The sequence below is a fragment of the Pelophylax lessonae genome (genome assembly GCF_965119305.1).
Source record: "Pelophylax lessonae genome assembly, chromosome: 7".
Taxonomy (NCBI): Eukaryota; Metazoa; Chordata; class Amphibia; order Anura; family Ranidae; genus Pelophylax; species Pelophylax lessonae.
Window position 1 is genome coordinate 209,555,545 of NC_138774.1, and position 288,358 is coordinate 209,843,902.

Here is a 288,358-nt window from a genome sequence, read left to right on the forward strand (position 1 = left end):
TGTGTTGAACAAAAGGGCCATCAAAATTACAATAATCCGAACCCAGAAGGAGGAACTTCATCCCCATTGGTTGGGATTACTTAACCATTAACTGGTGAGGTCATTGGGCGACACCTCTACTAGTCATCCAGTATATTGGATATTAAAATTATGTGATGAGTTTAGTATCATTTAGTAATGAATACAATAATGAGTTACAATATGAAAATCTGTCCATATTCTCATGGTACAGGTGTGGCCATCTGATACTTCCGTCATGTATTAGGGGATTCTAATGTTAGTAAACAATACAATCATGATTTGGGATATATTCTGACCATTATACACTACTATCTAATAGATATACTGTAATTTTCAAATAAAAGATTGTCCATATAACCATAATCTCTACATTCCCTCTTGGTATATGATAGACCATGGAAGTTGGAGGTACTTATGATCATATTCTCAATTATTTTTAAAATAATGTCTGTTTAATGTGCATTGGTGACTAGCAAAGAGAAACAAAAACTTTTCTTTCTATTTAGGTTTCTCAGTATTTGACTTTCCCAGAATTGAAACAATAGTGTGGTAATTGAGTAACCCATTTAACTGCTTTCTCCTTGAGATCTGTTGTCTTGTCGCTCTCCTTTTCTAGGATTTCTCACTTGGGATAAACAATGTAGTTGTTTTTTTCCTCTAGAGTATTATATTCAAAGTTTACCAAATACACTCTCCTTTGGGGACAGATGACATAGCTTCTTATCTCAAAGACGTGTAAATAATGGCTAAACAAGTTCAACAAATGAAGCAATGTGTCCTTGAAACCTAAGGGATTTTGACTGAAATAGTGACGAGGTCATTTGAGGCCTCAAAGTTCACAATTCTTGACCTGTAATATGAAAAAAGTTTTTCTATTTTGTACTGTAGGTCTGACAAGGTGTTCCTGATGAGGAGACTAGGGATTCTGTGGTACGTGGTCAGTGTGCCAGGACTTTGGGGTTCTGCGGGGCCTACTCTACACGGGCCCCAGATCTATCCCCACCTCAAATCTATGCCCAGGGTCGGGAGCAAAATGAGGCCTATGCGTCTCTCATCATCAAGGAGGAGACCTTGTATTCCCTGCCTGGGAGAGGCAACAGACAGACCCTCCCCAGGTTCTCCAGGCTACAACAGCTGATACAGAGGAAGGTGGCCTTGGAATATGTATATTACTATCCTTATGCTCCTAGGGAGATTATGCTGGAGATCGAGGCCAGGAGAGAGGCTTGGTGTGACGAGGCTGTGTGGGACTTCCTTTATATCCTGAAACCCCACTGCAACCAGTCGAAGCCAGAGTTATGGAAAACCTTCCAATCTGTAAAGGCCAACTGGAACTTTGGGCGGGCCATCTACATTGACCGTGTGGAGGCCTGCCGCCCAAATGGATCTTGCCAGGCTTGGTCTATCCGGGTAAAAGACCCAGAAGTTATAGTTGTGCGAATCCCACATTCTGACTACTATTGTTGAGGACACAAGATGCAGAGTTAAAGCGAAGTTCCACCCAAAAGTGCAACTTCTGCTCTTTTGTTTCCTCCCCCCCTCTGGTGCCATATTTGGCACCTTTCAGGGGGGAGGGGGGAACGGGTACCTGTTTTTGACAGGTACCTTCCCCATTTTGGTTCCCGTCGCTCGGAAGTTTGGCCCCCTCCTCCTTTCCCCGCCGCAGAGCCAATAGGAATGCGCAGCGCACTTCGCGCATGCGCAGTAGGGACCCGCCCGTGAAGCCGCAGGGCTTCACTGCCGGGTTCCCTTAACGTCAATGGCGGTGGCAGCACCCGCCAGCCGATGGAAACATCGGCTGCGGTGCTGACATCGCTGGACTCCAGGACAGATAAGTGTCCTAAAATTAAAAGTCAGCAGCTACAGTATGTGTAGCTGCTGACTTTTAATTTTTGGAGGGGGTGGAGGAGGAGGCGGAACTCCACTTTAAGAAGTAAGGCTGGCTAGCCTGGGTTTGCTTACAGAAGAAGAGGGGCTGGAGAGAGGACACTCTGTGGAGTAATTAGACAATTGGGCTGAAGAGGAGAATTCTTTGCGAAAAGACTCTTTCTACAGAGATACCTTGTGAAGATTCTATTGGCCCAATGGGCCAGCAAAAGGAATTTTGTCTTGATTGCTACCCAAGGAGAATGGGAAGTGGAGAGTCTCTTTGGTGGGGGGTGCCCTAGTGCAAGGGGGGCCACTGAAGAGATTGTTAACCCCCACAAGTTGGACAAGTTGCTCAGGCTCCAGCAAATACCTTGTCCTAAAGAAGACATGTTGCCTCAGTGCTACAGGTGTGACGGACACTGTGAGCATCAGTCGGATGGACTCCCCATGTTTTCAAGAACTTGTGGGTGTGACTGAAATAGAGGAAGAGTCAGTGCACGGGTGCTAAGGGACTGTGTCTGTTTCAGTCACACATTGTGGCCAGAAGGTAGATAGTTAGCTTGATAGGGTTTGGTTGTCACCTGTACAGGAGTAACAGCTGAACGCTGAGTCAGGTCTACCGGAAGCAGTGGCGACTGGTGCATTGGGGGCGCAGGGGCTCCGCCCCCCCCTATCCATGCGTCCGGCCCCCTAATCTACATGCAGGGCGCTGGACGCATGGAGTTCAATGGGGCTTTTTTTTTTAACCATGTGATTAGAGCCAGAGGCTCTAATAGGCTAAAAAAAAGTGTGGGCTCGAGCCCACCCAGTTGTGTAACAGTAGCGAATGAACATTCGCTATTGTCACACGGATCCTCCTCCTGGCCAATCAGGAAGCGGGTCCTGAGACCCGTTTCCCGATTGGCCAAAAGGAGAAGCCATGCCATTGGGCATGGAGGAGGAGATGCAGAGGACTGAGGGGGAAGAAGCCAAAGCCGCTGCTGCCGTTTGCTGCTGCTGCTGCACATGTCCGGATGTCCAGGCAGGGTGAGTGAGCCAGGGGGGGTCCTGGTGTGGTCGTCCTGGTGTGGTGTATGGTGTGCGGCCTGGTGTTGTCCGGGGGGGTGTATGGTGCGTCTGCCGACCCCCCCCCCCCTCCGGCCCATGGAGCACTAGCCACCACTGACCGGAAGTTATACCTACCCGGATGTACAGCTAGGGATCTTGGGTGAGAAGTTTGCCTCTGAGGAGAGGGCATTCTCACTATATCAGGTAAAAATGTTGTTAATTCTGCAAATGTTGAAACAGGCTAACCTTTGTTTTTCCTTTGCAGGCTTACACTGGATGTTCGAATCTGGCTAGCCCCCCCCCATTTTACAGAGTAAATGTTGTATGTAGTTAGTTAGTCAGGATGGCATGTTTATCCATTCAAGAAGAGTTATGTTTGGTTTGGTGGGGGGTGCATTAAGTTAATGCACCTGATGTGTAAATGCTTTGTGAATATTTGTACAGCATATTTATATTTTTCTATGTATTTATGTACAGTTGTTATTTCCCTTTTCCCCCTTTCCAGGTTTGTGGGATACTCCGTTAGGAAATTTTTTGTAGGAAATTTTTGTAGGGGGCGGCTGCCCCAGAGCCAGTGAGGACATGGCTCGTTTGGTGGAGGGTGGATGTAGCACCCTCCTAGCAGGTGCTAGAGAGTGAATATAGTTTTGGCTCTAAAAGAAGAACAATCATTTGGAACACAGTGCAATAAAGGGGTGATAACTAGTGTTGAGCGAACACGGACTGTATTATTCGGGTCCGTACCGCATAATTGGATTTTTGCTACACGGACACAGACCCGAAAACTGTACTGTATGTTCAGGTTTAAAATCCGTGTTCGGTAATTTTATTTCCTGTTTTGTATGTAATGGCGCGCTTTTAATGGCGGGCTTTCAACAGCCAATCAACAATCGTTTAACTGGTGTGCCTTAGAAGCCATCCCAGCCATGCCTACTAATGGCATGGCTGTGATTGGCCAGCTGAAGCATGTGACCCAGGTCTTTATAAGCTTGAGAGACACAGCGCGTGCGTCAGTCTGCTGTAGTGTAGGGAGAGAGCACACATAACGGTGCTGGCTACTGCTGATTAGGGACAGACAGGGAAAAACAACATTGTGCCCGAAAAGAATGCAGGGACAGGTGGGAGTGTAGGCAGGGAAAGATATTTGAGCATTTTAGGGACAGGCTGGAGAGAGTAGGCAGGGACAGATAGGAGACACAGGACAGAACAATCGTCCGTTAGCGATCTACATCGATTTTGCTGTGTGGGGGGTGGTGCAGTGAACAATCTTTTTGCCCTCACTTGAGCCCACTGAGGAGGAGGAGGAGGAGGAGGGAGAAAAAAATATATTTTTATCAGTCTGTTGTGTGCAGCGTTCAGCTATTTTTTTTTACTACAGATTGCTGTTCTAATCTGCTATTTAAAAATTACAAAGTTAAAGGGGAATTTTTTTTTTTTCCCTTCATAGCCTGCTGCTGACCGTGATATAAAACATAAGACACTGCTGTGTTCACATGTGCTATTGAAAAATCACCAATTTTATATACTTTTTTCTATTCTGCTATTCAATATACACCCTTTTGGGGTAAAAAAAAATTAAATTGTGGGATAGTCTGTACTAATCTGCTATTTAAAAATTACAAATTTAAAGGGGATTTTTTTTTCCCTTCATAGCCTGCTGCTGACCGTGACATAAAACATAAGACACTGCTGTGTTCACATGTGCTATTGAAAAATCACCAATTTTAAATACTTTTTTCTATTCCGCTATTCAATATACACCCTTTTGGGGTAAAAAAAATTAAATTGCGACATAGTCTGTACTAATCTGCTATTTAAAAATTACAAATTTAAAGGGGAATTTTTTTTTTCTCTTCATAGCCTGCTGCTGACCGTGACATAAAACATAAGACACTGCTGTGTTCACATGTGCTATTAAAAAATCACCAATTTTATATACTTTTTTCTATTCCGCTATTCAATATACACCCTTTTGGGGTGAAAAAAATTAAATTGCGGCATAGTCTGTATTGATACGGGTGAGATACACCTTTCAAATTTTTTGGCCGCATCTTCCACCGCCGAGGATTGCAGGGCGCTTCAGTTTGCCTCCTGTTCCGAACTCCTCCTACTCCTCTTCCTCATCCTCATCCTGCCTTTAGGGTACAAAAAATTGTAATCGGGGCCTAGTCTGTGTTTGTACGTGTGAGATACACCTTTTTATATACTATTTACTATTCCGCTATTCAATCTACACCCTTTTGGGGTAAAAAAAATTAAATTGCCGCATAGTCTGTATCGGTACGTGTGAGATACACCTTTCAAATTTTTTGGGCGCATCTTCCACCGCCGAGGATTGCAGGGTGCTTCAGTTTGCCTCCTGTTCCGAACTCCTCCTACTCCTCATCCTCATCCTGCCTTTAGGGTACAAAAAATTGTAATCGGGGCCTAGTCTGTGTTTGTACGTGTGAGATACACCTTTTTATATACTATTTTCTATTCCGCTATTCAATCTACACCCTTTTGGGGTAAAAAAAATTAAATTGCGGCATAGTCTGTACTAATCTGCTATTTAAAAATTACAAATTTAAAGGGGAATTTTTTTTTTTATCCTTCATAGCCTGCTGCTGACCGTGACATAAAACATAAGACACTGCTGTGTTCACATTTGCTATTAAAAAATCACCAATTTTATATACTTTTTTCTATTCCGCTATTCAATATACACCCTTTTGGGGTGAAAAAAATTAAATTGCGGCATAGTCTGTATTGATACGGGTGAGATACACCTTTCAAATTTTTTGGCCGCATCTTCCACCGCCGAGGATTGCAGGGCGCTTCAGTTTGCCTCCTGTTCCGAACTCCTCCTACTCCTCTTCCTCATCCTCATCCTGCCTTTAGGGTACAAAAAATTGTAATCGGGGCCTAGTCTGTGTTTGTACGTGTGAGATACACCTTTTTATATACTATTTTCTATTCCGCTATTCAATCTACACCCTTTTGGGGTAAAAAAAATTAAATTGCTGCATAGTCTGTATCGGTACGTGTGAGATAAACCTTTCAAATTTTTTGGGCGCATCTTCCACCGCCGAGGATTGCAGGGTGCTTCAGTTTGCCTCCTGTTCCGAACTCCTCCTACTCCTCATCCTCATCCTGCCTTTAGGGTACAAAAAATTGTAATCGGGGCCTAGTCTGTGTTTGTACGTGTGAGATACACCTTTTTATATACTATTTTCTATTCCGCTATTCAATCTACACCCTTTTGGGGTAAAAAAAATTAAATTGCGGCATAGTCTGTACTAATCTGCTATTTAAAAATTACAAATTTAAAGGGGAATTTTTTTTTTTATCCTTCATAGCCTGCTGCTGACCGTGACATAAAACATAAGACACTGCTGTGTTCACATTTGCTATTAAAAAATCACCAATTTTATATACTTTTTTCTATTCCGCTATTCAATATACACCCTTTTGTGGTAAAAAAAATTAAATTGCGGCATAGTCTGTATCGGTACGTGTGAGATACACCTTTCAAATTTTTTGGGCGCATCTTCCACCGCCGAGGATTGCAGGACGCTTTAGTTTGCCTCCTGTTCCGAACTCCTCCTACTCCTCTTCCTCATCCTGCCTTTAGGGTACAAAAAATTGTAATCGGGGCCTAGTCTGTGTTTGTACGTGTGAGATACACCGTTTTATAAATTTTTTTCTATTCCGCTATTCAATATACACCCTTTTGGGGTGAAAAAAATTAAATTGCGGCATAATCTGTATCGGTACGTGTGAGATACACCTTTTTATATACTTTTTTCTATTCTGCTATTCAATATACACCCTTTAGGGGTGAAAAAAATTAAATTGCGGCATAGTCTGTATTGATACGGGTGAGATACACCTTTTAAATTTGTTTGGCGCATCTCCTTCCACCGCCGAGGATTGTAGGGCGCTTCAGTTTGCCTCCTGTTCCGAACTCCTGCTACTCCTCTTCCTCATCCTGCCTTTAGGGTACAAAAAATTGTAATCGGGGCCTAGTCTGTGTTTGTACGTGTGAGATACACCGTTTTATAACATTTTTTCTATTCCGCTATTCAATATACACCCTTTTGGGGTGAAAAAAATGAAATTGCGGCATAATCTGTATCGGTACATGTGAGATACACCTTTTTATATACTTTTTTCTATTCCGCTATTCAATATACACCCTTTTGGGGTGAAAAAAAGTTAAATTGCGGCATAGTCTGTATCGGTACGTGTGAGATACACCTTTTAAATTTGTTGGGCGCATCTCCCTCCACCACCGAGGATTGCAGGGCGCTTCAGTTTGCCTCCTGCTCCGAACTCCTCCTACTTCTCTTCCTCATCCTCATCCTGCCTTTAGGGTACAAAAAATTGTAATCGGGGCCTAGTCTGGGTTTGTACGTGTGAGATACACCGTTTTATATAATTTTTTCTATTCCGCTATTCAATATACACCCTTTTGGGGTGAAAAAAATTAAATTGCGGCATAGTCTGTATCGGTACGTGTGAGATACACCTTTTTATATACTTTTTTCTATTCCGCTATTCAATATACACCCTTTTGGGGTGAAAAAAATTAAATTGCGGCATAGTCTGTTTCGGTACGTGTGAGATACACCTTTTAAATTTGTTTGGCGCATCTCCTTCCACCGCCGAGGATTGCAGGGTGCTTCAGTTTGCCTCCTGTTCCGAACTCCTCCTACTCCTCTTCCTCATCCTCACTTTAGGGTACAAAAAATTGTAATCGGGGCCTAGTCTGTGTTTGTACGTGTGAGATACACCTTTTTATATACTATTTTCTATTCCGCTATTCAATCTACACCCTTTTGGGGTAAAAAAAATTAAATTGCCGCATAGTCTGTATCGGTACGTGTGAGATACACCTTTCAAATTTTTTGGGCGCATCTTCCACCGCCGAGGATTGCAGGGTGCTTCAGTTTGCCTCCTGTTCCGAACTCCTCCTACTCCTCATCCTCATCCTGCCTTTAGGGTACAAAAAATTGTAATCGGGGCCTAGTCTGTGTTTGTACGTGTGAGATACACCTTTTTATATACTATTTTCTATTCCGCTATTCAATCTACACCCTTTTGGGGTAAAAAAAATTAAATTGCGGCATAGTCTGTACTAATCTGCTATTTAAAAATTACAAATTTAAAGGGGAATTTTTTTTTTTATCCTTCATAGCCTGCTGCTGACCGTGACATAAAACATAAGACACTGCTGTGTTCACATTTGCTATTAAAAAATCACCAATTTTATATACTTTTTTCTATTCCGCTATTCAATATACACCCTTTTGTGGTAAAAAAAATTAAATTGCGGCATAGTCTGTATCGGTACGTGTGAGATACACCTTTCAAATTTTTTGGGCGCATCTTCCACCGCCGAGGATTGCAGGACGCTTTAGTTTGCCTCCTGTTCCGAACTCCTCCTACTCCTCTTCCTCATCCTGCCTTTAGGGTACAAAAAAATTGTAATCGGGGCCTAGTCTGTGTTTGTACGTGTGAGATACACCGTTTTATAAATTTTTTTCTATTCCGCTATTCAATATACACCCTTTTGGGGTGAAAAAAATTAAATTGCGGCATAATCTGTATCGGTACGTGTGAGATACACCTTTTTATATACTTTTTTCTATTCCGCTATTCAATATACACCCTTTAGGGGTGAAAAAAATTAAATTGCGGCATAGTCTGTATTGGTACGTGTGAGATACACCTTTTAAATTTGTTTGGCGCATCTCCTTCCACCGCCGAGGATTGTAGGGCGCTTCAGTTTGCCTCCTGTTCCGAACTCCTCCTACTCCTCTTCCTCATCCTGCCTTTAGGGTACAAAAAATTGTAATCGGGGCCTAGTCTGTGTTTGTACGTGTGAGATACACCGTTTTATAACATTTTTTCTATTCCGCTATTCAATATACACCCTTTTGGCGTGAAAAAAATTAAATTGCGGCATAGTCTGTTTCGGTACGTGTGAGATACACCTTTTTATATACTTTTTTCTATTCCGCTATTCAATATACACCCTTTTGGGGTGAAAAAAAGTTAAATTGCGGCATAGTCTGTATCGGTACGTGTGAGATACACCTTTTAAATTTGTTGGGCGCATCTCCCTCCACCACCGAGGATTGCAGGGCGCTTCAGTTTGCCTCCTGTTCCGAACTCCTCCTACTTCTCTTCCTCATCCTCATCCTGCCTTTAGGGTACAAAAAATTGTAATCGGGGCCTAGTCTGGGTTTGTACGTGTGAGATACACCGTTTTATATAATTTTTTCTATTCCGCTATTCAATATACACCCTTTTGGGGTGAAAAAAATTAAATTGCGGCATAGTCTGTATCGGTACGTGTGAGATACACCTTTTTATATACTTTTTTCTATTCCGCTATTCAATATACACCCTTTTGGGGTGAAAAAAATTAAATTGCGGCATAGTCTGTATTGGTACGTGTGAGATACACCTTTTAAATTTGTTTGGCGCATCTCCTTCCACCGCCGAGGATTGTAGGGCGCTTCAGTTTGCCTCCTGTTCCGAACTCCTCCTACTCCTCTTCCTCATCCTGCCTTTAGGGTACAAAAAATTGTAATCGGGGCCTAGTCTGTGTTTGTACGTGTGAGATACACCGTTTTATAACATTTTTTCTATTCCGCTATTCAATATACACCCTTTTGGGGTGAAAAAAATTAAATTGCGGCATAGTCTGTTTCGGTACGTGTGAGATACACCTTTTTATATACTTTTTTCTATTCCGCTATTCAATATACACCCTTTTGGGGTGAAAAAAAGTTAAATTGCGGCATAGTCTGTATCGGTACGTGTGAGATACACCTTTTAAATTTGTTGGGCGCATCTCCCTCCACCACCGAGGATTGCAGGGCGCTTCAGTTTGCCTCCTGTTCCGAACTCCTCCTACTTCTCTTCCTCATCCTCATCCTGCCTTTAGGGTACAAAAAATTGTAATCGGGGCCTAGTCTGGGTTTGTACGTGTGAGATACACCGTTTTATATAATTTTTTCTATTCCGCTATTCAATATACACCCTTTTGGGGTGAAAAAAATTAAATTGCGGCATAGTCTGTATCGGTACGTGTGAGATACACCTTTTTATATACTTTTTTCTATTCCGCTATTCAATATACACCCTTTTGGGGTGAAAAAAAGTTAAATTGCGGCATAGTCTGTATCGGTACGTGTGAGATACACCTTTTAAATTTGTTGGGCGCATCTCCCTCCACCACCGAGGATTGCAGGGCGCTTCAGTTTGCCTCCTGTTCCGAACTCCTCCTACTTCTCTTCCTCATCCTCATCCTGCCTTTAGGGTACAAAAAAATTGTAATCGGGGCCTAGTCTGGGTTTGTACGTGTGAGATACACCGTTTTATATAATTTTTTCTATTCCGCTATTCAATATACACCCTTTTGGGGTGAAAAAAATAAAATTGCGGCATAGTCTGTATCGGTACGTGTGAGATACACCTTTTTATATACTTTTTTCTATTCCGCTATTCAATATACACCCTTTTGGGGTGAAAAAAATTAAATTGCGGCATAGTCTGTTTCGGTACGTGTGAGATACACCTTTTAAATTTGTTTGGCGCATCTCCTTCCACCGCCGAGGATTGCAGGGTGCTTCAGTTTGCCTCCTGTTCCGAACTCCTCCTACTCCTCTTCCTCATCCTCACTTTAGGGTACAAAAAATTGTAATCGGGGCCTTGTCTGTGTTTGTACGTGTGAGATACACCGTTTTATAAAAAATTTTCTATTCCGCTATTCAATATACACCCTTTTGGGGTGAAAAAAATTAAATTGCGGCATAGTCTGTATTGGTACCTGTGAGATACACCTTTTTATATACTTTTTTCTATTCCGCTATTCAATATACACCCTTTTGGGGTGAAAAAAATTAAATTGCAGCATAGTTTGTATCGGTACGTGTGAGATACACCTTTTATATTTGTTTGGCGCATCTCCTTCCACCGCCGAGGATTGCAGGGTGCTTCAGTTTGCCTCCTGTTCCGAACTCCTCCTACTCCTCTTCCTCATCCTCCCTTTAGGGTACAAAAAATTGTAATCGGGGCCTTGTCTGTGTTTGTACGTGTGAGATACACCGTTTTATAAAAATTTTTCTATTCCGCTATTCAATATACACCCTTTTGGGGTGAAAAAAATTAAATTGCGGCATACTTTGCATATTTGACTGTGAGATACACCCGTTGTATTTGTATACTGTTTTTCTATTCCGCTATTTAATAAACACCCTTTTGGGGTAAAAAAAATTAAATTGCGGCATAATTTGCATATTTGACTGTGAGATACACCCGTGCGATACTGTTGTTGTTTTGTTCCGCTATTCAGTAAACACCTTTCTAGGGCAAGATCATAAATTACAGAAATATGAGGAGAACGTCAAATAGGGGCCGTGGCCTGGGTCGTGGTGCTGCTGGTAGCGCTCCTGTTGCAAGGAGAGGACGTGGTTGATCAGTGCCAGCTACACGCACAATTGAAACACCTTCCTCAAGTGTGAGTAGGCGACAGAACCTGCAGCAGTATTTGGTAGCGCATCATGCGCCTCTACAAGTGTTGAGGCAAGAACAAGTACAGGCGATAGTAGATTGGGTTGCTGACAGTGCCTCCAGTTCCTTCACATTGTCTCCCACCCAGTCTACTGCAGAAAGGTCAGAGTTGGCACCTGCAGCCGATGTCCAACCGTCTTTCACCTCACCCCCTTGCAAATCAGGCAGGCAGTCTGAGCCCCAAGTCATGCAGCAGTCTCTTCTTCTTTTTGATGACTCTGTCAGCAGGGTTTCCCAGGGCCATCCACCTAGCCCTGCCCCAGAAGTGGAAGAGATTGAGTGCAGCGATGCCCAACCACTTATTTCTCAAGATGAGTACATGGAAGGACCATCACAGCACGTCTCCGATGATGACAAAACGCAGGTGCCAACTGCTGCGGCACTCAGAATTGTGGAGACCGACAAGGAGGGCAGGGGTGAGGACTGGGTGGAAAATGATGTGGAGGACTATGAGGTCCTCGACCTCACATGGAATGAAGGTCATGCAGGTGACCTGAGTAGTTTGGAGGAAGAGGCGGTGGTCGCACAGAGCCACCAGCACAGCAGAAGAGGGAGCAGGGTGCAGAAGCGGAGCGACCGTGCCCTAGACACTACGCCTGCTACTGCCCAACGCAGCAAGGGACCGAGCGCAGCAAAGCCAGCTCAAAGGAGTTCTCTAGCGTGGAAGTTCTTCAGACAATGTGCTGATGACAGGACACGAGTGGTTTGCACCCTGTGCAATCAGAGCCTGAAGCGAGGCATAAACCTTCTCAACCTGAGCAGAACCTGCATGATCAGGCATCTAAGTGCAAAGCACGAGCTGCAGTGGAGTAGACACCTTCAAAACCAAGAAAGGTCTCTGGCTCCTCCTGCTTCCTCTTCTGCTGCAGTCTCTGCCTCTTCATCCACCTCTGTAGTGATACCGGCACCTGCCACACTGCAAACAGACAATCTGTCAGCAACACCACAACCTGGGTCACCAACCTTCTCCACAATGTCCCGTGGAAGCGTTCAGCTTTCCATCTCCCAAACACTTCAGAGGAAGAGGAAGTACCCCCCTACCCACCCGTGATCCCTGGCCCTGAATGCCAGCATTTCAAAATTCTTGGCCTTTGAAATGCTGTCATTTCGTCTGGTGGAGACGCACAGTTTTAAAAGCCTTATGTCGGTGGCTGTCCCACAGTACGTCGTGCCCAGTCGCCACTACTTTTCCAGGCAAGCCATCCCTTCCCTGCACAACTAAGTGGGGGAAAAAATCAGGTGTGCACTGCGCAACGCCATCTGTGGCAAGGTCCACCTAACTACCGATACGTGGACCAGTAAGCACGGTCAGGGGCGTTATATCTTCCTAACGGCACACTGGGTAAATGCAGTGGCGGCTGGGCCTGAGGCGGATAGCAATTTGGCGCATGTCCTTCCACCACCGAGGATTGCAGGGCGCTTCAGTTTGCCTCCTGTTCCTAAATCCTCCTACTCCGCTTCCTCATCTTCTACCGCCTCCTCATCCGGTCAGCGTAACACCTTCACCACCAACTTCAGCACAGCCAGCGGTAAACGACAGCAGGCAGTTTTAAAACTTGCCTGTTTGGGGGAAAAACCCCACACCGCGCAGGAGTTGTGGAGGAGCATGAAAAAGCAGACAGATGAGTGGTTGCTGCCAGCGAGCCTCAAGCCCGGCCTGGTGGTGTGCGATAACGGACGAAATCTCATAGCAGCTCTGGGCCTAGCCGGTTTGACGCACATCCCTTGCCTGGCGCATGTGCTGAATTTGGTGGTGCAGAGGTTCCTTAAAAATTACCCCGATATGTCAGAGCTGCTGCAGAAAGTGGGGGCCGTCTGTGTGCACTTTCGGCGTTCTCACCCTGCTGCTGCTCGCCTGTCAGTGCTGCAGCGTAACTTCGGCCTTCCCGCTCACCGGCTCATATGTGACGTGCCCACAAGGTGGAACTCCACCTTGCACATGCTGGAAAGACTGTGCGAGCAGCAGCAGGCCATAGTGGAGTCTCAGCTGCAGCACGCACGCGTGAGTCGCTCTGCGGAACAGCACCACTTCACCACCAATAACTGGGCCTCCATGCGAGACCTGTGTGACTTGTTGCGCTGTTTTGAGTACTCCACCAACATGGCCAGTGCAGATGACGCCGTTGTCAGCTTAACTATCCCACTTCTATGCCTCCTTCAAAAAACGATTTGTGCGATGATGGAAGAGGATGTCGCACAGGAGGAGGAGGAGGAGGAGGATGAAGAGGGATCATTTCCAAGGCATTCAGGGCAGTCATTCACAAGTGGCTTCGAGGGTGGGTTCCTGCACCCACAAACGCCAGGTACACAATTGTCCAGCAGGGGCACAGTTCTGGAGGATGAGGAGGATGAGGAGGAGGAGATGGAACCATGTTCACAGCAGGGTGGAACCCAGGCCAGCTCATGGCCATCACTGGTGCGTGGTTGGGGGGATACAGAGGACACAGACGATACACCTCCCACAGAGGACAGCCTTTTGTTGCCTCTGGGCAGCCTGGCACACATGAGCGATTACATGCTGCAGTGTCTCCACAACGACCGCTGAGTTGCCCATATTCTAACTTGTGCTGATTACTGGGTGGCCACGCTGCTGGATCCCCGTTACAAGGACAACGTACCGTCCTTATTTCACTCACTGGAGCGTGATCGTAAGATGCGCGAGTACAAGCGCACGCTGGTAGACGCGATGCTGCTGGCATTCCCACCTGACAGCGGGGCCACAGTGGAAGCACAAGCCAAGGCAGAGGAGGAGGAGGAAGAGGTCACCAACGCAACCAGGGCACCGCCAGCACCTCAGAAGGCAGGGTTAGCATGGCCGAAATGTGGAAAAGCTTTGTCAGCACGCCACAACAAGCAGCAGCACCAGCAGCTCATATGGAACGTCTTAGCAGGAGGCAGCATTTCACCAACATGGTGGAGCAGTATGTGTGCACACGCCTACATGTAGTGAATGACGGGTCTGCCCCCTTCAACTTCTGGGTCTCCAAATTGGGCACATGGCCTGAGCTTGCCCTTTACGCCTTGGAGGCGCTGGCGTGCCCTGCAGCCAGTGTATTATCTGAACGTGTATTTAGCACGGCTGGGGGCGTTATCACAGACAAGCGCAGCCGCCTGTCCAGAGACAATGTGGACAAGCGCACGTTCATTAAAATGAACCAGGCATGGATCCCACAGGACTTTTCCGTACCTTGTGCTTGAGGTCATTGTAGCCGTATTAGTGCACTTGCGACAGAGACAATTGAGTACTGTCCGTGATACTTTTTTTATTTGCACTAACATACAATTTTTCAGGACAAGCTTTCGGGGTATGTCCCCTTCATCAAGATCCAAGCAGTACTCATGGGACATGTGGTTCCGCAACAGCTGGAGGGCCATAGTTTGAGTACTGCTTGGATCTTGATGAAGGGGACATACCCCGAAAGCTTGTCCTGAAAAATTGTATGTTAGTGCAAATAAAAAAAGTATCACGGACAGTACTCAATTATCTCTGCCGTACCTTGTGCAGAATAGAGATGGATACCGACCTTATATTATATTTATATTTTTGATCTTTCTCACTCTTTTGGGGTGTACCCTAATTTAAAATTACTAAAAAAAAAGCAGTGTTGGCTACCTCGTCCCCCTCCACCGCCGCTTCCACCTACACCGCTACATCCACCGCCACCTCAACCTCCCTCCTACTCAGGGCTGGATTAAGAACATCATGAGCCTGGTGCTGAGGATTTAGGTGGTTCAGGGCTTCAGGTATGAATGAACACAGTCAGCGATCGATAAGGATCAGTACCCAGAGAGCAGGGGGAATCTGATGGACTGTCTAGGGTGAATGGGGGGGGGGGATGCAATTATAAGCACTGATCTCCCTCTATGGTTCACAAAGGAAGAAGCAAAAAGCATGGGAGGGAGAGGAGGAGAAGCAGCTTTCAGCAGCTTCATGAAGAGTCCTAGAGGGATATTGGTGCTTGTAATTGCCCCCCCAATGGAATGATAACCCCTCAACTGTCATATTTCCCCTGCTGCAGGAGGTGCTGGGAGCCTCTCATATGGCCCCTTACTGGCCCTGAGCCGAATAGTCAGTCTGCTCCTGCTGGGCCTATATTAAGGTGGGGGCCTGGAGCTGCAGCTCCAATAGCCCCTACGTTAATCTGGCCCTGCTCCTACTCCATATGGGCCTCGTCCTTCACAGATGAAGAAAATTGTTTTATTTTTCATTTTTTTTTGTTGTTTTAAGTTATTTCCCTATCCACATTTGTTTGCAGAGCACTTGCCATGCTCTTAACTACATTTTGCTGCCATTTGCAGCACTCTAGCCCTTTCCATTGTTTTTTTAGAGCCATTTTAGTGCCTGAAAGTTCGGGTCTCTATTGACTTCAATGGGGTTTGGTGTCCGGGTAAAGTTCGGAAAAAGTCCGGGACACGGACCCGGACTTTTTTTTCAAGTTCGGCCGAACCCGCCGAACACGGACATCCGGGTGTCCGCTCAACTCTAGTGATAACAATCCTTATGAAGTTTCAGTGAATATGACTTGTGAAAATTGCAAATAAAAATAAATCCTTTTACCAAAAAAAATTATACATAAATAAAATGACAATAGTAGTGCAATGGTTATAGTGCCACACTAGTGTTGGAACGACCACCAAATATATCTATATATGTTAAGCAATGTCCCAATCCAAACAAAGTTCAAATCAGCAGGTAGCCAGTGAAGAAAGTGAAAAAGTCACGTTGTGTTGTGACGCAACGCGTCGGGAGAAGCCGTTTTGACGTCACTTCCGGTCCGTGGCCGAGACCGGAAGTTATCGGAGGTTACAGCTATGAGTGGCTGTATTTTCTCCAATGCTGCTATGCTGTTTTACCCTTACTGAAATGTGAGTCTTTTATTACGTTTTATTAATAATCCCTTCCCCTCCCTGGTTACTGGAAAGCGGAGAATAACACCTGCAGCTGAGACCTTTTGATACAAAACGCTCTTTATGAGTGATTTGGAGGTGAGTGGCCATTTCACTTACTTATGGATATATGCTCACTACTGGGTGATGTAGTTTCCCCCACTACCGGCAACCGGCGATACCATCACTGACCCGCTTTTGTCCTACCCTCTCATTTGAGAGTGCACTTAGTTTATGCTTTTCTGCATAAAGGACTGTTTGATTTTTCACTTTAATATTCAGTTATACCCATCTTTTAGGGCAGGGGTCTTCAAACTATGGCCCTCCAGTTGTTCAGGAACTACAATTCCCATCATGCCTAGTCATGTCCGTGAATGTCAGAGTTTTACAATGCCTCATGGGACATGTGGTTCCGCAACAGCTGGAGGGCCATAGTTTGAGGATCCCTGTTTTAGGGTGTCCCCGCACTGTCCCATCACCACTCCCCTTTTTGCTTTTACACAGTGCGTTTTTACCCTGCTTTATCAGTATTTATTGTTACTTTTGAATGTTAAGCATTGCTTTATTTTTTATTATCGATTCGTCATATTTTATGACCTTTCTGATCATATTCCTCTTGATCACTCTGTCAAAGTGCACTTTTACTCATGATCACCTTTAACTGCTACATGTACTCTAGCTTTAAAGTGACAAGTGTAATCTATATTTTATCTACATTCTCTCAAGTTTATGATCCACGTTCAAGCACAGTGCACTTTTTAGCCTCATTATTTAATATTTTAGTGGCACTTCTTTTTGGTCACCACTAGCTGCTGATATTATATATGTTTTACTGTTCAGTCTTTATCATCCATATTATCTTCTGTTGGTATTTTTGACATTTATGCAGGGCCAGATTAACGTAGGGGCTATTGGAGCTGCAGCTCCAGGCCCCTACCTTTTATATAGGCCCCGGGTTGGCCATATTCACTGTTACCGCTCTTCTGTCACTTGTAAACACAGAAGTCTGGCTTCTATGCTCGCTTCCCCAGGCAGCACCCTCAGAACCTCCCCACACAGCGCGAAGGCCGGACAAGGAGGGACAGTTGCCGATGCATGGATGTGTTTATGGGCTTCAGAGACAGCATCCCATGTTGAATTAGGCATGCATGGCTGCACCCTTCCTCCTCTGGGTGCATGGCAAGGCACGGCCCTTAAGGCCCTTCAAAATCCTCAGCACCAAGCCCATGATGCTCTTAATCCGGCCCTGCATTTATGAGATATAATTTGTGATGGATTAGTGCAGATTTATTTATTACTATTTATGCCTTTTTCATATTAACTCCTCTTCAATTAGGCAATATCCTATCTATCCCACAAATTTTTAGCACAGTAGGATCCTTATTGTGAACTAATCTAAAGTGGTTAGATAGGCTGTGATTCCTGAACCCCTTTTTTATATTGGCTACATGCTCCCGTAATCGAACCCCCAATTTCCTTGTGGTTCTTCCTACGTATTGGAGCTTACAAGGGCACTCCAAAAGGTAGGTTACATGCGTTGTTTCACAAGATATGAATTGTCTATCTTGAATGAGGTTCCTTTACTATTGGATTCGAAATGTGTAGTTTTCTGGACTCTGTGTCGAACTGTTCTACAACTCACACACCTGCCACATGTAAAAAATCCGAACCTGATCCAAAAAGGTGGTATTTTTTCTTGGTGGATCTACTACATTTTTTGCCAACTTGTTTCTCAAGGTTAAAGGCTTAGTATATATAAACTGTGGTTTGTTCGGTAAGATTTTTTCAATTATTTGAGTATGTGCCAATGCTTTTGAATTATTTTTTCCAATTGCTTGTATTGTCTAGAAAAACCTGTCATAAAAGCCACTCCATATTTTGTATTGTTTTCTTTATTTTTTGGTTCCAGCATCATCTCCTATTGTACCTATACACTTCTTCCTTGATCTTATGCAATTCATTTGTATTGTATCCTTTTTCTTCAAATCTCTTTATAATTGTTGTTGCCTGATTTTCATCCTTATTGTTGTCACAATTTCTCCTGATTCTTATAAGTTGACTTTTTGGAACTCCACTCAGCCACCTAGGATGGTGGCAACTGTTTTTAGGAATATATCCAGTTCTGTCAACTTCTTTAAAGAAAGTCCTGGTACATAACCTCCCGTTTGGTTTGTAAATAACCAGGTCTAAGAAGTTAATGGCTTTTTTGTCGATTGTTTCGGAGAATGTGATGTGGTATCTATTTGCAGTTATCTCTCGCATAAAGTTCTGGAAAGAATCTTCTGTGCTTCCCCATACAATTAGTACATCACCGATGATCCTCTTGTATAATAGTAATTCCGGTCTTGTTTTTCCATATATGACTTCCTCCTCCCATCTGCTCAGGAATATATTAGCCACAGAAGGTGCATATTTTGCCCTCATGGTAACACCCCTTTTCTGTCTGTAATAATTGCTGTTATGCCAGAAGAAATTCTCACTCATGGCCCCGGGCGCTGACAACCACGCTATGCCACTGTATAGTGTGTATATATATATATATATATATATATATATATATATATAGCACCCTCCTAGACAGATGCTAGAGAGTGAGTATAGTTTTGGCTCTGTCTGCCTATCAGAGGAGCAGCAGGTAAATTCTATGACACCACATAGCGTGATACTGTATAACCACACTTTATTCACACTCAAATAATACACTCTGCAATGGTTGCACTCACAAAATAAACATTAGGTGAAGGCATGTAATAAAGGTAACCTGCGTCCGGTCGACTCCTGTTGATGTTTGGTTAGCCACTCGGTACCTGAGCAAGCTAACTCCCTGGGTATGACTCGGAACGCTGGAGCCTAGTGACCGCTTAACCACGCCCAGCGTTCCGAGTCATACCCAGGGAGTTAGCTTGCTCAGGTACCGAGTGGCTAACCAAATATCAACAGGAGTCGACCGGACGCAGGTTACCTTTATTACATGCCTTCACCCAATGTTTATTTTGTGAGTGCAACCATTGCAGAGTGTATTATTTGAGTGTGAATAAAGTGTGGTTATACAGTATCACGCTATGTGGTGTCATTCCATCCCTTTACATGTGTTACGTATGGGCATGGCTCTATGAGAATTGAGAGGGGTCCAATACTTTTCACCTAAAGCCGGGTCCAGAATCTTGGAGTTTAAAGACATCCATTTTGTCTGTATGCAGCAGGCTCTGGTGAGTCTAATACCATAGGGCTTGCACAGAGGTGTGGTGAAGGCTTTATTAGTCATACCTACACGGTGGTGTAAGTGAACTTTTGGACTTTACATCTTTAAATCAGATTGATGGACATCACTTGTGTTTACACATTCTATGTATACAAGGACTCTGTTTTTTGTTTAGAGATGTATTCTCTATACTAGCACTGCTAGTGCATCCTTCAGTTTTGTTCTTTTATAGGTGCACCTTGTTGTTTGATCTTTGTTTAATAGCGGCAGCTGATATATGTTTTTATCTTTGTACTTAGTACGGTACAGACCAAACCACACATTTTAGTGTTGAGGTTTTAGTGTGATTTCATTATTTTTTTGAGCGCCGGGTGAGTGGGCTTCTTTGATGATTTATTGATCCTACTCGGTGGTTTTAATAGGTAAATTCTATATTGCACTCTGCAGGGACAGGGAGCGGGATCTGTGAGTTAGGTCTGCTCAGGGTGCCCAGTGTGTGATTCATCTGGTCTAAGAGAGTGTCCCCAGCTGATCCAATGGGGAGGCACATTGGATAGGGGAGGAAACCTGGCCAATGACACGCAGGCTTTTGATACAGCCCCTGGGATTGGCCCAGCCTGTTTGTCTCGGTACATTGTGGGGTAGGGTATAAAAAGCCAGGGGCACGTAAAGGTAGAGGTCTTTGGTGGGAAGCAGAGTCCCAAAAGGAGGGTGGTGGCTGCCACCTCTTCTGCAGCAGTTGGTGATGGTCACAGGCAGTCGGCCTGGTGAACTTACAGTGTGGAGCTGAACCCAGGGGTCCAGGAGAGCTGACTGAGGAATCGGGGGCACTGCGAGAGTCTGGGAAGCAGTATCGCGAGTACAGAGGATCTTGCCAAGGGGTCTGCCCACGAAGGGGACCACTCCGGAGAGTGTAGTCAGTGGATGGGTGTCAGCTGGAACAAAAGTGAGTACACCCCTAAGTGAAAATGTCCAACTTGGGCCCAATTAGCCATTTTCCCTCCCCGATGTCATGTGTTACAACGTCTCAGGTATGAATGGGGAGCAGGTGCGTTAAATTTGGTGTTATTGCTCTCACTCTCTCATACTGGTCTAAGGAAGATCAACATGGCACCTCATGGCAAAGAACTCTCTGAGGATCTGAAAAAAATAATTGTTACTCTACATAAAGATGGCCTAGGCTATAAGAAGTTTGCCAGGACCTTGAAACTGAGCTACAAAATGGTGGCCAAGACCATACAGCGGTTTAACAGGACAGGTTCCACTCAGAACAGGTCTCGCCATGGTCAACCAAAGAGGTTGAGTGCACATGCTCAGCATTATATCCAGAGGTTATCTTTGGGAAATCGACATATGAGTGCTGCCAGATGTTGAAGGAGTGGGGGGTCAGCCTGTCAGTGCTTAGACCATACGCCGCACACTGCATCAAATTGGTCTGCATGGCTGTCATCCCAGAAGGAAGCCTCTTCTAAAGATGATGCATAAGAAAGTCTGCAAAAAGTTTGCTGAAGACAAACACTGTATATATATATATATATATATATATATATATATATATATATATATATATATACACAAAAAAATGACACTTTGCTACAATGTAAAGTAGTGAGTGTATAGCTTGTATAACAGTGTAAATTTGCTGTCTCCTCAAAATTACTCAACACACAGCCATTAATGTCTAAACCGCTGGCAACAAACGTGAGTACACCCCTAAGTGAAAATGTCCAAATTGGGCCCAATTAGCCATTTTCCCTCCCTAGTGTCATGTGACTCATTATTGTTACAAGGTTTCAGGTGTGAATGGGGAGCAGGTGTGTTAAATTTGGTGTTATCGCTCTCACTCTCTCGTACTGGTCACTGGATGTTCAACATGGCACCTCATGTCAAAGAACTCTCTGAGGGTTAGAAAAAAAAAATTGTTGCTCTACATAAAGATGGCCTAGGCTTTAAGAAGATTGCAAAGAACCTGAAACTGAGCTGCAGCATGGTGGCCAAGACCATACAGCGGGTTTAACAGGACAGGTTCCACTCAGAACAGCCCTACCATGGTCGACCAAAGACATTGAGTGCATGTGCTCAGTGTCATATGCAGAGGTTGTCTCTGGGAAATAGACGTATGAGTGCTGCCAGCATTGTTGCAGAGGTTGAAGGGGTGGGGGGGGGGGGGTCAGCCTGTCAGTGCTCAGACCATACGCCGCACACTGCGTCAAATTGGTCTGCATGGCTGTCATCCCAGAAGGAAGCCTCTTCTAAAGATGATGCAGGAGAAAGTCCGCAGTTTGCTGAAGACAAGCAGACTAAGGACATGGATTACTGGAACCATGTCCTGTGGTCTGATGAGACCAAGATAAACTTATTTGGTTCAGATGGTGTCAAGCGTGTGTGGCGGCAACCAGATGAGGAGTACAAAGACAAGTGTGTCTTGCCTACAGTCAAGCATGGTGGTGGGAGTGTCATGGTCTGGGGCTGCATGAGTGCTGCCGGCACTGGGGAGCTACAGTTCATTGAGGAAACCATCAATGCCAACATGTACGGTGACATGCTGAAGCAGAGCATGATCCCCTCCCTTCGGAGACTGGGCCACAGGGCAGTGTTCCAACATGATAACAACCCCAAACACACCTCCAAGACGACCACTGCTTTGCTAAAGAAGCTGAGGGTAAAGGTGATGGACTGGCCAAGCTTGTCTCCAAACCTAAACCTCATTGAGCATCTGTTGGGCATCCTCAAACGGAAGGTGGAGGAGTGCAAGGTCTCTAACATCCACCAGCTCCGTGATGTCATTATGGAGGAGTGAAAGAGGACTCCAGTGGCAACCTGTGAAGCTCTGGTGAACTCAATGCCCAAGAGGGTTAAGGCAGTGCTGGAAAATAATGGTGGCCACACAAAATATTGACACACAAATTTTAACATTTTCACTTAGGGGTGTACTTACTTTTGTTGCCAGCGGTTTAGACATTATTGGCTGTGTGTTGAGTTATTTTGAGGGGACAGCAAATTTACACTGTTATACAAGCTGTACACTCACTACTTTACATTGTAGCAAAGTGTCATTTTCTCAGTGTTGTCACATGAAAAGATATAATAAAATATTTACAAAAAATGTGAGGGGTGTACTCACTTTTGTGAGATACTGTATATATATATATATATATATATATATATATATATATATATATATATATATATAATATGTTTTTTTACCTTATAACCCTATTGATGAAATATGAGATATGAAACCAAAAATCTACAATTATCCTGCAGAAAGACTCACTCATCTTTATTTACCAGTTTGTTTTTTAACCAAACCTGGGAGAAAAACACACACAGACACACGGGGGGTTCTATACATAGTCCTGGTGGGAACTGTAGCCAGGATGTTGGTTCTACAAGATCATGACGTTAAACGCTGCTCATTGCTACTACTGAGTTCAGGTGTTTGTGTTTACTTTGTTTGTGGACGGAACTTGATTTCTGTGGACTTCAGTGAGTAAAAATTGCCCCTGAAAGAGTTCCAGATGATGCCTTTACCCTTGACCCTGTGCTCCCCCTTTAGGTATTCGCCATTCAGATTGGAGAAGTGGCAGGCTTCATACCACCAGCCTCCTTTGTAATACTCAGCACAGCTTTGTTCCAGACGACTGGACTTGTCATTGTTCTGGTCTTTGGTGGAAAAGGCTTGGTCCTTCTGTGTCGCCAGTGAATCCCCTGGGCAGATAAAAATAAAAAAAACACAACAGCACCATTAGATATCTCGAAGGGAAGTTGAGGGAGAGAAATTTAGGGAGAAGAGAAACATTGGGGGAGATTAGCTAAAACTGTTGCACACAGCCAATCAGCTTCCAGGTTTTATTGTCAAAGCTTAAAGCAAAGCTCCACCCAAAAGGAGAAGCTCCACTTATTTGCCCCCCCCCCCCCTCCGCTGCCACATTTGGCACCTTTCAGGGGGAGGAGGGGGAGCGGGTACCAGGTTTTGACAGGTACCCTCTCCCACTCCCGGGTGACTTCTTCGCAGCGGCGGAGTTATCCGGACAGACATGGGAGTAAGTCACACATGTGCAAGTCACAAGCAAGTCTCAAGTCTTAACCTTCAAGTCTCAAGCAAGTCCCAAGTTACTGTGGCGAAAAGCAAGCAAGTCAAGTCGAGTCCCTGCTAGAAGCCAAGCAAGTAAATTCAAGTCATTTACTTTGGTCAAGTCACAATTAAAGTCAAAATACTGATTTACGCCTATTTTCACCTTTAAATCAGTTAAAAGTCAGTGGTCAGGAAAGGTTTTGTTTTATTTTCAACATTAACAAAACTGCTTAGTCATTTTCTCTTGGCATATTAACCACTTAAGCCCCGGAAGATTTTACCCCCTTCCTGACCAGGGGGTATTTTGCGATTCGGCACTGCGTGACTTTAACAGACAATTGCGTGGTCGTGCGACGCTGTACCTAAACGAATTTGATGTCCTTTTTTTCCTACAAACAGAGCTTTCTTTTGGTGGTATTTGATCACCTGTGCGATTTTTTGATCATGCGCTATAAACAAAAAAAGAGCGTAAATTTTGCAAAAATAGCAATATTTTTCAAATTTTTTTATATGAAATTCCCCCCCAAAAAAATGTAAAAATCAAAATTTTTTTAACATTTTCGGCCAATTTGTTTTATGCTACCTATGTTTTGTAAAAAAAAAATCGCAAAAAGCGTATTTTGATTGGTTTGCGCAAAAGTTATCGCGTTTACTAACAAAGGGAAAGATTTTTGTCATTTTTGTTGTTTTTTTTTTTTTAACGCGTAATGGCGGCGATCTGCGATTTTTTCTTTGCAGTACTGCGACATTGCGGCGGACAGATCGGACCCTTGACTAACATTTTTGACACTTTTGGGGTAACCAGTGACATTACTGCAGTAATCAGTGCTATACATATGCACTGTTACTGCAAAATTACACTGGTAGTGAAGGGGTTAACTTTATTTGAGAGGGAGGGGCTGTGTGTGTCCCTAGGGGCGTGATTCTAACTGTGATTGGCTGTCTGTTGAGCTGTAGAAACAGTGATCAACGGTTCTACATAGTAGAACCGTGTGATCACAGTTTCTACACAGGGGAGAATGACAGGCGGCTTGTTTACACTAGCCGCCTGACTTTCTCCCTCTGCAGCGGCGATCGCAGAGTGACCGGCGGACATCGGGTCCGCCAGTCACATGCGCGGGGGGGTCCGTGACCACGCGGGAGTGGGAGCGCGCCTCAGGCGGCGCGCGCTCGTTCCCTAGACCCTCACAGGCTAGCGACATAGATCTACGTCACTTTGCCTGTGAGGGGCTGACTGCCGAAGTAGATAGTCGTTAGGCAGTCGGCAAGTGGTTAAAGAAACACTTTGAATGCCCAAATAGCTCAAAATCCTTCGTCCCCCTCATGTTTCAACACCACAGTTACTAAAAACATGTTAAGTATTTCCATTGTTAACAGCCAGTGTCCTAAAACTCAGAACACAGTGAGGTGTTTTAAGTGACTGTGGTGTCAGAAACATAACAGGCACATTCATTTTGCTTTACCACATCTTGAGAAAATGCAAATATTTAATAACTTAAAAAAGTAAAGTAAATTTCGAGTCATATGTCTCATATCAAAGTCAGATCTCAATGGGGAAAAATATCATGCTGGATATGTATACTGATCTGGACTGGGTAATGTGTTAGGAACGAAAGGATGCCACATCGTTTGATGGAAATGAAAATCACCAACCCATAGAGGGCTGAATTCAAAGACACCCCAAAAATCAAGTGAAAAATTATGCAGCAGACTAGTCCATTTTGCTGAAATTTCATCACAGCAACTCAAAATGGTATTTAGTACTTTGTTTGACCCCCACATGCTTGTATGCATGCCTGACAACATCAGGGCACGCTCCTAATGAGATGACAGATGGTGCCTTGGGGTGTTTCCTCCCAAATCTGAACCAGGGCATCACTGAGCTCCTGAACAGACTGAGGTGCAACCTGGCGGCATCGGTTGGCCTGAAACATAATGTCCCAGAGGAGTTTTATTGGATTTTGGTTAGACGAGTGTGGGTATCAGTTCCTGCATCCTCCAGGAACCGGCTGCATACTCCCGCCACATGAGGCCGGGCATTGTCGTGCACCAGGAGGAACCCAGGACCTACTGCACCAGCGTAGGATCTGACCATGGGTCCAAGGATATCATCCCGATACCTATTGGCAGTGAGGGTGCCATTGTCTAGCCTGTTGAGGTCTGTGCGTCCCTCCATGGATATGCCTCCACAGACCATCACTGATCCACCACTAAACCAGTCATACTGAATGATGTTACAGGCAAAATAACGTTCTGCATGGCTTCTCCAGACCCTTTTACGTCTGTCACATGTGCTCAGGGTGAACCTGCTCTCATCTGCGAAAATTCTGGTGTTCAATGGCAAATGTCAATTGAGCTTCATGGTGCCAAGCAGTGAGCACGGGGCCCACTAGGCCACCCTCATGAAGCCCGTTTATGATTATTTGGTCAGAGACATTCACACCAGTGGCCTGCTGGAGGTAATTTTGTAGAGCTCTGGCAGTGCTCATCCTGTTCCTCCTTGCGCAAAGGAGCAAATCCTGCTGATGGGTTAAGGACCTTCTACGGCCCTGTCCAGCTCTCCTAGAGTAACTGCCTGTCTCCTGGAATCTCCTCTGTGCTCTTGAGACTGTGCTGGGAGACACAGCAAACCTTCTGGCAATTGCATGTATTGATGTGCTATCCTGGAGGAGTTGGACTGCCTGTGCAACCTCTATAGGGTCCAGGTATCGCCCCATTCTACCAGTAGTGACACTGACCCTAGCCAAATGCAAAACTAGCGAAAAACAGTTAGAGAAGAGGAGTAGGGAAACAAAATGTCAGTGGCCTCCACCTGTAAAACCATTCCTGTTTTGGAGGTCATCTAATTTTTGCCCATCTAGTGCACCTGTTGTTAATTTCATTATCACCAATGAAACTGAAATTGATTAACAACCCCCTCTGTTACTTAACTGACCAGATCAATACCCCAGGAGTTTACTTGACTTGATGCTATACTCTGATTAAAAAGTGTTCCTTTAATTTTTTTGAGCAGTGTATTAGAAGTCAGCAGCTTCAGTATTGGCACCTGCTGACTTTTTATTTTTTCTGACAGAGCCTGGAGCTCCTCTTTAATTGAAAAAGCTGAAATTAGAAGCTGATTGGTTACTATCCACAGCTGCACCAGATTATATGTGCACAAGTTTTGGCAAACCTCACCCATTGGAATACTAGTTAGTACCGGCATGCAAAGGTGTGTTTGCTCTGTAAAAATAAATCACCTCTAACGTTGAATGTCTTACATGTGTGGAAGTCACTGCAATATATAAAACTATTTGTTAAGTTTTTCCATTTTAAACTCGAGATGCACAATTTAAAGCAGTGGTCTCCAAACTGCAGCCCCTTGCTTGCTTTAATCCATCCCTTGGGGCACTATTTCATTCAATGAAACCAACAATGGGGCGTAATTCCCCCTACTGATACCAATGAAGAGGCACAATTCCTCCCGAAGACACAAACGACGGGACACAATTTCTTCCAATGACACCAACAATGGGGCCCTATGACACCAATGATCAGACATGGGAGTAAGTCACACATGTGCAAGTCACAAGCAAGTCTCAAGTCTTAACCTTCAAGTCTGAAGCAAGTCCCAAGTTACTGTGGCGAAAAGCAAGCAAGTCGAGTCCTTGCTAGAAGTCAAGCAAGTCAAGTCAAGTCATTTATTTTGGTCAAGTCACAAATCAAGTCAAAATACTGATCTACCCCAATTTTCACCTTTAAATCAGTTAAAAGTCAGTGGCCAGGAAAGGTTGTGTTTTATTTTCAACATTAACAAAACTGCTTAGTGCTTTTTTCTTGGCATATTAAAGAAACAATTTGAATGCCCAAACAGCTCAAAATCCTTCGCCCGGTCATGTTTCAACACCACAGTCACTAAAAACATGTTAAGTATTTCCATTGTTAAACAGCCAGTGTCCTAAAAATCAGAACACACTGAGGTGTTTTAAGTGACTGTGGTGTCAGAAACATAACAGGCACATTCATTTTGCTTTAACTCATCTTGAAAAAATGCAAATATTTAATAACTTAAAAAAGTAAAGTCATTTCGAGTCATATGTCTCAAGTCAAAGTCAAGTCTCAAGTCATGAATACCAAGTCAAAGTCAAGTCAAGTCTTTTATTAATTTTAGTCAAACAAGTCTCAAGTCCTCAAACTGGTGACTTAAGTCTGACTTAAGTCATGTGACTCAAGTCCCCCACCTCTGCCAATGATGGGGCACAATTCATCTTAATGATACCAATGATGGGGCACAATTCATCCCAATGACACCAAGGATGGTGCACAATTCCTCCCTCTGATATCAACAATGAGGCACAATTCCTCCCAATGACACCAAAGATGGTGTCAGTGTTTTTTCCCACACCAATGATGGGGCACAATTCATCCCAATGACACCGAGGATGGTGCACAATTCCTCCCACTGATATCAATGATGAGGCACAATTCCTCCCAATGACACCAAAGATGGTGTCAGTGTTTTTTTCCCACTAATGTCAGGACCTTTTTTACTCCCAATGTCCGCAGCCCAGCCCCTCTAAAGTCTGAAGGGCAGTAAATTGGCCCTTTGTTTATAAAGTTTGGAGACCCCTGCTTTAAAGGGTTTCTTGATTGAAAAAAGGTTGGGAAACACTGGGTTAACACATGAAGTAAAAGCACCATTCCTGATCATAAAGTACATCATCAATAAAATTGTATAAACTATTGTTGCTGAGATTTCATGTACCGAATTTCTGGTGCCAAAATTCTCTTACTGAAAACAACCAATAAATAAAATGGTACCATGCCAAGGCTTTTTGTGGATGCCACTCTGCAGAGAAAACAGTTACCTGCAGTGCCCTTCACAAATGAACCATAGCGCAGAGTGTACTGATCCGCTTCTGCTTCCACCCGGAAGTTGCTGTATGTAGCGTAGGTATGATTGCCCTCAAAGTCTTCTAAATCGAATCGCAGTTCACTATTCCCTGTGAAGGACAGAACAAAGTGACAGGAGGAAGGTTAGACCTGGGTGCTGAGCGGGTTGAGGTCACCCAGTCATAACATGCTCATGACTACTTTTTCAATTGCCCAGTGTGAGTATCAGAAACAGCATCAGCTTTAAAGGTGGTTTTATTGACCAGGTTGTGTGAGGTCTTAACGTACTTTACACTTTATAACTAAAAGTATTGGGACGCCTGCCTTTACACGCACATGAACTTTAACCACCTAAGCCCCAGCCCTATTTCGGACACTTTTTGTTTACAAGTTAAAACCGGTATTTTTTCCTAGAAAACTACTTAGAACCCCCAAACATTATATATATATATATATATATATATATATATATATATATATATTTTTTAGCAAAGACTCTGTAGAATAAAATGTCGGTCATTGCAATATTTTTTGTCACGCGGTATTTGCGCAGCGGTCTTTAAAACGCCATTTTTTTGGAAAAATTTTGAAAAATCACATTTCACTGCATTTAAAAAATATTAAACAGTAAAGTTAGCCCATTTTCTTCTATATTGTGAAAGATGATGTCACGCCGAGTAAATAGATACCCAACATTGCGCCCCCCCCCCCCCCCCCATGGGATGGCGACAAACTACAGTCAATAGAGATCTCAATAGGCGACGCTTTAAACATTTTTTACGGTAACCAGTTTAGAGTTAGAGTTTAGCTCTTTTTTTTTTAAATATTGACCATGCTCTGGTGATCGCGGCGATACCTCACATGTGTGGTTTGAACAGCGATTTCATTCGCGGCTTGACTTCCGTATACGTTTTTTTTTGTGACGGGGGCGACTAAAATTTTTTTTTTTCCTATTTATTTTATTTTTTTTTTTAACTTTATTACAGGTTTTTTAAAAAAAATCTGATCACTTTTATTGCTGTCACAAGCAATGTAAACATCCCTTGTGACACCAATATGTAGTGACAGGTACTCTTTATGGAGTGATTGAGGGTCTAAAAGACCCTAGTCCCCTCCACTAAGGATGATCGAACTTTTGAAAAGTTCGGTTCGGCCAGAACATCCGAACTTCCCGAAAGTTCGGCCCGGATTTCAGAACCCCATTGAAATCAATAGGACCCGAACTTCGGTAATCAAAAAACACCATTTTGAAGCCCCAAAACCCAACAAATGCCCCTAAAAAGTGCCTAGGGTTCTGGGTCATGCCCCATTAACTATTAATCACACAAAAAAAAGTTCTTAAAAATTGTCATTTTTGATAAAAAAGCCAATTATTAAAAAAAAAAAAAAAAAAAGAGAGATTTTTTGATTTTGACTTTGGATTTAGTATCTGGGGGGGGTCTAAAATGTGTGCATGTGAAGTTTCAGCTCTGTAGCATGTCCAGAACCATGAAAAAAAAGAATAATTAAAATAATTTTTCAGTAGAACAGGGATGTGGTTCGGGAGCCTCCTTTAACTTTAAGGCCCCATGCACATGGGGCGTTAGAAAAAACGTACGTCAAAGTTAGTTCTGACGCCGGAAAAAACAGCTGTAAAAACGTGCTTTCAGTAGCTTTTTCCATTGGCGTTATTGCACGTTTTGCCACGTTGCTTTTAGCAGCGTTTTTTTTCTTCCATTCAAAATCAATGGTTCCCTATGGGAGCCTATTGATTTGAATGGAGGTCGCACCGCAACACCGCAAGTCGGATCCGACTTGCGGGGCGACTTGCGCTGTGAGAATCTTGAGGGGGAACTCCACGCCAAAATGGGAAAAAAACGGCGTGGGGGTCCCCCCCAAGGTTCCAAACCAGGCCCTTCGGGTCTGGTATGGAATTTGAGGGTAGCCCCATGCCGAAAAAACGGTGTGGGGCCCCCCCCAAAATCCATACCAGACCCTTATCCGAGCATGCAGCCCGGCAGGCCAGGAAAGGGGAGGGGACGAGCGAGCGGCCCCACCCCCCCTGGACCACACCAGGCCACATGCCCTCAACATGGGGGGGGGGTGTTGGTGCTTTGGGGCAGGGGGAGCTCTGCACCCCCCACCTCAAAGCACCTTGCCCCCATGTTGATGAGGACAAGGGCCTCATCCCCACAACCCTGGCCGGTGGTTGTGGGGGTCTGCGGGCAGGGGGCTCATCGGAATCTGGAAGCCCCCTTTAACAAGGGGCCCCCCAGATCCCGGACCCCCTCCCTATGTGAATGGGTATGGGGTACACTGTACCCCTACTCATTCACAACATAAAAGGCTGTCGGCTGTCGGCTCTTCTTCCTCCGGTCCTCCTCCGACGACGTCCCTGCTGATTATGCCTATCTCCGGTCTCTGCAGCTTATTATATAGCCATTAGGGGCGGGGCCTCCCGATGACGTCAACGGGAGGCCCCGCCCCCTCACGTCACAGATGACGTCATCTGTGACGTGAGGGGGCGGGGCCTCCCGTTGACGTCATCGGGAGGCCCCGCCCCTAATGGCTATATAATAAGCTGCAGAGACCGGAGATAGGCATAATCAGCGGAGACGTCGTCGGAGGAGGACCGGAGGAAGAAGAGCCGACAGCCGACAGCCGACAGCAAAAGACCGGAGAGGAGAAGAAAAGAAGAGTGGACAGCAGAAGACCCCGGAGAGGAGAACACAAGAAGAGGGGACAGCAAAAGAGCAGAAGACCCCGGAGAGGAGAAAACAAGAAGGGCGGACAGCAAAAGAGCAGAAGACCCCGGAGAGGAGAAGACCCCGGAGAGGAGAAGACAAGAAGGGCGGACAGCAAAAGAGCAGAAGACCCCGGAGAGGAGGAGAGGAGAAGACCCCGGAGAGGAGAAGACAAGAAGAGTCGGATGAAGATTTTTAATAAACTTACCAAAACGTCTCTTGTCGTTATTTCCATACACTGCCTTTTATGTTGTGAATGAGTAGGGGTACAGTGTACCCCATACCCATTCACATAGGGAGGGGGTCCGGGATCTGGGGGGCCCCTTGTTAAAGGGGGCTTCCAGATTCCGATGAGCCCCCTGCCCGCAGACCCCCACAACCACCGGCCATCAACATGGGGGCAAGGTGCTTTGAGGTGGGGGGTGCAGAGCTCCCCCTGCCCCAAAGCACCAACACCCCCCCCATGTTGAGGGCATGTGGCCTGGTGTGGTCCAGGGGGGGTGGGGCCGCTCGCTCGTCCCCTCCCCTTTCCTGGCCTGCCGGGCTGCATGCTCGGATAAGGATAGGTAAAGAAATCAGGTGCGCTGCCCTAGTGCATATGTGAAACATACAAAATGATGTAAACAAATAAACCAAAAATGCAATAATAATGCAAAAAAATGAAAACGTATGCAAATCGTGTAAAACAAAAAATGTCCAGAAGGTGACTAGTGATACACCAATGTGCAATAAACGTCCATATTATAAGTCCATAAATAAAGTGCAAAAAATGGTGACAAAAACTTCCAGCTTGGGGAAAGGTGAACTGTGATTGGAAGGTGCAAAGTCCCACCACCAGCTTGGCCTCTTACCAGAAGTTAAACGTTAAGGGCATATATGAATATGACCGCTCCAAAGGTCATGCAGCCAGGTAGAAAAGTTCCCAGAAATACAGAAGGCACTCTGACACACTCGTGCTCCCTAGACTCTTACCGGACAAAAGCCAAACAAGAAGCCTGGTTCTATGGTGATGAGTGGTCCTGCCGGGGGTTACTGGACTCTAGGATGGCTGATGTAGTTGCTTGTGTCCAAGAGGAACAGACCCAGTCAGAAAGCCTGACGAAAGAAGATCCTGCCAAAGGTGGCTAGACTCTGATTGGCTGCTGTAACTCCTTAGTCTGGTCGACCTCAATAATAGGGGACACAACAGAGGGGACCGCAATGGTGCATTACCAACAGTAGATTTTTATTAAAACAAGTGGTTGAACTTACAGTTGTGAAGACAATAATAGCGAGTTCCCTCACGGAGGAGCTGTATGGCGGGGTCCGCCTGCAGTGCAGACCGCTGCCTGGTCTAGATGTGATGACGCGGCGCCTCCTCTCTGACGCGTTTCTCCCGATAGGGCATCCACTTAGACACCTCCTATCTAAGTGGATGCCCTATCGGGAGAAACGCGTCAGAGAGGAGGCGCCGCGTCATCACATCTAGACCAGGCAGCGGTCTGCACTGCAGGCGGACCCCGCCATACAGCTCCTCCGTGAGGGAACTCGCTATTATTGTCTTCACAACTGTAAGTGCAACCACTTGTTTTAATAAAAATCTACTGTTGGTAATGCACCATTGCGGTCCCCTCTGTTGTGTCCCCTATTATTGAGGTCGACCAGACTAAGGAGTTACAGCAGCCAATCAGAGTCTAGCCACCTTTGGCAGGATCTTCTTTCGTCAGGCTTTCTGACTGGGTCTGTTCCTCTTGGACACAAGCAACTACATCAGCCATCCTAGAGTCCAGTAACCCCCGGCAGGACCACTCATCACCATAGAACCAGGCTTCTTGTTTGGCTTTTGTCCGGTAAGAGTCTAGGGAGCACGAGTGTGTCAGAGTGCCTTCTGTATTTCTGGGAACTTTTCTACCTGGCTGCATGACCTTTGGAGCGGTCATATTCATATATGCCCTTAACGTTTAACTTCTGGTAAGAGGCCAAGCTTTTGGTGGGACTTTGCACCTTCCAATCACAGTTCACCTTTCCCCAAGCTGGAAGTTTTTGTCACCATTTTTTGCACTTTATTTATGGACTTATAATATGGACGTTTATTGCACATTGGTGTATCACTAGTCACCTTCTGGACATTTTTTGTTTTACACGATTTGCATACGTTTTCATTTTTTTGCATTATTATTGCATTTTTGGTTTATTTGTTTACATCATTTTGTATGTTTCACATATGCACTAGGGCAGCGCACCTGATTTCTTTACCTATTCTACAACATACACTCTAAGGTAGCAGCACACCCTATATTGAATCAGCGCACTTTCCTACCCACCACATGCTCGGATAAGGGTCTGGTATGGATTTTGGGGGGGGACCCCACGCCGTTTTTTCGGCAGGGGCTACCCTCAAATTCCATACCAGACCCGAAGGGCCTGGTTTGGAACCTTGGGGGGGACCCCCACGCCGTTTTTTTCCCATTTTGCCGTGGAGTTCCCCCTCAAGATTCCCACAGCGCAAGTAACTCCGCAAGTCGGATCCGACTTGCGGTGTTGCGGTGCGAACTCCATTCAAATCAATAGGCTCCCATAGGGAACCATTGATTTTGAATGGAAGAAAAAAAAACGTATAACGTGGCTTAACGCACGTTAAGCAACGTTATAGCAAAGTTATTCAGCTTTTAGCAGCGTCAGGCGTTTTTAACGCTGTAACGCTGGTCCTCAGAACGCGCAGGTCGTGGGTTCTTGTTGCAGCTTAAAAACGCCTAGGCCACTTACAGCTCAAAAACGTCTGAGTGTGCATGAGGCCATAGAATAACATGGAGGGGCGTTTTTAGGCTGCAAAAAGAAAACGCCTGACGCTGCTTACAGCGGCGTTAAAAACGTCCCGTGTGCATGGGGCCTAACACCTATATGATCTTTTTTTCTGGTTCTGGACATGCTACAGAGCTGAAACTTCACAGGTACACCTTTTAGACCCCCCCAGACACAAAATCACACAAAAAAAAAAGTTCTTAAAAATTGTCATTTTTGATAAAAAAAAGCCAATTATTGAAAAATTAAAAAAAAAAAAGAGAGAGATTTTTTGGTTTTTACTTTGGATTTAGTATCTGGGGGGTCTAAAAGGTGTGCATGTGAAGCTTCAGCTCTGTAGCATGTCCAGAACCATGAAAAAAAAAAGATAAATTTTCAGTAGAACAGGGATGTGGTTCGGGGGCCTCCTTTAACTTTAACACCTATATGATCTTTTTTTCTGGTTCTGGACATGCTACAGAGCTGAAACTTCACAGGTACACCTTTTAGACCCCCCAGACACAAAATCACACAAAAAACGTTCTTAAAAATTGTCATTTTTGATAAAAAAAGCCAATTATTGAAAAAATTAAAAAAAAAAAGAAAGATTTTTTGATTTTTACTTTGGATTTCCGATCTGGGTGGTCTAAAAAGTGTACATGTGAAGTTTCAGCTCTGTAGCATGTCCAGAACCAGAAAAAAACGATTGTTTGTATTAGAAAACTTCAAGCACGGGAATATGGCTTCGCTGCTGTAACACCTTGCCGGTTTAATAGAAGGCATTTTTTTGGGTTCTTTGCAGTCAGGAAAAACATCTGAACTTGTGTATAGTGGTACTGTGCACAAGTTCTGATGTTTTGCCTGCCTCCAAAAACCCCCAAAAAATGCCAGCAAAAACACACCTGGGCATTTTTTTTTGGACGCTAGCGTTTTTTTGGCATTTTTTGGGGTTCTTTTGAGGCAGGCAAAACATCAGAACTTGTGCACAGTACCACTATACACAAGTTCAGATGTTTTTCCTGACTGCAAAGAACCCAAAAAAATGCCTTCTATGAAACCGGCAAGGTGTTACAGCAGAGAAGCCATATTCCTGTGCTTAAAGTTTTCTAATACAAACAATCTTTTTTTTAATGGTTCTGGACATGCTACAGAGCTGAAACTTCACAGGTACACTTTTTAGACCCCCCAGATCTGAAATCCAAAGTAAAAAATCAAAAAATCTCTTTTTTTTTTAATTTTTTTTTTTAATTTTTCAATAATTGCCTTTTTTTTTTATCAAAAATGACAATTTTTAAGAACTTTTTTTGTGTGATTTTGTGTCTGGGGGGTCTAAAAGGTGTACCTGTGAAGTTTCAGCTCTGTAGCATGTCCAGAACCAGAAAAAAAAAGGATTGTTTGTATTAGAAAACTTTGAGCACAGGAATATGGCTTCGCTGCTGTAACACCTTGCCGGTTTCAAAGCAGGCATTTTTTTGGGTTCTTTGCAGTCAGGAAAAACATCTGAACTTGTGTATAGTGGTACTGTGCACAAGTTCAGATGTTTTGCCTGCCTCCAAAACCCCCCAAAAAATGCCAGCAAAAACACACCTGGGCATTTTTTTTTGAAGCTAGCGTTTTTTTTGGCATTTTTTGGGGTTCTTTTGAGGCAGGCAAAACATCTGAACATGTGTATAGGGGGTATATATAGACATATATGTCTGAATATATACCCCTAGACATATATAGGTGTGATAGTAGCAGAAATATATTCCTGTAAATGATTTCATTAGCGCAAGCATTTATTTCTGCTACTATCACACCTATATATGTCTAGGGGTATATATATTCAGACATTTAGGTCTATATATACCCCCTATACACATGTTCAGATGTTTTGCCTGCCTCCAAAACCCCCCAAAAAATGCCAGCAAAAACACACCTGGGCATTTTTTTTTTTTTGATGCTAGCGTTTTTTTGGGTTCTTTTGAGGCAGGCAAAACATCTGAACGTGTGTATAGGGGGTATATATAGACATATATGTCTGAATATATACCCCTAGACATATATAGGTGTGATAGTAGCAGAAATATATTCCTGTAAATTATTTCATTAGCGCAAGCATTTATTTCTGCTACTATCACACCTATATATGTCTAGGGGTATATATACAGACATATATGTGTATATATACCCCCTATACACATGTTCAGATGTCATGTCTGACATCAAACATGTCCTCAAAAAAGCACTGGCAGTGGCAGCCCCTGCAGCATAAAAAATGCTTGGCTGGTGAGAAGCCATATTCCAGTTACGAAGCTATTCAGAGAAATGATCATTTCTCTATAGCGGTCACCCTGCTATGGAAGGGTTTTGTCACCCTGCCATAGCAGTCACTGTCAGTTAACCCTACACTACACTACGGTCCCCTTACACTTAACACTTTCCCTACAGAAACTCAATTTTTGAAGCTAACTTAAGTGCAAAGGAGCACTCTAACTACACTAGATATGCCTTTCCTCACACTAAAAATAGCTAAATGACACTTTTAAAGTAAAATTAACAGAACTGCTTCCATTCTCTTCCATGTCCAGTATAACAATGCTAGGAATATGGCGGGGGCGATCTTATATACTGGGGGGCGTATTCACTAATGATTGGTCTAGGGACCCCCTAGTCACTCCAATCACATTCCAAGCATTCTCCTGCCCCCTCAATTGGCTTTTGCTAATGGTTCTGGTCCAATCACGGGCTTTTAAAGCCCATTCCCTGAAGCATTGCATTTTGGGCGGTTCTGGTTGCCGAATTCCGAACTTTTTGGGCAAAAAGTTCTAAATTCGGCCGAACCTCGAACACCCAATGTTCGGGCCGAACCGATGGTGGACCCGAACCGTTCGATCATCCCTACCCTCCACTACACTTCCATGTATGCAAAACGCCGAAAACGGCATTTTTGCATACAGCCGTTTTTTAAATTTGCCGCCTTTTGCAGCACAGTAACCCGGAAGTGACGTCATGGACGCCGCCTCCGGGTTACATCATCGGAGACCTGATCGAAGCTGTTTCCGGCTTTGATCGGGACTTCATCCAGCCGGTGGACGTGCCGGCTGGGTGCTCGGGGCTCCCAGTGGGACGGGAGCTCCAAGCAAAGTCACGGAAGGCGGCGGGAGGGGGGGGGGACGTCCCCTCCCGCTCACCTGGGTAACGATCAAGCGGCTCCCGAGCCGCATCGGTCGTTACTGACGGAAAGCCGACCGTCGGCTGTAAACCACGGTACCGGGATGGTGTCTCTAGCTAGAGGCATCATCCCGGTATAACCCCGCAAAGTTTGCAGACGTAGTCCTACGTCACTTTGCGGTAAGTGGTTAATGGCATCCCAGTCTTAGTCAGTAGGGTTCAATATTGAGTTGGCCCACCCTTTGCAGCTATAACAGCTTCAACTCTTCTGGGAAGGCTGTCCACAAGGTTTAGGAGTGTGTCTATGGGAATGTTTGACCATTCTTCCAGAAGCACATTTGTGATGTCAGGCACTGATGTTGGACGAGAAGGCCTGGCTCTCAGTCTGCGCTCTAATTCATCCCAAAGGTGTTCTATCACATTGTGGTCAGGACTTTGTTTCGGCCAGTCAAGTCCCTCTACCCCAAACTCGTTCATTCACACTATATTGCCAAGTATTGGGCTACCCCTCCAAATAATTTGGTGGAGGGGGGGGGATAATGGTGTGGGGTTGTTTTTCAGGGGTTGGACCTGGCCCCTTAGTTCCAGTCAAGGGAACTCTTAAGGCGTCAGCATACCAAGACATTTTGTAGGTCATCCTGTACTGGCATAAGTATGAGGGCTGCCATTGTGGATTTCATCTAAAAATTCTAGTTCCCTGACTGCCACTGGCTTCAATTCTGTCATGGGTATATAAACATTCACATGAGAAAAAGTAAAGTCAGAGCGCTTCCCATCTACATACTTGTTTTGGGTCAACAACTTAAAGTGGAGTTCCACCCTAAATTTATACTTACCTCCATCTTCTCGCTCCAGGTCACCTGAAAAACAAATGGATAATTGCATTTTTTTTTTTTTTTTTTACTTACCTCGTAGAGAAGAAAATACTTACCTTACTTCCTTCTTCCTCCCCTCGGCGGCCACGGCCCGTCATCACTTCCTGGCTTTGCAATGATTCCTGGAAGCTGAACGTCATCGCTCCCAGGAATCATTGCGCCTGCACCGGCCCCGACGTCAGTTCCGGGGCGTGTGCGTCATTCCCTTCTAAACAGCTTCTGGGCATGCCCAGAAGCTGTGGAGGGATGACACGCGCGCACTGGAAGTGACAGCGGGGCTGGTGCAGTGCATCGTGGGACCGAAGAAGACGGAAGAGGACGCAGAAGAGGATCGCGTTGGCTTCAAGCTGCCCACACCTGAGATGGCAGCGCTGGACAATACTTTTTCAAGGTAAGTATTAGTCCTAAAAGGTAAGTGCAACCCGGGACAGATCAGAGGCTATGCATTGTGGAATGTACTAGCCCTGACTGTCCCGGGGGTATTTTTATTAAAAAAACTATTCCCAGGTTGGAACTCCGCTTTAAAGTTCTGAAGCCATTGAATCAGCATGACATCCAGGCAACATGCTTTTCTAGAGCAGCAATGGCATCCTCCATGTTCCCTTTAATGACGGGGTCTTCAAACTATGGCCCTCCAGTTGTTCTGAAACTACAATTCCCATCATGCCTAGTCATGTCTGTGAATGTCAGAGCTTTACAATGTCTCATGGGATGTGTAGTTCCGCAACAGCTGGAGGGCCGTAGTTTGAGGATCCCTGCTTTAATGTAAGTTTTTTTGGACTAGCTCTAGTAGAATAGTATGGTCTACTAACCAAATGAAGTTAGCCGATGGAGATTCACATTTCCCAGCCAAAATTCGCTTAGCTGACTTCCAAAACCTCGCTCGTAGCTGCTCCAGTCACGGTTGAAATCCACTGACCCATCCAAACGCCTCTGGAACACCTGGAGAAGAAGAGGTTAGTAAGGTGCTTATGCCAAGGCCTTTCTGTTGGTTTTGGCAACCATTGAGTTATTTTTCTGGGTGAAATGATCTCTCTTGACCTTTCAAACTTGTGTATCATGTAATCACAGAGGCTTTGACAGGTCCCCTTTAAGCCAGAAAGACAATGTAGTCAGAATCTGACTACATTGTCTTTCTGGCGGAATATTTATTTTTGAGTGTCGGTTCACACTCTTGCGGCTGCGGCGATCGCATGTAATATCGGAGCGCACTGCTCCTTCATTACATGCGATCGGCTGTGCGGTGCAAATTCAGCCATACACTTTGTATGGCTGAAATTCGCACTGCACCCGCACAAAAGTCGCACAGGACCCTTTTTTTTAGCCGCATCAGGATCGGATCGCACAGTGGTTCACACTTGTGCGATCAGATCCTGTGCGAACTGTAAAGATCGCACTGCGATATGCGATCAAACTGGGGGTGTCGTTAACATTTCATTGACACCCCCAGCGTATCGCATATGGCAGTGTGAACTGCCAAGGGTGCGTTTGCGATGCGGGAACAGGCTACAAATTCGCAGCCTTCCCGCATCGCATAAGTGTGACCCGGCACTTAGACTTTATTTAGTCTTAGAGCCACATTCTTCTCTAAGAGTTGGAGAAAGTGAGTCCCTGCTCTTTATTATAAAGCAGTCTGTGTAACCCAACCTCTCCCTCTATTCTTGTCTCTTACAGCCTTTCTCAGCCAGGTTGCTGTGGCACCCTGGATTTCTATCTGGGTTTGTCAGGGGTGCACCCCTAAAGATGACGTAACAAATATATATGTGGTGGTGGCCAGGGCCTTTTTTCCCACCCCCGGTCTCTGCACCCGAACCACCTCCCAGCACCAATTTTTGGTCCATCAACTACCCACCTCCCAGAAACACCTCATTTAGAGAATACAGAACTAAGTATAAATTTGTGGTGCATTTTGTGGTGGTTTGTATCGAATGTGTGAATGATAACAAGAAAAGCAGTAATATAGATCCCCTACAGCCAGCAGAAATAGACCCCCAGCAATAGATCCCCAAGCAACATTTGACCCCCCAGGAACAATATACCTCCTACAACAAAATCCCCACCAGCAACAATAGATCCACCCTAGAAACAATAGACCCCCACCAGCAACAACAGATCTCCCAGCAGCTAGCATCAATAGACCCTCCAGCATAGGCGGCTCTCTAATTAGGCAAATTAGGCGGTCGCCTAAGGCCTCGCACCTACAGGGGCCTCGCAGCCAGTGGCGGAGCGACAATATTTAGAAGGGCGCAGTCAGGGAGTACAAGATTGTTTTAAATTGTCGGATATAAAAATTGCAGCAGTGTGCTGCAGTCTCTTCACTGCGGCTGCCAGGTGTCTGTTGTTCACTGACACTTACTCCGCCTTCTCTGCCTTTGGATTGGCCGTCTGATCATGTAATCCTAAGATGTGGAGGAATCGGTACCTGCATCATTAGGAAGTGACTTCCCGGTCAGCTCACTCTGCTATCATCGGTTGTTGCTCTGGGAGGAGAGCTCTGCCCTGGCCCAGGAACATACAGGCAACCAGGCCCCGACTTGTCACTCTGCAGACTGGTCATAGATTTGTGGTGTCTATTACGCAAAGGGGGTGAGTAGCCCCAGTGAAGTTGGAAGAGTCTTAGAATGGTTGGTGGAGGAGGAGAAGAAGGCCCTGGGTGGCTGGGGGAGGAGAGGATGGCCGGAAGAGAAGGAGAGGGTCCCTGGGTGGCTAGGGGAAAAGGAGAGGGTCCCTGGGTGGCTAGGGGAAAAGGATAGGGTCCCTGGGTGGCTAGGGGAAAATGAGAGGGACCCTGGGTGGCTGGGGAGAAGGAGATGGCCCCTGGGTGGCTGGGGGAGAAGGAGAGGGTCCCTGGGTGACTGGAGGAAAAGGAGAGGGCCCTGGGTGACTGGAGGAAAAGGAGAGGGCCCCTGGGTGACTGGAGGAAAAGGAGAGGGCCCCTGGGTGACTGGAGGAAAAGGAGAGGGGCCCCTGGGGGGCTGGGGAAGAAGGAGAGTGCCCCTGGGTGGCTGGGGGAGAAAGAGAGGGCCCCTGGGTGGCTGGGGGAGGAGAGGCCCCCCGTGACGCCAGAGTCAGTTGCCAGGGAAGAGAGTGGAGCTGAGCCAGTCCTGCATATCTGACATTAAAGCCAAACATGGTGGAGCTGGAGCCCTTTGCCCTACACAATGACAGCATCCCGAGGCGGAAGGTGAGGGATAGCGGGGCTGTGACATTATATAGCATATGGACTCTGTACATTATTGGTAGTTTTGGTTGGAGTTGTCCTTTAGATGTTTAACTCTGTTGTTTTTCCCCCCAGCTATGAGGGACTGAGGAATGACAGCCCACTATGCTGGGACTTATAGTGCCCTAGAATGTGGAGGACTGAGAAATCCTCAGTCCCTCACAGAGGGCACTACAAGTTCCAGAATAGCAGGCTGCCATGCCTTAGTCCCCACAGAGGGCACTAGCAGGCAGTAGTTCCTCAGTCCCCTACAGAGAGCAGTACAAGTCCAAGCATAGCAGGCTTCCATTCCTCAGGAAGGAATGGCAGTGCACTATATTGGAATTTACAGTGCCCTCTGTGGGGACTCAGGTATGGCAGCCTTCTGCAGTGGGATTTGTTGTGCCCTAGACTGTGGCGGACTGAGGAAGGGAAGTGTAAGGGGGTCTCTGGAAACTCTGATGCAAGGGGGAGCTTTGGTGACCACAGAGTTCCCTTTTACACCACAGTCCCTAGCTTTCCCCCTCAAATCAGAGTTCCCAGAACTCTCCTTACATCAGTCTCCAGCATTCCCCCTTAAATCAGGGTTTTCAGAACTCCCCTTACTTCAGAGTCCCCAAAATTCCTCCTAAATCAGGGTTCCCAGAAGTCTTCTTAGATCAGAGTCTTCAGAGTTCCCTCTTACAGTGTAAGGAGGGAACTCTGGAGACTCTGGTGTAAAGGGGGCTCTGTGAAATTTGATTTAAGAGGGAGACTCTAATATAAAGAGGAATTCTGTGGACTCTGATGTAAGGAGGAGATGCTGGGGGGAATCTGATTTAAAGGAGAACTCTTATGTAAGGGGGGACACTGAACTCTGATGTAAGGAGGGACTCAGGGAATCATGACCTATAGGCAAATGCTGGGGACTGTGATGTAAGAGCAGACATATATATATATATATATATATATATATATATATATATATATATACATACATACATACCCGATGTTTAATAATCTTTGATTAAAGAAGAATTGGTTAGAGAAAATTCTAGAAACTGTGAATTCATAGTACAAAGGTTAAGGCTCCTAATATATGCAATTTATACAGGTTATTTTTCCCATTATGGGCGTGAGTGGGGCCTCATGTCCAAGTTTTGCCTTAGGCCTCACAAGGCCTAGAGCCGCCTCTGCCGGCGGGCCTCCAGCTTACCTCAGCACCCCTTGCCATTACATACGTTCAGTGCTGGAGGTGGTGGAACTGCATTCTCCCGCATTTCCACTGAAAAAAAGCCCTGTGGGTGGTCTTGCATTTTCTATGGCTGGGAGGTTGTTTGTCCTCAGAGAACACTCAACTACACACTCCCAGCACTGACACCAAGCTGTCACCAACATCCCCTGGTCTCAGAGTAATAATCAGAAGGCAGGTGGACCAACTCCTGATCTGGGGAACACTGTGATTTGTCATCTGTCCCCCTTCCATTTCTCTACTGTGAGGAGAAAGAAATACATTGTTACTACATTTTCTGATGTCTTACAATCCAGCCTCCTCCATCGGTATCCATATCGCACAAGACAGCCAATGGTCGCCGGCCATCGGGGTAGATTATATACGATCCACTTAGGTGAAAGCCAATATCTTGCAGTTGCTTACAGCTTTTGGCACCTATAAAAAATATTATCTAAATATAAATAGCCTCCTGGTCACTCTACCTTAAAGGAGCTGTAAAGGCAAAAGGTTCTTTATTATAATTCATTCTATGCATTAGGATAAAAACCTTCTGTGTGAAGCAGCCTCCCTAGAACCCCCTAATACCTACCTGAGCCCCATCTCTGTCCAGCGATGTCCACAAGTCCCTCGGCCATCTAGGACGCAACCTCCTCATTGGCTAAGACATAGCCGTGGTGCCTTTGGCTCCCACGGCTGTCACTCAAAGTCAGTTAGCCAATCAGGAGAGGGAGGGGGCGGGATGGAACCGCAGCTCAGAGTCTGAATGGATACATGGAGCTGCAGCTCAGCTTGGGTGAACCCATAGCAAGCTGCTTGCTGTGGGGGCACTCAATAGGAGGGAAGGGCCAGGAGCAGCAATGAGGGCCCCGAGAAGAGGAGGATCCAGGCTAATCTGTGCAAAACCAACTGCACAGAGGAGGTAAGTATAATATGTTTTTATTTTAAAAAAAAAGAGACTTTACAATCACTTTAATACCTTTTTTTTCCCCTTAACCACTTGCCGACCGCCGCACGACTATCTACGTGGGCGGTCAGCCCCTCACAGGCAAAGTGACGTAGGTCTACGTCGCTCGCCTGTGAGGGTTTAGGGAGCGAGCGCGCGCCGCCGGAGGCGCGCTCCCGCTCCCGCGTGGTCACGGACCCCCCCGCGCGCGTGACCGGCGGACCCGATCGCCGCCGGCCACTCTGCGATCGGCGGGGGAGAGGGAGATAGTCAGGCAGCTTGTGTAAACAAGCTGCCTGTCATTCTCCTCTCTGTATGAGAGCTGATCACATGGATCTACTATGTAGATCCATTGATCACTCCTCATACAGTTGAAGCCACAGCCAATCACAGTTAGAATCACGCCCCTAGGGACACACACAGCCCCTCCCTCTCAAATAAAGTTAACCCCTTCACTACCAGTGCATTTTTACAGTAACAGTGCATATGTATAGCACTGATTACTGTAGAAATGTCACTGGTAACCCCAAAAGTGTCAAAAATGTCAGTCAAGGGTCCGATCTGTCCGCCGCAATGTCGCAGTACCGCAAAAAAAATCGCAGATCGCCGCCATTACGCGTTAAAAAAAAAAACAACAAAAATGACAAAAATCTTTACCTTTGTTAGTAAACGCAATAACTTTTGCGCAAACCAATCAAAATACGCTTTTTGCGATTTTTTTTACCAAACATAGGTAGCATAAAACAAATTGGCCGAAAATATTAAAAAATTTTGATTTTTACATTTTTTTTGGGGGGAATTTCATATAAAAAAAAGGGAAAAATATTGCTATTTTTGCAAAATTTACGCTCTTTTTTTGTTTATAGCGCGTGATCAAAAAATCGCACAGGTGATCAAATACCACCAAAAGAAAGCTCTGTTTGTGGGAAAAAAAGGACGCCAAATTCGTTTCGGTACAGCGTCGCACGACCGCGCAATTGTCCGTTAAAGTCACGCAGTGCCGAATCGCAAAATGCCCTCTGGTCGTTTAGCAGCCAAATCCTCCGGGGCTTAAGTGGTTAAAGTAGAACTATAGACAAAACTTTTTTCATTTGGCCCCCCATTATCTGTTTGAACTTTTGTCAACTTACTCCCACCATCGTAACCTCCACTCCTCAATTTCTAGTCTTCTGCGTGTCCCCCATTTTCCTACTCTGCCCCAAAACTCTAGAATTCACAAAGAAAATCAGAGTCATCTTCTCTAAACTCATTCAGATCAAATCTAAAAATGTTTTTTAGACAAGCCTTCACATAATTGTTTTATCCTTGTGTTCTTTTTTTTTTTTATTATCTTTGTACAGCATATTGAGAAGCTACCTTTAAAGGTGCTATATAAAATAACGTTTATTATTAATGGTTGTTTTAGAGAAGACTGAGATTCTGAACTCTGGTCATAAAGAGATTCATTAGGAGAGCATTCTGTAGGCACAGCTACTGTCAGTCCTCCTATATCCTAATGCATGGATAGTCATAATTCATTAACCACTTAAGGACCGCCCGCTGCAATTTTACTGCAGCAGGCTGGCCCTCCTGCGCGAACCGACTTAGGTATACATCGGTCTTGCGCCTGCAGCTAGGGGGCGAGCGCGTGCCACAGCCAGCGTGCTTCCGCCCTCACTCGGCAGCGGGGACTCCGCGATCGCTGCCCGCTGAGAGATAAGAATGGCCAGCTGTTGTAAAAACAGCTAATCGTTCTTCTCTCTGGAATGATCACAGAGCCTGTGATCCTTCTATATTGGATCACAGGTCTCTGTGATCATTTCACAAGCCCAACCCCCATACAGTTAGAATCACTCCCCTAGGCTTACATTTAACCCCTTATCACCCACTTCCCTGCCAATGGCATTATTACAGTAACAGTGCATATTTTTAGCTCTGATTACTGTAGTAATGTCACTGGTCCCCCCAAGAGTGTCAAAAATGTCAGATAGGGGTCTGATCTGTCCGCCGCAATGTCGCAGTCCCACTAAAAATTGCAGATCGCCGCCATTACTAGTAAAAAAAAACAAAAAAACAATAAAAATGACATAAATCTTTCCCGTAGTTAGTAGACACAATAACTTTTACGCAAACCAATCAAAATACGCTTATTGCGATTTTTTTACCAAAAATATGTAGCAGAAAACAAATTGGCCTAAAATGTAAAAAAATGTTGTTTTTTACATTTGGGGGGGGGGGGGGGGAATGTTATATAGCAGAATGTGAAAAATATTGTTTTTTTTTTTTTTCAGAATTGTCGCTCTTTTTTTGTTTATAGCGCAAAAAATAAAAATACCAGAGGTGATCAAATACCCCCAAAAGAAAGCTCTATTTGTGGGAAAAAAAGTACATCAATTTTATTTAGGTACAGCGTCGCACGACCGCGCAATTGTCCGTTAAAATAACGCAGTGCTGAATCGCAAAATATGGCCTGGTCATTAAGGGGGCAAATCCTTCCGGTCCAGAACTGGTTAATACATTTTACTTTCTTGCAATCATCACATCAGTCTTGACATCATGGAAGACATTATTATTATGTACTTACCATTAAATTCTTTTGGACACGAGACACCTTGGTCCCCTTTATCACCTTTAAACAAAAAAAAAAAAAAATCAGTCTACGGCCCTGCACTGCAAAAAAAACCCCCCAAAAAAACAGACAAAAATCCTTTTAAGACCTGGAATAACAGAAACTGAATTGGCTTGGCAAACAGCCTTGTAAGCAGATGTAGTTAGCTGGCTAGTCACTAGATGGCTCTGTTCCCCTTAGCAAAGAAGAAAGTTGGAAGCAAATAAAAGCTTTCCTTTTTGATAGAGCTTTCCTGCAGGGATGTTAGGGGGGAGTCAGCACCCATATACTGTATAGGCCAGGTAGGGAGGAGCACACAGTCTCTGGGGGCAAGTGAGCTAAACACCCCACACTTGTGCCAGCACACTTAAAAGTGAAGTATGGGAATTTTCTGGGAAATCTTACTTACCTACAGTAGATAAAAGCAGCATCGCTCCAATGCTGCATCTGTCCCCTGCTGGCTCTAAGACCGAGACTCGATCGATCAAACACTGCTGATCACTCAGAGCTCCCTGAGCATAGACCTGGTGCATGTCAGTCACTGGCTCTCTGCTCTGCCCCACTGCGCTCACTGGAGCGCTGGGCTGTGGAGGCGGCGGGAGCGGCCAGCTCAGGCTCTCAGTGGCTCAATGAGAGGCTTAGCTGGGTGCTAGTCCAGGTATGAGACGGCCTGGCTCTGTGATGTCAGTCAACAGTGCGCAGCGGGCTTCAGCTGTCTGCTGAATATGGGTCATAGGAGTGCAGAACGAACTGCGTGAACTGTGCAGAAATGAGTTTTGGCTTTACTTCTGCTTGAAGTCTTGGCAAGGGCAGAAGACCGGGTGGAGGCTGTAGACATTCTGTCCCTTAAGGAGGTGGGAATAGGGCAGATTGCAAAAGGCCTTTTAGACCAGGCTGGAGATTCCTGTATGAGGCTGCTTCCCTGGAGGGTTCTCAGGAGAGGTGTACCCACCTAGGAGGTGTCTACAGAGAACACAGTCCTGTGAGTTCTTATAACCATGGGCAGAGGAGAGACTGTTGGGGGATGGCTGTGGGACACTGCAATGCTTTCACTGTTAATTACTGCAGCTCATCCACTTTATGTGATTGACTGTGTATGTCAAGTGACTCCGGAGTTTATGTCCTTGTGATGTGATTGTCTCGCCATTCCCTAAACAACACCAGTAAAATGCAATGGAGCTACCTATTGTGTGGACATTCCTTCATCTGGATATAAAGGTTTATGGCGGTGAATGTCGTGAGGAGGCCTATGGTGAGGCGCAGGGTACAAGATAGAGTAGGGGTTGGCCTCAGTAGGTGGGATTGTGTTTTAGCAGGGCTGGTGTGGGGGTAAGGACTTGTGGCACCAAAATCAGCCAACCACAAAGCCCCTCTGAGAGGCTGGAGTTGGGCTTTAAGCTACAACTTCACCCCGTTTATTGCGAAATTATGGTCTAGCAAAAGGTTGCTTTATCTTATGTTTTGGGCCTTGGCTTCCTAGCAACTGTCTAGTCTCTTGAGTAGGGCTCAGAAGAAGAAGGCCTTAGAATTATGCTGCTAAATTAAATATACTAGAGAGTGACTGCAGGAGTGCAACTGTTTCTAGGTTCATGAGCCAACTGTCACAATCATAGATGCTCCATCCTCTAAATTTACCAGATGTGTGCACTCATCACATACTGGGGTTGATTTACTAAAACTGGAGAGTGCAGAATCTGTCTCAGCTGTGCATGGTAGCCCATCAGCTTCTAAGAATTAACCACTTCCTGCCCACGCTATAAGCGAAAGACAGTTACAAAAAAGGCTTACTTTGCCAGGAAGATGTCCTCCCATGATCGTGCTGCCGTACACCTCCTTTGGACACAGCTGATGACAGATCAGGGAAAAAGGCCAATCACAACGGCCTTTTACTACATGATCAGCTATGTCCATTGACAGGTAAACACAAAGTAAACACAAGCCGGTTATTGGAATTCTTTTCCTCATGCTGACAGTGTGAGGAGACAAGAGAGCCGCTGACCGGCTTGTGAGAAAGGGACATCTACATTGATTGATTATCAGTGTGCTTATTATCAGTGCAGTCCCAACAGTGCCCACCAGTGCTGCCAATCAGTGCCCACCAGTGCTGCCAATCAGTGCTCATCAGTGCTGCCAGTCAGTGCCCATCAGTGCCTCCACATCAGTATCACCTATTAGTTCTTCCCATCAGTGCCGCCTACCAGTACCCATTATTGCCACCCATAAGTTCTCATCAGTGCCGCCTACCAGTGCCACCTATCAGTGCCCTTCAGTGCTGCTAATCAGTGCCCATCAGCGCCACCTATTAGTGCCTATTAGTGCAGCCTATCAGTGCAGCCTCATCAGTATCACCTCATCAGTGCCCATCAGTGCAGCCTCATCAGTATCGCCTCATCAGTGCCCATCAGTGCAGCCTCATCAGCATACATCAGCGAAGGAGAAAAAATTACCTGTTTGCAAAATCTTATAACAAATTATAAAATATTTTTTTTTTATTTCAAGATTTTCTGTAATTTTTCGTTTGTTTAGCAAAAAATAAAAAAAATCAGTGGTGCATTTATACCCCCAAAAGAAAGCTCTATTTTAAAAAAAAAAAAACAAATGCTACAAAAATGTATTATGGATACAGTGAAGCATGACTGCGCAATTGTCATTCAAAGAGCTGAAGCTGAAAATTGGCCTGGGCAGGAAGGAGGTGAAAGTGCCCAAGAGGCAAGTGATTAAGCTATGACAAAAAAAAAAAAACTGGAAGTTGATTGGCTGCCATGCAGAGCTGCACCAGACTTTGCACTCTCCAATTTTAGTAAATCTACCCCACTGTCACGTATAGCTCGGTCTACTGGCTCACCAGTAACCCAGATGTTCTGAGCTGATATGTAATTAAAGAGGAACTAAACCCTCCTGTCCTCTATAGCCAGGGAAGCTGCCATCTTGGCCTCTGATGTTCTGTTGCCATGGTGCTACACTAGTGACTAGTTATCACACCAGCCATTTCACGGTCTGACAGTTCAGTTGAGATCACAAGCAAATGTGACCGTTATTCACAGCATGTCTTGAATAGTTTGGGAAACAATTAAATCGATGGGTTTATTTATGCGTTAAGGGGGAAAATTTAGGATGATTTCTGAAAATGACAACGTACATTTTTACATTTTTATAAAACTGGAGAGTTATTTCATAAATGGGCTGGGGATGTAGAAATCATCTTTTAACATGCACACCTCTGGGTCCTGGTATCCCTGTAGGTCCTCTTTGTCCTGTAAAAAAAAAAATATATTTTCAAATAAACAACTGATATGGGTAAAGGTGACAAAATAAGTGGAAAACACTAGTGCATAACTGCAGGAAATGTAACAGTCCCTGGAACTAGGAGGTGACTGGCCATAGTTATAACCTTCCCCGCCAACACCCGATCCTCCGCCCGCATTCACCAACTGTGTGCTCGTATTGTGTAAGCTGGCCTTAGTAGCTTTTCGAACAAATGTTCGCACAGACACTTGTATGAAAAAAATTCTCAATACATTTGATAAATAGACAAATGCCGTTCTAAATTACTTCAAAATTTCAGATGGTTTTAATATTCAGTTTTCGAATGAATGGACTTCCCAAACAAAGATCATACTATTAGAATTTCGTGCATAAAAAAATTTAAAAAAATGTCATCCTGCTCCTTCGAATGTTCCTGTTACTGCAGTTGAAAATGTCGATTTGACCCCACTATTCATTAGAAAATCAAAGCGTTTTAAAAATGAAAAATCTCAAACGGAATTCTACTAGTGTATGGCCAGCTTAAAAATCAACATTATCTTTTCTTTACATCTCTTCCTTCTCTTATCTCCTGATAGAGTCCCAAACAGGTTTTTCTAAAGTGGAAGTAACCCCTCCTATCTTTTTCAGCCAAGGAAGCTGCCATCTTGGCCTCTGTTTGATCTTCGACTGCCATGATGCTGCTCATGTGATCAGTTATGACACCAGCCATTGGATGGTTTGACAATTTGGTTGAGAGCACAACCAATGTGACAGTTACATTCCTGGCACGTACCGGAAGTGTAATTATTTTTGAAACTGTTAAATCGATGGGTTTACTTTAATTGGCTTTGGGTGCAGGCGCTGGCATCTTAGGTAAGGGAAACTGGCAGTGAAGCTTTACAGCTGGTTTCCTACTGTGCATGCGTGAGCCGCGCTGTGCTTTGTGAATGGTCCCGCAATCTTCTGGGACCCATATCTGCCTCAGACATCTGCAGGGGGGAAGAAGGAGGGGGCCGAACATCCTTGTAGATAGCCACGGTGATCTGACCTGAAAGTGGGAACAGGTACCTGTTGAAACCAGGTGCCTGCTTCCCCCTCCCCTCCAAAAAGTGCCAAATGTGGCAGTGAAGAGGGGGAGGGTGCACACAAGCAGAACTTCTTCTTTTGGGTGAAGTTCTGCTTTCAGATGAACCTATGCTTTTTCCTTGCACGGTAAAGAAGTAGGTTCACTTAATTGCCCCCCACATCCAACTGCATATGCTTACTATCCCGCTGCTCCCTTCATAACCAAAAGCAAAGTACTTGAAAAGCTTTGTGTGAGCTCCAAGTTGCTCAGAGCTTACATAATTCTAAGATTGGTCCCTCCGGCAATACTGGCAATAGGCCTCTCGTTTGAAGATGAGTGAAAGAGTCACATACTTCTTCACAGTGGTCACTGTTCTGTTTAATATACAGGTGCATCTCATAAAAATAGAATATCATCAAAAAGTTAATTTATTTCAGTAATTCAATTCAAAAAGTGAAACTCGTATTACTCTTTCGTTCATTGACGGACACAGCTTCATATCTTCTTGACCCTTGGGTTTATGCTGCCCCCTACAGGAGTAGGACACTAGGTGGAAAAAAGTTTGACTACGCCTATAGGGCAGTCCCAGGGGGTATACTCCCACTTCCTGCTATAGGTCTTCAGTTTTTTTTGCTTGGGGTAAGCGCCTAGTTCCTTGCTGGGATCTCTGGTCCTAGCATTTTTTTCCTTTTGAAACAGATTTTTTTCTTCTTTTATTATTGTCTGTATCTGTGAGAACTACAATCAATTTGGTTCCTGTAAGAACTACAGTCAATTGCCAGCCTGGGCAACAGACTAGATAGCCTAGATCCTTACGGTCTTCCCAGTCTGGTCAGTGAGCGCGACCTGACCTTAGCTCCGCGCTAGGTTGGCCACAACATAGCCCCACTGGACGGGGGCTGGCTGGCAAGTTAAATGCCTCATGAGGACGCATAGCCCTGGTCACGACCCTCGTCACGATCTGTGTTGCTCTGAGGAAGAGGCTAGAACTCGAAACGCGTCAGCCGTCATCTCATCGGTTATGGACGATTATATGGACTAAACCCGGACATTTGAGCAATCTAGCTTGATATGATATACTTTTATCTACGTCTGTGAGTAGCCATTTTTTAATGTTACATAATAAAGCCTTGTATTGAGGATAATGCGCTAGGTCGGTGCGCCCTTTTTTGTTTTCTTTGCTTTTAGTACCGGTGGACTACCCCAGTCCGATATGGGCAGCAAGACCCTAGCCATCTGAGAAGCCAGTTGTCAGTCCCGTGAGGAGTGTGGTCGAGGGGTTTGGATACCAAGCGCAGGAGAAGGGTGGTCACACCTTATTGTTTTTTGGTCTTTCAGGATGGTTGGACCCCCCGGGTTCCCCTCCATCCCCCCAGCCCCTCTAAACAGTCACAGTGGGTGGATCCGGGCAATTGCGGCTGGGCCTCCACTGAAATTCAGGGTGAGCTTAGTATATAGCGGCCCTACTGGGTCTGTGTCCACGCACTTGGAGTGCTCTGACAGTGAGGATGTTTCCTCTTTTACTGCATATGCACAGGAAAAGGCGCTGGTGGATGCACTTATTGTATCGGTGCATGAAACTTTAAGCATGGGGGGATGCAGCTGCTGCTGCGTGAGAGGCGCCATTCCCCTTGGGGCTCACATATCCTCTAAAGCAGCAAAGGTATTCCCTTTTTCCCTTTTCTTCTACTGTGACAAAATTGTGAGTCAGTGAAGTTGTTCTAAACACAATATGGCGGTGCCTAAGCGTTTCGATAGACGGTATCCCTTGAGGAGTCTCTGTTGAATACATGGGCAATCCCACCTGTGGTGGACTGTCAGATCTCCAGGCTGAATAAATCCACCCTAATTCCGGTGAAAGAGTCTACGGTTTTAAAAATTATTTTTGACAAGAGACGCAAGACTTTGATTCGCCACATGTTTACTGTGGCCGGTTCAATCCTTAGGCCGATGTTCACCATAGCATTGGTGTCCCTGACTTTCTCGAGTGGGCAAAGCTTTTGTGCCAGGATCTGGAGGGGGAACAGATTCCTCCTGCCTTTGCGGAGCTGACAGACTAGTTGGCCCAGAGGTTGCAGTTTGTCTGTGATAGCTCTCTGGATGCGGCTCCCTTAGTCTCTGGACTGCCCGTGACAGCAATGATCCTTCGGTGCATGATATGGTAAAAATGCTGGTCTGCGGACCAGACTTTCCAGAATGCCTTATGTGATCTTCTCTTTGTGGGGAATCGACTGTTCGGAGCCCCCCTGGAAAGATCTCTGGAGGTTCCAAGAGGACCTGGTCTGGTATGCTGAGAGCGAGTCCTTCCAGACCTGCAGACAAACACCTCTTCTGCCTGAAGGGGCGCCCTCACCTGTATCTGGGGTGGGAGAGGACGTCTTCGCTTCTTTCAGGACCCGTGGAGCTCCCTGATTCAAGACAAGTGGGTCCACGAGCTGAGTCGCTCTGGCTACAAGTTTTCGGCCTTCTCCTCCAGAGAGGTTTTTTCCTTCCAGCCTGCGTTTATCCCCAAACTACCTGCGAGGTCTCTTCGGGGTGGTGCAAGACTTGCTACTACAAGAGGTGATTGTTCTTGTCTCAGAATCGGAACGTTTGTTTCATGGGTTTTATTCAAATATGTTTGCAGGTCCCAGGAAGGAAAGTAAGGTACATCCAATCTTGGACCTCAAGCTCTGAGCTGCTTTGTGCGGGTACAGATGTTTTTAATGGAGTCCATTCGTACGGTAGTGGCATCCCTACATCAGAGGGATCTTCTGGCCTCTATCAATATCAAGGACGTTTACCTTCATATTCCTGATATATGTCGGTCATCCGCGCTTCCTCTGCTTGCAGTTGGCAAGGAGCATTATCAAGAGGTCTCACCTCAACCCCTCGGGTTTTCGCAAGTGTTGGCCCCGGTGTTGGCATTGTTGCGCCAGCGGGGGATTGCGGTAATGGAGTACCTGGATGATCTTCTTCTGCGAGCAGAGTCTCCGACTGCTCTGAAGGACAACCGGGAGATTACCGTGTGGACTCTTCAGGAGTTCAGTTGGAAATTTAATTTCCAGGTATTGGCTCTGGTTATGTCCACCAAGTTGGACAATCTGGGTCTGTTCTAGACTAGGCCTCAGCCAGAGTGTTCCTCCCATTGAACGAGTTTAAAAAAATCTGTCCACACAAGACCTCTGCAAGGAGAGATTCTTGCCATGTCGGGCAAGGATCCACAGTCTCTAGACAATCTGATCCTGTTGAGCCGGGGTATGAGAGGGTCCCTGATTCAGTGGCTTCGCACTCCAGCACTTCAATAGGGTAAATCTTCCTTCCCCTGTACTGGACGATGGTCACCACGGATACCAGCCTGTCCGAGTGGGGTGATGCTTTTTGGCATGGATCGTGCTCAGGGGGTCTGGACTATGGAAGAATCCAGACTACTGATCGATACACTAGACATTTCCTCTGGAGGTTTTTCATCAGTTTTGTCTCCAGTGGGGAACTCCCGAGGTTGTCCTTTTGGCCTCTGGTCTCAACAGGAAGGTGCTTGGGTTTGTGGCACAGTCTCTGGATCCTCTAGCTGATGCCACAGACATACTGCTGGCTTATTTGGGACCGGTATTGTCTAATAGACGTCTTTCCTCTTCTAGAACTTCTGCCAAGACTCCTGTGTAGGCTTGAGGCAGAAGGGAATACAGCCATCCTAGTGGCTCCAGACCGGCCTCACCGGTCTTGGAATGCAGATCTGATACGGTTGGTCGTCAATGCTCCTTAAAAACTTCCTCTTAGAGGAGATCTGTTGGCTCAAGGGCCACTCTTCCATCTTGCTTTCCAGTCTCTGGCTTTAACAGCTTGGCTGTCGGAAGCCAGGTGCTGAAGGCTAGAGGGTTGTCTGAATCAGTGATTCTCACGCTGCTGCAGGTAAGTAAATCTACCTCTAGGTATATTTACCATTGTGTTTGAAGAGTGTACTTTGCAGATGTGAATCTCTTGGGGTTTAACCCCGCTCCTTTTCGGTGATTCGGAATTTGGCTTTCCTCCAATGAGGTGTGGAGCAGCGCCTGGCCTCGGGTACCATCAAGGGCCAGGTATGGCCTTGGAGGTTTTCTTTCATCGTCCTTTGGCTACACTTACTGTGGTTCGCACCTTTGTTCAGGGGGTTCCCCAGTGCGGTCTCCATTGCCCTTGTGGGATCTCAACTTGGTGCTGTCAGTTCTTCAGTAACCACCGTTGGAAAATATTCACGAGATTCCTCTACTTACTTTGTCCCAGAAGGCAGCCTTCCTGGTGGCTTTTTCTTTTGCATGAAGGGTGTCGGAGCTGGCAGCTTGTCTTGTCGTTCACCTTACTTGGTGGTTCACAGAGATAAAGTGGTGCTTCAGCCCTGAAAGTTGTTCCTTCCTAAAGTTGTCTCTGGTTTCCCTTTAAATAAAGGCTTTGTGTCCTAAGCCTAAGCACCCTAAAGAGATTGCCTTAGATTCTTTGGATGTGGTTCGGGCAATCAGGGTGTACCTGGCAGCGACTGAGTCGTTCCAAAAATCGGATTCCCTATTTGTCCTTATGTAAAGGGCTGTCTGCCTGATCCATTTCCAAATGGATTAGGCAGACAGTGGTGCAGACCTATTCCATTAAGGGCCAGGATCCTCCTTTCCTTGTTGAGGTGCATTCTACAAGGGTGCTTAGTGCCTCTTAGGCCTTCCATCATCAGGTGTCAGTGGTGCAGGTTTGCAAGGCGGCCACCTGGTCGTCCATGCACACTTTCACAAAATTTTATAAGTTGGATTTGTTAGCATCTGCGGATGCTTCCTTTGGCCTCTGTTGGAAAGGATTAGTCTGCTTTAAGGGTGTACTTTTTTGTCAGGTGAGCTCAAGTTGTTCCTGATTGAGCTCCTGTTTTACCTGGTTGGCCATGTTTAGCTTTGGGAACTGTTTATTGTTGTGTTCTTCCCACCCCTCATGTTGACACTGCTTTGGGATGTCCCAAGGGTCAAGAAGATATGGAGCTGTGTCCGTCAATGAATGAAATAGAAAACTGGATCTTTGTCTTACCGTAAAATCCTTTTCTCTGATGTTCATTGAGGGACACAGCACCTGCCCCTCTATTTAGTTGGGTTAGATGTTCTTCTGACACTGCTTGTTACAAAACTGAAGACCTATAGCAGGAAGTGGGAGTTTACCCCCTGGGACTGCCCTATAGGCATAGTCAAACGTTTTCCGGCTAGTGTCCTACTCCTGTAGGGGGCAGCATAAACCCAAGGGTCAAGAAGATATGGAGCTGTGTCCGTCAATGAACATCAGAGAAAAGGATTTTACGGTAAGACAAAAATCCAGTTATTTTATATAGATGCGTTACACACAGAGTGATACATTTCAAGCATTTCTTTATTTCAATTTTGATGATTAGCGCTTACAGCTAGTGAAAACCCAAAATTCAGCATCTCAGAAAATTTGAATATTACATAAGACCAATTAAAAAAAATGTTTTATGTTGGCTTACTGAAACTTATGTCCATGTACAGTATGGTATGCACTCAATACTTGGTTGGGGGCTCCTTTTGCATAAATTACTGCATCAATGCAGTGTGGTAGAGCTGCGCTGACATTGAATTTGATAAAACACAGTGGACCAACACCAGCAGATGACATGGCTCCTCAAAGCATCACAGACTATGAAAAATGTTGCATTTCATTTGGAAATCAAGGTCCCAGAGTCTGGAGGAAGAGTGGAGAGGTACAGAATCCAATCTGCATGAGGTCCAGGATTTGGGGAGCCATGTCATCAGCTGGTCTTGGTCCACTGTGTTTTATCAAGTCCAAAGATAGTGCAGCCTTCTAGCAGGAAATTCTAGAGCATGCTGATTTCATTTTTCAGCCGGACTTGGCACCTGCCGACATTGCCAAAAGTACCAATACCTGGTTTAATGATCATGGTTTCACTATGCTTGATTGACCAGCAAACTCGCCTGGCCTAAACCCCGTAGAGAATCCGTGAGGTATTATTGTTCTGTCTCTACGACAGAGAACTAAACCTTCCTGCTCCATAAACTTCAGATACCATATTTTTTTATCTCAAATTTATTAGAACAAGCCAGGTGAAATTTTTAAGCTCTCTCAGGGGTGATGGCGAGAGATTGAGGAAACATGCCTTGCTGCCCTGCTGTATCTTCTCAAAATAGTGGCTGATTCATTTCCGGTAGAAATCACCCCAGAATGCCCCGGGTCCTAACAACTTTATTAACACATTCTTAGAGTTTACAATATGTACTACTGCAGAACAGCTGAAGCTATACCAGAAAAGAACAGTAGGTGGCACCTGCGCTCTGCATATAACTAGCTTGTGTGAATCAAGAAAACCCAACAGGTTATTTTAAACAACATAAAAAAAGTATACTGAATAGAAGTCTGGTGGACAGAACAATTATCAAGAGGAAGATGAGAGACACCAGACCCAACAATGCAGATGATCTTAAAGCCGCTATGAAAGCAACCTGGGCTTCCATAACACCTCAGCAGTGCCACAGGTTGATCGCTTTCATGCCACTCCGCATTGATCCAGTAATTAATGCAGCTCCGACCAAGTATTGAGTGCATATTATACTGTACATAAACATACTTTTCAATAAGCCAACATTTCTTTATTAAAAATCCTTTTTTTTTTTTTTTTATTGGTCTTGTGTATTATTCTAAGAGATACTGATTTTTTGGTGTTCACTAGCTGTAAGCCATAATCATCAAAATTAAAAGAAAGAAATGCTTGAAATATATCACTCTGTGCATAATGCATCTATATTGAATATATGAGTTTCACTTTTTGAATTGAATTACTGAAATGAATGAACTTTTTGATGATATTTTAATTTTATGAGAAGCACCTGTATGTCTTTATAGTCTGTGTATGAATTTTGAAGAAAGAAATGTTTTTTGTTACCTTGTGGCCCAGGAAGCCCCGATGCTCCCTTTTCTCCAGTATCTCCCTTTTCGCCTAAAAAAAGAAAATGATTAAAAAAAAAAAATATCATAAGGGTACATATGTGCAAAGGGCCGTGTTTTCATGCACCAGATGCACAGGTGTTCCATGCATCCGCGTGCAGACAGTCCCATTCATGTCTATTGCACCACATCAGCTTCACAGAAAGCCGCTGCATTCCAAAAGACATGAATGGGACTGCCTGCACGCTGATGCACAAAACACCTGTGCTTTCAATGCAGACCTGTGCAACCCATGCAGGCAAACATAAACTTAAAACCTTAGAAAAACAATTCTAGAAAAGACATTATACATTCCCTTTTATACTAGAAACTATGGAATTGATTTACTTAAGGCAAATAGGCTGTTCACTATCCAAGGGAAGTTGCACTTTGCAAATGTATTTTCCACAGAGCTTAACGAATATGGTGAAATTTCACTTCACAAAGAATACCCAATCACATGCAAGGAAGAAAAAAAAAAAAGAAAAACAGCATTTTTGCTTGCACATGATTGGATGATGGCAGTAAGAAGGGCTTCATCCCATTTACTGAGCTCTGGGGAAAACTCCCTTGTAAAGTGCAACTTTCCTTGCAAAGGGAACAGTCTATTTGCTTTTAGTAAATCAACTCCTATCTATCTAGCTCTGAAAGATTGGAATTGTATAAGGTAAATATATACTATATATACATATACAGTAGGTACATCTTATTGTTTGTTAGGCCAAGCCATTCTGAAGTGTCTGCTGTGTGTAAGTACAGTAAACTTTTAACTTATTGTTACCTTTCTCTCCTTTTTCTCCTTGAGCTCCAGGAGGGCCAGCGGGTCCTTTTGGATTAATAAAAAAATAAAATAAAAAATGAGAAATTAAAGTATGTGAGTAAATTAAAATATCCACATCCTTCTTGACAAATCAGATATAAATGACCCTTCTTTTATGAAAATGATGCTTTAAACTTTGTCTTAGAATTGGATGGAGTGTAAAGGGACCCTTGTCAGATTTTTATTGCTGTTTGTGCCCCTGTTAAGGAGATTTAACCTCTTTATTTGTCCTATTTACCGTTATCACTGAAGGTGAAAGTAAAAGAAAATCCTACATTTTGGGTTGTCCCTAAGGACAATACTAGAGGGGAAATCTAATGGAACACTAGTTATGGTAACCCTGGTGACAGCCAGGGATTTCCCTACCTTGGAGGGATTTCCTCTCACTTCCTGTTTTGGCTATGGGGCAGGAAGTGAAGGGAAATCGCCCCAATGGGATACAGATGGGATACAGAGGGCGAAAATATAATTGACAGGTGTTATGACCCTATTAAAAATAAAAAAAACTTGGCAAAAGCCCCTGTACAAATCATTAGTAAGACCTCATCTGGAATATGCAGTTCAGTTTTGGGCACCAGTTCTCAAAAAGGATATCAGAGAACTAGAGAAAGTGCAGAGAAGGGAAACCAAACTGATAAGAGGCATGGAGGAGCTCAGCTGAGGAAAGATTAGAGGATATTAATGTATTCTCTCTTAAGAAGAGGAGATTAAGGGATGGGGGTGTATGATCAACATGTATAAATACATAAGGGGTCCATATAGTGAACTTGGTGTTAAGTTTTCCACTTTAAGGTCATCACAGAGGACAAGGGGGCACTCTTTACGTCCAGAGGAAAAGAGATTTCATCTCCAAATACGGAAAGGTTTCTTCACTGTAAGAGCTGTGAAAATGTGGAATAGACTCCCACCAGAGGTTGTTCTGGCCAGCTCACTAGATTGCTTTTAAAAAAATGCCTGGATTCTTTCCTAGGTGTACATAATATAAATGGGTACTAACATTTATAGGTAAAGTTGATCCAGGGAGTTTCCTATTGCCTCTTGGGGGGATCAGGAAGGAACTTTTTCCCCTGCTGTAGTAATTGGTTCATGCTTTGCTGGGGTTTTTTTGCCTTCCTCTGGATCAACTTTGGATAAAGGATGGTGTATATGGGATTGTATGATTATTTTCATTTTTTTCTCTCTATTATTGGTTGAACTAGAACAGTGCTTTTCAACCTTTTTTCAGTTGTGGCACCCTTTAACATTCTGCACAATCTCGAGGCACCCCAGTCTACAATGTAAAAAAAAAACTAAACTAATAGTTTTACATATAGCAGCAACATCCAAAACATGGGCCATCCAACATTAGAAGTGATTTTTTTCCTCCACAGTTGCAAACTGGTACTTAATAGTATTCTTGCGTTTCTCTGCTCCTTCAGTTTCTCTTCTTCTACTTGCCAATGTGACCCCAGTGCTGATGGAAAGGGGAAGAGTAAACAAGGATGCTATGCAAGCACCCGTCATTGTCCTCATCAACCAGTGATGTAATTGGTTGTCAGGGTGCCAGTGGCTTGACCTGGACGATGTACAGCGTTGTAATGCTGCAAAGTAAAAACCTGTAGCAACTTGTTGCAATTTTTAGGCATTTTGCCAAGGCACCCCTGAAGAAAGGCACCCCTGAAGAACCCAGGAGGCACACCAGAGTGCCACGGTACCCTGGTTGAAAAAGGCTGAACTAGATGAACCGTAACTATGTAAAAACAAGTTTGTTACAGGATAAGTGATAAAGATGTTTTCCTGCCTTAATCCACTTCAACAGTTCCAACACAGCATCTTCCACTGGGCACTTTGCATACTTAAAGAGCCCATGTTCATGTCATGGAAACAAGCCTGTACTGACTATTGAAAACAAGGTTACCCACCTATGGAAAAACGGATTTTCCGCACTTTCAGACATGTCTTTTTTTTTCACCGCACAAACAGGCGGAGCTATACTTTCCTTCACTCCAGCAATGTGATGTCCAGGAGCTCCCTACCAACTGCTTACATCTTCGACCAGTCTTCTTCTGGGATCTGATCTGCAGCCTATTTTATTGGCCGAGCTGAGATGATGAGTGTAGTGTATTAACACAGACAGGCTTCTTACAGGTTGCTTCTTTATTCACTGCACATCAGCATGCAACTAACTTCAGCCACACCCAGCTCCCAGACATATATATAATTGTAACATTTTGCAGACAGCAACTTAACCCGTTGCTTACCATACTACATTGCCTCCTCTCTTTGAATAAAACATAACATGCACAACGTATTAATAAGATTAACAAAATGCATGGATGAACAACTAAAAATTTAAACTATAAACTCCTGACTATACACATAGTCCTTAAGGTAGGCCGGTGGATTTGTTGCTCGTTTTTCTCTTGGCCATTCCGATGTGGATGGTTGTGGATTGAAGTCTGGATCACTGGCAGTATCATCACTGCTCTTTGCCTGTTCGCCATCTTCCGATACTTGACCTTCTGACTCAATAAATTTCTTCACAAATGAGGAATTACGCACTTTTGTGTGTCCATCTAAATCCTCTAAAACCACTTGAGTACCTCTTTTCTCATTTACAACATAAGGCTCAGGTTCAAAGGACGGAGCCAGTTTGTTAAACCGATCACTTTGAAGCAACACCTTATCACCCTGTTGAAGGCCACTAGGTTGACAATGGCGGCGGTGGTTTGCATACTGTTCAGCCCGGATCTTCCTTTCCTCATCAATATGCCGAAAAGGTTTCTGACTTGTAGGAGGACCCCCAATGTCTGGCAATTTTGTCCTGAATTTGCGACCACAAAGAAGTTCCGCAGGACTAACGCCAGTGACAGTATGCGGAGTTGTGCGATAAGCCAAAAGAAAACGCCACAGTTCCTTTTTCCAGTCTCTTCTCTCTAAATGAGCAATACGCAAAGCTTTTAGCAAGGTTCGATTCTGGCGTTCCACTTTCCCGTTAGCTTGTGGCCAGTATGGAGTTGTACGATGATGTTCAATAGCATTTGATTTCAGATAATCCTGAAATTCCTGAGAAGTAAATTGGGCACCATTATCACTCACAATCCGTTTAGGCAACCCATGAGATGCAAAAATGCTCTCCAACCCCTCAATTACAGTTGATGATGTAGCTTTAGTGAGAACTACCACCTCTTGCCACCTTGAATAATAGTCCACAACAACTAAAAGATGGTGTCCAGATGGAATGTCGCACAGATCAATGGCTAAATCTTCCCATGGTCCCTCAGGTAGAACAGTGTGAGTTACTGGTTCTGGTTTAGGTTTGCTGCCCACCAACTGACATGCTCGACATGAAGAAACCAAACGTTCCACATCCTTGTCAATTCCTGGCCACCAGACTTTCTCACGTAATCTTTGTTTGGTGCGTACAATGCCTTGATGGCCCTCATGGGCTAAATGTAATGTACGTTTACGTAAGTCTTTAGGCATCACAATGCGATTGCCACGTAGAACTAGTTGTCCTGCAATACTCAGCTCTTGTTTGATTCTGTGATAGCTTGGGTCACAATCCACCCAAACCCCTTGTCTTACACATTTTCTCAACCGAGCAATTTCCGGATCCACAGATGACAATTCTTCAACCTCCCGCGGTGTCAATGCCTGAGGCATGGCGTTAGTAGCCACAAAACGAATGTACTCTTCTGCCAGGTTATGAACAGGTGCAGAAGACTGAGGCAATCTGGAAAGTGCATCTGCCGCATTAGTCGGTCCAGGTCTGTACCGCACTGTAAAGCGATATGGTAACAATCTGAGAACCCATCTCTCAATTCTGGCGGATGGTTTTGAGCGTGGCGAATATATCACTTCCAGAGGCTTGTGGTCTGTGATGATTTCAAAATCAAGGCCGTAGAGATAGGTGTGAAACCTTTCACATCCCCAAACAACAGCCAAAGCTTCTTTCTCGGTCTGAGAATAACGTCTCTCTACATCAGTGAGGGATCTGCTTGCATACTGAATAGGCCTGTAATCGCCTGTGCATTGTCTCTGAACCAAGATAGCGCCTAACCCCACAGGGCTAGCATCGACAATAACTTGGGTGTGTGCAGTAGGATTGAAATAAGCCAAAGTTGTGGCGCAAGTCAGCCGTCTCTTAAGTTCATCAAATGCACCTTGTTCCAAAAAGCCCCACTTCCAAGGGACTGCTTTGCGAGTCAACACTCTCAAAGGTTCACTGACAGTCGCCATATCTGGAATAAACTTGGCACAGTAATTCACTAGCCCAAGAAAACTGCGTACTTCTGCAGGGTTTTCAGGATTTCTGGCATCAGACAAAGCTTTAATTTTACAGTCCTCCGGACCAATGCCCCTGTCAGACAGCACATGGCCCATAAAAGTCATTTTATTCATTTGAAATGTGCATTTCTTCTCATTTAATGTTAACCCTTTCTCCTTCAAGCGATTTAGCACTGCACGGAGACGTTCATCGTGCTCCTGTGTGTTTGTTCCCCACACAATTATATCATCAGAAATGTTATGCGTGCCTTCACAACCATGTAGCACTTGCTGAATCACATGTTGATAGGCCTCCAGTGCGGACGATACGCCAAACATCAACCTCTTGTATCTAAAAAGACCTTTATGGCTTGCAAATGTAGTGATGACTCTAGATGCTGGGGTCAATTCAATCTGATGATAACCCCATTTCAAATCCAGTTTACTGAAGACACTTGCCCCATTCATTGCATGTAGAACATCTTCAATAGTGGGAATTGGATGTCTCTCTCTCTGCACAGCTTGGTTAGCACATCTCATGTCCACACAAATCCGAATATCTGTGCCCTTTGGTACAACAACTAACGGCGATACCCACGGAGTGGGCCCTTCCACAGGTTCAATAATGTCAAGGTCTAGCAGCTCTGCCAGTTTGTGCTCAACAGGTGATCTCAGGCTTTAAGGAAGTCTGCGTACTGGCTGTGCAATAGGCTTTACATGTGGATCAATGTGAAGCTCCAACTGAAAATCCTTTAATTTTCCAAACCCAGAGAAGCAATCTTTAAATTCCTCTTTCAATGCAGAAATAGCAGGAGACACCATATTCACTCTTGCGCTGCCTACATCACGGCCAATCTGTAACACCCCTAGTGCCATTGCGGTTTGACGACCAAGCAGAGGCGACCCTGTGCCATCTACAACATAGAATTCGGTCTGCAATGGAGGACCAGTCTCATGTGTTTGAACAGAGGTATAAAATTTGCCTTTAAGTTGCAGTGGTGTACTGGAGCCATAAGTATAAATCTGTTTAGTGGTGTTACACAATTTAAGGTGATTTTCTCTGCCATTAAGACTGTGCCAAGAAGCCAAGTCCATAACATTGCATGTAGCTCCAGAGTCAATCAACACTGACACATCCGTATTTCCAATCTTAATGGTTAATGTCCCGGCTTGCAGAGAACACAGGGAGAATATAAATTCACAGTCAGGAGCACTCTCTTTATCCTCAGCTATAACATTTACTTGTGCAGATTGTCCTTTGGTTTTGTTATCTCTGGTTGTACTTCTACACACAGCTGCAAAATGACCTGTCTTTCCACAAGCAAAGCACATTTTATTCTGTACCACAGTGCAGTCCTGACTTGTGTGTCCCGCCCTGCCACATTTATTGCAGGTGATATGTAAAGTCCTCTTTGGAAAACTCTCTTTCCTACTCCAGATATTCCTATTATTATAGGTAGGTTTGGAGACTGTATTGACAGATGCAGTGTTCTTGGTTTCAATATGCAGAGCCTGGAGCTCAGACAGTTCAATGGCTCTTGCAATCTCCTGCAGACTAGCAAGTGTGAGACTAGGTTCTCTCAATAATCTCCTCCTGAGGTGCACAGATGTGCATTTCTCTATGACCTGATCTCTGATTATCTCCTCAGTTACAGTCCCAAAATCACAAGACTTTGCCAGATATTTCAGCCTAGTCACATAACTGTCTGTGGTTTCTCCCAGTTCTTGCACAGCCTGTCTAAACTTATATCTTTCATAGGGAATATTTTTCTTTGGCTCAAAGTACTCACTCAGTCTATTCATGGCTGTCTCATAGTCTGAATCTTCCCCTGTTGCTCCCAGGGTTTCAAAAATGTCCTAAACTTGAGGTCCAGCTAGATGCAGCAGCATGGCTCTCTTCTGAGCAGGTGCAGTCACTCCTGTGGCTATAACATAGAGCTGAAATCCCTTCTTCCACTTGTCCCAGCGCTGTGAGAGACTAGTGTGGTCTCCAGACACATCAAACGGTCCGATAGCCGGTAAATCCAGAAAGCTAGCCATCCTCGTCGCCAAAATGTAGTGTATTAACACAGACAGGCTTCTTACAGGTTGCTTCTTTATTCACTGCACATCAGCATGCAACTAACTTCAGCCACACCCAGCTCCCAGACATATATATATAATTGTAACATTTTGCAGACAGCTACTTAACCCGTTGCTTACCATACTACAATGAGTTCTTTTATCACGACACATCCAAAATTGTACACTGAGCTGCCCAGTGCAGCTCATTGAAAAATTTGAACATACTGGAAGAAATACTTTATGCAGAAAAGACATTGCATGTCCCCTCTGTATTAAAAAGCCTGCTTGTTCACAAACTTTTTTTAAGTAAAATTCCACTTTAATATTTGCCCGAGTTTCCATACCTGCATAATACAGTTAAAAATTCTATTTAGACTTTATGGTTTTGCTTAAATACCTCTCTCGCCTTTCACTCCTGGCAGTCCTCCGGGACCCTGTTTCCCAGGAGCTCCTGGACATCCTTGTAGAATTGTCAGCTTATTCGAATCTCCAATGTCAAGGATTTCCACCTCTGAAACAAGATTAAGATCATAAAAATACAAAAGTTGGAATAATTTGATTTTGCATAAGTTAAGCTTGAAGCACACAACAAGATTTTTATCTCTTGTAAATTTACTGGTCAAGTATTCATTTCTGTTGTACAAGCAGACCAAACCCAGTAATTCTAAGTAGGGATGATCGAACTTTTGAAAAGTTCGGTTCGACCAGAACACCCGAACTTCACGAAAGTTCGGCCCGGATTTCAGAACCCCATTGAAATCAATGGGACCCGAACTTCTGTAATCAAAAAACACCATTTTTAAGCCCTAAAACCCAATAAATGCCCCTAAAAAGTGCCTAGGGTTCTGGGTCATGCCCCATTAACTATTAATCACACAAAAAAAAGTTCTTAAAAATTGTCATTTTTGATAAAAAAGCCAATTATTGAAAAATTAAAAAAAAAAAAAAAAAAAAAAAGAGATTTTTTTGATTTTTACTTTGGATTTAGTATCTGGGGGGTCTAAAAGGTGTGCATGTGAAGTTTCAGCTCTGTAGCATGTCCAGAACCATGAAAAAAAAAAAAAAAAGATAATTTTTCAGCAGAACAGGGATGTGGGTCGGGACCCTCCTTTAACTTTAACACCTATATGATCTTTTTTTCTGGTTCTGGACATGCTACAGAGCTGAAACTTCACAGGTACACCTTTTAGACCCCCCAGACACAAAATCACACAAAAAAAGTTCTTAAAAATTGTCATTTTTGATAAAAAAGCCAATTATTGAAAAATTAAAAAAAAAAAAAAAAAAAAGAGATTTTTTGATTTTTACTTTGGATTTAGTATCTGGAGGGTCTAAAAAGTGTACATGTGAAGTTTCAGGTCTGTAGCATGTCCAGAACCATAAAAAAAAAGATTGTTTGTATTAGAAAACTTTAAGCACAGGAATATGGCTTCTCTGCTGTAACACCTTGCCGGTTTAATAGCAGGCATTTTTTTGGGTTCTTTGCAGTCAGGAAAAACATCTGAACTTGTGTATAGTGGTACTGTGCACAAGTTCTGATGTTTTGCCTGCCTCCAAAACCCTCCAAAAAATGCCAGCAAAAACACACCTGGGCATTTTTTTTTTTGACGCTAGCGTTTTTTTGGCATTTTTTGGGGTTCTTTTGAGGCAGGCAAAACATCTGAACATGTGTATAGGGGGGATATATAGACATATATGTCTGAATATATACCCCTAGACATATATAGGTGTGATAGTAGCAGAAATAAATGCTTGCGCTAATGAAATCATTTACAGTAATATATTTCTGCTACTATCACACCTATATATGTCTAGGGGTATATATTCAGACATATATGCCTATATATACACCCTATACACATGTTCAGATGTTTTGCCTGCCTCAAAAGAACCCCAAAAAATGCCAAAAAAACGCTAGCGTCAAAAAAAAAAAATGCCCAGGTGTGTTTTTGCTGGCATTTTTTGGGGGGTTTTGGAGGCAGGCAAAACATCAGAACTTGTGCACAGTACCACTATACACAAGTTCAGATGTTTTGCCTGCCTCAAAAGAACCCCAAAAAATGCCAAAAAAAACGCTAGCGTCAAAAAAAAAAATGCCCAGGTGTGTTTTTGCTGGCATTTTTTGGGGAATTTTGGAGGCAGGCAAAACATCAGAACTTGTGCACAGTACTACTATACACAAGTTCAGATGTTTTTCCTGACTGCAAAGAACCCAAAAAAAATGCCTGCTATTAAACCGGCAAGGTGTTACAGCAGAGAAGCCATATTCCTGTGCTTAAAGTTTTCTAATACAAACGATCTTTTTTTTTATGGTTCTGGACATGCTACAGAGCTGAAACTTCACATGTACACTTTTTAGACCCCCCAGATACTAAATCCAAAGTAAAAATCAAAAAATCTCTTTTTCTTTTTTTTTTTTTTTTTTTAATTTTTCAATAATTGGCTTTTTTATCAAAAATGACAATTTTTAAGAACTTTTTTTTGTGTGATTTTGTGTCTGGGGGGTCTAAAAGGTGTACCTGTGAAGTTTCAGCTCTGTAGCATGTCCAGAACCCCAAAAAAAGATCATATAAGTGTAAAAGAGGGGTCCCACCATCCCTGCTCTACTGAAAAATTATCTTTTTTCTGGTTCTGGACATGCTACAAAGCTGAAACTTCACAGGTACACTTTTTAGACCCCCCAGACACTAAATCCAAAAAAAGTCATGCCTGCCTCCAAAAATGCCCGATAAATGCAAGAAAAAGCGCCGTAGAGAAGCCGTATTCCTGTTCTAATAAAAATTATAAGAAAATGCTAATTTTTGGGGGGTTCTGGACATGCTACAGAGCTGAAACTTCACATGTACACTTTTTAGACCCCCCAGATACTAAATCCAAAGTAAAAATCAAAAAATCTCTTTTTTTTTTTCAATAATTGGCTTTTTTATCAAAAATGACAATTTTTAAGAACTTTTTTTTGTGTGATTTTGTGTCTGGGGGGTCTAAAAGGTGTACCTGTGAAGTTTCAGCTCTGTAGCATGTCCAGAACCATAAAAAAAAAAGATCGTTTGTATTAGAAAACTTTAAGCACAGGAATATGGCTTCTCTGCTGTAACACCTTGCCGGTTTAATAGCAGGCATTTTTTTGGGTTCTTTGCAGTCAGGAAAAACATCTGAACTTGTGTATAGTGGTACTGTGCACAAGTTCTGATGTTTTGCCTGCCTCCAAAACCCCCCAAAAAATGCCAGCAAAAACACACCTGGGCATTTTTTTTTTTTGACGCTAGCGTTTTTTTTGGCATTTTTTGGGGTTCTTTTGAGGCAGGCAAAACATCTGAACTTGTGTATAGTGGTACTGTGCACAAGTTCTGATGTTTTGCCTGCCTCCAAAACCCCCCAAAAAATGCCAGCAAAAACACACCTGGGCATTTTTTTTTTTGACGCTAGCGTTTTTTTGGCATTTTTTTGGGGTTCTTTTGAGGCAGGCAAAACATCTGAACTTGTGTATAGTGGTACTGTGCACAAGTTCTGATGTTTTGCCTGCCTCCAAAACCCCCCAAAAAATGCCAGCAAAAACACACCTGGGCATCTTTTTTTTTTGACGCTAGCGTTTTTTTGGCATTTTTTGGGGTTCTTTTGAGGCAGGCAAAACATCTGAACATGTGTATAGGGGGTATATATAGACATATATGTCTGAATATATACCCCTAGACATATATAGGTGTGATAGTAGCAGAAATATATTACTGTAAATGATTTCATTAGCGCAAGCATTTATTTCTGCTACTATCACACCTATATATGTCTAGGGGTATATATTCAGACATATATGTCTATATATTCCCCCTATACACATATTCAGATGTCATGTCTGACATCAAACATGTCCTCAAAAAAGCACTGGCAGTGGCAGCCCCTGCAGCATTAAAAAATGCTTGCTGGTGAGAAGCCACATGCCTGTCCCGAAGCAACACAGAGAAATGATCATTTCTCTATAGCGGTCACCCTGCTATGGAAGGGTTTTGTCACCCTGCCATAGCAGTCACTGTCAGTTAACCCTACACTACACTACGGTCCCCTGACACTTAACACTTTCCCTACAGAAACTAAATTTTTGAAGCTAACTTAAGTGTAAAGGAGCACTCTAACTACACTAGATATCCCTTTCCTCACACTAAAAATAGCTAAATGACACTTTTAAAGTAAAATTAACAGAACTGCTTCCACTCTCTTCCATGTCCAGTATAACAATGCTGGGAATATGGCGGGGGCGATCTTATATACTGGGGGGCGTATTCACTAATGATTGGTCTAGGGACCCCCTAGTCACTCCAATCACATTCCTAGCATTCTCCTGCCCCCTCAATTGGCTTTTGCTAATGGTTCTGGTCCAATCACGGGCTTTTAAAGCCCATTTCCTGAAGCATTGCATTTTGGGCGGTTCTGGTTGCCGAATTCCGAACTTTTTGGGCAAAAAGTTCTAAATTCGGCCGAACCTCGAACACCCAATGTTCGGGCCGAACCGATGGTGGACCCGAACCGTTCGATCATCCCTAATTCTAAGCAGTCATATCTACTTTACGTGTGTTGGTCAAGCAAAGATCTTGTGACAGTTCTAAACCTTCAGTGGGTGGAGTGTTCACTTACAATCCTGCCATGTAAATAGCGGTATTATTCAGAACACCATGGGTTTATTTGCTGGTCTAAAAAAAAAAAAAAAAAAAAACTCTAAAAAGTACAGACTGTTTTTAACCAAACCTTTGGGGATGGATACCTGGGAACTGCCATTGTTTACTTGTTTTGAAGGACCAACATACTGGGCTAGGCCATTCCGCTCCCATCTCCGGGAATTTTTTACTGTTTTTCTGAATGGACTATAAATATTTATTTCTGAGTCTTTAAGCGCCGGTTCACACTAGCGCGACGCTACTTTCTGGGGCGACCTCCGAGATCGCGGTGCGAGCAGTGCGCCGCGACCTCGGAGCGGCTGCCACGGACTTCATAACATTGAAGTCTATGGCGGTCGCCTCCTGGTCGCCCCAAAGAAGCTCCAGACCCTTTTTCTAGGTCGGAGCGACTTGTGTCGCTCCTATTAGAACGGGTCCGCAGCTTCCCTATGGGAGGCGACCTGCGGCGACCTGTGAGCTGATATTTAGAAATTTTGCTGACTGTATTGCGCAGAGGAACAATCTACGAAATCCCCAGCACCCCTCTTATCCCTACCCTAACCTGTTAGCCCTATCCCTAAACTTACAGCTAACCCTAATATCTGCTAACCTATTCCCTAGCATAATCCTAACTCCAGTCAGCCAAATCCTCAATGCTAACATTTGAACCTCACTCTAAGGATTAACCTTGTGTTTAAACTCTAAACCTCACCATAGCCCATAACCATAATTCTAAATCTCCCACTTAACCCTCCTCTTATGTTAGGGTCAAAACTGACCCGTTTTCAGGTTTTGAATGTCTATAAGTATCACATAAATTTGTTTATTGCATCAAGATTTTTTTACTTTGTCAGGAACCTCTATTTAAACAATGTAATAGAAAAATAATCCTTTTCACTAAATTATAAAATACTGTGGTGAAAATTAAGACGTTCATGGTGTTAGGGTCAATTCTGACCCAGTTATAATATAGGATTTTAGGACACTAATAAGTGCCAAAACTGAAATCATAAACACTCTCTCTGCTTAGTAACAGTGACAGCCAATCCCCTCTCAACCCTGTGAGCTGTAGTTAGGGAGGGGCCTATCTCTTTTCCTGCTTGTCTGCTTCTCTAAATAAAGTGAAGAAACATAGGACAAATTCATTTCAGAGTTGCTGACTTTATTTTACCATTTTTTCAATTTGACAATGAGAGGTATGCTATCAAAAGAAAGGTCTAGGGGTCACACCAAAAATATTAAAACCAATCTTTTCAAGGATAATGAAGCCTAACAAGGTAACCAAGAGGTAAGAAACAAATTTGATGATAAATAATTATTCAGAGGGTATTTTATGGCCGATTTAAAACACGGGTCAAAACTGACCCTAACATCATGGATAGTAACGGAATTCTAACATAAGAGGAGGGTTAAGCCCCGGAAGATTTTACCCCCTTCCTGACCAGGGCCTATTTTGCGATTCGGCACTGCGTGACTTTAACGGACAATTGCGCGGTCATGCGACGCTGTACCCAAACGAATTTGACGTCCTTTTTTTCCCACAAACAGAGCTTTCTTTTGGTGGCATTTGATCACCTGTGCGATTTTTTGATCATGCACTATAAACAAAAAAAGAGCGACAATTTTGCAAAAATAACAATATTTTTCAAATTTTTTTATATGAAATCCCACCCCCCAAAAAAAAGTAAAAATCTAAATTTTTTAACATTTTAGGCCAATTTGTTTTCTGCTACATATGTTTGGTAAAAAAAAATCGCAAAAAGTGTATTTTGATTGGTTTGCGCAAAAGTTATTGCGTTTACTAACTAAGGGAAAGATTTTTGTCATTTTTATTGTTTTTTTTTAACGAGTAATGGCGGCGATCTGCAATTTTTTTTTGCGGGACTGCGACATTGCGGCGGACAGATCGGACCCTTGACTGAAATTTTTGACACTTATGGGGTTACCAGTGACATTTCTACAGTAATCAGTGCTATACATATGCACTGTTACTGTAAAAATGACACTAGCAGGGAAGGGGTTAACTTTATTTGAGAAGGAGGGGTTAAGTGTGTCCCTAGGGGCGTGATTCTAACTGTGATTGGATGTGGCTTGTGATGTAACAGCAGAGAGCAACGGTCCTACATAGCAGAACCGTGTGATCTGTGCTGTTACACAGGGGAGAATGACAGGCGGCTTTGTTTACATTAGCCACCTGCCTTTCTCCCGGTGTAAACAACGATCGTGAGTGAACGGCGGACATCGGGTCTGCCGGTCACTCGCGCGCGGGGGGGGGGTCTGTGAGCGAGCGGGAGCACGCCTCCAGCGGCGCGCGCTCGCTCCCTAGAGCCTCACAGGCTAGTGACGTAGACCTACGTCACTTTGCCTGTGAGGGGCTGACTGCCGACGTAAATCGTCGTTAGGCAGTCGGCAAGTGGTTAAGTGTAGTCTTTAAAGCCTAACTCCATGTTTTCTTTCACTTTATATAGTTTTTTTTCCAGCCAAGCTGGCCCAAATGAATTATTTCCTTTGATAATTGATGCAGATGCTGTAAGCACTGAATAAACGGTAGATAGCATCAGCCACATACAGTATACAGCGCTGTGTTCTGAAACTGGGATGGGGAATTTCCACCTGCTGTCAGAACAAAATTGAGATGAGCTGAGCGCTGCTCAGCCAATCACAGAAAGGCTTGTATTCTTTATCAGTGAATATAAGGCTTCCTCACCGAAGTGGAAATTGTGATGTCATCCACCTGTCTCTCCATTTCAGCCAATCAGAGGAAGCCTTGTATTCATCTATGAAAACATATAAGACTTTCTGTGAATGACTAAGCAGTACTCAACCCGATTTGGTTCTGTTTTGGCAGACGACAGGAAGTCCCCATACCGCTGTGGGACACAGATCTGTATACTGTATGTAGCTCTTCATACAGCGCTGATATCAGCCACAACAATTAGGAAAGAAAATAGTTCATTTGGGCAACATTGGCCCAAATAAACTATTTAAAATGAAAGTAAACTTGCAGTTATGCTTTAAGACTTTTCACTGTATTTACGTAACCCAACCCCTAACCCCTAAACCCAACTAAAAACGTAGTTCAAATGCTAATATTCAGCCTATTCTCTCTTTTCTAGTGTAGCACCCTCCTAGATAGGTGTTAGGAAGGAGAATAGTTTGCTCTGCCTGCTTAACAGGGGAGCAGCAGGCAAATCATAGTCTGCTCCATCTGCTTATCAGGGGAGCCTGATCAGTAGTTAGGCCTGTTGCATGTGTCCATGTGTGATTCATCTGGGCTGAGGGAGAGTCCTCACTGTATCCAAAAGGGGAGCCTGTTGGACAGTGGAGGAAACCCAGCCAGTGACACACAGGCTTTTGTAACTATCCCAGTAGGTTGGCACAACAGTGGTACATCCTGGGATATGTTATAAAAGCCAAGGGCGCATATGACAGGGTGTCTTTGGGTGGGAAGCCAGGTCCCAGGAGGTGGGTGACGGCTGTCTCTCCTCCGGTCTGTATGGAAGGTGGTCACAAGCGGTCGGCCTAGGGAGCCAGAAGTGTGCTGCTGAACCAGGAGGCCCAGTGGATGTGCTGACAAGTGGAGTTGAAGGCAGAGCAACCTTGGGAAAAACAGTGTCCGTGAGTATCGGGAAGCTTGCTAGGGGTCTGCCCAGGAAGGGGACCACTCCAGTGGAGAGTCAGTGGACAGGAGCTAGCACACACAGCAAGTGAGAAAGGGGGTGCCAAGTTAGGACCATAAAGAGAAACTATAACAGGATCATATTCTTTATCTTCACTTCAGTGACAAGGTGAAGCAGCGGTCTTGCCGCACACTACAGCTAGTTGTCCTCAGATTGTGCATAGTTCATAGTTGGAGTATCCCACTCATCCCTTCTCCTATCCCAGTTCCAAATAAAACACAAAAACCAAATCCCCTGGACTGTTCATTGTCTGAGCCAAGCATCTAAAGTGATACGTTTCCAGAGACTGTTGCTACGGGTATCCCAGGGGAATCCAGAAAGTGCAATTCTCAGCAGTCCTCTAGAGGGCAGTGCTACACTAGCTAGAAACTAAACCAACATCTAAACCCCAATCTGACCACTAACCGCAAAACCTAACTGTCAAGCACTAAATAAAAACTTGGCTTTTGTATCTTCTCATAAATAGGTACAGTGTGTAAGGCCTGGTTCACAACTATGCGTTTTTTGGTGCTTTTTGCAAAAACACACTTCAGTCAAATTTACCATGGTTTTCTATGGGACAAGTTCACATCTATGCTTTTTTCACCAGCTGCATTTTTGTAAAAGGTCAGGGACTTTCTAAAACGCAAAATGGATTGTTTTTGATTCAATAGATCTAAATGGAGACGCTGCAAAAAAGCATGTATTGCTTTTTTTACGCATTTTGCATTATTTAATCTGCCCAACAACAAATTGGCCATAAATAAGCATAAGGAACACAAAACGTGTCATAAACGTGTGAAAAACATGTCAAAAGCATGTGTGAAAAAGGCACCACAAAAAACAGTGCAAAAACAGATCAAAAGGAATATGCATAGTTGTGAACCTGGCCTAATTCATGAACAATTTAAACAAGATGTCTAAGCTTCATAATGACCATGATGGTGATGATGATAAATAATAATAATAATCATCCTTCTCATCATTATCATCAATATTATTATGGTTCTATATTTAGGCTGTATTTGTGTTGTAAACCAGTGATTTTGGATGGACATAGGATAATAGCTCTTTTTTAATGTTGTGTCAGTGCTATAAACCAACTAAATGGACAGTTGGCCATGGGGGCATATACAGATTATTTGCATAGCTCTAATATCCTAAAATATAGACTACATTGCTTAATCATCGTCATCATCAATACTATTATTATTATTAGTCTATATTTTAGGAGATTGAGGCTATGCAAATAATCCCTGTATGCCCCCCGTGGCCAACTATCCATTTAGTTGGATATTTGCATAGCACTGTCACAGTAAATCTTCCCCATAGAACCATTCAATACAATTTTCATAGGAAGACACAAGATGAAAATTTGCATGGCTGCACTGACTATCCTAATTAAGGCATAAACACCTTGCTTTTTTTAACATTTTTGTTATCCACTTGCCGACCACCCGCCGCAGATATACTGCGGCAGGCTGGCTGGCCTGCGTGAACCGCTCCTGGGGGCGCACGCGTGCCACCAGAGGCTCAGCCCCCCCACCCCCTCATTAGGCAGAGGGGAAGCCGATCCACGGGCCGGCGGCCGCGATTTCCTCCGGGCACCCGGGATCACTCCCCTTGGAGAGAGAGAACGGTGGTTTGCTGTTGTAATTTATTTATCCTATTTAGGATCACAGGTCTATGTGTTGATTCCACAAGTCCCTCCCCCATACATTGAGAAAACACTCCCCTAGGCTCAACCCTTTGATCACCCCTAGGTTATTCCCTTCCCTGCCAGTGTCATATTTACAGTAAGGGCTCTTTCACACGGCCGCTCCGTGTGAAAGCTCCGCTGCGGGACTTTTTTTTTTTTTTCACGGAGCGGATGACATTTGTGTCATCCGCTCCGTATGCCCGCATATCATCCCATCCGTTTGTGGATGATATGCGGACATAATGTAAGTCTATGGGCATTGCGGATGTCAGCGGGTGACACCGCTGACATCCGATTTTCCTTCCTTTCCGTTTTTTGAACGGATGAAAAAATAGGGTTCTGTTCCGTTCCAAAAAACGGAACAGAACTGAAAGGAAGAAAATCGGATGTCAGCGGATGGTATTCCGCTGACATCTGCAATGCAATTGACTTACATTATGTCCGCAAATCATCCGCAAAAAAATAGGATGATTTGCGGACATACGGAGCGGCCGTGTGAAAGAGCCCTAACAGTGCATATTTTTAGCACTGATTACTGCAGTAATGTCACTGGCCCCCCCAAAAGTGTCGAAAAGGTCAGTTAGGGGTCTGATCTGTCCGCCGCAATGTCGCAGTCCCGCTAAAAATTGCAGATCACCGCCATTACTAGTAAAGAAAATAAATCAATAAAATTTACATAAATCTTTCCCCTAGTTTGTAGATGCGATAATTTTTGGTATACCAATCAAAATACGCCTATTGGGATTTTTTGTACCAAAATATGTAGCAGAACACAAAGTGGCCTTTTTTTGGGAATGTTATATAGCAGAAAGTGAAAAATATTGTTTTTTATTTTCAGAATTGTCGCTCTTTTTTTGTTTCTAGCGCAATAAATAAAAATTGCACAGGTGATCAAATACCACCAAAAGAAAGCTCTATTTGTGGGAAAAAAAGGACGTCAATTTTATTTAGGTACAGCGTCACATGACCGTGCAATTTTCCGTTAAAGTAACGCAGTGCCGAATCGCAAAAAATGGCCTGGTCATTAAGGGGACAAATCCTTCCAGTCCAGAAGTCGTTAATGTATCCCTCTTGTTTGGATTTGTGCCTAAACACAGTTGACATACACGTCAACTGCGAATCCATCTGGATACTATATGTAGATCACAATAAAAAAAATTAAAAAAATTCCATTGCCTATGTCTAAGCATTGTTGTACCCTATTGCAAAAATACTTCTAAACAAAAAAATAAATAAATAAATAAATTATATATATATATATATATATATATATATATATATAATATAAAAATATACTTATATATATATATATATATATATATATATATATATATATATATGTAATCTAATATACCAGTAATAAAGGAGAGTTACTTACATATAGCAACTGACAAAGTAAAACCTTAGGTATTGATGGAAGGAGATTATAGAGATAAAAATAAAGATAATATGGAAATACAAAAAAAAATCAACATTATCACAGCAGTATCAAGAAAACTGCATTACTAAAAAATGAAGGAAACATTTTAGTTTATGTTATGAAAACATACTTGGATTGTTCATTGAGTGATCGCTGTGGTCTACTTACTAGGACATTCTGCACCCTCCTTTGGTCCCAAAGTCTGCGCTGCACATAGCCCAACGATGGCACAGAACACCCATGGCAACGTTAGCTTCATGGCTACTGTGTGTCCTCTGGTTTCTGACACACACGACTCCTAATGCTTATCTTTATTCCAAACACAGAGTGTCTCAATATTTACCCACCCCAACTTCCCGTAACTTCATAGTTGAAGGTCTGGTAAACAGATCACTGAAAATATATTTGTTCTATCAAGGGTGAAGGCAATGCTTTCCTAATGATTGCCACACAGCTATACCAACATTAACCACTATCAGACTGGAAGGATTTGCCCCCTTAATGACTAGGCCCTATTTTGCGATTCGGCACTGGGTTTTTTTAATGGACAATTGCGCGGTACCCAAATAAAATTGATGTCCTTTTCTTCCCACAAATAGGGCTTTCTTTTGGTGGTATTTGATCAACTGTGCGATTTTTTGCGCTATAAACAAAAAAAGCGACAATTTTTAATAAAAAAAAAAAAAACAATATTTATTCTGCTATTTGACATTCTCAAAAAAATTTTAAAAATCAAATTTTTTTGTTGTTTTTTTTTTTTTTGTTTTCTGCTACATATTTTTGTTAAAAAAAATCACAATAAGCGTATCTTGATTGGTTTGCGCAAAAGGTATTGCGTCTACAAACTAAGATTTATGTCATTTTTATTGTTTTTTTTTTTACTAGTAATGGCGGCGATCTGCGATTTTCTGCCGGACTGCGACAATGTGGCAGGCAGATCAGACCCATAAGGCCCCTTTCACACATACGGTCTGTTCAGATCTGCCGGTCAGTTTTTCAGGCGGATCTGAACGGATGCCCCATGCATCTCTATGGGGCAGCGGATGTCAGCGGAGAGACATGTCTGTGGACATCCGATCCGATCCGTCAAATCCAGACGGATGGAAACCCTATTTTCCATCCATCTGGCGGATGGGATTGGATGAGAACGGACATGCAGTCCGTTCTCATCCAATTCCCCCATAGAGAACAGCGGGGATCTGACACCTCCTTCTCCGCACACAGAGCGGAGACAGAGCTGTCATCTGCCTGCTCAGCGGGGATCGGCGGATCGATCCCCTGCTGAGCAGAATGGACAGTGTGAAAGGCCTTACTGACATTTTTGACACTTTTGGGGGGACCAGTGACATTACTACAGTAATCAGTGCTAAAAATATGCACTGTTACTGTAATAACCACTTTCAGACTGGAGGATTTGGCTGCTCAATGACCAGGCCCTATTTTGCATTTCGGCACTGCGTTACTTTAACGGACAATTACGTGGTCGTGAAAAAACTGTACCCAAATAAAATTGACGTTCCCACAAATAGAGATTTCTTTTGGTGGTATTTGATCACCTGTGCGATTTTTATTTTTTGCACTATAAACAAAAAAAAGCGCCAATTTTGAAAAAAAATTATATATATTTTTTACATTCTGCTTTATGACATTCTCAAAAAAAAAAAATTAAAAAATCAAAATTTTTTAACATTTTAGGCCAATTTGTTTTCTGCTACATATTTTTGGTAAAAAAATCCCAATAAGCGTATTTTGATTGGTTCGCGCAAAAGTTATCGCATTTACTAACTACGGGAAAGATTTATGTCATTTTTATTGTTTTTTTTTTTTTTACTAGCGATGGTGGCGATCTGCGATTTTTTCGGGACTGCGACATTGCGGCGGACAGATCGGACCCCTAACTGACATTTTTGACACTTTTGGGGGTACCAGTGACATTACTACAGTAATCAGTGCTAAAAATATGCACTGTTACTGTAATAATGTCACTGGCAGGGAAGGGGTTAACACTATAGGTGATCAAGGGGTTAAATGTGACCCTAGGGGAGTGATTCTAACTGTGGGGGGCGTAGCTTCTGAGATGACCACAGAGGCATGTGATCCTATATAGAAGGATCACATGAGCTCTGTGATCATTTCAGGGAGAAGGACAGTTGGCTGTGTTTACAACTTCTCTCTCAGCGGGGAGTGATCGCGGGTATCAGGCGGCAATCGGAGCCACCTGACACACGCATCGGCTTCCCCGCTGACGATCGGGGGAATCGTCAGCGGGGAAGCCCTAGCTGTCACCAGGCGACAAACGTACCCATATGTGGTTTTGCCTGTAGGAGCTACTCTGCCACATATATACAGTAAGCGGTCGGCAAGTGGTTAAATTTACCTTTTCTTTTAAAGATCAGATTTTTTAAATACCTGAATTTCATCAGAAATAGCCATTAAAGTGTATATAAACCATTTTCAGTTTTGGATAAGGAAATGAAAGGTTGGAAGTTCAATTAAATTGCTGTCTGTATACCCAGAGAGAAGATTTACCCTCTCTATACTCCTCATAGTGCAGTAGTTGGAGTTAATAATCCAAATTTATTGAAAGTTAATAACGGGTTTTAAAATTGCCCCATGGGCATAATCAAACATATGTGCTTGTTTCCAAAATCCCTGTAAAACTCTGCCCTCGGATCACGGTTACCCGCACTTCAGTAAGGAGCTGTACCGCTCAAGTAAGTGGATCACAATATTTATTTAAATATTTACCTATGTATGTTTACCACAGGAGTGACTAGTTTACATACTGTATAAATACTGTAAACCACTTTTTTTTTTTTTGCACTAATGCACTTTAGTGGATTTTAGAGGAATTTTGCGCTGCTTGAATTGCAGTTTTTTGCGATTTACTGCTCACGCTGTTTTGAAGAAGGTCTTACAATATCTACAGTATTTCTAAATAGGCAATGGTATCTTCATAATCATATTTCATTCCTGAATGGCTCCAGTTTTTTCTTTAACCTTTTTTCAACTTTTTATGTGCAAATTTGAGGTAGATCACAACTTTTCTAGAACACCAATTTGTTTCTCTCAACAGTCAAGATGTATTATAAAATTTTAGTAGAATCTCTGTGCTTAGTTGTATAGATGCAAACCGTGCGATTAGAGAATTTCCCATTTGAATTTCACACCAGTGAAACACATCATTTCATTCCACCTCAATTTAAGTTTTTTTGTGAAGACATACAGTATCTCACAAAAGTAAGTACACCCCATCACATTTTTGTAAATATTTTATTATATCTTTTCATGTGACAACACTGAAGAAATTACACTTAGCTACAATGAAAGGTAGTAAGTGTACAGCTAGTATAACAGTGTAAATTTGCTGTTCCCTCAAAAAAAAAAAACTCAACACACAGCCATTAATGTCTAAGCAGCTGGCAACCAAAATGAGTACACACCTAAGTAAAAAAGTCCAAATTGGGCCCAAAGTGTCAATATTTTGTGTGGCCACCATTATTTCCAGCACTGCCCTAACCCTTTTGGGCATGGAGTTCACCAGAGCTTTACAGGTTGCCACTGGAGTCTTCTTCTACTCCTCCATGACGACATCATGGAGCTGGTGGATGTTAGAGACCTTACGCTCCTTCACCTTCCATTTGAGGATGTCCCACAGATGCTCAATAGTGTTTAATTCTGGAGACATGCTTGGCCAGTCGATTACCTTTACCCTCAGCTTCTTTAGTAAGGCAGTGGTCGTCATGGAGGTGTGTTCGGGGTCGTTACTTGTGGCCCAGTCTCTGAAGGGAGGGGATCATGCTCTGCTTCAGTATGTCACAGTACATGTTGGCATTCATGGTTCCCTCAATGAACTGTAGCTCCCCAGTGCCGGCAGCACTCATGCAGTCCCAGACCATGACACTCCCACCACCATGCTTGACTGTATGCAAGACACACTTGTCTTTGTACTTGTCACCTGGTTGCCGCCACACACGCTTGACACCATCTGAACCAAATAAGTTTATCTTGGTCTCATCAGACCACAGGATATGGTTCCAGTAATCCATGTCCTTAGTCTGCTTGTCTTCAGTGCCATCTTAAGAGCCTTATAGGCCCCTGGGCAATGCAGTGCACTGGGGCCCCCTGCGGAGCAGCGATAGCCCGGCGGCCAATGGGAGGGGCGCCTGGAGGGAGAAGGCGGGGTGGAGAGGAGTCCGGAGGAGGTGAGCGAGGACATGCATTCATCATGGCAAGAGAGCACAACTACCTGGAGTATATACCTTACTATATACATATTACAGGGAACACTATATACTACAAGAGTCTCTTGTAGTATATAGTGTTCCATGTAATATGTATATAGTTAGTAAGGTATATAATATACTCCAGGTAGTTGTCTCTTGTCTTGTAGTATATATTGGTCCCTGTAATATGTATATAGTAAGGTATATATTATCCTCCAGGTAGTAGTTGTACTCTCTTGTAGTATAGTGTTCCCTGTAATATGTATATAGACTATATAGACTATATACACATTACAGCGAACACTATATACTACAAGAGAGTACAACTACTTACCTGGAGGATAATATATACCTTACTATATACATATAGGCCAGGGACCAATATATAGTAGGTAGTATATCCTCCTCCAGCCAGGACAGGTAGTAGTAGTTGTCTGACTGTCTCTTGTGTCACTGTCACTCACTGACTGTCACATCGATTAGATCCCCATCATCATACAGCCTTACCAATAGCCCTTTAATGAAGAGAATAATTCATCCCTAACTATGTGAAGACTGTCTCTTTAGGTTTTCAAACTTGTTCTCATTTTGACTGTTTCTTCCAACATCTTACTATTTACTACCTCCTACACTCCAGCTGCACTTCCACTGACATCAGCAACAAAACAGTTATTGACCTTATTTACTGTGACATAACCAGGACAATGAACCCAATGCAACACCAGCGTTGGTCTCTATGCAGAGTTTTAGATGACCAGCAACAAAAGTAAAGCACTTTTTTTTTTCTATTCTAACTATCTAATTCTTCAATTTGGCTACTTGTACACATTTGGTAGGCTCCTATACAATGCCATCATCATTATGACTTCACATCATGCCATTGAGAATGACTGAGTTAAAAAAACTGGCAGACTTACCCTTACACGGCTGCACATGGCATGGGAGGAGGTGGGAGGAGGCGGAGGCGGAGCCAGTCTTCTTGTAGGGTCGACTCGATGGACGGAGGCGGAGGAGAGGAGAGTGAGGACTGGAGGAGAGCCGACGAGGAGGAGGATCCTCCTCCAAGTCCTCCGCTGCGTGCGGCGGCGGCGCTGTGCATCCTGGGTCTCCTCTGCTGTCACGTCACTGGTTGCTAGATGCCAAGCGGGCTGGCCTTAGCAACCAGTGTGTGCAGGGCAGACTGGAGCCACCCACGGCCGCCGCCGGACTCCGGACCGGAGGCAACAAGGGGGAGGGGGCCCGGACGCCCGGCGGACAACGGAAAGGGGGGGCCCTAGACCACCAGGGAGTGGGACATCACATGCCACCAATCCATCGATCGATGTGGGGCCCCTTGGCGAGTGGGGCCCCCGGGCAACCGCCGGGTATGCCCAATGGAAAAGACGGCCCTGCTTGTCTTCAGCAAACTGTTTGCGGGCTTTTTTGTGCATCATCTTTAGGTGAGGCTTCCTTCTGGGATGACAGCCCTGCAGACCAATTTCATGCAGTGTGCGACGTATAGTCTGAGCACTGACAGGCTGACCCCCCATCCCTTCAACCTCTGCAGCAATGCTGCCAGCACTCATACGTCTATTTCCCAAAGACATCCTCTGGATATGACGCTGAGCATGTGCACTCAACTTCTATGGTCGACCATGGCGAGGCCTGTTCTGAGTGGAACCTATCCTGTTAAACTGCTGTATGTTCTTTGCAACCATGCTGCAACTCAATTTCAGGGTCTTGGTAAACCTCTTATAGCCTAGGCCATCTTTATGTAGAGCAGCAATTATTTTTTTAGATTCTCAGGAAGGTTCTTTGCCATGAGGTGCCATGTTGAACTTCCAGTGACCAGTATAAGAGAGCAAGAGCAACAACACCAAATTTAACACATCTGTTCCCTATTCACACCTGAAGATCTTGTAACACTAACGAGTTACATGACATCGGGGAGGGAAAATGGCTAATTGGGCCCAATTTGGACATTTTCACTTAGGGGTGTACTCGTTTTTGTTGCCCATGGTTTAGATATTAATGGCTGTGTGTTGAGTTATTTTGAGGGGACAGCAAATTTACACTGTTATGCAAGCTGTACACTCACTACTTTACATTGTAGCAAAGTGTCATTTCTTCAGTGCTGTCACTTTACAAAAATATTTACAAAAATGTGAGGGGTGTACTCACTTTTGTGACATACTGTATGTAACTGATCAATAGATCAAAGACTTATCACAAATTATGTTTTCTAATCCACAGCAAAAATGAAATTCTAGATAACCTTGTGAAGGACAATCACTAAAATGCAGATTACCTTTATTTCTCAGTTCTAATAGGGAGGTACGTTAGTGAAAGTTTTGCTGCCTTTGATGGTGTAATGATATAAAATGTTGTCTTGCTGATACCATTCTCTAAAAGGTTACTTTTGTTACATTTTTGTTTGTATCTGGTTCACTTCATCCTCCCTGTTTAGAAAAGCAGGAAGTTAAAAGAGGTTTTTCGAAAGATACTTACAGTAGAAGTCCACCCTAACACTAAAATCTCTAAATCTAAAGGCATTCATGATCTAAGACCAACCTATCTAACCCTGTAAAGAAGAAATCGCTATACATACCCTTTTGAAGCTGCTTCGGTCTGGTCCCACTGTGAGCTGTCAGCCGCGGATTCTCTGTGTAGGCATGTGCAGAAGAAGCAGCCGACAACTGTCACGTCACTTCCCATTCATTTCACAGCCGTTGTCAGCTGTCTCCTCTGCAGAGCTTCCTCTGCTGGAGACCGGACCAGAGCAGCTTCAGAAAAGGTATGTATAGCGATTTCTTCTTTACAGGGCTAGATAGCTTAGTCTTAGATCGTGGATGCCTGTAGATCTAGAGATTTTAGTGTTAGGGTGGACTTCCACTTTAAAGTTGCCCTTGCAGTGGACCTTCTAGACAAAATGTGCATTTGACCCTTGTAGTTCAGAGGGGGTCTACAACAAATGTAAAAATTTCCCCAGCTCAGACTTCGGATTCAAACAACTACCTAAATCAAGGCTGTTCATTGAATTAGAATTTTCATCTCATCAGCTTCCACAAGAGAACCATGGCTATGTGAAGTTCGAGCCATTATCTAAAATTGGTAGTGCCAAGAAAGACCACCATCTGTTAATGACTAGTTTGTAGCTCCACCTTGATCACTGGGTTGTCAAGGCAGTTTCCAGTGCCAGGTCTACCGTAAAACTTTTCATCCGTAGCAAGCCTACTCCAAGTTTGCCTGGCTCTAAACACACTTAGCTTGCATGTTGCTTCGGCTCTAAGCATGGTCAGGAATCATAATTTACACTTTTCCCATGAGGCCTCAAATTCCCAGTGGTTCTAGGTTTAATCCATAGGAAACCTTGTCCGACACATGGGGCCTATTGGAATTGGAGCTCAGATGGTGGGCATATGAGCCTGGGAACCTACCCAGGCAACCGCCACTGATGGAACCACTAAACCACCACTCACTCCTGACCTGCATCAGCTGCTAAGCTGTTATCCAGCCAAGCAGCATTTGCTGATTATCTTCACTGAACACATTAACAAGACATGGTTTGATTTTATGTAGGGTAACCAGATGTCCCCGGTTGCCGGGAACAGTCCCCATATACTAAAAACACTGTCCCCAGAGCAAATCAGTCCCCAGATTTGTTCCCAGGTTGCAAGGGTGGCACTGGGTGCAGGGCTGATCCTGGGCGGGTGCTAAGGCAGAGGGGGGGGGGGCGACAAAGCCAGTGGCATACCAAATGGGGGGCGGTCTGCCCCGGGTGCCACACACACTGGGCAGTGTCAGGCAGGCGTCGCCCACTGTGTCAGCTTTAATTTGAATCGCCGGGCACAGTCCATCACACAAAGTCCCGCCTAATGGTTTTGCTCCTTTGATAGACAGCACACCTGTGCTGTTTATCATAGGTAGGAGCCGATCCAGGAGGCGGGACTTATGTGACAGCGGGCACCCAGCGATTCAAATTAAAGCTGACACAGCAGGCAACGCCGGCCTGTGTGATGATCTAGCTGGCTCTCCTCTTCTTTGTTATTCCCTGCACTGGGCAGGCTGCATTTTTGAGCACCGGTGAGGCTGTATTGGATGAGCACTGGTCAGGCTGCATTGCATGGGCACTGGTCAGGCTGCATTGCTGGGCACTGGTGAGGCTGCATTGTTGGGTATTGATCAGACTGCATCAGATGGGCACTAGTCAGGCTGCATTGGATGGGCACCAGTCAGGCTGCATTGGATAGGCACTGGTGAGGCTGCATTGGATGATGGGCACTGGTCAGGCTGCATAGTTGGGCACTGTGGTCAGGCTGCATTGGATGGGCACTGGTGAGGCTGCATTGCTGGGCAGTGGTGAGGCTGCATTGGATGGGCACTGGTCAGGCTGCATTGCTGGGCACTGGCCAGGCTGCATTGGATGGTCACTGGTGAGGCTGCATTGCTGGGCACTGGTGAGGCTGTATTGGATGGGCACTGGTCAGGCTGCATTGCTGGGCACTGGTTAGGCTGCATTGGATGGGTATGGTCAGGCTGCATTCCTGGGCACTTGTCAGGCTGCATTGCTGGGCACTGGTCATGCGGCATTGGATAGGCACTGGTCAGGCTGCATAGATGGACACTGGTCAGGCTGCATTGGATGGGCACTGGTGAGGCTGCATTGGATGGGCACTGGTCAGGTTGCATTGGATGGGCATCGGTCAGGCTACATTGGATGGACATTCATCAGGCTACATTGGATGAGTACTGGTCAGGCTGCATTGCTGGGCACTGGTCAGGCTACATAGATGGTCACTGGTAAGGCTGCATTGAATAGGCACTGGTGAGGCTGCATTGCTGGGGACTGGTGAGGCTGCATAGATGGGTGCTGGGGTGGCTGCATAGATGAGTACTTCTTTATGTAGCGCACTCCTGAGCCCTGCACTCTTTACGTAGCATGCTCCTGAGGGACAGAGGGACTTTGTTCCAAATCAGGGACAGTCCCTCTAATTAAGGGAAAGTTGGGAGCTATGTGCACAGGAATGCACAGGTATTCAGTGCATCCTAGTGCTGGCAGTCCCATTCATGTGTATTGGGACACAGCCGCTGCTCCCAATCTGACATTTGAGTGAGTGCAGGGAGCTGTCCCTGAACTTACCATGGGTGAGTTTGGGGCTGTTCACCCACACAAATGTGTCATTGGGAGCAGCAGTTGTGTCCCAATAGACATGAATGGGACTGCCGGCATGCAGGATGCCGTGAAACATGCCTCTGCACAGGGCATGGATTAAATCAACCCAAATGAGCCTAGGTTCACACTGGGAACCGCATGTGAATCACACCGCACTCCTGTACAAATCTGTGTGGTGCGATTTGAGCCCATTCATTTTTGATGTCTCAAATCACATCGCATCCGCAACAAAAAAAGTACAGGCTAGTGGTGCACCAAAATAACCGAGTACCGAGACCAAAAATTCAGGATGCACTTGGCCGAAAACCGAAATTGATGTTTTGTTTAAAATATATATATTTTTATAAATAATTGTATTATATTCAACTTTTTAATTAATATCATGAATTTAAATGAATATGAAATGTATTGTCCGCCATTTTCTGCACCTTTTGAAGCGTTGTTAAAAATCCTGCTTCCTGCATTTTTGGTGCATATTTGGCAAACCACATCAAAAAAGCACCTCCCCATTGACATGCATTGAAAACGCATCAAAAATTCACCCGTGTTGCATTTTTGATGCATTTTTTGAGTCACATCATAAGCAAGGTAGAATTGAGGGTAAATCACGGGCGTTATCAGCACTTTTTGTTTCTTTCTGCACGGCTCTGAAAACTCCATTTGCAGCCTATAATTTTCTGTGAAAAACTAATACTTAATCCTAAGAAAGGATTGCGCTCAACTAAACCACTAGTGCAGATATAATATCTGTGCAAAATACCAAATAAATAAATATATAAATATATTAAATGAATAATATATAATGGTAAAAATGTGAAAATGATTAATCAAAGTGTTCATAGATAAATAATAAATCTGTGAATAATTAATCCAGAAATGTCCATAGATGAAAATGTTCTATAAAGTGACAATGAATATCCGGATTAGAACGGTAACAGACACTCAATACAATGCTGATAATCCTCCACCAGAAAGCGAGGACACCCAGAGTGTGTGCAGGCTTACCCGATGGAGTGGACCCCTTCAGTTAACGGGGGTCAATCAAGCAGGTTTAAATCAGGCACCAGGTAATGGAGTGAGCACCGACTTCCAATTGCTCCCAAAACGAGCCCTGATGACGTCAGATTACGAGCTGACAAAACGCGTCGGGACTTAGGACCGTGACTGCGCCTTTACGTCATTTCTGGCTCCTTGGTGGAACGCGGAAGGCGTCCCTGTTCCGGAGACCGAGACATTCATTCTTGATTGCCCTGTTATCGTTGTATACTGTATATGTAAGTGCATTTGACTTCAATAAATTTATTTTATCCTTGAACGTACTTCACTATTGAGACCCTTCTTTCCCTCCGAGTACGTGGTGTGGGAGTCCATCCCCTGTTTTTTGTTATTGGAGGAGGAGTCGTTTTGGGAGCATTTGGAAGTCGGTGCTCACTCCATTACCTGGTGCAGTACAGGAAACGCATAGGATTCGCTGCATTTCCTGCACCACATTAGTGTGAATCAGGGCTGAGGCATACATTTTAAAAACATTGAGATCATTCAGATTAAAAAGAGGTAGGGTAGAAATAATTGAAATACAATGTGGTAATGGATGAATGATTTTACATTTTCACTTTAGATACACTTTAATGCGAATTGATTCTGATCATCAGGGCCGCTGGATAAGGCAGTACAGCCAGCCCTCCTATACTGGGCCTTGGCCCCTTCAGTTAAAAAGGGGGCCCAGGCACCTGCTGAGTAGGAGTGCTGGCTATACTGTCTTATTGCAGACATTGATCCTCTTCTGCCTCCCCCTGCAGTGCTTCCAGCTTCTCCTCCTCTTTCTCCCCCTGGCTGCACTGCTAGGGAAGTTGTTCTAGCACATGTGCCCCTTCCGTATGCTGTCGCCCTCCCCCCCCCAATGTGCCTCTTCCCCCCGCAGCGCTGCCGGCTTCCCCTCTCTCCACTGGCAGCTGCTGCGGGTACACAGGGGGATGTTCTAGGATGGAGAGAAGGGCAAGGGGCCAGTATATATGTCATTTACTGGCCCTTTCCTTTCCTGAATGAACACAATGAGTGATCGGTACCAATCAATCCTGTGTCCATTGATTACTGAAGCATAGTAAACTGTGTTTACAATGCTTCAGTTTGTGAATGAGCAGGAAGCCTCAGAGGGCTATCTATTCATTCATCTGTGCAGGTGAGGCAGAGAAAGGGACTGATAAATCAATGTCAGTTTAATCCGGGGGGGGGGGGGGAGGGTCTGTCAGGTAGGCTGCATGGTGCCCTGTGATTTCTAACAGCAGCCCTGCTGATCATAGTTCTGATCACGGCTCTTCCCCATACTACTAAAATTGTTTTTGCTGCTGTCTTTGCCCCATTTGTGAGATTTTTCCTAGCTTCCTCGGAAGCTAGAGTTATGCGTTAAGCAGTGCAGGGAGCAGTAATCAGGTGTAAAGTGCAGACAGCCCAAGAACCAATCCCTAAGGAGTACCAGAGTCCACATCAATAAATGATTCATTCAGATTAGTAGTTATTTTATATATATATATATATATATTTTTTTTTAAATCAATATCAGCTTCAACATACGGTATTTAGGAGAGCTTTACAATGAAGGCTGAACCATCATAGCACACCCTTCACCACAGTATCTTACTCTCTAGTGTCCCGTCCGCCAGCAATAGGAACTTTGTTGAACTTTGTTACCTTAATAAAAGCAGGGATGCCAGTTGCATTCATTTACATGATATGTTAGGGTGACACTTTGCTACAATGATAAGTAGTGAGTGTACAGTTTGTAGAACAGTGTAAATTTGCTGTCTAAACTGTCTTTAATGTCTAAACTGCTTGCAACAAAAGTGAGTACACCCCTAAGTGGAAATGTCCAAATTGGGCCCAAAGTGTCAATATTTTGTGTAGCCACCATTATTTTCCAGCACTGCCTTAACCCTCTTGGGCATGGAGTTCACCAGAGCTTCACAGGTTGCCACTGGAGTCCTCTTCCACTCCTCCATGACGACATCACGGAGCTGATGGATGTTAGAGACCTTGTGCTCCTCCACCTTCTGTTTGGGGGGCCATGGAGATCGGATGGATGTTTGTTATAAGAGATCCCGCTGCCCGACCTGTTGGTGCGCATGCGCCCGCGCATGCACACTAAGACTTTTGTAAGACCCCTTACGATGTTATCAAAATTCCCTACCTATTCTGCGTATGCCCGATAGGACGTGTGGCGCGGCTACAAGCTGCTGCATGATCCACAGCTGATCTCAACCGGAAATGACGTAGGTAGGGAAATCTGACGGGGTAGGGAAATCTGATGGAACACCGGTAGCACTCATGCAGCTCCAGACCATGACACTCCCACCACCATGCTTGACTGTAGGCAAGACACACTTGTCTTTGTACTCCTCACCTGATTGTGGCCACACACGCTTGACACCATCTGAACCAAATAAGTTTATCTTGGTCTCATCAGACCACAGGACATGGTTCAAGTCTTCCATGTCCTTAGTCTGCTTGTCTTCAGCAAATTGTTCTGTGCATCATTTTTAGAAGAGGATTCCTTCTGGGATGACAGCCATGCAAACCAAATTGACGCAGTGTGCGGCGTATGGTCTGAGCACTGACAGGCTGATCCCCCACCCTTCAACCTCTGCCGCAATTCTGGCAGCACTCATACCTCTATTTTCCAAAGACAACCTCTAGATATGACGCTGAGCACGTGCACTCAACTTCTTTGGTCGATCATGGTGAGGCCTGTTCTGAGTGGAACCTGTTGTGTTAAATCGCTGTATGGTCTTGGCCACCGTGTTGCAGCTCAGTTTCAGGGTCTTGGCAATATTCTTATAGCCTAGGCCATCTTTATGTATATCAACAATTCTTTTGTTCAGATCCTCAGAGAGTTCTTTGCTATAAGGTACCATGTTGAACTTCCAGTGACCAGTGTGAGAGTGTGAGAGTGATAACACCAAGTTTAACACACCTGCTCCCCATTCACACCTGAGACCTTGTAACACTAACGAGTCACATGACACCGGGGAGGGAAAATTGTTAGTTGGGCCCAATTTGGACATTTTCACTTAGGGGTGTACTCACTTTTGTTGCCAGCGGTTTAGAAGTTAATGACTGTGTGTTGAGTTATTTTGAGGGGACAGAAAATTTACACTGTTATATAAGCTGTACACTCACTACTTTACATTGTAGCAAAGTGACATTTCTTCAGCATTGTCACATGTAAAGATATAATAAAATATTTCCAAAAATGTAAGGGTTGTACTCACTTTGTGAGATACTGTGCGTATATAATGCATATATATATATATATATATAGTATATATTATTTTTTTATACCTTTTTGCCATATAACCTCATTGATGTGGCTGTTATGAAACCAGAATTCTAAATTCGTCCTGCAGAAAGACTCACTCATCTTTATTTACCAGTTTGTTTTTTAACCAAACCCAGGAGATACGTAAACACACAGACACATGGGGGGTTCTATACATAGTCCTGGTGGGAACTGTAGCCAGGATGTTGGTTCTCCAAGGTTACAATGTTATACTCTGCTCATTGCTACTACTGAGTTTAGGTGTTTGTGTTTACTTTGTTTGTGGACGGAACTTGATTTCTGTGGACTTTAGTGAGTAAAAGTTGCCCCTGAAAGAGCTCCAGATGATGCCTTTACCCTTGACCCTGTGCTCCCCCTTTAGGTATTCGCCATTCAGATTGGAGAAGTGGCAGGCTTCATACCACCAGCCTCCTTTGTAATACTCAGCACAGCTTTTTTCCAGACGACTGGACTTGTCATTGTTCTGGTCTTTGGTGGAAAAGGCTTGGTCCTTCTGTGTCTCCAGTGAATCCCCTGGGCAGAAATAATAATAAAAAAAAAAAAACACAATAGCACCATTAGATATCTTAAAGCGGAGTTCCGGGCACAAAATCGACCTAATCGATTTTGTGCCCATCCGCTGGCTCTTCTTCACCTGAAAAGGAATTGGATAGTTAGGTATATATTTTTTTTTTTTTTACTCACCTTGTAATTGTAGATAGAAAATACTCACCTATTCTCTACTTCCTCCCTCTGTGCCGCGGCTCCGCCGTCACTTCCTCTTTGCGATAATTCCTGGGAACTGAACGTCATCGCTCCCAGGAATCAATGCGACGGCACCGGCCCCGCTCGTCACTTCCGGGGCGACGCCACATTCCCTGCTAAACAGCTTCTGGGCATGGAGGAATGCGGCGCCGCACCGGAAGTGACGAGAGGGGCCGGTGCAGGCGCATTCTGGAAGAAGAAGACACGGAAGAGGACGCAGAAGAGGATCGCGCCGGCTTCAGCTGCCCACAACAGAGATGGCAACGCTGTAGAAGAAATTTTATAAGTAAGTATTTCTTCTTGCAGGTAAGTGCGAACCGGGACAGATCAGAGGCTAGCGGTTGTAGAATGTACTAGCCCTGACTGTCCCGGGGGTATGTTTATTGAAAAACTGTTTTTGTGCCTGGAACTCCGCTTTAACCACTTCTGGATTCTGATTTTCCCCTTAATGACCAGGCCATTTTTGCAGTTCGGCACTGCGTTATTTTAACTGACAATTGTGCAGTTGTGCGACGCTGTACTCAAATAAAATTGATGTCCTTTTTTCCCCCACAAATAGAGCGTTCTTTTGGTGGTATTTGATCACCTCTGCGATTTTTATTATTTGCGCTATAAACAAAAAAAGAGCGACAATCCTGAAAAAAAAAACAATATTTTATATTTTCTGCTTTATAAAATTCCCAATAAAAAAAATGTATAAAATCAATTTTTTTCGTCATTTTAGGCCAATATGTATTCTACTATATATTTTTGGTAAAAAAAAACAACAAATAAAAGTATATTGATTAGTTTGCGCAAAAGTTATCGCGTCTACAAACTAGGTTATTTAATTTTTTATAATTTTAATTTTTTGTTTTACTAGTTATGGCGGCGATCAGCGTTTTTTCGCGGTACTGCGACATTGCGGCAGACAGATCGGACCAATAACTGACATTTTTGACACTTTTGGGGGGACCAGTGACATTACTACAGTAATCAGTGCTAAAAATATGCACTGTTACTGTACTAATGACACTGGCACATTAGGGGTTAACACCAGGGGCGATCAAAGGGCTAAATGTGTCCCTAGGGAGTGCTTACTAAATGTGTTGGGGATGGACTTATGGAATGGACACGGGGACCTGTGTTCATTGCTGACAGAACAACGGTCTGCTGTGTTCACAACGGCATACTGCCGTTCTGTCTCCACGGGGAGCAATCTTGGCCGCCGGACCCACAGATCCGCTTCCCCTGTAGCGAATGGGCGGCCTCACTAGCGACATACAGTTACGTCGTTTCGCGGGACAGAGCCGACCTGCCGCAGTATATGTACTGCTGGCGTCCGGCAAATGGTTAAAGAGAAGATGAGGGAGAGAAATTGAGGGATAAGAAAAACATTGGGAGAGATTAACTAAAACTGGTGCACTCAGAATCTGCTGCAGCGGTGCATTGTAGCCAATCAGCTTCCAGGTTTTAGCCCTCGTTCACACTGAATGCAGCTTTTAAATTGTGCGACTTTATCTGAACTTGCACGATTTCAAAGCCACATTTCAGTTCTACTTCGGGGGTGACTTGAAAGACATCTGTGCTGCTTCATGCACAGGCATCTATTGAAATTGCCCCCAAAGTCACCAAAAGTAGTGCAGGAACTATTTTTGGAAATCGATGCGTCGCACCGATTGGGGCGCTCCCATTGCCGGCAATAGACTGCGATTTGACCTGTTAAATCGCATATCAAATTGCGCCGATGTTAACGGGGGCTTATTGTGAAAGCCTAATTTAAAAAGCTGAAGTTAGAAGCTGATTGGTTACTATCCACAGCTGCACCAGATTCTGTGTGCACCAGTTTTAGTAAACCTCCCCATTTGAAAACTAGTCAGTACCGGCGTGCAAAGATGTGTTTTCTGTGTAAAAATAAATCCCCTCTAATGTTGAATGTCCTACATGTGTGGATGTCGCTGTGATATAGAAAATGATTTGTTTCATTTTTACATTTTAAAAACGAAGGTGCCGAGAGATGCATAATTTAAAGCAGTGATCTCCAAACTGCGGCCCGGGGTCTGCATGCGGCCCCTTGGCTTACTTTTATCCAGCCCTTGGGACGCTATTTCATCCAATGATACCAACAATGGGGCATAATCCCCCCCACTGACATCAATGAAGGGACACAATTCCTTCCAATGACACCAATGAAGATGGGACACAATTTCTCCCAATGACACCAACAATGGGGCTCTATGACACCAATAATGGGGCACAATTCATCTCAATGACACTAATGATTGGGACACAATTTCTCCCAATGACACCAACAATGGGGCCCTATGACACCAATAATGGGGCACAATTCATCTCAATGACACCAATGATGGGACGCAATTTCTCCCAATGACACCAACAATGGGGCCCTATGACACCAATAATGGGGCACAATTCATCTCAATGACACCGATGATGGGGCAAATTTCCTCCCACTGATATCAATGATGAGGCACAATTCATCCTAATGACACCAAAGCTGGTGTCAGTGTTTTTTTCCCACTAACATCAGGACCTTTTTTACTCCCAATGCCCTCAGCCCAGCCCCCCTAATATCTGAAGGGCAGTAAATTGGCCCTTTGTTTAGAAAGTTTGAAGACCCCTGCTTAAAGGGTTTCCTGATTGAAAAAATGTTGAGAAATACCGGGTTAACACATGAAGTAAAAGCACCATTCCTGATTATATAGTACATCATCAATGAAAACGTAAAAACTATTGGTGCTGAGATTCCATGTACCGAATTTCTGGCGCCAAGGCTTTTTGTGGATGCCACTCTACAGAGAAAACAGTTACCTGCAGTGCCGTTCACATATGAATCATAGCGCACTGATCCGCTTCTCCTTCCACTCGGAAGTCGCTGTATGTAGCGTAGGTACGATTGTCCTCAAAGTCTTCTAAATCGAATCGCAGTTCATTATTCCCTGTGAAGGACAGAACAAAGTGACAGGAGGAAGGTTAGACCTGGGTGCTGAGCGGGTTGGGATCATCCAGTTATAACATGCTCCTGACTACCTATTTAATTGCCCAGTGCAGGTATCGGAAGTAGCCCCCGTTCACAGCGGAGTGACTTGTCATGCGATTTGACAGGTCAAATTCCATGATAAGTTGCACCCTATTGTCAGCAGCAATGCCAGTGTTCAAAACGGTGTGACGCCGACTTTGCAGGGCCACATTGATTTTGAAAAAATAGTCACTGCACTACTTTGGCAATTTTGGTGAGACTTGCATAGACATCGGTGCATGAAGCCGCACAGATGTCTTCCAAGTCGCCCCTGAAGTCGCACTGACACGCGGCTTTGAAATTGTGCGTCATGCAATTTCAAAGCTGCATTCAATGTGAATGAGGGCTAAAGGTGGTTTGATTGACCAGGTTGTGTAAGAGGGCTTAAAGTGTTACTAAACCCACAACAGTAATATCAGCCTGTATATGCAGTAAAACATGCTTGTTATTCTCACTGTGGAACCTAAGCGGTTAATCCTCTGCATTGTGTAAAAAAAGGCTGTTTGATCCTGTATGCGCAGATCCTCCTCATTGTCCCCAAAACATGTCTGGATAAGACAGAGTTACTGCTCATGCTCGGTTTGGTGTGTATTGCTAGAGAGTTTTGTTTTTTTTTCTTGGGAGAATGCATGTGATCAGCACAGGGCCAATCAGCAGTGTCTAGACAAAGGGTCAGGGGTTCTGGATCCTGATAGGACAGCCAGTGCAGTATGAAAACTCCTCCTAGAAGCTTTAACCAGACACTGATAGAAGTCACAAGACTGCTATATACTGCTGATGAAAAAAGGTATTTAGCAGTTTATATTTACTAAAATAATTGCGCTTTCATGTTCTGTGTACTGTGGGAGACCAGATATAGTGAATGCAGGGTCCTGGGTTTAGTGACACTTTAACATACTATAGCTTAAAGTTGGTTGGGATAATTTCGGATTATTTCGTTTTCGTATTTTTGTTCTTTCCGACTATTCGTTATCGCTGAATAAAAAGAAATAATTGATGAATGCTTTCATATTCATAATTCTTTTGGATATATTCGGATTCATTCAATTTTCCGATTGGCAGTGTTAGGGTCCTTTCACACAGGTGGTCTGTATGTCTGTTTTTCATCCCATCCGATTGCGGATGAAAAACGGACATAGTGCATGTCAATGGGATTGCGGATGTCAGCGGATGACCATCCGCTGATATCCGATTTGCGTCCTTTCCGATCAGTTCCGTTTTTTGGAATGGAAGAGAACCCTATTTTTCTTCCGTTTAAAAAAAAACTTAATAGACGCAAAAACGGATGTCAACGGATGGGATGATAAACGGACATACGGACCGGATGACACAAGTGTCATCCGTGTCCGTAAAAAAAAAAAAAAAAGGTGTCGGAGCGGATCAAAAAACTGTCCGCCCCTTTTGAAAGGACCCTCAGTGTGTTATCTCTGGCCACTGAGCTTGTCCCTTGTTTTTATGTGTCAGACTGCATTCCATCCAGAATCCAAACCAGGTGTGGTGGGCCGGTGGCACTGTTTTGTTGGATTTGTTGATTACGAATGCAACCACCAATGTCCGAATAAACAAAGAGTCTAAGGCCCCGTTCACACTGGGGCGATCCGACTTGCCGGGACGATCTCATAGGTCACGGCGCGCCGGTCGCGCCGCGACATTGAAGTCTATGCAGGTCGCTCTGGGTCGCCCCAAAGAAGCTCCGAACCCTTTTTCTAAGTCGGAGCGACTTGTGTCGCTCCTATTAGAACGGGTCCACAGCTTCTCTATGGCAGGCGACCTACGGCGACCTGTCAGGCGATCAGGTCGCCTGACAGGTCGCCCCAGTGTGAACGGGGTCTTAGCCAGAAGTAACGAAAGCCGTATCTAAATGAATGGAACGTAACGCATACAAATGCATCCGAAGTTACAAATGATCTAAATTAATGAATACCGCATCGAAATAAACGGAATGGAACAAATATGAATGCATCCGAAGTTACGAATTATTCGAAGTAACAAATGCCACATCTAAACTAATGGAACGGAACAAATACGAATGCATCTGGAGGTACGAATGATCTGAAGTAACAAATTCCGATCATAACGAATGATCCGATGAACGAAAAAAATTTAACGAAAATGAAACAAAACTAATTTTTCAGTAGTGCACATGTCCAGAGTTATTTTTCTGGGTGAAATTATCTCCCTTGACCTTTCAAACGGGTGTGTCGTGTCATCACAGAGGCTCTGATAGGTCCCCTTTAACTGTAAAGTATATTGATTTCTGGTCAGTTTAGTTCTTTAGTTTAGAGGTTCATCATTTTTTATATATAAACTAATATATTACAGCTACACATTTAGTACAAGGTACACATTTGACACTCCGCTTATAATGCACTGCATGGCAGCCTGTGTAAAATTGTTTAAAGTTTAACTGAAATCCCACCCTTTGTTTATAGTTCTGTACCTGGCATGCTATAATGTGTAACCTATTATTTGTTTGGAAATATATTTAGCCCCGGTTCACACCGAATGCAACTTTGAAATTGCGCTACTTCATCACAATTTCAAAGCCGCCGGTCACTGGGATTTCATGTGCAGCCTACCGACATCTGTGCGATTTTATGCACAATGCAAGTCGCACATGAAATCGCCAAAAATAGTGCAGGAACCTTTTTCAAAATCGGTGCAAGTCGGAGTCACACCAATTTGAACGGTTCCATAGGCACAAATAGGGTGCGACTCGTCATGCAATTTTGATCTGTCAAATCGCATGACGAGTTGCAACGGTGTGAACGGGGGGCTAAAAGGTCTTAAAAGACCTTTATCTCAGCGGGAGCAGCACCAGGGTCGTCAGTTCGAATCCCAAACAAAGCACTACCTGCACAGCGTTTGCATGGTTTCCCTGTGCCTCTGAGATTCCTCCAGGCACTCTGGTTTCCTCCCACACTCCAAAGGCATGCTGGTAGGTTAATTGGCTCCTGCCTAAATTGGGCCTACTATGTGTATGTATGAATGTAAGTTAGGGACCTTACACACTATAAGAAAATCCAGCGAACATTTTTGTTTAAAGAATTTTCGTACGCTTTTGGTATAGTGTGTACAGAACTTTCTACAGACGATTCAGAATTTTCTAACGAAAATTCTCGATGGGAAAAACTCCAAAACGTGCACATCCAAGTGAACCACCTCGTGCGCTTGTGTAAACTTTATATGCTCACCAGAATTTAGCAGGTCACACAGACCTACAAGCACTCATATCAATTCTACAAAATTCTGGGATGCACCAGGTCCTCCTCCACACTCCTTCAGATGGGATCCCCTGGATATCTCCCCTGGATATTTCCCTCAGTATAGCACAAATGGGAAACAAGAAGCCGCAATAGTGTAATCCCGTTTTATTTAATTAGTAAAACAAAGTACCAGACGGAAAGTAAGGTGCAAGCAAATACAGATAAACTGATAAAACACAGCAATCCCAGGTGCTTCCAATCTCCAAGTAAAAATCACCCAAATTGGTCCCTTACCGAGCTATGCTGATCTACAATTGGGCATTTTCAATTTTTTTCGGGGGTCCCTTACCTTATTTTCAGGGCATTTTTGATTGTACTTCCTCCTTCTCCCCCCTCTGTGGCCACGGCCACCGACATCACTTCCGCCTTTGCATTGCATCCTGGGAGCTGCTTGTCATCACTCCCAGGAGGCTGGAGCTAGGAAGAACTCCCAGAACACTCCCTGGAATCAGGAAGAAGGATACAGCAGATTACACTGCGGCTTCAGATGCCCACATCCAAGATGACCGCGCCCAGACAGCGTTTTTAAAAGTAAGATTTTGACTAAGATCCGATACTGTACACCTTGCAAGTATGAGAATAGCGGTTCTGTAAAGGGCGATGGATTAGTATTATAGGGGTATTTTTAGTTAAAAAAGGTATTTGAGGCCGGAACTCCGCTTTAACAAATTCTCACCTTCAGTGCCTGAGGTGTGCTGGAGGTGTGATTTGGAGGTGGGGACTTTGCTACACGTCTGGTGGGGGTGTGATAAGCTTAAACCTTTCTGGACGATGGTCCATGATATCATAGCGGAAGTTACCACCTACACATTAGACTTCACACCGGAACAATATCTTTTGCACCATACTTCTCTATCAAAGAAACATTACAAACGTTCTTTAGCAATGCATTTGTTCAATGTGGCCAGACTCTGCATCCCGATCCTCTGGCGGTTGACTCGTGTCCCAACGGCACGGGACTGATTTAAGAGGGTGTGCCACATAGAGGAGATGGATAAGCTGATCCATATTTCTCAAGACCGTATGTCTCAATTTACCTTGTCATGGAGCTGATGGATCCACTTCAAAACAACCACCAGATACGGGACGCAGTCTGGCTGAGGCTGGTTCTGTTATCGGGATGCAGTGAATGCCCGAGGGGGGCAGGCCGGATGGCCCGCTCTTCCCTACCTCCCTCATCCCCTTGCCCTTTGTATCCCCACACCCCTCCCCTCCCTTTTTTTCTCTCCCTCTCTGTTCCCTTCCCTCTCTCACGCATTTCTGTCTTTTCCTTTTCTCTCTACACGCGCTTGAATCCTTTAGGGTTCTCTGAACTTAAGTGGGGGCTATCCAGACCTTAACACGTTGTTCTATCATTCGGAACACCGCACAGGTGTTCATCCATGCTAGATATTGGTCCGTACACTCATGGTTGGCATGACTCACACGCACTGATAGCTCCTCTGCACATATGGATATCCTCCGTGTCCCCATCATTTGGCTGTTCAATGCTACTGATGGGGAAAAGGGAACAGCCATTTTATTTATCAAACATGTATTTATGATTAAGCAGATATATTGGATGTATATGTTGTTAGAAGTCATATTGTATAACAGCTGTTGTCTTCAAAAGCCATTTACAGCTCCAGCTCTTAGATTGCTATCTAGGCTTTTAAAGACTTGTCCAGTTGTTTACTGAAATTAAACAAGCCTTTGTGAACAACTATTCCGCATTTCAATCAAGATGTGACTTCAAAGAAACTTTAGATAGATAGGTGCCACCCTCTTCAGAATGTATAAATTGTAATACAAGACCTTAGGAAGTTAGAGCAAGGTTTATTAAGCCAACAGAATGTATGTAACTGAATTGCTCTCCAAACATGTTTACCTACATGTTTGTCTAATACGGTAAATATAATTTTCAATCTGGCTTCAACAGTCAAAATGTTACTGAAACCCATGAGTTCTGGGGTTACGCTTACACTACTGTTGTTATTTTCAAATTTAAACGTTACATGGCTACTGTTGTGTTATCTGTGTTCATGCTTTGGCCTGCCGTTTGGCGGCTCTACTTGTACGCTTGAATGTATGCCCATTTATTCTCTGTTACTGTATTTCTTTTTTTCTTCTCAATAAAATGTTAATGGAAAACAAAAAATTCTGGTGAGCATTTAAAGTTTACACAAGCTCACGAGGTGGTTCACTTGGATGTGCACATTTGCCTTTGGATATATTGCACGGACTTTTATGTTTCCACTTTACTGCACGGATAATTTGCCCATGTGCTATATTGTTTTCTGATCCACTTTGTAGCACAAATATTATTTATTTCGCATTATATATACTGATATATAGGTATTTTTATGGCACATCATTTATATACTGTATCAATAAAATAACACTAGAGCACTGTTCACTACTTGGAATTCTTTTGGTGCACTTACCTGTATTTATATGTTGTAAACACTGAATTCTCACCAGCACCTTCACTTCATTTATTTATCTATTATATTGTCGGATTATTTCACAACACTAATACCAGCACTTACTTTCGTTTTTTTTCATTGCAGGAAAATAGCAGGGCAGACACTTGGCACAACTGCTGTGCCAAGAAAAAGTAGAGGTAAGACTTTGAAAATGGAGATTCTGACTACAGTGTCCTTCTGGCTGAATATTTATTTCTGAGACTTCAGTTGGACATTGAGCCACATTCTTCCATCTCTAAGAGACTGGGAGGTGGGGAGTCCCTGCTCTTCCTCACATTATTAAGCAGTCTGTGTGATCTGATCTCTTCCTCTAGTCTTGTCTATTACAGCCTTTCTCAACCAGGGTACTGTGGCACCCCGAGTGCTATCTGAGTTTTTAACCACTTGCAGACCGCCGCACGACTATTTACTGCGGCGGTCAGCCCCTCACAGGCAGAGCGACGTAGTACTACGTCACTAGCCTGTGAGGGTCTAGGGAGCGAGCGCGCGCCCCCGGAGGCACGCTCCCGCGCGGTCACGGACCCGGACTCGGCGATCGTCAAGGCAGAGGGAGAAAGGCAGGCGGCTAATGTAAACAAGCCGCCTGTCATTCTCCCCTGTGTATGAATGGTGATCATACGGTTCTACTATGTAGGACCATTGATCACTGTTCATACACCTCAAGCCACAGCCAATCACAGTTAGAATCACGCCCCTAGGGACACACATAACCCCTCCCTCTCAAAAAAAGTTAACCCCTTCACTGCCAGTGTAATTTTACAGTAACAGTGCATATGTATAGCACTGATTACTGTAGAAATGTCACTGGTAACCCCAAAAGTGTCAAAAATGTCAGTCAAGGGTCCGATTTGTCCGCCGCTATGTCGCAGTACCGCAAAAAAAAAAAAAAATCGCAGATCGCCGCCATTACGCGTTAAAAAAAAAAAAAAAAAAACAAGAGATCTTTCCCTTTGTTAGTAAACGCGATAACTTTTGCGCAAACCAAACAAAATACGCTTTTTGCTATTTTTTTTTTTACCAAACATATGTAGCATAAAACAAATTGGCCAAAAATGTTAAAAAATGTTGATTTTTACTTTTTTTTGGGGGGGAATTTCATATAGAAAAATAGTTATTTTTGCAAAATTGACGCTCTTTTTTTGTTTATAGCGCAAAAAGTAAAAATCGCACAGGTGATCAAATACCACCAAAAGAAAGCTCTGTTTGTGGGAAAAAAAAGACGTCAAATTCGTTTAGGTACAGCGTCGCACGACTGCGCAATTGTCCGTTAAAGTCACGCAGTGCTGAATCGCAAAAAAAACCCTGGTCGGAATGGGGGTAAAATCTTCCGGGGCTTAAGTGGTTAAGGGATACACCCCTGATGGATGATGACATAACACATATTTGGGTGGCCAGGGATTTTTTTCTCAGAGAATAGGTGCAGGTAGTCCCCCCTTTGGGGCCACCCCCTGTCTCTGCCCCCCTATCCCCAACCAAGCACTGACTCTTGGTTCCATCCCCTACCCACCTCCCAGTACCACCCTTTTTTAGAGAATTCAGAACTAAGTATCAGTTTGTGTTGCTTTATGTGGTAGTTTGTGTGGAATTTGTTATTGATAACAAGAAAAGCAACAATAGATCCCCCCGACAACATTTGAACACTCCCAGTAACAATAGACCCCCTACAACAAAATACCCCCCCCCCCAGCAACAATAGATCCACCACAGAAACAATAGAACCCCACCAGAAAAAAACAGATCTCCCAGCCGCTAGCACCAATAGACCCTCCAGCATAACTCGGCACCCTTTGCCATTACGTACGTTTAGGTGGCAGAACTGCATACTCCTCCATTCCCACTGAAAAAAAGCCCTGTGGGTGGTCCTGCATATTCCGTGGCTGGGAGGATGTTTGTGCTGGTAGCACACTCAATTACACACTCCCAGCACTGACACCAAGCTGTCACTGACAGCTCATGGTCTCAGAGTAAAGATCAGGAGGCAGGTGGACCAACTCCTGATTTGTAAATCACTGTGATTTGTCATTTGTTCCCATTCCGTTTGTTTCTGTTAGGAGAAAGAAATTCAGAAAAATAATGTCTGATATCTTACAATCCAGCCTCCTCCATCAGTATCCATATCGCACAAGACAGCCAAAGGTCGCCGGCCATCGGGGTAGACTACGTACGATCCACTTAGGTGAAAGCCAATATCTTGCAGCTGCTTACAGCTTCTGGCACCTATAAAATATTATCTAAATATAAATGGCTTCCTGGTCACTCTACCGTAACACATTTATTTTCTTAAAGTAGAAATATAGACAAAACTTTTTCATTTTGGCACCGATGTTATCTGTATGAACTTTTGTCAACTTACTCCCCTCCCTTGTAACCTCCACTTCACTCCACTCCACTCTAAACAAATCTAAAAATGATTTTCTTTAGATAAGCTTTCACATAATTGTCCCTTTTTTTTTCCTGTTTAACCCTTGTGTTTGTTACTCTTGTCTTTGTACAGCATATTAAGAAGCTACCTTTAAAGGCACTATATAAAATAATGTTTTTTAATATTATTATTAATATTATTTTTGGCTGTTTTACAGAAGACTGTGATTCTGAACTCTGGTTAATAAAGAGATATAGGGGTAAGATATACTGCGCTAACCAAAAATGCTCTTATTTATGCTACAGTGATTATAAATACTGTGATTGCTCACATATCTTATTCCAAAAAATTGTGCATAATATATAAATATAATATATATATATATAATAAATGTGCAATTTAAAGTGCTCTAGTGCTTGTGCTAGTGCTAAAAGAGAGCCATTAGGAGAGCATTCCGTAGGCACAGCTACTGTCAGTTCTCCTATATAATAATGAAGGGATGGCCATAATTTATTAATACATTTTACTTTCTTGCAATCATCACATCAGTCTTGACATCATGGAAGACATTATTATTATGTACTTACCATTAAATTCTTTTGGGCAAGAGACACCTTGGTCCCCTTTGCCACCTTTAAACATACAAAAAAAAAAAAAAAAATTCAGTCTAGGGCCCTGCACTGCAAAAAAAAAACAGACAAGAATCCTATTAAGACCTGGAATAACAGAAACAGAAGTGGCTTGGCCAACAGCCTTGAAGGTAGGTGTAATTTGCTGGCTGGTCACTAGATGACTCTGTTCCCATTAGCGAAGAGGCAAGTGAAAGCTTCCCTTTAGCTAGAGCCTTCCTGCAGGGATGTCAGGGGTGAGTCAGCAGTACCCATATACTGTACTGTATAGGCCAGGTAGGGAGGAGCACACACTCTATTGTGGCAAGTGAGCTAAACACCCCACACTTGTGCCAGCACACTTAAAAGTGAAGTATATGAATTTTTATTTTTTGGGGAATCGTACTTATCTACGATTATTGCTCTGATGCTGCATCTGTCCCCCGATGGCTCGATGACTGCTGATCACTCAGTTCTCAGAGCTCCCTGATCAGTCATCGGCTCTCTGCTCTGCATCACTGGTTTGCTGGGCTGTGGAGGGGCTGGAGAGGCTGCCTTGGGCTCTCAGTGGCTCACTGGGAGGCTGAGCCAGGTGCCTGTCCAGGCATGTGATGGACCCACTTTGTGGCATCTGCCAACCTTTCTGCTGAAAATGGGTCACAGGAATGCAGAATGAACTGCACTCCTGTGATCCAAAGAAGTACAGCCAAGCGAGATATGGCTGTACTTCTCCTTTTAAGTCCTGGACAGGGCAGAAAGCCGGGTGAAGGCTGTAGACATTCTACCTTCAGGGGCTAGGTGGGGGCTAGGGCAGATTGCAAAAGGCCTTTTAGATCACGCTGGAGATTCCTGTATGAGGCTGCTTTCCTGGAGGGTTCTTTGGAGGGGTGTACCCAGCTAGGAGGTGTCTACAAAGGACACAGTCCTGTGAATTTTGATGACCCTGAGAGACTGTAGGGAGATGGCTTTGAGATACTGCAGTGCTTTCACTATTAATTACTGTGGTTCATCCACTTTATTTGACTGGCTGTCAAATGACTCCGGAGTGTGTGTCCTCATGATGTGACTGTCTTGCCATTCCCTGAACAACACCAGTAAAATGCAGTGACGCTAACTACTGTGTCGACATTCCTTCTTCTGGATATAAAAGTTTATGGCTGGGAATGTCGTGGGGAAGCCTATGGTGAGGAGCAGGGCACAAGATAGCTTAGGGGTTAGCCTCAACAGGTGGGGTTAGCCTCAGCATGTTGGATTGTGTGGGGGTAAGGACTTGTGCTTGGCACCAATATCAGCCAACCACAAGGCCCCTCTGGCATCCTGTTGCTTCAGTCAGTCAAGCCACTTACAGGTTAAAACCCTCGCCCTTGCCTAAAAAGATCATTCACGATGCGCTACGCATTCCACATCTGCTTCTACCTCTAGTTGCAAAATCTCTTCTGGGTTGAATGCCACATTCTGTAAGCCCAGGCTTTCAATGAAACCCTCCCCCCCCCCCCACCACTGGGTGTGTCATAAAGCCACTGGGCTCTCTCAGTGCACGCTTATCACACAATGAGTACCATTTCATTAAAATGCAAGTTCTGCCATTGCTTTTTACATGACCGTAGAAAAAAACACCTGATTTTAAAGCCTAATTCCAAGCAAGTCTGCAATTTAACCCTATACCTCCACAGCCCTTGTGTAGCACCTCTTTTCTTTTAATATTACTTACCTTGATCCTGTCATTTGGAGATCTTCTCTGAAGTCCAGGTGACATCAACAAAAGGCTATGTCTAGCTTCAGAGCCCTCTCTACTCCAGAAGCACAGGGAGGAAGAGTCTGCAGGGCTATGGCAAACCCAACTAGAACTAAAATTAGTAGGGAAGCATTAAGGAGATTAGTCAGCCAGTGCATAGCTGGATCAACAAATCATGCTGCTGCTACAACAGCAGTCATTTTTTCCTGATTACTGATGTTAAAGGATCTGGATATCTGCAGCCATCCCATTAAACAGGGTGGTGGCAGGGTGTTGGGGGCCGATGGGGGGGGCAGGGAGGAAGGGGGCGACTCACTGGCCTCTCTCTGCACCTTCTTTTCTCTACCTTATCTATTTCCTTTTTCTCCTCTCTTCTCTTGAGTGTGGCATCCTTACAAAGTATCTGCACTGCGAATCGTTGCTCCTATTTATTTATACCTGCTCCGTTACATGTAACATTGATGACTGAGTATGGAGCGGGTCTTTCACTCAGACTACAGAAAAAGTCTGGACTATGTTTCACCTCAACATAATGTCTATGGGCTGTGACCTTAGGCCCTCAATATCATGTACATTGTAGATCGTTTATTTTTGTTCTTATTGAAAGCTTGTATATTGTTATATTGATGAAACAATAAAAATATTGCAAAAAAAAGTATGTATGCTTTATATTATACAAAAATGTAAGTGTGTGAGTGTGTGTATGTGTGTGAAAGGGTGCTTTTGAGAGGCTGAAGTTGGGTTTTAAGCTACAACTTCATCTCATATATTGCTAAATTAAGGTCTAGCAAAAGGTTGCCATATCTTATGTTTTAGGCCTTGGCACCTTAGCAACTGTCTAGTCGTCTGAGGGAGGGCTCAGAAGAAGAACTATGCTGCTAAATGTAATATACTAGGGGGTAACTGCAGAAGTGCAACTGTTTCTAGGTTCATGAGCCAACTGTCACAATCATATATGCTCCAACCTCTAAATTTATTGAATGTGTGCCCTCATTACATACTGGAGTTGATTTACCTGGAGAGTGCTAAATCTTGTGCAGCTGTGCATCTTAGCCAATCAGCTTCTAACTTTAGCTTGCTCAATTAAGCTTTGACAAAAAAAAAAAAAATGGATCCTGATTGACTACCATGCACCGCTGCACTAAATTTTGCACTCTCCAGTATTAGTAAATTAACTACACTGTCACATATAGCTTGGTCTACTGGCTCACCAGTTACCCACATGTTCTGAGCTGATATGTATTTAAAGAGGAACTAAATTCTTTTCTCCTCAATAGCCAAGGAAGCTGCCATCTTGGCCCCTGCTTAAAGTGCTGTTGCCATGGGGCTGCACTAGTGACTAGTTATCACACAAGCCATTTCATGGTTTGACAGTTCAGCTGAGAGCACAAGCAATTGTGACCGTTATTCACAGCATGTCTTGAATGTAACATTTTTGGGAAACAATAAAATCAATGGGTTTTGTTACGCTTTAATGGGTCAAATATAGGGTGATTTCTATAAATGGCAATGGAAATCTTTTGATTTTTAAAAAAACTGGAGAGGTATTTCAAAAATGTGATGAGGATGTAGAAATAAACTTTTAACACGCACACCTCTGGGTCCTGGTATTCCTGCAGGTCCTCTTTGCCCTGTAAAACAACAACAATATTTTCATATAAACAACTGATATGGGTACAGATGACAAAATAAGTGGAAAACACTAGTGCATAACTGCAGGAAATGCAACAGTCCCTGGAACTAGGAGGTGACTGGCCATAATTATAACCTTCCCCGCCAACACCCAATCCCCCGCCCACATTCACCAACTGTGTGCTCATATCACATATTGTATCATGTAAGCTGGCCTTTGGTTCGCACAGAATTTCGGTTGGTTTTAATATTCAGTTTTGAGTGACTTCCCAAACAAAAATTATACTATTAGAACTTCGTACATTCAAAAAAAGAAACTTTCATCCTGCTCCTTCGAATGTTCATGTTACTGCAGTTGAATATGTTGATTTGACCCCACTATTCATTTGAATAGTTGGAGGTGTGGACAACTTAATTGCCCACACCTCCAACTGCATAAACTCACTATCAAAGCATTTTAAAAATTAAAAATCTCAAAACGAAATTCTACTAGTGTATGGCCAGCTTAAAATTCAACATTATCTTTTCTTTACATCTCTTCCTTCTCTTATCTCCTGGTAGAGTCCCAAACAGCTTTCTTAAAGAGGAGCTCCAGTCTCCCCCCAAAAATTAAAAGTAAGCAGCTACAAATACTGTAGCTGGTGACTTTTAATATAAGGACACTTACCTGTCCAGGGATCCAGCGATGTCTGCACCCGAGCCAATTCTTCAATCAGCTTTGGGTACAAGTGTCGGGTAAGGTAAGGGAAAATAGCAGTGAAGCTTTACAGTCAGGTTCCTGCTGCACATGCGTGAATGCTGTGCTTTGTGAATGGTTCTGCAGTCTTCTGGGTCTAGTGTCTGTCCCAGAAAGCTGCAGGGGGAAGAAGGAGGGGCCGAACATCCTCATAGATCGCCAGGATAATCTGACCTGGAAGTGGGAGCAGGTACCCATTAAAATCAGGTACCTGCTCCCCCCTACCCCCCAAAAGGTGCCAAATGTGCCTGTAGAGAGGGGGAGGGTGCAAACAAGTGGTACTTCACCTTTTGGGTGAAGTTCCGCTTTAAGATGAACCAATTGTTTTTCCTTGCACAGTAAAGAAGTAGCTTCACTTAATTGCCCCCACCTCCAACTGCATATACTCACTTATTTATAACCAAGAGCAAAGTACTTGAAAAGCATTGTGCGAGCTCCAAGTCGTTCTGGTCAGAGCTAACACAAAGTTAAGACTGGTCCCTTCGGCAATACTGGCAATAGGCCTCTTGTTTGTGGATGAGTGAAAGAGTCACATACTCCTTCACAGTGGGCACAGTTCTGATTATTTTACAGTGCCTTGAAAAAGTATTCATACTCCTTGAAATTTTCCACATTTTGTTATGTTACAACCAAAAACGTAAATGTATTTTATTGGGATTTTATGTGATAGACCAAGTGGCACTCAATTGTGATGTTGAAAGAAAATGATAAATGGTTTTCAAATTTTTTTACAAATAAATATCTGAAAAGTGTGGCGTGCATTTCTGTTCAGCCTCCTTTACTCTGATAACCCAAAATAAAATCTAGTGGAACCAGTTGCCTTCATAAGTCACCTAATTAGCAAATAGATTCCACTTGTGTGTAATTCATTCTCAGTATAAATACAGCTGTTCTGTGAAGCATTCAGAAGTTTTTTAGAGAACCTTAGTGAACAAACAGCATCTTGAAGGCCAAAGAACACCCCAGACAGGTCAGGGATAAGTTGTGGAGAAGATTAAAGCAGGGTAGGTAATAAAACATATTTCAAGCTTTGAACACCTCACCGAGCACTGTTTAATCCATCATCTAAAAATGGAAAGAGTTTGGCACAACTGCAAACCTACCAAGACATGGTCATCCACCCAAACTGACAGGCTGGGCAAGGAGAGCATTATTCAGAGAAGCAGCCAAGAGGCATTGTAACTTTGGAGAACCTGCAGAGATCCACAGCTCAGGTGAGAGAATCTGTCCACAGGACAACTATTAGTTGTGCACTCCACAAATCTGGCCTTTATGGAAGAGTGGCAAGAAGAATGCCATAAGAAGTTTAGTTTGCAGTTTGAGAGAAGCCATGTGGGGGACACAGCAAACATGTGGAAGAAGGTGCTCTGGTCAAAAGAGATCAAAATTTAACATTTTGGCCTAAAAGCAAAACGCTATGTGTGGCGGAAAACTAACACTGCACATCACCCTGAACACACCATCCCCACTGTGAAACATAGTGGTGGCAGCATCATGTTGTGGGGATGCTTTTATTCAGCAGGGACAGGGAAGCTGGTCAGAGTTGGTAGGAAGATGGATGGAGCCAAATACAGGGCAATCATGGAAGAAAACCTGTTAAGGCCCGTACACACGATAAGAAAATCTGAAGGGAAATTTCATCCGATGACCGATCTGCCGATTTTCGGATTGTTAGTATGGTGCTTTCGACAGCCGACTCAGACTTTTCGGCCGACAAAATTCTGATGTGCAGGCTATATCATTTTTGTCGTTTGTCAAAACAACGCCTGATATTCGTCTCATTAGTACAGATTTCGACGGAAAAAAATCTTAAGAGCAAGACTAGGCATGCTCAGAGACGAAAGAACACATACAAAACAATCCAGCACATGACATCACTTCTGAAGTAGAATTCTGTCGGACGGGAAAATTTGTATGAAAATAACCTCTTCATATTCCACATCAGACTAGCATGCCACAAAAAACGGAAGACAGATTGTTTGATAATCTGATCGTGTGTACTGGGCTTAAGAGTCTGCAAAAGACCTGAGACTGGGGCGCAGGTTCACCTTTCAGCAGGAAAACAACTCTAAACATACAAATATCAAAGGATCCTGCAAGCTACTATGACAAATACTATTTAAATCAAGCCAGCTGCAAGCACTGATCACCATCTTATACTGAAGTGTATAGTGTCATAATAAAACAAACCTTAGTGCTGTGCTAAATAATATCATATAAAACAACCAAAAACTAATGAATAACAACTGCTAAAACCTCATTTGTGACAAATGTGTGCTATACTATAGATAACATGTGAATTATTAATACTAGTTATATAATCAGATGCTTCTTTAAAAACAAAGTCCACAACTATGCAACTTTTATGTAAATATATTGTGATGATCCTTCCGGCCACCGACATCCGTGTTGTATAGGGTGCTCACTCTTCCTTCTCCTCTCGTGTAGGTAAATGAAAACATCCATGTGCCACCACGATCAGAGCCCCCTCTCCCCCTTATAGTTGGGTTCTCACCTCAAAGGATGTGCCCTCGCACCTAAGCTCGGTCTACTACCGCCTTTTTGCCTCTCCTCTTTTCCAGTTAACCCCAATAGGTACTGCTTGTCACTCCACTCCTCCACAGCCCAGTTGCAATGCCACATACTAAGAAAGAATTCAATAGTGCTTATATCCTTAAAAGCATTTCTTTATTAAAAACAATAGTATGTCCTTGCCCCTCCCCTACTTGTATTTTCCTTTTGGGATATTAATGGATTTCATGGCTATGAAAGATGTTATAGCTGTATTAGAGTACTCCGCAATATGAAAAAAAGGTCATCATTTGTGAGCCCCAAAACAAATAGAATCTATAACAAAGGATTTCGTGTCATGTGACACCAAGGTAGTGGTGTATGTCATAAAATGTCCTTGCAACCTACTCTATATAGGCAGAACTAAGAGAACACTTAAAGAAAGAATTAAAGAACATGTACACAATATTAACATAGGGTTTGACAAACATTTTTTGTCGATACACTTTAGAGACAAACAAAGTAAAGATTGCAGGGGCCTACAATTTTGGGGTATTGAAGCCCCCAAAAAAAAAAAACACTGGAGAGGAGGCAATTTTGTATGGGAACTCGGTAAACGTGAGTTGTGCTGGATATATGAATTAGAATCTTTAGTGCCGGGAGGCTTGAACAAGGAGTTTCACTTGGGATGTTTTATAAGTAATCAATAAGAATAGGGGATTGGAAGTGGCAAAATGTGCTTTATCATAGTCATACTCATAGCAATGTCAAGAATATTTGGGACGTTAGGATTATGTATTTGGATGCTCTTCGCGCTGATGGCAGCCTTAGTGGACCCCAAAAAAGGAGAAGTTTAGGTCACACCTAATTAACTAGTAGGTTTCATAATATATTTATTGTTAACAATATGGCTATGATTTTACATTGCTGTCAGTTTGTTTCAAATTATGCACAAGATGTTGCTGTGAATTGGTGAATTTGATCACACAGAAAATGGCTGCTCTCAATGAGCTATAAGAAAATTGGGCATGACCCAGTATAAAAAGTTAGTCAGTCAAATAGAATATCCCCCTGATGAAGACCTGTGTCAATATGCATAGGGGAGGGGCAAGAACAGTGACGGCACCCAGCGGCTAGACAGAACCAGCCTCCAGGAGTGTAGACTGAAGGCTTGCAGGCACGAATGAAACTGCTGTTGGAGGATATTTTGTATGTTTAGACTGGTGCACTGGAAGCACCGGCAAAATGTGAGTACCCATACTATTGTTTTTAATAAAGATATGCTTTTAAGAGTATAAGCACTATTGAATTCTTTCTTTGTATGTGGCATTGCAACACGACTGTGGAGGAGTGGAGTGAGGAGACAAGCAGTACCTATTGGGGCAAACTGGATGCTCATCCCGGGTTCGGGGAGAGGCAAAAAGGCATTATAAGACCAAGCTTAGGTGCGAGGTCACATCATTTGAGGTGAGAACACAATTATAAGTGGGGGAGCTCTCATCGTGGTGGCACATGGATGTGTTCATTTAACTGCATGAAAGAAGGAAGAGTTAGCACCCTATACAACAGGGATGTCAGTGGCGGGAAGGATCATCACAATATATTTACATGAAATTTGCATAGATGTGGACTTTATGTTTTTAAAAAAGCATCTGATTGTATCACAAGCATTAATAATTTACATGTTATCCATAGTATAGAACACACTTGTCACAACTGAGGTTTTAGCAGTTGTTGTTATTCAATAATTTTTGATTGTTTTATGTGATATTATTTAGAGCAGCACTAAGGTTTGTTTTATTATGACCCTAAACATACAGCCAGAGCTACAATGGAATGGCTTAGATCAAAGCACATTCATATGTTAGAATGGCCCAGTCAAAGTCCAGACCAAAATCCAGTTAAGAATCTGTAGCAAGACTTGAAAATTGCTGTTCACAGACGCTCTCCATCCAATTTGACAGAGATTAAGCTATTTTGCGAAGAAGAATGGGCATAAATTTCACTCTAGAGGTGCAAAGCTGATAGAGACATGCCCAAAACACTTGCAGCTTTAATTGAAGAGAAAGGTGATTCTCCAAAGTATTGACTCAGGAGGGCTGAATAAAAATGCACGCCACACTTTTCACAATATTTGTAAAATGTTTTGAAAATAATTTATCATTTCACACTTCACAATTATGTGCCACTTTGTTTTGGTCTATCACATAAAATCACAATAAAATAAATTTAAGTTTTTGGTTGTAACATGACAAAATGTGGACAATTTCAAGGGGTATGAATACATTTTCAAGACATTGTATATCTTTATAGTCTGTGTATGAATTTTGAAGGAAGAAATGTTTTTTGTTACCTTGTGGCCCAGGAAGCCCCGATGCTCCTTTTTCTCCAGTATCTCCCTTTTCACCTAAAAAAAAAGAAAGTTAATAAAAAAAAAATCTGTCTTTTTCAGTAAGGCCTTGATCACATGGGCATACTTAGGTGTACATCTGTGCAAGGGGCTGTGTTTGCCTGCACGGGATGCACAGGTGTTCCATGCATCCTTCTACAGGCAGTCCCATTCATGTCTATTGGGACGCAGCAGCTGGACGGACAGCCACTGTGTTCCAATAGACATGAATGGGACTGCCTGCACGCAGATGCACAAAACACTTGTGCATCCCGTGCAGGCAAACACGGTCCTTGCAAGACATTATTTAAAACATACACTTTTCCTTAAATACTAGAAACTTTGGAGTTGATTTACTTAAGGCAAATAGGCTGTTCACAATGCAAGGGAAGTTGCACTTTGCAAAGATTTTTTTCCCCAGAGCTTAGTGAATATGGTTTCACTTCCTAACGAATACCCAGTCACGTGCAAGGAAACTTAAAAAAAAAAACACAGCATTTTTGCTTGCACATGATTGGATAATGGAAGTAAGAAGGGCTTCACCTCAATTCCTGAGCTCTGGGGAAAACTCCCCTGTAAAGTTCAACTTTCCTTGCAAAGTGAACAGTCTGTTTGTTTAATAAATCAACTCCTATCTATCTAGCTCTGAAAGATTGGAACTGTATAAGGGAAATATATACTGTATATTCGTATAGGTAAATTGTATAATTTTTTGGACCAGGCCATTCCTCTTGAAATGGATTGTACAACATGAAGTCCATGACACATTCTGAAGTGTCTACTGGGTGTAAGTACAGTAAGCTTTTAATACTTATGTTACCTTTCTCTCCTTTTTTTCCACGAGCTACAGGAGGGCCAGCAGGTCCTTTAGGATTAAAAAAAAGAAAATATGAGAATTTAGAGTATATGAGTAAATTAAAATATCCACATCCTTCTAGACAAATCAGATATAAATTACCCTTCTTTTATGAAAACGATGCATTAAACTTTGTCTTAAGTTTGAATGGAGTGGAGAGGGTTTAGGACCCTTGTCAGATTTTTTTTTGCTGTTTGTGCCCCTGTTAGGCCCAGTTCACACCTATTCACCTATGCAGGTTGCAGTTTGCATACACCAGGTTTTTCAATACACGTTTTTGATCCATTGAAGTCTACGAAACCAAAAACCAGTAAAAAGTCTCTTGCCCTTTCTTTAAAATGCACAGATGTGAATGTGACCCATAGGAAACCATGTTAAATGGACTGTAATGTGTTTCTACAAATCTGAAAACGCACTAAAAAATGCATAGGTGTAAACCAGAGATTTAGCTTCTCTATTTGTCCTATTTACCAGTTTTACTTTTTCTTTTGGATTGTGCCCAAGACAGTAATAGTGGGGAAATCTCAGAATGGGGACACTAGTTCTGGGGACCCTGGCGATATAGCCAGGGGTTTTCTTACTTTGGAGGGATTTCTTCTCATTTCCTCTTTTGGCTATTGGATACAGATGGCAAAAATAAAACTGACAGGTGTTATAACCCTATAAAAATGAAAAAAACATGTATAGTTCTACTTTAAACAAAACGACTTCAGCAAAAGCCCCTGTACAAAGACCTCATCTGGAATATGCAGTTTTGGGCACCAGGTCTCAAAAAGGATATTGGGGAACTGGAGAAAGTGCAGAGAAGGGCAACTAAACTGATAAGAGGCATGGAGGAGCTCAGCTATGAGGAAAGATTAGAGGAACTGAATTTATTCTTTCTTGAGAAGAGGAGATCAAGGGGGAATATGATCAACATGTATAAATACATAGGTAGCCCATACAGTGAACTTGGTGTTGAGTTGTTCACTTTAAGGTCATCACAGAGGGCAAGGGTCACTCTTTACTTCTAGAAAAAAAGATTTCATCTTCAAATACAGAAAGGTTTCTTTACAGTAAGAGCTATGAAAATGTGGAATAGACTCCCTCAAGAGCTGGTTTTGGCCAGCTCAGTAGATTGCTTTAAAAAAAATGTCTGGATTCTTTCCTAAATGTACACAATATAACTGGGTACTAACATTTATAATGGTAAAGTTGATCCAGGAAATATCCGATTGCCTTTTGGGAATCAGGAAGGGCCTTTTTTCTCTGCTGTAGCAAATTGGATCATGCTTTGCTGGGGTTTTTCGCCTTCCTCTGGATCAACTGTGGGTAAAGGATTGTGTATATGGGATGGTATTTTTTTTTTTTGCTCTCTTTTATTGGTTCAAGTAGATGGACGTGTGTCTTTTTTCAACCTGACTAATATGTAAAAGCAAGTTTGTTGCAGGATGAGTGATAAAGATGTTTTCCTGCCTTAATCCACTTCAACAGTTCCAACACAGGCACAGCATCTTCCACTGGGCACTTTGCATACTTAAAGAGCCCATGTTCATGTCATGGAAACAAGCCTGTACTATTGAAAACAAGGTTACCCACCTATGGAAAAATTGATTTCACAGCATAAACAGGTGGAGCTATACTTCCCTTCACTCCAGGGATGTGATTTCCAGGAGCTCCCTACCAACTGCTTACATCTTCGACCAGTCTTCTTCTGGGTTCTGCTCTTCAGCCTATTTTATTGGCCGGGCTAAGATGATGAGTTAATTTATCACGGCACATTCAAAATTGCACACTGGGCTGCCCGGCGCAGCTCATTGCACAGTTTAAACATACAGGTAAAAATACTTTATGCAGAAGGGACACAGCATGTCTCTTCTGTATTAAAAGCCTGCTTGTTCACAAACTTTTTAAAAATAAAATTCCATTAAAAATTTGCCCGAGCATCCATGCCTGCTTAAAAAAGTTAAAAATTCTATTTAGACTTTATGGTTTTGTTTAAATACCTCTCTCGCCTTTCACTCCTGGCAGTCCTGCAAGACCCTGTTTCCCAGGAGCTCCTGGACATCCTTGTAGAATTGTCAACTTATTCGAATCTCCAACGTCATGGATTTTCACCTCTGAAACAAGATTAAGAACAAAAAAGGCAAAGGTTAGAATAATTTGATTTCACATAAGTTAAGCCTGAAGCACACTACAAGATTTTTATCACTTGAGAATTTACTGGTCAAGTATTAATTTCTGTTGTACAAGCTGACCAAACCCAGTAATTCTAAGCAGTCATATCTACTTTAAGTGTGTTGGTCAAGCAAAGATCTTGTGAGAGCTCTAAACATTCAGTGGGTGGGGTGTTCACTTACAATCCTGCCATGTAAATAGCGGTATTATTCAGAACACCATGGGTTTATTTGCTGGTCTAAAAAAATAATGATTTTAAAAAGTACCCACTTTTAAACCAAGCCTTTGGGGATGGATACCTGGGAACCGCCATTGTTTACTTTCGAAGGGCCAACATACTGGGCTGGGCCTTTCTGCTCCCATCCTCATTTTTTACTGTTTTTCTGAAAGGACTCTAAATCTTTTATTTCTCAGTCTTTAACCACTTCAATACATGGCACTTTCACCCCCTTACTGCCAAGGCCAATTTTCAGCTTTCAGCAGTGTCACATTTTGAATGACAATTGCACGGTCATGAAACACTGTAACTAAACAACATTTTTATCATTTTTTCCCCACAAATAGAACTTTCCTTTGGTGGTATTTGACCACCACTGGGTTTTTTATTTTTTGGTAAACAAATTGTGAAAATTGTGAAAAAAATAGTTTTTCTTTGTTTACATTAAACATTTTTGTAAATAATATGTTTTCATCTGCACTGACAAGCACTGATGAGGCTGCACTGATGGGCACTGATATGGTGGCCCTGATGATGAGGCACTAATTTGCAGTACTGATGGACACTGATAGGTGGCACTGATATGCAGCACTGATGGGCAGTGATAGGTGGCACTGATGGGCACTGATGGGCACTGATAGGTGGCACTGATTGGTTGGCTCTTATTGGTGGCACTGATGGGCACTAATCGGTGGTATGATGGGCACTGATAGATGGGACTGGTAGGCAGCACTGATGAGGCACTGACAGGCATTAATAATAGGCACTGATTGGCATCCATAATAGGCACTGACTGGCATCTTTGATAAGTACTGATTGGCATCCCTGGTGGGTATGGGTTGGCATCTCTGGTGGGCACAGGATGGCATTCCTAGTGGGCATCCTTGATGGGTCTGCACTGATAATCAATGCGCTGATTATGAGCGCAGACCCCCCTGTCAGGAGAGCTGCCGATCGCCTCTCCTAGACTCCCGCATTGTCAGCGCGAACTGAGGAAAGCCGATAAACGGCACTTCCTGGTTACGATGTGACCAGCTGTGATTAGACACAGCTGATCACATGGTAAAGAGCCTATGTCATAGGCTCTTTACCGGGATCGGAGATGCGGTGTGTCAGAGCAACACACAGCTCCACTGATCGCCATTCTGCACGCGCAAGCGGCTTATCCTGCTGGATGTCATATGCCGCCCAGTCAGGATAACTTAACCACTTAAAGAGTATTCTGGTTTAATGATCAGCTGATATTTATCAATATTGCTGACTGTATTGTGCGAATAGCCACCAGAGGAAAAATCTACAAAATCCCAAGCACCCCTCTTATCCCTACCCTTACCTGTTAGCCCTATCTCCAACCTAATGCTAACTCCAGTCAACTCACTCCTCAATGCTAACACTTGAACCTCACACTAACGTTCAACTTTGTGTTTAAACTCCAAACCTCACTATAGCAAATAACCATAATTCTAAGTGTAGAATTGTAGAATAAAGTGTAGTCTTTAACCTCCCTGGCGGTATGATTCTTTCGTATTTTAGGTGCTGAAAGCGGTACCATTATTTGGCATGTAATTCTTAAGAATGAGCAGCCCAAACCAACTACTATTTACATATGATTTTTTTTTACTGTGCGTTCTTCTTTATAACATCTTGGGTATGATAAAGTTTGAAACACAAAATCATAAATTATAATATAATTAAAAACTATAAATAAGTTAAAGTATGTATGTATGTATACACACACATATATATATATATATATATATATATATATATATATATATATATATAAAAAAGGTACAGTAAAACTGCAGGAAAGGGCACTGAGGGGGCAAACTAATGTGATTTTTTTTTTTATTTTGAATTGTATCAGTGTGTTTGGTGTGTTTTACAATTGAATTTGCCGCCGGTGTCCACAGACAGAAGCCGGGGCACGGAGAGGATCGGGAGGAAGATCCGCGCCAGACACCGCCGAGATACATCGCTGGATCCTGGTGGTCAGAATCCAGCGATCTTCCTAGCGGTACCCCGAGTGTGGTTCGGGGTTACCGCTTTTGGCTCTGAAATTTAACCCCGAGCCACACTCTGGAATACCGCTAGGAAGGTTAAAGCTTAACTCCATGTTTGCTTTCACTTTTCATATAATTTGTTTGGCCAAGCTGGCCCAAATGAATTATTTCCTTTGATAATTGATGCAGATTCTGTCAGCACTGTATAAACAGTAGATAGCATCAGCCACATACAGTATACAGCACTGTGTTCTGGCAGAGGGACAGGGAATCTCCACCTGCTATCAGAACAAAATTGAGATGAGCAAGTTGCAGAAAGCCTTGCATTTTTATCAGTGAATACAAAGCTTCCTCTGATTCACCAAAGTGGAAATTGTGCTTTCATCCACCTGTCTCTCCTTTTCAGCCAATCATAGGAAGCCTTGAATTAATTGATAAAAAAAAATAGAAGGCTTTCTGTGAATGGCTGAGCAGTATTCAGCCTGACTTGGTTTTGTTCTGGCAGCAGACGGGAAGTCTCCATACCGCTGTGGGACACAGATCTGTATACTCTATGTAGCTATTCATACATCGCTGATATCAGCCACATTAGTTAGGAAAGGGAAAGTTAATTTGGGCCACCTTGGTCCAAAAAAACTATTTAAAATAAAAGTAAATTTGGAGTTATGCTTTAAGAGTATACACTGTACCTAGTCCTACTCCTAAACCCAACTAAAAACATGGTTCAAACCCCAATATTTAGCCTATTCTCTCTTTTCTAGCTACAAACTAACCCAACATCTAAACCCCAATCTAACTGCTAACCCCAAAACCTAACTGTCAAACACTGGATAAAAACGTGGCTTTAGAATACATAGTGGCCTAAATCAGTGTTTCTCAACTCCGGTCCTCAGGGCACACTAACAGGCCAGATTTTAAGTATTACCTTGGGGAGATGCAGACTAGAATACTGCAATCACTGAGCAGCAAATGATATCACACACACACACAAGGAGAGGACAAGGAAGGAGAGGACTCTAACGGGGGTGCGCTAGGATGACACCCCCCAATGTGTGGCACCCCCCCAGCCCCCCGTTGGTATGCCACTGCCACTTGAGCTTCGTTGCCCCCTCTCTGCCTTAGCTGGCACCCACCCAGGATTGGCCCTGGCTCTAGTTTTTTTCTTTACCTTTTCTTCAACTTTTTATGTGCAATTTTGAGGTAGATCACAACTTTTGTAGATCAACAGTCAAGATGTATTATAAAGTTTTACTCGGTGCATAGTGGAGATGCAAACCATCAGATTGCTGAAATTCCCAAATTCCCCATTTTAATTTTAGAACAATGATCCATGTCATGTCCTCAGTTGAAGTTTTTAATGAAGACATATGTAGCTGGTTGGTTGATAAAAGACTTATAATGTCTTCTACTGCACAGCAAAAGTGAAATTTAGATGTAGTGCGGTAGAGAGGACCATACATTTTCTAGATATCTTTGTGAAGAACAGTCCCTAAAATGCAGATCACCTTTACTTCTTGCTGTCTTTGATGGTGTGATAATTTCAAATGTTGTCTTACCGATACCACACTGTAATAAGCTACTTCTATTACATTTTTGTTTGTTTCTGATTCAAACCATCCTCTCAGTTTAGAAAAGCAGATAGTTCAAACAGGTTTTTAAAGAAATACTTATGAGCAAAACCTTTTTTATTTTATTTTGGATAGAATCCCACATTTTGGGTTGTCCCCAGCAAAGTAATAGAGGGGAAATCTTCCAATGGGGACACTAGTTCTGGTGACCTGGGGGTCCCCAAGGAATTCCCGTAATTTCCAGGGATTTCCTCTCACTTCCTGTTTGGCTATGGGACAAGAAGTGGAAGGAAATCTCCACAATAGGACACTGATGGCGAAAAAAAAAATTGACAGGGGTGATAACCCGCCCTTGCTCTAGCCAAAATGAAAAAAAAAGTTTTTCCTATAGTTCTGCTTCAAAGTTGAACTCAGGTTTGTAGAAGTTGCCCTTGCAGTGGTCCCTCTAGATAAAATGTGCATTTAACCCTTGCAGTTCAGAGGGAGTCCACAGCAAAGGAAACATTTTTTCGAGCCCAGACTTCAGCTTCCTAAATCAGGACTGTTCAGTGAATTTGAATCTTCACAATTAAATCTTCCACCAGAGAACCATGGCGGTGTGAAGTCTGAGCCATTATCTAAAATTAGTAGTGCCAAGAAAGACTGGTTTGCTGGGAAGATGTCACCACAGATATTAGGATCAAATAAAATCTCTAACACCACCATCTGTTAATGACTAGTTTGTAGTGGCCCTTTGATGACTGAGTTGTCAAGCCAGTTATTAGTGCTGGGCCTACAGTAAAGCTTTGCATCTGCAACATGCCGACTCCAACTTTGCCCGGCTCTAAACACACTTAGGTATTACTTTGCCTAATTTATTAGCCTGGTCAGGAATCACAATTCCCACTGGTTCCACATCTAGTCCATAGGAGATTATGCACCACATGCAAGGCTCATAGGAATAGGAGCTTAGACCTACCCAGTCCACTGCCGCTCATAGATCCTCTGTCACTAAACCACCAATCACTCCTTACCTTAACCAGCTACTAAACTGTTCCAACCAAGCATTTGCTGATTATCTTCACTGAACACATTAACAAGACATTGTTTGATTTTATACCTTATTACTGAACAATTTTAACAATGTACAAACAAAAGCAGTAGCTTGGGCCCATTGTGCATTTTCAAATGTTTTCCTGGTTTTATCCAGGTATTAGTGTAGTTTGTGTGCTTTACTGTGTTTGTTTGCTTTACTGTGTAAAGATAGGTTCACAAGATGTGACTGCAATTTGTAGTGTCATGGCTGATTGGTTCCCCCTGTTTGCTTCAGCTAGCCTTTCCCTTTCGCTAAAGGGACAAGACAATTCCCTGTTCTTTGTCACACAGGATCCCTTACCGTTGCCACCTTTCCATGGTGCATACCAAATAAGGGAGTGCTAATGTAATAAAAAACACCTACAAGCTCCATGGAGAGTTCTCTTTGTGTCTATGAATGCTCTGCCTGTTTGTGTCTGTGTCAGATCTAATAACTGTTTAACTCTCATCTGCTCCAGAACTAGATTGAGAAAAGAGGAAACTTCTTGAAATGTCGTTTCTTCATAGTAAGTGTCAGTTCTCATACTACAGACAGTGATCATGCGTTAACCTCTGCAGTGCCATGCCATGTGCGGCATTCTGCAGACTGTGCATACAGGGCAACGAAGGACACCATGAAATTACATGACCAATGCACATCTGGTGAAAACAGAAGGTGTAGCTTGGAATGAGTACAATGCTTTTATTAGTTAGTTGCAATCTAAAAATGATTGCATAGCTGAATCCAAGAAATCTGGTTATAACCTTACATAACTAGTCCCATCAGACAGGTGTCTTAGAAGGGGTGCTGCAGTGCTCATGATGCTGCTTCAGAATGAATTCTCAAACAGAGCCTCCATTCTCACATTTTCTCTGATGAAGGCTATGTTCACACTGATCCGACACGTACATACAACTTCCGAACCGACTTTGCCCTGCGACTTCATGTCCGACTTCCATGCGACTTCAATTAATGAGATCCAACTTTGATTCAACCATACCAGGCCCTTTGAGTCTGGTATAAATCTTGAGGGGAGATTCCCCTCGCCAAAATAAAAAATAAATAAATAATAAAATAAATAAAGGCATGAACCTCCCCAAGACCATACCAGACCCTTTGGTCTGGTATGGACTTTGAGGGGAAACTCCAAGCCAAAAAAAAAACAGAGCGTCCCCCCTCCTGCCCTCAACATGGAGGGGGGTTTTATTGATGGGGACAAGGGCCTCTTCCCAACTACCCTGGGTGGTGCTTGTGGGGGTCTGCGAGCAGGGAGCTTATCGGAATCTGGAAGCCACCTTTAACAAGAGGGCCCCCAGATTCCACCCCCCCATGTGAATGAGTTTGGGGTACATTGTACCCCTACCCATTCACCCCTAAAAAAAAGCAGTGTAGTGTAAATAAAAACAAGAGCCATTTTTTGACAAGTCCTTTAATAAAAGTGAAGAATGTCCCTCTTCGTAGCTCCAACGTGTGTTCTTCCTCCGGTCTTCTCCCTCCGGTGATGTGTTCCTCCTCCGGTCTTCTCCCTCCGGTGCGGTCTTCTCTTCCGCTGCTGTTATCTTTTCGCCGCTGCTATCTTTTCCGCCGATAACCCAATCCTCCTTCGACACCTATGTGTGATCTCCGATGTCTGCCAGTTCTTATATAGCCACGGGGCGTGGCCATCCATTGGTGTTGCCATAAGACTCTGCCCCTTGTGACGTCACGGTATCAAATGACAAGATTTTTGGCAGGATCCACTGGCATTTTTTTATTTATAAAATAAATGTAACAAAATTATTTCAATGGTATATAACACAGACCAAAAGAAAGAATATACCCTTTAATCCCATTTCGGTTTTCTCATCATCTTAATCACATTGGAAAGATTTCCTTTAATTTCCTGTCCTGTAAACACAGCAGAAAGAAAGAGAAAATTTTTCAAAATGAGGGGAAATGCCCTGTTCAATTGTCAGTTGAGCAAATGTCCCTAGTGAAAGATTCACCCTTTGTTCCTCTTAACAACTTAAATTTCAGTATTTTCCATCACTTTTTAGTTCCAGTGACATTAGTCATTAGGGCAATCATAGAGAGCAAGATTCCCCTAAGCAGGGACAAAGACATCAATACAAATTTTATCCTTCATGCAAAAAACAAAACAACAAAAGGTCTTGAAATACCCATTTGTTTCTGGCTCGTGCACCCATCTCATGATAAATGGTACACACAAAAGCCTAGTACACATGGGCCTAATGCCGGGTGGCACTGGCCGGTTCAATAGAAACCATCCAACATTTGGCCCGTGTGTACTGCAGCCGGACAAACGGAAGCTGATGGGGCATGACCGAAAAAGGTCTGCCGATCGGTTCCAAATCATCCCTTTCAGCCATTGACCGGATTGACAAAAGAGAACTGTGTGGGAGATCACTGTACTAACATCGAATGGTTAGTACAGTGGCTCCTTCAGAGCTGTCAGTTTTTTTTTTTTTTATTCAGCCCTGCTATTGTGTACTAGTAGTACATTGTATGGCCCTGCTAGTGTGCACTGGTAGCACATTGTATGGGTCCCTGCTAGTTAGTACTAGTAGTACATTGTATAGGCAGTCGGATACACACTGATAGGAAGAAACAATGAAATATCAGAGCGCTCAATAGGGCCATGGTAGTTCATTCAGAAACACAAGCTGACAGCCACAAAGGCTGTTGGGACTTGTAGTTTTCCCATTCATAGAACACTGCCCTGCTCGGCCGTGTTTTCTGTAGATTGTGACAGTGAGCGGGAGGAGAAAATCCAATCCTAGTCAAAATGGGGACCTGGTGGGGGGGGAGTTGTGCATTTGAACGTATTACATGTTATCAAGTTAATATTATAACATCTGAGCAATGTTATTTAGCAACAAGCTCAGGGCAGCTGCACTCTCTCAGTGCAGACACATTGATTTGTGATTGACAAATGGTATAAAGTGCGGTATGTAAAAAAAGAGTAGCGCACTTTATACCATTTGTATGTTACATGTTTCACCTTGAATATGGGTGTAACATGTTACAAAAGGTAAATTTATCGTTTAATTTGCTCCACCTTGAATATGGGTGTAATATGTTACAAAAGGTGAACTTATCCTTTAATCTGCTCCACCTTGAATATGGGTGTAACATGTTACAAAAGGTGAACTTATCCTTTAATTTGCTCCAGTGTGAACATTAAAGCTGGTGAAGACATTCTCTTCTTTACATAATTGTGAGCATTCGCACTAATCCTGCTTAATGTCCCGGCTAGTATAAAAGGCCTTTCGGCATGATGCCTACTCATGACGTCCGTGGGATGAAATGCATCGGGTTGGGCCAACGAGAGTCACATGATCACGCCAGCCAGGACCCGGAAGTTAGACACGCAACACAAGGAAGAAAGTAGGACGCATGTATTTTGATACCATACACTGCTCGTTTATTACATTGGCTTTGTGAGTAATGTTTTAACCTTTATATTAAATATACAAAAGGAAGAACAATTTGTTCAAAAAACGTGGGACTTTGAATGAGGTAAGTCAATTGCTGACTATCAGATTACTATAAGGATCACCAAAAGGTGATTGTTTATTAAAAATTCATAATTAAGACAATATAAAAAATACAGATAGACATACACAATTCAACCTAACATGGATTGTATAATTCATATAAATAATTAATTCCAGTAGTAATAATTGCATTATATGACATAACCAACATATAATTCATATAAATAATTCCAATAGTAATAAATATATTATATAGCATAACCAACATATAATTGATCTCCAAAGAGGTATGTCATAATTTCTTGTAGGCTCTACGCGTTTCGTGGTTCTACGTCCACTCATCAGGAGCTAATTAAAAGTATATATATAGATCTGTAAAAGTAAACTGATATTAGAATACTAATCTCAAAAATAAGGAATATAACAAGTCGCTCCTAATTTTAAGTGTAGAATTCAGCTACTTACTGTGCTGACCCAATAATTCTGGAAGTCCCCCCAAAAGCAGAAGCTGTCTCACCCGGGGCTGAGGCGGGTATTGACCCAAACGGCATACAGGGGGGGGAGGAGATGAGGGGAGTTGGCAGAATCATCCCACAGAGGAGGAGACATATAGGTACACCATCAGTATCCAAAAAATTAAGCACATTGTGACCAAATGATCCAAAAAGGGAAGGGGTGTTATTAAAATGATATGGGTATATAATTGATTATTAGGTAAAAAGGATATACTTTTAATTGAATAAGAGAGTGGTAATGCCAAATTAGGGATAATTTGTATATTATATGTATATAAGAAAATTATATGTAGAAAAATATATAGAGAAAAAGGAACCCAAGTGAATTCAAATAATAATTGGGTGATGTGAGAGAAAACCGAAATAAAGCCTCAGAAAAGGTGAAAAGGTGTTACAGAAGTGCCAATTACCCAAAGGATAGAATATAGCAGAGAGTATTGTTGGAGTATGAAATAAAGCAACTTACCAAAAGTGAAAATATGATAATGAAGAGGCTGCGCAAGTGACAAACAAAACACCGGACCAGCTAGCTGTGAGAGGCAGCGTGAAGTGCTGATGGCGTCCAAGCCCTTTAACTCCACAACCCTCTGAACCAGGGCAAGACCCGCCAACGCAATGTGGACGCTCTAATGTAGGGCGGGGAGAGATGATCTCATATCCGGCGCAGTCGGGGACGAGACACCCCGCCCCATCTAGGCGTCAGGGAAGATGGACTAGGTTGCCCCATCCACGCGATATAAGGAGAATCGAGGGTGGGGCAACTGACATGGCGCTGATGCAGCAGGTGCCCACGCCCCACCCTGACCCCGGATGAAGCAGAGACGGGCTAGGGGAGGGTGTGCCAATAGTGCATCGCAGCCCCGGGAGATTGGCAAGGCAAGGGGATGGGGGACTTCCTTAATAAATTTAAATAGATTTTAATTAAATACTACACCATGAGAGCCCTTTTGGTTTTCTCTTGAGCTGAAAAAATAGCATTTGAGTGCCTATATGGGTGCAGTGGCGGCTGGTGCTCAAAATTTTTTTTTGGGGGGGGGGGGGCACGCAAACAGAAAAAATCTAATAGGCATTGCTTAGCGGCAAAAAACACGGCAAAAAATTGCATGACTTTGAGGTCACAAAGGTGTGAAAGGGGCCTTCAGTAATCAAAGTATAGTGTGCCCCCATCAATGCAGAGTTACTACAGCGTGCCCCCATTCAATGCAGAGTTACTAAAGCGTGCCATCATTCAATGCAGAGTTACTACAGCGTGCCCCCATTCAATGAAGAGTTACCACAGCATGCCCCCATTCAATGCAGAGTTACCACAGCATGCCCCCATTCAATGCAGTGACCAGCGTGCCGTGCCCCCCCATCAATGCAGAGACCAGCGTGCGTGCGTTCCCCCTTCAATGCAGTGACCAGCTTGCCGTGCCCCCTTCAATGCAGTGACCAGCTTGCCGTGCCCCCATCAATGCAGTGACCAGCTTGCCGTGCCCCCATCAATGCAGTGACCAGCTTGCCGTGCCCCCATCAATGCAGTGACCAGCGTGCCGTGCCCCCATCAATGCAGTGACCAGCTTGCCGTGCCCCCATCAATGCAGTGACCAGCGTGCCGTGCCCCCTTCAATGAAGTGACCAGCTTGCTGTGCCCCCATCAATGCAGTGACCAGCGTGCCGTGCCCCCTTCAATGCAGTGACCAGCTTGCCGTGCCCCCATCAATGCAGTGACCAGCTTGCCGTGCCCCCATCAATACAGTGACCAGCGTGCCGTGCCCCCATCAATGCAGTGACCAGCTTGCCGTGCCCCCATCAATGCAGTGACCAGCGTGCTGTGCCCCCTTCAATGCAGTGACCAGCTTGCCGTGCCCCCATCAATGCAGTGACTAGCTTGCCGTGCCCCCATCAATGCAGTGACCAGCGTGCCGTGCCCCCATCAATGCAGTGACCAGCTTGCCGTGCCCCCATCAATGCAGTGACCAGCGTGCCGTGCCCCCTTCAATGAAGTGACCAGCTTGCCATGCCCCCATCAATGCAGTGACCAGTGTGCCGTGCCCCCTTCAATGCAGTGACCAGCTTGCCGTGCCCCCATCAATGCAGTGACCAGCTTGCCGTGCCCCTATCAATGCAGTGACCAGCTTGCCGTGCCCCCATCAATGCAGTGACCAGTGTGCCGTGCCCCCATCAATGCAGTGACCAGCGTGCCGTGCCCCCATCAATGCAGTGACCAGCTTGCCGTGCCCCCATCAATGCAGTGACCAGCGTGCTGTGCCCCCTTCAATGCAGTGACCAGCTTGCTGTGCCCCCATCAATGCAGTGACCAGCGTGCCGTGCCCCCATCAATGCAGTGACCAGCGTGCCGTGCCCCCTTCAATGCAGTGACCAGCTTGCCGTGCCCCCATCAATGCAGTGACCAGCTTGCCGTGCCCCCATCAATGCAGTGACCAGCGTGCCGTGCCCCCATCAATGCAGTGACCAGCTTGCCGTGCCCCCATCAATGCAGTGACCAGCGTGCTGTGCCCCCTTCAATGCAGTGACCAGCTTGCCGTGCCCCCATCAATGCAGTGACTAGCTTGCCGTGCCCCCATCAATGCAGTGACCAGCGTGCCGTGCCCCCATCAATGCAGTGACCAGCTTGCCGTGCCCCCATCAATGCAGTGACCAGCGTGCCGTGCCCCCTTCAATGAAGTGACCAGCTTGCCATGCCCCCATCAATGCAGTGACCAGTGTGCCGTGCCCCCTTCAATGCAGTGACCAGCTTGCCGTGCCCCCATCAATGCAGTGACCAGCTTGCCGTGCCCCTATCAATGCAGTGACCAGCTTGCCGTGCCCCCATCAATGCAGTGACCAGTGTGCCGTGCCCCCATCAATGCAGTGACCAGCGTGCCGTGCCCCCATCAATGCAGTGACCAGCTTGCCGTGCCCCCATCAATGCAGTGACCAGCGTGCTGTGCCCCCTTCAATGCAGTGACCAGCTTGCTGTGCCCCCATCAATGCAGTGACCAGCGTGCCGTGCCCCCATCAATGCAGTGACCAGTTTGCCGTGTCCCCATCAATGCAGTGACCAGCTTTCCGTGCCCCCATCAATGCAGTGACCAGCGTGCCATGCCCCCATCAATGCAGTGACCAGCTTGCCGTGCCCCCATCAATGCAGTGACCAGCGTGCCGTGCCCCCTTCAATGCAGTGACCAGCTTGCCGTGCCCCCATCAATGCAGTGACCAGCTTGCCGTGCCCCCATCAATGCAGTGATCAGCGTGCCGTGCCCCCTTCAATGCAGTGACAAGCTTGCCGTGCCCCCATCAATGCAGTGACCAGCGTGCCGTGCCCCCATCAAAGCAGTGACCAGCTTGCCGTGCCCCCATCAATGCAGTGACCAGCGTGCCATGCCCCCATCAATGCAGTGACCAGCTTGCCGTGCCCCCATCAATGCAGTGACCAGCGTGCCGTGCCCCCTTAATGCAGTTACCAGCTTGCCGTGCCCCCATCAATGCAGTGACTAGCTTGCTGTGCCCCCATTAATGCAGTGACCAGCGTGCCGTGCCCCCTTCAATGCAGTGACCAGCTTGCCGTGCCCCCATCAATGCAGTGACCAGCGTGCCGTGCCCCCTTCAATGAAGTGACCAGCTTGGCATGCCCCCATCAATGCAGTGACCAGTGTGCCGTGCCCCCTTCAATGCAGTGACCAGCTTGCCGTGCCCCCATCAATGCAGTGACCAGCTTGCCATGCCCCCATCAATGCAGTGACCAGCTTGCCGTGCCCCCATCAATGCAGTGACCAGCTTGCCGTGCCCCCATCAATGCAGTGACCAGCTTGCCGTGCCCCCATCAATGCAGTGACCAGCGTGCTGTGCCCCCTTCAATGCAGTGACCAGCTTGCCATGCCCCCATCAATGCAGTGACCAGCGTGCCGTGCCCCCTTCAATGCAGTGACCAGCGTGTGTACGTGCCCCCTTCAATGCAGTTTGCCCCCCCCCCGAGACAAGTGCACTTACCTGGAGCCCTGGAGCAGCCACGGCGGCGGCTTCTCTTCAGTCCCGGCGGCTTCTCCTCACTGTGTCCCCCGGCGGCGCGTCTCCTCCAGTCCTCCCGCTCCCGCCTCCTCCTTCGGCCAATGGCATGGGGTTTGCCTTGCGGCCAATCAGGAAGCGCATATCAGACGCGCTTCCTGATTGGCCAGGAGGAGGATCGGTGTGACAATAGCGAATTTTCATTAGCTATTGTCACACAATGGGTGGGCTCGGGGCGCACTGCTCTGCACCCCGGCTCCACCCTTTGCATCACCCTATTTAAAAAAAAAACCCATTAAGCTCCATGCGTCCGGCGCTCTGCATGCAGATTAGGGGGCCGGATGCATGGATGGGGGGGCGGTGCCCCTGCGCCCTCAATACACCGGCCGCGACTGTATGGGTGGCTGCTGTCTGAGGTGGCTGAGGTCTGATGATTCCTTAGTTACCACTTGGAGCACACACAAAGTTTGTTTGGCCATCCGTTATAGCTGCTCAAACATTTTGGTAAGGTGCAGCTATTGACAAGAGCATGTTTGCGTGGTGGAGTTTTTTTCACTTCATTCACTGGCAGAGAAGCTGCTTTGGAAGACCTGTTACTAAATTGCTGGAAATTCCTTAAACAGAATTTTCACCTTGTATTGTCTTATCACATATATGAACTTTATGTAAATAACTTTTTACATGTTTTTGTACTTTTGTGGAGGTTATATTTTTATCCTTGGATGGACATATTTATTTTTCACTATTTCTTTTTCATTTGATATACACTACTATATTACCAAATATATTGGAATGCCTGCCTTTTCACGCACATGAACTTTAATGACATTCCAGTCTTGGTCTGTAGGGTTCAATATTGAGTTGGCCCACCCTTTGCAGCTATAACAGCTTCATTTCTTCTGGGAAGGCTGTCCACTAGGTTTAGGAGTGTGTCTATGGGAATGTTTGATCATTTTTTCAGAAGCACATTTGTGAGCTCAGGCACTGATGTTGGACGAGAGGGCCTGGCTCGTAGTCTCAGCTCTAAAGGGCCATACACATTATAAGACTTTCTGAAGACTTTTTCCTTCAGATTTACCTTTTCTATGTAGTGCAAGGGCCTGCCAGATTGCATACAAATTGAAAGTGTTTAGGTTTGACCTCATATTATATGGTTTTGGTAAGCCTAAAGGAAAAAGTCTTCAGAAAATCTTATAGTGTGTATGGCCCATAAATCATCTAAAATGTGCTCTATTGAGTTGAGGTCAGGATCTGTGCAGGCCAGTCAAGTTTCTCCACCCCAAACTCGCTCATCCATGTCTTTATGGACCTTGCTTTGTGCACTGGTGCGCAGCCATGTTGTAACAGGAAGGGACCATCCCCAAACTGTTTCTGCAAAGTTGGGAGCATGAAGTTGTCCAAAATGTCTTGGTATGCTGATGCCTTAAGAGTCCCCTTTCACTTGAACTAAGGGGCCAAGCCCAACCCTAACACCTGAAAAACAACCCCACACCATAATTCCCTCTCCACCAAATGATTTGGACCAGTGCACAAAGCAAGGTCTATAAAGACATGGGTGAGCGAGTTTGGGGTGGAGGAACTTGACTGGCCTGCACAGATCCTGACCTTAACACAAAAGAAAACCTTTGGGATTAATTAGAGAGCAGACTGCGAGCCAGGTCTTCTCGTCCAACATTAGTGCCTGACCTCACCAGGAGCAGACTGGAAACTTTCAGCCCAGGGGCAAGTACAAACCAGAGGCCCATAGTGCAGCGACTCAGCCCCGCTCCCACTCTCCCTCTTCCTGTCCTCCTCCTGACCCTCATTCCAGGCTGAAGCTCTGCTCCTGGTACTCTCTAATTAACTGGCTGAATCCCGGTTCCTGACCTGGCCAGCAGGAGGCAGTTGGGGGGAGCTGGGACAGCATTAGTGCCTGACCTCCCCTGGTCAGGGGGAGGAGAGTCCCCAGTGGGGCATTAAACCAGCCCCTGCTCAGACGCAGTTTACACCATTCATGCTGGGGGGGGAGGCCTGCCCTCTGTCCTTGTCTTGATCCCACCAGGAATCCTTTAGGCATGTCTGTAGCAGAAGCAGTGCAGCCTTTTACCAGGCATCAGAGCTGCCCAAGGGGCAATTTCCCCCCTGCCCCTTGGCCCAGTCCTCCCCTGGACCTCACAAATGCGCTTCTGTATAAATGGTCAAATATTCCCATATACAAACTCCCAAACTTTGTGGACAGCCTTCCTAGTAGAGTTGAAGCTGGTATGGCTGCAAAGGGTGGGCCAACTCCATAATGAATAAAAAGGAAAAAACTTTTTGCGCACAGAGGGTGTATGTTTCAATTAAAGGAAGTCTCTAAGTAATTGTTTTAAACAAGAGGGGGAGAGAAATTATCTCATTCCATAAGTCCATGGAATAACATTCTCAATTAAAATTTAATTTTTGTAGCAGCGGCAGCCATCCTAAGAGTGTGTCCAACTCTGAAATGACATGAAGAAAGGAAAGGGGGGGAGGGGGGGAGGCACCCAAAGATCTAAACATAACAGGTGCTCGTAATGGGGTACTCAGCCTAAAATTTACAGCATCCTGCAGGCTCCACCTGCTGGATCCAGATCACTAGTAGTGGATGGATAGAGACATGGATGCTATGTGGCAGTAGGAAGTCTCACGCTGACCAGAGTGGACTGCACGGGCAGAAGTGACGTCACCGGAAGGATCAGAAGTCGGGGCTGTACTATCATAAGCTACGTGCTCGGAGCTCTCCTCTAGAGGCCAGTAGAAGGAGCTGTGGGCTCCGAGCGCGCAACCTGTGATCGTACAACCCTGACTTCTGATCCTTCCGGTGATGTCACTTCCGCCTGTGCGGCCCATGATAGTTAGCATGAGACTTCCTACTGCCACATAGCGTCCATGTCTCTATCCATTCACTGCCAGTGATCTGGATCCAGGCGGCGGAGCCTGCAGGACGGTGTGAATTTCAAGCTGAGTACCCCATTACGAGCACCTTTTATGTTTACATCTTTTGGCGCCCCCAACTCAATATTGAACCCTATGGACTGAGGGTGGGATGCTATTAAAGTTCATGTGCGTGTAAAGGCAGGTGTCCCAATACTTTTGGTAATATAGTTTCCTTATTTAATTCAGTCACAAAAGTGCTACGCTTTTTTATGAACTGCGTGTTTAGGATTTTGTATCAAAATCTTTAGGTGTCAGGAGCTAAGTTTTTACTTTACAGTATTTTTCTTTTTTAAATAAACATTTAAGCTGGCCAAACATTGATCAAAAATTGACTGTTCCAACAAGGACAGACTGATATTTGATCAGTGTTTGGCCATCCCTGCTTGACAGAAGTGAATCATTTGATCTTCATCTGTTGAGGGGTTCATGCTGAAAAACGTTCTTGATCAGCGACTGCAGCGACTGATCAGTTTATTGGGACAGTGACAGGTCCCGTTGTCAGAATACAATGTCCTGGCAGGAAAGAATCCTCCATTTACCTTGTTTCCTAACAGTTCATGGTCAGCTTAAGAAAGTGAAAGTATTAATGGCATGCTACAAGTGTAAAGTTCTGGGGAAATAAGCACGGTGAACTGTTGCACAACACAGTAGAATGCGACTATTGTCTGCAGATTAAATTAGGCACATTTTGCCAAGGATACATGGTTTATCGCATTAAGAGTAAACAGAGCTTTTCTAGGGAAATATTTCACAATTGTGGTTTTTATTGATTGAAATACCGATGTATTTGAAAGCCTAAAAGAGGATGTAAACGGCTGCCCTTTTTCTTTTTTTGCTTGACCTGCAAAGTAAAAGCATAGTATGCTAGTATGCATCGCATACTAGCACATCATGTGAAATGTGCCTGCAAACAAAGCCCTTGTTGTCACCGCTCGAGGCAACATCCATCTTCCCCCATCTTCCTTCCAGGTCCACGGACTCTGGCTGTGTGACTGGTTGAAGATGCGTAACGTCACACGCCGCCGGTCACGGCACAGGGCTCTGAAGGAACGGCACGGGTGGTCATTCTGTCAGAGTGCAGCATGTGTCCTAAACGGTGCACATTTCTGAGATATTTACAGTGCCTATAGGGAAGGCTTATTATAGGCTTATCTATAGTTACAAACAATCAATAGAATTTTACTTCCACTCCAAAGCTGGTCTATACTCATGCAGCGGCCCCCTCTCCTCTCCATACTGCATAGATTGAATGCTCCTTTGGCTAAAGGGTAAGAAGGAAGTACAAATACTTTCTTTATTCCTTTTTCCTGCAAGCCTCCTCCTCTCCATTCATCCCGTCCTCCTCAATCCAATTCACTTCGCTGCACAGGTGGTTGCAGTTCTCCAACATTATTGCATACAATGCAGGACCAGCAATCTTGCATTGCACAGGAAGGCCCCAACCACATTCTGCTGCACCATACAGCAGAGGAGAGCACTGGGTGAATGAGGATTAAGGAAAGTATTTGTACATATTCCTGTCCCGCCTAGCCAAACGAAGGCCTCTTGACCCACTTAGGGAAAGAGAGCCTTGACTGATGGGGGCATGGCCAAGAGCTTGGATCAAGCAGGAGGCTATATGGGACGAGTGGATTGGGTATGGGCTGGGCCTGAGCTCAGTAAGAGGACCTTACCCAGGGAATTCTGGGTCTTTTAAGAAGAATCGTGGTGAAGAGCTGGATCGGTCCCATCCTCTGCTAGGTGAATTTTCCCTCCTTCCCATGCACTCTCTTCCTTCTCCTGTATTCCCTGAGGAGAGGCGTGCGGCCTCTGGGGCCCAGAGGCTATCTCGCCCCCCATTCTGCTCGAGCCCCAGTCTTGCCCCCCCGCCTGGCTGTTAGTGCCACTGGCCCTGCTGGGGCTGGCGCTACTCGGTCTTTTGCTTCCCGTGCATCCACCCACTGCCGGCAGGTCTTGCAGCTTACGGAGGCTGTCCCTATGGCTCGCTCCCGCTCTGCCACTCCACGAGACCTGCCCCCGCCCCCAGTACTTGCGGCTGCCGGGACTGTGCGGCCTTCTCCTTCATCCTCTGCGCGGCTCTCTGCACCCTCCTGGGCGGGCACTGCAGTTTTCTCCTCTCCTCTGCATCCGTTGGTGGCTGCAGCTCCCCTGTCTGTTCCTGGGCTTCCTGCGCCTGCTTGTTGAGCGACGGATGCTGCCCTGCCTGCTGTTCTTCTTGTGTGCTGGGTCTCCAAGCTGACCGGATAGCGCCACCTGCTGGCTGGTCTGGGGATGGCACCTTTTGTTAATCTCCCTGCGCCCTGCAGGGCGGGAGATTCACATATAGTTTCCTCTCCTGCAGAATTCTTCCTGTCATCCGCCCCTACCGATCTCCCTGCACCCTTCAGGGTGGGAGGTATGGGAGATCAGCAGGGGGCATCATCTGGACATCCTAGTGTGCAAAATGTTTACCTTACATCTCCCAGCGCCCGGCAGGGTGGGAAATGTTTGGGCGCCTCATGCGCTCTGTCTCTGCAGCCCCTCCAACTCTCCCTGTGCCTGTCTGGGCAGGAGAGTCACGTGCTGCACCTGTTCCTGCCGGGCTGGCGCTGCCAGCCTACCCTCTTCCCCCTGCGCCCGGCTGGGTGGGGGTTTAAGCGTCTGCCTTTGGGTTGTCATCTGCCCCTGCTGATCTCCCTGCACTCTTCAGGGTGGGAGATGCAGCTGCTGTTGCATCATCTGCTCATTCCAATGCGCCAATTTTTTCCCATGCATCTCCCAGCACCCGGCAGGGTGGGAGATGTTTGGGCGCCTCATGCAACTGTTATTCGCTCTGTCTCTGCAGCCACTACAAGTCTTCCTGCGCCCGCCCGGGCGGGTGAGTCGCGTGCTGCACCTGTTCCTGCCGGGCTGGCGCTACCAGCCTACCCTCTTCCCCCTGCGCCCGGGCCGGGGTTGAGCGTCTGCCTTTGGGTTGTCATCTGCCTCTGCTGCCGGGAGGGGAACGAGCGTATGCCTTTGGGTGATTCCAGCGCAGTGGTGCCTGTGCCCCTGCCCTGGGTCCTCCTGCTCCGGACTTGTTTGTTCCTGTTCATCTGCAGCTCATCGCCACCTGGGCCCATTAGGGCCGCTGGCTGAAACCTCCACCTCTGGATCTCTCGGTGCAGCATCCTCCTTCTCGGTTTCCTGAGGTTCCCGTGGACGATGGATGTGGCGGCCGTTGGCGGCCCCACCATCTGATGGAGCGTGAAGGTCAACCCATTCTGGCTTCCCCTCCACATCTCGGTAAGTATGTTTGTGTTTTGGTTTGGGTAGGTCCGGTGCTGCTGCTGTCTCTGCCCTTCAGACGAGAACATTTTTGCGGCGGTAAAATCGGTTTTGGCTGCACGGGTGTATCGCCGCACCTTCGATGCCCTTTGCGGGTGGTTTGGCCGACCGGTGTTCACCTCCCTCGGGTCGACGTTACTGTACAGGGCCAACACCCACATCACCTTGAACATGCCTGCTCTCGTCTAATCCCGGAGGCTAATCAGGGTCGGGCCTGGTTAGCACCTGGATGGGAAACCGCCTGGGAATACCAGGTGCTGTAGGCTTCCACTGGGTGTGGTTCCCGAGGAGGAAGGGATACATTTTGCCTCATCAACCCCTTTTCCCATCGTTCCAGTACGCCTCTTTCTGCAAAGCATTTGGTTTGGTTAGGTCTGCTGGCCCATCAGCTGCTTCCATGGTATACTGGTTAGCACTCTAGACTCTGAATACAGCAACCCAGAGTTTAACTTTTCAGAAGGATGGGGGCAGATAAGATATTGTTCACCTTAACTTTTGCTATAGGGTCTGAGTAGAGAGTCCCTATCCAAGCCAACATGTTCCCACCCAGGCCAATATGTTCACAGACTGCCAGTAGGTAGTTCTATGCGACCCTATCAAAGGCCTTTTCCGCATCGGTGGAAATTAGAAGACCTTCGATTCCAAACCTGTGAGTTCCATGTATCAAATTCAGGGATTTGATAATATTATCTCTGGCCTCACGACCAGGCATAAAGCCCACCTGTTCGGGACCTATCACGTGGTGCAATAACGGACGTAATCTATTGGACAGAATTTTTGCCAGAAGTTTCACATCAAGGTTCAATAGAGAAATTGGCCTGTAGTTTGCACAATTTATTGAATGTTTGTCAACTTTCTGGATTACCGTAATGTGGGCGGTTAGAAATTCATGGGATGGTTTGTGCTGTTTGGTTAGTATGTTCAGTGCGTCTGTCAAAGGGGATGTTAAAAGAGTCTCAAACGTCTTGTAGTAGTAAGAAGTCAGCCCGTCAGGACCAGGACTTTTCCTGTTTTTAAGGTCAAGGATCGCTAATTTAGTTTCTTCCGGAGAAATTTCTTTTTCTAAGTCTTCTGCATCTTGATCCGATATGTGAGGAAGACCACTGTTCGTAATGTATTGTTTTATAATTGAGTGTCTAGGACCTGTAAACTTTGCGGGGGTACTCTGAGGAGATAGGTTATACAGTTTCTCGTAAAAAGAGCGGAAAGATTCCGCTATCTTTCTCGAGTCATGTAGTATATTATTAGCATTGTCACGCACACATGGAATGTGAGTAGAGGCTTGTGCTTCTTTCAGTGCTTTCGCTAAATATTTGCTTCCTTTGTCACTGTATTCATAATAAATGGCCTTTTTAAAGAAAAGAGATCTTTTTATTTTATTATTTAAAATTTCTGACAGAGTGTCTAAGGGATAGCAATTCTTGATGATGTTGTTTGGCAAGTGACATTTTGTGTATGGACTCAAGAGCTGAAATTTTTGCAGTCAGATCTGAGATCTGTTTTTCTTTCTCTCTTTTTCTCCTCGCCCCGAACGTAATAAACTCACCTCTAACCACACACTTGTATTCTTCCCACAACGTTAGAGGGGAAATGTCAGGTGAATGATTTTCTCGGAAGTAATTTGAGATTGTATTTTGTATCTCAGGATGTATTTTAGTGTGTATTAAAGAGGTTGTAAACCCACCTCACAAACTTTTACCTATAGGTAAGCCTATATTAAGGCTTACCTATAGGTGCTATAAATATCTCCCAAACTTGCACCGTTTAGGAGATATTTAGAGTGCATACTGCCGATGACGTCATCGGCGCAGGCGCTCTGAAGGAACGGCCACCCGTGCCGTTCCTTCAGAGCTCAGTGCCGTGAACGGCGGCTCCCGCGCGCAGGCGCGGGAGTGATGTAATCGCGCCTCCGGCCAATCAGATGGCCGGAGGATGCGAACCCGGAAGCAGGACGGCCGGACATGTCGCTGTCCTGTCGCTGAGGTGGCGGCATGGCGGGGGCTTCGTTTTAAGGTAAGTACTACATAATGAGCTAGTATGCGATGCATACTAGCTCATTATGCCTTTCTCTTTACAGGGCTTTTTTTTTCTCGATTTTTTTTGGGGGACTTTACTTCCTCTTTAAGAGAGAAGGGTTTAGCCTCCAGTTAAATACCGGTTTACAGTTCGTGGACGAGGAGAGTGAGACAGCTATTGGGGCATGATCTGAAAAGGAGATAACTCCTATCTTAGCATGTGTTAGGTTAGGGAGATCCCTTTGGGTTATGAATAAATGATCAATTCTCGTATATCTGTCATGTGGCGCAGAGTAGAATGTAAAGTCTCTGCCAGCCGGATGTAACGTTCTCCACGAGTCCACCAAACTTAAGGATCTCAGCGTATGTTTGATCTTTTTCAGTGTTTTGTATTTATGCAGGATTTACCCGAGGACGTATCTTGTAGAGGGTTCAGGGGGACATTAAAATCTCCGCCTAAAATTATACATCCTTTGGCAAAACTTTTCAATTCATCGATGAGTCTCGTGCAAAATGTCACATGTGCCTTATTTGGGAAGTATACATTAGTTAAAGTAGTTGGTCGTCCATACAGTGTCCCTGTTAGAAATAGAAATCTACCTTCTGGATCTGAGTATTGATCATCTACTGTAAAGGGTGCGTTTTTGTGCAGTAGGATAGCCACTCCCTTAGTTTTGGCAATTGTATTAGAAGCCTCATAAATTTTGGTGAAATTTTTGTCAATCAGTTTCGGGATTTCTGGACCCTTAGGCTCCATGTACACGGGACGTTGTTAAAAGTCCCTTTGAATGCTGGAATTTTTAGGACGTTTGAAACGTCCGTTCGGTCGCGTTTGTACCCGCGTTTAGCGGGCGTTTAGCGGCGTTTGCGTTTAGAACCGTTCCTAGAGGTAAAAAAAATTATTCCCCTTTAAAATGGAAAAACGCGAACGCTAAACCCGGGTCATCGCGTTCGGATGCGTTCGGACGCGTTTGTGCATTTGAAACACCGGGAAACACACGTTCTAACGCAAATAATTGCATTCTAAAAACAGTCCCTGAACGCAACTGCCTGCAAATGACTGTAAACGACCTGGTGTACATGGACAGATAAGATAAAATGTAGATGGGTTCAGGGGCTTCTGAAAAAAACGCCCAACTGCTCCTAAACGGCCATTTCCAGCGTCCCGTGTACATGGAGCCTTAAAATGGGTTTCCTGTAGGAACACTATTTGTGCTTTTGCTTTTTTCAGCTCGTATAGCAGTCTTCTACGTTTCTCTGGAATGTTAAGGCCATTCACATTATGGGAGATTATTAAGGGGTTCTTTCCCAAATGCGAGTAAGCCATGTCAGATCAGTTACTGTGTAGGGTGAGGGACAGGTAGGGATGGGAGGGGAGAAGAGGAATGTGTGGAAAAGTATAGAGCAGAGAAGAAAAAAGTAGGAAAGAAGAATAGACTACTAAGTAATATCACCTGCGCCGCAGTCAAAGGCTGTCAGCGAAAGTGATAGTCAAAAATAGGATCAAACCTAGTCCACTTAAAATTCAGTAAACTGTGTGAGAAGCTTCCTATTGGGGTGAAATGGAAGGAGCGCAAAGATAACGGCCAGTCAGAACGAGTATAGAATCAAAGAAATAGGTCATACATGTTCGGACCGGAAGAGAACAACCCCCCATAGTGTAGATAGACAAGGGAGAAAACACTTATAGCTGCCTGAGGTCAATAAAATGCAAAGGGCACGTGGGCCATCAGAGGACTGCAAAATATAACACAACATTAGGCTGTACTATGAAGTTTCAAAAAAGACGCTGTGAGGTAATTCTGTAACAACTCTAATATTTAACGGGGTAGGCGGAAACAGAGAGCCCCCCCCACACATAAAGTGAGACGAGGGGGAACTTCATCCTCACCCCCCTTAATCAAAGTCAATAACCCAAGAGGGAACAGGATCAGATCATCTTCTTGCTTTCACATACAGAGAAGAAAAAAAGTAGTAGGGAGAGAGGGTCAGTACATCATTTGTGTTGAACGTTCAATGCACCTCTAACTGGGAGATAAAACATGTAACCCGATGGATCTTTTTGCAGGTGTCACAGTTCGTAAGGTTAATTCCAGTATCATTCATGTATCCCTAGAGACGTGTTCAATAAGGGGCTCCATCGCAGGCCTCTGACGGGTGTCTCGTCGATTTGCAGCATGTGTCATCACAGCCCAACATCACTCAGAAAACATAAAAGAAAAACATTTAAGATCGGGCAAAATAATGACTTCAAAAGCCAACTGATGTCACATGATAATACAAAGTCTGAGTAACAATTGGATATTACATTCAGACAAACAGATTCGGTATGTGGGATCTAGATGAAAGAGAATTAACTCCCAAGGAAATCTGAAAGTATTGTGTGTAGAACCAGCTTGTGTGATGTCGACATCCGGTGGTAGGATTGGGGTATTGCAGCTATCAAATAAGTCACAGAACCAGAGATGGGAATCATATCCCATGAGAAGCATCATAAGAATCATATCATGGAATCATATCATCATGGAATATATATCATCATGGAATATATCATCATGGAATCATATCCCATGAGAAGGTTCTGTGAATCCTGTGCAATGGCGACATTGTGTGGTCGAGATGAGGCATTACAGCTCTCTTGATGATCTCCAAATAGGTGATTGAGACATGAAGGTGTAGATTGATATGTGGCACCTGCTCCTCCTACTGGGTGAAATCCGGAACAACAAGCAGAGGAATCCAGCTTTGTATGTCAGAGTATAAATTGGGCAGGTACAGGGCCAAAAGATGAAAAACCAGCCATTCAAACAGTGGGCAAAGAAAAAAGTTTGCAGTCATCTTGTTTTAACTTAACTTAGCTTAAGCTGGATTATTTATGGTCTCTTGCTCTAGGAGTTTTAGGAGGTGAGGAGAAGGGGTTATGATGATCTCTGTTTTTGAATTTCTTCCCCCCCCCCCCGCTTTTAGCCGCAGGGGACCTATGCGATGGAGAGCGTAGCTCAGCAGATGTATTAGCAACTGACGGGGGCAACAAGAATTCTGCATACCAATCTGGCAAAGTTATTTGTTCCAGGTGTAAATTAGAACAGAATGTGGGAAAGTCATCTGGTGTGCGCAGGAAAAACTGTTTTCCCTGATAGGATGCCTGTACTGCAAAAGGAAATTTCCATCTTTATGATATATTCTTCTCTTTCAGGGCTTCTAGCACAGGTTTAACAGCTCTCCTATTTTTCAGTGTGATGGGGGAGAGGTCCTGATATAGCTGGATGGGGGTTTCGTTAAACAGGATTTGATCATTCTGCCTTGCTGTGTGGAGAATTTCTTCTTTTAGGGAATGGTTAGAAAGACAGCATATTATGTCCCTGGGAGGGTTGGAATCTGGTGCTTTGGGCCAGAGGGTTCTGTGGGCTCTGTGAAGCTCAATAGGGGACTCTGTGAGTCTCTCCAGTAAATTATTGAAAATGGAGGTCAATACTGGTCTGATGCTGTGGTTTTCAACTGTTTCCGGTATCCCCCTGAGCCTGATGTTGTTACGTCTCCCACGATTGTCTAGGTCTTCTAACTGACGATTCATAGCTATCAAATGATCTGAGTGTGAGGTGGCAACATCTTCCAGCTGTTTAATAGCTTTGTCTCTATTTTTCCCCGCTCTCTCCCCCATTGCCATCTGTTCAGTGATTCTAAGGATGTCTGCCTTCAAGTCTGTTATAGCTGCTGCAAACGAACCCTTGATGTCTGTGTAGCTGGCCAGCTAGAACCTGTCCTAGGTTGCTAATATGACCTACATGTATACACAGCTAGACCTGCTAATAATATTAATACAGTGCATATGTTTATGTGTGAGAGACAAAAGCATAGTTATTTACTGTGATTTCATGTTTGGATGTCACATAACAGTTGTATGTTGTGTTCACAGAAGCAAAAGGAAAAATATGCCTGTAAGATTCATTTGTATGCATATAAGGTAAGCTCAGACACAGCAGAGTTGAAACCAGAAAGCACAGGGTTAAACTTTATTACCCATAAGGAGTTTGTGGCCAATCACAGCCAATCTCTCACTCGGCAACAGTCTTGGCCAATTACAGCCAGCCTTGCACCCATCATTTTCTCTCTGAAGCCTCATGCTTCAGCCCTGCCCTCTCATATTCCACTACAGCAGAGAACTGAATCACACAGATCCACAAAGCAGTTTCATGGAAGCAAGTGGCCAAAAATAGGTAATTAACAGTTATACATGTTCCTATTGTTAGTAATGTGATTAGAGCTGTATACTGAACTGGTTATGTGTTCACTTGTAGTTCCACCGAACTCAAGCAAAGTCATCAAACAACAAACCCAGACCCAAGTTATATCAAACTCGAACTCAAACAAACTCAAACAGCAATACAGAGAGAAATATATCCACCATTTGTTATACTGTATTCAGCACATGTTGTACATGGACTGTCTGCTGCAAAAGTGTCAGTATTATCTATGAAGAAAAGTTGAAGTTAATAAAGAAGATATCTTAAGCGTTTGGTGTGCTCTTTAAACCTACTGCTTTCCATAGAACGGTATTGGAGGAATTTATAGAGTAACAGACAGTCTGGTTAGACTGAAGTCAGAGAAATCCAATTCTTCTAATGCCACAGCGCATAAGGCACTTTGTAGTGCTGCGCCTGCCACAGTCTGCCGCAATCGCAGTCATGTCATTGAAGGTAAGTTGTCTGTCATGGTGTAGTACATCTCCTACCGTATCCTCTGATGCTGTGAGTGATTCTGCATCATAATCCTCCTCCTCCTCCTGTGCTGGCAGCCGCGCCATATTGGGGCCTAGTGTGTTCCTCCTCGACGGAGCCTGGGCCTTAAAGATATCTGCAATCATCTTGCTGCTGGTGGCCTTCCCGGACCATTGAGGTTTGCCCTGGCCTTCTCGTCCAACATTAGTGCCTGATCTCACCAGGGGCAGACTGGAAACTTTCAGCCCAGGGGGCAAGTGCAATCCAGAGGCCCATAGTGCAGCAACTCGGCTCCGCTCCCACTCTCCCTCTTCCTGTCCTCCTCCTGACCCTCATTCCAGGCTGAAGCTCTGCTCCTGGTACTCTCTAATTAACTGGCTGAATCCCAGTTCCTGACCTGGCCAGCAGGAGGCAGTTGGGGGGAGCTGGGACAGCTTGGTTGGGGCTGGTCAGGGGGAGGAGAGTCCCCAGTGGGGCATTAAACCAGCCTCTGTTCAGACGCAGTTTACACCATTCATGCTGGGGGGGTGGCCTGCGCTCTGTCCTTGTCTTCAACCTGCACTCAGTAGGTCAGCAGCAGGGACTTTTTACTTCTGCAGCAGGGACTTTTTAATTCTCTTCACCAGGAATCCTTTAGGCATTTCTGTAGCAGAAGCAGTGCAGCCTTTTTACAGGACATCAGAGCCGCCCAGGGGGCAATTTCCCCCCTGCCCCTTGGCCCAGTCCTCCCCTGGACTCCACAAATGCGCTTCTGTAGAAATGGGCAAATATTCCCATAGACAAACTCCCAAACCTTGTGGACAGCCTTCCCAGAAGTGTTGAAGCTGGTATGGCTGCAAAGGGTGGGCCAACTCAATAATGAATAAAAAGGAAAAAAAAAATTGCGCACATAGGGTGTATGTTTCAATCAAAGGAAGTCTCTACGTGATTGTTTTAAACAAGAGGAGGAGATAAATTATCTCAGTCCATAAGTCCATGGAATAACATTCTCAATTGAAATTAAATTTTTGTAGCAGCGGCAGCCATCCTAAGAGTATGTCCAACTCTGAAATGACATGAGGAAAGGAAGGGGGGGCGCCCAAAGATCTAAACATAACAGGTGCTCGTAATGGGGTACTCAGCCTAACATTTACACCATCCTGCAGGCTCCACCTGCTGGATCCAGATCACTGGTAGTGGATGGATAGAGACATGGACGCTATGTGGCAGTAGGAAGTCTCACGCTGACCAGAGTGGACCGCACGGGCGGAAGTGACGTCACCGGAAGGATCGAAGTCAGGGCTGTACTATCACAAGCTACGTGCTCGGAGCTCTCCACTAGAGGCCAGTAGAAGGAGCTGTGAGCTCGGAGCGCGCAGCCTGTGATAGCACAACACTGACTTCTGATCCTTCCGGTGACGTCATTTCCGCCTGTGCGGTCCATGCTGGTTAGCCTGAGACTTCCTACTGCCACATAGCGTCCATGTCTCTATCCATTCACTGCCAGCAGAGTTGTATAAAGTACTCAAAACCCATACTTGAGTAAAAGTACAAGTGCTTGATCACAAAGTGACTTGAGTAGAAGTGGAAGTGCTCAATCAAAAAGTGACTTGAGTAGAAGTACTAAAGTATTCAACATTTTTTGTACTTAAGTATTGCAAGTAGTTTTTTTAAAAATGTTGCTACTCAAGTACTGAAAGTAAAAGTACCAGTAGTTTTGAAAAAAAAATTGCTACTCAAGTACTGAAAGTAAAAGTACAAGTACTGTGTTATGTAGTTATTAAAGAAAGAAGTCAAAAGTTTGAACATCATATTGTTTTTTATTATTTCAAATGCAGCTTTTATTTATACATACAGTAGCATTTATTTTCGTATGCGCTCATAATACACATGTTTTGAGCTTCATGAAACCTGCCATCTACTGTTCTGGCAGTGGTAATTTTTATAATAGTAACGAGTAACTATGCAGCACAAAAAAAAAAAAAATATCGGAGTAGAAGTATTGAAATCATTGAAAAAATGTAGTGAAGTAAAAGTGGAAGTAGGAGAAAAAAATTCTACTCTAGGAAAGTACAAATACCGCCTTTCGGTACTTAAGTACAGTAGTGAAGTAGTTCTACTTAGTTACTATACATCTCTGACTGCCAGTGATCTGGATCCAGGCGGCGGAGCCTGCAGGACGGTGTGAATTTCAAGCTGAGTACCCCATTACGAGCACCTTTTATGTTTATATCTTTTGGCGCCCCCCCTCCTTTCTTCAACTCAATATTGAACCCTATGGACTGAGGCTGGGATGCTATTAAAGTTCATGTGCGTGTAAAGGAAGGCATCCCAATACTTTTGGTAATATAGTTTTCTTATTTAATTCATTCACAAAAGTGCTACGCTTTTTTATGAACTGCGTGTTTAGGATTTTGTATCAAAATCTTTAGGTGTCAGGAGTAAAGTTTTTACTTTACAGTATTTTTATTTTTTTAAATAAACATTTAAGCTGGCCAAACATTGATCAAAAATTGACTGTTCCAGCAGGGACAGACTGATATTTGATCAGTGTTTGGCCATCCCTGCTTGACAGAAGGCAATCATTTGATCTTCATCTGTTGAGGGGTTCATGCTGAAAAACTTTTGTTGATCAGCGACTGCAGCCACTGATCAGTGTATTGTGACAGTGACAGGTCCTGTTGTCAGAATACAATGTCCTGGCAGGAAAGAATCCTCCATTTACCTTGTTTCTTAACAGTTCATGGTCAGCTTAAGAAAGTGAAAGTATTAATGGCATGCTACAAGTGTAAAGTTCTGGGGAATTAAGCACGGTGAACTGTTGCACAACACAGTAGAATGCGACTATTGTCTGCAGATTAAATTGGGCACATTTTGCCAAGGATACATGGTTTATCGCATTAAAAGTAAACAGAGCTTTTCAAGGAAAATATTTCACAATTGTGGTTTTTATTGATTGAAATACCGATGTATTTGAAAGCCTAAAAGAGGATGTAAACGGCTGCCTTTTTCCTTTTTTTGCTTGACCTGCAAACTAAGGGCATAGTATGCTAGTATGCATCGCATACTAGCACATCATGTGAAACGTGCCTGCAAACAAAGCCCTTGTTGTCACCGCTCGAGGCAACATCCATCTTCCCCCATCTTCCTTCCAGGTCCACGGGCTCTGGCTGTGTGACTGGTTGAAGATGCGTAACGTCACGCCGCCGGTCATGGCACAGGGCTCCGAAGGAACAGCACGGGTGGTCATTCTGTCAGAGTGCATGTGTCCTAAACGGTACACATTTCTGAGATATATACAGTGCCTATAGGTAAGGCTTATTATAGGCTTATCTATAGTTACAAACAATCAGTAGAATTTTACTTCCACTCTAAAGCTATACTCATGCAGCGGCCCCCTCTTCTCTCCATACTGCATAGATTGAATGCTCCTTTGGCTAAAAGGGAAGAAGGTAGTACAAATACTTTCTTTATTCCTTTTTCCTGCAAGCCTCCTCCTCTCCATTCAACCAGTCCTCCTCAATCCAATTCACTTCGCTGCACAGGTGGTTGCAGTTCTCCAACATTATTGCATACAATGCAGGACCAGCAATCTTGCATTGCACAGGAAGGCCCCAACCACATTCTGCTGCACCATACAGCAGAGGAGAGCACAGGTGGTGAGAAAGCAACTCAACACTGCCTGCTTTAACCCCTTGTTTGCTGTACAGCACAAGGTTGCAGGGCATATGCAGACAGGCCCCATTCACTTGAATGGGTCAAGCATGGCAGGTGCTACACCCACCAACCATGACAGGGTGTACAACGTTGAAAAATTTTGTGTAGATCCCTAGTTGCCCTATATAATAGGTGTAGCCAACATCCCGGAATATAATCTAAAAGGGTGTTTGGTGCCTCAGGCCAAAGGTATGGGACTTTATGGGCTAGATCAGATAATAATATGACAAAATAAGTAAAATATCACAATTTATTCAAAAAAGCAGAAAACAAAATTCATGAATGAACATGAGATAATTGAAGTGCCTATGGGTTGTAGACCCATGTGTGCAGTGGTATAAGGTAGAAAAATGACAGTGTGAATGGTGACATGGATATAGATCTCTATCTGTTCAGGCTCATGTGAGAGACTCTGGAACGTGTTGAGAGAGAGTATATCTCGATTTTCCAACGCGTTTCGGCATTTTATAATACGTTGCCTTTATCAAGGAAAAGTGTAGGCCACCATATCTGCAAGATATATAGTGGTTACATGTCAATTTTACATGCTGATGTATAGATACTTCAATTGTAGCATGGAGAAGTAAATTATATACACATACTTGTGACATTAAACGTCAGATCCCGGACCTTTGCATCTGCTCTCCCAAATTAACTCACACAGGATTTTGAAGGAGTCGCTGTCTCTATGATATGAGAAGGATTAAGTGAGTTTTTTGGGGGATGATGATGGTGAGGAAGAGATTTAATTTTTCGCTGACTTACAGAGGGATGTAAGCGCTCTGGCTTGAGTGGAAAGGAATCCCTTCTCGTGTCCTGAAAATGTTTAGATAGGGTGGGCGCTCAGAATATTGAAAACATTTCAAGGATGCTTTAATGAGTCTTTGTGTGCACTGTATAACTCACAGATTTAGGGTGTTGCAAGTTTGCACCAGTAGAGGGAGCCCCGGTCTTGTATTCCAGGTTGTTTCCCTAGTAAAATAGTGTACAAGTGAGCCTAAAGTAAAGGCATTTGGCACTTGAAAGAGTCATCCGACAATGCAAAAATATAGTCGTTGTCGGATGGTAACTTACTCTTCAGGTGAAAAAGTAAGGGGCTGGGTATCCGGGAGAAGCGGGTCCTGGGCGTCCGTCACGTTCCCTCAGCAGGAGGGAAGTGGCGCCCTGTTGAAAATCCCCGGCTTTATATACCCGCTCGCGCATGCGCATAGGCGCATCGGAGCGTCACAACGCGAACCCGGCTTCCGGGTGGGCGTGTTAGCGTGGTGTGCGTCAGACTGAGCTGCGCGCGCACCTCGCTGGTGACGATGGAAGGGAAACAAAGATGTTCCGAAGCCGCCGACACAGAATTTGGACAGGGATAGTGTTCCCTGTGTGGGGGCACTTCTCTGTCAACCCCCAGAGAGGTTGCCTCTGGGGTCACCTGTGCCAGGTGTGTTTGGGGGTGCAGATATCAATAAATCAGGGATGATGAGACGCATTGTATGTCACAGTATTGAATAATAATGACAATAATAAACTTGAAGAGGAGAGAAGTATACTTATTTACAATAATGTCAGAAAATATTGATGAATGTTTTGAGCAATACATGACAGCAATAATATTACAAAGAGAGGGAGGGAGATTTCACAGGGGGAGGCATTACTGGCACGGGCGGGGTAATCCCATTGGTGATGTGGACATACCAGACCAATTTGTTGATATAGGAATGGTATAATATCTGTAATGTATGGGGGGTGTGGAGATGGGGGTGAATCTTACAGATGGGTGTTGATATATGGAATTTTGATCAGTCTGTCTTGCCTGAAACAAAACCTTCTAGGAAGGGGCAATAGCTTTCACTTTCGTTAAGTCCTGGTGGTCTAGTGGCATTGAGTTTTTTAATCCAGCGCATTTCAGTTTGTAGGAGGGACTTATTCCAGTCCCTTCCTCCGGTTGGAATATGCATACGATCTAGAACTGAGAAACTCACTTTTGGCATATGGTACTTGTGGAAGTGGGCCATGTGACGGCCCAGTGGGAGGTAAAAATTACCAATAGTCATACTTTGTACATGCTTATTAACTCTAAGTCCAAACTCTTGGTGTGTCTTTCCAATATAAAATGCACCACATTCACAGTTCATTATATAAACTACCCCCTTAGTTTTACAGTTTGCGTAGTGTTTGGGGGTGAAGAGTTCACCGTTGGGTAGGATGAGGGAGGTTGATTTGGGTATGACTGCACACTGGGCGCAGGACCCACAGGGAAAGGTACCTCTAGTTTTGCAAGGATCCTTTCTGGATTTCATTTCGCTGTGTACAAGTGTTTAATGTACAAAGCAAGTTTTTTTGTAGGTAATGAGAGGGTTATCGGGTACTAGATCTTTTACAGAGGGATCTTCGGTGAGAATAGACCAGTTCTTTTTCAGTATATTCCGAATTTTTTGGTGTTCATTAGAGAATGTTAGTATTATCCTGGTCGGAGATGGATCTGTTTTGGTATCTTTCCTATTAAAGAGGATTTCGTGTCTGTTTTGTTTTTTTACCCGATTGAATGCTTTTTTGAGGCATGTTTGAGATTATCCTCTTGCTAGTAATCTATGGGTTAGAGCATCGGCTTCTTTTTGGAATTCAGTTGGGCTGGTACAATTCCTTTTGAGTCTTAGGAATTGGCTGTAAGGTATGGACTTTTTGAGGGGTTCTGGATGGAAGCGTGTGGCGTGGAGGACAGTGTTACCAGCTGTCTCCTTTCTGAACAGGGTGGTCATGAGGTTGCCAGTTTTTTCTTTGTAAATGTAGGTATCCAGGAAGGGTATCTTGGCTTGACTGTACGTCATAGTAGAGTACATATTGTACCGATTTTGATTCATTTTGTTTAAGCACTCAAGTAGTAGATTCTCGGGTCCGTTCCAGATGAGCAGTACATCATCGATGTATCTTTGCCATAACATAATGTTGTTTGTGTATATGTTATTTTCTTCTGATGTTAAAAAGTCTTCTTCCCATTCGCCCAGGTAGATATTTGCGTATGTGGGCGCACAGCTTGTGCCCATTGCAACTCCACATGTTTGTACATAATATGTGCTACAGAAATAGAAGATGTTATGGTTGAGTATGAATTTTAGCATGGTTAGAATAAATGTATTGAAGTTGGCATCATGATTGCTTTGTTCGTTAAGAGTTTTCTCTACTGTTAGAAGTCCTTTTGAGTGGGGGATATTGTTGTAGAGTGTTTCTGTAGGTAATGAGAGGGTTATCGGGTACTAGATCTTTTACAGAGGGATCTTCGGTGAGAATAGACCAGTTCTTTTTCAGTATATTCCGAATTTTTTGGTGTTCATTAGAGAATTTTAGTATTATCCTGGTCGGAGATGGATCTGTTTTGGTATCTTTCCTATTAAAGAGGATTTCGTGTCGGTTTTGTTTTTTTACCCGATTGAATGCTTTTTTGAGGCATGTTTGAGAGTATCCTCTTGCTAGCAATCTATGGGTTAGAGCATCGGTTTCTTTTTGGAATTCAGTTGGGCTGGTACAATTCCTTTTGAGTCTTAGGAATTGGCTGTAAGGTATGGACTTTTTGAGGGGTTCTGGATGGAAGCTTGTGGCGTGGAGGACAGTGTAGGTAATGAGAGGGTTATCGGGTACTAGATCTTTTACAGAGGGATCTTCGGTGAAACACTCTACAACAATATCCCCCAACAATATCCCCCACTCAAAAGGACTTCTAACAGTAGAGAAAACTCTAAACGAACAAAGCAATCATGATGCCAACTTCAATACATTTATTCTAACCATGCTAAAATTCATACTCAACCATAACATCTTCTATTTCTGCAGCACATATTATGTACAAACATGTGGAGTTGCAATGGGCACAAGCTGTGCGCCCACATACGCAAATATCTACCTGGGCGAATGGGAAGAAGACTTTTTAACATCAGAAGAAAATAACATATACACAAACAACATTATGTTATGGCAAAGATACATCGATGATGTACTGCTCATCTGGAACGGACCCGAGAATCTACTACTTGAGTGCTTAAACAAAATGAATCAAAATCGGTACAATATGTACTTTACTATGACGTACAGTCAAACCAAGATACCCTTCCTGGATACCTACATTTACAAAGACAAAACTGGCAACCTCATGACCACCCTGTTCAGAAAGGAGACAGCTGGTAACACTGTCCTCCACGCCACAAGCTTCCATCCAGAACCCCTCAAAAAGTCCATACCTTACAGCCAATTCCTAAGACTCAAAAGGAATTGTACCAGCCCAACTGAATTCCAAAAAGAAGCTGATGCTCTAACCCATAGATTGCTAGCAAGAGGATACTCTCAAACATGCCTCAAAAAAGCATTCAATCGGGTAAAAAAACAAAACAGACACGAAATCCTCTTTAATAGGAAAGATACCAAAACAGATCCATCTCCGACCAGGATAATACTAAGATTCTCTAATGAACACCAAAAAATTCAGAATATACTGAAAAAGAACTGGTCTATTCTCACCGAAGATCCCTCTGTAAAAGATCTAGTACCTGATAACTAAGGATGATCAAACTTTTGAAAAGTTCGGTTCGGCCAGAACATCCGAACTTCCCGAAAGTTCGGCCCGGATTTCAGAACCCCATTGAAATCAATGGGACCCGAACTTCGGTAATCAAAAAACACCATTTTGAAGCCCCAAAACCCAATAAATGCCCCTAAAAAGTGCCTAGGGTTCTGGGTCATGCCCCATTAACTATTAATCACACAAAAAAAGTTCTTAAAAATTGTCATTTTTGATAAAAAAAGCCAATTATTGCAAAATTAAAAAAAAAAAAAAAAAAGAGATTTTTTAATTTTACTTTGGATTTAGTATCTGGGGGGTCTAAAATGTGTGCATGTGAAGTTTCAGCTCTGTAGAATGTCCAGAACCATGAAAAAAAAAAGATAATTTTTCAGTAGAACAGAGATGTGGTTCGGGAGCCTCCTTTAACCACTTTACCGCTAAGTACTGTAATAGTACTGCGGCAAAGTGGCTCGTTCCCGTCTGACGACGTAGACCTACGTCGTCAGACTCCTCCCCTGTAGGCGGCGCTCGCGCGCCGCCGGAGGCGCGCTCCCGCTGTTTTCATTCACAGCGGGAGTCGGGCCAGGGGAGGAGCAGCGGCGATCGCCGCTGCTCTGCCCCGATCGTCGGGGATCTAGTGTGGAGATCCGCCCGCCTGTGTAAACACAAGCGGGCGGATCTCCTCAGTGACAGGGAGTGACAGATCGGACTGTTCAGCATAGCTGGACATCCGATCTGTCCCTGTCTCACAAAGTCACCTCCCCCCCACACGTCAGTAAGCACCAGGCATACATTAACCCCTCCCACTCCAATAAAGTTAACCCCTTCCCTGCCAGTGTAATTTTTACAGTAACAGTGCATATTTATAGCACTGATTACTGCAGTAATGTCACTGGTACCCCCAAAAGTGTCAAAAATGTCAGTCAATGGTCCGATCTGTCCGCCGCAATGTCGCAGTCCCGCAAAAAAAATCGCAGATCGCCGCCATTACGCGTTAAAAAAAAAAACACCAAAAATTACAAAAATCTTTCCGTTTGTTGGTAAACGCAATAACTTTTGCGCAAACCAATCAAAATACGCTTATTGCGATTTTTTTTACCAAACATAGGTAGCAGAAAACAAATTGGCCAAAAATTTTAAAAAAAATTGGTTTTTACATCTTTTTTGGGGGGAATTTCATATAAAAAAATGTGAAAAATATTGTTATTTTCTCAAAATAAACGCTCTTTTTTTGTTTATAGCGCAAAAAGTAAAAATCGCATAGGTGATCAAATACCACCAAAAGAAAGCTCTGTTTGTGGGAAAAAAAGGACGTCAATTTCGTTTGGGTACGGCGTCGCACGACCGCGCAATTGTCAGTTAAATTCGCACAGCGCCGAATCGCAAAAAGTGGCCCAGACGTAAGACAGCAAAATGCTCTAGTGGTAAAGTGGTTAACTTTAACACCTATATGATCTTTTTTTCTGGTTCTGGACATGCTACAGAGCTGAAACTTCACAGGTACACCTTTTAGACCCCCCAGACACAAAATCACACAAAAAAAGTTCTTAAAAATTGTCATTTTTGATAAAAAAGCCAATTATTGCAAAATTAAAAAAAAAAGAGATTTTTTGATTTTTACTTTGGATTTAGTATCTGTGGGGTCTAAAAGGTGTGCATGTGAAGTTTCAGCTCTGTAGAATGTCCAGAACCATGAAAAAAAAAAGATAATTTTTCAGTAGAACAGGGATGTGGTTCGGGAGCCTCCTTTAACTTTAACACCTATATGATCTTTTTTTCTGGTTCTGGACATGCTACAGAGCTGAAACTTCACAGGTACACCTTTTAGACCCCCCAGACACAAAATCACACAAAAAAAGTTCTTAAAAATTGTCATTTTTGATAAAAAAAGCCAATTATTGAAAAATTAAAAAAAAAAAAAAAAAAGATTTTTTGATTTTCAGATCTGGGGGGTCTAAAAAGTGTACATGTGAAGTTTCAGCTCTGTAGCATGTCCAGAACCATAAAAAAAAAAGATTGTTTGTATTAGAAAACTTTAAGCACAGGAATATGGCTTCTCTGCTGTAACACCTTGCCGGTTTAATAGAAGGCATTTTTTTGGGTTCTTTGCAGTCAGGAAAAACATCTGAACTTGTGTATAGTGGTACTGTGCACAAGTTCTGATGTTTTGCCTGCCTCCTAAATTCCCCAAAAAATGCCAGCAAAAACACACCTGGGCATTTTTTTTTTTGACGCTAGCGTTTTTTTTGGCATTTTTTGGGGTTCTTTTGAGGCAGGCAAAACATCTGAACTTGTGTATAGTGGTACTGTGCACAAGTTCTGATGTTTTGCCTGCCTCCAAAACCCCCCAAAAAATGCCAGCAAAAACACACCTGGGCATTTTTTTTTTTGACGCTAGCGTTTTTTTGGCATTTTTTGGGGTTCTTTTGAGGCAGGCAAAACATCTGAACTTGTGTATGGTGGTATATATACACACATACATATATTTATATACACACCTAGACATATATAAGTGTGATAGCAGCAGAAATATATTACTGTAAATGATTTCATTAGCGCAAGCATATATTTCTGCTACTATCACACCTATATATGTCTAGGTGTGTATATAAATATATGTATGTGTGTATATACACCACTATACACAAGTTCAGATGTTTTGCCTGCCTCAAAAGAACCCCAAAAAATGCCAAAAAAAACGCTAGCGTCAAAAAAAAATGCACAGGTGTGTTTTTGCTGGCATTTTTTGGGGGGTTTTGGAGGCAGGCAAAACATCTGAACTTGTGCACAGTACCACTATACACAAGTTCAGATGTTTTTCCTGACTGCAAAGAACCCAAAAAAATGCCTTCTATTAAACCGGCAAGGTGTTACAGCAGAGAAGCCATATTCCTGTGCTTAAAGTTTTCTAATACAAACGATCTTTTTTTTATGGTTCTGGACATGCTACAGAGCTGAAACTTCACATGTACACTTTTTAGACCCCCCAGATCTGAAATCCAAAGTAAAAAATTTTTTTTATTTTTTTTTAAATTTTTCAATAATTGGCTTTTTTATCAAAAATCACAATTTTTAAGAACTTCTTTTGTGTGATTTTGTGTCCGGGGGGTCTAAAAGGTGTACCTGTGAAGTTTCAGCTCTGTAGCATGTCTAGAACCCCCCAAAAAAGATCATATAAGTGTAAAAGAGGGGTCCCACCATCCCTGCTCTACTGAAAAATGATATTTTTTCTGGTTCTGGACATGCTACAGAGCTGAAACTTCACAGGTACACTTTTTAGACCCCCCAGACACTAAATCCAAAAAAACTCATGCCTGCCTCCAAAAATGCCCGATAAATGCAAGAAAAAGCGCCGTAGAGAAGACGTATTCCTGTTCTAATAAAAATTATAAGAAAATGCTAATTTTTGGGGGTTCTGGACATGCTACAGAGCTGAAACTTCACATGTACACTTTTTAGACCCCCCAGATCTGAAATCCAAAGTAAAAATCAAAAAACCTCTTTTTTTTAATTTTTTTTTAATTTTTCAATAATTGGCTTTTTTATCAAAAATGACAATTTTTAAGAACTTCCTTTGTGTGATTTTGTGTCTGGGGGGTCTAAAAGGTATATATACCCCTAGACATATATAGGTGTGATAGTAGCAGAAATATATTACTGTAAATGATTTCATTAGCGCAAGCATTTATTTCTGCTACTATCACACCTATATATGTCTAGGGGTATATATTCAGACATATATGTCTATATATACCCCCTATACACATGTTCAGATGTCATGTCTGACATCAAACATGTCCTCAAAAAAGCACTGGCAGTGGCAGCCCCTGCAGCATAAAAAATGCTTGCTGGTGAGAAGCCATAATCCTGTCCCGAAGCAACTCAGAGAAATTATCATTTCTCTATAGCGGTCACCCTGCTATGGAAGGGTTTTGTCACCCTGCCATAGCAGTCACTGCCAGTTAACCCTACACTACACTACGGTCCCCTGACACTTAACACTTTCCCTACAGAAACTAAAATTTTGAAGCTAACTTAAGTGTAAAGGAGCACTCTAACTACACTAGATATCCCTTTCCTCACACTAAAAATAGCTAAATGACACTTTTAAAGTAAAATTAACAGAACTGCTTCCACTCTCTTCCATGTCCAGTATAACACTGCTGGGAATATGGCGGGGACGATCTTATTTACTGGGGGGCGTATTCACTAATGATTGGTCTAGGGACCCCCTAGTCACTCCAATCACATTCCTAGCATTCTCCTGCCCCCTCAATTGGCTTTTGCTAATGGTTCTGGTCCAATCACGGGCTTTTAAAGCCCATTTCCTGAAGCATTGCATTTTGGGCGGTTCTGGTTGCCGAATTCCGAACTTTTTGGGCAAAAAGTTCTAAATTCGGCCGAACCTCGAACACCCAATGTTCGGGCCGAACCGATGGTGGACCCGAACCGTTCGATCATCCCTACTGATAACCCTCTCATTACCTACAAAAAAACTCACTCTGTACATCAAACACTTGTACACAGCGAAATGAAATCCAGAAAGGATCCTTGCAAAACTAGAGGTACCTTTCCCTGTGGGTCCTGCGCCCAGTGTGCAGTCATACCCAAATCAACCTCCCTCATCCTACCTAACGGTGAACTCTTCACCCCCAAGCACTACGCAAACTGTAAAACCAAGGGGGTAGTTTATATAATGAACTGTGAATGTGGTGCATTTTATATTGGAAAGACACGCCAAGAGTTCGGACTTAGAGTTAATAAGCATGTACAAAGTATGACTATTGGTAATTTTTACCTCCCACTGGGCCGTCACATGGCCCACTTCCACAAGTACCATATGCCAAAAGTGAGTTTCTCAGTTCTAGATCGTATGCATATTCCAACCAGAGGAAGCGACTGGAATAAGTCCCTCCTACAAACTGAAATGCGCTGGATTAAAAAACTCAATGCCACTAGACCACCAGGATTTAACGAAAGCGAAAGCTATCGCCCCTTCATAGAAGGTTTTGTTTCAGGCAAGACAGATTGATCAAAATTCCATATATCAACACCCATCTGTAAGATTTACCCCCATCTCCACACCCCCCATACATTACAGATATTACACCATTCCTATATCAACAAATTGGTCTGGTATGTCCACATCACCAATGGGATTACCCCGCCCGTGCCAGTAATGCCTCCCCCTGTAAAATTTCCCTCCCTCTCTTTGTAATATTATTGCTGTCATGTATTGCTCAAAACATTCATCAATATTTTCTGACATTATTGTAAATAAGTATACTTCTCTCCTCTTCAAGTTTATTATTGTCATTATTATTCAATACTGTGACATACAATGCGTCTCATCATCCCTGATTTATTGATATCTGCACCCCCAAACACACCCGGCACAGGTGACCCCAGAGGCAACCTCTCTGGGGGTTGACAGAGAAGTGCCCCCGCACAGGGAACACTATCCCTGTCCAAATTCTGTGTCGGCGGCTTCGGAACATCTTTGTTTCCCTTCCATCGTCACCAGCGATGTGCGCGCGCAGCTCAGTCTGACGCACACCACGCTAACACGCCCACCCGGAAGCCGGGTTCGCGTCGTGACGCTCCGATGCGCCTATGCGCATGCGCAAGCGGGTATTTAAAGCCGGGGATTTTCAACAGGGCTCCACTTCCCTCCTGCTGAGGGAACGTGATGGACGCCCAGGACCCGCTTCTCCCGGATACCCAGCCCCTTACTTTATCACCGGAACTGTAAGTTACCATCCGACAATGACTATATTTTTGCATTGTCGGATGACTCTTTCAAGTGCCAAAGTCCTTTACTTTAGGCTCACTTGTACACTATTTTACTAGGGAAACAACCTGGAATACAAGACCGGGGCTCCCTCTACTGGTGCAAACTTGCAACACCCTAAATCTGTGAGTTATACAGTCCACACAAAGACTCATTAAAGCATCCTTGAAATGTTTTCAATATTCTGAACACCCACCCTATCTAAACATTTTCAGGACACGAGAAGGGATTCCTTTCCACTCAAGCCAGAGCGCTTACATCCCTCTGTAAGTCAGCGAAAAACAAATCTCTTCCTCACCATCATCATCCCCCAAAAAACTCACCTAATCCTTCTCATATCATAGAGACAGCGACTCCTTCAAAATCCTGTGTGAGTTAATTTGGGAGAGCAGATGCAAAGGTCCGGGATCTGACGTTTAATGTCACAAGTATGTGTATATAATTTACTTCTCCATGCTACAATTGAAGTATCTATACATCAGCATGTAAAATTGACATGTACCCACTATATATCTTGCAGATATGGTGGCCTACCCTTTTCCTTGATAAAGGCAACGTATTATAAAATGCCGAAACGCGTTGGAAAATCGAGATATACTCTCTCTCAACACGTTCCAGAGTCTCTCACATGAGCCTGAACAGATAGAGATCTATATCCATGTCACCATTCACACTGTCACTTTTTCTACCTTATACCACTGTACACATGGGTCTATAACCCATAGGCACTTCAATTATCTCATGTTCATTCATGAATTTTGTTTTCTGCTTTTTTGAATAAATTGTGATATTTTACTTATTTTGTCATATTATTATCTGATCTAGCCCATAAAGTCCCATACCTTTGGCCTTAGGCACCAAACACCCTTTTAGGGTGTACAACGTTTGCTGCCACATGTGTACACCCCTGGCCACTGCAGCTAAAAGGGGTGTGGTTGGGGCAGGGGTGGAAAAACATGTCTTAACTATGGGGTTTTACCACCCCCAAACTTCAAATGTATATGAACCCTTGCTGTCCCCTATGTAGCACTACTCCCTTGGGAGCTGCTGATTACGGGTTCCCCTGGGTTACCATTAGCAACAACATGCCAGTTTGACATTTTCCCAAGTGTTTTAGCTCAGTCAGGAAACAGTCCAATAGCTTTGGTTTTTGTGTTTTTATTTGGAACTTGGATAGTAGATGGGAATGAGTGGGATACTCAAACTTTATACAACTATGCACAATTGGCTGGGACGACTTGAAAATGCTGAGTAACACTAGTCTCATCTAGGCCACTGCTTCACTTTGCCCTTAGCTGTGAAGTATAAGTGAATTAACTTTCTGAGGTAAGCTGTACTGTACTGCTGAACAATCTTCAGGGCCCTTCCTGGCATCCCCCTTGTTCCTAATCTTCAGGGTCAACTACACGGCACCCCCTTTACTGATACACTTCCTGTGTGAGCTAGCTCCTTGATCCCCTGACCTCTCTGGAGTGGTCCCCTCTCTCAGGCAGACCCTTAGGCAGAACTCCTGGTACTCACGATACTGTTTTTCCCACAAGACTCTGCCAGCAGCTTCACTTGTCAGCACTCTGGATCCTTCTGCATCTCAGCTCCACACCTGGTTCACTAGGCCGATGGCCTGAACCACCTTCCTCACACCTGCAGGAGGAGAGACAGCCGTCCACCTCCTCCTGGGACTCTGCTCCCACCAAAAGATGCCCTGTCACATGCTCCCTCCGGATGTATTGCCAATCCCAGGATGCATTGTAGCAATGCCCACCCACTGAGACAGCCATAAACCCTGATGTGCTACTGGCTTGGTTTCTTCCACTGTCCAACAAGCTCCCTCATTGGACACAGTGGGAACACTCCCCCAGACCCAGTCAATCACACCTGGAAACATGTGACAAGCAAAACTAACAAATCTGGCTCCCCTGATGAGCAGAAGGAGCCACTTGATGCTTTTTTCTAGCACCTACCTAGGAGGGTGCTATACCTATAAGACTGCTTTCACACTGATGTGCTACGGTTTACCTGCACCGTGGGTGTAGCGCAGTGCATCTGCAAACTTCTTTTGTTAGCTGCATTTTCCTATAGACTTCTACTATATCCTGCAGGTGTGGTGCACTTTCTGAAAGCACACCAAAACTCATGCATTCTGGAGTTTTGGTTCTCTTTCAGAAAGTGCACCACACCTGCAGGATATAATAGAAGTCTATGGCTAAGTGCAGAAAACCTACAGGAAAGCTGCAGGTACACTGCACTGCACCCGTGGTGTGGGTAAACCGCAGCACTATACTATCATGCCCAGTGTATTGCTTCACACTGACCTGAAGATCTCTTCTTTCCTGCTGATGGCACCACTCTGGAGACCAGTAGCCGGGATAAGAGGTGGAGTGCAGTTGGTATCACTCAACATGGGACAGGAGCCAAGCCAGTACTACAAACAAGGCTGCATTTAGAAATCACAGGGCCTCATGCAGCCTACCTGGCAGGGCACCCCCCCCCCCCCCCTAGGCCAAAAGTGACTGAGGACATACTGTAGATTTATCAGTCCCTTTCTCTGTAGCCTCAGCTGCACAGATAAATGAATGGTACTCTGAGGGCTCCTGCTCATTCAAAAATCGAAGCATAGTAAACACTGTTTACTATGCTTCAGTTCTAGACACAGGAGTGATTGGTACTGATCACTCATTGTGTTCATTCAGGAAAGGAAGGGGCCAGTAATTTACATGTTTACCAGCCACTATCCCCTGTCCATCCTGAAACATCCCCCTGTGTGCCCGCAGCCGCGGGAGAGAAGAGGAAAGAAACTGATAGCGCTGTGGGGGAAAGGGGCACACAGGGGGACCCGGACAGCAGATGGAAGATGTGCTAGAACCAACCCCCTAGCAGTGCAGCCTGGAGGGAGAAAAAGAAGGAGAACCTGGCAGTGCTGCAGGGAGAGGCAGAAGAGGATTAGTGTCTGCAATAAGACTGTACAGCTGGCCCTCCTGCTCAGCAGGTGCCCGGGCCCCCATTTTAAACTGATGGGGCCCGGGCCCAGTACAGGAGGGCTAGCTGTACTGCCTTATCAGCAGCCCTAACTACAGAGGAGGCATCAGTTTATGCAGCTCTTACTCCCTAACAGGGATGATCAAACTTTTGAAAAGTTTGGTTCGGCCAGAACACCCGAACTTCCTGAAAGTTCAGTTTGGATTCCAGAACCCTATTGAAATCAATGGGACCCTAACTTCTGGAATCAAAAAACACAATTTTGAAGCCCTAAAACCCAATAAATGTCCCTAAAAAGTGCCTAGGGTTCTGGGTCATGCCCCAGGGACTATTAATCACACAAAAAAAAGTTCTTAAAAATTGTCGTTTTTCATAAAGAGCCAATTATTGAAAAAAAATTTGAAAAAAAAAAAGAGAGATTTCTTTGGATTTAGTGTCTGGGGAGTCTAAAAAGTGTACCTGTGAAGTTTCAGCTCTGTAGCATGTCCAGAACCAGAAAAAAAAGATAATTTTTCTTAGAATTTCAGTAGCGCAGGGATGGTGTTACCCTCCTTTCACACCTATATGTGTATATGTATATATATATATATATATGTGTGTGTGTGTGTGTATATATATACCCCTATACAGAAGTTCAGAAGTCATGCCTGCCTCCAAAGACGCCCAAAAAACGCCCAATAAACGCCTGAAACAAAAACGCCCAGGTGTGAAAGGGCTTCAAAATGGTGTTTTTTGATTCCATATATATATATACTGTATATATCTACATTACGGTCACCTTGGCATGGATGGGTTCGGTCACCCTGGCATAGCAGAGTCAGTTCACCCTAAACTACATTACGGTCACCTTGGCATGGAGGAGTTTGGTCACCCTGGCATAGCAGAGTCAGTTCACCCTAAACTACATTATGGTCACCCTGAGTTCGGTTACCCTGGCATAGCAGAGTCAGTTCACTCTAAACTACATTACAGTCACCCTGAGTTTGATCACTGTGGTATGGCAGCAGGCTAAGTCAGCTAAACTTCATTACGGTCAGCCTGACATAGAAGAGTTCGGTCACCCTGGTATGGCAGGCTAAGTCAGCTAAACTTCATTGCGGTCAGCCTGACATGGCAGAGTCAGGTCACCTAAACTACACTACGGTCACCCTAACACTTTTACTGTCCCTACAGAAACTAAATGATTGAATCTAACTAACTAAAAGAACAGCTCCATACAGCAGGAGTAACACCAATGCTTCCACCTTCCACTCTCTTCCACAGCCCCTGTATTACTGTGCTAGAGATTTGGCGGGGCTATGTTATATACTGGGGGGGCGTATGGGGGGCGTATTCACTCCTGATTGGCCTCTGGACCCCCTAGTCACTCCAATCGGCTTTTACTGATGTTTCTGAGCCAATCACAGGCTTTTTAAGTCCACTTCCTGACCCATTGCATTTTGGGCGGTTCTGGTGGCCGAATTCTGAACTTTTCCCGCAAAAAGTTCGGAATTCGGCCGAATTTCGAACAGCCAATGTTCGGGTCGAACCAATGGTCGACCCGAACCGTTCGATCATCCCTACTCGCTAACTCTCCATGAGAAGTTCCTAATGTACCATCTCTGAAAGAGGATGCACGATAATCCAGGTTATGGGATGGATGTTCTATATTTGCATAATCTCTGCTTTCTTGGATGCGCACCCTTGGTGTTGGGACATTGTCAGTATAGGTGTGCAATTCAGGCACATTTGGAGTGGATTGAAGCTTTTGAGTTGTGCTGGAGATAGGAACAAACTCTGTTAAATTTTGTTCCAGAGCATGATTGTGAACATACTCATAAGTCCTTTGTACTGGATCATAAGTAACTATCTCTGCAAACTCTTGAAGCGAGTCCTCTTCTAAAACAGCTGCAGCTTCATATACTGCAGCTTCTGCGGATGCTGCTACTGCTGCTCTTTGACTCTGTAGCACATGCATATTAGCTTTTAACTCTGCTTCCTGCTTTATCTGGTTTGCCTCTTTTTCTGCATAAGAGACTTCTGCTCGCGCTGCTTCTGCCTTTGCTCTTGCTCTGAGCGCTGCAGAACTCACTGACGATCTGCTGGAGCACACAGAATCTCTGGAGCCGGAAACCTGAGATCTGGTCTTCAAGGTTAAAGGAGTAATTTTAATACTCTTATCTGAATTCATGGTGATAAATTTAAAGTGGATGCCTTAACTTCAAATGTAGCTGCTTTGACTTTGCCTGTTATACGTATGCCTATTACTGTGCTGTCCTACTATCCCTTAGCTGACAGACAGTTAACAAAACAGACAGAAATAGGGTTGTGTTTTATTCCAAAACTGAATTTACTTCTATCAATAGTTCTGTAAACTGCAATACAATCAGAGAGACTTAGAATTACAATTATGTATTACATGTGACACTTTGCTAATAAGCACAACATTAACCACTTTACCTCTGCTCACAGTAATATTACTGCGGCAGAGTGGCTCGTTATCGTCTGACGACGTAGTACTACGTCGTCAGACACTCCCCCTTCTGGGCGGCGCTTGCGCGCCGCCGGAGGCTCGCTCCCGCTGTTTTCATTCACAGCGGGAGTCGGGCCAGGGGAGGAGCAGCGGCGATCGCCGCTGCTCTTACCCGATCGTCGGGGATCGAGTCTGGAGATCCGCCCGCTGTGTGTAAACACAGCGGGCGGATCTCCATAGTGACAGGGAGTGACAGATCGGACTGTTCAGCATAGCTGGACATCCGATCTGTCCATGTCTCACACAGTCACCTCCCCCCCTACACGTCAGTAAGCACCAGGCATACATTAACCCCTCCCTCTCCAATAAAATTAACCCCTTCCCTGCCAGTGTCATTTTTACAGTAACAGTGCATATATATAGCACTGATTACTGCAGTAATGTCACTGGTACCCCCAAAAGTGTCAAAAATGTCAGTCAAGGGTCTGATCTGTCCACCGCAATGTCGCAGTCCCGCAAAAAAAATCGCAGATCGCCCCCATTACGCGTTAAAAAAAAAAACACCAAAAATGACAGAAATCTTTCCCTTTGTTAGTAAACGCAATAACTTTTGCGCAAACCAATCAAAATACGCTTATTGCGATTTTTTTTGCCAAACATAGGTAGCAGAAAACAAATTGGCCAAAAATTTTTAAAAAAATTGGTTTTTACATCTTTTTTGGGGGGAATTTCATATAAAAAAATGTTAAAAATATTGTTATTTTTTCAAAATAAACGCTCTTTTTTTGTTTATAGCGCAAAAAGTAAAAATCGCACAGGTGTTTAAATACCACCAAAAGAAAGCTCTGTTTGTGGGAAAAAAAGGACGTAAATTTCGTTTGGGTACGGCGTCGCACGACCGCGCAATTGTCAGTTGAAGTCGCACAGCGCCGAATCGCAAAAAGTGGCCTGGACGGAAGACAGCAAAATCCTCCGGTGGTAAAGTGGTTAAACATTACTATGCAGAAAGCTTATATTAAAATGATATATCAAACACACAACAGTGCAGTCCAAATGTAAAATGAACTTTGGGAAACAATAAATAGACTTACAGGCATTTGTGTATCTAGGGGCAAATATGGAGATCTTCACTTGTCTGCATCAGAACTAAAATGGCTTCTGTATCTGAGGTAAAATCGTTATGTCGTAACCAAGGTGAAAACTTTATGTTGTTCAAAAAGAAACTTTATTAACAAATGCAAGCCTTTCTGTTTCTTCCTGTGAGGAACTGAACTGAAATTGCAACAGGCAACCACCAGGTGTCCTCAAAATGAAAATCCTATAGTAGACAGCACACTTATTGTGTACATGTACAATATGCTAAGACCCTAACAGAAAAGTGGGGAACATTCACCCTCATAGGAGATAAGGGATGAGTGAGGAGGGATTTCAATGGTGTCCGGCATAGAAAGACATTACAACTCACATAAAAATTAGTATTTATTTATTAGTATCAAAAAAATATGTAAAAAATACAACAAATAACTATAATATAGAGTACATCATATCATATAATGTGTCTCACAGAAACAGTTAAACATCAGATGTGGGTCAATCTGAGGCTGGATCTACGTGTTTCGCCCAAGGAAGAGGGCTTCTTCAGGATCCCATAATAGATATAATAGACACCACTTCAGTGAGAGATGAGGAGAGTAAGTTATTGCCCCGGTCAGCAAATATTATCGTGAAGTCACCAGAACTAGGATACACTCCAAAAGAATTCTGCTGACGGTGTGCGGCGAGGAGGGAGGCTTGTGAGCAGTCTTGCTCCCGTGTATATATGGCTATTTTCTATCAGAGGATCATTTCTCCTCACTATCCTATATAAAGGCAGAGGTGGCTTTATTTGTGACCCCCTGAGGGATTGGTTTATTTATTCAGTTGCACACCTTCACAGTGCCTGCATAGACATAGTGAATGCTAGCTAGCACACTTTTCATCTCTGATCAATTTAAGTGCGTTCTGTCTATGTCAGCGGATTGCACTTTATACTGCTTTTATACATATGTATGTTCCTTTTGGAGTATATCCTAGTTCTGGTCACTTCACGATAATATTTGCTGACCGGGGCAATAACTTACTCTCCTCATCTCTCACTGAAGTGGTGTCTATTATATCTGTTATGGGATCCTGAAGAAGCCCTCTTCCTTGCGTGAAACGCGTAGATCCAGCCTCAGAGTGACTGACATCTGATGTTTAACTGTTTCTGTGAGACACATTATATGATATGATGTACTCTATATTATAGTTATTTGTTGTGTTTTTTACATATTTTTTTGATACTAATAAAAACTGAATTTTTGTAAAATCTTACCTGTAAAATTCCTTTCTCTGAGTCCTCCGACAGTTGCCACCCCTTCATATTCGTCACAATAGGGTTATTGACCTTTGCTCCGTAGGAGTGGCTAGACAACAGAATATGTTAATATCAAAGCTTTTAGCATACCCCACCTTGCGAAAGGATTCAGTCGATGACAGGTAAACCCTGATCGCCCGAACAACATCCAAGGAATGCAAAGCCACTTCCTTCGGATGTTTAGGCTTTGCGCAAAGCGAAGGCAAGACAATGTCCTCATTGAGGTGAAATTCCGAAATCCTTTTCGGAAGGAAAGACGGGTTAGGACGCAAGACCACCTTATCCAAGTGAACCACTAAATACGGAGACCTGCAGGACAAAGCAGTCAGCTCCGACACCCTGCGAGCCGAGGTGATTGCCACCAAAAAGGCGACCTTCTTGGACAACATAGACAACGAGATCTCCCTGATATTTTCAAAGGGAGCCCGTTGTAACACGGACAGAACAAGATTCAAGTCCCATGGAGGCAAAGGCTCCCTCCTAGGAGGGACCAGATGCCGCACCCCTTGAACAAAGGTGCCAACTAAAGAATTAGACGCCACAGGGCGCTGAAAGAGAACGGCCAGAGCAGAAATCTGACCCTTAATCGTGGCCAACGCCAAACGCTGGTCCACGCCCGTTTGAAGAAAAGCCAACACCCTTGATACCGAGTATGAACGAGGGGAATACCCCCTGGACTCACACCAGGCAAAATAGGCCTTCCAAGTACAGTAGTAAACCTTCCCCGAAGAGGACTTTCTAGCCTTAATCAAAGTGTGAATGACCTCAGGGGAGAGACCCCTATCCTTCAGGATCTGGGTTTCAACAGCCAGGCCGTCAAAGCCAGCGACTGTAAAGCAGGATGAAATATCGGCCCTTGAGACAGGAGATCGTCTCGAAGAGGCAGACGCCATGGAGCGTCGACCGCCAGATTCACGAGGTCTGCGTACCAAGACCGGCGAGGCCAGTCTGGTGCCACCAGAATCACCGTTTTCGTCTTCGGAGGCCAACCTCCGAAGGAACAGGGACAGCAGCTGAATCGGTGGAAAGGCATACATCAGACGATACTGATGCCAGGGCGCCACCAACGCGTCTGAGGCGTCTGCCCGAGGATCGCGCGTTCTTGCCACGAACCTTTCCACTTTGTTGTTCAGACGAGACGCAAACAGGTCCACATCTGGGGACCCCCACTTCTCGCACAACATCAGAAAGACATCCGGGTGAAGGGACCATTCTCCCTGGTCCAGGGTCTGGCGGCTCAGATAATCCGCCTGCCAGTTTTCCACCCCCGGAATGTGAACAGCAGATATCGCCGGGACGTGCGTCTCGGCCCAAGACAGAATGTCGGCCACTTCCCGAGCCGCTCGGGCACTCCTGGTGCCCCCTTGGTGGTTGATGTAGGCCACCGCTGTGGCATTGTCCGTCTGCACCCGAACCGGACAGCCCTGCAGCCTGTCCGACCAACGCCGAAGGCAGAGATTTATTGCTCGCAATTCCAGAATGTTGATCGGAAGGGAGGACTCCTCCTCTGACCAAGTTCCCTGGGCAGACAGAACGCCCAGAACACCACCCCAGCCCGACAGGCTGGCATCCGTGGTGATCACTGTCCACGACAAAGGACGAAAGGACTTGCCCCCCGACACCGCCGGGGACTGGAGCCACCACAGAAGGTCCCTTCTGGTGCGATGACTCAACGAAATCTGGAGATCCAGAGATTGCGTTTGTCCGTCTCACCTGGCCAGAATCTCCCTTTGGAGACCCCGCGTGTGAAACTGGGCAAAGGGTATCGCCTCGAAAGCCGAGACCATCAGTCCCAGACACCTCATGCACGTCCGGAGGGACGAGCACTGAGCGTCCCTGAGGGACCCGACTTCTTCTTGAAGCTTCCGGAACTTGTCCTCCGGCAGGAAGACCTTCGCCTGAACCGAGTCCAGGATCATTCCCAGGTAAGGAAGACGAACCGATGGACACAGCGTCGACTTTGGAAAATTTATCGTCCAACCGAACTCTTGCAGAGTCTGCATCGTGACGGACAGGTCGTTCACCAGGCCCTGACTGGTCGCAGACCGAACCAGAATGTCGTCCAGATACCCCAGGATCGAGATGCCCTGGGCTCTCAACAAAGCCAGAACCGGCGCAAGCACCTTGGTGAAAACCCGCGGAGCCGAGGCGAGACCAAAGGGCAACGCCACGAATTGGTAATGATCCTCCGCAATGGCGAACCGAAGGTACTGCTGGTGACCCTCGAAAATGGGGATGTGAAGGTACGCATCCTTCAAGTCGATGGAGGCCATGAATTCCCCCGGAACCAGGGCAGCCACCACCGAGCGCAGGGATTCCATGCGGAACTTGCGAACCCGCACAAAGCGGTTCAGAGCTTTCAAGTCCAGAATCGGACGTACCTTGCCCTCCTTTCTGGGCACAGTGAACAGATTTGAATAGAATCCCCGAAATCTGTCCCGATGAGGCACCGGAATCACCACTCCCTGAGCCCGCAGGTCCCGCACCGCCAGGTGCAGATCCCGCAAGCGCTCCGGAGACAGCTGAAGATTTGAGGGAAAAAATCTGCCCGCCGGCCGAGAGAGAAACTCGATCTTGTATCCAGATCGAACGATTTCCTGAACCCACCTGTCCCGAACGCGGACCAGCCAGGGTTGAAGAAAACCGAGCAAACGTCCCCCCACCCCAGAACTGGGTGAGGGCGTCCCTTCAGGCCGCATTGTTATGGGCAGCGGACCCGGACTGGCCGGACTTCTGCTTACCTGCCCACGGCTTTTTCTGGGAGCCTTGTCCCTTGAAGGGCTTACCCTTATAGTGCGACCGAAAGGCACGAAAGGACCCCTGAGAGGGTCTAAACGAAGCATTCTTCTTACCGCGAGCAAACTTAGACTTGTGAGTCTGGGGCAAAAGAGTACTCTTACCCCCAGAAACACCCTTGATCAGAGTATCCAAGGATTCGCCAAAAAGGCGAGAACCCGCGTAAGGCAAATTAGCCAAAGTCTTGCGAGAAGATTGGTCAACAGACCAACATTTCAGCCAGATCAGGCGACGGTTCAACACCGCCACACTCTGCAGACGCGCAGCCAAAGGGACCATATCTAGGTCCGCATCACACAAATACATGACACCCTGATGAATCTGATCCACCATAGCCAATGTCGACGGCGAAGCAGAGTCAGCCACCAGAGTGTGCCTGAGCACCTGCGTCCAATCGGCAATGGCCTGGGCTGCCATAATGGAAGCAAAAATAGGCTTCAGCATAGAGCCCGCAACCGTATAAGAGTGATGGGCCAGAGATTCCAATCTCCTGTCCGTAGGGTCCCGGAACCCCCGGGGTATCCTCAGCAGGAATCGCAGTGGATTTATTCAAAATCGCCACCGCGTGATCCACCTGAGGCGGCACACACCAACGCTCATCAGTAGCTGGTGTAAAAGGATAACGTAGCTTGAACCTACTCGGCACAGCAAAGGGCTTCTTTATGTTGCGCCATTGCTCCTCAACAGCGCGCTGAAATTCCGTAGAGCAAGGAAAAACCTGCGATGTTTTGCGTTTTCTCTGCGTCCCATATGAGGACATCAACGCAGGAGGACATGGGTCATCCTCCAAATGCAGCGTTTGTTTGATAGAAGCAACCAACTCATCCATGAGTGCAAGCTCTTCAGACGAGCCAGGGGGAGAATTATCAACCCCTTCCACCTCAGCCTCCCCTTCAGACCCCGCAAGGTCCAGAGAAGAACGAGACCCTGAGAAGGGCACTCCAGCCATAGCATCCCCATCGCCCTCTGAATCAGAGGAAATGGACACCCTGGGCCTTTTTGTGGATCGATCAGCCACCAGCATCTGCACCTGAGCAGCAAGGTTAGCCACAATAGTAGCCAGATCAGCCCCCTCGGGGGAAGCAGCAGCAGCCCCCTGGCCCCCTACCAAGGAGGGAGGAAACTTGCTTTCCTGAGAATCCATGCCCCAGTAACTTAGGGAAAAAAAAGGAGTACTGCCCCTTTAAGGTCGCGGCCATCACAGCCCACCGCACTCACAAAACACACTGACCCACCGGGCTAGGAATACAAAGGCAAGGAATACAGGAATGGAAGGTAAAACCTGGAGAGGTCACACAGGCTGCTGCTTGATCGATCGCTGTCCTCAGAGCAAAAGGAAGTGATGCAAGACTGACCGCCCTCATAAAGCCTATGTAAGGCTACACAAACATGGCCACCGGCCGAGGCTGTAGAGGCAGAAAACTGACATGTGGCCCGCGCGATCGCCGCCAAAATGGCGGCGTTTGGCGCCAAAACGGCGCTCTCATCACACAGGATCGCCACCACAAAACTGTCACAAAAAAATGGCGGACCGCAGCAGCGGTCGCCGCACAGTATGCCCACAACATGTCTCACAATCATGTCCTTCACAGCACACAGCATGTCACACAGCCTGTTACACAGAGCAGAGCAGGAGAGCCCCCCCCTTGCAGCCAACAGAGAGCAGCTATACTGACAGGGAGCTCAACATTATGCACAGACATGCAGGGTCCCACAGTCCCAGACTGACACCCAAGACAGACAGGTCCCCACACAGAAATACACTTACCATCCGGATGGCGTGGGGAGCCTGCACAAGCGATCAAACCGCTGCACTAAGGACAGGGAGAGTCGCAGCCAGGACGCAGTGGAATTGCGGTGCGAAACCACAAGGCGTCCAGTGAGGTAGCCACCTCACCGCAGTATCCCCGCAGCGGACAGGGATGGGTCGTTCATATTTGCCAGGGAAACCTAGCTGAACGCTCGATGGCAGGCTGGGAAGCCACTGGCCCTTAACCCCGGATAACCAGGGAGGCCAGCCCGAGACCCAGCACCGCACAATCATCTTCATCAGAAGACCTAACTAGAGCTGAAAATAAACAGCTAAGTAAAGAAAGAGAAAAAAACTCCAAATAAAATCAAAAAGAGAAAAGAAGCTGAGACTGAAAAGCCCCAGCACAGGAAACGTCCAACCTACTCCTGAGCTAGACAAATGAAACTGAGGTAGGAATGCAGGAAGCAGGAGGGTATTGAGTGAGGGGACCACCCCCTGGGGGTCGGGTATGCTAAAAGATTTGATATTAACATATTCTGTTGTCTAGCCACTCCTACGGAGCAAAGGTCAATAACCCTATTGTGACGAATATGAAGGGGCGGCGACTGTCGGAGGACGTAAGAGAAACACATTTTTATGTGAGTTGTAATGTCTTTCTATGCCGGACACCATTGAAATCCCTCCTCACTCATCCCTTATCTCCTATGGAGTAAGAGGGTGAATGTTCCCCACTTTTCAGTTCCTTGAGTTCCTGGTGATTTATTAGTGTTAATGTTATCAAGTCTTTCCTTGATTTCACCCTCTGATAGCCACTGCGGCAAGTCTTGTGATGTTGTGCTAACCAAACAGTCCTGGTCTGTATACCCCTCCTTTTCGTGTGTAAAAACTGAGGAGAAGAAAGTATTTAGCACAGTTGCCTTCTCTGTGTCCTCCTTCCATCATTGTTAATTATGTGTGCAACATGCTCTGACCTCGCTTTTTTGCTATTAATATATTTAAAGAATTTCTTAGGTCTTTTTTTTACTCTCCTCTGCTATGTGTCTATCGAAGTAATTTTTAGCCGTCCTGATTCTGTTTTTACATTTCTTATTAGATTCCTTATATTGGTGTAAAGCTGATAATGTCCCCCCCTTTTTGTATTTCTTGAAGGCCATTTTTTCGCTCTAATAAGCATTTTTACATGATGGTTTAGCCACCCTGGTTTGACCTTGGCTCTTCTAAATTTTTTTCCCCATTGGAATGCACTGTGCAATACTTTTGTTTATTATGTTCCTAAAGCATTCCCATTTTTCCTCTGTGTTCAATGTTCCTAGGGTTAGGTCCCAGTCTATGTTCTCTATTATTGAGCACATTTTAGGACGTTTGCCTTTCTGAGGTTTAGAGTCTTTATATTCCCCTCGTGTCTTGTTGTCCTGTGAAATGTAATCATCCTGTGATCACTAGAGCCCAAGTTGTCCTGTACTTCTACATCTGAGATTAGACTTTAATCATTCGTAATTAACCACTTTAGCCTCGGAAGATTTGGCTGCTCAAAGACCAGGCCCTGTTTTGCGATTCGGCACTGAGTGACTTTAATGGACAATTGCGCGGTCGTGCGATGCTGTACCTAAACGAAATTGACGTCCTTTTTTCCCACAAACAGAGCTTTCTTTTGGTGGTATTTGATCACCTGTGCGATTTTTTTGCACTATAAACAAAAAAAGAGCGACAATTTTGAAAAAATAACAATATTTTCACATTTTTTTTATATGAAATTCTCAAAAAAAATTTAAAAATCAAAATGTTTTAACATTTTAGGCCAATTTGTTTTCTGCTACATATTTTTGTTAAAAAAAATCACAATTTTTTTTTAACTAGTAATGGTGGCATCTGCGATTTTTTTTTTGCGGGACTGCGACATTGCGGGGGACAGATTGGACCCCTGACACTTTTGGGAGTACCAGTGACATTACTACAGTAATCAGTGCTATAAATATGCACTGTTACTGTAAAAATGACACTGGAAGGGAAGGGGTTAACTTTACTGGTGATCAAGGGGTTAAGTGTGTCCCTAGAGGCGTGATTCTAACTGTCAGGGGGCGTGGCTTGTGATGTAATCACAGAGACATGCGATCCTACATAGCAGGATTGCACAGACTCTGTGATTACTTTAGTGAGAATGACAGACGGCTGTGTTTACATCAGCCGTCTGTCCTCTCACTGCAGCGGGAGATCGCAAGTGGCCGGCGGCCAGCTGACAAGCGGAGATGGGAGCGCGCCTCCGGCGGCGTGCGATCGCCCCCTAGCTCCTCCCAGGCTAGCGCCGTACATGTATGGCACTTTGCCTGGGAGTGCCAGACTGCCGCCGTACAACTGCGGCGGGCGGTCAGCAAGCAGTTAATAGATATAGCAATGCTTCCTTTCTAGTAGGAGAATCTACCATCTGTGACATGTAGTTGTCCTGTAAGACATTCATGAAAGGACAGGCCTGTATATATCTGTACATTGATTTAGATCTACACTGAGTGCACACTGATATTTTGCACAATGAGTGTCACTCAGTGAACAAATAGCATTGTTATATATAGGTAATAGCACTCAGTGTACACAAATCAGTGTGCGGCGCTTGCAGTGCGTTACGTGATTGGCCAAAGCATGCACCCTGACCTCCATGCTTTGGCCAATCAAATCATCTCTGCCATGATTGGACAAAAGGCAGGCTGCCTTTAGCCAATCATGGCTCAGGGGCTAAGTACACGCCCCACACTATATAAAGGCTGCTCGCACAACTGCAGCGTGTAGTGTGATTGTGTGGGCGAGATAGGAGACAGGGAGAAGAACATGTTTGAGGTAGGGAGAGAATAGTTATTTTGCAGTTTGTCAGACAGTGCAGTGAGACATTGCTAGCAGTGTGAGTGTAGGAAGGCAGAGGATCGTGTTTTTCAGGCAGGGAGAGCAAAGTGATTTGCAGTTTTTCAGACAGTGCAGTGTAGTCTAATTACAGACATTGCTAGCAGTTAGGCAGGGAGAGAGGTTTGTGCTTTTTACAAGTTAAGAGATCAGATAGTGAAGTATATTCAGTAGGGCAGTATATACCATAAACCATATACCATGCATTGATCTCTATCTATATATAGGGCAATAGATTAGATATCAGGTCATAGAGTATCTATTGGTCACTTGCGTATACCCTATATTGATCTGATCTCTATTTATATATAGGGCTATTGATTAGATCATATCAGGTCATTCAGTACCTATCGGTCAGTTGTGTATATCCTATATTGATCTGATCTCTATCTATATATAGGGCTATTGATTAGATCATATCAGGTCATTGAGTATCTATTGGTCACTTGCGTATACCCTATACTGATCTGATCTCTATCTATATATAGGGCTATTGAGTAGATCATATCAGGTCATTGAGTATCTATCAGTCACTTGCGTATACCCTATATTGATCTTATCTCTATCTATATATAGGGCTATAGAGTAGATCATATCAGGTCATTGAGTATCTATTGGTCACTTGCGTATACCCTATGTTGATCTGATCTCTATCTACAGTATATATAGGGTAATTGATAAGATCATATCAGGTCAGTGAGTATCTATTGGTCAGTTGCGTATACCCTATATTGATCTCTATCCACATCATGTCTGAAAGGCCGACAAGGAGAGGCAGACGACCACAGGCCACGAAAAGAGGGCAAGCAGCCTCTGTGTCGACAGTGAAAAGTGGTGGTCACAGTCGACATGGTGCATCCTCTGCAGGCGGGGCACGCCGGTCCTTTATTTTCCATGCTGCCCGTGTTATTCAGCCACAACATGTGGAAGAGTTGGTGGAGTTGATAAATAAGCCGTCCTCATCCTCCTTGTCCTCTGACACCCACACTCACAGTAGTTTGCCTTCCACCGCAGCTGCCAAAGCGGCCCGTTCAACAGGCTCCTTTTCCACAGCTACTCCTTCTGTCGCCCCACCATCATGCAAGGATGAGTCACCTGAACTATTCGATCATAGTGTCAGTGACATGCTGCTGGAGGATGTGCAAGCTGTGATGTTGGTTCCCAGGATGATGAAGGGAATAACGTGAACCTGGAGAGAGGGGGTGACAATGATGGACAGGAGACTAGCAGTCATGTATCCACAGCTGCAGCATACTCCTTGTTTGCTCCAGTGATGAGGAGGGAGTGGATGATGAGGTCACTGACTGTACTTGGGTGCCTGACAGGATAGAGAAGGAAAGAAAGGGGGGGGGAGGAGGAGGTACAACTCCAATGAGGCAGGATGTGCTCCAGGGGCCGCCATAGGAGTAGCCAACCTATTGCATCACAGCACAGAGCTCTGCAGGTGCAGGGTGCTGCAAACTCCCGCAGACTTCAAAAAGTTCATTAGTGTGGGCTTTTTTCAGCACATGTGCAGTAGACTGCAACGTTGCTTTTTGCAACATCTGTCTGAAGCGGATCAAGCGTGGCCAGAACACCAGCCACTTGGGCACCACATTCTTGACAAGGCATATGACGACCTGCTATGCAGTCCGTTGGCAACAGCACCTGAAAGAGCCACAAGATCAAAACAAGCAAACATTACCTTGCTCCTCATCTGGGATCTCTAACCCTACTATACCTAATGCCTTCTCAAATACCAGCATTGGGAGGGATGATGGTATAGCAATGAGTGCCACAGAGACTTGCACCCAATCTGCTAGCAGTATACCACCGCTTTATTTGAGCAGCAGGCAAATTCCACTACCCCAGTTGCTGAACCATAGAAAGAAATACTGTCCCAGCCATCCACATGCTCAGCATCTTAATGCTAGCTTGGCCAAATTGCTAGCATTACAATTGCTGCCTTTTCATCTGGTAGACTCGGCTCCCTTTCACGAATTTGTGGAATGTGCTGCACCACAGTGGCAGGTATCAAAAAGGCATTTCTTTTCACGTAAGGCCATTACGGCTCTCTACCATCATGTGGAAGGTAGTGTTTTGGCCTTGTTGGATAGAGTGGTCAGCAGGAAGGTGCAGATTACTGCTGACTCTTGGTCCAGCAGGCATGGACAGGGAAGTTACATTTCGTTCACGGCGCACTGGGTAACTCTGCTGGCAGCTGGGAAGGATGCAGGAGAGGGTTCAGTGTTGCAGCTTGTTTTGCCACAACGCCTCTAAAAAGCTAGGGCTGGTTCTGCCACATCTGGCTACTCAACCACCTCCTCCTCTTCTTTCTCCATGTTCTCTTCTGCTCAATTGTCCTCTGATGCAGCAGTGCTCCCTAAGCATTCAAGGGGCTACGCAAGCAGTCAGGCTAAAAGATGCCATGCCATGCTTCAGTTTGTCTGTCTAGGGGATAGGAGTAACACCGGTGCATAGATTCTGTCAGCTCTGCAAGGGCAGGCTCAGAGATGGTTGACGCCATGACAGCTTGAGCCAGGAATGGTTGTATGCTATAATGGCACCAACCTTCTCTCCGCCCTCTGACAGGGACACTTGACACATGTTCCATGCTTGGCACATGTCCTTAATCTGGTGGTGCAGCGTTTCTTGAGCAGATACCCGGGCTTCCAAGATCTCCTGAGGCAGGCCAGAAAAGTCTGTGGCCATTTCCGCTGTTCGTACAGTGCCAGTGCTCACTTATCTGACATTCAACGGGAATTCAAACTGCCCACCAACCGCCTCGTTTGCGACATGCCCACCAGGTGGAACTCAACATTGGCAATGCTGCAGCGGCTGCACATGCAGCAGAGGGCCATCAATGAGTACCTGTGTGAGTATGGCACAAGGACAGGGTCAGGGGAGCTTGACTTTTTTTCGCCACGCCAGTGGCTTTTGATAAAGGATGCATGCACCGTCCTGTCACCATTTGAGGAGGCCACAAGGATGGTGAGCCGGGACGATGCATGCATCAGTGACACTATCCCTCTAGTCTACCTACTGGAGCACACATCTCGTGGAATCATGAACAGGGCACTTCGGGCAGAACAGCGGGAGGGAGAGGAGGACTTCCTTTCCTCACAAGGCCCCCTTTATGCAGATATTATTCCTGTAGGGCCACAAAACACACAGGAGGAAGAGGAGGATTGTGGCAGCATGGATATAGAGGATAGCATACAGCAGTCTTCAAGGGATGGTTTTGATTCCCCAGAAACCCCAGGAGTTGTACGTGGTTGGGGAGAGGTTGCTCCTGACAATGTCATCCTTAGTGACCCAGAGCACTCAGAAGCTCATGCCTCCTCCAACTTATGTTGCATGGGCTCCCTGATTCTGCAAAGTCTGCGAAAGGACCCGAGGATTTGAGCTATCAAGGAGAGGGATAATTATGTAAGATTCTGGTACCTCTGGTACCCTTAATAATCTATTTCCTTCCAAATATGCGTCCCACCTTTCTTACTAGGTGGTACGCATACACCTTTAAGACAGATGATGTCATCGCTGAGCACCGCAGAGCGGCTATTTCAACCGCCGGCGTTCTCACTCACATCGTTCGTTCAACCTGCCTTGTGTATCCACATGCTTTCAAGCCTGTCTTGCTGTCGGAACCTCCAGCTGGTTGCTTCTACCTGGAGCAGACCGGAACCTCGCTACTGATCCCTGTATCTCGCTACCGGATCTTCCCCTCTCTACTGGACCCCTCTACTACTAACATTTGCTAGTGATAAGTACCCCACAGGGGAATCCTCCATAACCTACTTACACTATCTATCATCTGCACTGTTGCATAGATTGCTAGCTCTTGAGCCTACTACCATCTACTATCTGCACTGTTACATAGATTGTTAGCTCTTGAGTCTACTACCATCTGTCATCTGCACTGTTACATAGATTGCTTGCTCTTAAGTCTACTACCATCTATCCTTGCACTGGGTTAGTTTATCCTGTAATTGTCATCTGCTGTCCTTACCACCTGTCACCATACTCGATTACTAACCTATCTGCACTCTACCTAATACCATCTAGTACTCTCCTGAACAAACCTATCAAGTACTTACCATCTCTATCACTGTTCACACCTGTCCCTTCAGCACAACACCTTCATACTGTCATATACATTCCACCACTCCAGGAACATCTTATTGAGTGTGTATATATCTGTATGTTGAAGCTGACAGGCCCACAATGATGAGTCTGGAGAGTTGGATCTGGTTATTCAACACATCTCTACATGACTACTGAGTGGAGATTTTGCAGCTGCATATCCAGCCTACTACAAAAACGCAGGAGCGTTACAGATTGAACGAACCAGGAAAAAAAAAATGGATTCAGCAGAATTACCCACTCAAGTGACACAATTAACACAACAAGTAAATGCATTAATACTTGCTCTTACTGAAGTAAAAGAAGAGAATCAGACTCTGACGCAGCAGGTAACCTGTCTCTCACGGCTTACTACTGTTCAGCCCCCTGAACCTAAAATAAACCCTCCCCTAGTGTTTACAGGTGATCGGAAAAAATTTTGTGAATTCAAAAACGCATGTCAATTGCTTTTTTTTGTTAAAACCTCGTACATACTCTACTGATCAGATTAAAGTCTGTACCATTATTTCATACTTAACGGGTGATCCCCGGGCCTGGGCAGACTCTCTCTTTGAGAAAAATGATCAGATTCTCAACTCCTATTCCTTATTTCTAGCAGAACTAGCTAGTTTATATGAAGACCCCAATAGGCAGAGTTCAAAAGATGGACCCTTGATTCAGGGTGGAATGATACATCTCTGCGAACTCAATTCAGACTCGGGTTATCAGAAGCTGTTAAAGACGAGCTCGCCCGAGCGGATGTACCTGGCACCTTGGATGCCTTGATACAACTTAGTATCAACATCGACAGACGACTACGAGAAAGAAGGGCTGAAAAAATGGGAATGCCATTAACTAGTCCTTCTCAGATTGCGGCCGTTGACCCTACTCCCATGGAGGTAGGAACTATACGCCCAACTACTGAACGAGCCAGAAGGAGATCCAGAAATCTCTGCATGTACTGCGCATCCCCGGATCATTTGATATGCGTCTGTCCCCTTGTCCGCAAAAAAGAGGGTGAGTGTTCACATGTCTTGCTAGGAGGATTAACGACTTCCTTTTCTAACCCCTATCTTTTTGTTCATTTAACATTACAGTGGGACCAGAGTAGGATCACCACCAAGGCTATGATCGACACTGGATCTTGTGGAAACTATATTGATACACGTTTTGTTACCTTAAATAAAATACCTATTATTTCAAAGCTTAAACCTGTTTCTGTTAGTTTCATTAACGGTATTCCATTGTCTTCTGGTCCAATCACCAACCAGACACAGGCACTCCTTGCCACTGCCAACGAGTCTCATGTGGAGAACATCACCTTTGATATACTATCCTCACCCCATTTTTCCATTATTTTGGGACTTCCCTGGTTACACACACACCAACCAATCATAGATTGGAAAAGACGGACTTTGGCCTTCCCTTCTCACTATTGTGAGATTACGTGTAACCTCCCATCTTATGGAAAGATCCTGTTTGTGGTGTCAAATGAGATTGCACCACTATGCTATCAGGATCTGTCCGAAGTATTCCTTGAGAAAAATGCTCAAGTGTTGCCTCCCCATAGGGATTATGATTGCACTATCGATCTACTCCCTAACAGCAAATTGCCTTTCGGTCATGTTTATCCCCTTTCACAGGATGAACTTTCTCATCTCAAGGAATACTTGGATGAGAATTTGAAAAAAGGGTTCATCAGACCCTCTACTTCTTCCACAGCTGCAGGACTTTTCTTTGTCCGCAATAATGATTCCAGTCTTAGGCCTATTATCGATTATAGGCAATTAAACACGATTACGATAAAGGATCGCTATCCTTTGCCGCTCATCCCTGAACTCATTGAACAAGTGCGTGGGGCTACTTACTTCTCTAAATTAGACCTGAAAGGGGCATACAACCTAATCCGAATCCGTGACGGAGATGAGTGGAAAACAGCATTCAGAACCAGATACAGATTATTCGAATATCTTGTGATGCCATTCGGGTTGTGTAATGCTCCCGCAGCCTTCCAAAGGTTCATAAACGAAATCTTTAGAGACTTACTTGATGTCTGTGTCGTAGTATACCTGGACGATATACTTATCTATTCGCGATCTATGCCTGAACATATAAAACATGTAAGACTTGTGTTATCCAGATTACTCTCACACAATCTATACGTGAAATTAAAAAAATGCTTATTTCATAAGGAAGAAATATTATTTCTAGGATACATCATATCCAAAACTGGAATTAAGATGGATATGAGCAAGATATCCTGTATTCTGGACTGGCCTATACCAACAACTCGTAAGGCATTACAGCGATTCCTTGGATTCTCCAACTTCTATAGGAAGTTCATCAAGAACTTTTCCGCTATTGTGAGACCTCTCACACAACTGACAAGTATAAAGAAACCATTCAAATGGTCAGAAGAAGCGAATCAAGCTTTCTGCTTGTTAAAATCAAGCTTTACCTCTGCTCCCATACTACGCCATCCAGACCCATCCCTCCAATATATTCTGGAGGTAGATGCGTCAAATATGGCAGTAGGAGCAGTTCTCTCCCAACGACCAACAAATACTTCACCACTACACCCAGTTGCTTTCTTTTCAAAATCACTAAGCAGCCCAGAGGTGAACTACCCAGTAGGTGAAAAGGAGTTGCTTGCCATAAAACTGGCACTGGAGAATTGGCGACATCTACTCGAAGGTACCCAGTTACCAATACTCATATATACAGATCATAAAAACCTTCAATACCTCCAGACTAACAAAACTCTCTCCCACCGACAGGTACGATGGTCATTATTCTTCCTAAGATTCAACTTCCTAGTGACCTACACGCCTGCAGACAAAAATAAAAAAGCGGATGCGCTATCACGATTAATCGAAGATAACTGCGCCGAAATCCCTTCCATTCCCATAATACCCTATGAAGGTATTATTGGTGTTGTCCGTTCCTTGAAGGAAGAGATTTTGCACAGTATAGGATTGGATTCACCTCCACCACAACTGAGTACTGATGCAGAAGGCTTCCTCTATTACAACGACAAATTTTACATACCCCCTACTATGCGCACCAAGATCTTGGAGTTGTCACATGATGTGCCCATGGCAGGACATATGGGTATGACGAAAACCCTTAATTTGCTTACCAGGCAGTTTTGGTGGCCTGATATGAAGACGTCTGTACAAAAATTTGTTTCTTCATGTGACATCTGTGCAAGGTCCAAGATTGACACTACAAAACCATCTGGTCTACTCTGCAGTCTACCAATACCCCAGGTTCCATGGGAAGTTATGTCCTTAGACTTTATAGTAGAACTACCACCTTCTAAGGGATTTAATACCATTCTAGTGTCAGTGGACCACTTGACAAAGATGGCACATTTCATTGCTATCCGTAGACTACCTTCGTCTAAACAAACAGCGGAACTACTGATGAAACATGTGTTCAAGTTGCATGGAATTCCAAAGACTCTTTTGTCACAGTTCATCTCTAAATTTTGGCAAGCACTTTGTCAAATATTACGGATTGAGCGAAAGCTCACTTATCCCTACCATCCTCAGACCAACGGACAGACTGAAAGAGTCAACCAGTGCATTGAGCAATATCTACGTTGCTATACATCATACCTACAGGATGATTGGGTGGATCTCCTCCCTCTGGCGGAATTTGCTTACAACAATGCAACCCACAGTACTACTAAGCAAAGTCCGTTCTACTTGAATTATGGGTTTCATCCCACTCTTCTTCCACCACGCATCCTGCCATCAAGTAACCCAGTAGCCTCGGATTACCTTACCCAAATAAAAGACTCTCTGGGTTTACTCAATACCACTATATCACACGCTCATAGTCAACAAAAAAGGTACTACGACCTTCGTAGAAGACCTTCTCCTCAGTATGCTATTGGGGACCTTGTTTGGCTATCAACAAGAAACTTAAGATTAAAAATCCCTAGCAAAAAACTTGGACCTCTATTTTTGGGACCCTTCCCAATTAAGAAACTTAATTGGAAAAGCTGCAGTACAGCTCACCTTACCAGCAGATCTTAAGATCCATCCCATCTTCCATGTGTCGCTACTGAAGCCCCATGTTCCTAACCAAGGAATAAGGCCTACCATCTTGCCTCCACCTCCAATACAAGTTGAAGGCGGAGAAGAATATGAGATCAAAGAGATTTTGGATTCTCGCATCCATAGAGGAAGACTCCAGTATCTCATAAGATGGAAGAACTATGGACCCCAAGATGACACCTGGTTGGATACCTCTGATGTTCATGCACCTAGGCTTATACGAAGGTTTCACTCGAAATACCCAGAGAAACCAGTGCTATAGGCCTTCCGGAGCCGGCCTTAAGGGGGGGGGGGGGGTACTGTAAGATTCTGGTACCTCTGGTACCCTTAATAATCTATTTCCTTCCAAATATGCGTCCCACCTTTCTTACTAGGTGGTACGCATACACCTTTAAGACAGATGATGTCATCGCTGAGCGCCGCAGAGCGGCTATTTCAACCGCCGGCGTTCTCACTCACATCGTTCGTTCAACCTGCCTTGTGTATCCACATGCTTTCAAGCCTGTCTTGCTGTCAGAACCTCCAGCTGGTTGCTTCTACCTGGAGCAGACCGGAACCTCGCTACTGATCCCTGTATCTCGCTACCGGATCTTCCCCTCTCTACTGGACCCCTCTACTACTAACATTTACTAGTGATAAGTACCCCACATGGGAATCCTCCATAGCCTACTTACACTATCTATCATCTGCACTGTTGCATAGATTGCTAGCTCTTGAGCCTACTACCATCTACTATCTGCACTGTTACATAGATTTCTAGCTCTTGAGTCTACTACCATCTATCATCTGCACTGTTACATAGATTGCTTGCTCTTAAGTCTACTACCATCTATCCTTGCACTGGGTTAGTCTATCCTGTAATTGTCATCTGCTGTCCTTACCACCTGTCACCATACTCGATTACTAACCTATCTGCACTCTACCTAATACCATCTAGTACTCTCCTGAACAAACCTATCAAGTACTTACCATCTCTATCACTGTTCACACCTGTCCCTTCAGCACAACACCTTCATACTGTCATATACATTCCACCACTCCAGGAACATCTTATTGAGTGTGTATATATCTGTATGTTGAAGCTGACAGGCCCACAGTGATGAGTCTGGAGAGTTGGATCTGGTTATTCAACACATCTCTACATGACTACTGAGTGGAGATTTTGCAGCTGCATATCCAGCCTACTACAAAAACGCAGGAGCGTTACAAATTACTGGTTGGCAACCTTTCTTGATTCACGTTACAAGGGTAAAGTTGCAGACCTCATCCTGCCTTTGCAGAGGGAGAAGAGGATGAAACATCTTGAGGAGGCCTAGAAAAAAAACTTGTGTAACATCTTTCCAGACACTGGGAGGTTAACATTCTCTGGACGTGTTTCTGAGGCATCGTTCAACCAAAGGAGAAATGGTGGAGAAGGTGGCTGGCTGACCGATTGTCAAAGGGTGAGAAAACGAGGTGATGAGACACCTCAATGGGCTGCAACAAACTGGGCTCACACAGAGTTACTGTGCAAAAGATAATTGAACTTTATTAATAGTGGGAAAAATAAATAAAAGTCAATAAAATTCCTATAGACAGTCACAAAATAGGAACAAACATAGGCAGATAATAGACCCTAATGACCCTCGGGGGTATCAGATGTTCTACACACTTAGACGTCCCACCCACCCGGATACCCAGATGTGAGCACTATACACCGAGTGACCGGTCAAAAAATGACACTTTTTCACTTCCACCTATCTGGGAGATGGTGCTCCACACGCCAGAATACTGCACCATGAGTAATCCACCACACGGTGGTATTAACATTGCAGTATATGCGTGCTCACAGCGAACCACAAACGGTGGATCCAGAAGTATTGCTGAAAAGGAAAACTTGCAAAATATGAAAAGTGGGTAAATATCAAACACCATTGACATCTCTTATTCCTTAAAACATTCAGCACCCTCATAGTTCCATAATAGCCAAGTATAGGTCACAGACGTGGCCAAAAGATGGAGTTCACAAGCGGCATAATGGGACCAGATGATTAGTCAGCAACATGATCATGTTAATAGTGTATATATCCAGAGACAAAAACTGATTTCACAGTATTGATATGTAGACAATAAAGATGGTTCACAGTTGTTTGAAAAATGAGGGGCTTGTCCACTTGATGTAGATCAAACTTCCTGCTCCTTAGGGGTCATCCGACCATCAGAGACAGACACCGTTCCCGGGGTGCATCACGCAGTGTCAGCATCTTAGAACCCGGAAGTGACTAATCAGATGAAGGGATCCTCGGAAATGGTGTAACTGCCGCACTCGGCTACAGGCCGCTGTGTCAAAGCGGGGTCGGGTTTGGCGGGCGGGACGCCAAAGGCTCATGCCTCCTCCAACTTATGTTGCATGGGCTCCCTGATTCTGAAAAGTCTGCGGAAGGACCCGAGGATTTGAGCTATCAAGGAGAGGGATAATTACTGGTTGGCAACCTTTCTTGATTCACGTTACAAGGGTAAAGTTGCAGACCTCATCCTGCCTTCGCAGAGGGAGCAGAGGATGAAAAATCTTGAGGAGGCCTAGAAAAAAAACTTGTGTAACACCTTTCCAGACACTGGGAGGTTAACATTCTCTGGACGTGTTTCTGAGGCATCGTTCAGCCAAAGGAGGAATGGTGGAGAAGGTGGCCGGCTGACCGATGCCTTTAAAAAGTTATTTAGTCCTCAGCAGCACCCAGCGCTGTTAGGTTTAAGCAACCATCCGCAGCATCTCCATCATATGGTGAATGATTATCTAGGTACAAGAGCAGACTTGAAGACCTTTCCAGCTGAGCATCCACTGGGTTACTGGGTCTTGAGTATGGACCACTGGCCAGAACTTGCTCAATATGCAATGGAGCTACTGGCCTGTCCTGCTTCCAGAGTGCTTTCCGAACAGATGTTCAGTGCTGCTGGAGGTTTTGTGACGGACAAAAGAGTGCGTCTGTTCACAGACTCTGTTGACCAGCTAACTTTTATCAAAATAAACCAGTCCTGGATCAACAAGAGCTATCAAGCCCCTGATGCTGATGTAACTGATTGAATTTGCTAGAGGTCTGCCATCCCTTGAAGACTGCATATGTTGCCTATCCTATTCCTCTACCTTGATTCTGCTAGCTTCAAAAAATGTTTTTGGTTTAGGTCACCACCAACCCCCAAGGCCTAATTTTTCTGCACTTGTATGACAGGTGCATACAATTTAAATGTCGTAAGTAATTTTTAACAGCGGCCCTGTCCCTGTGCCCTGCGCTCACCAAGAGTAACTGTGAGGGGTTACGGTGTTCAGGCACTATCAACACCAAAGGCCCAATTTTTTGTACCTGTATGACAATTACATGCAATTTCAAATTTGTATGAAATTCTCACCAGCAGGTCCCATTCCTGCACCCAACAAGGGTAACTGTGAGGGGTTACGGTGTTCAGGCACCACCAACATCAAAGGCCCAATTTTTGGCACCTGTATGACAAGTACATGAGATTTCAAATGTGTATGGAATTCTTACAGCAGGTCCCGTTCCTGCGCCCAGCAAGAGTAACTGTGAGGGATTACGGTGTTCAGGCAACACCAACACCAAAGGCTCAATTTCTGACACCTGTATGACTAGTACATGCGATTTCAAATTTGTGTGGAATTCTTACCAGCAGGTCCTGTTCCTGCACCCAGCAAGAGTAACTGTGAGGGGTGGCCGGGATGTGAGGCTGAGAAGACGTGTTGTCCTCGAGCTCCGAACCTGCTTTTATCCTACCTGGTATTCGGGCTTCCCCTCGTCCTTTCAGCACCCCCTATTTTATCACCCTGGGTTCCAGGAAGACAAGCAGCACCCAGCGGGCTCCTCCGCTGTCACCTGGGAAGCTGCGCTCCACCAAGTCCTCGGCTAACTCTCTCCGTCCCCCGGGTCCGTTGGCGGCCATCTTGGACACAAGGCCCTGTCAGCGCGCCATGTCTGCCAGCACCCAGACGGATGCGGGCGCGAGCGGGTCGTCGCAATGGTTCCATGTGGCGGTTGGGTGCCCAGTGGATAGAGCAGCCCGACGTCTCCGTTCAGATCCCACCGGTGCTGCGGGCATACTGGGATTCCAATGCTGGGTCGTCCTCTCCTGGTGTGGTCTGGGACGCATTCAAGGCTTACACGAGAGGGCAATACATGTCCGCCATTAAAGCAGTTAGACTACAACAATCAGCTACTGTGTCAGCGTTGGAAAAGGCTGTTGAGGAGGCCTCTGCTTGTTATGCTCTGGACCCCTCTGTCCCCAACTTTGAGGGGCTGCAGGCTTCCAAGAGGGAGTTACATCTGCACCTATCTGAGGTTATCAGTCGAGGCAGAGCTTCTTTGAGCAGGGTGACCGGAATGGCAGGCTCTTGGCAATTATGTTTCAACACGATGCACCCCTGATGTTAGTTCCAGAATCTCCCATGGGGGAGGCCATCACCTCTCCAGAGGCCATTCTGAAGGCCTTTCGGAAGTATTACTGTAATCTGTATACCACTACTGTCCCCCCTAACCTCTACTCGGCAGATCTGGACGCCCTCCTGGACCCGATAGCCCTGGGTTGGCTTTCTCACCAGGAAAGAGACAGCTTGGTTCACCCGATCACTGCGGAAGAGGTCTCAGCTGTCATTCATTCCATACCTGGGGGTGAGGCTCCGGGTCCGGACGGCCTGCCCATAGAGTTTTACAAAACCCACGTTGGCCTCTTGGCCCCATTGTTGGCCTCCCTCTATACTCAATGCCTCTGGGATGGAGCTCTCCCCCCCCTTGATGGCGGACGCCCATATTATTCTTATTCATAAATCTCCCAACGACCCGAGACTGTGTGCTTCATATCGGACTATAGCGCTGCTTAATAATGACCTGAAAATCCTGACCAATCTCCTTGCGTCTAGGCTGCAGCCTTTTCTTCCTTCTATCATTGACCAGGACCAAAAAGGCTTCATGGCACACAGATTCACTGACTATAATCTTTGCAGACTGTATACCAATCTCCAGGCACAGCATAGTAATACCGGCACGAGAGTCGTCGCCTCCCTCGATATTGAGAAGGCGTTCGGCTCGATTGAGTGGCCCTTCCTGTGGGAGATTCTCCAGAGGATGGGCTTCCCCTTGTTGTTCATCAGGTGGTTGCAAACGATATACGAATCGCCAACGGCCACTATTCGCCTCGTGGGAGACTGTCTTCCTCCTTTGGGTTGTCGCGGGGTATGCGACAGGGCTGCCTGATCTCTCCGGCTCTCTTCGCTATAGCCATGGAGCCGGTGGTGGAAGCACGGCATATCTCTCCATATATCAAGGGTCTACAGGTGGCCTGGCTGGAGGAGAGGGTGGCCCTGTATGCGGACGACCTCCTACTGTTTCTGAACGATGCCGACTCCTCTCTCAACGTTGCTCTGCAAATCCTAGAGGCCTTCTCGTGGGTGACTGGTCTGAAGGTCAACTGGTCTAAGTCACAGCTGTTGGCGATCGACCGGGAGGCCAGACGAACGGCCCCGCCAGATGTAATACTTGTAACGCTCCGGCGTTTGTTTAGTGAACTGGATATGCAGCTGCAGAATTTCCACTCAGTAGTCGTGCAGAGATGTGTTGAATCACCATATCCAACTCTCCAGACTCATCATTGTGGCCCAGCCTGCCTCAGCATGCAAATATACAGGCACTCAGTTAAGATGTTCCTGGAGTGATAGGTTGTATACGATAGTATAGAGGTGATGTGCTGAAAGGACAGGCGTGAGTAGTGATAGCAATGATAGGCACTCAATAGTAATGTTCAGGAGTGTTAGCAGATGGTGATAGATAGTATGCAGATAGGTTAGCAATCATGTACAGTTAACAGGTGGTAGGGGACAGCAGATGAAGTGTACAGGAATTGCTAACTCAGTGCAAGGATATAGATGGTAGTAGACTCAAGAGCTAGCAATCTATGTAACAGTGCAGATGATAGAAATAGTAATGCATAGATAGCAACAGTCTTTAGTATACAAGAGTAGATAGTGCAAGTTGATAGGAAGGAATCCCCTGCGGGGTACTTATCACTAGTTGGTTTTAGAGAGATGAGGGGTCCGGTAATGAGGAAAAGGATCGGTAGCGAGATACAGGATCCGTAGCGAGATACAGGAAATAGCTGGAGGCTTCGGCAGCGTCAGACAAGGCTGTGTAACAAGCGGTTTGTACGAACACCTTGTGAGTGAAAACCAGCGATTGAAATAGCCGCTCAGAGCGGCGCCTAGTGATGACGTCACGAGATTTAAAGGGACAGGTAGCTATATGCGGAAGAATTGGGCTGGAAGGGTACGGAAGGTACCAGAATCTTACAGTACCCCCCCTTAAGGCCGGCTCCGGAAGGCCTATAGCACTGGTCTCTCTGGGTATTTGGAGTGGAACCTTCGTATAAGCCTGGGAGCGTGAACGTCAGAAGTATCCAACCAGGTGTCGTCTTGGGGTCCATAGTTTTTCCATCTTATGAGATATTGGAGTTTCCCTCTGTGGATACGAGAATCCAAAATCTCCTTAATCTCAAATTCTTCTCCGCCTTCAACTTGTACTGGAGGTGGAGGCAAGATGGTAGGTCTTATTCCTTGGTTGGGAACATGTGGTTTCAGTAGCGACATGTGAAAGATGGGGTGTATTTTAAGATCTGCCGGTAAGGTGAGTTAAACTGCAGCTCTCCCAATGAGCTTCTCAATTGGGAAAGGTCCTAGAAACAAAGGCCCAAGCTTTTTACTGGGGATCTTTAACCTTTTCGTAGATAGCCAAACGAGATCCCCAATAGCATATTGAGGAGAAGGTCTTCTACGGAGGTCGTAGTACCTTTTTTGTTGGCTATGGGCATGTGAGATGGTGGTGTTAAGTAAACCCAGAGAGTCTTTTATTTGGGTAAGATAGTCAGAGGCTACTGGGTTACTTGATGGCAGGATGCGTGGTGGAAGAAGTGTGGGATGAAACCCATAGTTTAGGTAGAATGGACTTTGCTTAGTAGTACTGTGGGTTGCATTATTGTAAGCAAATTCTGCCAGAGGGAGGAGGTCCACCCAAACATCCTGTAGGTATGAGGTGTAGCAACGCAAATATTGTTCAATGCACTGGTTGACTCTTTCAGTTTGTCCATTGGTCTGAGGGTGGTAGGGAGAAGTAAGTTTTCGCTCAATTCGTAGTATATGACATAGAGCTTGCCAAAACTTGGAGATGAACTGTAAACCTCGTCAGATAAAAGAGTCTTTGGAATTCCATGTAGCTTGAACACATGTTTCACTAGTAATTCCGCTGTTTCCTTAGATGAAGGTAGTCTGCGAATAGAAATGAAATGTGCCATCTTTGTCAGATGGTCCACTGACACTAGAATGGTAGTAAATCCTTTGGAAGGTGGTAATTCTACTATAAAGTCTAAGGACACAACTTCCCATGGAACTTTTGGTATTGGTAGACTGCAAAGTAGACCAGATGGTTTTGTAGTGTCAATGTTGGACCTTGCACAGATGTCACATGAGGAAACAAATTTTTGTACAGACGTCTTCATATCAGGCCACCAAAATTGCCTGGTGAGCAAATTGAATGTCTTAGTCATACCCATATGTCCTGCCATAGGTACGTCATGTGATAATTCCAAGATCTTGGTACGCATACCAGGAGGTATGTAGAGTTTGTCGTTAAAGTAGAGGAAGCCTTCTGCATCAGCACTTAGTTGTGGTGGTGGTGAATCCAGTCCTATACTGTGCAGAATCTCTTCCTTCAAGGAACGAACAACACCAATAATACGGTCATGGGGTATTATAGGAAGTGAAGGGATTTCGGCGCAGTTATCTTCGGTTAGCCGTGATAGCGCATCCGCTTTTTTGTTTTTGTCTGCAGGCGTGTAGGTCACTAGGAAGTTGAATCTTAGGAAGAATAATGACCAACGTACCTGCCGGTGGGAAAGAGTCTTGTTGGTCTGAAGGTATTGGAGATTCTTATGATCTGTATATATGAGTATTGGCAATCGAGTACCTTCAAGTAAATGTCGCCAATTTTCTAATGCCAATTTTATGGCAAGCAACTCTTTTTCACCCACTGGGTAATTCACCTCTGGGCTACTTAGTGATTTAGAGAAAAAAGCAACTGGGTGGAGTGGTGAAGTATTCGTTGGTCTTTGGGAAAGAACTGCTCCTACAGCCATATTTGACGCATCTACCTCCAGGATGTATTGAAGGGATGGGTCTGGATGGCGTAGTATGGGAGCAGAAGTGAAGCTTGATTTTAACAAGCGGAAAGCTTTATTTGCTTCTTCAGACCATTTGAGTGGTTTCTTTACACTTGTAAGTTGTGTGAGTGGTCTCACAATAGAAGAGAAGTTCTTGATGAACTTCCTATAGAAGTTTGAAAATCCAAGGAATCGTGGTAATGCCTTACGAGTTGTTGGTACAGGCCAATCCAGTATACATGATATCTTGCTCATATCCATCTTGATACCGTTCTTAGATATGATGTATCCTAGGAATAGTACTTCTTCCTTGTGAAATAGGCATTTTTTTAATTTTACGTATAAGTTGTGTGCGAGTAATATGGATAGCACAAGTCTTACATGTCTTACATGTTCGGACAAGGACTGAGAATAAATGAGTATATCATCCAGATATACCACAACACAAACATCAAGTAAGTCTCTGAAGATGTCATTTATGAATCGTTGAAATGCTTGGAGCATTACACAACCCAAAAGGCATCACTAGATATTCGAATAATCCGTATCTGGTTCTGAATGCCGTCTTACATTTATCCCCATTACGGATTCGGATAAGGTTGTATGCCCCTTTTAGGTCCAGTTTTGAAAAGTAGGTAGCTCCGCGCACTTGTTCAATAAGTTCGGGAATGAGAGGTAAAGGATAGCGATCCTTTATCGTAATGGTATTTAATTGCCTATAGTCAATAATAGGCCTGAGACTTAAATCCTTATTGCGGACAAAGAAAAGTCCTGCAGCTGTGGAAGAAGTAGAGGGTCTAATAAACCCTTTCGCTAAATTCTCATCCAAGTATTCTTTGAGATGAGAAAGTTCATCCTGAGAAAGAGGATAAACATGACCGAAAGGTAGTTTACTATTAGGGAGTAGATCAATAGAACAATCGTAGTCCCTATGGGGAGGCAATACATGAGCATTTTTCTCAAGGAAGACTTCTGATAGATCCTGATAACATGGTGGTGGTGAAATTTCATCTGACACCATGGACAGGATTTTTTTATATGATTGAAGGTTACACGTGGTCTCTCAGTAGTGAGAGGGGAAGGTTAAAGTCCGTGTTTTCCAATCAATGATTGGTTGATGTATGTGTAACCAGGGAAGTCCCAAAATAATGGGAAAATGGGGTGAAGGTAATACATCAAAAGTGGTGGTCTCAGCATGAGACTCGTTAGCAGTAGCAAGGAGTGCTTGTGTCTGATTGGTAATTGGACCAGAAGATAACAGAGTACCGTTAATAAAACTAACAGAGACAGGTTTAGATTTTGAAATAATAGGTATTTTATCTAAAGCAACAAAACTAGTGTCAATGTAGTTCCCACAAGATCCTGTGTCGATCATAGCCTTGGTGGTGATCCTATTATGGTCCCACTGTAAGGTCAAATGAATAAAAAGATAGGGATTAGAAAAAGAAGTCGTTAATCCCCCCAACAAGACATGTGAACACTCACCCTCTTTTTTGCGGACAAGGGGACAGACGCTTATCAAATGATCCGGGGAGGCGCAGTACATGCAGAGATTTTCAGATCTTCTCCTGGCTCGTTCAGTAGACGATAATGGTGGGCGTATGGTTCCTACCTCCATAGGAGTAGGGTAAACGGGCGAAACCCGAGAAGGATTGGATAATGGTATTCCCATTTTCTCAGCCTTTCTTTCTCGCAATCGCCTGTCAATATTGATGCTGAGTTGTATTAAGGCATCCAAAGTGCCAGGTAAATCCGCTCGGGCGAGCTCGTCTTTAACGGCTTCTGATAACCCGAGTCTGAACTGGGTTCGCAAAGATGCATCATTCCACCCTGAATCAAGGGTCCATCTTTTGAACTCTGCTACGAAGTCTTCAACAGGTCTCCTTCCTTGTTTTAAAGCCCTCAATTGGCTGTCAGCAGTACTCTGCCTATTTGGGTCTTCATATAGGCTAGCGAGTTCTGCTAAAAATAAAGGATAGGAGTTAAGAAGAGGGTCATTTTTCTCAAAGAGAGAGTCTGCCCAAGCCCGTGGATCACCCGACAAATATGAGATAGTGGTGCAGACTTTAATTTGGTCTGTAGTGTAAGTACAAGGTTTTAGATTAAAAAGCAATTGACATGCGTTTTTAAAATCACTAAATTTTTTTCGATCACCTTTAAACACTAGAGGAGGGTTTATTTTGGGCTCATGAGGTTGAGCAGCAGTAAGCTGTGAAATACGAGCTACCTGCTGTCTCAAAGTCTGATTTTCATTTTTCACTTCGGTAAGGGAAAGGATTAGTGCATCTACCTTTTGTGTTAGTTGTAACACATGAGTGGCTAATTCTGCTGAATCCATTTTTTTTTCTGGTTCGTACAATCTGTAACGCTCCCGCGTTTGTTTAGTGAACTGGATATGCAGCTGCAGAATTTCCACTCAGTAGTCCTGCAGAGATGTGTTGAATCACCATATCCAACTCTCCAGACTCATCATTGTGGCCCAGCCTGCCTCAGCATGCAAATATACAGGCACTCAGTTAAGATGTTCCTGGAGTGATAGGTTGTATACGATAGGATAGAGGCAGACTTGTATAAAGTACTCGAAATTTCTACTTGAGTAAAAGTACAAGTGCTCGATCAAAAAGGGACTTGAGTAGAAGTGGAAGTGCTCGCAGAAAAAGTTACTTAAGTAGAAGTACTAAAGTATTCAACATTTTTTTTACTTAAGTATTGCAAGTAGTTTTTTCAAAAAATTTGCTACTTAAGTACTAAAAGTAAAAAGTACCAGTAGTTTTGAAAAAAAAAATTCTACTCAAGTACTGAAAGTAGAAGTACAAGTACTGTGTTATGTAGTTATTAAAGAAAGAAGTCAAAAGTTTGAACATCATATTGTTTTTTATTATTTCAAATGATTTATTCAAATGATTAACCTAAAGGACAATCACAATTCCTTAGGCTGTAACTTTTTGTAAACAAAAAACTGATAAAATATGTCCCTCCCTTCCCCTTTTAAAGCCAGGGGTGGTCTCCTCCCTGAGCTTCCTCACTCTCACAGCCAGGCAGATCACTTGAAGTTGAAGGGCCAGGGGTGGAAGGTGGTGTTTTTGGTTTGTCCATCTTTTCAGCTGATCAAAAGGCAGAACAGGAGCATGCGCAGTCTTCTTAATCGCGGTTTGATTTGATTTGCTCAATTGATGATGATGTGCCAGGCCAGCTTCATCAAACCTACAACGCTTAAAGTGAAAAATGCATCAAAAACTACTAACAAAGTTGCTGTGCTAAAAATGCTAATAAAGTGCCTGCAATTTTATATATATATTCTTCTTGTATTCAAAATCATCGCCCACAGTATCAAAAATAAAGTGACATGTCTGTGCTAAATGCAGTGCAAATTATTCCCACAATGTAAATTTAATTCATATAAAATATATATGACAATACCACAATAAAATAAGTTGTGATTGTGAATAAGTTAGGTGCAAGTTTAAGTGTGTAAACTAAACTTTATAAAGAAAAGTCCATAACTGAATTCCAGTGTGCAATCTAAGAAGTGCTTGTCACTTGCTGTCAGATGCTTCCACCTTTCTTCTGTGATCTGCTCAAGTACTGGTGGACTGGATAGCCTCTCTCTCTGCCTCTCACCTTAGTAGCACTGGCACTGCACTGGTTCAAAAAGCTGTCTATATTATTTTCATTATAAGAACTTGTCAGAACATGCTTCCACCACCTGTCCTTCACACTAGTAGTGCTCATTTGCTTTGCTCAAGTCAAGTGCCACTGTCAGTGGCCACTGCAGTGCCGGCACAGCCGCACAGGCAGAGGCAGGCCGCAGGAAGCAGAGGCACCACCACAACACAACACTTATGGACCATGGATGGTCGGATAATCATCATAGCCGTCAGTCTCACTCTTCTTGGTTCAAAAAAGCCACCCATGACCCGTGTGTATATAATATATTAATATTTTATATTGATTATTTGATTCTCAAATGGCACATTTGCCATGGCAAGGATTAGGCCCTCTCCACGGTCCACCTCACTCACAGAGAAAAGAAGATGAGATAATGAAGAAAATGCTCCGAGTCCTGCTCCCGCCGCCCGTGTCACAACTCCTCTCAGTAAGTGCCCTAAGGGGTGGAGTCTGAGTGACACACAACACATTTAGAGGCGGAGACCTCAAGTGGGAAGACGGCAGCACGGCTCCTCCAGTGCGGTCTTAACTTGATGATCATGACAGTGATTCCGCGGGCCGCGGCGCGAGCCAGGCTTGGGATTGATTGAATTGAGTTGTGCTGCCTACTGCTACATGCTACCTACTACTACTACTAAATTGTGAGTCAGTATATTTTATTTCATTTTTATATATAAAAGCGGTATTGTTGAGCACTACTAGCCACTAGATCTCCTGGCTGTCACTTTGTCACATGTTGGGGAATCACATCGGCTCGGCTCCAGAAGTGGCGGGTGTCCCCGTCATCCTGCCAGGGCCGCCAAGAAGTTCATCACCTAATCTTAAATTATTAATATCTTATGAGGAGAGGACCTATGAGATTGAGAATTGAAATAATTAAATATATATGGCTTTTTGAACCAGTGCACTCAGTGCCACAGTGCCACCCAGACGCTATCCACCAGTGCCACCACCATTAAGTGTGTTGGTCGGTCACTCGAGCACTGAAGGAGGTGGAAGCATCTGACAAGTGAAGTGACATTTTAGATTTGCACACTGGAATTCATTTATGGACTTTTCGTTATAGATAGGTTTACACACTTCAATTTGTTGCACGCACCTTACCTAACTTATTTCATAACTTATTTTATTGTGATTTATTGTCATATTTTATATGAATTTAATTTACTGTTACATTGTGGGAATAATTATTTTCACTGCATTTAGGCTTTAGCACATTCATCTCACTTTATTTTTGATACTGTGTGGAGTGTGGGCAGGGCACTGGGGGCAACGATGATATTATATCGATTGCACAGGCACTTTATTCGCACAGCCAAGTTGTGTTTGTTAGTAGTTTCTTGATGCACTTTAAGTGCTGTAGCACAATTTATTTGTTTGTTTCATATTTTCTTTTTATTGGAAAGATTTGGTATAGCAGCTTTTATTATACACAGCCTTTATTTTCGTATGCGCTGATTTACAAATGACATTATACACATTTTTTTGAGCTTTATGCAACCTGCCATCTACTGTTCTGGCAGTGGTAATTTTTTTAAAAGTAACGAGTAACTATGCAGCACAAAAAAAAAATACTTGAGTAGAAGTATCGAAATCATCGAAAAAATGTAGTGAAGTAAAAGTAGAAGTAGGAGAAAAAAATTCTACTCTAGGAAAGTACAGATACCGCATTTCAGTACTTAAGTACAGTACTTAAGTAGTTCTACTTCGTTACTATACATCTCTGGATAGAGGTGATGTGCTGAAAGGACAGGCGTGAGTAGTGATAGCAATGATAGGCACTCAATAGTAATGTTCAGGAGTGTTAGCAGATGGTGATAGATAGTATGCAGATAGGTTAGCAATCATGTACAGTTAACAGGTGGTAGGGGACAGCAGATGAAGTGTACAGGAATTGCTAACTCAGTGCAAGGATATAGATGGTAGTAGACTCAAGAGCTAGCAATCTATGTAACAGTGCAGATAGAAATAGTAATGCATAGATAGCAACAGTCTTTAGTATACAAGAGTAGATAGTGCAAGTTAATAGGAAGGAATCCCCTGCGGGGTACTTATCACTAGTTGGTTTTAGAGAGATGAGGGGTCCGGTAATGAGGAGAAGGATCGGTAGCGAGATACAGGATCCGTAGCGAGATACAGGAAATAGCTGGAGGCTTCGGCAGCGTCAGACAAGGCTGTGTAACAAGCGGTTTGTACGAACACCTTGTGAGTGAAAACCAGCGATTGAAATAGCCGCTCAGAGCGGCGCCTAGTGATGACGTCACGAGATTTAAAGGGACAGGTAGCTATATGCGGAAGAATTGGGCTGGAAGGGTACGGAAGGTACCAGAATCTTACAGTACCCCCCCTTAAGGCCGGCTCCGGAAGGCCTATAGCACTGGTCTCTCTGGGTATTTGGAGTGGAACCTTCGTATAAGCCTGGGAGCGTGAACGTCAGAAGTATCCAACCAGGTGTTGTCTTGGGGTCCATAGTTTTTCCATCTTATGAGATATTGGAGTTTCCCTCTGTGGATACGAGAATCCAAAATCTCCTTAATCTCAAATTCTTCTCCGCCTTCAACTTGTACTGGAGGTGGAGGCAAGATGGTAGGTCTTATTCCTTGGTTGGGAACATGTGGTTTCAGTAGCGACATGTGAAAGATGGGGTGTATTTTAAGATCTGCCGGTAAGGTGAGTTAAACTGCAGCTCTCCCAATGAGCTTCTCAATTGGGAAAGGTCCTAGAAACAAAGGCCCAAGCTTTTTACTGGGGATCTTTAACCTTTTCGTAGATAGCCAAACGAGATCCCCAATAGCATATTGAGGAGAAGGTCTTCTACGGAGGTCGTAGTACCTTTTTTGTTGGCTATGGGCATGTGAGATGGTGGTGTTAAGTAAACCCAGAGAGTCTTTTATTTGGGTAAGATAGTCAAAGGCTACTGGGTTACTTGATGGCAGGATGCGTGGTGGAAGAAGTGTGGGATGAAACCCATAGTTTAGGTAGAATGGACTTTGCTTAGTAGTACTGTGGGTTGCATTATTGTAAGCAAATTCTGCCAGAGGGAGGAGGTCCACCCAAACATCCTGTAGGTATGAGGTGTAGCAACGCAAATATTGTTCAATGCACTGGTTGACTCTTTCAGTTTGTCCATTGGTCTGAGGGTGGTAGGGAGAAGTAAGTTTTCGCTCAATTCGTAGTATATGACATAGAGCTTACCAAAACTTGGAGATGAACTGTGAACCTCGTCAGATAAAAGAGTCTTTGGAATTCCATGTAGCTTGAACACATGTTTCACTAGTAATTCCGCTGTTTCCTTAGATGAAGGTAGTCTGCGAATAGAAATGAAATGTGCCATCTTTGTCAGATGGTCCACTGACACTAGAATGGTAGTAAATCCTTTGGAAGGTGGTAATTCTACTATAAAGTCTAAGGACACAACTTCCCATGGAACTTTTGGTATTGGTAGACTGCAAAGTAGACCAGATGGTTTTGTAGTGTCAATGTTGGACCTTGCACAGATGTCACATGAGGAAACAAATTTTTGTACAGACGTCTTCATATCAGGCCACCAAAATTGCCTGGTGAGCAAATTGAATGTCTTAGTCATACCCATATGTCCTGCCATAGGTACGTCATGTGATAATTCCAAGATCTTGGTACGCATACCAGGAGGTATGTAGAGTTTGTCGTTAAAGTAGAGGAAGCCTTCTGCATCAGCACTTAGTTGTGGTGGTGGTGAATCCAGTCCTATACTGTGCAGAATCTCTTCCTTCAAGGAACGAACAACACCAATAATACGGTCATGGGGTATTATAGGAAGTGAAGGGATTTCGGCGCAGTTATCTTCGGTTAGCCGTGATAGCGCATCCGCTTTTTTGTTTTTGTCTGCAGGCGTGTAGGTCACTAGGAAGTTGAATCTTAGGAAGAATAATGACCAACGTACCTGCCGGTGGGAAAGAGTCTTGTTAGTCTGAAGGTATTGGAGATTCTTATGATCTGTATATATGAGTATTGGCAATCGAGTACCTTCAAGTAAATGTCGCCAATTTTCTAGTGCCAATTTTATGGCAAGCAACTCTTTTTCACCCACTGGGTAATTCACCTCTGGGCTACTTAGTGATTTAGAGAAAAAAGCAACTGGGTGGAGTGGTGAAGTATTCGTTGGTCTTTGGGAAAGAACTGCTCCTACAGCCATATTTGATGCATCTACCTCCAGGATGTATTGAAGGGATGGGTCTGGATGGCGTAGTATGGGAGCAGAAGTGAAGCTTGATTTTAACAAGCGGAAAGCTTTATTTGCTTCTTCAGACCATTTGAATGGTTTCTTTACACTTGTAAGTTGTGTGAGTGGTCTCACAATAGAAGAGAAGTTCTTGATGAACTTCCTATAGAAGTTTGAAAATCCAAGGAATCGTGGTAATGCCTTACGAGTTGTTGGTACAGGCCAATCCAGTATACATGATATCTTGCTCATATCCATCTTGATACCGTTCTTAGATATGATGTATCCTAGGAATAGTACTTCTTCCTTGTGAAATAGGCATTTTTTTAATTTTACGTATAAGTTGTGTGCGAGTAATCTGGATAGCACAAGTCTTACATGTCTTACATGTTCGGACAAGGACTGAGAATAAATGAGTATATCATCCAGATATACCACAACACAAACATTAAGTAAGTCTCTGAAGATGTCATTTATGAATCGTTGAAATGCTTGGAGCATTACACAACCCAAAAGGCATCACTAGATATTCGAATAATCCGTATCTGATTCTGAATGCCGTCTTCCACTCATCCCCATTACGGATTCGGATAAGGTTGTATGCCCCTTTTAGGTCCAGTTTTGAAAAGTAGGTAGCTCCGCGCACTTGTTCAATAAGTTCGGGAATGAGAGGTAAAGGATAGCGATCCTTTATCGTAATGGTATTTAATTGCCTATAGTCAATAATAGGCCTGAGACTTAAATCCTTATTGCGGACAAAGAAAAGTCCTGCAGCTGTGGAAGAAGTAGAGGGTCTAATAAACCCTTTCGCTAAATTCTCATCCAAGTATTCTTTGAGATGAGAAAGTTCATCCTGAGAAAGAGGATAAACATGACCGAAAGGTAGTTTACTATTAGGGAGTAGATCAATAGAACAATCGTAGTCCCTATGGGGAGGCAATACATGAGCATTTTTCTCAAGGAAGACTTCTGATAGATCCTGATAACATGGTGGTGGTGAAATTTCATCTGACACCATGGACAGGATTTTTTTATATGATTGAAGGTTACACGTGGTCTCTCAGTAGTGAGAGGGGAAGGTTAAAGTCCGTGTTTTCCAATCAATGATTGGTTGATGTATGTGTAACCAGGGAAGTCCCAAAATAATGGGAAAATGGGGTGAAGGTAATACATCAAAAGTGGTGGTCTCAGCATGAGACTCGTTAGCAGTAGCAAGGAGTGCTTGTGTCTGATTGGTAATTGGACCAGAAGATAACAGAGTACCGTTAATAAAACTAACAGAGACAGGTTTAGATTTTGAAATAATAGGTATTTTATCTAAAGCAACAAAACTAGTGTCAATGTAGTTCCCACAAGATCCTGTGTCGATCATAGCCTTGTTGGTGATCCTATTATGGTCCCACTGTAAGGTCAAATGAATAAAAAGATAGGGATTAGAAAAAGAAGTCGTTAATCCCCCCAACAAGACATGTGAACACTCACCCTCTTTTTTGCGGACAAGGGGACAGACGCTTATCAAATGATCCGGGGAGGCGCAGTACATGCAGAGATTTTCAGATCTTCTCCTGGCTCGTTCAGTAGACGATAATGGTGGGCGTATGGTTCCTACCTCCATAGGAGTAGGGTAAACGGGCGAAACCCGAGAAGGATTGGATAATGGTATTCCCATTTTCTCAGCCTTTCTTTCTCGCAATCGCCTGTCAATATTGATGCTGAGTTGTATTAAGGCATCCAAAGTGCCAGGTAAATCCGCTCGGGCGAGCTCGTCTTTAACGGCTTCTGATAACCCGAGTCTGAACTGGGTTCGCAAAGATGCATCATTCCACCCTGAATCAAGGGTCCATCTTTTGAACTCTGCTACGAAGTCTTCAACAGGTCTCCTTCCTTGTTTTAAAGCCCTCAATTGGCTGTCAGCAGTACTCTGCCTATTTGGGTCTTCATATAGGCTAGCGAGTTCTGCTAAAAATAAAGGATAGGAGTTAAGAAGAGGGTCATTTTTCTCAAAGAGAGAGTCTGCCCAAGCCCGTGGATCACCCGACAAATATGAGATAGTGGTGCAGACTTTAATTTGATCTGTAGTGTAAGTACGAGGTTTTAGATTAAAAAGCAATTGACATGCGTTTTTAAAATCACTAAATTTTTTTCGATCACCTTTAAACACTAGAGGAGGGTTTATTTTGGGCTCATGAGGTTGAGCAGCAGTAAGCTGTGAAATACGAGCTACCTGCTGTCTCAAAGTCTGATTTTCATTTTTCACTTCGGTAAGGGAAAGGATTAGTGCATCTACCTTTTGTGTTAGTTGTAACACATGAGTGGCTAATTCTGCTGAATCCATTTTTTTTTTCTGGTTCGTACAATCTGTAACGCTCCCGCGTTTGTTTAGTGAACTGGATATGCAGCTGCAGAATTTCCACTCAGTAGTCCTGCAGAGATGTGTTGAATCACCATATCCAACTCTCCAGACTCATCATTGTGGCCCAGCCTGCCTCAGCATGCAAATATACAGGCACTCAGTTAAGATGTTCCTGGAGTGATAGGTTGTATACGATAGGATAGAGGTGATGTGCTGAAAGGACAGGCGTGAGTAGTGATAGCAATGATAGGCACTCAATAGTAATGTTCAGGAGTGTTAGCAGATGGTGATAGATAGTATGCAGATAGGTTAGCAATCATGTACAGTTAACAGGTGGTAGGGGACAGCAGATGAAGTGTACAGGAATTGCTAACTCAGTGCAAGGATATAGATGGTAGTAGACTCAAGAGCTAGCAATCTATGTAACAGTGCAGATAGAAATAGTAATGCATAGATAGCAACAGTCTTTAGTATACAAGAGTAGATAGTGCAAGTTAATAGGAAGGAATCCCCTGCGGGGTACTTATCACTAGTTGGTTTTAGAGAGATGAGGGGTCCGGTAATGAGGAGAAGGATCGGTAGCGAGATACAGGATCCGTAGCGAGATACAGGAAATAGCTGGAGGCTTCGGCAGCGTCAGACAAGGCTGTGTAACAAGCGGTTTGTACGAACACCTTGTGAGTGAAAACCAGCGATTGAAATAGCCGCTCAGAGCGGCGCCTAGTGATGACGTCACGAGATTTAAAGGGACAGGTAGCTATATGCGGAAGAATTGGGCTGGAAGGGTACGGAAGGTACCAGAATCTTACAGTACCCCCCCTTAAGGCCGGCTCCGGAAGGCCTATAGCACTGGTCTCTCTGGGTATTTGGAGTGGAACCTTCGTATAAGCCTGGGAGCGTGAACGTCAGAAGTATCCAACCAGGTGTCGTCTTGGGGTCCATAGTTTTTCCATCTTATGAGATATTGGAGTTTCCCTCTGTGGATACGAGAATCCAAAATCTCCTTAATCTCAAATTCTTCTCCGCCTTCAACTTGTACTGGAGGTGGAGGCAAGATGGTAGGTCTTATTCCTTGGTTGGGAACATGTGGTTTCAGTAGCGACATGTGAAAGATGGGGTGTATTTTAAGATCTGCCGGTAAGGTGAGTTAAACTGCAGCTCTCCCAATGAGCTTCTCAATTGGGAAAGGTCCTAGAAACAAAGGCCCAAGCTTTTTACTGGGGATCTTTAACCTTTTCGTAGATAGCCAAACGAGATCCCCAATAGCATATTGAGGAGAAGGTCTTCTACGGAGGTCGTAGTACCTTTTTTGTTGGCTATGGGCATGTGAGATGGTGGTGTTAAGTAAACCCAGAGAGTCTTTTATTTGGGTAAGATAGTCAAAGGCTACTGGGTTACTTGATGGCAGGATGCGTGGTGGAAGAAGTGTGGGATGAAACCCATAGTTTAGGTAGAATGGACTTTGCTTAGTAGTACTGTGGGTTGCATTATTGTAAGCAAATTCTGCCAGAGGGAGGAGGTCCACCCAAACATCCTGTAGGTATGAGGTGTAGCAACGCAAATATTGTTCAATGCACTGGTTGACTCTTTCAGTTTGTCCATTGGTCTGAGGGTGGTAGGGAGAAGTAAGTTTTCGCTCAATTCGTAGTATATGACATAGAGCTTACCAAAACTTGGAGATGAACTGTGAACCTCGTCAGATAAAAGAGTCTTTGGAATTCCATGTAGCTTGAACACATGTTTCACTAGTAATTCCGCTGTTTCCTTAGATGAAGGTAGTCTGCGAATAGAAATGAAATGTGCCATCTTTGTCAGATGGTCCACTGACACTAGAATGGTAGTAAATCCTTTGGAAGGTGGTAATTCTACTATAAAGTCTAAGGACACAACTTCCCATGGAACTTTTGGTATTGGTAGACTGCAAAGTAGACCAGATGGTTTTGTAGTGTCAATGTTGGACCTTGCACAGATGTCACATGAGGAAACAAATTTTTGTACAGACGTCTTCATATCAGGCCACCAAAATTGCCTGGTGAGCAAATTGAATGTCTTAGTCATACCCATATGTCCTGCCATAGGTACGTCATGTGATAATTCCAAGATCTTGGTACGCATACCAGGAGGTATGTAGAGTTTGTCGTTAAAGTAGAGGAAGCCTTCTGCATCAGCACTTAGTTGTGGTGGTGGTGAATCCAGTCCTATACTGTGCAGAATCTCTTCCTTCAAGGAACGAACAACACCAATAATACGGTCATGGGGTATTATAGGAAGTGAAGGGATTTCGGCGCAGTTATCTTCGGTTAGCCGTGATAGCGCATCCGCTTTTTTGTTTTTGTCTGCAGGCGTGTAGGTCACTAGGAAGTTGAATCTTAGGAAGAATAATGACCAACGTACCTGCCGGTGGGAAAGAGTCTTGTTGGTCTGAAGGTATTGGAGATTCTTATGATCTGTATATATGAGTATTGGCAATCGAGTACCTTCAAGTAAATGTCGCCAATTTTCTAGTGCCAATTTTATGGCAAGCAACTCTTTTTCACCCACTGGGTAATTCACCTCTGGGCTACTTAGTGATTTAGAGAAAAAAGCAACTGGGTGGAGTGGTGAAGTATTCGTTGGTCTTTGGGAAAGAACTGCTCCTACAGCCATATTTGATGCATCTACCTCCAGGATGTATTGAAGGGATGGGTCTGGATGGCGTAGTATGGGAGCAGAAGTGAAGCTTGATTTTAACAAGCGGAAAGCTTTATTTGCTTCTTCAGACCATTTGAATGGTTTCTTTACACTTGTAAGTTGTGTGAGTGGTCTCACAATAGAAGAGAAGTTCTTGATGAACTTCCTATAGAAGTTTGAAAATCCAAGGAATCGTGGTAATGCCTTACGAGTTGTTGGTACAGGCCAATCCAGTATACATGATATCTTGCTCATATCCATCTTGATACCGTTCTTAGATATGATGTATCCTAGGAATAGTACTTCTTCCTTGTGAAATAGGCATTTTTTTAATTTTACGTATAAGTTGTGTGCGAGTAATCTGGATAGCACAAGTCTTACATGTCTTACATGTTCGGACAAGGACTGAGAATAAATGAGTATATCATCCAGATATACCACAACACAAACATTAAGTAAGTCTCTGAAGATGTCATTTATGAATCGTTGAAATGCTTGGAGCATTACACAACCCAAAAGGCATCACTAGATATTCGAATAATCCGTATCTGGTTCTGAATGCCGTCTTCCACTCATCCCCATTACGGATTCGGATAAGGTTGTATGCCCCTTTTAGGTCCAGTTTTGAAAAGTAGGTAGCTCCGCGCACTTGTTCAATAAGTTCGGGAATGAGAGGTAAAGGATAGCGATCCTTTATCGTAATGGTATTTAATTGCCTATAGTCAATAATAGGCCTGAGACTTAAATCCTTATTGCGGACAAAGAAAAGTCCTGCAGCTGTGGAAGAAGTAGAGGGTCTAATAAACCCTTTCGCTAAATTCTCATCCAAGTATTCTTTGAGATGAGAAAGTTCATCCTGAGAAAGAGGATAAACATGACCGAAAGGTAGTTTACTATTAGGGAGTAGATCAATAGAACAATCGTAGTCCCTATGGGGAGGCAATACATGAGCATTTTTCTCAAGGAAGACTTCTGATAGATCCTGATAACATGGTGGTGGTGAAATTTCATCTGACACCATGGACAGGATTTTTTTATATGATTGAAGGTTACACGTGGTCTCTCAGTAGTGAGAGGGGAAGGTTAAAGTCCGTGTTTTCCAATCAATGATTGGTTGATGTATGTGTAACCAGGGAAGTCCCAAAATAATGGGAAAATGGGGTGAAGGTAATACATCAAAAGTGGTGGTCTCAGCATGAGACTCGTTAGCAGTAGCAAGGAGTGCTTGTGTCTGATTGGTAATTGGACCAGAAGATAACAGAGTACCGTTAATAAAACTAACAGAGACAGGTTTAGATTTTGAAATAATAGGTATTTTATCTAAAGCAACAAAACTAGTGTCAATGTAGTTCCCACAAGATCCTGTGTCGATCATAGCCTTGGTGGTGATCCTATTATGGTCCCACTGTAAGGTCAAATGAATAAAAAGATAGGGATTAGAAAAAGAAGTCGTTAATCCCCCCAACAAGACATGTGAACACTCACCCTCTTTTTTGCGGACAAGGGGACAGACGCTTATCAAATGATCCGGGGAGGCGCAGTACATGCAGAGATTTTCAGATCTTCTCCTGGCTCGTTCAGTAGACGATAATGGTGGGCGTATGGTTCCTACCTCCATAGGAGTAGGGTAAACGGGCGAAACCCGAGAAGGATTGGATAATGGTATTCCCATTTTCTCAGCCTTTCTTTCTCGCAATCGCCTGTCAATATTGATGCTGAGTTGTATTAAGGCATCCAAAGTGCCAGGTAAATCCGCTCGGGCGAGCTCGTCTTTAACGGCTTCTGATAACCCGAGTCTGAACTGGGTTCGCAAAGATGCATCATTCCACCCTGAATCAAGGGTCCATCTTTTGAACTCTGCTACGAAGTCTTCAACAGGTCTCCTTCCTTGTTTTAAAGCCCTCAATTGGCTGTCAGCAGTACTCTGCCTATTTGGGTCTTCATATAGGCTAGCGAGTTCTGCTAAAAATAAAGGATAGGAGTTAAGAAGAGGGTCATTTTTCTCAAAGAGAGAGTCTGCCCAAGCCCGTGGATCACCCGACAAATATGAGATAGTGGTGCAGACTTTAATTTGGTCTGTAGTGTAAGTACGAGGTTTTAGATTAAAAAGCAATTGACATGCGTTTTTAAAATCACTAAATTTTTTTCGATCACCTTTAAACACTAGAGGAGGGTTTATTTTGGGCTCATGAGGTTGAGCAGCAGTAAGCTGTGAAATACGAGCTACCTGCTGTCTCAAAGTCTGATTTTCATTTTTCACTTCGGTAAGGGAAAGGATTAGTGCATCTACCTTTTGTGTTAGTTGTAACACATGAGTGGCTAATTCTGCTGAATCCATTTTTTTTTCTGGTTCGTACAATCTGTAACGCTCCCGCGTTTGTTTAGTGAACTGGATATGCAGCTGCAGAATTTCCACTCAGTAGTCCTGCAGAGATGTGTTGAATCACCATATCCAACTCTCCAGACTCATCATTGTGGCCCAGCCTGCCTCAGCATGCAAATATACAGGCACTCAGTTAAGATGTTCCTGGAGTGATAGGTTGTATACGATAGGATAGAGGTGATGTGCTGAAAGGACAGGCGTGAGTAGTGATAGCAATGATAGGCACTCAATAGTAATGTTCAGGAGTGTTAGCAGATGGTGATAGATAGTATGCAGATAGGTTAGCAATCATGTACAGTTAACAGGTGGTAGGGGACAGCAGATGAAGTTTACAGGAATTGCTAACTCAGTGCAAGGATATAGATGGTAGTAGACTCAAGAGCTAGCAATCTATGTAACAGTGCAGATAGAAATAGTAATGCATAGATAGCAACAGTCTTTAGTATACAAGAGTAGATAGTGCAAGTTAATAGGAAGGAATCCCCTGCGGGGTACTTATCACTAGTTGGTTTTAGAGAGATGAGGGGTCCGGTAATGAGGAGAAGGATCGGTAGCGAGATACAGGATCCGTAGCGAGATACAGGAAATAGCTGGAGGCTTCGGCAGCGTCAGACAAGGCTGTGTAACAAGCGGTTTGTACGAACACCTTGTGAGTGAAAACCGGCGATTGAAATAGCCGCTTAGAGCGGCGCCTAGTGATGACGTCACGAGATTTAAAGGGACAGGTAGCTATATACGGAAGAATTGGGCTGGAAGGGTACCGAAGGTACCAGAATCTTACAATACTACAGTGGATGGACAGTTTTGTGTACCTTGGGTGCGCATTTCCCGTTTGGTTTCTGATTTTGTTTCACTCAATCTAGATCGGTGGTCTCTGCGGTCAGGGCCAAGCTGCAGGCATGGGAGAAACTTCCCCTTTCCCTTTTAGGTTGTATTAATCTAATCAAAATGAAGATATTACCGAAATTTACTTACCTTTTCTGTAACTTGCCCCAGTAGATCCCAAAGTCATTTTTCTCCACCCTGGAAAAAATGTTTTCCTCCTTTTTATGGGGTCCACGTCCTCCCCAATACAAATTTTCCACCCTTATGCTTCCTCTCTCACAGGGAGCCTTGGCATTCCCGGACTGCCATAAGTATTTCCTTGCTTCCCAACTAGTCACGGCTGTTTGGTTGTTCGCTCCGGATACCTCTAACTCTGCGGTGGTGGCAGAGGCTGCGGTGCTAGGCTCGGTGGAGGCGCTGTCCCACTTGCTTTTCAGGGGCCCCAGGGCTCCATATGCGCTGACTGCCTCCATGAAAATGACGCTCCAGGCATGGAAACTCAGCGTACAGCTTGAGGTGTACCTGGGCACCGCGGTCTCCCCCAACGCTCCCCTATGGAACAGCCCCACCCTGCCACACTTGTTTCACCTCCCAGATCCCGCGGCGTGGACCAAATACAATATCAAAAAGATCTCTGACGTCACTTCGGATCTCTCTTTTCTCTCCTTTGACCACCTTTTTACTAATAACAATGTTCCACCGTCCCATTTGTTTAGGTACCTGCAGTTCTCCCATGCCTTTAGGGCCCAGTTCCCCTCTGGGGGATCCCAGGTGGTGCAGCCAGATCTGGAGCTACGACTGCTCGGAGCGAGCGGTTTCTGTTCTTTATGCGCATCTCCTTCGGGTCTCCTCTCCGGAGCTCTCTGGCCCTCGAGATCGGTGGGCCCGGGATGTTCCGGATTTGGACCCGGAGGATTGGGAAAATGTGTGGGAGCTCCCCTTCAAAATACTACTATCTCTCAGGGACCGCCTCATACAATACAAGATTGCTCACAGGACATACCTCACCCCCCACTGTCTCCACAAGATCTATGCCTCCCATCCCCCGGACTGCTGGCGGTGCAGCCAGGGTCCAGGGGATTTCCTTCACATATTTTGGTCCTGCCCGGAGCTCTCCATGTACTGGTCCCAGGTTCTCTCAGTGATTAAAGATGTTTTACAGGTCTTGGTTGATCTGTCTCCCAGGCTTTGCCTTCTGGGCCTCCTGGATGACCTGGTACCCATAGTGGCTGAATGCACTCTTTTGGGCCTGCTGCTCTTCTATGCTAGGAAAGATATTACCCTACACTAGAAGCAACGGGCTCCTCCCACGGTACAGCAGTGGAAGAAGCTAGTGAACTATGTGATACCTCTTTATCGTGATACCTATGCTCATAGGGGTTGCCCTTAGAAACATGATAGAGTCTGGGCCAAGTGGCTATCTGACCTATCCACTGCCATGGTAGACTAGTTCCTGACCCGACTCTCCGGCTTCGAGTTTACCGAATCGGAGATGCCTCCTGTGTGGGTTTTGCTGTTGTACCACCTCGGATGTTTTTTTACAATGTCTGACACTCCCCCATGATTGATCTTCCTGACCCCGTGATTCTTTTGTGCTTCATGTTACGCTGACTCTTATGGTTCTGACCCCTGTGTGGGCACTGAGTTATCATTTTATAATTTATTTTAAGTGATGGTTGTATTGTGAACCAATTGCACCTGTTTTTGTTATTTGTGTATAAAACCTTAATAAACAGATTAAAAAAAAAAAAGTAAGGGCTCTTTCACACGGTCCGCCTCCGTAGGCGGATCCGTGCTGCTCAGCGGGGATCGATCTGCCGATCCCCACTGAGCCGGTGGATGACAGCTCCGTCTCCGCTTGCAGTGCGGAGAGGGAGGTGTCACAGCCCCCGCTGCTCTCTATGGGGGATCGGATGAGAGTGGACCGCCTGTTCGCTCTCATCCGATCCCATCCGATCCGATCCCCAGGACGGATGGAAAATAGGGTTTTCATCCGTCCGGATTTCACGGACAGGATCGGATGCGGATGGCAGCGGGTGTCAGCAGAGGTGTCTCCGCTGACAACCGCTGCCCCATAGGGCTGAATGGGCATCCGATCAGATCCGCCTAAAAAGCTGACAGGCGGATCTGATCGGAACGCCCGTGTGAAAGAGCCCTAACTGTGAGAGGTTATGGTGTTCTGACACCACCAACACCAAAGGCCTAATTTTTGGCACCTGTATGACAAGTACATGTGATTTAAAATTTGTATGGAATTCTTACCAGCAGGTCCTGTTCCTGCGCCCAGGGACTTTTAGTCATAAATAAGTCGTTTCCTGACGTTCTTTTAGACAAGAGTCAGTCATCATGACGCCGTACCAGATACTACTGAATGTTAGAGCTATAATCTTATCTATGTGTAACAATGAACAATAACTTCAGTATGTCCTTATTTTAGAATTCATTTAAAAATATATTTGACACAACATTATTATGAGTACGTAGTATATGTCACTATTTTGTATATTATCGATATTGGTATAAACTTTAGATATACATGTTGGGTGGATATATACATACTATTATTTTTATTTCTCTTATGTGTCTTGAACTAATTACTTCATTTTAAGGTATGTTTATGTAAGGTTCTTTAAGTTTTTATGGTTACCATAAATACTATACTCTCGCCACAAAGTCTGAACCATTTGACAGAGTTTTGGAATTTAGAGCTTTTCACCAGACTAAGGTCATAGGGTTATCTTTGGGAAAATAATGTAATTATATTCTATATCCCGTTTCTAATAGTAATACAACACTGCCCTCTGGTGATTGCTTAATTTTGGGTCCAAGTATTAATTATTAGGAATTAGACCCTTTAGTGACGTAAGAATTATATGGTAATGAGATCCCCGTCCACACTTCAGTTGGCATAAAGTTTTAGTCAGCTAGAGATAGGGGGGGGGGGAGAATGGAAGAGATCATGAGAGATATAGATGCTTTGAAGGAGGCTCTGGAACACTGATGGAGGACATTTGATCCTGAAAGCAGGGCAGCGTGACATCCCATTCAACAGACACTCTAGAGTTTGGTAAAGTATATATTCTAAATTGCCTTATACATATAATCCTAATTGATCCATTCTCACACCTAAACTGTTAGCATCAAGATTTGAATTTAAATCATTCTAACTGCAGTATGATTGGTTTAATTTTTCTTATCTTGAATTTTAAGCTAATTTTGGCTTTAGTAAATGGTTCAATTATGATGATATTCTTTATAGTAGATTGACTAAATAGAATTTTACTTTACCAAAAATCTTTGGACTTTTAATAAGTCCCAGTACATGATATAACAATTTGTATCCATGTAACTTTATTTAAATTGGAATTATGGACATCTGTTGGATGAGAGAAGTCACGTGTTAAATCTGTCATTTTGGTTGCCATCTTTTATTGCATTTTATTCTAAACTTTGTGTTTGTCATCAATTATATTTTTGACATTGTATTTTGCACTGAAGTATTTAATAAATATATATTTTTGCACAGAATTGTATTATCCTTATCTTCAGTTTAGCGTCACTTACAACGATTTTGCATTTTTATTGATTTATGGAAATACGTTGAGAATCTCCTCACTTGACAGATCTTTGTTTATTTACATAAATAGACACTGTTTATCAGAGCAGTATAAACATTCTGACATAAATGGAGGCCCGTGCACGAGATAAGTACCTAGTGAAATATGGGTTATAATTGTGCAAAATATATATTTTATTGTCATTTGCATTAATTGATTGTTGCTATTGTTGGTTACAATATTAAACATGGCTGAATCCGAAGGTATGTCGGATGAATTTGGTCACATTGACGTAGAACCAGAAATGGGTATGCACAATAAACAGATTAGAGAAGCGGTCAAATTTAATGTGATGTCTTATGTCAAAGATAGATTGGATATTAAAGATGAGCTCAATAGTTGTGTAGTTGAGATGAAACAAAGAATTGCAGGATATGTAAATGATATCTGGGTTGAATACTCATGGGTGGCCGTATTTCTGGGTCAAATTGCTGATGCTAAAACTAAGAAAGATAAAGATGCACTGATATTTAGATCATGGCCAGAATTTCTTTACACAATTGTTGAATTAGCCGAACGATCGGACCGGTTTCAAAATGAAATAAGATCTCAGGCTAAGCTTGTTGCACAGTTACAACAAACAGTTTGTGAGCGTGAAATTCAATCTAAAAAGTTGGTTGATGAAAATAAGAAATTGGCCGATCACATATCAGTTTATCAGGAGAAAAGTAATTAGACCAAAGAAATTATTGATTCTCTAAGAAGGGAACTGAATCAAACACATTTGTGAGTTGGTAACGTGACAGAGAGAGGGCTACTTTAAAAACGGAATGTGAAAGATTGCAATTTGCTAAACAATTAATTCAACAGGAGTTAGAGGAGTTAGCTTATCTAAACTCAGTGATGGGAAAACATGCCAGCAGTGAAAAGGTTAAACCTTCTATTTGGAAGGGAGAAAATGTCCCTGAATTTTGAGCCGAACATCTGCTAGAGATAATGTTTTTAAATGTCCCATAAAAACTCAAATGTCAGATTCTGAAAGTGATTCCAATATCCCGTTAGAGGAAGAGATATGTAAACCCAAAAGACATTCTCTAACCAAAACGAGTTCAATCTCACCTCAGAAACAGTCTCAAAACAGTGGGTCTGTTTACTAAGAAAGGTTCTCCTTCTATAATTAATCATATAGAAGCCTACGAGGAGGCCATGTTGACTCCAAATTTAGACCATGATAGGCAGAAAATCAAATTCATTTCATGGGTGTTTGAGTGAAAATACAGGGTTTTCTATAATTCCCTACGAGATATGGGCAAAAATACCTGGTCTGAAGTTGTTTCAGAAATAAAAACTGAATTTGGTCCCTATCAGACAGCTACTGCTGCAAGGAAGGCCATGTTTACTTTGAAATGTCAGCCAAATCAAAGCCCTAGGGCGTTTTTGTCCATCCTCAAAAATGCCTATAGCCTGGCTGAAGAAAATCCCCAGTTTGGGAGCTATGAATTTATCCAACTGTTCTACGATGCTTTGCCAAATAAAATAAGAATTATTCTGGCCCGGGAGTATGATCCCGAATGGGGTCTGGATTGGTTACTATCAGAAAGCACAACCCTTTTTGCTGTTCTCCAAAATAGTGAAGAGACTAAGGATAAGAGGTTTAAAAAGCCAAATAATGAAATCGCTGAGGTTCATAATAAAAGAGATGAGGGACACTTTGAAGCCCCAAAAAGGAGTTATGCTCATGTGGTTAAAAACCCCAATACTCCCAAATTAAATAAGGCTAAACCCCATCCAGATGATAAAAATAGTCCAGTAGTTGATAGTGCACCAGATAAAAAGCATCAGTGGGTAAAAAGACGCAACCCTCCATTTAAAAGATACCCTAGAGGTAAATATAGGAATTATCAATATGGCCCTGAAGAAGATCAAAATAATTGTTCTGGATCAGAAGGTTCTGGCAAGTCTCAGACTTCTAATCCCAAAAATCCAGCCACCAGGGGTCACTGGAAAAATAGAAATAACTTTCATGATCGAATGGATCAAATGCAGAATCAGGTGGGGGTTTTAGCAGAACAGATGGAAAAAATATCCCACCTAACAATCCTTTTTTAACCCCCGGAAGATTTTACCCCCTTCCTTACCAGACCCCTTTTTTCAACTTTACACTTCGTGACTTTAACTGACAATTGTGCGGTCATGCAATGCTGTACCCAAACAAAATTTACGTCCTTTTTTTCCCACAAACAGAGATTTCTTTTGGTGGTAGTTGATCACCTCTGTGCTTTTTATTTTTTGCGATATTAATAAAAAAAGAGCGAAAATTTTGAGAAAAAATGACATTTTCAACTTTGTCTTTTAAAAAATATCCAATATACTCAATTTATGTCATATTTTTTGGCCAAAATGTATTTAGCTACATGTCTTTGACAAAAAAAATTCAATGAGCGTATTTTTATTGGTTTGCGCAAAAGTTATAGCGTCTACAAACTATGGTGTAAATACTGAAATTTACGCAGCTTTAATTTCTGACTGCCTATCTCATTTCATGAAGTGCTAAAATGGCTTTAATTTTTTTTTAACACAAAGTTGTCACTGCAAGATACATTTCTCACACATGACATGGGTATATGTGGTATGACACCCCAAAATACATTCTGCCGCTTCTCTTGAGTATGGGGATACCCCACGTGTGAGACTTTTTGGGAGCCTAGCTGTGTACGGGACCCCGAAAATCAATCACCATCTTCAGGTTTTCTAATGGCGTAAATTTTTGATTTTACTCCTCACTACCCATCACAGTTTCGGAGGCCCTGGAATTTCCATGGACTCACCATGCCTCTCAGCAAATAGCTTAGAGTGTCTACTTTGCAAAATGGGGTCATTTGGGGGGGGTTTGTGCTAGCTTGAAATTTCAGGGCCTCTCAAACTGTGACAGGTAGTGCAGAGGTAAAATAAGCAATTTACGCCATTAGAAAACTTTAAGATGGGGATTGGTTTTCGGGGTCCCGTAGACAGCTAGGCTCCCAAAAAGTCTCACACATGTGGTATCCCTGTACTCAGGAGAAGCAACAGAATTTATTTTGGGGTGTCATTTCACATATACCCATGGCATGCGTGAGCAACATATCATTTAGTGACAACTTTCTGTAAAAAAAAAAACAAAAAAAAAAACAAATTGTCATTTTTCCGAAACTTAGGGCAAAATATAAAATACTCCATGGACTCAATATGCCTCTCAGCAAATAGCTTTGGGTGTCTACTTTTCAAAAAAGGGGTCATTTGGGGCCTTTTCTGTGACTTTTTGTTTATATGAAAAAATATTTTTTTTTTACTAGAAAATTACTTTGAATCCCCAAACATTATATATTTCTTTAAAGCAGAGGCCCTATAGAACAAAATGGTGGATGTTGCAAATTTTTTTGTCACACGGTATTTGCGCACAGTTTTTCCAAATGCAATTTCTGCGAAAAAAATAAATTTCTTTTAATTTATTGCACAAATACACTATATAATTCCAATTTGTTTGGTAAAATTTAAAAGATGATCTTATGCTGAGTACATAGATACCAAACATGACATGCCTTAAAAATTGTGCACGCCTGTGCAGCGGCTAAAAAATACGTACATTTTTAAAAGCCTTTAAAAGTATTTACAGGTTACCACTTTAGACTTACAGAGGAGGTATACTGCAAGAATTACTGTACTCAACCTGGCGTTCGCGGTGATACCTCACATGCATGCTGCAATTGCGGTTTACATATGACACTAGACCAACGCTTGCGTGCGCCATTGCGCGCAAGCATGCGGGGACAGGGGGGGGCTTGATTTTTTTTGCTTTTTTATGTTATTTTAACACCTTTTCTTTCATTTTTTTTTTAAATCATTTTTATTGTTATCACAGTGAATTTAAATATCCCCTATGATAGCAATTTGTAGTGACAGATACTCTTTTTTAAAAAAAATTGGGGTCTTTTAGACTCTAGATCTCTCCTCTGACCTTAACGCATCTGACCACACCAAAATTGGTGTGATAAAATACTTTCCCAATTTCCCAATGGCGCTGTTTATTTCTGGCGAAACAGAAGTCATGAAATGCTCGTAGCTTCCGGTATCTTAGGCCATAGAGATGATTGGAGCCATTCTCATCTCCAATTAGCTCTATGGTTAGATAATTGAACCACCGGCTGCACTCTCGGGTTAACCGATGGGACAGGAGAGCCCGAGAAAAACCATGGAAGGTGGCGGAAGGTGGTAGTTGGGGGGGGGGATGTAAAAGCAGTCTAGAGGCCAATTATCCGCTAGGATTGCGTTTACATGTAAGCCGACCGCTGGCTGTAAAAAAAAATACCAAGATGATGCCTAAATCTGCAGGCATCATCGTGGTATAACCACCCAAAATCCAGCAGCGTACCAGTACATTGCTGGTCCTTGTTTGGCATATAGTGTAGGTTTTTTTTTTTTTCATGCAGCCTGTGGGCTGAACGATAAAAAAGAGAACCTAACAGAAATCAGCACAGGAATATTGTGTAGTATTACTCATCATTAACCGCCCAAACAACCACCCTCTGAATTTAATGATGGTTATACATGACAATATTCCACGTATTCCTAAATAGTATTTTAACTGCAGTGCTGAAATCAGAAAATCACCACAGCTGCTGCCAGCAAAGGTATCCATATATGCTGAGTGCAAACACTGTTTGTGTTAGAATATATAAGATCAATGTGGCAACCGACGAGTACCTGCAAGAGAAACAGGTTCACAAAAGAGTGAAAAACAAACAAAGTACAGTAAAAGTACAGTAGGAAGAGTAGAAGAACATATAAAATGACTGACACGACAACTGTTTTTGGATTTTTTTATTTTTTTTTGCGAACTGCGATTTTCCAGCTTGGGTCTCTCAAAATGTCGATAGCCATCGAACATCTTTCGAGGCCCTGTGTTTGTGTGCCCTACACTGTGTCGTGCTGTACCCTACACTAATACTCTACTAGGGTATGGTAGCACTCAAAACATTCCCCGATGCAGAGACCAGGTTGGTCAGGACATCTGGGACAATAATAGCGGGTGTCACGCCTACATCCGTGCCTGCTACAGACATGACATCTTCTTTGGGGTCGTCTTTGGGTAGGGGTACTCGGGAGGACATGTGGAAAATGTCTCTCATGCAGCCGGCTAACTGCATCTGGAATAGGAAGTTGGGCAGGCATGCCTCCTGGGTACAGGTAGGCAAGGATGATCGCTTCCTGGAATTCCCGGAAGGATCCAGTTCGTCCTGACGCCCTGTATAGGACAAAGGCGTTCAGCATAGCCAATTGAAAGAAATAAACAGACACTTTTTTTGTACCAGCGTCTGGCTTTACGGGCAACTAAATACGGCGCCAAAAGCTGGTCGTTAAGGTCCACCCCTCCCATATCAAGGTTTTATTCGTGGACACAGAGGGGTTTCTCCATAACGCCAGTTGCCGTAGGAATTTGGATCGTCGTGTCTGCGTGAAGGGAGGACAGAACATAAACATCCCGTGTAGTCCTCCACTTCACTGCAAGCAATTTGTCTGTTTTCAAGCAGGCTCTCGCCCCCCGACTAAGATGGGAATTTACAAGCCGTTGGGGGAAGCCCCGGCGATAAGGTCGCACGGTGCCACATGCGCCAATTTGTAATTCAGAAAGATGACTAAATAGTGGCACGCTTGTGTAGAAGTTGTCCACGTACAAATGGTACCTCTTTCCGGATAAGGGTGACACCAAGTCCCAAACTATCTTGCCGCTGCTCCCTATGTAGTCTGGGCAGTTGGGGGGCTCCACACAGCTATCTTTTCCCTCATAGACTGGGAAACTAACTGTATAACCTGTGGCCCTGTCGCACAGTTTATACAGCTTGATCCCGTACTTGGCACGCTTGCTGGGGAAGTACTGTTTCATAGCAAGGCGGCCAGTAAATTTAATCAGGGACTCGTCAACGCAGACAACTTGTTTGGGCATAAACAAGGCTGCAAACCGCTGATTGAAGTGGTCTATGAGGGGCCGAATTTAGTGGAGCCGATCATATGCAGGGTCTCCCCGAGGACGACAGATTTAATTGTCGCTGAAATGCAAAAATCGCAGAATTTGCTCGTATCTCGCCCTGGACATGGAGGCAGAGTACATGCGCATATGGTGAAGTGGGCTAGTGGACCAATATCCTTGCAATTCACTCTGTTTGGTTATGCCCACGTTGAGGGAAAGGCCCAGAAAGATTTTAAAATCGGAAACCGTTATTGATTTCCAGCCGAATGGTCTAGCAAGGGGCGAATTTGTTTTGGCGGCGAAACAATTGTTGTGCGTATAAATCTGATTGATCCACAATAGATCTGAAAAGATCTTCTGTGAAGAACAGCTCAAAAAAGTTCAGGGGCGTAAAACCAGCTGTCTCCACGTGGATTCCAGGTTGGGCAGGGAATGGGGGAAGTACTGGCGCTGTAGAATCAGTGGGTTGCCAATTGGGATATGCCAGCGCATCAGGGAGGGCACTATGGGCTCTACGGGCCTGTCTTCGAATACGCGGTGGCTGCGGGCCACTACTCGTGCTAGCCACAGCACAAGCTTGAACTGCACTTATGGGACTCGCCTCGTCACCAAGTGTTACTGCAGTGCTGGATGTAGAAGGTCCAGGGTGTACTAGGCCGCTGGCGCTTGCCAGATCACCAGAAGGATGAGCGGCCGTAGTACTGACACTCTGCTCCATACGAGCACCCTGCGATTCCTGCATCTCAACAACTCCAGAATGGGGCTGGGTACGCCTGGGTCTAACAGGGACCCTTCCATCGTCGGAGCTATCTGTCAGGGAGCCGCTGCCATCATCAGGTTCGTATACTGACCCTGATTCTGCCAGTGAGGCTTCCCCATCGCTCTCATCTGACATGGCCAGTATACTGTAAGCCTCTCCACTACTGTACCAACATTTGGACATTTTGGTAACTAAATTTACCGGTACAGTAGTGTGACTACTAGGTAATAAAAGCATCTGGCTATTTCAAGCGCTAACAAAAAAACTGCTAATGTTAGCAGGGATCAGGCCTGACTCTGCTAACACAGCGGTTTTGTGTGTTGTGTTTTTTTGTAAGTGATAGTAATCTATTGATTACTACACTTGCCTGGGTGGGGTGGGCTGAGCAGAGGGGTTAAACGCAGGTGCTGGCAGGAATCAGTGCTGATCGTGCAAACACCGCGTTTTGGGAACCCTAAATTGTGGGGACGCTAGTATAGTTCTGATCAGATCAGATATTGATCTGTTCAAACACTATACTAGTAATGGAAGTGTATGTGCGTGTGTGCGTGTGTGTGTGTGTGTGGTAATCAAGGGGTTATTTATAACTATGCGCCGGGGATCTGCGCTATTTTAGACTGACACTAACACTAGCTAATGTCACCTGTGTCACTACTAATAGTGATCAGAAAAAAAACTGTACACTATAAAAGTGACACTGTGACAGGGCAATGAAGGGGTTAACTGGGGTGATCAGGGGGGGATCAGGGGGTTAAATCTTTATTGGGGGGGTGGCGGGACCCTAAACCTCCTTTGGGACAGAAACTAACTTGCTAGCGCTAACTCAAGTCACAATCACACTAATGCAAAATACAGTAAAACACTATATTATGTGTGTATTAGTGTGCAATGTGACAGGGGGGAAGGGGTTAACTGGATGTGATCAGGGGGGGATCGGGGGGTTAAATCTTTATTGGGAGGGGGTGGCGGGTATCCTAAGGATAAAAGGAACGACCGCAAGCGCTAAACCTGGTCACAAGTCACACTTATACGGGTATATAGAAAATGCTATATACTGTATACAGTGTGTGCTTTGACAGGGGGTGTAGGGGTGATCAGGGGGGGATCAGGGGGTTAAATGTTTATTGGGGGGGTGGCGGGGGACCCTAAACCTACTTGGGACAGAAACTAAGTCGCTAGCGCTAATTCAGGTCACAAACACACTAATACAAAATACAGAAAAACAGTATATTACGTTTGTATTAGTGTGCAATGTGACAGGGGGAAGGGGTTAACGGGGGGTGATCAGGGGGGGGGGGTCAGGGGGGATCAGGGGGTTAAATCTTTATTGGGGGGGTGGCAGGTATTTTAAGTGAAAAAGGGAGGCCACAAGCGCTACACCTGGTCACAAATCACACTTATACAGGTATATAGGAAAATGCTATATGCTGTATACAGTGTGTGTTGTGACAGGGGGTGTAGGGGTTAACTGGGGGGGGCGTTTGGGGGTTAAATGTGCCTATCTAAGTGTATGTGAGTGTGCTTGGTACAGTACTTACAATTAGATGTGCTCTCCTCTCGAGATGAATCCAAAAAGAATAATGGGAGGGGAGAGCACGTCTTTTCTGAGCCTGTGTTTACATTACACAGGCTCAGCATGGATTCTGATTGGGCAGGACCGATAAACAGGTCCAGGCCAAAAATCATTGGCCTGGATCTGATGACTGATCGGTTCTGAACCCAATCAAGCCATCGGCGGGACCGCGCACGCGTGCGCCAGAACGGCGGGCAGTAGTGACGTACCGGTACGTCACTTTGCCTGGCCGGGGCAAGTGGTTAAGACCCAATCCTGTCGAAAGCAACCCACAATAACAGAGGTTTCCAGTCATGTAAATACCTGTACTGTACCAATACCTAAAAGTGAAATCATGAAACCTGTTGTTTGAATGCCTGAAGAGAATTTTTTTTTCAAATATAACTTTATTTTAGAACACAGAAGGGCATACAACGGGACAAAAAAAAAAATGGGTACATTCCAACCAGGCCATCATAAGGAACCAGTCAATCATAAAAAGTAAATTATATCATCACTGCCCCCTCCATAAGGCTCCAACAAAAGAGTCTCATTGAATTTATATACCTTGCTACTGCATATATTCAGGGCTGGCAGTAAAATAAACCATTAGGTTGCCCGTCCATCCCGTGTTTGCCCCTCATTTATTAAAACAAGACAAACAAAAAACGAGACTACAAAAAAAAAAGGGGGGGGGGAAGAGGGGAGAAGAAAAAGGGAAATAGAAATAATCAAAAAAGGGTACAGCAAAGAAAAATATGAGAGGCCAAGAAAGGCCAGAAAATCGTCCCTGACTAAGGAGGCCACCTCCCCATCCCCCTCAGGAGTGTAGCAAGGCAATACTTTCGTCAGACAAGATAAAGATGTTCCAAAGTTCCCAGGTCTCGTGATACAGCTCCCGCTTACAATGCAATGTCAGCACCAAGTCCTCCATCTCATTGATGCCTCGAGCCTCCGTAGCCAATCCTTTACCGTGGGGGAACATCCGCTTTTCCATAACGCGGGGATGCATGCCTTGGCTGCGTTAAGTAGATGACGAGCCACCGATTTCTCATATCGCCTTGCAGGTATATCTGATAAGTGAAGCAAGAAGAAGGCCAGGTCCTCTTGAATAGGATATTCCGTACATTTTTGAGCAATAGACCTAATTTCAGACCAATAAGCTGACAGTTTCGGGCAAGACCAAAAAATATGAAGTAATGTTGCGTCTTCCTCCCCACAACGCCAGCAATTTGCCGACACGTTCGGGAAGATCCTATGGAGTTTGTGAGGTGTATAATACCATCTGGTCAATAACTTGAAATTGGTCTCTTAGATTTTGGTGCAGATAGACAATTTAAAGGAAAACTAAACAATGTTCTGTATTTGCGATGGTGTGAAGGTGCGATGTAGATCGGATTCCCATTTAGTCAGACACGGCAAGGGGGTTCTGTCCATCGGGGTCGTTAGTAAGCTATATACTAAGGAGAGCGTATGTGGCAGGGCCCCCTCTTTCAGGCAGTATTCTTCAAATATAGTCAAACTACGTGCAAAATCTGCAGGATTCGGAAAGGCATGTAAGAAATTATGTAATTGTAGGGCAGACCAAAAGGTAAGCCGAAAATGGCCATCCGCGGTCGTCAGTATCTCCACTGTCAGCCAGCTATCCGAGACCAGAAATTGGGAAGCCCCATTGTACCCGGATGCGCCCAATGTCAACAAGTCTGGTGATGAAAGCCCCGGCAGGAACTGTGGGTTTCCAATCACGGGAAATAACGGAGAGCAAGGAAAAGAAAGAGAGTATCGCACGCTAGCCTGATGGCATACTCGCAACATGGTGCCCAAAAGAGGGTGAAGATGCAGTTGCGATGGCAAGTCTGGGTAGCACCAAAGTGCTCCCCGGAGAGGGATATTCTTCTGTACCTGTTCTATGGTGATCCACAGTTTAGATGCTTGATGTCGGCGCCAATCAACCACCCTGCTCAGATGTGCTGCCTGGAAATACTTCTGTATATCCGGAAGAGCTAAGCCTCCACAGGCTTTTGGCAGGATCAATTGCGCCTGCGCAAGGCGGGGTCTTTTCTGCGCCCAAATAAACTTAATGAAAAGAGAATGAATCAAGTGGAAATACCGGGCAGGCAGGCGAACCGGGAGAGCCCTTATCAAATAGATATGTTTAGGCAATATACTCATCTTTATCAGGTTATACCTGCCAAACCACGAATGGAGTGTGCCACTTGTCCAGAAGAGTACGTGTCTCCGCGATCAGAGGGGGAAAGTTCAAATCGTAGACCCTAGACAAACATGCTGGAATAAAGGTACCCAGATAACGTAAAGCCTTATCGGTCCATCGGAAGCCAAAGCTCGTTTGTAGAGTGCGTAGGCGAGGAGGAAAAACCCTCACTCCCATCGCCTCCGATTTACTAAAATTAATTTTAAAATTTGAAAGGGTTCCATACCTAGCCAGTTCCTGTAATAAATTCGGAAGGGAGACAGTCGGGTTCGTCAATGAGAACATAAGGTCATCAGCATAGGCGGATATCTTATGTTGACTTCCGCCAACCATCAATCCCTGTATATCTGAGTTCCGGCGTATGGTGCAGAGGAAGGGTTCCAATGAAAGTACAAATAAAAGGGGGGACAAAGGACAGCCCTGCCTCGTACCATTCTTGATGGGGAAGGGGTCAGATAGAAGACCGTACACCTTGACCTGTGCGGTGGGGTTTGAGTATATGCTAGTGATCCAACGCAGCATATTATCTCCCAAACCTATATATTTAAGGACCGTGAACATGAAACGCCAGTTGACCCTGTCAAAGGTTTTTATCCGCATCGGTGTTAAGGAAAACGCACAGGATTCGGGAAGTATCAGCCACATGGATCAAATTTAAAACTTTAGTGGTGTTGTCCCTAGCCTCTCGGCCAGGAACAAAACCCACCTGGTCAAGGTAAACAAGGTCAAAAAGATGTGGAGCTAGTCGATTAGCTAATATTTTCGTGAAAATTTTCAAATCAATATTAAGTAAAGAAATAGGTCTATAGCTTCCACAAGATGTAGAGTCCTTTCCTTCTTTCAGGAGGACAGTAATATGCGCCTCAAGAGTGTCCCTAAGCAAGATGGCACCTTCCTTCGCAGAATTAAAGAGTCTGACTAGGTACGGACCCAGAATAGAAAGAAAAACTTGAAAATATTGCAGCGCAAAGCCATCTGGTCCGGGGGCCTTCCTCAACTTCATGGCACCTATGGTCTGTTGAACCTCTGCCAGGGTAATCTGTGCGTCTAACTGCACTCTTATCTCAGTAGAAAATGTAGGGAGACCAGACACAGCAAGATAATCCTCCATTACCGGAGTAGAGATAGTGGCGTTAGTCAATGAATACAATAAAGAATAAAACTGGCCGAACTCTCCCACAATCTGTTTGGGGGGAGTCAGCTTATGGCCTTGCATTGAGACAACATTAGGGACATAGGTCGAAAGTTTTGGGTCGCTCACGGAGTGTGCAAGTAATTTCCCGCATTTATCTCCGTATTCATAGCCCAGGCCTTGGCTCCGCTGTATGGCCGCCTTAGCCCTGAACAAAAGGAGATCAGCTATTTGTTGACGCATTCGTACAAGCTCGGTCTCCAGAGCCGGCGATGTAGCGTGCTTGTGTTGAGATTCAAGACGTCGGAGCGTATCTAAGAGCTGCGTCAGTTGTTTATTGCGTTCCTTTTTGAGTCTAGATCCGTGTTTGATAAGAAGCCCCCTAAGGACGGTTTTATGTGCCTCCCACAAGTTCCCTATCTCACACTCCTCCAGGTCATTTATCTGAAAATAATCCTGCAGTTTGGATGAGATGTCAGCCAAAAATTCGGGAATCTGTAGCAGGCTCTCGTTCAACCTCCAAAAACATTGACGAGAGGCAGCAAAGTCTGATTAAAGAGTAGGTAAGCATCACAGGCGCATGATCTGACCATGTTATGTCCCCAATTATTGATTGTTTTAATCGCGTGGAGCTGCCTGTGCGGGATTAAGAAATAATCTATCCGCGAGTAGCACTTGTGAGGTGCTGAATAAAATGTGTAATCTCTCTCAGAGGGGTGCAACAGGCGCCACACATCTATCCATTGAGCATTATGAAACGTCTGCGCAATACGTTTACCGGCAGACGGTAAAATAGCCGATTTACCCATGGAGGTATCGAGAAGGGGCAAAAGCTGGACATTAAAATCTCCGCCTAAAATAAGCTGTCCGTCCAAAAATTCCAGGAGCAATTTAGTCACTCGACTGAGAAAAACTTCTTGATGGTCATTGGGTGCGTATAATGTTGCAAATGTAAGCTGTGTATCTCCTACCGTCCCTCTAATAAACAAATATCGTCCCTCAGAGTCAGACAAAGTATCATTCAGTTTCCAAGGGAGTTTGGAGGACAACAAAATGGACACTCCTCGAGACTTAGCATCTGCATTCTTAGAGTGGTAAGCTGTATTATAAGCACTATTCATGAGTCTGGGAACTCTGTCGCTCCTAAAGTGGGTCTCCTGAATAAAGGCAACATCCACTCTGGATCGCTTGAGATCACTAAGCAACATCCTTCTCTTTTCAGATGTATTAAGACCTCTAGCGTAGATGGTAAGGTCCTCCATCGTCGGGACGAAAAAGGGAGATCAGAAAAGGGGAAAATTGGGAAAAGGAGAAGAAGAAAAAAGGAAGAAAAATTTTTTTTTTATACAAACACCAAAGAGAGACCAAAAGCAGTCAGTTGACCGCTCTGATCCTCCAATACAATACACGCTACCACTAACACGGAAAAAATTCAGTGTACACTATGTGACTATAAGTCACCCCTCAGTGTACTGACCTAAATGGGAGAGTAGCCCAGGACATGGAGAACAGTGAAATAGAAAAAAATAAATCAAAAAAGAAAAACACCACTCCCCCGGACCCCCTCCCACCATCCCGGCAAGGATCAAAAGCATAACAGCCTACAATCAAAGAAAAAATCAAAAGACAAATAAATAGAATAAATCCCGGCATTATAACAAAAACATGAAAAAATAAAGACTTGACACTATCCCACTATCACCCAGCCCCCCGCTAACTAGATATCCCCCCCCAAAAAAGGGGGGGAAGGGGGAGAGGGAAAGCCCATTTCCACCCCTCACCCATAAGTCAACAGAGGCCTTATATATTACGCCCACTGGTCCCAAATAGGGACCTATATCCACTAAGCTGGTAAAAAGCCATGGCCGGTAGACGAAGGGGACACGGGTCCCGGGCGTCACAGATCCAATGGTCATTTACATACAGTCAAAAAAAAAAGAGGGGGGGGCCGTGTAATTACCTCGGCTAATTATAAGGTAGGGACCAGTTACCCATGGGTATGCAAATGGACAGCCCTCCATCAGTCTTATTCAATATATTCAGGGTACTGTATCAGGGCAGGATTTCTCCCTTGCATCCCCAGATTACCCAGGGGGAAACCCCCCCCCAAAAAAAAAGGAGGGAGGGGGGGCTGGCCATATCGGCCAGCCACTGGGCCAGTGATCATCCACAGTGTGCAAGTAAGTCAATTGGGCCTATCAAGTAAATAAATAGCTTTGTGCAGATAAATCAAGCAATACAAGGCCACCCGAAGACAGATATACCACAGAAACTCCCCCATAGATCCCATGAACGCCAGAGCCCGGTCGCGCAACGATGCCCAGCATTCCAAGCGCATATACAATAGTAATATAATCATATTATTTATATATTAATTGTGCAGTCTATATCCAAGAGCAAAAAAAAAAGGAGAGAGGAGTCTAATTATAGAACCTCATATATGACCGTGTAAGAAAAAAAAAAAAGGTGAGGGAAAAAAAAAAATGTATATAATATAATCAAAAACAGCGAGTTATTCAATTACTATGCTGAGCCTCATCGCGCGCCCCCAGCCCGGCCCTCATGAGATCCATGCAAGGGTCCCCCAGGCACATCTAAACCCCAACATTCTCCCCCCGTTCAATCCCCACGTACCACAACACCCACCCCCCCAATTTGTCCATGCTATTGTCAAAAAAATATCAAGTCTCTGACAAGTTACTTAAACCTCTAATGTTGCTCACAAGATCCTTTTCGAGAGCCTTAACCTTTCATTCAAATCAGTCAAGTCTCTTGCGGCACCTTAGGGGACCCCGTTCTCGATCTCCGCCGCTCCTGCCATGACTGTCCCCTCCTTCCTGATGATAATGCGTCTCTGTTCCTCGCCGGTCCATGGAAAAAGACTAGCCAGTTCGGGACCTGGAAGGGGGCAGTGCCCATAAATAAAAAAAGTCTTGGCAGGTCACTTGGTGATCGCAAAGTAAAAGAGCCCTGGAGATTGCGGAAAGTACCGACAAGGGGAAACCCCAGCGGTACGTCATGCCCAGCTGTCTCGCCCTATCCAGTACCGGACGAAGGAGAGCCCTCCTCTGCAATGTAAAAGGAGAAAAATTGGGACTTTATATGAGACTCATGACCAACTGAGTCTCCATCCCTGATGCATGAAAGCGACAACACAACACAGAGGTGGGACTTTATATGAGGTGTGACCAACTAGATTGCATAGTAAATTAGTCATAGAAAGGACCAGAAGGGTAATAGTTCATAATTTTATTAAAATTCTGAAGACCAGTTAACAGTAAATCCAAAATGTTCCCAAAAGTATGTAAACCCATGGTAATGGGATAAACATAAGCGATACACATAAGGACGTAAATGGTCCAGAACAGTAATGTAAAAAGGTACACAATGAACCTGGTACATTCTAATACATAGCAGACATACAATGAGGTCATGTAACAGAGGTATGTAATATAAACTTGTAATAGATGAATATGCCTATGCTTGACTCAACGCGTTTCGTGAGGAATCACTTCATCAGGAGTATACATAGTTCAAAATATCTAAAAAAGATATAAGTACATACTGTAAGTAGCAGTATAACCAACAAATACATATACCTCAAACAACTATCATAGGTATGGCTTACAATCAGGTAATGACTGTGTCAAGGGTGATGTATCATCCGGGGGTAGGTCCATCCCGGGCACTGAGGGAGCAAGGCTCGCATGCACCAGGCAGGTATGTGAGAAAGATGATGTGGTGAAGATCTCCATAAACGGATCTCAAAAACTCTCCACTGACCATACAATTGTAAGTCTATAAAACAGTAATGGTAATAATAAAGTATATATATATGTTCATATAGTATTATGAATTAGTGGGAGAGTGTGTCTATAGTTGAGATCCAGAGAACCAAAGCACATAAACCAGAGAGAGGTGGAAGTGGACCAGATGATAGTATAATGGTAGGTGAAACGACCACATAAAAATAATTGGTGGTTGTCTACACATCAGTGAAATGAAATTAGTAGATATCATAAATCACTAAAAGTGAATAAAGATAGACATAAAAAAATATAGTGCAAGGAAATAGATATATAGGTGGAGAACTATAGACCAGAATTAAGTGAATATTCGGGGGAAAGTGTTAGCTAGTGCAGCTGGTAAGAAATATATCACCAAGAGATGCAGAGTGGTGTAGATAGTAGAAAATAGACTGAGAAAAAACAAATACCTGCATGAGCAACAAAAACCGAGATCGCACACATACTACAGTATGTACTTATATCTTTTTAGATATGTTGAACTATGTATACTCCTGATGAAGTGATTCCTCACGAAATGCGTTGAGTCAAGCATAGGCATATTCGTCTATTACAAGTTTATATTACATACCTCTGTTACATGACCTCATTGTATGTCTGCTATGTATTAGAATGTACCAGGTTCATTGTGTACCTTTTTACATTACTGTTCTGGACCATTTACTTCCTTATGTGTATCGCTTATGTTTATCCCATTACCATGGGTTTACATACTTTTGGGAACATTTTGGATTTACTGTTAACTGGTCTTCAGAATATTAATAAAATTATGAACTATTACCCTTTTGGTCCTTTCTATGACGAATTTACTATGCAATCTAGCTGGTCACACCTCATATAAAGTCCCACCTCTGTGTTTGTTGTGTTGTCGCTTCCTCTGCAATGTAGCTTTAGAAAGATCCGGGAGGATCTTAATAGATGCCACTTCAAAGTCTACTGCACCTTTGTCCCAAGCTCCACTTATAATTAGTTCCTTGTCCACAAAATGATGGATCCGACACACCACATCCCGCGGTCTGTCAGGGTCAGCGGAACGAGGGCCCAGAGCTCTATGAATCCTATCAAACTGCAGTCTGGCGGGGTACATGTCTCCAAGAATTCTCTGAAATATATTCTTTGCCATATCCACTAAGTTCTCAGTGTCGGTAGCCTCCGGGAGGCCTCGGAGACGCACATTGTTGCGTCGGCTTCTGTCCTCTAGATCCTCCATACGCAACTGTAGGGTCACCTCAGCCTCTAGGTGGGAATTAACATGGGTTTCCAAAACAGACACCCGTCCTTCCAGGGAAGAAAGAGAAGACTCACCCGCCAAAATCCTCTGTGATGCAGCCTGCACCTCACCATGCACCTCCTTAATGGCGGCTTGTTGCTTCTCTTCCATCTGGGCCACCATTGCAGCAATGTCTGCTTTAGTCGGCAGAGCCTGCAGCAGGGCCCGCAGTTCGGCGTCCGCCCTCAGAGATAGGACCCCCTCTTCCGATCTGGGTTCAACCAGGGTATCTGTATGGACTTCGGGTGTCTCCGGTGCTTCAAAAGAGGCCGAGTGAGCACTCGCCAAGATAGTAGAGTCCATGACTGTAGCTTGCAGTCCACGAGGTGCGGCCATCTTGGACCCAGAGGAACCTGGAGCCGAGACCGGGAAAAACTGTGGGTTTCTTAACCGAGCCTTTAATTTTGCGTTTCTTGGTAAGTGTCATATCTCCCGGGTGATTCAATATGTGCCGGGGAAGGCAGAAGGGAGCCGGGAGCTCAGTAGATGTATGACTCTACTCCGCCATGCCCTGGCCACGCCCCCGCCTGAAGAGAATTTAACCCTTCCAATGCCAGATGGCAAGGAGGAGGGGCGACTTGTTTGTGATCTTATATTACAGCCCTCTATGAATTCAGCTGTTGAGGAGCTGACAGGCACGCACTCCTGCATGAAAAAGGAAGGGGGGGGGCGCTGGGTAAGACACAGAATGAAAGTCGTTTCAACGGACATTCCAAATATTTATGTTCATTGCAAGAAATTGATCAAAGGTATTACATGGTAGTTAAATTGCATAATGATTTACCACAAATAATCGCTTTATTGGACACAGGTAGTCATGCAACCATTTTATCTCAGAAATATTTTCAACAAATCCAGGATTTATCTTCTGAGAAATACAAGCTGAAAAGTTTTAAAGCTAACCTTATAAATGTTTCAGGCACTGTTTTAAAAGTCAGAGGAGAAACTTGGTTGAACATCAACTTGGGAAATAAAATAATTTGCCATCCCACATTGATAGTTGATTTGCCCTATGATCGTTTGATTATCGGCATAGATCTATTCAAGAGATTGAATCCCATTGTGGATTTCATCAATAAGGTTATTTGGTCCAAAGCAAAAATGCCCATTAATTATGAGCACTTCCAGTCCTATCACAGTAAACGTAACTGCCATGTGATTGAAGAAAGACCGGACTCTATTGAGATCCATTTTAGGAATTCCCAAGGTCCAGACATCTCATTCCTACAAGCAACACCCACCTCTACAGTAGGTGGACAGGAGGATAACACCAATGTTTGCTTGGAAAGTGATGTTCTGACCATTCACCTTCATCCCGGAAATCCTGACCCTACTGGGTTCAGTGATCATACACAATTGTTAGCAGGAATTGAAAAGGTGAATGATGACATGTTCTGTCCCCTACAGGTTAATGACCTGGGAAGAACTAAAAGGGCTAAACTGTGTCTGCGCCAGGACCACAGTTACATTAGTAGGGATCTGCCAAAACAAGTGGCCAATCCTAAAGTAATTAGGTATCCTAACCCTCAAGATAACTGGGTCCATGAATTGGATGATAACTCTGATAGTCACAATTTTATTGCAAAATGCATGTTATCTATTTCCGTTGGGGGTAAAACAGTCACTCATTTATTCCTGGTACTCAATGAGCCACGGTGTCAAATGTACATTGGCAACGATATATTACATCGGTTTGCCATACACGTGGATGTGGTGAATTCCATTTTTTGGACTAGATTAAAAGAGGATCCATGTGCTTTCATGAATGTATATGAGGCCCTCAGATCATCCCAGATACTGCCATATGCAGTAAAGGTATTAGTATCACAAAATGTTGTCATTCCTCCAGGTTCCAATCATTTCCTATTACCTATTCAGGTACCAAAAGGCCAAAAATTAAAGAACCTTGAAGCATTAATATGCCTCTCAAATAGGATGCAACAATTGGGAATTTCAGTAAGTCATATCCCCATGGTAAATATTCACCAATCCAAAACCCAAATAATTGTTAATAATGGTACTCCCAATGAAATCCATTTGTCAAAAGACACTGTAATTGGTCTGGCCCCAGATTCAGATTATTATACTTTTGGATTTCAAAATATAGCCATTGGCCTAATTCCTGAACAATATCTCACCGAGGAGCAAATGGTCGAACAAACATTTCATTCTTCTCCTGAAGGATTGTTCACCATTAATTCCATTTATCTTTTTGATCCTGAAAAAGGTACCTGCCAGGTGGAGGAATCTTCCCTTATCTTTGATCATCCACTTAATGAGCAGGAAGCAAAGGAATATAGTGTATCTCTCGGTGAGACTAATAAGCCAAGTCATGACCTCACTGACAAACTTGAAGAAGCCTATGAAATAGGTCAACCTGAAGCTTTTCCAGGGTTTTTAGAAATGGTCCAGCAGGAAATCTCCTTAGCTGATGGATGCTCTAATGACTCAGAGCACCAAAGATTAAAAGAAGTTCTCCTGGGATGTCAGGATATCTTTGCTAAAGATTCCTATGATTGTGGTGTAACAGACATACACATTGCTTGGATTCAAACTGATCTAGAGACACCTCCCGTTTATGTCAAGCAATATCATCTTCCACTAGCTTGTTACGATTCGCTAGCGGAAATAATAAGGAATCTCAAGGAGAGAGGCATTATAAGATCGGTGCACAGTTCTTAAATTAATCCTATCCTTGGTATCCTTAAACCGAATGGTCAATGTCGTTTGTGTGCTGATCTCAGACAGCTCAATAAATGTGTGTATATGTCCGGCTGGCCCGTGCCATATATTGACCAATGCTTGGCACAAATGCAAGAAGCCAAAATTTTCACTGCACTGGATTGTGCCCAAGGCTATTGGACCATCAAGGTAAGTCCTGAAGACCAATATAAACTAGCATTTACATTTGGCAAGGAACAGTTCACCCGGAATCGTATGCCGTTTGGTTATATAAATGCAGGTCATGAATTTGCTGTGTTCTTACATAAGGCTATGCCTGATGCTACCGAAAGGGGAAATTTGACATATGTGGATGCTATTTTGTTGAAAAGCACCTCATTTGAACAGCATATCCAAGAGATTAGGCATGTGCTTAACCAGTTGAGAGAGGCAGGTGTTAAAATTTCATTACAGAAAGCCCAGTGGTGTCGTACCAAGGTCAACTTCTTGGGACATGAGGTCACTTCCAAAGGCCTTAATCCTCAAAAGAAGAAAGTAGAGGCTGTGATAAAATCTAAAACACCTACCAATGTCAGTGAACTGAGATCATTTTTGGGTATGATGAACTATTCACGTAAGTTTATTGATAACTATGCAGAAATCAGCAAACCATTGTTGACATTGCTAAAGAAGGATGTACCATGGACATGGGGGGAAGACCAGGAACAATCTATGGTTGAACTTAAAAGAAGACTCACCCAAGCCCCATGTCTCATATATCCAGTGGGGGTAAACCCTTTTATCTGGAAACTGGTTTTACAAACCTCAGCATCAGTGCTGTATTGTGTAAAAAACAAGACAAATTGAACAAGGTCATCGCATATGCCAGCAAGGCCCTGTCACCTGTAGAGGTAAAATTTAATGACTGTGAAAAAGCACTATTAGCCATGGTCTGGGCCCTTCAAAACTTCAGAAGTTACATTCAGGGTGAGAAAATCATCATTGAAACGGCACACCAACCACTACAATACTTACAAAGTGACAAAATTAGAGATGGCAATTTGTCCAACAGCAGAATAACTGCATGGACGTTATCCTTAAAGGTTGGCCATTATAAATTTGGTATAAACAAAATAAAAAGAGTCCAGTAGTTCAAGGACTTGCCGAACTTCATGATTGTGCGGCTCATTTTCATAAAGAGGAGCTGATAGAGGATTTCTTGGAGGAACAAATCTCTTCCCCTTACAAAACATATGATGAGGATTACGGTCCTTTACTTCCATGAGTATATATTGATGGTTGTGCTCATCACACCACCACAGGGGATGAGAGAAAACTAGTAGCAGGTATTGGAATCGCTTGGACAAGTGGATTTCCAAATATTTCAGTAGGATACAGCATTGGTGCTAAGAGCAGCCAAGTTGACGAATTAGCAGCTGTATACAAAACTGTTCAAATTGCTATAGAGTATAATATCACCGAATTTGTTATAGTCACCGATTCCAATTATGTATGTAATAGTTTTGTTGAATACCTGCCTACTTGGAAAAGAAATAACATGTCACGGTCCAATAACAAACCTGTAAAACACGCCAAGTTATTCTGTGCCATTGATGAATTAGTCAAAAGTAATGGTCTCACCATTTATTGGAAGATAACTAAAGGTCATTCTAAAACACAAAGAATAATAAGGATAAAGGATAAAGAAGGTAATGATCTAGTCGATCAACTTGCCAAACAAGGTGCCATCAATGGAACAAATGTAGACATAGATGATTTGCTAGGACTGATACACATTGAAGCTGTCACTAGCCAACGAGCTAGCGCTCAAACTACAAATAATGTGGCACAATGGAGTCAAGAATCCACAAGTGAGGATCTAATTAAAAGCCAAAAAGAAGATCCTATACTTGGAATCTTTTATAAGCACATTGACAATCCTATTAACAACCCCCTATCGGAGGAAGATTATGCCCAAAAGGAAGACCTCCGATTACTTGTGAGAACCAAATCTCAGGTTAAAATTCAGGATGGTTTACTAATAAGGACATCTAAGAATGGTATTCAACAGTGGGTAGTGCCCACTACGTTTAGAGGCCTAATGTTACAACATGCCCATGACGCACACACAGCAGGTCACCATGGAGAAAAGATTACTTATGAGTTACTACATTAGAACGCTTACTGGCCTCTTATGTTGAAAGATGTCCACACATACTGTCAGGGTTGTCTGGTCTGTGCTCAATTCCAACCTCAAGGCCCTACACATCGTGCCCCACTTCAGAGAAAGGGTTTCTCATTGCCATGGTCTGATATACAGATTGGCTTTATAGGTCCTTTCACAAAGTTATCCAGAGGAAACAAATATGTTGACAGTCACTTGTCTCTTCACCAAATGGGTAGAATGTTTACCAGCTCATAATAACACTGCTGAAACATGTGCCACTTTGCTTGTTAACCATGTCTTTTCCAGATTTGGTCTGCCATTAAGAATCGAGTCAGATCAGGGCCGGCACTTTACAAGTGAGTTAATGTCTAAGCTGTGGAAAATCTTGGGGGTCAAACGAAAATTGCATATTGCATATCGTCCAGCATCTAGTGGAGCAGGGGTGCGCTATAACCAATCAATTGTCAATATCCTTAAGAAATTCATCAAAGAATCAGGTAAAGACTGGAACAAAAAATTGCCTTTAGTGCTCATGGCTATTAGAGCCACACCAAGGGCTGCCACCAAGATGTCGCCCTTTGAACTGATGACAGATAGGAAAATAGTTCTTTCACAACATCTGTTGTATCGCACATCAGATCATAATCTGATCAATGCAGCCACGACACATCAGTATGTGGAGCACCTACGTCAACATCTCCAGCATGCTTTTGCTTTTGCGCAGAAGAACCTCGAGAAAGCAGCTGTAAGTAACAAAACTTAATATGATCTCAAAACCACCAAGAAGGAGTACGAGACAGGTGATAAAGTGTATCTGTACAATTTTACTCGGGATCGAGTAAAGGAAAAGAAGTTTCTTCCTTCATGGAAAGGTCCATACACCATCATTGATAAGATCTCACCTGTGGCTTACAAAAAAAAAATTGTCAAGAATGATGGTTTTGTAGAAAAATGGGTTCATCTCAATCAATTACGTGCTTGTCATCCTAGGTCTCAACTGAGAATGCTGGAAGGTGAGGCTGAAGAAGAAACCTAATGTACATAATGATTTAACATGGTGATATTTTCTCTCACTTAACAGATCTTTACATGCAAAGCTTCTTTATGGTTGCATAGATCTGGCAAAATATCAATTGATAAGAATGTGTATTCATACTGTATGTTTTATCTAATAGGAGGAGATTAACCTTCCATGCCAGATCGTTGATTGGTACAGACGATGATGAATACCAAAAACGCAGCGATCGGATGGGTCATCTTACTCCTTGGAGCACAGTTCAGGATGGAACCCATCATTGAGTCGGGTCCTTCTTCAGGAATCATGTTGCAAGACACCCCTGGATTCTTGTTGACGGAGAGGAATATTTTGTTTCAAAAGATCTTTGTGAATTCGATCCGAGGATATCCATTGAGAGGAATCACAATACCTCCTATTTTCAGTTGAAAGAGGTGCGAGAATGGTATATTGCATGAGTAAGCAAAACTCAGTCTAGGTGTATGACACTCTAGACCATGCTGAGACCATTAATTATTCAACCAACGTCCAAAGAGATTTCTCGGATTCCTGATTGCCAGCATTGTTTTACTGCGCTTTGAATGGTAGTTGCCAATACCATCGCAGTAGTTAATATCAAGACTTTACAAGCTGAAGTTGGAGATTTCAAGGAAAAATTTAGTTTCTTTACCAGGAAATCGAATTTCAATTACTAATAAGGAACAGTTTGAGACATAGTCAACAATAGTAAAGTCACTACGAACTTACACTCAGGACTGATTTTTCATTCCACCGAATTATTTAAAAGTCATGAACATTTCCCAATATGAACTATTTTCTTATAAAAAGAGGACAATACATTTTTTTCTCCTGACCTCATTCCCAGATATGTCTAAGGTTGTTCACCTGAATACTGGGAAGAAGGGGGGGATATGTCAGAATTATTGAGGAGATTAAATAAAAGAAAAATGGAATTATATAAAGGCCATATATATTCAGTTCTATATAGAAATTTTGAGCAGCTTGGCATCCATTTTGTTTTGGGGGTGAATGAAAGTTCATATTTTCTTTTAAACAAAATGTCTTTTACAGAGGGTCTTATAGTTTCAACAGAAAATTCTGTTTATCTATTAGTCATAAATAAGTAGTTTCCTGACGTTCTTTTAGACAAGAGTCAGTCATCATGACGCCATACCAGATACTACTGAATGTTAGAGTTATAATTTTATCTGTGTGTAACAATGAACAATAACTTCAGTATGTCCTTATTTTAGAATTACTTTAAAAATATATTTGAGACACAACATTATTATGTGTACGTAGTATATATCACTATTTTGTATATTATCGATATTGATATAAACTTTAGTTGTGGTCAACACTTAAAGTCGAGTCCCTAGTGTGGAAAGTCGGTGTGGTGTGCCTGAACCGACGTAAGGGGGGTAGCCTGTAAATAAAGAGGGCACCCCAAAGGTAAGAGGTTGAGAAAAAAGGGGTGAAGGAGGGTGGGATGACGTACAGCGCAGCAGCAGGCCGGCATAGCGGAGGGGCGGCGCTATATAGCCCGCTAGCTCCTCCCACAAATACCGGCCTGCGGCCGAACACTTGTGGTCAACACTTAAAGTCGAGTCCCTAGTGTGGAAAGTCGGTGTGGTGTGCCTGAACCGACGTAAGGGGGGTAGCCTGTAAATAAAGAGGGCAAAAGAGGAAGCAAAACAACACACTTTATTCAATACAACTTAAGTCACAAGCCTATGAAATGCCAGTCTCAACTCCTTCTCTGGGTGAGGAATATAGACCTGGAAGGCGTCTGACTCCCACCGACCAAGCCTTTTAATGATATGGCCTGGCGTGTTATTCCCGGAGGCAGCCGAAGCCGCACCTATCCGGAAGGAGTGACCAGAGTGCGCTGCAGGGTCCCAACCCAGTCTGATACAAAGAGTTCGGATGTAGAAAATGAACTTGGACGTGGTGAGGGGAACGCCCAGTAACGTAAAAAGTGGAGCATGGCTGGGAGAGCGCCGGGACTGGGCCATGAACTCATCCAACACTTTGACCGGACACCAAAGATTCCCTGATGGGTAAAGCGGGATGGTAACGGGGCAGCCCACCTGCCTGGTCTTAGTACACTGGAGCGTCAAAACATAATGATCCCCCCGCTTGACCAGATCTCGTTTGTGGAGACCAGAGCGCCCCTCTGCTGAGGAAGTAACCGTAAACTCCCCGGGCCTGAGAAAGCCGTAGAAGGCTAGGTACATGGCAGCTTTCACAACCGTATTAGTAAGTGGCTCAAAAGGGGCCGAGTCCAGCAAGTTGGAGAGAGCCCGGAATTTCTCCCCATCAATCGGCAACCGCCTGACCGAGGTATGGCGATCCACCTTGCCAATACCCTTCAGGAGGCTCTTAAGGGGATATGCCCTGAGAAAAGGTAAGGAGTTTGGCTGGTGCGTTAGGACAAAGTGTTGGACACCCGCCAGATACAGTTTGACAGTACTGGCGGACAATTTGAGCTGGAGGTGGCAAAAGGCAGCAAAGGCGACCATCGTCTGTACCGAATGGTCATCCAACCCGAATTCCCCTAAGAACCTTTGGAAGATTGACCAGGCCCGGTCGTAGGCCTTCCTGGTGTTGGCTGACAGAGCCATGCGGGCCAGCTCCCGTCCATGCGCCACGATCCGGGCTAGTCCAGGACCAGTTCCTCGAACTCTGGGGTCCGCGTGGGGCATCTGTCGGCCGTCGGGTGAAGGGCGAAAAACACCTGCAATTTGGACCGGGAAAGCGCATCAGCGGCTGAGTTAGAGTGGCCCGGGATATGTTCACAGTACAGAAAAAACTGGTGAGTGGCAGCAATCAAGGTCAGCCTGCGAACCAGCCTCATGATGGTCAAGGATGATGACCGGCCCCTATTGACAATGTCACAGGCCGCCATGTTGTCACTAAAACATTTGACTGCCATCCCTGACCAGCACCTACCCCAGGTGACAGCAGCCGCCACAATAGGGTATAACTCAAACAAAGCTGAGGTTTCCTGGAAAGCTGGTAAGGCAAGTGATTCAGCCGGCCAACTAGCCCTGAACCATGAGTCCCCAAAGATGGCCGCGAACCCGGAATTGGCAGCCGCATCCGTCCAAAACACGGGGGACTGGGAGGAGATGGGCGGGATGAACATGGAGATGCCGTTCCAGCTTTCCAGGAACTCAACCCACATACCCAGGTCCGCCCTGGCAGGAGGATCCAGGTGGGAAATGACGCCCTCCGGAAGACCTGGCAACAGCCGCAGCAACCGGGAGATGAAGGACCTGCCCTGGGGGATGATGCGCATGGCAAAGTTCAATGACCCGATCAAGGACTGCAACTCTTTCCTCGAAAACGACCCTAGTTCCAAAAACCTGCCAACTACCTCGCGAATGCGATTAAGTTTGTCCTGAGGGAGGCTAGACTGCATGGACACGGAATCCAGGGTAATCCCCAAGAAATCCAACCTGGTGACAGGACCGACCGTCTTGCCTGGTGACAGAGGGACCCCCAAGGTGGAAAACAAGGCCATGGTGCTCCTCAAACTGACCGGCGTGCATTGACTTCGCTCGACCAATAGGAAATCGTCCAAGTAATGCAACACCGTGGGGCACCTGGATATGTTCAGGAGGAGCCAGCAGAGAGTCTCTGCGAATGTATCGAAAATCCTCGGGCTGCTTTTGGACCCAAAAGTCAACCTGATGGCAAAATAATATTTCTCCCTCCACTTAACACCGTGGACATGCCATAAGGAGGGGTGAATGGGCAGGAGCTTGAAGGCATTGGCGATATCCGTCTTGCTAAGCCAAGCGGCCCTACCTGCCCCTAGAATGGCCTGGATGGCGTTGTCCACGGTGGTATAGTGGAGAGAGAACTCGGCTGATGGAATAAGGGAATTAAGGCTAGGGTTGGTGGAAGAATGAGGAGCCGACATATCGATTATCAAACGTTTTTTATTAGTATATTTGCTCGTAGAGATCCCGATGGGGTTGGTACGCCAGGAGGAGAAGGGGGGGGCCGGGAAGGGACCTAACATGAACCCCTCCTGCACTTCCTTCTCGAGCAAAAGGTCCACCGACTGCGGGTCCTCCCTGGCCGACAGCAAGTTGGGACATTCCAATGTCCCAGAAGGAAGAGACACCAGCCCCGTGTGGAACCCTCCCGAGAACCCCTGAACCAGATACTCCACCAGGTGAGGAGAAGGATGAGCCTGCAGGTAAAATTCCAACACCTCAACCTTGACCCCGGCTAGTCATTGTTTAGGGTTGATCCTGGACGGGCACATGGATTTGGTGTGGGCCCTAAAACAAATGGAACAAACGTGGAGCAGCCTGCAGGCACTGAAGCTGCATGCACCCCCGTTAAAATTGTTACAAACCTGGGCCTTACCTAGGAAAACGATAGGACGACCCAGCTTATCCCTAAGGCCACGCTGTTCTGACCTGCCAGCTCCCCCCCCCCCCGGAACCCCGGCCGGGGAGGATTCCGCCTCCACGGGACACAGGCTGGCAGAGTGTGAAGTGGAGGAGCATGTGGCACAGGAGGGAGGTGCCAAGCCTGCAAAGTGCCTGCAGAACAGCTCGGTGTCCAAAAGACTCCAATCGACCCGTACGTTAAATTGAGCCAAGGCCGCTGCCGCCTTGGCCGAGACTGACTTGTGAAAGTCAAAGAAGGTGAAACCTCCGTACTTGTGCCCTAGATCCACGATTTTATGCAGGTAAAGATCTAACTCCTCCCGCCGCTGTGGGTATACGGAACACAATACGTCCCTGTAGATACCGAAGGCCAGGACAAACTCTGGGATCGTGAGTTTCTTATTGAGCCTGGGGTCCCTGGCCTTCATAACAACGGACAAATCCCCGTAATTATAGATTTTATTCTCCACCATATCCTGGGAGGCGATAAGGAGAGCCACCAAGTTTACATCCTTCCCTTCCAAGATATCCTTGCGGAGAGCTGGGGGGACCATGTGGGCCGGGGTGATTATAGGAGAAACCGTAGAAGAGGGGAAAAGGGAAACTGGGGGCCTACCCTGATCACTGGCGGGAACTGGGGACAACACCGGCAAGGGAGGAGGAGGACCCCTCTGAGCTGGACTGGCGTCTTCCAGCTTAGTCAACCTGTCTCCGATGGACTGCAGGGAAGACAGGATAGAGTCCAAGGTCCCTTGCATAGCTAACGTACAACCCTGAGAGCTTGTGCCCAATCCCGGATCTTCTGGATGTTCCGTCATCAGCCTAAAAAGTTCCGCTTTCCTTGCCGTGGCTGGGAACGGGATCCCCTTCTGGCGTAGCACCGCCGAAATTCTCGGAATAGTCCAAGACCCATATGAACCCAGCGAGGATGGAACCCGACGACCCCTGGGGGTACCAGATCTGGCGGGGGTGCAGGGCCTGGCTGGCGTGGAGGGGGATGAAGATCCTTCTTCCAGGATGGCTCCTTGAGGCCCGCTGTTGAAGAAAACAAAGAACAAAAGCCCAAGTCCGATTAATACCGTGACGTGCTGGAAGAATCACTGGCTGGCTAGCTAAAGCCCAAAGGCGAAGAACTTAACTACCCCGTGACAGGTGAGGCCCTGCTAGATGCCAAGCGGCTGATGAGAGGCTCTACCTATGATTCTGGCCGAGGGGCATGAGCCACTGACGTGGTGGCGGGAACGTTGGCCTCTCGGTGACAGTACAGAATCAAAACGAGTGGCCGTGACAGGTGAGGCCCTAGCTATAAACCCATGAGAAGGGTGGAGCGAGGCGCTAGCTTTGATTTGGCCCGAGGGGCGGGGAATCTCTGACGAGATGGGGAGTTGGCCTCGCGGGACCGGCTATGAAGGGGGGGGCTAGGGGCCAGCACCTGAACCCTGACAGCCAGTATGAACTCGCCCTGCGGGGGAGGGGGGGGGACAACACGAGACAAGAACAACACAGTTGGAGTGCAACAACGACAGTGCTAACACAGAGGACAACGACATGAAGTGCGGTATGCACAGTGGTGATGAAGCCGTGACGGTGCCCAGGCACCGATGCATCACCAGGTGGATCACAGAAGAGTGGAATGAGCCTGAAGAGCAACCGGCGGGGGCCTAACCACCGGGCGCAAGCCAGACCGAAGACTAAGTGAGTGGAGGAAAGGGAAGAAGTAGCCTAACGGTGTCTATGGGTGACGCCAGCGGCGTCTGTGAAGACTAGATAACCGGAACCGTGTGGTACACAAAGGAACCTGGACCTGACATAGTACCTGATGCCGGCATTGATGGACATGATGAGAACCTGCAGGAGAAAAGGCAACGGTCAAGGGGGGGTCACCCATACCCCCCACCGGAACATGACATGGAACCAGGAACAACACAACCCTGCCATGCCAAAGAGGCCCCCCCCAACCCCCGAGCACCAACCCCCCCCCCCACGCAGGGTACCTAAGTGACAAGGTGGGCACCGAAAATGCAGGAGGACGTGGGCAGAGGTACTGAAGCTGGCAGGAGGCAGTGAGTGCACAGAACATAAATACTTAAAAAGGGGGTAGCCGTGGCTTGACAGGGAGGCAGGCAGCGTGTGCGTGAGCCAGAAGGTGGAATAGCCGTGGCCTACATGGAGGCAGGCAGTGTGTGCAAAGAGCCTGTGTGGTTTAGCCGTGGCCTACAGGGAGGCAGGCAGTGTGTGCAAGAGAGTCTGCGTGGTTCAGCCGTGGCCTACAGGGAGGCAGGCAGTGTGTGCAAGAGAGCCTGTGAATTAGCCGTGGCCTACAGGAGGCAGGCAGTGTGTGCAAGAGAGCCTGTGAATTAGCCGTGGCCTACAGGAGGCAGGCAGTGTGTGCAGAAGACTTCCCCCCCCCCTTTCCCCCCCCATGCCCTACAGGTACCTGATCCCCTGCTGAACAGCGGGGAGAAGCAGCCACGCAGGGCTGGCAGCTGGACGAGCAGGCGGCGGCCGGAAGCAGAGAAGATGGGGCGGATGCCCGAGAAGGCTGCCCCAGTACAGGCAAGGAATAACTGGGATGCCGCAGGACCAGCGGGGCTCGGAGCCAGCAGCGGTGACTCTCGCGTCCTGCCCGGAAGTCCGGTCCACGATACCGCGATATCCGGCCGACGTCAGGTGACCACCAAAACACACCTGACCAGCCGAATGACGTACAGCGCAGCAGCAGGCCGGCATAGCGGAGGGGCGGCGCTATATAGCCCGCTAGCTCCTCCCACAAATACCGGCCTGCGGCCGAACACATATACATGTTGGGTAGATATATACATACTATTATTTTTATTTCTCTTATGTGTCTTGAACTAATTACTTCATTTTAAGGTATGTTTATGTAAGGTTCTTTAAGTTTTTATGGTTACCATAAATACTATACTCTCGCCACAAAGTCTGAACCATTTGACAGAGTTTTGGAATTTAGAGCTTTTCACCAGACTAAGGTCATAGGGTTATCTTTGGGAAAATAATGTAATTATATTCTATATCCCATTTCTAATAGTAATACAACACTGCCCTCTGGTGATTGCTTAATTTTGGGTCCAAGTATTAATTATTAGGAATTAGACCCTTTAGTGACGTAAGAATTATATGGTAATGCGATCCCTGCCCACACTTCAGGTGGCATAAAGTTTTAGTCAGCTAGAGAGGGGGGGGGGGAGAATGGAAGAGATCATGAGAGATATAGATGCTTTGAAGGAGGCTCTGGAACACTGATGGGGGACATTTGATCCTGAAAGCAGGGCAGCGTGACATCCCATTCAACAGACACTCTAGAGTTTGGTAAAGTATATACTCTAAATTGCCTTATACATATAATCCTAATTGATCCATTCTCACACCTAAACTGTTAGCATCAAGATTTGGATTTAAATCATTCTAACTGCAGTATGGTTGGTTTAATTTTTCTTATCTTGAATTTTAAGCTAATTTTGGCTTTAGTAAATGGTTCAGTTATGATGATATTCTTTATAGTAGATTGACTAAATAGAATTTTACTTTACCAAAAATCTTTGGACTTTTAAAAAGTCCCAGTACATGGTATAACAATTTGTATCCATGTAACTTTATTTAAAATATTGGAATTAGACATCTGTTGGATGAGAGAAGTCAGGTGTTAAATCTGTCATTTTGGTTGCCATGTTTTAGGTCCTACTGGTAGACTATTGATCATATTCTAGAAGTCATTGGTTATGGTCATTTTACTATTCTGAGATAATATTCTTTGATTATATTCTCATATTACCTATGTGATATATTTTATTGCATTTTATTCTAAACTTTGTGTTTGTCACCAATTATATTTTTTACATTGTATTTTGCACTGAAGTATTTAATAAATATATATTTTTGCACAGAATTGTATTATCCTTATCTTCAAATTTAGCGTCACTTACAACGATCTTGCATTTTTATTGATTTATGGAAATAAGTTGAGAATCTCCTCACTTGACAGATCTTTGCTTATTTTCATAAATAGACACTGTTTTTCAGAGCAGTATAAACATTCTGACAGTTTGATATTTGACGTTCGAGTCCCTTAGACTTCAATGGAGTTCGTTTGTTCGAACAAACTTTTCCTCTGTTCGCGGTGTTCTGGTGCGAACTGAAATGGGGGGTTTCGGCTCATCACTGTTTTGTCCTTTTTTCGGCCCACTGGAGCCTCTACTTCTATTTTTTATATTCAAACTGTACTCCAAATAAATGTATTTGATTTATAGCTATTTGTATACAATGTGTCTTCATGGGTAATGTTGCTTTGGTATGCTAAGTTTTCTGTTTATGTCAGGAGATAAATTTAATAAACGTGGAGATCATCAATAAATACTGTAGATGTCACATCAATGAAAAGGAGAGATACTAAAGCGTTTGTTACCCAAAAAAAAAAACAGACCCTGTTCCCTTAAAGCATGATTTACAGCACAGTGCTTGTGCTGGGTAATTTGGCCCCCCGTATCACCTAAAATACCTGGCTGATCCTGCCAGTTTCTACCCTCCCCTGTACACTGACCACGGTGTATCATGGCTGCTGACACCATGGTCAGTGTACATGTCTCTGTTATCCACAGCTATCTGCAGCTCTCCTCTGTCCTCCTCCCCCCTCCCCTCCCTACCTGTCAGCTCACTAGCGCCACTCTGCTCCCCCCCCCAGCTGCTACAAATCTTTACATCACCCCCCATTAGATTACAAACTGTATCCTAGTGCCTGTGCTTTATTTTAAAAAAAAAGCAGATTTCTACCTGTTTTCACAGTGCAGCTCAGCCGTCACGTGACTCCTGGCTCTCTCCTCTTTTCCTCCGCGCCTCCCCAGCTGACATCAGAGGAAGGTCTTGCCCCCCCCCCCTAGAGATGTCAGGCAGAAGAGAGCTGGGAGCCACGTGGTCGCCAATAGGCGCTGTGAGAACAGTTAGAAATCAGCTTTTATTTAATAAAGCACAGGCACTAGGATACAGTTTGTAATCTAACAGAGGGGATGATGTAAAGATCACATAGTGGCTTAACAATCACTTTAATTATTATGGAAAAGTCATCACATCAAAGGGGCTTAAGTTCCATCCAATTGCTTTCATGACAAAGATATGATTGGTCCAAATGACACAATCAGAGATTCCTCAATGATAGTGAATAGACTAGTACAACAATGACAGAGATGGGACACTAGGAAGAGACTTGATTGGGGAGGCCTGACTGGAGAAGAGACCAGAGACACTTGGGGCAGACACAGTGAGGACCGGGGAGACTTCAGCTATTGTTAATCCCCTGGGTGTGGTAATACTGGATGTGCTTGCTAGCTAGATATCTTTACAGTTTATGATTGCTTGAGTATATTGTCTTTGGTTGTCTGAGATACTGGTCTTCCCTAATGCCGAGATTGTATTGCTTCATAGTATTATTGCTACTATGCTAGAGTATTGTTGTATGTAATATTTCTTTATGTAACTAGGTTGTGCTTGTTCATTTTTTTTATACAATACAAGGTGTCCCAAAAGTCTTCATACACAGGAAAAATGAACAAACTCATATTATGAATGGGGGAGAATATTATGAGTGGGGGAGAAGACTGTGTGTCGAAAAAGGTGGCCCACACATAAAATATTTTGTAAAATTTTGTAATAAATATTTTGTATAAAAAAGTACATTTAGCTACAATTTCCAATTTTCTCTATGTATGATGACTTTTGGTACACCCTGTGTATCAGCGGTCCCCAACGATTTTGGCATCAGCGACTGGAGGAGTTGGGGGAGGGGCTATTCACAGAGTCTGTCCTCCTCTCCTCCCTTACATCACAATCCTCCCTTTATATCAGTGTCCTCAGTTCCCCTTCACATCACAGCCCCCCTTTACCTTACAGTGCTCCTTTACAGTGAAGTCCCTTTTACATCACCGTGCCCCTTTTAATAGGGACTGCTCTGTAAAGGGGGCACTGTAATGTAAAGAAGGGCTGTGATATAAAGGGGGCACTGTAATGTAAAGGGGGGGCTGTGATATAAAGGGGGCACTCTAATGTAAAGGGGACTGCACTGTAAATTGGACACTGTGATATAAGGGGGGCTGCACTGTAACCTTTACAGTGCAGTCCCATTTATATTACAGTGCCCTAGAAATTACAGCCTCCTCCATCACAGTGTCCCTGCAGTCTGCCCCCCTTCCTGTTCCTCTCTACCATGACACTTCCCCATTCTAATGTCTGCCTCTCCTTAACAGGGATTGGATTCTACTTCTCGCTCAGAAATCCTCAACCTGCACACAAATCCAAGAAACTATCTGTGCTGGAGGTGTAAAAAATGCCACTGGTTACCACCTTGCACATTTTTTGTTCCTGCCCCCTACTACAGCCATTTTGGAAGGAGGTCAGACAGACCACTTAGACTCCTTCTACTCTATTCCTCAATAATTTTAAGATATACTGTATAAGAAATCCATTCTTTGCCACCTCTTAAATGCTGCAAAGGCCTGCAACCCTCTGAAAGGGTCCTCTTCTGGCTCCTCCATCTGCCCAATGATGTCATCCTATCAGCAGGACAGGGGGCAGGAGGAGCTCTCTATTCTGATCTTCAGCTCCTCCTGCCCCCTGCCCTGCTGATTGGATGACATCATCGGCTGGGCAGGTATTGGAGCCGGGGGAGGACCAACAGGTATGTCCGCACAGCAGGAGATGAGTGGCGACCGCAGCCTGTGATAGCCCTGTGCGGACCAGGTCACCGCTCATCTCCTGCTGTGCACCTCGGTCACCAACAGGATGCATACTGGCACTGGTCTGCAGCCCGAGGGTTGGGGACTCCTGCTGTATATTATTTTTCACATAAAGTTTGTCACATGTGTTTCATCTCTGACCTACCCCTATTGAATGAAGCGGGTTTTGATTAATAATATTTATATTTTTTGTAAATGTCCGTATTATTATTTGATTAATCACCCCCCATTTTCTTACTAGATGCAGCTGTGAGCAGTCTTCTAGCAGTCAAAGGTGCATTCAGTCCTCACACTGCACACTTCTTCTCCCAGACCAGGAAAAGCAACAGGAAACCACCTTCCTTTGATCCAATGCCTAGTGGGATCTGTAGGTTCTTCTTCTTAATCAGAGTAATTCAGAATGACAATTGCACCCCCTTTATCCATTGATTGAATAACCAATTATCATCACCAATAGCCCATTGTGCCTCCCATGCAGTTCTGGTAAAATTAGGTGGTTTGTGTTCCAAAGACCTATTAGATTAGGTCCTATGATGAATAACCCTTTTAGAGAGTTTAATACATATTTCAACTAGTTTAGTTAATGTTTTCAGGAAAGACAAGGTAAATGATCTTTGCTCAGTCAGGTGACAGTCTTCAAATAAATATTCCAATGCTGCAGCTAAAAAATCTTTATTGAGGAATCATAAAACAACTCATATATATTTTGTGCTTATGCACTTAATAACTGACTGACGCACTAGAAACATGGAACTTTATACAGCAGAGATAGATAACTCTGGAGAGATAGAGATCTACCTGAACAACATGGAAAAGATCCAAGGTAACCAGGGCGCAGCATGTTTTTTTTTTTTTTTTTTTACAGTGTAATGCAGGATTTCTCAACTAGGCTTCTGCCGAACCCTAGAAAGTCCCAGGGTTTCTGCTGCAAAATTGTGTTCTACTGTGTTAAAGATAAAACAGTATTCCCGCGGTATCACTATAAAAGGAAACAATAACTGATTGCTACAGACACCAATTTGTCAATCCGTAACCAAAGGAAATAGATAAAAAATAGTGGTGTTGCGCTATCAAATATCCTCAAGTAAATAAATGGACATGTGAATAAAGGTGCATGTGCTAAAAATGATGCATAGCAATGAATAAATGTGCAAATAACAATGAAGTGCTGAAGATAAACATGTGTCGGTGGGTACACAAATACTAAGACTCCGTTCACACTGGGGCGACCTGTCAGGTGACCTGGTCGCCTGACAGGTCGCCGTAGGTCGCCTGCCATAGAGTAGCTGTGGACCCGTTCTAATAGGAGCGACACAAGTCGCTCCGACTTAGAAAAAGGGTCCGGAGCTTATTTGGGGCGACCTGGAGCGACCTGCATTGACTTCAATGATATGAAGTCCGTGCCAGCCGCTCCGAGGTCGCGGTGCGAGCTGCGCACCGCGACCTGTGAGGTCGCCCCGGCAAGTTGCGTTGCCCCATTGTGAACAGGGTCTTAAGGTGCATGTGCTAAAATAGGTCAATAAGTACCCAAACACATAGTAATCATAACAATTAGATGATAAAAAAAAACAAATAACAAAGTGACTAAATTAATAACGAACCTCAAACTAAGTCCATATAAACTTGAAGAAAGTGAAAGCAATGTCCAATGTACAGTATCTCACAAAAGTGAGTACCCTCACATTTTTGTAAATATTTTATTATATCTTTTTATGTGAAAACACTGAAGAAATTACACTTTGCTACAATGTAAAGTAGTGAGTGTACAGCTTGTATAACAGTGTAAATTTGCTGTCCCCTCAAAATAACTCAATACACAGCCATTAATGTCTAAACTGCTCGCAACAAAAGTGAGTACACCCCTAAGTGAAAATGTCCAAATTGGGCCCAAGGTGTCAATGCTTTGTGTGGCCACCATTATTTTCCAGCACTGCCTTAACCCTCTTGGGCAATGAGTTCACCAGAGTTTCACAGGTTGCCACTGGAGTCCTCTTTCACTCCTTCATGATGACATAACAGAGCTGGTGGTTGTAAGAGATCTTGCGCTCCTCCACCTTCCGTTTCAGGATGCCCCACAGATGTTCAATGGGGTTTAGGTCTGGAGATATGCTTAGCCACTCCATCACCTTTACCCTCAGTTTCTTTAGCAAGGCAGTGGTCGTTTTGGAGGTGTGTTTGGGGTTGTTATGTTGGAATACTGCCCTGTGGCCCAGTCTCCAAAGGGAGGGGATCATGCTCTGCTTCAGTACGTCACAGTACATGTTGGCATTCATGGTTCCCTCAATGAACTGTAGCTCCCCAGTGCCAGCAGCACTCATGCAGCCCCAGACCATGACACTCCCACCACCATGCTTGACTGTAGACAAGACACACTTGTCTTTATACTCTGGTTGCTACCACCCACGCTTGACACCATCTGAACCAAATAAGTTTATCTTGGTCTCATTATACCACAGGACATAGTTCCAGTAATGCATGTCCTTAGTCTGCTTGTCTTCAGAAAACTGTTTGCGGGCTTTCTTATGCATCATCTTTAGAAGAGGCTTTCTTCTGGGATGACAGCCATGCAGACCAATTTGATGCAGTGTGCGGCGTATGGTCTGAGCACTGACAGGCTGAACCCACACCCCTTCAACCTCTGCAGCAATTCTGGCAGCACTCATACATCTATTTCCCAAAGACAACCTCTGCATATGACGCTGAGCACGTGCACTCAACTTTGAGTCCTGTTCTGAGTGCAACCTGTCCTGTTAAACCGTGGTATGGTCTTGGCCACCGTGCTGCAGCTCAGTTTCATGGTCTTGACAATCTTCTTATAGCCTAGGCCATCCTTATGTAGAGCAACAATTCTTTTTTTCAGATCCTCAGAGAGTTCTTTGCCATGAGGTGCCATGTTAAACTTCCAGTGACCAGTATGAAAGACTAAAAGCAATAACACCAAATTTAACACACCTGCTCCCCATTCACATGTGAGACCTTGTAACACTAACGAGTCCCATGACATCGGGGAGGGAAAATGGCTAATTGGGCACAAATTGGACATTTTCACTTAGTGGTATACTCACTTTTGTTGCCAGCAGTTTAGACATTAATGGCTGTTTGTTAAGGTATTATGAGGGGACAGCAAATTTACACTGGTATACAAGCTGTACACTCACTACTTTACATTGTAGCAAAGTGTCATTTCTTCAGTGTTGTCACATGAAAAGATATAATAAAATATTTACAAAAATGTGAACTCACTTTTGGGGTGTACTCACTTTGGTGAGATACTGTACATCCAAAGGGTGCTGAGATCCCTTCACCCAAGGTTGAAAAAAGATTGGTGCCTAAATGATCCAAAAAGAAATGTGACACCTCCAAGTGCACTAGCCTCTCACCTTATGTCTGTAAGGTTACAGCCTAATTAGGTAGATAACTTTCCCTTTAAATTTTCACACTGCTTCCCGATGTAATATATTTGTAAATCCAGCTGATGGAAAACTGTGATGGAGATGAACGGGTGTCCCATCTGACATAATCTAACTGGCTCTCCAAGTGTATCCTCCGTAAGGTAACGATATGGAGAAGGAAAGAAAGCTCCCAATAGTGTAAGACTGTTTGACAATTTATTTGGATAAAAAGTAGCTAAAAACACTCCCATTCATTTTAATGGCATGCGAACATGAAAAACTTCCAGGTCATATTTGCAGCCACAAAATACATACTAGCTGTGCACACATAGTCCCACAACATGGACACTGACATACCAGAAGTATTGCTATTGGAAAAGTTGCCATAAAAAATGTTTTTCTTTTTTCTGCAAAAAAAATTATTTATTTTTTTTCTAAATCAGCCAGAACTGACAGCAGCCGGTAAATACATGTCAAATACATATAGGGTCCATTCACACGTCTGTAAAATGGTTCCGCATCTGTTTCACAATTTAGCGGAACGTTTACAGACCCATTGATTTTCAATGCCAGTCTGAAAAATTAGGCATTCACAGGATAAAGAAGTGTGTGTCGGCCAGTACAGGCCCCAAAAATTAGCCAACAGGCGTTCACCTGACAACAAAGAACTTTGTATTCTGTGGCTGGAGGTACATTAGGCATTCACAGGATACAGAAGTAAGTGTCGGCCATTACAGGCCCCAAAAAATTAGCCAACAGGCTTTCAGCTGACAGCAAAGAACTTTGTATTCTGTGGCTGGATGTACATTAGGCATTCACAGGATACAGAAGTGAGTGTCGGCCAGTACAGGTCCCAAAAATTAGCCAACAGGTGTTAACCTGACAGCAAAGAACTTGGGTTTCTGTGGCTGGAGGTACATTAGGCATTCACAGGATAAATAAGTGTCGGCCATTACAGGCCCCAAAAATTAGGCATTCAACAGACATAAAAGGCCTTTTATGCTGCTGTATTTACCTAAGACAGGGACCATGAATTGTTATGGGTGGTGGCAGATATTTGTGGGCTGTCATGAGGAATTTGAATCAAACATGGTCTGCTGGTCACATGTGATGAATTCCTCCGAGATCCATGCCTCATTAATTTTTATAAATGTGAGGTAGTCAACACTGTCGTGAGCTAGGCAATTGCGATTATCCGTCACGATCCCCCCTGCTGCGCTTAACGTCCTTTCGGACAGGACACTGGACGAGGGGCAAGCCAACAGTTCCATTGCAAATTCTGCAAGCTTTGGCCAGAGGTCAAGCCTGCCCACCCAGTAGTCCAGGGGTTCATCACTTCTCAGAGCGTCCACATCGGCCGTTAACCCGATGTAGTCGGACAACTGTCGGTCTAGGCGTTCCCTGATGCTGGATCCGGAGGACAGCTGTGGATGGATCGGCTGAAAGAATGATCTCATATCAGAAGTGACCAACACATCTTCAAACCGCCCTCTTCTTGCAGGCGATGTTGGATTGCTACCCGCAACTGTTTCTCTGTGAGTGGAAATTCCTCTGCCAACGCAAAAGCAGAATGCAGCATTTCCCACAGCAAGGCCTGGAAGTGCTGCATTCGGACAGCCCTCTGTGATGGTGGTAACATTTCCGCCATTTTTTGTTTGTACTGGGGGTCTAAGTACGTTGCCACCCAGTACAGGTCCTTGCCCTTTATGCTTTTTATACGGGGGTCCCTCTTAAAACACAGGAGCGTGAAGGCCCCCATTTGCATTAAACTGGAAGCGGTGTAGTGGCCTGGCTCCTGCTCAACATCCAGGATAATGTTGTCCTCATTCTCCTCCCCCCATCCACGGACAACACCAGGGATCCCAGAAAGGGAATTCATCCCCCCCCCCCCCCGGGAATTCATCCAGCATTGCGACTCCCTCATTTTGGTTGCCATGTTTTAGGTCCTACTGGTAGACAATTGATCATATTCTAGAAGTAATTGGTTATGGTCATCTTACTATTCTGAGATAATATTCTTTGATTATATTCTCATATTACCTATGTGATATATTTTATTGCATTTTATTCTAAACTTTGTGTTTGTCACCAATTATATTTTTTACATTGTATTTTGCACTGAAGTATTTAATAAATATATATTTTTGCACAGAATTGTATTATCCTTATCTTCAGTTTAGCGTCACTTACAACGATCTTGCATTTTTATTGATTTACGGAAATAAGTTGAGAATCTCCTCACTTGACAGATCTTTGCTTATTAACATAAATAGACACTGTTTATCAGAGCAGTATAAACATTCTGACAGTTTGATATTTGACGTTCGAATCCCATAGACTTCAATGGAGTTCGTTTGTTCGAACAAACTTTTCCTCTGTTCGCGGTGTTCTGGTGCAAACTGAACTGGGGGTTTCGGCTCATCACTAATGTTTTGTCCTTTTTTCGGCCCACTGGAGCCTCTACTTCTATTTTTTATATTCAAACTGTACTCCAAATAAATGTATTTGATTTATAGCTATTTGTATACAATGTGTCTTCATGGGTAATGTTGCTTTGGTATGCTAAGTTTTCTGTTTATGTCAGGAGATAAATTTAATAAATGTGGAGATCATCAATAAATACTGTAGATATCACGTCAATGAAAAGGAGAGATACTAAAGCGTTTGTTACCCCAAAAAAAAAAAAACAGATCCTGTTCCCTTATAGCATGATTTACAGCACAGTGCTTGTGCTGGGTAATTTGGCCCCCCGTATCACCTAAAATACCTGGCTGATCCTGCCAGTTTCTACCCTCCTCCCTGTACACTGACAACGGTGTATCATGGCTGCTGAGCCCTGACACCATGGTCAGTGTACATGTCTCTGTTATCCACAGCTATCTGCAGCTCTCCTTTGTCCTCCTCCCCTCCCTACCTGTCAGCTCACTAGCGCCACTCTGCTCCCCCCCCCCAGCTGCTACAAAACTATGTAATCTTTACATCACCCCCCCCCCCCCCCCGTTAGATTACAAACTGTATCCTAGTGCCTGTGCTTTATTTAAAAAAAAAAAAGCAGATTTCTACCTGTTTTCACAGTGCAGCTCAGCCGTCACGTGACTCCTGGCTCTCTCCTCTTTTCCTCCGCGCCTCCCCAGCAGACGTCAGAGGAAGGTCTTGCCCCCCCTAGAGATGTCAGGCAGAAGAGAGCTGGGAGCCACGTGGTCGCCAATAAGCGCTGTGAAAACAGTTAGAAATCAGCTTTTATTTAATAAAGCACAGGCACTAGGATACAGTTTGTAATCTAACAGAGGGATGATGTAAAGATCACATAGTGGCTTAACAATCACTTTAATTATTATGGAAAAGTCATCACATCAAAGGGGCTTAAGTTCCATCCAATTGCTTTCATGACAAAGATATGATTGGTCCAAATGACACAATCAGAGATTCCTCAATGATAGTGAATAGACTAGTACAATAATGACAGAGATGGGACACTAGGAAGAGACTTGATTGGGGAGGCCTGACTGGAGAAGAGACCAGAGACACTTGAGGCAGACACAGAGAGGACCGGAGAGACTTCAGCTATTGTTAATCCCCTGGGTGTGGTAATACTGGATGTGCTTGCTAGCTAGATATCTTTACAGTTTATGATTGCTTGAGTATATTGTCTTTGGTTGTCTGAGATACTGGTCTTCCCTAATGCCGAGATTGTATTGCTTCATAGTATTATTGCAGATTATTTTTTCAGTGATTTCTTTATGCTAAAGTATTGTTGTATGTAATATTTCTTTATGTAACTAGGTTGTGCTTGTTCATTTTTTTTATACAATACAAGGTGTCCCAAAAGTCTTCATACACAGGAAAAATGAACAAACTCATATTATGAGTGGGGGAGGAGACTGTGTGTCGAAAAAGGTGGCCCACACATAAAATATTTCCAATTTTCTCTATGTATGACGATTTTTGGTACACCCTGTGTATCAGATGTCCCCAATGATTTTGGCATCAGTGACTGGAGGAGTTGGGGGAGGGGCTATTCACAGAGTCTGTCCTCCTCTCCTCCCTTACATCACAATCCTCCCTTTATATCAGTGTCCTCAGTTCCTCTTCACATCACAGCCCCCCTTTACCTTACAGTGCTCCTTTACAGTGAAGTCCCTTTTACATCACCGTGCCCCTTTTAACAGGGACTGCTCTGTAAAGGGGGCACTGTAATGTAAAGAAGGGCTGTGATATAAAGGGGGCACTGTAATGTAAAGGGGGGGGGGGGGGGGGCTGTGATATAAAGGGGGCACTCTAATGTAAAGGGGACTGCACTGTAAATGGGACACTGTGATATAAGCGGGACTGCACTGTAACCTTTACAGTGCAGTCCCATTTATATTACAGTGCCCTAGAAATTACAGCCTCCTCCATCACAGTGTCCCTGCAGTCTGCCCCCCTTCCTGTTCCTCTCTACCATGACACTTCCCCATTCTAATGTCTGCCTCTCCTTAACAGGGATTGGATTCTACTTCTCGCTCAGAAATCCTCAACCTGCACACAAATCCAAGAAACTATCTGTGCTGAAGGTGTAAAAAATGCCACTGGTTACCACCTTGCAAATTTTTTGTTCCTGCCCACTACTACAGCCATTTTGGAAGGAGATCAGACAGACCACTTAGACTCCTTCTACTCTATTCCTCAATCATTTTAAGATATATAAGAAATCCATTCTTTGCCACCTCTTAAATGCTGCAAAGGCCTGCATCCGTCTAAAATGGTCCTCTTCTGGCTCCCCCACCTGCCCAATGATGTCATCCTATCAGCAGGACAGGGGGCAGGAGGAGCTCTCCATTCTGATCTTCAGCTCCTCCTGCCCCCTGCCCTGCTGATTGGATGACATAATCGGCTGGGCAGGTAGTGGAGCCGGGGGAGGACCAACAGGTATGTCCGCACAGCAGGAGATGAGTGGCGACCACAGCCTGTGATAGCCCTGTGCGGACCAGGTCACCGCTCATCTCCTGCTGTGCACCCCAATCACCAACAGGACGCATACTGGCACTGGTCTGCAGCCCGAGGGTTGGGGACTCCTACTGTATATTATTTTTCACATAAAGTTTGTGACATGTGTTTCATCTCTGACCTACCCCTATTGAATGAAGCGGGTGTTGATTAATAATATTTATATTTTTTGTAAATGTCCGTATTATTATTTGATTAATCACCCCCCCTTTTCTTACTAGATGCAGCTGTGAGCAGTCTTCTAGCAGTCAAAGGTGCATTCAGTCCTCACACTGCACACTTCTTCTCCCAGACCAGGAAAAGCAACAGGAAACCACCTTCCTTTGATCCAATGCCTAGTGGGATCTGCAGGTTCTTCTTCTTAATCAGAGTAATTCAGAATGACAATTGCACCCCCTTTATCCACTGATTTAATAACCAATTATCATCACCAATAGCCCATTGTTCCTCCCATGCAGTTCTAGTAAAATTAGGTGGTTTGTGTTCCAAAGACCTATTAGGCCAGGTCCTATGATGAATATCCCTTTTAGACAGTTTAATACATATTTCAACTAGTTTAGTTAATGTTTTCAGGAAAGACAAGGTAAATGATCTTTGCTCAGTCAGGTGACAGTCTTCAAATAAATATTCCAATGCTGCAGCTAATAAATCTTTATTGAGGAACCATAAAACAACTCATATATATTTTGTGCTTATGCACTTAATAACTGACTGACACACTAGAAACATGGAACTTTATACAACAGAGATAGATAACTCTGGACAGATAGAGATCTACCTGAACAACATGGAAAAGATTAAAGGTAACCAGGGCGCAGCATGGTTTTTTTTTTTTTTTTTTTACAGTGTAATGCAGGATTTCTCAACTAGGCTTCTGCCAAACCATAGAAAGTCCCAAGGTTTCTGCTGCAAAATTGTGTTCTACTGTGTTAAAGATAAAACAGTATTCCCGCGCTATCACTATAAAAGGAAACAATAACTGATTGCTGCAGACACCAATTTGTCAATCCGTAACCAAAGGAAATAGATAAGAAATAGCGGTGTTGCGCTATCAAATATCCTCAAGTAAATAAATGGACATGTGAAAAAAGGTGCATGTGCTAAAAATGATGCATAGCAATGAATAAATGTGAAAATAACAATGAAGTACTGAAGATAAACATGTGTCGGTGGGTACACAAATACTAAAGGTGCATGTGCTAAAATAGGTCAATAAGTACCCAAATACATATTAATCATAACAATTAGATGATAAAAAAAAACAAATAACAAAGTGACTAAATTATTAACGATCCTCAAACTAAGTCCATATACTGTAAACCTGAAGAAAGTGAAAGCAATGTACAGTATCTCACAAAGTGAGTACACCCCTCACATTTTTCTAAATATTTTATTATATCTTTTTATGTGACAACACTGAAGAAATGACACTTTGCTACAATGTAAAGTAGTGAGTGTACAGCTTGTATAACAGTGTAAATTTGCTGTCCCCTCAAAATAACTCAACACACAGCCATTAATGTCTAAACTGCTCTCAACAAAAGTGAGTACACCCCTAAGTGAAATGTCCAAATTGGGCCCAAGGTGTCAATGCTTTGTGTGGCTACCATTATTTTCCAGCACTGCCTTAACCCTCTTGGGCATTGAGTTCACCAGAGCTTCACAGGTTGCCACTGGAGTCCTCTTTCACTCCTTCATGATGACATAACAGAGCTGTTGGATGTTAGAAACCTTGCGCTCCTCCACCTTCCGTTTCAGGATGCCCCACAGATGCTCAATTGGGTTTAGGTCTGGAGATATGCTTGGCCACTCTATCACCTTTACCCTCAGTTTCTTTAGCAAGGCAGTGGTCATCTTGGAGGTGTGTTTGGGTTAGTTATGTTGGAATACTTCCCTGTGGCCAAGTCTCCGAAGGGAGGGGATCATGCTCTGCTTCAGTACGTCACAGTACATGTTGGCATTCATGGTTCCCTCAATGAACTATGTAGCTCCCCAGTGCCAGCAGCACTCATGCAGCCCCAGACCATGACACTCCCACCACCATGCTTGACTGTAGACAAGACACACTTGTCTTTATACTCCTCACCTGGTTGCCACTACCCATGCTTGACACCATCTGAACCAAATAAGTTTATCTTGGTCTCATTAGACCACAGGACATAGTTCCAGTAATCCATGTCATTGGTCTGCTTGTTTGCGGGCTTTCTTATGCATCATCTTTAGAAGTGTAACGTTCATGCGTTTTTGTTAGTGGATGGATTTACAGCTGCAGAATTATTACACTCAGTAGCCTTGTAGAGAATCTGTTGAACAAACATATCCAACTCTCAGGACTTCATCACCGTGTACAGCCTGTTATATACCATATATATATTAATAGATGTTAATGGAGGGATAGAATATATGAGGATATATAGATGAGAGACAGGCTATTGTATGGTGAGCACTAGAAGTAGTATTAGGAGAGTTGCAGGTGATGGTAAAGCAGATAGGTTCTGATGTCAAGTATAGTGCAGATGGTAAGAGGACACAGATGGAGTATACTTAGACAGAGTAACCTAGTGCAAGGATAGTTGAAGGTAGTCCCAAGAGCTAACAGTCTATGCAGATGATAGTGAATAGATAGATACAGATAGTCTTGGTAATTGCAGTAGATGACAGTAGGAGATTGGTTAGTAAGAATCCCCTGCGGGGTACTTATCACTTAGATAGGTTTAGGAGTAACAGTGTCCATTGAAGAGGGGTGATCCCGTAGCGAGATACGGATCACCAGCGAGGTTTCCGGCTTCAGTTCAGCAAGGGAGAATGTCAGCAGCTCCGACTTCACAGGAGTAGGTGCGGTGAACATGCGGTGAAGGTGAAGACAGCATGCCAGGGGTGATCGGGTGACGAGACACAGGATCCGAAAACAGGTTCAGGTAGCGAGATACAGGAACGTGTCGAACTGGTATGCTGACTTCAGACAGCGGGACGCTCCAACCATGGCGGTTGAACGAGCGATGAGTGAGAGCAAACCGGCGATTGAAATAGCCGCTCATAGCGGCGCTCGGCAATGATGTCATCCGGTCTTAAAGGTATATGCGTCCCTTGTTACACAAGATGGGACGCAATTAGGAAAGGAGAAATATGGAGACAAGGGTACCAGAGGTACCAGAACATTACAGTACCCCCCCCCTTAAGGCCGGCTCCGGAAGGCCTCTAGAACTGTTTTTTCCGGATATTTCGAGTGGAAATTGCGAATCAGTCTAGGGGCATGTATATCGGAGGTATCCAGCCAGGTGTCATCTTGGGGCCCATAGTTCTTCCATCGTACAAGATACTGGAGTCTTCTTCTATTGAAACGGGAATCCAAAATTTCTTTTATCTCAAATTCTTCTCCGCCTTCCACTTGTACAGGAGGTGGAGGTGAGATAGTAGGCCTTATTCCTTGGTTAGGAACATGGGGCTTCAGTAGAGACACATGGAAGACAGGATGTATCTTGAGGTCTACTGGCAATGTGAGTTGTACTGCAGCTTTTCCAATAAGCTTCTCTATTGGAAAAGGTCCCAGAAATAGAGGTCCAAGTTTTTTACTAGGGATTTTTAGTCTCAGATTTTTTGTAGAAAGCCAAACAAGATCCCCAATGGCATATTGGGGAGAGGGTTTCCTACGGAGGTCGTAGTACTTTTTTTGTTGGCTATGAGCATGGGATATGGTATTATTGAGTAATCCCAGAGAATCCTTTATCTGGGCAAGATAATCAGATGCCACTGGATTATTTGATGGCAAGATACGTGGAGGAAGGAGTGTGGGATGAAACCCATAATTCAGGTAAAACTGACTTTGCTTAGTAGTGCTATGAGTAGCGTTGTTATAGACGAATTCCGCCAGCGGGAGGAGATCTGCCCAATCGTCCTGTAGATACGAAGTATAGCAATGCAGGTACTGTTCAATGCACTGGTTAACTCTCTCTGTCTGTCCGTTGGTCTGAGGGTGGTAGAGAGAAGTAAGGTTACGCTCTATTCGCAGTATCTGACATAGAGCTAGCCAAAACTTTGAGATGAATTGTGAACCACGGTCAGACAGCAGTGTTTTTGGAATACCATGTAACTTAAAGACATGTTTCACAAGTAATTCCGCTGTTTGTTTGGATGAAGGTAGTTTTCGGATAGGAGTGAAATGTGCCATCTTGGTCAGATGGTCCACTGACACCAAGATGGTGTTGAATCCTTTGGAAGGTGGTAGTTCCACTATGAAGTCTAAGGATACCACTTCCCACGGAACCTGGGGTATCGGTAAACTACAAAGTAACCCCGATGGTTTCGTGTTGTCAATTTTAGACCTTGCACAGATATCACAAGATGAAACGAACTTTTTTACGGTTGTCTTCATGTCTGGCCACCAAAATTGCCTAGTGAGTAGACTGAGAGTTTTAGTCATACCCATATGTCCTGCCATAGGTACATCATGCGACAATTCTAAGATCTTGGTTCGCATAGTAGGGAGTATGTATAATTTATCGTTGTAGTAGAGGAAGCCTTCTGCGTCAGTAGTTAGTTGTGGTGGAGGTGAATCCAATCCTATGCTGTGCAAAATCTCCTCCTTCAGGGAGCGAACGACTCCGATAATACGTTCAAGTGGTATTATAGGAACTGAGGGAACCTCAGTACAATCTTTCTTGGCTAGTCGTGAGAGTGCATCCGCTTTTTTATTTTTGTCTGCGGGCGTGTAAGTCACTAAAAAATTAAATCTCAGAAAGAATAACGACCACCGTACCTGCCGGTGGGAAAGAGTTCTATTAGTCTGAAGGTATTGAAGGTTTTTGTGATCAGTATATATCAGAATTGGCAATTGAGTGCCCTCAAGTAGATGTCGCCAATTCTCTAACGCCAGTTTTATTGCTAATAATTCCTTCTCACCTACTGGGTAGTTCACCTCGGGGCTACTTAATGACTTTGAAAAGAAAGCAACTGGGTGAAGAGGTGAGGTGTTTGTTGGTCATTGTGAGAGAACTGCTCCTACTGCCATATTAGACGCATCTACCTCCAAGATGTATTGAAGGGATGGGTCTGGATGGCATAGTATGGGGGCAGTAGTAAAGCTTGATTTCAGCAGAGAGAATGCTCCATTTGCTTCTTTTGACCAATTAAATGGTTTCTTCGTGCTTGTAAGTTGTGTGAGAGGTTTCACAATCGCAGAGAAGTTCTTAATGAATTTCCTATAGTAATTAGAGAATCCTAGGAACCTTTGTAATGCTTTGCGAGTGGTTGGCACAGGCCAATCCAGAATGCAGGATATTTTGCTCATGTCCATTTTGATTCCACTTTTAGATATAATATACCCTAGGAATAGTACTTCCTCTTTATGGAACAAACATTTCTTTGATTTAACATATAAGTTATGTGCAAGTAGTCTTGACAACACAAGTCTCACATGTTTTATGTGTTCAGGTAAGGAATGAGAATAGATAAGTATATCGTCCAAATATACTACCACACAAACATCAAGCAAGTCTCGGAATATCTCATTTATAAACCGTTGGAAGGCTGCGGGAGCATTACATAGCCCAAATGGCATTACAAGGTACTCAAACAGTCCGTATCTGGTTCTGAATGCCGTCTTCCATTCATCCCCTTTACGGATTCGAATTAAATTGTATGCCCCTTTTAGGTCCAATTTTGAAAAGAAAGAAGCCCCACGCACCTGTTCGATAAGTTCAGGAATAAGGGGTAAAGGATAACTATCCTTTATTGTGATGGCATTTAATTGTCTGAAATCAATGATAGGCCTAAGGCTAGAGTCCTTATTGCGGACGAAGAAGAGCCCAGCAGCAGTGGAGGAAGTAGAAGGTCGGATGAATCCTTTTGCCAAGTTCTCATCCAGATACTCCTTAAGATGAGAGAGTTCATCCTGTGAGAGAGGATAAACATGTCCGAAAGGCAACTTACTATTAGGGAGTAAATCGATACAACAATCATAGTCCCTATGGGGAGGTAGCATTTGAGCGTTTTTCTCAAGGAAAACCTCCGATAAATCCTGATAACACTTAGGAATAATGTCATCCGGCAGTACAGACAGGATCCTATAATGTGTGGGGAGGTTACACGTCGTCTCACAATAGTGAGAAGAGAAGGCTAACGTTCTTGTTTTCCAATCGATGATTGGTTGATGTATGTGTAACCAGGGAAGTCCCAAAATGATTGGAAAATGTGGTGAAGTTAATACATCAAAGGTGGTGGTCTCCACATGAGACTCGTCAGCAGTTACAAGAAGTGCCTGTGTCTGACTGGTGATAGGACCAGAGGATAAAGGGGTACCGTTAATAAAACTAACGGAGACAGGTTTGGGTTTTGAAACAATAGGTATTTTATTAAGGGAGACAAAACAAATGTCAATGTAGTTTCCACAAGATCCGGTGTCAATCATAGCCTTGGTGGTGATCCTAGTTTGGTCCCACTGCAATGTTAATTGAACAAAAAGATAGGGATTAGAAAAGGAAGTTGTGAGTCCCCCTAGCAAGACATTTGAACACCCACCCTCTTTTCTGCGGACAAGAGGACAGCCGTTTACCAAATGATTCGGGGATGCGCAGTACATGCAAAGATGTTCGGTTTTCCTCCTGGCACGTTCAGAAAGGGTCAGAGGTGGACGTATCATTCCTACTTCCATAGGAGTAGGGTCAGCAGGCAACATCCGAGAAGGACTGGAAAATGGTGAGCCCATCTTCTCAGCCTTTCTTTCTCGTAGTCGTCTGTCAATATTGATACTGGTCTGTATCAGTCCCTCTAGAGTGCCAGGTAAATCCGCTCGGGCGAGCTCGTCTTTAACGGCCTCAGATAGGCCGAGTCTAAACTGCGTTCGCAAAGATGTGTCGTTCCACCCTGAATCAGGGGACCATCTTTTAAAATTCGCCACGAAATCTTCAACAGGTCTCCTTCCTTGTTTTAGGGCCCGTAACTGGGTGTCAGCGGTACTCTGCTTGTTGGGGTCTTCATATAAACTAGCAAGTTGTGCTAGAAATAAGGGATAAGAATTAAGGAGTGGATCATCCTTTTCAAAGAGAGCATCTGCCCAGGCCCGGGGTTCACCCGTTAAATAGGAGATGATGGTACAAACCTTAATTTGGTTAGTGGTGTAGGTTAGAGGTTTTAACAAAAAAAACAATCGACATGCGTTTTTAAATTCACGGAATTTGCTCCGATCACCAGAAAACACAATAGGAGGGTTTATCTTAGGCTCACGGGGCTGAGCAGCAGGAGGCTGTGTGAGACGGCCAAGCTGCTGTCTCAAGGTCTGATTTTCATTTTGTACCTCTGTAAGCGCAAGGATCAATGCATCTACTTGCTGTTTTAATTGTAGTACATGAGTGGATAATTCTGCTGAATCCATATTTTTTTTAAAGGCTCGTTCAATCTGTAACGTTCATGCGTTTTTGTTAGTGGATGGATTTACAGTTGCAGAATTATTACACTCAGTAGCCTTGTAGAGAATCTGTTGAACAAACATATCCAACTCTCAGGACTTCATCACCGTGTACAGCCTGTTATATACCATATATATATTAATAGATGTTAATGGAGGAATAGAATATATGAGGATATATAGATGAGAGACAGGCTATTGTATGGTGAGCACTAGAAGTAGTATTAGGAGAGTTGCAGGTGATAGTAAAGCAGATAGGTTCTGATGTCAAGTATAGTGCAGATGGTAAGAGGACACAGATGGAGTATACTTAGACAGAGTAACCTAGTGCAAGGATAGTTGAAGGTAGTCCCAAGAGCTAACAGTCTATGCAGATGATAGTGAATAGATAGATACAGATAGTCTTGGTAATTGCAGTAGATGACAGTAGGAGTTTGGTTAGTAAGAATCCCCTGCGGGGTACTTATCACTTAGATAGGTTTAGGAGTAACAGTGTCCATTGGAGAGGGGTGATCCCGTAGCGAGATACGGATCACCAGCGAGGTTTCCGGCTTCAGTTCAGCAAGGGAGAATGTCAGCAGCTCCGACTTCACAGGAGTAGGTGCGGTGAACATGCGGTGAAGGTGAAGACAGCATGCCAGGGGTGATCGGGTGGCGAGACACAGGATCCGAAAACAGGTTCAGGTAGCGAGATACAGGAACGTGTCGAACTGGTATGCTGACTTCAGACAGCGGGACGCTCCAACCATGGCGGTTGAACGAGCGATGAGTGAGAGCAAACCGGCGATTGAAATAGCCGCTCATAGCGGCGCTCGGCAATGATGTCATCCGGTCTTAAAGGTATATGCGTCCCTTGTTACACAAGATGGGACGCAATTAGGAAAGGAGAAATATGGAGACAAGGGTACCAGAGGTACCAGAACAGTACAAGAAAAGGCTTTCTTCTGGGATGACAGCCATGCAGACCAATTTGATGCAGTGTGCGGCGTATGGTCGAAGCACTGACAGGCTGAACCCACACCCCTTCAACCTCTGCAGCAATGCTGGCAGCACTCATTTGTCTATTTGCCAAAGACAACCTCTGCATATGACGCTGAGCATGTGCACTCAACTTTGAGTCCTGTTCTGAGTGCAACCTGTCCTGTTTAACCGCGGTATGGTCTTGGCCACCGTCCTGCAGCTCAGTTTCAGGGTCTTGACAAACTTCTTATAGCCTAGGCCATCCTCTTGTAGAGCAACAATTCTTTTTTTCAGATCCTCAGAGTTCTTTGCAATGAGGTGCCATGTTGAACTTCCAGTGACCAGTATGAGAGACTGAGAGCGATAACACCAAATTTAACACACCTGCTCCCAATTCACATGTGAGATCTTGTAACACTAACGAGTCACATGACATTGGGGAGGGAAAATGTCTAATTGGGCCCAATTTGAACATTTTCACTTAGGGGTATACTCACTTTTGTTGCCAGAAGTTTAGACATTAATGGCTGTTTGTTGAGGTATTATGAGGGGACAGCAAATTTACACTGGTATACAAGCTGTACATTTCTTCAGTGTTGTCACATGAAAAGATATAATAAACATAATAAAATATTTACAAAAATGTGAACTCACTTTTCGGGTGTACTCACTTTTGGGGTATACCAAAAGATACTGTACATCCAAAGGGTGCCGAGATCCCTTCACCCAAGGTTGAAAAAAGATTGGTGCCTAAATGATCCAAAAAGAAATGGGACACCTCCAAGTGCACTAGCCTCTCACCTCATTGCTGTAAGGTTACAGCCTAATTATGTAGATAACTTTCCCTTTAAATCCTTACGCTGCTTCCCGATATCTTCGTAAATCCAGCTGATGGAAAACTGTGATGGAGATGAACGGGTGTCCCATCTGACATAATCTAACTGGCTCTCCAAGTGTATCCTCCGTAAGGTAATGATATGGAGAAGGAAAGAAATCTCCCAATAGTGTAAGACTGTTTGTCAATTTATTTGGATAAAAAGTAGCTAAAAACTCTCTCATTTCAAAACATGACAGCAGATACATCATCCACGAGACGCAAGCTCATAACCTGCCAACATTTCCAGTATGCCTATCGCTCTGTCCCGACGCGTAACAGCACACCCATGTAACTTCTTCAGGGGATGGCGATAGGCTGGACTGTATGTCTTTTTGTAGTGAAGTGGGATGTCTACAGTGGCGGCCATTTCTTTGTAGTTGGCCATACAGAAAAATCTGTTGGCCATTTTCCATTGATCTTGATTAAGGAACGCACTGAGAACAGCCATTTCTTTAAAGTCTGCTATACAGAAATGGCACGTCTGCTATTTTCTATTGGTCTCAAAGGGAAAAAAACCAGACCAGCACCATATACGTAATACCTGAATATTACAGGTTGGATGGTCATGGGTATAATATAACAGGAAAAGACTACATATATACAACCCAAACACACAGTTCAGCCCAAGATTTGGGAAAAATCTCAAAAATATATAAATAAAAGAAAAATAAAACAGCTGACGACTACGCCTGTAAAAGCCCAGAAATACAGATGATGTAAAAACTGACATAAACAAATTAATACTGTATACAGTAATAATGTACAGTAAGGAATTGTAAAAAAAAAAAGTGGTAAATAGGGTATGTAACAGGGTACTATTGGTCAAGAGTAACTGATGCATAGCAGCAATCATTAACCCCGGACAAGGCTGGGAGTGATAAATGCCCCACTAATTGCAAATGATGTCTAGGGTGGTAATAATAAAACATAATGCATAAACCCCCACCATTGGAAAAGAAGGGGGGGGGGGAAGAGGAGTAAACTAAGGAGGGTAGAGGGAGCCAAACACTAGAGGTGTCAATGGCTGGGGCATGATATATGAGGAACAGGAGGCAATTGTAAGGCCAAAAATGGCATAAATAACAAATACATACGTAGGAGGAGGCTATAGCCTAGGAAAACATATGATGCTATATAATTGAAACTCAAAATAGTCCCTCATATAATCGTGAAGGGACATTGAGAGGGTCAATAGTCATTAATAAAGAAATTCAAATCAAACTCAATATTTAAGCCATGAGGTGTAATAGTATTCATAAAAAATATCCATTTGGATTCAAGTTGGCTTAGAGTTCTAATTTTGTGATTTCCTGGCCAGTGTTTAACATAAGGTGTAATGCCCCAAAATTTCAAATGCGTGGGGTCTTTGTTGTGAACTTTCGCAATGTGTTTAGATACACTGTGCTTATCATATCCCTTCAGGATATTTTGAACATGTTTTCTAATCCGAATTTTCAGAGGCTCCTTAGTACGTCCAATGTATTGTAGGCCGCAACTACATTTCAGAGCATATACTGCCCCTTCTGTATTGCAACCTAAAAAAGTCCTTCACATCAAAAGAATTGCTTATAATATTAGATTTAAAATTGAACTTCTTTTCGTTAGAGCGTTTCGTACGTGTGAAGGCATAACATCTTTTACATGAGAAGAAACCCTTCCCTGCAAAGAACGTAAAGCCTTTCTTTGGGGGATCTAGAACACTCTTAATTACTCTATCGCGAATGGTCGGGTCTCTTTTGTAAATACATTTCGGTTTACAAGATAGAAGAGTCTGGAGATGTCTACCTGCTTGTAGTATGTGCCAATGGCATCATATGATGTTCTCAATCTTCCTGTGTTGCTTGCTATAATCCAAGAGAATGGGGACTTGAACAGGCTGATGGCCTTTTTGTGAATTTTCTTTGACTTGCTGATTCCGATCCATTTCGGATACTTCTATTATTTTTTTCTCTATAAAGCCTTTATCATATCCTTTCTTTATAAATCTCTGACCAACTATATTTGCTTGCTCTGTGTAATCTCCTAGATTGGTATAATTGTGATGTAGAGCATATTAAAGAGCCAACTTTTATGGTGGCAACTGTCTAGAGGGAGATAACTGTTACAGTCTACATTTTTAAAATGTTTGTTGCTGAGCTCCAATACCCAGTCTAGGTATCTCCTCTGTATAATCCTTGAAGCTGAGGAAGTACTAAAATATCCAAGGCAAAATCCTGGACGACACACAGTTCAGGGAGTCAACTAGAATTAACTGTTTATTAATACACAAAGCACAAAGAGATATACACTCGGGGACAACCCATCCCCCTCAGAGCCAATGCACACATACACATCCTATAATAAGCTTACTCAAGGCAGACAGGAACAATAGAACAATGGAATGCAGGTATTGGTATTCAACAATAACAAACCCCACCACACTAGCAAGGGTCTATGAAACACTTCTACAATATCCTAGCAATCTGCAATATATCTTTATATATTTCCTGAGGGATATTGTCCAGAAATATTATTGTCCTAAGTGAAAGAGCTCCTCCCTCTTTCAACACAAACCATACATATTGAACTCAGGATAACCGGGGTAATACGAAAGGCAGAGTCCAGTGTGGTTGTACAACGAGTCTGATTAGTGCAGACCCAACTAGGGTTCTTGGTCACCCTGTGTAATGTTCTGGTACCTTTGGGTACCCTTATTACTCTTTCATAAGTGTATGCGCCCCATCATTCTCTTTTAGTAAGGTGCGCATACACCTTTAAGACTGATGCTGTCATCACTGAGCGCCGGACTGGATGGCTATTTAGATCGCCGGCTCTCACTCACATGTGTTCGTTCAACCGTCATGGTTGGAGCGTCCTGATCTCTGAGTTCAGCATGTCAAATCTACACGTTCCTGTATCTCGCTACCTGAACCTCTGTTTTCGGATCCTGTGTCTCGCCACCCGATCAACCCTGGCATGCTGTTTTCACCTTCACCCTTCTCACGACTATCCTGCTTTGTGCCTTGATGCTAACCTGTCTTGAAGCTCTCATGCTTGCAAGCATACCTCGCTGTCGGAACCACGCTGCGCTGATCCCTGTATCCCGCTACCGGATCATCCGCTCTTGCCGAACCTCTCCTCTGCTACATTGCTATTAGTGATAAGTACCCCACAGGGGAAACCTCTATAACCTTTATACTAAAGCTTACACTATTTAGCTCTGCATACTAAGAACTATTACTACATCTGCATTATCTAAGATTGCTAGCTCTTGAGCCTACTACCACCTGTTCTTGCACTGGGTTGATCTCTCTTGTATGTCCACCTGCTACTCTGTCATCTACTACCATACATGATTGCTAAACCTATCTGCATCCCATCTGCTACTATCTTACTTTCAAGAACATTTCCTTTCAAGTGTCTGTCATCTACCATCTCTACCCAACCTGTCTCTTCAGCTTATCATCACTGTGTTACTATATACATAAGTCACTCTAGGAAACATCTTATTGAGTGTGTGTATTTACTTGCTGAATTGAGATCATCCACACATGATGAGTCATTGAGAGTTGGGATTGGTGTCTCAGCGTTTCTCTACATGACTACTGAAGTGGAATATTTCTGCAGCTGAAAATCCACATCATACGTAAAACGCAGGAGCGTTACAGATTGAACGAACCACAAATGGATTCAGCAGAAATAACCACTCAGATGACACAATTAAAACAGCAAGTACCTGCGTTAATACACGCACTTGCTGAATTAAAAGAAGACAATCAGGCTCTGTCGCAGCAGGTAATTAGACTGACACAACTTACCACTGCTCAGTCCCCTGAACCCAAAATAAATCCTCCTTTGGTATTTACAGGCGATCGCAAAAAATTTAGCGAATTTAAAAACGCATGTGAGTTACTTTTCTTGCTAAAACCCCGTACCTACCTTACTGATCACATTAAGGTTTGTACTATTATTTCTTACCTAACAGGCGATCCTCGGGCCTGGGCAGACTCTCTTTTTGAGAAAAGCGACCAGCTTCTCAACTCCTATGCCTTGTTCCTAGCAGAACTCACTAGCCTATATGATGATCCCAATAGGCAGAGTACTGCCGATCTTCAATTAAGATCCTTGAAACAAGGTGGGAGACCTGTAGAAGACTTTGTCGCAGAATTCAAGAGATGGACCCTTGATTCAGAATGGAATGATGCATCTCTGAAATCCCAATTTAGGCTTGGCCTATCAGAGGCCGTTAAAGACAAGCTCGCCCGAGCGGATCTGCCAAAAACCCTGGATGCATTGATACAACTCAGTATCACCATAGATAGAAGACTACGAGAAAGAAAGGCTGAGAAAATGGGAATGCCATTATCCAGTTCTTCTCGGATTTCGGCCGTTGACCCCGTTCCTATGGAGGTAGGAACCATACGCCCACCTCTATCAACTATGGAAAGAGCCAGAAGACGATCTGGTAATCTCTGCTTGTACTGTGCATCCCCGGATCACAAGATAAACGTCTGTCCCCTAGTCTACAAAAAGAAGGGTGAGTGTTCACATGTCCTCCTAGGGGGATTGACAACTTCAATCACTAACCCTTACCTTTCTGTTTGCTTAACATTACAGTGGGACCAGAACAGGATTACTACTAAGGCCATGATTGACACAGGATCTTGTGGAAATTATATTGACATACGTTTTGCTGCTTTAAATAAAGTTCCTATTATTTCTAAACTTAAACCTGTCTCAGTGAGTCTTATTAACGGTGTTCCTTTATCCTCTGGTCCGATCACTGATCAGACACAGGCACTCCTAGTCACTACTAACGGGTCTCATATGGAGACCACTACCTTCGATCTAATACCTTCACCCCACTTTCCCATTGTTTTGGGACTTCCCTGGTTGCACACACATCAACCAACCATAGATTGGAAGGAACGGACCCTGACCTTCCTCTCTTGCTATTGCGAGGGTACGTGTAACCTCCCGTCTTTCAGGAAGATCCTGTCTGTGGTGACAGATGAGATTGCACCACTATGTTATCAGGATCTCTCTGAGGTTTTTCTTGAGAAAAATGCTCAAGCACTACCTCCCCATCGAGACTATGATTGTAGCATTGATCTACTCCCAAATAGCAAATTGCCGTTCGGTCATGTTTATCCTCTTTCACAGGATGAACTTTCCCATCTCAAAGACTATTTGGATGAGAATTTGGAAAAAGGTTTTATTAGACCTTCCACTTCTTCCACAGCAGCAGGACTCTTTTTTGTCCGCAATAAGGACTCAAGTCTCAGGCCTATCATCGACTATAGGCAATTGAATGCTATTACAATAAAAGATCGCTATCCTCTACCGCTTATCCCTGAGCTCATTGAGCAGGTGCGTGGAGCTACCTATTTTTCAAAATTGGACCTGAAAGGAGCATACAATCTCATTCGAATCCGTGATGGACACGAGTGGAAGACTGCATTCAGAACCAGATACGGATTGTTCGAATATCTTGTAATGCCATTCGGGCTATGCAACGCCCCTGCAGTTTTTCAACGATTTATAAACGATATTTTCAGAGACTTACTAGATGTCTGTGTTGTGGTATATCTGGACGATATACTTATATATTCACGATCCCTGTCTGAACACATAAGACATGTAAGACTAGTATTATCGAGATTGCTTGCACACAACCTTTATGTGAAACTGAAAAAATGCTTGTTTCATAAAGAAGAGGTACTGTTTCTAGGCTACATCATATCCAAAACAGGAATCGAGATGGACATGAGTAAGATATCCTGCATTCAGGATTGGCCTACACCAACCACACGCAAGGCGCTACAGCTATTCCTTGGATTTTCGAATTTCTACAGGAAGTTCATTAGAAACTTCTCTGCCATTGTGAGACCCCTCACATAGCTCACTAGCATTAAAAAAACATTCAAATGGTCAGATGAAGCAAATAAAGCTTTTCACCTGTTAAAGACAAGGTTTACTTCTGCTCCCATACTACGCCATCCAGACCCATCCCTCCAATACATTCTGGAAGTAGATGCGTCAAACATGGCAGTAGGAGCAATACTCTCCCAACGACCAACTCACACTTCACCACTTCATCCAGTCGCCTTTTTTTCTAAATCCCTAAGCAGTCCAGAGATAAATTACCCCGTGGGTGAAAAGGAACTGCTTGCTATAAAATTGGCTCTGGAGAATTGGCGACATCTACTCGAAGGCACCCAATTTCCAATACTTATATACACGGACCATAAAAATCTCCAATATCTTCAGACTAACAAAACTCTCTCGCACCGACAGGTACGATGGTCACTATTCTTTCTAAGGTTTAACTTCCTAGTGACCTACACACCTGCAGATAAGAACAAAAAGGCGGATGCACTATCACGACTAACTGAAGAAAACTACTTCGAAATACCTTCCGTTCCTATAATACCTCACAAACGCATTATTGGAGTTGTCCGTTCCTTGAAGGAAGAGGTTTTGCATGGTATAAGTTTGGATTCACCCCCACCACAACTAAATACTGATGAAGAAGGCTTCCTCTACTACAACGACAAACTTTACATACCACCTACCATACGCACCAAGATCTTGGAATTATCGCATGATGTGCCTATGGCAGGACATATGGGTATGACAAAGACTCTTAATCTGATTACCAGGCAATTCTGGTGGCCTGACATGAAAACATCTATACAAAAATTTGTCTCTTCATGCAATGTCTGTTCCAGGTCCAAAATTGACACTACGAGACCATCCGGTCTACTATGCAGTCTACCAATACCCCAAACTCCATGGGAAGTTGTGTCCTTGGACATTATAGTGGAATTGCCTCCTTCCAAAGGATTTAATACCATCTTAGTGTCAGTGGACCATCTGACAAAAATGGCACATTTCATTGCTATTCGCAGACTACTTTCGTCCAAACAAACGGCAGAACTCCTGATGAAACATGTCTTTAAGTTACATGGTATCCCAAAAACTCTTCTGTCTGACCGTGGATCACAATTTATTTCCAAGTTCTGGCAAGAACTATGTCACATACTACGGATCGAGCGGAAGCTCACTTCTCCTTACCATCCGCAGACCAACGGACAGACTGAAAGAGTCAACCAATGCATCGAGCAATATTTACGTTGTTACACTTCTTACCAACAGGATGATTGGGTGGATCTTCTCCCTCTGGCAGAATTTGCCTACAACAACGCAACCCACAGTACGACCAAGCAGAGTCCGTTCTACTTGAACTATGGGTTTCATCCCTCTATTCTTCCACCACGCATCCTTCCTTCAAATAACCCAGTAGCTTCAGACTATCTTACCCAAATAAAGGACTCTCTGGGTTTGCTTAATACTACCATTGCACACGCTCATAGTCAACAAAAGAAGTACTATGATCTTCGCAGAAGACCTTCTCCTCAGTACGCTATCGGGAGCCTCGTTTGGCTCTCAACAAAAAATTTAAGACTGAAAATCCCTAGCAAAAAGCTTGGACCTCTGTTCTTGGGACCTTTCCCAATCAAGAAACTTATTGGAAAAGCTGCAGTACAGCTTACATTGCCAATAGACCTCAAAATACATCCCATTTTCCATGTGTCGCTACTGAAGCCCCATGTTCCTGACCAAGGAATAAGGCCTACTATCCCACCTCCTCCTCCTGTACAAGTTGAAGGTGGAGAAGAATATGAGATAAAAGAGATTCTGGATTCTCGTATCCACAGAGGAAGACTTCAGTACTTGGTTCGATGGAAGAACTATGGGCCCCAAGACGACACCTGGCTAAACACCTCTGACATACATGCCTCTAGATTAATCCGCAATTTTCATGCGAAGTACCCAGACAAACCAGCTCCAGAGGCCTTCAGGAGCCGGCCTTAAGGGGGGGGGGGGGTACTGTAATGTTCTGGTACCTTTGGGTACCCTAATTACTCTTTCATAAGTGTATGCGCCCCACCATTCTCTTTTGGTAAGGTGCGCATACACCTTTAAGACTGATGCTGTCATCACTGAGCGCCGGACTGGATGGCTATTTAGATCGCCGGCTCTCACTCACATGTGTTCGTTCAACCGTCATGGTTGGAGCGTCCTGATCTCTGAGTTCAGCATGTCAAATCTACACGTTCCTGTATCTCGCTACCTGAACCTCTGTTTTCGGATCCTGTGTCTCGCCACCCGATCAACCCTGGCATGCTGTTTTCACCTTCACCCTTCTCACGACTATCCTGCTTTGTGCCTTGATGCTAACCTGTCTTGAAGCTCTCATGCTTGCAAGCATACCTCGCTGTCGGAACCACACTGCGCTGATCCCTGTATCCCGCTACCGGATCATCCGCTCTTGCCGAACCTCTCCTCTGCTACATTGCTATTAGTGATAAGTACCCCACAGGGGAAACCTCTATAACCTTTATACTAAAGCTTTCACTATCTAGCTCTGCATACTAAGGACTATTACTACATCTGCATTATCTAAGATTGCTAGCTCTTGAGCCTACTACCACCTGTTCTTGCACTGGGTTGATCTCTCTTGTATGTCCACCTGCTACTCTGTCATCTACTACCATACATGATTGCTAAACCTATCTGCATCCCATCTGCTACTATCTTACTTTCAAGAACATTTCCTTTCAAGTGTCTGTCATCTACCATCTCTACCCAACCTGTCTCTTCAGCCTATCATCACTGTGTTACTATATACATAAGTCACTCTAGGAAACATCTTATTGAGTGTGTGTATTTACTTGCTGAATTGAGATCATCCACACATGATGAGTCATTGAGATTTGGGATTGGTGTCTCAGCGTTTCTCTACATGACTACTGAAGTGGAATATTTCTGCAGCTGAAAATCCACATCATACGTAAAACGCAGGAGCGTTACACCCTGTGCCCCTTGAAGCAATCCAAACCACATTCTGCTCCCCCTTAATCACAAGCCGGCATACACAGTCTGATCCATAACGGATCGGCTTGGGGATGTAGGGGAGTACTCACAGATCATTTCTCCAGTTCAGTTTGTCGCGATAACCCATCGGCATTGCCATTCTTTTTTCCGGGGGTAGTGAATAGTAAAGTCATACGGTTGTAACGCCAAACTCCAGCGGAACAACCGAGCATTGTCCCCTGCCACTCAGTTTAGCCATACCAACGAGTTGTGATCCGTGAATAGGGTGAACTGCTTTCCATAGTAGGGCTGAAGCTTCTTTAGGGCCCACACCACAGCCAGGCCTTCTTTTTCTATGGCGGCATAGCTCACTTCCCTGGGGAGAAGCTTCCTGCTCAAGTAAGCTACAGGGTGTTTTCCGCCATCTTCTCTGACCTGGCTCAATACCGCGCCCAATCCAAACATTGAAGCATCTGTGTGAACAAGGAATCGTTTAGATGGATTGGGAGCAGCTAGTACAGGACTATTAACAAGGGCCTGTTTGAGCTGTTGGAATGCCTGTTCACACTCTGGGGCCCATACTACTTGGCGGGGTAGGTTCTTTCTAGTCAGGTCAGTGAGGGGTTTGGCCAGGGTGCTGTAGTTCGGGACAAATTTGTGGTAGTAGCCAGCGGTCCCTAGGAATGCTAAAACCTGGGTTTTGGTACGGGGGGTTGGCCACTTGGCCACTGCCTTAACTTTGGCGGGTTCAGACTTTTGTTTCCCACACCCCACCGGGTGTCCAAAGTACTACACTTCCGCCATCCCAATATGACATTTGCTCGGTTTGAGGGTTAGACTGGCCTCCCTGATGTGGTCTATCACCGCTCCTATGTGTCTCAGATGCTCTTCCCAAGTCTCACTAAAAATCGCGATATCATCCAAGTATGCACATGCATAATCTTGGAAGCCATCGAGCAGCTGATCCACCATCCGTTGGAACGTGGCTAGGGCGTTTTTCATCCCGAATGGCATGACCTTGAATTGGTACAACCCAAAGGGGGTGACAAAGGCTGACTTGGGAATGGCATCTGGGGCTAGGGGGATTTGCCAATATCCCTTACATAGATTGATGGTCGTGAGGTATCACCCTCTGTCTATTCGATCCAAGAGCTCGTCTATCCTGGGCATGGGGTAAGCATCTGATACTGTTTTGTCACTGAGTCTCCGGTAGTCTACACAGAAGCGGGTAGTTCCATCCCGCTTTGGTACCAAGACCACCGGAGAAGCACAAGGACTATCAGGGGGTTCTATGACTCAGAGACGGAGCATCTCTTGTATTTCCTGTCTCATGTGTTCCTTGAGAGCCTCGGGTATTCTGTAGGGAGTCTGTCTGAGGGGTGGCTGTTTTCCGAAGTGTCTACTCAGTGCATCACCAGCAGAGTGTATCCATGTACGTTTGAGAATGTTGCTCCCTTCATGGTTAGCAATTGCCGTGCCTGGATGCGCTCTTGGGGGTTTAACCTTACCCCCCAGCTGAACCTCATCTAAAGTGCCTATCATATCATCCTCCCCCAGAAGGTCTGGTGAGGGAAGATTCTCAAACTCATCGAAGGCGGGCACACAGATTGCAGCCACATCCTCCGTTCTCTCATAGTAGGGTTTGAGCATGTTCACATGGAGCATTCGTCTCCCCCCACTCCCAGAGCAAGGACCAATCACGTAAGTGGTGTCGCACCTCTTCTCCACTACTTGGCATGGGCCCTGCCAGGTGGCCTGTAGCTTGTCGTGGCAAACAGGATTTAAAATCAAAACCTTTTGGCCAGTCTGAAAGCTATGTCCTCTGGTTCCTCTGTCATACCATTGACGCTGGCGAGTCTGCGCCGCGTGGAGGTTAGTACGCACATTCTGAGTCAGTTCCTCCAAGCGGTCACGGAACTCCAACTCATAGGGTATAACAGGGGTACCATCCTCACCTACTTCTCCTTCCCAGTGTTCCCGTATTAAATCAGGGGGTCAGTAGTTTGAAGGGGAGAATCCTGTATATTCCTGCAGCACCTCCCTGTAAGCAAATAGGAGGTGTGGCAGGAATCTCCCCTAGTCCCAACTCTTTGCCATGAAAGTGCTTCAATGTGCCATCGAACCTTTCACATAGGCCATTTGTCTGGGGGTGGTAGGAAGAACTAATAATTGGCTTGATGCCACACAGTCTCCAAAGCTGTTGGGTGACTTCCGCAGTGAACTGAGTGCCCCGATCCGAGACTATCTCCCTGGGAAAAGCCATCCGGGAGAAGACCCGCATCAGCGCCTCAGCCACTGTCTCCCCATGTATATTTGTTAGAGCCACAGCCTCTGGATAACAGGTCGCATAGTCCACTATTGTGAGGATGTACCTTTTGCTGGACAGTCTGGGTTTGGCGAGGGGTCCTACAATATCTACGGCTGCCCGTCCAAACGACTCCTCTATGATGGGTAGGGGTTGTAATTTGGCCTTGTGGCGATCCCCTGTTTCCCTACCCGTTGACAGATGTCACACGTTTGACAGTACTGTCTAACATCTTTGGAGATGCCAGGCCAAAAGGAGGTGTGGGTAAGCCGGTATTTAGTGCGGCTGACCCCTAAGTGGCCCGACAGGGGGATATCATGAGCTATCTGCATTAATTCTCTCCTGTATTCCTTGGGGACCACTAATTGTCGGGTGGGGACTGGTAGGGACCCAGCTGCAACCCTCTCTGAGTCACGGTACAATAACCCCCTGGTGCCAGGAATATTTCTCTTCCTCTAATCCTGCCTGTGACTGGGTTACTTTATCCCTATAGACCTGTAACGTGGGGTCATTAAGGGTTTCCTGCCCAAATTGTCACGGAACCATGAACCAGACGTACAACAACAGATAAGTGAAAATAAGAAGGCTTTATTGAAAATCAAGCTGTAAAGCAAAAGTCCAAACGGAAGGCGAAACCGAGGCAGAGTCCTTGCGAAGCCAGAGGTCAGGAACCAGGAGGGTAGTCAGACGAAGCCGGGATCAGGAACCAGCAGGGTAGTCAGACGAAGCCAGGATCAGGAACCAGCAGGGTAGTCAGACGAAGCCAGGATCAGGAACCAGCAGGGTAGTCAGACGAAGCCAGGATCAGGAACCAGCAGGGTAGTCAGACGAAGCCAGGATCAGGGACCAGAAGCAGCAGCAGTCTTAGAAGCATGTGAACACAGGAGGACCAAGCAAGGAACTGAAGCCACAGACCTCCTATATATATGGCTAGGCATCCAGCTCCTCCCAGTGGGAAGGAGGAGCCGCAGGGTGGAAGGCTACAAGAAACCCAGAAACCAAGATGGCCGCCAGCACATGTCAAACGAAGGAGAACAGCAAGAAGGTAAGACCATGACACAAATGCTGTGGGGGTATCCCAGGGAATGAGGTTAACGCTGTGGGGAAGTAGTCTTACCGGGACCTCAGAGGGCGCGCTGTTTTTCATGGTGTGGGCCTGAGACCGGGTGGTAAACGGGTATGTATGTGTTGTTGGTGACCTGGGCGGGTACAAAAGCTGAAGTCAACTGGCCCAGATCGTTCCCCAGCAGGCCATCAACAGGAAGTTCCTGGATCAACCCCACAATAATTAATCCAGATCCAGCACCCCAGTTCAGGTGTACTCTTGCCATGGGTAGCCTGTGTATTGCTCCCCCTGCAACCCGCATGGCTACGAAACCTCCGATGCGGTCTGCATCTGGAACCAGGTGACATTTGACCAGTGTGAGGGTGGCGCCGGAATCTTGTAGACCTAGAGCAGTCTTTCCGTTCAGCTGTACTGACTGGCGATGGTGTTGCCTGTTGTCGGTAGCAGACTGTACAGGGTTAGCCTTGTGTAGGATACTCCGGTGTTCTTCCAATTCTTCATCTCTGAGGTTGTCTGGGGCAGCCTCAGCTTGATAACAATGAGCGGCAGCCCATGCTGGGGGAGGTGGCCCTGGTCGGATCCACGCCGCTTGTTCACGGTTGTGAGTGCAGTCTCTCTGATAGTGCCCAAATTTCTTGCACAAATGGCACTGCACTCCGTTGCACCCAGGGTATCGATTCGGTTAAGGATAAGTACTGGTCATTGTGGTGCTGGTGTGAAGCTACTCCGTGTTTGCCTGCATGCATCTTCATATTCATGGGCCTGCCTGGCTGCTTCAGGGAGAGTGGTAGGTTTGCGGTCCCTTACCCACTCCTGTACCTCTGGGTTTAGTCCATTATAGAATTGTTCGAGTAAAATCAGCTGGGTAATCACTTCTGCTGTGGTTGCCTGACTTACTTGTAGCCAGGCTTGGGCTGCCCTCTGCATACGGCAAGCCCATTCAGTGTGGGAGTCCTTCTCCTGTTTCTTGGTTTCCCTGAAGCATCTCCTGTACGCTTCTGAGGTGATGGCATATCTTGCCAAAATCACTTCCTTTACCTGGCTATAGCTTGAGATTTACCAGCTAGGATCCGTACCCAGTCTGTCAGTGGTACTTGGTACAGCCTGCATTGCCGTTCAAAATCTTGCAGGAAGCCACCAATCTCTTCCTCTGCTTCCACAAACTTTTTAAAGGGATAGTGTGGTACCTTTAATCTTGTCTCTGATGCCTGTGTAGTAGTTGGCCGTCTCTCCAAGGCACGCTGCTCTGCCAGCCGGAGTTAGTTCTCCCGGCCTTCTCTTGCCATGATAAAGGCATCCACTTGGGCTAACGCTGCCTGTACCAGCTCTATTGAGGGGTTCTCTTCATAAAATGCTAGCCTGCATTTCACTTCTTTGTCAAACTCTGTATCCATGGCTTCCGTAGCCATACTGCTTGCCCGATCCTCCTCGTTCAGCTCTGCAATCAGCATGGCCTTGGTTTTATTTCTGGCTATTTTCCCTCTCGCTTTCAGCAAATCCTTTAACGTGGCTCGTTTTAATCCAGCATAGTTCATCTCCATTCACACTTCCATTTGTGTAACCGAATTTGTACGAACTGCTTCCTCTTGCTGCAAGGCTTGTATCCCACCACTTGCCACCACTTGTTGCGGAGCTCCAATATCCAGCCGAGGTATCTCCACTGTATAATCCTTGAAGCTGAGGAAGTACTAAAATATCCAAGGCCAAATCCCCCCTCCCCCCCCTCCCATACCCAGTAACTGAACAACACACAGTTCTTGGAGTCAACTATAATGAACTGTTTATTGATACACAAAGCACAAAGAGATATACACTCTGAGACAAACCCTCCCCTTAGAGCCAATCCACACACACATACACATCCCATAATAAGCTTACTCAAGGCAGACAGGAACAATAGAACAATGGAATGCAGGTATTCAACAATAACAAACCCCACCCCACTAGCAAGGGTCTATGAAACACTTCTGTAATATCCTAGGAATCTGCAATATATCTTTATATATTTCCTGAGGGATATTGTCCAGAAATATTATTGTCCTAAGTGAAAGAGCCCCTTACTCTTTCAACACAAACCACACATATAGAACTCAGGATAATTGGGGTAACAAGAAAGGCGGAGTCCAGTGTGGTTGTACAGTGAGTCTGATTGGTGCAGACCCAACTGGGGTTCTTGGTCACCCTGTGCCCCTTGAAGCAATCCAGACCACACTCTCAGTGTCCATTTCACTACAATGTGTTTTCATGCTAAGTCTTTAATTTTTTTTGTGTGATCTCCAAGTCCAAAAAGGATATGCTTTTGTCATTAATCTCCCATGACAGCTTGATATTCCTATCATTGTTGTTCAATGTGGTTAAAAATTTGAGTAGACAATATTGATCTCTTTTCCAAAGAATAAAGACATCATCAATGTACCTTCTGTAGAACACCAATTCAATAGGTGTATTATGCAAAATGAATTCTTCTTCCCATGGTGCTATAAAGAGCCCCACAACACTTGGTGCAAATTTGGCTCCCATTGCTACTCCGGTATTATTTACATAATAGCTATGATTATACCAAAAATAGCTATGCTTCAAACAGAAATCTAGACATTTAATAAGGTATTTCCTTTGAAAACATAGTAGTGAGGTGAATGATCTTAGTCCCTATTTTCTCGCTTAACATGCTTCATAGTGATGGATGATGGTATATAAGAAAGAGACATCCGCAGTGGCCATGATGAAAGGCCCTTCTTCAAATTGTATCTCTTCCAGCAATTGCAACATTAGTTTGGTGTCTCTTAAATACACCTTTGTGCTCTGGACAGCTGGCTGTTAATAATTGTCTATATACTGCCCCATTCTAGCTGTAATCGAGTCAATACCATTCACTATTGGTCTTGGTGGAGGAAAACTAGAACAGACCTTATTACGGACAAAGCAAAGTAAAGAGACCATCGTATGACCAGTATAGGCAATATGAAAGAAGCTCTGGGTCAAGAAGACCACCATATGAATTATATAGATAACCTGAGAGGAGTCCAGCTCCAGGACAGTATAATGGATTGAGAGAAGGAAGAGGAACACCATACAAAGCCTATAGACAGTATATAAGGAGCCCTATCCCGACATATAACTATTATGCACCATTGAGAGAGCACCATGAAGAAGGGAGGACAGATAGACACTACTATGATAACTATCAAAGCTCAGGACAACAAACTTTTTTTGGGAGAGGAGCAGAAAACTATCCACCAAAAAGAACGGAAGAAACGAGAGGAACAAGAAGTAGTGCAGAAAGAAAAGAGGACCCGAGCAGGGAAGATAGAACAAACAAAAAAGAGAATAAAGGATGAAGGGATTTTTAACCTGAGTAACCAAACACTAACACAAAAATAAATAGTGGTGTTAGATAAAAAGTTAAAATATGCATCGACCAAAAACCTAAATAAATTTCAAACATATATAGGAGTTCAGAAGTATAACAAGAAACTTAATATCAAAAAGTATATGCTGGGTAACCACACGAGATATGAACCACAACAGAGAAATGAAGAGTTTAGACACAGCAACCTGAGGAACAAATCAATATTTAACCCTATAATTAATGTCAATAAACATATAGAGGTCTCTAAAAGACTGGTCATACAAGATATAGGCAGTCTAACAATCAAGAAGAAAGAGGAACCCAAATACATCCAAAGTGGTATTCGGAGACTCACTAGAAGAAAGGATCTGGTCATTAGACCGGCCGACAAGGGAGGGGGGGATAGTAATTCAATCAAAAGAACAGAATTATCCCAGTATGCTTAACCACTTGGAAGACAAATAAACATATCACTTACTATCGAATAATCCTCTATCTTAATATAAAAAAGAACTAGAAAAAGTTGTACATTTAGGTCTCAAGAAGAATATATTGGGTAAAAAAGAGGCTAAATATTTAGTCCCTGAATCTTGCCGAACATCGGTCATACATTCACTTCCAAAAATACACAAATATAAGATTAATTCTCTTCCAAGACCAATAGTGAATGGTATTGACTCGATTACAGCTGGAATGGAGCAGTATATAGACCATGGGTGTCCGACCATTTGGCTTCTCTGGGCCACATTCAGTGTAGAGAAATTTTCTCGGCCCACATATAAAATATATACTACAGTTAAGGTATATAAGTAATAAAATGCCGCTGCACCCCCCCCCCCCCCCACACACACACACACACTAATTTAACACAACTAGAGGATGTTCAAATTAAATGGCATCAGTATACAGAGGTTTACTTCTTCTGAGAGATATTAAAGGAACACTCTAACCACCATGACCACTTCAGTGATTTGGTAGGAGTCATAAACACTGCACATGTTGGGATATTTACAGTTATGTGCTGGGGGCTAGTTGCACCTCTAGCACATATGACTTAGGCAGCCAGAAAATGTCATGTCCTTAATCATACATGTATGAATAAGGACATGACATATTATGACAAAACACAACTAGTTATTAAAAAACATATTTCAACAATTTACACACGCCGATGCACATACCTTTTCTACCTATTTTGCAGACTGCTGGCGGTTACTGCTAGTGGGTACTGCTGGTGTGTTTACTGCTGGTGGTTACTGCTGGCGGGTACTGCTGGTCATGACATCAGGTACTGCTGGAGGAAGCAGCGACTGCAGTAGAGAGCAGAGCCGCTGCTTCCTGTATGGCTCCTGTCACAGGTGGAATGCATTTCATATCACTCCGCCTGTGACACAGTCGGAAATATACAGGAAGCAGAGGCTCTGTCACTGACTGCAGACATCCTAAGTCTCCCACGGCAGCCGGGAGATCGCACGGCACTTGCAGCCTAGTGCGTGCCCATCCAATACAGCCTAAATAGTGCCCATCCAATGCCGCCTCACCAGTGCATGCCCATCCAATGCAGCCTGATCAGTGCCCATCCAATGCAGCCTCACCAGTGCCCATCCAATGCAGCCTCACCAGTGCGTGCCTATCCAATGTATCTTCACTACTGCATGCCCATCCAATGCAGCTTCACCAGTGCATGCCCATCCAATGCAGCCTCCCAAGTGCATGCCCATCCAATGCAGAATAATCCATGCCCATCCAATGCAGCCTCACCAGTGTGTGCCTATCCAATGTATCTTCACTACTGCATGCCCATCCAATGCAGCTTCACCAGTGCATGCCCATCCAATGCAGCCACACCAGTGCGTGCCCATCCAATGCAGTCTGCAATGAAGAGAGAGGAGAGCCACTGGATTATACAGAGCGGGGATCTCCTGCTTACCTGGCGACCACTGTCATACGAAGTCCTGCCTCCTGGACCGGCTTCTATGATAGATGTCACCAATGTGCTGTCTATCATAGGAGCCGGTCCAGGAGGTGGGGCTTCATATGACAGTGGACGCCGGGTAAGCAGGAGATCCCTGCTCTGTTTGTAATCTGCTACACGTCTTCGCAAAAAAAATCCTGATAAGTGTATGATAATAGGTTTGTGTGAAAGTTATAGAGTCTACAAGCTAGGGTATGTATCATTGAAAATTAATTAATCCTGATGTGCTGACTACCCATACATAGTTACATAGTTAGTGAGGCTGAAAAAAGACACAAGTCCATCCAGTTCAACCTATGTGTGTGTGTTTGCTTTTAACCGTACATTGTATACCCCTGTATGTTGTGGTCTTTAAGGTGTCCATCCAATAGTTTTTTGAAACTATCAATGCTCCCCGCTGATACGACTGCTTGCGGAAGAGAATTCCACATCCTTACCGCTCTTACAGTGAAGAACCCCTTACGCACTTTAAGGTTAAACCGCCTTTCCTCTAGTTTTAGTGAGTGGCCACGTGTCTTATTGTATTCCCTTACTCTAAATAGTTTGTTCCTTATGCTAGGGTCGCCAGTACAGTATTTGTACATTGATATCATATCCCCCCTCAAGCGTCTCTTCTCCAGAGAGAATAGGTTCAGTGCTTGTAGTCTTTCCTCATAGCCGATGTCCTCCATTCCCCTAATTATTTTTGTTGCCCTTCTCTGGACTTTCTCCAGTTCCAGCACATCTTTCCTGAGGACCGGTGCCCAGAACTGGACAGCATACTCCAGATGTGGCCGGACCAGAGTCTTGTAGAGTGGAAGAATAATCTCTTTATTTCTGGAGTGAATCCCCTTTTTTATACAACCCAGTATTCTGTTGGCTTTGCTTGCAGCGGCTTGGCATTGCATGCCACTTCCAAGCCTGTTGTCTACCAGTACCCCCAGGTCCCTTTCCATCCTAGACTCACCCAGAGGTTCCCCCCCTAGTGAGTAGCTTGCTTTCTGGTTTCTGGCCCCCAAGTGCATTACTTTACATTTTTCTACATTAAATCTCATCTGCCATGTAGTTGCCCACCCCGTTATTTTGTTCAGGTCTGCTTGCAAGATTTCCACATCCTGCATAGAAGATATTGGCATGCCTAATTTAGTATCATCTGCAAATACTGAGATTGTACTAGATATCCCCTCCTCTAGATCATTTATGAATAAATTAAACAGGATTGGTCCCAGGACAGAACCCTGGGGGACCCCACTTTCCACACCCGCCCAATCCGAGTACTCCCCATTAATCACCACCCTCTGTACTCTCCCCTGGAGCCAGTTCTCTATCCAGGTACTCACCTTATGGTCCATACCTACCTTCCTTAGTTTGTACAGTAAGCGTTTGTGGGGAACGGTGTCAAAGGCCTTTGCAAAGTCCAGATACACCACATCCACAGGCTTACCTTTATCTAAGTGGCAGCTCACTTCATCGTAGAAGGTTAATAGATTGGTTTGGCATGAACGATTTTTCATAAATCCATGCTGATTACTACTTATAATACCGTTTTCATTACTAAAGTCTTGTATGTGGTCCCTTATCATCCCCTCCAAAATTTTGCAGACTACAGATGTTAGGCTGACCGGCCTATAGTTACCCGGGATATATCTCGGCCCCTTTTTAAATATTGGTACCACGTTGGCTTTTTTCCAATCAGCTGGCACAATACCTGTCTGTAAACTATCCTTAAAGATCAAGAATAATGGTCTGGCAATCACCTGGCTGAGCTCATTTAGAACCCTTGGGTGCAAGCCATCCGGTCCCGGGGATTTATTTATGTTAAGTTTCTCTAGTTTAGCTCTAAGTCTATCCTCTGTTAGCCATGGCGGCACTTCCTGAGGTGTATTATTTAGTTCGGCCTTGCAAGCGGGGTTCGTGTAGCCCCCCGATTCCTTTGTGAAGACTGAAGAAAAGAAATTATTTAACACTTCCGCCTTTTCTCTGTCCTCAGTGGCCATTTTTCCTTTATCATCTTTTATGGGGCCAATGTGTTCTGGCCTCGCTTTCTTACTGTTTATATACTTAAAGAATTTCTTGGGGTTCTTTTTACTCTCCTCCGCTATATGTCTCTCGTGTTCTATTTTAGCCGCCCTGATTACATCTTTACATTTCTTATTACACTCCTCATTCCTTGAGGCCCTAAAATGTAAGGACAGTACAAACAACCCCCAAATGACCCCTTTTTGTAAATTTGACAGTCCAAGGTATTTAGTAAAAGGCATAGTAAGTTTTTTGAAGTTGCAATTTTTTGCCCACAATAGTTTAGGTAATAAAGATCCCCCCCCCCACAAAATTGTCATAATAACAAGTTATTTCTTACACATGGCATAGATAAACTTGCAATTACACCCCAAAATATATTCTGCTACTCCTTCTGAGTATGGCAATACCACATGTGTGAGACTTTTTCACAGCCTGGCCACATATAGAGGCCAACCATCCAAGTAGCACCGTCAGGTGTTCTAAAGGCATAAATTACACATTTCATTTCCTGAGTACCTATTACAATTTTGAAGGCCCTGGAGCACCAGGATAATGAAATTACCCACAAAATGACCCAATTTTGGACAAAAAACATCCCAATGTATATTCTACGAGGCAAAATTGTCTTTTGAACATGTCATATTTTTCCACAAGTTTTTGGAAAATGTGGAAAGAAAATTAAAACTTTTTTTTTTTATACACAAAGTTGTCAATTTATTAAATATTTCTAACACATAACATGTACATAGCAAAAATTACACCCCAAAATACATTCTGCTACTCCTCCTGAGTATGGCGATACCACATGTGTGAAACTTTTCCACAGCCTGGTCACATACAGAGGCCCAACATCGAAGTAGCACCAGCAGGCGTTCTAAAGGCATAAATTACACATTTCATTTCTCAGTACCTATCACATTTTTGAAGGCCCTGTGACAGATGTTGATCACTGAGATGTGGCAGATCAGGGACAGATGTGGCAGATCACGGACAGATGTGGCAGATGACTACAGACAGGTGTGGCAGATGATCCCTGCAGATGTGGCAGATGAAGTGCGCCAGATGATCATGGACAGATGGGGCAGATGATCTCGGACAGATGTGGTGGATGATCATGGACAGATGCGGCAGATGTTCACTGTAACAGATTATTTTACTGGGACAGATTTGTGACAGGTGTTTTCACTGTGTTGGGGACAGTGTTGGGGACACTAGCTGGGTGATCAGTGAGTAAAAAGCAGTAAAACAGCTAATACTCACTGATCCCCAGCTGTCAGCACAGATCCGCTCTCCTTCTCGTCACTGTGTGAGGAGAAGCAGAGCCCATCGCCGTTACAATGGCTGTATTGATATTACATGACGGCTGTGATTGGACACAGCCGTCATGTGATCAGGATGGCCAATGACAGATCCCTCTGGCCGAGCTGTGTTGCGCTGTGTCCTAGGGACACAGGCACACCAAGATCGTGCAGCTGCACGTGGCCGTGCAATCTCTCACCTTCAGGAACGTCCACTCAGAAGGAGAAAGCTCCCACCCAGTCCTTTATATGCATTGGCTGGGTGGGAGGAGGTTAAGTAAAATGTTCTGTTCTGGGACCCCGCTGGTTCGAATCTTGCTGCAATATTGGGTTTGAGAAAGATGTTCAGTTGAATATATATATTGAATCTATATATGTCCAGTATTGAAAACTGCTGCTAGGAAACATTTTATTTCTGCACGCTTAATGGACTTATGTTTGAATTAATGAAAGAATGTTATTTTTAACACCTCCAAAAGGTTAAGAAAGGCTTTACCTAGTAATTTAGGTGATTCTGTGGTTATTCATGTTGGCTGAAGCGTATCCACACCCCCTCTCCCCCCATTTACATGAAAAAATGACCCCCCCAAGAAATGACTCCATGGAAATGTTTGTTGTTTTAAAGCCACACAGGAGGTCCTGGAATGACTCCAGAAGATTTGCCAAGCCATCATTTCAGTATGATACCCCCTATTTTTTAAGGTTGAAAGTGGATTCCTGCTGGAAAATGTTCCTGGGAATGCCTAGAGGAAGAGATGCCAACCCAAGGCCTGAGAGTTCCAGTGAATACCACGAGAGAGAGATCTGAGGTGCCAGCCTGAAGACCCAAACCTAGCCCAAATGCATCAGTTCCAGTCTGTCTGTGGATGTCAAGTTCTGTTCTTACCAAGAGGCAAGCTTTTATGGGGTGGTAATATTATGGACATTTATAAACCATTACAAGAGAGACTCTTTTTGTGTTCTTTTCTATTTTTGTTGAAAACTGTCACATTCCCCTTGTTTTTTCATGGATATTTGCTATGTAGTTGAGATAACGGTTAAAAGGACCTTCATTTATGTATCATGGTCTTGTGATATGGTAATTTTAACCACTTCTGGACCGGAAGGTTTTACCCTCTTATTAACCAGGCCATTTTCTGCGATACGGGCACTGCGTTATTTTAACTGACAACTGCGCGGTCGTGCGACAGTACCTAAATAAAATTGATGTCCTTTTTCCCTCACAAATAGAGCTTTCTTTTGGTGGTATTTGATCACCTCTGCGATTTTAATTTTTTGCACTATAAACAAAAAAAAAGAGCGACAATTCTGAAAAAAACTATATTTTTTACTTTCTGCTAGAAAACATTCCCAATAACAAAAATAAATCAAATTTTTTCATCATTTTAGGCCAATATGTTTTCTGTTATATATTATAATTTCAATAAGTGTATATTGATTGGTTTGCGCAAAAGTTATCATGTCTACAAACTAGGGGAAAGATTAATGTCATTTTTATTTATTTATTTTCTTACTAGTAATGGCGGCGATCAGCGATGGGTAGGGAAAAAATTGAACCACTTGCCTACTGGGCACTTAAACCCCTCTGCTGCTCAGACCAATTTTCAGCTTTCAGCGCTGTCGCACTTTGAATGACAATTGGTCATGCAACACTGTAGCCAAATGAAATGTTTATCATTTTTTTTCAAACAAATAGAGCTTTCTTTTGGTGGTATTTATTCACTACTGGGGTTTTTATTTTTTGCTGAACAAACAAAGCCCGAAAATTTTGAAAAACAAAAACAGTTTTTATAGTTTGTTATAAAATTTTGCAAAGAGGTAATTTTACTCCTTCATTGATGTGCGCTGATGAGGCGGCCCTGATGGGCCCTGATAGGCTGCACTGATGGGCACTGATAGGCTGCACTGTTGGGCACTGATAGGCGTCACTGGTGGTCACTAATGGGCACTGATAAGGCGGCACTGATAGGTGGCACTGATAGGTGACATTGATGGGCACTGGTAGGTGGCACTGAAGGGCACTAATAAGCAGCACTGATGGGCACTAATAGGTTGCACTGATGGGTGGTACTGATGGGCAATGATAGGCACTGGTAGGTGACACTTATGATGGGGCACTGATTGACACTGATAGGTGGCATTGGTGAGCACTGATAGGTGGCACTGGTAGGTGGCGCTGGTGGGCACTGGTAGGTGGCACTAGTGGGCATTGGCAGATGGCACTAGTGGGCACTGGTAGGTGGCGCTGGTGGGCACTGGTAGGTAGCACGGGTGTGTGACACTGGGGGGCACTTGTGGGCACTGGTAGGTGGCAGTGGTGGGCACAATTTGCCCTCTCCTCTTCGGGACCAATGTCCCTCTGACAGCAGACGGTGATCATTTTCTTTTTCTCCTTACACTGACAGTGTGAGAAGAAAACAGCTGATCGCTGGCTGCTGTTTATTTCACATGATCAGCTGTCATTGGCTGACGGGTGGAGGGGGGGGGGGGCTTGGTGTTAATTTGCCTCCACCTGTAAAACCATTGCTGTTTTGAAGGTTATCTCATTGTTGCCCATCTAGTGCACCTGTTTTTAATTTCATTAACACCAAAGCAGCTGAAACTGATTAACAGCCCCCTCTGCTACTTAACTGATCAGATCAATATCCGTGGAGTTTAATTGACTTGATGCAATACTCTGATTAAAAAGTGTTCCTTTATTTATATTTGAGCAGTATATGTGAATTTGATGCATTTTTAACCCAATCTAATTTGCATAACATGTGAATCAGACCGACTTTCAATGGAACCGGCTCACACACTCACACATGTGTCCTGTGTGAATTTGGTCCGGTTCAGGTGCGATTTCAGGTAACAATTTGCACCTGAACCAATGGAAAAGAATGACACCGGACTGCCGCACTGAATCTGCGGCCACACCAAAAGAAGCACATGCACCTTTTTAAAACTTGCACTGCATCAGGTTGCATTAATGTGAATGGGCACCATAATAATGCCATACAGATTTATTAATTATGTAGCCAGGATTGGACTACTAGGTTATATATATCTATTTACTTATGTTTATTGTTGGAGTCTGTGTGCCCCTTTAAGTCTGCTTTCAGAGGAGATTGGCCTCTCACAGGAAGTAGAAGAACTGGATTGTGGGAGATGTAGTTCTGAATTGATAGCAGACTGTTACCTGGATTGCTGAGGAAACTGTTCTCCCAGGGAGCAATGGGGAAGCAAATGACCATGGGAGAGACTATAAATCTATCTGCTCCACAGTGTGAGGCTCTCTTGCTTCCGGGACCCAGTGAGTGCACATCAGCCTGTCATGTGTGAAGGACTGGCTGCAGCTGCGGCCTAGTGCACGAGGCCTGACCAGTTTACGGAACTCATCCACAGCGAAGCGGATGCTGATTGCTTTACTGTGGACGCTGTCACAGTATAGCTGAAGAGGAAGCGAAGTGAAGGCCAGCCGAACAGCCCGAGGAGGCAGAGCACCACTCGTTCCCAGACACCAAAGCGTGGGAGAGCACATCGCATTTCTCATAGAGCCATCATTGACGGACATCCAGGAGAGAGAGGGTGCCTATTTTGGGTTCTGATCGCAAGTATAACCTTTTTATCTACACACTGACTACAGACACTGCAATATACTGTACATCACTTCCTATGGGATTACAAATTAACATCTGATTCTCCTACTATTTTATAATCACCTTCGACAGTGTTTAAGAGCTCCAACTGCCGGTGAAGATATAGCAAGGCCTTGCTAAGGGAGGGGTGTTAATATCTACTTCTTCTTAAAGGGGACACGTTCTATTAAAGTGCAGTATTGCTAGTTAGGAAATTAACAGTACAACAATAGTTCAGAGTTCTCCTTTAATCTGTATATTGCATTATTATCATAGAGAAGTTGTTCTAACATTGTTCTTTGATATTGTAATTCATTGTTTTGGTTATTTGCGTCCGTCTTGCTGAACCCCACTGGTTTAGGCAGGATTCGGCTGACTGACATAATATCAGTTTATTCACTAAATAAGATATCAAACTCCTTTATATGGTGTCAGTGTGTTCTTAAAAGTTATATCAACAATGTCAGAACCTAGAGTGTCAGGTGGGCTGGACGGTTCACAGCAGTGTTGCCAACCGTCAGTATTTTTACTGGCAGCCAGTAAAAAATGGGCACTTTCCCCTGCCAGTAAATGCCAGTGATAGGAAAAGGTTGCCAGTAAAAAATATGGCTGTGACGCTCAGCATGCACAGTTCCGGTCCAGAGTCAGCCAAGACCATCAAAGTGCCTGCTACAGTGTGTTCAAGATGCGCCGGCAGGGGGCAGGTCTGGTGGAGGCGGTACCTGAGCGCGTCGTGTGATGCCACCGTGCAAGGGAGCAGAGTTGAGCAGCCGGAGCCCCTTGTGTGGATCTTCGGGATGGGAGAAAGGCAAGCCCAGGAGCATGACTGTCAGTGCTGTTTGGACTGCTGCACACTGCGGTCAGTGTCACTCTTAAGTCATATGTGTCTGCCTGCCCATTATAAATTCTTGCCCTGTCCCTGAGCTACTTACTTACAATATAGAAAATAAAATAGGAAATATACTTTTAGCCTTAATATCCACCTTAAATCACATTGCTAATTGCTTAGTGTACTTGTTTGTAGCCGAAGTACTGAAATTTGCACTTAAAACTGTAATTTTGTAACTTTTGGAAATGCCAGTAAAAACTTGGCTGTAAATTTTGGGTGTCGTGTCAGTAAATTTCAATCTGGTAGGTTGGAAACACTGGTTCACAGGGTCATATGAGTGCTGAGGAACACCCATCAACCACCAACCCTCACGGGGGTAGTGCTACAATTACAATTACAATACTCACAATCAGATACAGCTGTTAGAACAAGTCTTTAGTAAAGCACTGATAAACATATATCTGTTGGTGACAGCCTGAACAGATGCCCCGCCTACAGGAAACATCTCACAAATCACACTGGAGTACAACATAAAATAGAAAGTGAAAGGAAAATTCATATAACAGATAACAGTCCATTAAATTGCCTTCCATAATATCCAAGAGTAGGGTGTGGAGCAGGTAAGTCCTGAAACAATTGCTTTTTTCTCTTGACTACTATATGGCTTCATCTGAAATTACTTTGTACATCAAAGAGACCTTGTTGCCGCATTTTGCTCTTGAGATTGTGCAGTGAAGTCTATTCGGCCTCATTCACAGTTATAAAAATGTTTATGCGGCCGTGGTTTCAGTGTAGCATTTAGGTGCGGTTCTTTTTCATTGGTTCAGATGCAAATTGTTACCTGGAATCGCACCTGAACCGGACCCAAAAGCACACAGAACCCTTTTCAGGTGTGAACCGGTTCCATCGAAAGCTGGTCTGATTCACATATGCAAATTGGATGCTGTTAAAAACGCATCCAATTTGCATAAATGTGAATCGAACCTTATGATAAATAATCATAATACCTGTGTATAGATGCGTTTAAATGTACATAATTTGTTTATATGATATAATGTATTTTTCCCCTTTGTTTGGACCTAATTTACATGCTTACAAATACATATACTGTACATGTTTATAGGCGTAAGCATGTAATGCGCATGTTCTTGCAGATTGTTGTATTCTGTGTTATCAATCTAAAGCCCCGTACACACGTACCGATGGTCGGCATACAAATGTTCCTCTTTTCTCCCCGGGATGTCGGTGTCTGCTGAAAAGTGCAAAGACAGCACAAGGACAGCACAAGAATTTTGTCCGCCGACTGCAGAAGTGATGTCATGTAATGGTTAACTTTCCCTGTGTTTTCTATTTTCTGAGCATGCCCAGTCTTGCAAATCTGCGGTCTGTCGGCCGAATTATGTACTGACAGGCGAACAATCGTCCGTTCTGGTGTCGGCATACAAAAATTTTCATGTTTGCAAGAAAGACTTTTGTCCGCGGATTGTGCGCAGACATCTGTCGGAGGCACCATACTAACACGCGTACAATCGGCAGATCCTTCGTCCACCGACGTTTGTATGCCGACGATCGGTACGTGTGTACGGGCCTTAAAAGCAGCTCATGTTTGTGCACCTAATTAAAAAACACTTGTATGTGCGTTTTTTTATGGCCGCGTGAGTGAAGCCTAAAGCTTCATTCACACGGCTGTAAAAGTTTTATGGACGATATTGCATGGGTGTTTTCTAGGAGAAAAGTTCCGGCAAAGTTTGAGCTATCTATGGCCAGCTTTAAAATCATTAACGAAGCTTTGTTTTGACACCACTGCCACTCTTAGTGTTGTTAAATGTTGAGCTAGCATGCCAACATTTCATACCTCCCAACTTTTGAACTTGACATTGAGGGACACTTAAGGCCCCTTTCACACTTATGTGACCTAAAAGTCGCACAATTTTACCGCAATTGTTTGCCGCGATTTTGACTGCACTTGAAGCAATGCCTATGGCTATGGACCTCAAAACGTATAAAAATCAGCCAAAAGTAGTGTAGGGACTACTCTGAAGTAGTTGCGACTTGAAGTCGTACAGATATGAATGGTACTCATTGGAGTACAACTTGTTATGTGACTTTGCAGTCCCAAATTGCGGGACAAATCGCACAAATGTGAAAGGGGCCTTAGAAGAACCGAAGTGTGGATAGCGCAGCACACCATGCTGAGTAGCGGGCGTGGCCATTTGGTTGTGGTTTAAGGTGTGTGGTCAAATCATATTGGGGACATGTTTACATCACTGTAATATTAAGCTCAGGATTCAGGATGGAGGGGGGTGGACGGAGAGCTCAGGATTCAGGATGGAGGGGGGTGGACGGAGAGCTCAGGATTCAGGATGGAGGGGGGTGGACGGAGAACTCAGGATGGAGGGGGTGGACGGAGAGGTCAGAATTCAGGATGGAGGGGGGTGGACGGAGAGCTCAGGATTCAGGATGGAGGGGGGGTGGACGAAGAGCTCAGGATTCAGGATGGAGGGGGGGTGGACGGAGAGCTCAGGATTCCAGATGGAGGGGGGGGGTGTACGGAGAGCTCAGGATTCCAGATGGAGGGGGGGTGTACGGAGAGCTCAGGATTCCGGATGGAGGGGGATGGACGGAGAGCTCAGGATTGAGGGGGGGTGGACAGAGAGCTCAGGATTGAGGGGGGGTGGACAGAGAGCTCAGGATTGAGGGGGGGGGGTGGACGGAGAGATAAGGATTAAGGGGGGGTGGACGGAGAGCTCAGGATTCAGGATGGGGGGGGGGTGGACAGAGAGCTCAGGATGGAGGGGGGTGGACAGAGTTCTCAGGATTCAAGATACAGGCTTTTGGTCAGTGTTTGGAGAGCAGAAGAGGAGATTTATGGCCCATACACACATGCAGATTGTCGGCCGAAAAGATTCGGCCGCCGAACGATCGCCCGATTTTCGGCTTGTTAGTATGATGCTTCCGACAGCCGACAGCGCACTTTCGGCCGAACAGAATCTGTTGTGCAGGCTTTAAAATTTTTGTATGCCGACACCAGAGCGGCCGATTGTTCGCCAGTCAGTACAGAATTCGGCCGACAGACAGCAGATTTGCAAGACTGGGCATGCTCAGAAAAGAAAAAACACAGGGAAAGTTAACCATCACATGACATCACTTCTGCAGTCGGCTGCAGTCGGCGGACAAAATTCTTGTGCAGTCTTTTGCACTTTTCAGCGGACACGACAGCCCGGGGACAAAAGACGGCCGATCGGTCGGCCGACGATCGGTACGTGTGTACGAGGCATTAGACTGCTGATTAGTATGTAAAGATAAGAGAGGGGGTGCAAGCTTCTGGCTAGTTTATGGAGAGAAGGATTGGAGATTCAGACTGCTCATTAATTAATAGATAAGTGAGGGGAGATAAGTGAGGGAATACAGGCTTCTGGTCAGTTTGTAGGGAGAAGAAGAGATTCAGACTGTTGATTGGTGAAAAGAGAAGAGAGGGGTGCACTGCAGGCTTCTGACCAGTGAATGGAGGAGATTCAGACTGCTGACTAGTGAACATGGAAAAGAGGGGATACAGGCTTTTGGTTAGTGTATGGAGTGAAGAAGAGATTAGGTCCCGGTTCACACATATGTGATGTGGGAATCGCAACCCAACTCGTAGGCAGTTCATACTGCCATATGTGAACTGCTGGGAGTGTCAATACAAAGTTAACGACAACCCCAGATCAGTTTGCATATTGCAGTGTGAACTGTCAGCTCGGACAGGAATCGAATCGCATGGGTGTTAACACTCATGCGATCTGATTCTGGTGCGGACCAAAAAAAGGGTCCTGTGCGACCTTGGTCTGAATGTGATGCAAATTCAGCCATACAATCTGTATGGCTGAATTTGAATCGCACAGACATGGCATGTGATTTGCATAGCTGTGCGGTGCGAATCACATGCAATGTCTGACATCGCATATGATATGTGCGAACCGGCACTCAGACTACAAAACATGGATCTGTAGTCTGAATCTCCTCTTCTTCACTCCATACACTGACCAAAAGCCTGTATGCAGGGCCGGTGTCGTGTCGAGGAATGCCCTCCGTCGGATAATGCCCGGGTCGGACTGCGCATGCTCCGTAAGTGACGTCACCCTGTCAGAACAGCTGATCGGCTGGGGTTGGCGCGTGCGCAGTCCGTCGGGGGCACAATCCGACGAGAGACAGAGCGGGGAAGAATCTAATGTCAGATTCTGACTCGCTCTGTAGCGCGTGCGCAGTCCGTTGGGGGCATTTCTCGACGAGAGACAGAGCGGGGAAGAATCTAATGTCAGATTCTAACTCGCTCTGTACGATGATTACACATATGAAGATTCTAACTCGCTCTGTACGATGATTACACATATGAAGATTCTAACTCGCTATATGTAACTATATATATATATATATATATATATATATATATACTATACTATATTATATATATTATAGTAGTGGGTAGTATTATATAGTATATTATAGTGTATATATATATATATATAGTATGTATATGTATGTATGTATATATATATATATATATATATATATATATATGGCACACATTAAAGGGGCACCCTGAAATACTACGATCAGTACTCATATGGCACACATTAAAGGGGCACTCTGAAATACTATGATCAGTACTCATATGGCACACATTAAAGGGGCACTCTGAAATACTATGATCAGTACTCATATGGCACATATTAAAGGGGCACTCTGAAATACTACGATCAGTACTCATATGGGACACATTAAAGGGGCACTCTGAAATACTAAAGGGGCACGCCGACTGCAATAATAAAAGGGCACTCTGGAATACTAAAGGGGCACGCCGACTGCAATAATAAAGGGGCACTCTGACCGTGGGTCATAAAGGAGCTATGTGACTGGGACACATAACGGGGCACTCTGATAGGGACATTGATGTAAAGGAGGACTCTAACGGGGACACTGGATGTAAAGGGGGACTCTGACGGGGACACTGATGTAAAGGGGAACTCTGATGGGTCACTGATGTAAAGGGAGACTCTGGGACACTGATATAAAGGGGGACTCTGATAGGGAAGCACTGGATGTAAAGGAGCACTCTAATGGGGACACGGATGTAAAGGAGGACTCTGACAGGGACACACTGGATGTAAAGGAGGACTCTGACGGAGGCACAGACACAGGCCAAATTACGGCGGGGGGACATGAACTGCATGACGGCGGGGACTGGAGGTCCTCTAGTATAAGTTTGCCAAGTATGGTGCCCTGAACCCCCGTGGTTTGGGCTCTACATTTATAAAAGCTTGGCCTGCTATGTTAATCTATGGCAGAGTCTTAGTCTGGAAATTTGAGGGGCTACAGCTAGGACCCCAAATTAATCCGGGGGCCATATTTGGCACAGAGGTAGGGGGGTCCTTCCTTTACCACCCCAAACATTTTGGGGTTTGTTAGCTCAAAATTTCCTGATCAACTTTTTCTAGGGCCCCTTGAGAGTATGTGGCCCCCGGGCCAAACGGCACAGCAGGGAGTGCTGGATACCATTGGACTATTCTGCGGTGGTCAACTAAAGTCTACCCCAATGCAGGTCCCTGTGAAAATAAAGCATTGGCCCCAAACAAATGTATGTGCCAAATTTGGTGCCCCTGAGCACCGTGGTTCGGCTACCACAGGGCCCTACATTTAAGCTAGCCTGGCCCATTATGTTAATCTATGGTGCAGCCGCGATCAGGAATTTGAGGGGCCACAGATCGGGCCCCAAATTAGTCCAGAGGCCCAGAGGTAGGGAAGGTCTTCCTTTACCACCTCTACATTTTTGAGGTCGCTAGCCTGAAGTTTTATGGTCAGCTTTTTAGGGGGCCCCTTGGGAGTGTGTGGCCCTCTGGCACTAATGCGGAGTGGGGATTGGTGAGTACTGCAGGAATCTCTGGACTCTTAGCTATTTAACAATATTTGCAGAGCCTTTTCTCTGGAAATAGTTGACCAGTACATTTTGGGCTAGCGACTCCAAAATGCTTGGTAAAGGGAGCCCTCCCCTACGTCCATGCAAAATATGGCCCCCCAGACTAATTTGGGGCCCGAGCTATTTCCAGGGCCACTTGAGAGTTTGCGGCCCTCGGCCCGTACCATGCAGCGGGGAGTGCTGGATATCGCAGGAATCCCTGGACTCTTAGCTGGACTCTTAGCTATTTAGCAGTATCTGTATAGCGCTGCTCTGCAGTTCCTGTATTCCATAGTGGTTAGCCAAATCGACCCCTATGCAGGTCCCTGTAACAATTAAGCATTGGTCCTGAAAAAAGCATGTTGCCCCCTGCCACGTTTGAGGCCCCTAGCCACCAGGGTTCAGGTACCACTAGGCCCATAATTTAGGTCAGCTTGGTGCAGTATGGCAATCTTCGAGTGGGCACAGTTGCAGGGCCCCAGCTCGGGCACCAAACAAGTCCAGGGGACCATATTTGGCACAGTGGTAGGGGAGATCTTCCTTTACCACTCTGAAAATGTTGGAGTAGCTAGCCTGAAATTTTCTGGTCAACTTTTTCAGGGGCCTTTTGGGAGTGTGTGGCCCTGGGGCAGTACCATGGAGAAGGGACTGCTGGAAACCATATTA

The 288,358-nt window shown here is 44.3% G+C and overlaps 3 protein-coding genes across 3 annotated transcripts; all 3 read right to left on the minus strand.

The window, feature by feature from the left end:
* Positions 1 to 23,028: 23,028 nt before the first annotated feature.
* On the minus strand, positions 23,029 to 158,985 carry LOC309560585 (ficolin-2-like; the record flags this gene model as incomplete). Its single annotated transcript, XM_082264214.1, has 10 exons — positions 23,029 to 23,302; positions 28,517 to 28,651; positions 38,865 to 38,994; positions 42,772 to 42,899; positions 45,971 to 46,015; positions 49,213 to 49,248; positions 110,944 to 110,997; positions 111,800 to 111,844; positions 113,821 to 113,934; positions 158,412 to 158,985. 10 exons carry the CDS (start codon positions 158,983 to 158,985, stop codon positions 23,040 to 23,042), a joined length of 1,524 nt encoding a protein of 507 aa, XP_082120340.1. The 3' UTR covers positions 23,029 to 23,039.
* Positions 57,962 to 76,176, minus strand: LOC309559839 (uncharacterized protein; the record flags this gene model as incomplete). Its single annotated transcript, XM_082263272.1, has 3 exons — positions 75,970 to 76,176; positions 64,775 to 64,888; positions 57,962 to 58,071 (listed from the first exon to the last, which is right to left on the minus strand). Exons 1-3 carry the CDS (start codon positions 76,058 to 76,060, stop codon positions 57,962 to 57,964), a joined length of 315 nt encoding a protein of 104 aa, XP_082119398.1. The 5' UTR covers positions 76,061 to 76,176.
* On the minus strand, positions 89,659 to 102,019 carry LOC309559840 (ficolin-2-like). Its single transcript, XM_082263273.1, has 6 exons — positions 101,956 to 102,019; positions 101,096 to 101,223; positions 100,999 to 101,050; positions 93,084 to 93,195; positions 92,180 to 92,193; positions 89,659 to 90,025 (listed from the first exon to the last, which is right to left on the minus strand). Exons 1-6 carry the CDS (start codon positions 102,008 to 102,010, stop codon positions 89,763 to 89,765), a joined length of 624 nt encoding a protein of 207 aa, XP_082119399.1. The 5' UTR covers positions 102,011 to 102,019; the 3' UTR covers positions 89,659 to 89,762.
* Positions 158,986 to 288,358: the final 129,373 nt, after the last annotated feature.

Coding starts and splice junctions, on each gene's coding strand:
- LOC309559840 (XM_082263273.1), bottom strand. CDS start 102,010: ATGTTTAAAGGTGGCAAAGGGGACCAAGGTGTCTCTTGCCCAAAAGAA. Junction 101,224..101,955: donor TTGCCCAAAAGAATTTAATG/GTAAGTACATAA, acceptor AATATTTTATAG/GTGCCAGAAGCTGTAAGCAG. Junction 101,051..101,095: donor CTGATGGAGGAGGCTGGATT/GTAAGATATCAG, acceptor TTCTCCTAACAG/AAACAAACGGAATGGGAACA.